This window comes from Sminthopsis crassicaudata, chromosome 1 (genome assembly GCF_048593235.1).
Source record: "Sminthopsis crassicaudata isolate SCR6 chromosome 1, ASM4859323v1, whole genome shotgun sequence".
In the NCBI taxonomy this organism is placed as follows: Eukaryota; Metazoa; Chordata; class Mammalia; order Dasyuromorphia; family Dasyuridae; genus Sminthopsis; species Sminthopsis crassicaudata.
This window is the reverse complement of record NC_133617.1, coordinates 54,062,968-54,300,937: the sequence shown is the minus strand read 5'-3', so window position 1 is coordinate 54,300,937 and position 237,970 is coordinate 54,062,968. Positions and strand designations below refer to the sequence as shown.

The 237,970-nt window shown below is 36.5% G+C and overlaps 2 protein-coding genes and 1 long non-coding RNA gene across 3 annotated transcripts; all 3 read left to right on the top strand.

Annotated features, from left to right (window-relative positions):
* Positions 1-972: 972 nt before the first annotated feature.
* Positions 973-146,157, top strand: AP3D1 (adaptor related protein complex 3 subunit delta 1). Its single transcript, XM_074303843.1, has 32 exons — positions 973-1,364; positions 71,840-71,935; positions 74,219-74,299; positions 75,559-75,639; positions 79,302-79,409; positions 83,998-84,127; positions 85,842-85,981; positions 86,463-86,536; positions 88,816-88,865; positions 92,495-92,544; positions 93,050-93,098; positions 98,973-99,118; positions 99,878-100,026; positions 100,120-100,350; positions 101,440-101,671; positions 109,814-109,959; positions 113,355-113,496; positions 116,367-116,438; positions 118,519-118,594; positions 121,559-121,758; positions 122,559-122,632; positions 127,060-127,246; positions 129,200-129,262; positions 131,006-131,101; positions 132,982-133,131; positions 134,453-134,500; positions 135,451-135,640; positions 137,726-137,814; positions 138,540-138,625; positions 139,241-139,362; positions 143,609-143,688; positions 143,994-146,157. Exons 1-32 carry the CDS (start codon positions 1,269-1,271, stop codon positions 144,087-144,089), a joined length of 3,630 nt encoding a protein of 1,209 aa, XP_074159944.1. The 5' UTR covers positions 973-1,268; the 3' UTR covers positions 144,090-146,157.
* LOC141563161 (uncharacterized) lies at positions 24,388-29,943 on the top strand. Its single transcript, XR_012488354.1, has 3 exons — positions 24,388-24,481; positions 25,394-25,468; positions 29,876-29,943. It is a non-coding gene; the product is annotated as an uncharacterized LOC141563161 (long non-coding RNA).
* Positions 146,158-182,358: 36,201 nt separating the features above from the next.
* MOB3A (MOB kinase activator 3A) lies at positions 182,359-217,383 on the top strand. The gene is made up of 4 exons (XM_074303833.1): positions 182,359-182,470; positions 202,857-203,382; positions 211,234-211,436; positions 215,159-217,383. Exons 2-4 carry the CDS (start codon positions 202,962-202,964, stop codon positions 215,186-215,188), a joined length of 654 nt encoding a protein of 217 aa, XP_074159934.1. The 5' UTR covers positions 182,359-182,470; positions 202,857-202,961; the 3' UTR covers positions 215,189-217,383.
* The last annotated feature ends 20,587 nt before the right edge of the window (positions 217,384-237,970 follow it).

The following is a 237,970-nucleotide window of genomic DNA, read 5'->3' as shown; positions in this document are numbered from 1 at the left end:
TGCCAAGCAGACTATCTGCCCTCCTCCCCGCTTTACAAATATTGTTCCATTTGATCCTCACAACTCTGGGAGATAGATACTCTTATTAAGATCATTTTGCAGAAGAGAAAACTCAGACAGAGGTTAAGTGATTTACCCAGAATGACACAGCTAATGAACTCACACCTTTCCCACAGTGGATAGGGCTTTATCCACTGGGCCAACTACGGGTCCCATCCCAGACAGCCCGTGGTCTATATCACTCTTACATGCTGCTCATGCAATATTAGGAATAAATGCTCTTATTCTCCTTCACTGAGTCTGTGAGCTTCATAATTCCATAAACTCAGCTCTCTTCTAAACTTTGTTTTTCCGAACACTTGCTCTGCATGCAATAGGACCTCATTACAAGTGAATTTAATGAATGAGTGAATGAAAGATGCAAAGACAATGAAAGCATCGGTCATCCAGGTGGCTCCTGCCAGGCTAATGGGCAGCAAGGAAGCCAACTGGGCCTGTAGAAGCTTAGTGTTCCAAGGTACGCGTGTCAAGGTTTCCAGCCTTTTTCACACTTGCCCCTTCAGCTGTCACTCAGAGAGGGGTGGGTCCAAGGTGGTGGAGGGGAAAGGAGGCTGAAAGAGGCGTGGCCAAACTTATAAATTACCAATGAGACAAGTTTTAGAGCCTTAGTAGGTGGGACTAAAAACAATGGGGCGGGGCCCGTGGAGGAGAATCCAAGGCGGGGCCTGAGTTTGTCAGAGGCAGAGAGGGAAAGGCTCTCAGGGTAGAGAGGAGGAGCCAAGGACGTTCCGATTGGGCAGCCCAGGGGTCGCTAAGGAAACGTGGAGCGTGGCAGCTAGGGGTGGGCGAAGCCGGATTCGGCGTCCTTGGGAACCAGGCGGGGCCAGTCTTGGGGAGAGACGGGGCCAGGACCAGAGGGCAGGGCCTAGGAGAAGCGAAGGGAGGAGGAGGGAGCGGCGAGAACTGTCAGCTGACCGCGCCGCCATTTTGTCCGCCATTTGCAATCTGACTGGAGCGGGAGCACTGAGGGAAGAAACAAGCAGGCAGCAAGCCGGCGCCGGTTCCTCCTCCTCTTCCTCTGCCGCCCCGGGCTGCCTGCTCCTGGGATGTGACGGCCTCTGGCCCGGCCCCCTGCCCTTCCTCCCTCCCTCACTTCGGAACGCCCCCGGCGGCAGGCCCGGCCCGGCGACCCCCGCCCGTCAGCTCGCTTCCTCCGCCCCGGCAGCCCCAGCCCTGGTCCGGCTCCGGCTGCCGCCGCTGCTGCCGCGATGGCGCTGAAGATGGTGAAGGGCAGCATCGATCGCATGTTCGACAAGAACCTGCAAGATCTAGTCCGCGGCATCCGGAACCACAAGGAGGACGAGGTGAGCCCAGCCCCGCGAGCTTGGCTGAGAGGCCCGAGGTCTGGGGCTACCCCCACGCCCCCAGTAGAACAGCCACGTCGGCTGAAGTCTGGCCGCCGCCTCCCTCCCGCGGGGATCCGGCCGGCCTCCGCCCCCGTCGCGGAGCGCCTTCCTCACCCCGGCTCCCCCATTCAAGGCCCTTCCGAAATCGGGTGTGTGTGTGTGGGGGGGTTGTCACCCGGTCAGCTGCCCCTCATTGTACAATTCAGGGCGTCTTCAGGTTCCCAGCCTCCGATCCGTGCGTGTGATGTGCATTTATAGAGCGCCTGCTGTGGGCTGTGTGTTCCTTCCCGGCCCCTCCGAACCCCGCCCGCCCCCCCCATGCCCCGAGGTTTTGATTGGTTTCTTTTTTACTCTCGGGTCTGGGGAAGGCTATCGGGGCGAGTTTTGAGCTGAGCCCCCTTCGGGGTACCAGGAGGCGGGGTTCTTGGGGTAGCTCTCCTGCCCCGACTGCACGGTCTCGCGCCCTTTTCCCGAGCACTCTCTGGGCCATCTGGATGCGGGAGTTGTCAGTCTGCCGCTGAAGAGTTATCCCTGCTAATTAAATCGAAGTTGAAATAAGGAAGAAGACAGGGCTTGCCGCAGTAGGGCCTCGGAGTGGGAAAGTGGACGTCCAGTACGCGAATGGGGCATTGGGAGGAAAAGAAAAAGATAGCATGTGACTGGCCATCCCCAACCGGGACTGAGAAGGGCTGCCTTGTACAAGCAGCTGACACCGGTTTCTGTGTTCGCTCTACACCTATGGAATGAATGAAAAAATGGCAACCCTCAGTTTCATTGAATGTACACAGGTCATTCATCCCTACCTTTAAGTTATTCCTGAAGTCTTCTTAAAAGGCAAAATAGTTTTCCATTCTCTGGATGACTGTGTAAGTTGAAACATCTCGATCTCTAGTCTTACGGTCCAAAAGCTTCTGATAGGATCGTATTTTCATTTTGTTTGTCTCTGTTTGATTCTCATTTATGAGACAGTTACAAGCCTGGTTACAAATGTTGGGAAACTGTTAGAATCCTGCTATTGTGGTTTTGAGGAAAGGAACTAAGGATCGGTTTCAGTGGAGTTATTGTTTCTCAAGCACTGTTGTCTGAAATCCTACCACACTCTAAAAAAACTCACTGTTGACTACAGTTCATTTTCCTCTTCCCCACAATTAAGTGGAGAAAAATCTGTTAAGGAGTAGTCTCTTTCTGCAGTAATTTACAAGTTGTGATTTCATTTTATGATACCTAACTATCTTAAGGCTTCTCTGGAGGAGGAAAAGAAAAGTAACAGGTGTTTAATTTCTTTTAGGAATTATTGTTGCATGTGTAATGTTGACTTAAGGTGGAAATTATCTTGGGACAGGCTACTTTGTTTCTGTTTATTGGAGCATTTTCATATTTTGATGTATTTTAGAGAAAAATGGACTGAATCATCTTTTGTTAAGGGATTAGCTATATGATGTAGTTTAAAAGCATACTATCGTCTGTCTTGACTGAATTGAAGGCATATAAAGGGAGCCTCTCTCCAGAACTCCCCAGGTGAGGTTTACCTATTCTGCTTGCCACCACTCTCCATTGTAGGTCCCAACTGACACCTGTCACTTGATTCCAAGAAACAATGCCAGAGACAAGCATAGTTTGAGAGCTCTTCAGGAGAAAGACTTGTTGACTCTAAAATGAGCATAGATCATTAGAGCCTCTTAGAGGCCAAAGTGAAATAGACAGCTAGCTGAGGACAAAGGAGAAACTGCAGAGCTGAGCTGGTAGCTGGAGTGATAGGAGGAAAATCCTCATAGAACACAGAGCAGGCAGTAGATGCCATTATCTTGTGCAGCTTTTATTACCTGTCACTACTATTGCAACAGTTTGCGTTCTTTACCAGTGTTCCAGTCTGTATTCCAGCTTCTAAAGCAATGAAAGAACTGGATACTTGGGATTATATTGGCAGCATGGAGTCAGATAACAGGAAGGTGTCTTTGGGATGAATTTGTTCACTCCAGACATCTTTAGTCTCTTTCCTGCTCATATTGAGACAACTATTCTGTCTCTTATGAATCTTCTCCAAGATAGACATTCTGAGTTCCAGTAAATATGAAAATTGCTGAATTTTACAGACCCTTGAGTTTTCCTTATTAATTCCCCTCCCCTTCCCCTATCATTAATCTTTGTACTTTTGGAATTTTTTTTAGCTATGTTGATATTTTTGAATTAACATAATGAAAAGAGTAATGATTCCTCAATCAAGAAATGCTTGTTATAGTTCTTGTTCTAATATTTGGAATTGAATCATTACTTTTCCAGACTTAATAGTAGCAGCATATAATGGAATTTTTGTTTCCAAGCAAACTTAATGGACAGTTAAGTATGGTGAAATTGTGAGTTGGGATGCAGGACTGAGTAAAGAAGTAATGTAGGACTGAATAAAGAAGTAATGTATTCTTATTCATTGAATAATAGACATGACTTTAGGTAGCTCAAAAACTTTGGGAAAAATCTTTTTCTTCAGTAATTAAAATTTTTTATTAGAGAAAATATTGTTTGGAACATCATTTTCTACTTTGAAATGTCTGAACTAGTTAGCTTTTGATATTAATGAGGTCAGTGTTGTAGGTTAAGTTTCTATAGGAGAAGATAAGAATTTTACAGAGAAAAACTCTTGCTAAAAAAGATGGGCAGAATATGGAAAGCTTAGTATGAGCGTAGGTTTTCAATTCCAAAAATGTTTGTTGAAAGCCTGTTCTGTTCAAGGTCTTGGATCCCTCTATAACCAAGATAAGAAAAAGTAACTTGAAAAACATGTGATAGGTCAGGGTTATCATTTTTTTAAAGCTGGAGGAGAGTACATCATCTTTGAAAATTTGTGACAATTTGTTTAACCTTTGAAAGAGGGTAATTTGGGCCATTTTTGGCTTATAATGTAAAATTGATTCAGTGGATAGAATGGAGTCAGGAAGCGATGAATTCATATTCTGCCCCAGCTATTAGCTGTGTGACTCTGAACATGTCACTTAATTTTTTCTGCTTCAGTTTACTCTAAAATGGGGGTAATCAAAACACTTCCCAAAGTTATTGGGAGGATAAAAATGCAATGATATTTGTAAAGCACTTTGCAAATCTATATAAAATGCTAGCTATTATTAATAATTATCTTAATGTGTGGAAAGACTGGTGCTGATGTGTAAATTTTCTCCATTTAATGTGAATGCTTATTACTTTGTTTGACCTTAATGACAAAATCTCAGTTGGATGATAATGTCTAATCTAGGATGTACCTAATAAAAACATTACATCCTTGACAAGTGATCTTGTAGGTTTTCTAAAAGACCTTTAGTGGATAGTTTTAATTGTTGGGAATGTTTTCTTTTCACCTCTCCTAAATTTCCTTCCTACAACTATTTCACATTATTTCTAGTTCTTCTCTCTGGGACAAAGTAGAACAAGTTGATTTTTTTTTTTTTTTCACGTGATAGCCCTTCAAATAAATACTTGAAAGACAACTATCCTGTTTGTCATAAGTCCGATTTTCTTCAAGATAAACTCTCCCAGTTCTATTAAATGTGAAAATTGTTGAGTTTCACATATGAGTTTTTGTTTTACTATTCTCTTCCTCTATTTCCCTTTGATCTCTTCCCACTTTCCAATTAGGCTTTATACTTTTGGAGTTTTTCTAGTTGTATTGATACTTTTGAATTAATATAATGAAAAGAATTATTTATTTATTCTTGTGTCCTAACTCTGGCTCAACCACTAAGTATGATTTTATGCAAATTATTCAGGCTATCTAATGTTTTGTTTTTTCTGTCTAACCCCCTCTCCCCCTTCCCCTGTAACGTGCTCTCCTGGCAGTTACAATTACTAGTCTGTCCTAGACCCACCAGAGTACCTTTGACCACTGTCCTTTGCAGTGTGAACTCTACCTGGCTCGCCTCCTCTGAGGCCTTCTAAGGTCTCTGGCCACAATCTCTTGAATCTATAGCTTAATAACCGGTAGCGCGCTCAAGAACAGCCACGTGTAATCTTAAAAGCCTTTATTATACCTACTCACATAATGCCATGACTTGTTGGTTCCCGAGTGAACACCTGGTCAGAAGACCCACGTGTTCACTACCAAAACCCTTACCTCTTTTGGCTATCCATCTTGGCTTGGCCACCCAGGCTAGGGAGCCAGGGTCAAGAACGCCAGGTTAAAGAGAGCGCCTGCTGCCTGCAGTGGGCTTATAAAGGGCCTGTGAGGTCACACACACAGCCAATCAGCGAGAGAGTCACCCATTACGAAGCTATCTCAAAATGGACAGGATCCCACCCAAGGGCAGTCCTAATATCCACAGAAATTACTTCCGGACCACTCAATCTCCTGATTTGCTGTGGCATCCATTTAAAGGCCCCTTACATTCCCCAAATACCTCTTGAATAGCTAGTGACAATTTTTTACTTTAAATATATTTTTATTCATATTTTGTTTTTAGATCACCTCAATTTCTCTCCCAAAGAGGCATCTTTTGACAAAAAATCTCCACAGTACTTGTAGACTTCACAAATTTTGTATGTGGAGTTTAAAAACAATTTTTTCTCTCTCAAAGTCCTATAAAGACACAAACAACAAAAAATCATTACATTTCATTTCAATTTCTGAAAAAAGGAAACAATTTGATATGCTATCAGCTGCTTGTTATGAATTAAGAACTGGCTATTTGATTCCAAAACACTAATATTTAGCTTTGTTTAGTCCTCTGAGTTTAGTTTCTGTCATGTGTTATTGAAGATAACATTTAAGTTCATTTCATATGAAAATTTTGATTCATAGCAACGCTCTTAATATGATTGTTTTTTAAAATAAGTTTTTATTGATGTATTTTTAAATTATCACTGTAATTCCTCCCCAAAATGTTCTCAACATCATCCTTCCCCTCCCAGAGAATCTCTCATATTATAAATAGTACTTTTTTTTAAAACAAGAAAAATGAAGAGAAAAAAAATCAGGATAACTTTTCAACACAAACAAAAGTCTGAAAAATATGTTCAGTATATAACCCTTAAGGACCTCTCATCTCTGCAAAGAGGTGAGATGGAAGTTTCTTATCATATCTCTTCTATAGAACTAGGCTTTTTCTTTATAGTTTTGCATTCACTTTTGATTTTTGATATCTGTGGTGGTTCTTTCTTGCATTCTTATAGTCATTGTGTATTGGGTTTGTTTATTCTTTTTTTGACTCCTTACTACACTGCATCAGTTCATATACAGTTTTCCATATTTCTCTGTATTTGTCACATTTGTCATTTCTTATTTCACAGTATTATTCTATGTTCTATGGTTTGTTTAGCCATTTCTCAATTGATGGACAATGCTGGTAGAAATATTTTGACATCTGAACACTTCATATCAGCAGTTTCTTTATGGTATAAGCTTAGTAATGGAATTTCTGAGTCAAAGGATGTGGACATTTTAGCCACTTTATTTGCATAATTCCAAATTGCTTTCCAAAATAGGTTGTATTGATTTGCAATTCCACCAACAATACACTAGTATGCTTGTCTTCTCATAACTCCTTAACATTGAGTATTTTCATCTTTTGTCATCTTTACAAATTTGGAGGTGTGGGATAAAACCTCAGAAAAGTTTTGCTTTGCATTTCTCTTTTTAGCAATTTGTAGTATATATATATATACTTTTTTTTGGAGAACTGTTTATATCCTTTGACCAATTATTTATTGAGAAATAGTTCACTTGATAATAAAATAATTATTGCTGTATTTTCTTTTGACATAAAAGATTTAATAATTACATAATTCATAAAAAATTCATAAAATACAAAATACATAATTGTGAAGTTAGCTCCCTATTGACCTGAGGATCAGCCAGAGTCAGGATCCCCCTTCTTTAGGGTCTCTACCAATTGACCTTCCTTCTCCTTCTCCAAAGTGACTCTGGCTTGTCTTACCACCCCCCTAATCCCTCCTACAATTATCTGTATACACCAAAAGATTGAGTCATCACAGAGGGGCCATTTTCTAAGCATGTGCTAATAGAGTATTGTCCAATGGGTCATTAAGGCTAAAGTGTTTGGTTATCTGATTCCAGTGCACCTATTCCGAGTTTCAGCCCTTTACACATAATAAATAAATAATTACATAATTCATATTAGTAATAATAATTGACAGTTGCATTTGACTATAGAGTTTTGTTGCATTGTTGTATCTTAAGTTTAGATCTTATGCTGTCAACTTTAAACAGTGGAACAGTTTTTTTGAGTTTTTTTTTAATGTATACATTCAACAGACATTGTGTCCACTGTGTTCAAACAGTGGTAGAACTGGAATAGATACAAACTTAAGAATTATAAGATGGTATTTGTCTTCATGGATGTTAGATACCAACACAGATAGCTATGATATATGTTATGATAAGTGCCTAACAAGTGTTAAGGAATAGCTATATGAGATCTGCATTAGCCTCATGCATATTGATACTCCTTGACTCTGCAGCCTTCCAGTTTTTCAACTTACTCATTCCCTGTGATCTACTCCTGCACTTTATTTCAATTATGCACCACGATGATCATATTCATAAATCTTGCCACTGTCCACAAAAATACAACCATAAAATGTCTTTATCTGATCACAGTCTATTTTTTTTTTTTAATTTTTTTTCTTCTGAGGCTGGGGTTAAGTGACTTGCCCAGGGTCACACAGCTAGGAAGTGTTAAGTTTCTGAGATCAGATTTGAACTCAGGTCCTCCTGAATTCAAGGCTGGTGCTCTATCCACTGTGCCACCTAGCTGCCCCCTGCTCATTGTTTCTTACAGAATAGTAATATTTCATAACATTCTTGTACCATAACTTATTCAGTCATTCTCCAACTGATGGGTATCCACTCAGTTTCCAATTTCTTGCCATTACAAGAAGGGCTGCTACAAACATTTTTGCACATGTGGGTCCTTTTCCCTTTTTTATGATCTTTTTGGGATACAGGCACAACAGATTCATTGCTGGATCAAAGGGTATGCAAAATTTGATAGCCCTTTGGACATAGTTCCATATTGCTCTTCAGATTTAACCTCCTCTTTTAAGTCTCTTGCTCCTTTAATTTATCTTCAGTCTTGTTCTGCCTCAGTCCTGGTTCACTTCCTTCATCTACTACCTTTGATTCTACCCACATGCTGCTGAATAAAATTGAAGAAAATGAAACCTTGTTGACTTGGTCCACTATTTATGTTACATAATCTCAACTGTAGGGTCACTCTAGTGAAGCAGTCTTTTTATACCTCCTTACTCTGCCTTACTCACTTTTGTACTTACCACATCAGCTTTTCTGAACTTTTTCAGTTCTCCCATAGTTCCCTACCTTCACGTTCTCAACTAAGAACTTTGTCTCATATTTTACTGAAAAAAACCCTCATCATCAGATGAAACTTTTCCAAGGTTACTAGTGATTTCTTAATTGCTAAATTTAAAGGCCTTTTCTCAGTCCTTAATCTTCTTGCTCTCTCTGGTACTTTGCTTCTATCAATCATCTTGATACTTTTGCTTGATAACTTTCTTTTATCCAAGTTGTTTTTATACTCCTCTACATTTATTATTTTCCTACCTGTCTATGGTGATTTTCGAGTTTATTTATTTCATATCTCCTAGTTATCTATTTAATCTTAAATTTAACATAAGCCAAATCGTTCACTGAACTCTCAAAACTCTTCTCTTTTGAACTTCCCTATAACTGTTAAGGGCAGCATCATTTATCAGTTATCCCATTACTAAAGTTCACAATCTTTGTGTCATCTGGGACTCCTCATCTAATCCTCTTATAATCCAGTTTGTTGTGTCTTGTTGATCCTACCTTTGTGATATTTCTAGCACACACTGTACAGCACCACCCCTCTTTCCAGTGCTTCTGCCACCAGCATGATCCTTGTCCCTTCTCACTTGGACTGTTGCAGTAGCATGCTGGTTCATCTTCCTGTCCATTCCATTTCATCCTCTAAGTGATCTTCCTAAAAGAGAGATCTGATCATGTTGTCCCCTCCTCCATTTCATCATTTAGTGAATTCAAGTTTTCTTGTCACCTCCAAGATCAAATATAAAATCCTTTGTTCAGCATTCAAAGCTTTTCAAACATTTCTTCCTTCCCACTTCCACTGTTACAGTTTACTTAAACTTCATCTTCAAGGATTCAGCAATCCAATGGCCTTGGTCTCCTTGGTCTTCCTCATGTAAGACTCTCAATCCCAAATGCAGGCATTTGCCTAGACTATCTCTCAGTACGTGGAATGTTGTTCTTATGTTGTATCTGATTTCTTCATGACTCCATTTAAAGTTTTCTTGACAAAGATATTGGAGTGTTTTTGCCATTTTTTTTCTCCAGCTCATTTTACAAATGAGGAAACTGAAGCAAACAAGATTAAGTGATTTGCCTAAGGTCACACCCACAGATTTGAACTCAGTCTTCCTAGATTCTATTCACTACCACCACTTAGCTGCCTAGTACCTAGAATATTCTTTCTTTTCCTTTCTGTTTCCTGGCCTCTCTGGCTTCCTTCAAGTCCCAGGAAAAAGCTCATTTACAAGAATTCTTTCCTGATTCTTCTTTATACTTGTGCCTTCTCTCTGTTGATAATTTCCATAGTGGAAATATCTAATTTGTATATATAATTGCTTGAATATTTTCTTTTCCATTAGACTGAGCTCCTTGAAAGCAGAATTGTTTTTGTTGTTTTACTTTCATTTTATCTTCAGCACTTAGCATAGTTCCTGGCACATAGTAGGCATTTAATTACACGTTAATTGACTGACCTACCATTATGGTAAAGACAAAAACTTGCTAAATTTGATCCTAGGCAAATCAGAATTATTTTATGTAACTGCAAGCTTACATTCATTGTTATGAAAATTGTATCCTAGCTTGTGGTTATTTGTTAATACATTCTTTACAAAGCAGAGAAGTGATAGTATTATACTTTTAAACTTAACCTTATTAGTACCATGTGCCTGACACATAGTACAGATTTAATAGATGGTTGATAAATGAATTATTGAATTACCAAATGGAATTAATCAGCTCAGACTTTGAGATGCCTCATATCCAAAGTTTTAGATTAATATTTACCTGAAACTTTTATTTTGTAAATAGGTCAGTTAATTCACTATATACTCATTTCATATGAAGTACTATAGTATTTATTAACCACTACAAAAAGATAAAATAAGTTTGGATACTGACCTTTAAAGACATTTTAATTGCAAAATACAGAAGAAATATTAATTCAATCAACAGACATTCATATATTCAGAGTACTGAGAAATTTTAAAAAGTCAGAAGACTATATAAAAACTATAAATCCCCATACAGTCTTATGGCTTGTATTTCTTTTTTTAAATAATATCATTTTATTTTCAAAATATATGCAAGTGTATTTTTCAAAATTTACCCTTACAACTTTCTTGAATTCTTTTGGGACTTCTGATCCAAATTTTGTATCCACCTGATTCACCAACTCTCACCTGTGGTTTCAAGAAATTATATAACATATGTAGCAGCTAAACTCAGTATAAACATCTAAGCAAACAGGCTGAACCATATTGAAGGTAATTGATAAACCTAAAATCTTTGAGTGAATTCAGAGCTATCTATATGTGAAGACTTTCCCTGATGATATGGGTGGATAAAAACAATTTCTTCAAACAGACCTAAAGGTTGATGAATCAAGCACTGTGGAATGCTTACTGCTTGGTCAGGCACTGAAGTTGCTGAAAACATCCACTAGCTCCTGGGTCATCACCAGATGTCTTGCTTTCTGCCTTACTACTTGATTTTAAAAATAGGAAAAGAGATCAACAATTTTGTGCAATTCTGCTTCACTTTAATTCAATTCACACACAAACCCCACCTTGATATCGTTGGTATCTTTGAAAATGAAGAATGATCACCTATTGACATACTTCAACCTCCTTACAGTTTATATTAATAGGTATCATATCTATCAATCAGATGACAATTAATGGTATATGAGTCAATCAATAAATAATTATTAAGCATCAAAAAAAAATTTACCCTTACAAAACCTTATAATTCAAAATTTTCTCCCTCTCACCCCTCTCCCCTAGATGCAAGTAATCCAATATAAGTTAAACGTGCAGTTCTAAATGTGTTTCTACATTTATCATGCTGCACAAGAAAGTTCAGATCAAAAAGGAAAAAAAGAAGAAAAAAAACCAAGCAAACAAAAAAGGAGAAAATACGTATTGTAATCCATATTCAATCCCTATAATCCTCTTTCAGGATGTGTAGATGACTCTCTCCATTACATGTCTATTGGAATTGGCTTGAATTACCTCATTGTTGAAAAGAGCCATGTCCATTAGAGTTGATGATCATATAATCTTATTGCAGTGTACAATGTTTTCTTGGTTCTGTTCACTTCATTTAGCATCAGTTCATATAAATCTCTTCAGGCCTTTCTGAAGTCATCCTGCTGATCATTTCTTATAGAACAATAATATTCCGTTACATTCATATACCATAACTTACTCAACTATTTCCCAGTTGATGAGCACCTACTCAGTTCCTTATGGCTTGTGCTTAAATATAATAAAGTGTTAGGAGTCTCACTGACCTTATTCTTTTCCATTCTTGATTTTCTGAGTTTTTCTGCACTAAAAAAGGTCAACAACTTCATAACCTTAGGAGGTTAAGTAGTGTTTGTGAGTATACTTGTGTGCTGCCAACAAATCTAAAACACTAAGGGGGAAAGAAAAAAGGACAGGAAGGAGCAAAATAGAAAAATGAGATTTTTGGAATAATAATTTCACCCCCAAATATTTTAACTAGCTGAAAATATGAATGTTCTTCATTTTTCAAGCCTGAAGAGAAAATTTGATGATTTTGAGAAAATCTTAGGATATGGTTAAGGTGACTATAAATTTCCTCATGGATCCTTTTTAACCCAGATTAAAGGAAACCCTTTAGAATAGTGGTCCTCAAACTTTTTAAATAGGGGACCAGTTCACTGTCTCTCAGACTGTTGGAGGGCCAGACTATAGTAAAAACAAAAACTCACACTCTGTCTCCGCCCCTCAGCCCATTTGCCATAACCGGGAGGCCACATAAACATCCTCAGCACCTGTATCTGGCCTGCCGGCTGTAGTTTGAGAACCCCTGCTTTAGAAATTGAAATAGCCAAGTTTTAGATGAAGAAAAAGAAATATTATTTATTTGTTTGGGGATTTTTGTGGGTTTGTGAATACTTTTCATTCTGCTCATGAAAAACACTAAGAATTCTGGCCTGTAGGCACCTCAGAGACTGCACCATAAGCATGTGACTCTGCCCATAAATACATATAGAGGAAAAGAAAGGTGAGGGAAAAAGGTTGTTCAAGTCCAGTCATAATCTCACAAAGCTTGATGGTTTTCTAATAGTTGCAGGTGTTTTCAATGACTAACTTTGATTCAAAAAACCCAGTGAGAATATTATAGAAAGATTCTATAATAAAAATGATAATATTACTTCAATTAATATACATATTCAGTGCCATACCAATCAAATTCCCAAGAAATTATTTTACAGATCTAGAAAAAAATAACAAAAGTTCATTTGGAAGAGCAAAAGGTCAAGAATTTCAAGGGAATTAATGGGAAAAAAAGCAAATGAAGGTAGCCTAGGTTTAAAATTGTATTACAAAGCAGTGGTCATCAAAACCATTTGGTACTGGCTAAGAAATAGAGTAGTCAATTAGTGGAATAGGCTAAGTTCACAGATAAAATAGTCAGTGACTATAGTAATATAGTGTTTGACAAACCCCTGAACCCTAGTTTTTGGGATAAAAAGTCACTATATGACAAAAACTGATGGGAAAATTGGAAACTAGTATGGCAGAAATGATGCATTGACCCACACCTAACACCTTATATACTAAGATAAGGTTGAAATGGGTTCATGGTTTAGACATAAAGAGTGATACTATAAACAATTTAGAAGAATAAAGTATAGTTTTTCTCTTGGATCTATGGAGAAGGAATGAATTTGTGACCAAAGAATTGGAAATCATTATTGATCAAAAAGTAGATCATTTTGATTATATTAAATTAAAAATTTTTTGTTACAAAACTAATGCAGACAAGATCAGAAGGGAAGCAATAAACTGGGAAAACATTTTTACATTAAAAGTTCCAATGAAAGGCCTCATTTCTAAAATATACAGAGAATTGACTCAAATTTATAAGAATTCAAGCTATTCTCCAATTAATAAATGGTCAAAGGATATGAACAGACAATTTTCAGATGAAGAAATTAAAAGCACTTCTAGTCATGTGAAAAAGTGCTCTAAATCACTATTGATCAGAGAAATGAAAATTAAGACAATTCTGAGGTACCACTAACTACACATCTCTCAGATTGGCTAAGATGATAGGAAAAGGCAATGATGAATGTTGGAGGAGATGTGGGAAAACTGGGACACTGATACATTGTTGCTGGAATTGTGAACTCATTCAACCATTCTGGAGAGCAATTTGTAATTATGCCCAAAGGGCTATCAAACTGTGCATACCCTTTGATTCAACAGTATTTCTACTGGGTTTGTATTCCAAAGACATCTTAAAGGAGGGAAAAGGCATGTGTGTAGAAATGTTTGTGGCAGCCCTTTTCGAAGTGGCAAGATTGGAAAATGGCTGAATAAATTGTGGTATATGAATGTTTTGGAATATTATCTCCTACCACCTGACTTCTTAAAGTAGCAGCAAATTATTTCTAAGTTCCCAGTCACCCTGATAAAATGGTTCAATTGATATCACTGGAGTAGTCTTTGAGGAGGGTCTTGTACAAGTCACCAAATCCTCAGGGTTCATTAAAATATTTAAAATTCAAGTCTTATTGATTTCAAAGGCAAGTGATGTTATTATAATCAGCCTTACCAGTGGCATTCTTTAGCAACTCCAGAGCATCTTGATTCTCCAGGATATCAGGAGCAAAGCCAACCCTCATCTACATTGGTATTGTTCTTACCTGTATTTTTGCTTACTAATTAATGTTCTTCAGACTTTGGTAGAACTTGACTCCTATTCACATGACTTTTCTGAATTTTTCAGCTTTAAAAAGTCCTCCATTGTTAGGTTGCTAGCATAGGAGTAACTACTGACCATATTGAAAACTGGAACTGGAAGGGTGATTTCATTGCTTACAATGTCAGCTATGTGGTAGTATAGGAGGAGCCCTTTCTTAACATTCAACCATACAAAGTGTCAGAAACAAAGTCTTGATATCTAACTTATATTTATTCAATGACAAAATATTTTTATTAATTTTATTAAATATTTCCCAGTTCATTCATCTTAAAATTTTTTAGTTCCGTGTTCTTTCTGTCTTTCCCTTTTCTCCCCCCTCGAGAAAGCAAGCAATTTGATAATGAAGTCATGTAAAACATTTCCATGTTAGTCATGTCATAAAAGAAAATACAAAATAAAAAATATGCATTAATCGGCAGAATTCATTATTTCTTTTCTCAGAGTTGGATAACATTTTTCATCATGGGTCCTTTGGAATTGTCAAGAATCATTGTCTTTTTTTTTTTTTTTTTTTTTTTTTTTATTATTATATATATATATATATTTTATAATATTATCCCTTGTATTCATTTTTCCAATTTACCCCCCCTCCCTCTATTCCCTCCCCCCGACGACAGGCAATACCATACATTTTACATGTGTTACAATATAGTCTAGGTACAATACATGTGTGCGAATATCATTTTCTTGTTGCACAATAAACATTAGAATCCGAAGGTACATGCAACCTGGGCAGACAGATATTAGTGCTAACAATTTTCATTCCCCTCCCAGTGTTTCTTCTCTGGGTGCAGCTACCTCTCTCCATCATTGATCAACTGGAAGTGAGTTGGATCTTCTTTATGTTGAAGATTTCCACTTCCATCAGAATACATCCTCATACAGTATTGTTGTTGAAGTGTACAGTGATCTTCTGGTTCTGCTCATTTCACTCAGCATCAGTTGATTTAAGTCTCTCCAGGCCTCTCTATATTCCTCCTGCTGGTCATTTCTTACCGAGCAATAATATTCCATAACCTTCATATACCACAATTTACCCAACCATTCTCCAACTGATGGACATCCATTCATCCTCCAGTTTCTAGCTACAACAAAAAGAGCTGCCACAAACATTTTGGCACATATATGTCTCTTTCCGCTCTTTAGTATTTCTTTGGGATATAATCCCAGTAGTAGCGCTGCTGGGTCAAAGGGTATGCACAGTTTGATAACTTTTTGGGCATAATTCCAGATTGCTCTCCAGAATGGCTGGATTCTTTCACAACTCCACCAGCAATGTATTAGTGTCCCAGTTTCCCCACATCCCCTCCAACATTTGTCATTATTTGTTCCTGTCATCTTAGCCAATCTGACAGGTGTGTAGTGGTATCTCAGAGTGGTCTTAATTTGCATTTCTCTAATCAGTAGTGATTTGGAACACTCTTTCATGTGAGTGGATATAGTTTCAATTTCTTCCTCTGAGAATTGTCTGTTCATATCCTTTGACCATTTATCAATTGGAGAATGGTTCGGTTTCTTATAAATTAGGGTCAGTTCTCTATATATTTTGGAAATGAGACCTTTGTCAGAACCTTTGTTTTTAAAAATATTTTCCCAATTTGTTACTTCCCTTCTAATCTTGTTTGCATTAGTATTATTTGTACAGAAACTTTTTAGTTTGATGTAATCAAAATCTTCTATTTTGTGATCAATAATGATCTCTAGTTCTCCTCTGGTCATAAATTCCTTCCTCCTCCACAAGTCTGAGAGGTAGATTATCCTCTGTTCCTCTAATCTATTTATTATCTCCCTCTTTATGCCTAAATCATGGACCCATTTTGATCTTATCTTGGTATATGGTGTTAAGTGTGGATCCATATCTAATTTCTGCCATACTAATTTCCAGTTTTCCCAACAGTTTTTTCCGAATAATGAATTTTTATCCCTAATGTTGGAATCTTTGGGTTTGTCAAAGATTAGATTGCTATAGATGTACCCTTTTTTGTCCTTTGTATCTAATCTGTTCCACTGATCTACCGGTCTATTTCGTAGCCAATACCAAATGGTTTTGGTGACTGCTGCTATATAATATAGCTTTAGATCAGGTACACTTAGACCACCTTCCTCTGAGTTTTTTTTCATTAGTTCCCTTGCAATTCTTGACCTTTTATTCTTCCATATGAATTTTGTTGTTATTTTTTCTAGGTCATTAAAATAGTTTCTTGGGAGTCTGATTGGTATAGCACTAAATAAATAGATTAGTTTGGGGAGTATTGTCATCTTTATTATATTCGCTCGGCCTATCCAAGAGCACTGAATGTCTTTCCAATTATTTAAATCTGATTTTATTTTTGTGGCAAGTGTTTTGTAATTTTTCTCATATAATTCCTGACTTTTCTTTGGTAGATGGATTCCCAAATATTTTATACTCTCAACATTTGTTTGGAATGGAATTTCTCTTTGTATCTCTTGCTGTTGCATTTTGTTAGTGATATATAAAAATGCCGAGGATTTATGTGGATTTATTTTGTATCCTGCCACTTTGCTGAAAATTTTGAATTATTTCTAGTAGCTTTTTAGCAGAGTCTTTGGGGTTCTCTAAGTATACCATCATGTCATCTGCAAAAAGTGATAGTTTGATTTCCTCATTTCCTACTCTAATTCCTTGAATCTCTTTCTCGGCTCTTATTGCCGAGGCTAGCGTTTCTAGTACTATATTGAATAGTAATGGTGATAGTGGGCAACCTTGTTTCACTCCTGATCTTACTGGGAAAGGTTGCAGTTTATTTCTATTGCATATTATGCTTACTGACGGTCTTAAATATATACTTCTGATTATTCTAAGGAATAATCCATTTATTCCTATACTCTCAAGAGTTTTTAGTAGGAATGGATGTTGGATTTTGTCAAATGCTTTTTCTGCATCTATTGAGATGATCATATGGTTCTTATTAATTTGATTATTAATATGGTCAATTATATTAATAGTTTTCCTAATATTAAACCAGCCCTGCATTCCTGGAATAAATCCTACTTGATCATAGTGTATTATCTTGGAGATGATTTTCTGAAGTCTTTTTGCTAATATCTTATTTAAGATTTTAGCATCAATATTCATTAAGGAGATTGGTCTATAATTTTCTTTCTCAGTTTTCGATCTACCAGGTTTAGGTATCAGTACCATGTCTGTGTCATAAAATGAGTTTGGTAGGACTCCTTCATCCCCTATTTTTTCAAATAATTTATATAACATTGGGGCTAATTGTTCTTTAAATGTTTGGTAGAATTCACATGTGAATCCATCTGGCCCTGGGGATTTTTTCCTGGGGAGTTGATTAATAGCTTGTTCTATTTCTTTTTCTGAAATGGGACTATTTAAGCAATTTATCTCCTCCTCTGTTAATCTAGGGAGCCTATATTTTTGGAGAAAGTCATCCATTTCACTTAAGTTATCAAATTTATTGGCATAAAGTTGGGCAAAGTAACTCCTTATTATTTCTCTAATTTCCTCTTCATTGGTGGAAAGATCCCCCTTTTCATTTGTAAGACTATCAATTTGATTTTCCTCTTTCTTTTTTTTGATCAAATTTACCAAAGGTTTATCTATTTTATTGGCTTTTTCATAAAACCAACTCTTGGTTTTATTTATTAATTCAATAGTTTTTTTACTTTCAATTTTATTGATTTCTCCTTTTAATTTTTGTATTTCGAGTTTAATTTTTGGTTGGGGGTTTATAATTTGGTCTTTTTCTAGCCTTTTAAGTTGTAAGCCCAATTCGTTAATCTTCTCTTTCTCAATTTTCTTCAAATAAGCCTCTAAAGATATAAAATTTCCCCTTATTACTGCTTTAGCTGCATCCCAAAGATTTTGATATGATGTCTCATCATTATCATTATCTTGGGTGAAATTGTTAATTGTTTCTATAATTTGCTCTTTCACCCAGTCATTCTTTAAGATGAGATTATTCAGTTTCCAATTACTTTTTGGTCTATTTACCCCTAACTTTTTACTGAATGTAGCTTTTATTGCATTGTGATCTGAGAAGAAGGCATTTATTATTTCTGCCTTCCTACATTTAATTTTGAGATCTTTATGTCCTAATATATGGTCAGTTTTTGTATAGGATCCATGAACTGCTGAGAAGAAAGTATATTCCTTCCTATTGCCATTCAGTTTTCTCCAAAGGTCTATCATACCTAGTTTTTCTAATGTTCTATTTACTTTTTTAATTTCTTTCTTGTTTGTTTTGTGGTTTGATTTGTCTAAATCTGAGAGTGCAAGGTTGAGATCTCCCACTATTATAGTTTTACTGTCTATTTCTTCTTGCAGTTCTCTTAACTTTTCCTTTAGAAAGTTAGATGCTATACCACTTGGTGCATATATGTTTAGTATTGATATGGCTTCATTATTTATGCTACCTTTCAGCAGGATATAGTTTCCTTCCTTATCTTTTTTAACGAGATCTACTTCTGCTTTTGCTTGATCTGAGATAAGGATAGCTACCCCTGCTTTTTTGGCTTTACCTGAAGCATAATAAGCTCTGTTCCAACCTTTTACCTTTACTCTGTATGTATCTCCCTGCTTTAAGTGTGTTTCCTGTAGACAACATATTGTAGGGTTCTGCTTTTTGATCCAATCTGCTATCCGTCTCCGTTTGATGGGATCGTTCATCCCATTTACATTTACAGTTAAAATTACTAATTCTGTATTTCCTGCCATCGTATTATCCCCAGATTATACTTTTTTCCCTTGACCCCCCTGATCCCCCTCCCCGATATTTAATTTACAGACCCCCCTTGTGACGCGCAACCCTCCCTCTTTTTTTTTTTTTTTTTTTTTTAGGATCCCTCCCCCCTCCCTCCAAGTCCCTTCACTTATTCTCCTTTTCCTTTCCCCTTTTCCTCTCCCCCCTTTTAATGAGGTGAGAGAAAATTCTCTGAAAAACAAATATGTTAATTATTTACTCTTTGAGCCTCTTCTGATGAGAGTAAGATTCACACAATGATTCTCCCCCTCACTAAGTTCCCTCAGATATGGTGTATTTTCTATGTCTCTTCCTGGGATGTAGTTTCCCTCTTTTTATCACTCCTTCCCCTTTTTCTGAACCGACCTCCTTCCCTTTACCACACCCCCCTTTTTTTCTTTTATATCAGTAAAATCAAATTATCCTTGAGTATTTTTTATATACCCACAACAAAGTTACAGTTCTCAAGGGTTCTGTGTACCTTTTTCTGTTTCTCTTCAGTCTTGTGGATATAGATCAAATTTTTTGTTTAAGTCTGGTTTTTTTCTTAGAAACATATAGAATTCCTCTGTTTCATTGAATGACCATCTTCTTCCATGGAAAAAGATGCTAAACTTAGCTGGGTAGTTCATTCTTGGTTGCAGTCCTTGATCTTTTGCCTTTCGGAATATCAGGTTCCAGGCCCTTCTATCTTTTAATGTGGAGGCAGCCAGATCTTGGGTGACCCTTATTGTGGCACCTTGGTATTTAAATTGTTTTTTTCTAGCTGCTTGCAGGATTTTCTCCTTTGTGTGGTAATTCTGCAGCTTAGCCACAATATTCCGTGGTGTTCTTTTTTTAGGGTCTATTTCAGAAGGAGTTCGATGAATTCTTTCCACATCTACTTTCCCTTCTGTTTCTATTATCTCTGGACAGTTCTCTTTGATAATTTCCTGTAAAATAGAATCTAGGCTCTTTTTTTGGTCATAGTTTTCTGGAAGTCCAATAATCCACAGATTATCTCTCCTAGATCTATTTTCCAGGTCTATAGATTTTCCCAGTAAGTATTTGACGTTGTTCTCCAGCTTCTCATTTTTTTTGTTTTGTTTGACTGATTCTTGGGTTCTCTGTGAATCATTCATTTCTATTTGTTCCATCCTGACTTTTAAGGAGTTATTTTCTTCTTTCACAGTTTTTAGTTCTTTTTGTAAATGCCCAATTTCGTTTTTAAATGAATTATTTTGCTCTATTGAGTTTTTTTCCATTTCCCTAATTTTTTTTTTTGAGAATTATTTTCTTTTTCCAATTCAGAAATTCTATTTTCTTGAGACTTTTTTATCTTTTCCAATTCAGAAATCCTACTTTCCTGTGTTTTTTTAACCTTTTCTAATTCACTAATTTTGTTTCCCTGCATCTCCTGTGAATTCTTTATTTTTTCCAACTCCAATTTCAGGACATTGTTATTCTCTATCATAACTTCCCTTTCTTTTCCCCATTTTTCTTCGATCTCCCCCAATTTCTTAAGAGCTTCTAGGAGAGAGTTATGTGATGGGGGGCAGGAATCGTTCCCCTTTAGGTTGTTATCTGATTCTCTGCTGTCAACTTCCTCGGGGTTGGACACCCGCTCTTTCTCTGTATAGAAGGAATCTATGGTTTTTCTAGCTTTTTTGCTCATACTTAAAAAAAATCTTTTGGGGTCTGTCTCTGGGGTAGGAAATTATTTACTTCTTTACCAGCTTCCTCCCAGACCGGATGGATGCAGCGGCTCCTGAGCCTGAGCTAAGAGAGAGCTCTGGGAGAGAGTTCCCCACCCTCTCCCTGGGAGTGCCTCAGAGGTGATTAGCACTACTGTGCTTCGAGGGCGTAGAATAGTGAAGACAGCAAGAAGCCCAGCCTATGTGTCCGGGTGGGGAGTGGGTGTCTGCAGCAGGTGACTTAAGAAGCCCCTGCGCTCAAACTGGAAGTGTCTGCCAGAAACCGAGGTCCCTAGTTCAAAGGTTCCGCTTCTCTGGGACTTCCTGGAGCTGAGTTCCACTCCCTCCCGCTAAGCTAGGCAGTGTGTGTTGCCTTGGGCCGTATCCACCCACTTGTCAGTCTCTTAACTATTCTCAGGAGGTAGCTGAGGCCACACCCCCTGGTGCCTGAGTCACCCCCAGGGTCTGGGGAAAATCTAATCTGAGTTTTAAAATATTTTGGCTTTCTTTTCTGAACTGCTAAATAATTAGCAGAGAAGAGCTAACAGCCTGTGCCAGATTCCTTTACCTCAGTGGCTTCTCTGATCCCAGAGCCCTTCCCAGCGCAATGGGCGCAGTGTGCCCCTACCCCACCGTCTGTGCTGGTCTTTCTTATTCCTCCCCTGAGAACTGACCTTTCCTGTTGAAACTCCAGATTCTCTTCAGCTGGTAAGTCGTGCTTCCAGTCCTTGTGGTATCTATCAGTCCTGAGCTAATTCTGAGACTTAATTTATCTAATTGGTTGTGAGGGAGTGAGGACGTTCACTGAGTCGTGTGTTTCCTCTCCGCCATCTTGGCTCCGCCCCCCAAGAATCATTGTCTTGATGAGAATAAGTTTTTAACAGTTGATCATTGTTACAATATTGCTGTTACTATGTATAACATTTTCTTGGTTCTTCTCTTTGTATCAGTTCATATGTCTTTTTTACTATTATTAGTAATATTTTATTTTTTCCAAATACATGAGATAGTTTTTAACACTCCCCTTTGCTAAATTTTGTCTTCCAAATTTTTCTTTCTCTCCCTTTCCCCCCTGAACAGCAAGCAATCCGATATAGGTTAAACATTTACAATTCTTCTAAACATATTTCCATATTTGTCATGCTGCACAAGAAAAATCAGATCAAAAGAGAAAAAGCCACAAGAAAGGGGAAAAAATCACCAAGCAAACAACAACCAAATTTTTTGTGAAATAGTTCACATTAGTTTAAACTTTAAAAAAAGTTTGGAATTGTTGGCAAATTATAGGCCAGGAATATCAAATGACCATCAATACTTGTTTTCTTATTAGGCAATTTGTTTTAATAAAAGAATCTGTATTTGACAGTAAGTCCCCCAATAATTTGTGTTCAATCTTATTCAGTGAACATATGTTGCACTTATCAAGGCCCTATCTTGAGTTTTATAATTATATAAAAATGAAGAAGACATAGTTCCTATTGTCATGGAGTTTATGGAGGACATGTAAACAAACTAATGTGGACTATTAGGATGTATAATAGTCCCAAAGTTTTGTGGGACTGAAGAGGGACAGGAGTCACTTCTGGTTGAAGAGATTAGGGAAGCCCTGTGACATTTTAATTAGTTTTGAAGAATGGGGAGGATTTCATTGTAGACAGGAGAACGTCACAGGTCTGGTGAATGATGTTACTGAAATTATAGAGGCCAGAAAAAAAATGGGATGTGTTTAGAGAACAGTGGTTTGACTGTAGCATAAGATATGATGTGGAGCTCAAATAGAAATAGGAATCATTAAACTGTACATAAGACTCTCTGCAGGCCTCATTGACTTAAATTTTAAAATATAATATCTGTGTTTTATTGTTGTTTTTTTTTTTTTTTTTTTTGTAAACTATTTTCTAGTTTACTTTTAAAAATCTTGTTCTAACTTCAGTTTAGGAGTGTTTTAGTCTGCTCAAGGACCTCCAGGCTTGTTTGATACCTTTGTTCGTAGGCCATATGAAGAAAAATAATATGGGGTAAAAATGGAGAAAGAATTTGGAGCCACTATTTTTTTCCTCAGTATTTTATTTCTCCAAATACACATATAGTTTTCAACATTCATTTTTATAAGATTTTGTGCTCCAAACTTTTCTCCCTACCTTTTTTTACCTTCCCCCTTCCCAAGACAGCAAGCTATCTGATGTAGGTTAAATATGTACAGTCCTTTAAAACATTTTCATATTTGTCTTGTTGTACAAGAAAAATCAGACCAAAAGGGAAAAACCACAAGAAAGGAAAAAAACAAACAACAGCAAAAAAAGATTATAATACTTTGCTTTGATCCCCATTCAGTCTCCATAGTTCTCTGGGTGCAGATAACATTTTCCACCCAATTGCCTCGGAGCCCTGAATTGCTGAAAAGAACTAAATTTATTATAATTGAGCACCAACTTGTTGTTGCTATGTACAATGTTTTCATGGTGCTGTTCACTTCATTCAGTATCAATTCATGTAAGTTTTGCTAGGCTTTTCTGAAATTAACCTGTTCATTATTTCTTATAGAATAATATTGTTCCATTATTTTCATATATCATAACTTACTCAGCAATTCCCCAGTTAATGGGTATGCATTCATTTTCCACTTCTTTGCCACCATAAAAATAGCTACTATGAATGTTTTTGCACATATGGATCCCTTTTCCTCTTTTAAGATTTCTTTGAGTTACAGACCCAGTAGTGGCACTGCTGGATCAAAGGGTACGTACGATTTTATAGCAGCCCTTTGGTTATAGTTCCAAATTGCTCTCCAGAATGGTTGGATCATTTCACAATTCCATCAACAATGCATTAGTGTCCCAGTTTTCCCACATCCCTCGAGAACTTTATCTTGAGGAGTGAAAGGCAGGATAAAAATTAATTCTCTTGTAAAATTGAGCTCTGAAGATTATATATCCAGAAAATTAGTTGCTGTGTTATTCTTCACTAACAAGTCAAGAGAGATGACTGTTCAAGGGTCAACATTATCACTTTCTTGGAAGAGACAAAGGGCTCAAAGAATGCTTCCTATAGTCACATTATTAAAGAGGAGTGATGTGTTCTATAAAAAAAAATTGCAGAGAAGAATGTTGACTTGTTAGGAGGTAGGACAGTAGAAGAATGACAAATAGAAAAAAGAGAAGAACCATTAAACTCTTGAAGCTAAAAAAAAAATCCAAGGCTCTTTTTGAAGAGTAGGAAAGTATCTACACCGAAGCAGAAATAGCTGCTTGCTTTTCAGGGAATGCTGTTCTAGATCCAGTTATTGTCAGGTGAGAAATCATTCAGTAACAATCTGAAGATGAAGAGATAAGTAGTGGTGGTTGTTGATTTCCAGCTGTAGAATATTGAGCCCCCTAATTGTCAAACTTAAAACAATAGAGTGATCTTTTGAATTCTTGTGTCATGTTTCTAAGATGTACAGAGGATGCTTAAATAATTAGAATCTTTATTCAGTTTATCTTTTATATTCTGCTTGTCAAAGTCTTGATGTTTAACTTGTTAACAGAAATTCTGGTTTCCTGCATTTCTTTCAGATTTTTAACTTCAATCCTGTAATGAAAAATCTTCATGAATATATTTTCATTTTACTTGTGGGTTTATATTTACAAGTCATGTTTTCCCTTAATGGTAATGTATTAACTGACTTTTACTTTTTTGTTTTATTTTGTTTTGTTATGTTTTTTTGCTGAGGCCAATTGGGGTTAAGTGACTTGCCCAGGGTCAGATAGCTAGAAAGTGTTGTGTCTAAGACCAGCTTTGAACTCAGGTCCTGACTTCAGGGCTGGTGGTCTGTCCATTGCACCACTTAGCAGCCCCTTGGCTGATGATTTTTGAATGGTTTTGTACTTACTTTTTTTTTGTACTGTACTTTTGTGCCTACTAAGAGGGCTATTTTTCTGTAATTTTCACAAATTTTCATTTTGGATATAAGTTAAATCAAATGCCTGTGTGCCAAGATTTGGATTGTTAGGTGGGAAATGAGATAAATAGAATCAAAATTTGCTCATCTTTGAATCCAGAAAACATTCTATAAAGTGATACTCCAAAGGTTTCTCATGGCATGAAGGTGAAAATGTGTTTTTGAAAATTGGGCAACTTGTGACAATTTTTGCAAAGCTGGAAAGGCTTTGAATTTGGATTCAGAGCAACTGATTATTTATCTGCCAAAGAGCAACTTCTGAGTAGGTTTATTACCAGGAGAATGTCCACTAGATAAGGGTTTTGGCTTTTTTCTCTCTTTTTTTTTTTTGGTCACAGAAATTCCTAAGATCTAGAATTCCCCCCCCCCTTTTTTTTTTTTTTTTGTGGTTAGGAAGTACTCAGGTTTAAGAAATAACATTGCTCTTTTGCATTATTGATGAGAACAGTTGTCATAATGACTGCCCCAGTTGATGAACATATAGCGTTTGGGTGATAGGAATAAATTGCTGAAGGTGCCTGAGTATTAATTTTCTGTCTTTCAGCTGAATAATTATTCTTTTATATATTGTATCATATGATTGCTGTTCTGATTTTTGTCTTGGTTCTTTCATTGACAAGGGATATATGTGACCTTACCTTGGATAAATTTCTTAATTACGCTCCACGCTTAAATTAAACTTCCTAATCTCTAAAGTAAGTATGGTGATAATTGCAATACTCTTTCTAGCATTGTAGTGAGGCAAGAACTTTGTAATCTATAACATGTTACAGAATATAAACATGTGATATGTAAGTAAATAGGCAGAACTAGTCCTGATTTTATAACTATATAAATTAAAGATTTTTAAAATTGGTAACACAATTGCAGGGTACTATCAAGAGTGTGTAACAGGTTTTCCTTTTTTTTTTTTTTTTTTTTGTTAAGTGTTACCAGAAGTTCCTATTATGTTCATATGTACAAATACACATACATAACCTTACATAAGTGTATCATTAATATTAAAAATACTTAATTTGGAAGTTTTCTTCTTAGAAACAAAAATTAGTCTCCATGTTTTGAAAAAGATTGTCTCTACCATCTTTATTTTTTTGGCTTCTTGACTTATGGGATCAGTTTAATAAATGGAAAAAGTTCCCTTGTGAATGAGTCAGAGTAATTATTAGAATAGCTCAGAATTCTCAAATCTTATTACCTGCCCTTTGGGATCAAAGTTTAGGTTGGGAAATGTTGAAGCTTTCCAAGGAAAATCCCTGTTTGCTTGTTTTTTTTTTTTCTCCCTAAATCCTTTTTACTCTAATCTAAAAATCACCTTTACTTAGAAATACAAACTAGTCTGCTTCTTACAATTAAGTTTCATCTTAATTTTCTGGGAGTAATTATGTTTTACTCTTCTTTACAGCTAGCTCCAGCTAACTATGGTCCATTTACTATTTCCTATATAGAACATGCTATCCCCCTTAACTCCATGCCTTTGCCAAGGTACCTCACCTCTGGATGTTTTCTACCCCCTGCTTTATTAGTTGGAAGTCCTTCCTTCCTTCAAGGCCTGAACTCATATGTTCTCTTCTTCAAGAGATCTTTCCTGATTCTCTCATGTGTTAGTCATCTCTCATTCAAAACACTTTGTTTATATCATATGTTTATTGACTATGAATATATTGTATATCCCTAATAGAAATTAGGAAGCATGATAAATGGTCTCACTTTTGTACTTCTATTCTCATTGCCTGGCACAATATTGGGCATATAGGTAGATATTTAATATATATAGCATATTAAATATGATATGACTCAGTATATGATATATCTGACAATAATAATATATAGTAAATTCTTATTTTTTTGGTTTTTTGGCTTTTGGGGGGGGGCAATTTAAGTGACTTGCCCAGGATCACACAACTAATAAATGTTAAGATGTTAAGTGTCTGAGATGGAATCTTCCACTTTACTTTGCATTAGCCCATATGTCTTGCCATATTTTTCTGAAATCACCTCTCCTTGCCATTTCTTCTTTTATATAATACCTTTTTATTTTTCAAAATACATAAAAAAGTGAAAATATTATTTTAGGATCAATATTCAGTCCCATAGTCCTCTCTCTGGATACAGATGGCTTTCTCCATCACAAGTCTGTTGGCCTGTTGGCATTGGCCTGAATCACCTCGTTGTTGAAAAGAGCCAAGTCCCTCACAGTTGATCATCTTTGTCATTTCTTATAATACGTGATTCTTTATCACAATCATATACCACAACTTGTTAAGCCATTCTTCAATTGATGAGAATCCCCTCAATTTCCCATTAATAGCTACTATATGGAGGTGGATGGGATTTTTGATTATGGGTCCTTTGGAATTGTCTAGGATTATTGTATTGCCGAGAAGAGCTAAGTTGTTTATAGTTGATCGTCATAAAGTATTGTTGTTATTGTATACTGTGTTCTCTTGATTCTGTTAATTTTACACTGATTTGTGTCTTTCAGAAAAAATTTTCTGAAATTATTCTGCTTGTCATTTTTTTATTTCACAATAATATTTCTGAAATTATTCTGCTTGTCATTTTTTTACTTCACAATAATATTTCTGAAATTATTCTGCTTGTCATTTTTTTATTTCACAATAATATTTCATTACAATCATATGTCACAACTTGTTCAGCCATTCCCCAATTAATGGACGTCCCCTCAATTTCCAATTGTTACCCACCACAGAAAGAACTATTATAAATATTTTTGTATAGTTTCTTGTGGTGTGCCCCTCTTCCCCTTTAAAAAAAATCTCTCTGGGGATAGAAGTAGTACTGACTTAAAATGGTATGTCCAATTTGATAACCCTTTGGACATAGTTATAAATTGCTCTCAAGAATGGTTGATTGATATGGCACTTAATAAGTAAATTAATTTAGATAGAATTTTATTATATCTTATTGTATCCTTTGGTATATTATTATATTATATATTTTATACACTTTATTATATTGATTTGGCTTACCTATGAGCAATTAATACTTTTCCTCTTGTTTAGATCTTACTTTATTTGTGTGAAAAGTATTTTAAAATTATGTTCATATAGTTCCTGGGTTTATCTTGGCAATCAGACTGCCAAGTATTTAATATTATCTATAGTTACTTAAAAAGAGATTTTTTTCCTTTGTTTCCTGTTGTTAAACTTTGTTGGTAATATGTGGAAATGCCAATTATTTTGTGGGTTTATTTTATGTCCTACAGCTTTGCTAAGATTATTAATTATTTCAACAAGTTTTTTAGTTGATTCTTTAGGATTATCTAAATATACCATCATATCAAATATGAAAATTATTTTCTCATTGAATATTCTAATTCCTTCAGTTCTTTTTCTTTTCCTTCCTTTTTCCCTTCTTTCCTTCCATTCTTCCTCACATAGCTTTATGAATCATGTTGGGAGAAAAATATCAGAGCAAAAAGAGAAAACCATGGGAGAGGAGAAAAATAAAAATAAACTGAACGTAGCATGTGTTGATTTACATTCAATCTCCACAGTTCTTTTTCTGGATGTGGATGGCATTTTCTAGCCAAAGTCTATTGGGATTACCTTGAATCTTTTTCTTTTCTTATTGCTATAGTTGTATTTCTAATAGAAAGGTGAGTAATAATGGTGATAATGGATATCCTTGCTTCATGTATCCTGATCTTACTTGGAAAGAATCTAGTTTATCTCCCCTACAGATGCTTGCTAATGGTTTTAGATAGATACTATTTATTATTTTAAAGAAAGTTCCATTTATTCCTATGCTCTGTAGTGTTGTTCTCCCCCCTCCCCCCAGGCTGGGGTTAAGTGACTTGCCCAGGGTCACACAGTTAGGAAGTGTTAAGTGTCTGAGACCAGATTTGAACTCAAGTCCTCCTGAATTCAAGGCTGGTACTCTATCCACTGCACCACTTAGATGCCCCCTGTAGTGTTTTTTAATAGGAATAATTTTTGTATTTTGTCAAAGGCTTTTTCTGAATTTATTGAGATAATTAAAAGATTTTTTGTTGACTTTGTTATTGATATAATCAATTCTCCTGATAGTTTTCCTAATTTTGATTCCTGGTATAAATCCCATTTAGTCATAATGAATTATCGTGGTGATATATTGTTGTAGTCTACTTGCTAATATTTCATTTAAAATTTTTATGCCATTATTAATTAGTGAAATTGATCTTTTCCCCTCTGTTTGGGCTCTTCCTGGTGTATCTATCAGCACCATATTTGTGATATAAAAGGAATTAGGTAGGACTCTTCCTATTTTCCCAATATAGTTTTGGGATTAATTTGCTTTAAATGTTTGATAGAATTTGCTTGTGAATCCATCTGGCCATGGAGATTTTTTCTTTGAGAATTTATTGATGGCTTGTTCAGTTTCTTTTTCTAAGATGGAGTTATTTAAGTATTCTATTTCTTTTTCTGTTAATCAAGGTGATTTCATATTTTTGATATTTTATTTTTCCAAGTTAATGCAAAGATAGTTTTCAACATTCACTTCTGCAAAACTTTGTGTTCCAAAATTTTCTCCCTTTTCTCCCTCCCCAAGACAGCAAGTTTTCTGATATAGGTTAAATGTCTGCTAATTGTTCTTAACATATTTCCATATTTGTCATGCTGTGGAAAAAAAAAATCAGATCAAAAGGGAAGAAAACACAAGGAAAAAAACAAATAAAACAAGTAAAAAGATGAAAATACTATGCTTTGATCAACATTCAGTCTTCATAATTCTTTCTCTGGATGTGGATGGAACTTTTCATTATAAGTCTAAATAGAAGGAAATTTATATTTTTGTAAATATTTATCTATGTGAAATAAGTTACCAGATTTATGGGCATATACTTGGGCAAAATAGGTCCTAATAATTGCTTTAATTTCTTTTTTTTATTGGTGTTGAGTTTATCCCTTTCGTTTTTAATGCAAGTGATTTTTTTTTTCTTTTCCTTTTTAAATCAGATTAACCAAAATTTTCTTTATTTTTCCCTCCACAAAACCAGCTTCTAGTTTTATTTATTAGTTCAATGATTTTCTTTCAATTTTATTAATCTTTTCTTTGATATTAAGGATTAATTGGATATTTTTAATTTGCTCTTTTTCTAGGTTTTTTGGTTTGTTTGTTTTAGTTGCATGCCCAATTCATTCATCTGTTCTTTCTCTCTTTTATTGAGGTAAGCTTCTACAGGTATAAATTTTCCCCTTAGTACTGCTTTGGCTCTCTATAAATTTTGGTATTTTATTTTGTTGTCACTTTCGTTAATTAAATTATTTATTGTTTCTATGATTTGTTCTCTTACACCTACTTACTCTTTAGGATTAGATTATTTAGTTTCCAATAATTTTTAATCTATCTTTCCATTACCCAATTAATATGATAATAACATTTAATTCTATATTAAGAAATAATAAATGTAAGGGATTCAGAGAAACATAAGATTTAGATGCAGATAATATGATTGAAATAATAATAATTTTTTTTAAAAAGCAGACCACAACAGTATAAATTAAATGGTCATGGAAAGGATGTCACAGAAAAAACAAATGAAAATCGTAGAGAACAAATAATAAAATATATCTTCCTCACAGCAGGGAGACTATAGAATACAATTACAGAATACAAAATATCGCATATTATTAGCCATGATTGAAGCTGACATTTTAAAAACTGAGGAATTCAGTGAAATTCAAATTTAATATGAGTCATTAGTATGAAGTAGGAACAGAAAGCTAATTCAATCTTGGAATGAATTAGTATGGCTCAAAGGAAGTGATAGTTTCATTAGTTTGCTTGCTTATTTTAAAATGTCATTTACATTTTTAAATTGATTTCTTCTATTTTCTAATAATCTCTTCCTACTAAATTCTTCTTTGCAACAAAAAAATCCTAGCTTGTGACAGTGATCTCATACTATCTAACATTCTGTACTTGTAGCTCCTCATCTCTCAATCATTAATAGGAAAATGTGCCTTATTTGCTCTCTGAAACCAAGGATTGGTCATTGCAAGGAATCTGAGTCTGGTAGCTGTATTTACTTTTAAAATATTGTAATGATAAGTGTATGGCCTGTTGATTTTATTATCTTCTTTCTGTATCAGTTCATATGTCTTTGCAGGTTTCTTATTGTAAATTTCCATATTGTAAATTTTTTCACTCAGCAAACAGTAAATATATGATTTGTACCAGATTCAGTGTCCAGCACTGGGAATTCACAGAAAGGTAGAAGACAGTTCTTTCTCTCAAATGGCTTACATTATAATAGGGAGACACCTTTCTAGCATCTAATTACAAAAAAAGATATACACAAGATACATTAGAAATAATCCAGAGAGGAAAAGCATTAGAATTAAGAAGATCTAAGAAGATTTTCCTGTAGAAGGTGAAAATTTTATCTATCACCTATCTAACAGGGAAGTCAGGAGGCAGAGATGAAGGAGGAGAAGGCATTCTAGGCATGGAAGATTGGAATACGGGAGAGCTGTTGGAATATACGGGAGCCACCTGACAGTGGCTGCTGGAGATGCAACCCAGAATGGTTCTCCTCTTGTGAGAGTATGATACAAGGAGACAGAGGCAGTTGCTGTTCTCTGACCTCTCTGACTGAGAGGCCATTGCATTGTCTGACCTCCATCTTCTTCCCTCTACCTCCAATTTATCTCATTCCCAGTTCACAGCACCTGTGTCAGCAAAGGCTGCCTTGCAACTCCTGTAGATGCTATGATCCACAGCTGTGGAGGCTCTCCCTTAACAGATGATAACCAGTGAAAATACCTAGAGTTGGGAGATGGAGTGCCTTGGGTGAGAAACAGCAAAGAGATGAGTGTTCACTGCATCCCAGAGTATATGAAGGACATGGAAATTAAAATAGAAGGAGCTAGAAAGTTTGTGGTGAGGCTACTAGAATTAGAACATCATTAGTAACTCTGAAGAGAGTAGTTCTGGTAGAATGATAAAGTTAGAAGCCAGATTGTAAGAGGTTAAGAGGAGAATGAAAAGAAAGATTTTAAAAGCCAAATAGAATATTTTAAATTAGATCCTAGAGGTAATAGAGATCATTTTCCATCCCAAGTCTATTGGAATTGTCTTGGATCACTGCATTTCCAAAAAGAGCTAAAGGTCTGTCATAGTTGATCCTAGAGAGTCGCAAGAAGAAATAGACAGTAAAACTATAATAGTGGGAGATCTCAACCTTGCACTCTCAGATTTAGACAAATCAAACCACAAAACAAATAAGAAAGAAATTAAAAAGGTAAATAGAACATTAGAAAAACTAGGTATGCTAGACCTTTGGAGAAAACTGAATGGTGATAGAAAGGAATATACTTTCTTCTCAGCAGTTCATGGAACCTATACAAAAATTGACCATATATTAGGCCATAAAGATCTCAAAATTAAATGCAGGAAGGCAGAAATAATAAATGCCTTCTTCTCAGATCACAATGCAATAAAAACTACATTCAATAAGAAGTTAGGGGTAAATAGACCAAAAAGTAATTGGAAACTGAATAATCTCATCTTAAAGAATGACTGGGTGAAACAGCAAATTAAAGAAACAATTAATAATTTCACCCAAGATAATGACAATGATGAGACATCATACCAAAATCTGTGGGATGCAGCTAAAGCAGTAATAAGGGGAAATTTTATATCTTTAGAGGCTTATTTGAACAAAATAGAGAAAGAGAAGATTAATGAATTGGGCCTACAACTTAAAAAACTCGAAAAAGACCAAATTTAAAACCACCAACCAAAAATCAAACTTGAAATACTAAAATTAAAAGGAGAAATCAATAATATTGAAAGTAAAAACAAAACAAAACAAAAAAAAAACAACTATTGAATTAATAAATAAAACCAAGAGTTGGTTTTATGAAAAAGCCAATAAAATAGATAAACCTTTGGTAAATCTGATCAGAAAAAAGAAAGAGGAAAATCAAATTGTTAGTCTTACAAATGAAAAGGGGGATCTTTCTACCAATGAAGAGGAAATTAGAGAAATGAGTTACTTTGCCCAACTTTGATAACTTAAGTGAAATGGATGACTTCCTCCAAAAATATAGGCTTCCTAGATTAATAGAGGAGGAGATAAATTGTTTAAATGGTCCCATTTCAGAAAAAGAAATAGAACAAGCTATTAATCAACTCCCCAGGAAAAAATCCCCAGGACCAGATGTGAATTCTACCAAACATTTAAAGAACAATTAGCCCCAATGTTATATAAAGTATTTGAAAAAATAGGGGATGAAAGAGTCCTACCAAACTCCTTCTATGACAGACATGGTACTGATACCTAAACCAGGTAGATCAAAAACTGAGAAAGAAAACTATAGACCAATTTCCTTAATGAATATTGAAGCTACAATCTTAAATACGATATTAGCAAAAAGACTTCAGAAAATCATCCCCAGGATAATACACTATGATCAAGTAGGATTTATACCAGGGAGTGCAAGGCTGGTTTAATATTAGGAAAACTATTAGTATAATTGACCATATTAATAATCAAATTCATAAAAACCACATGATCATCTCAATAGATGCAGAAAAAGCATTTGATAAAATCCAACATCCATTCCTACTAAAAACGCTTGAGAGTATAAAAATAAATGGACTATCCCTCAGAATAATCAGGAGCATATATTTACGACCGTCAGTAAGCATAATATGTAATGGAGATAAACTAGAACCTTTCCCAGTAAGATCAGGAGTGAAACAAGGTTGCCCACCATCACCATTACTATTCAATATTGTATTAGAAATGCTAGCCTCAGCAATAAGAGTCGAGAAAGAGATTAAAGGAATAAGAGTAGGTAATGAGGAAATCAAACTGTCACTCTTTGCAGATGATATGATGGTATACTTAGAAAACTCCAGAGATTCTAATAAAAAGTTATTAGAAATAATTCACAACTTTAGCAAAGTTGCTGGATACAAAATAAATCCATATAAATCCTCAGCATCACCAACAAAATGCAGCAGCAAGAGATACAAAGAGAAATTCCATTCCAAACAAATGTTGAGAGTATAAAATATTTGGGAATCCATCTACCAAAGAAAAGTCAGGAATTATATGAGCAAAATTATGAAACACTTGCCACAAAAATAAAGTCAGATTTAAATAATTGGAAAGACATTCAGTGCTCTTGGATAGGCTGAGCGAATATAATAAAGATGACAATACTCCCCAAACTAATCTATTTATTTAGTGCTATACCAATCAGACTCCCAAGAAACTATTTTAATGACCCAGAAAAAATAACAACAAAATTCATATGAAAGAATAAAAGGTCAAGAATTTCAAGGGAACTAATGAAAAAAAGTCAGATGAAGGTGATCTAGGTATACCTGATCTAAAGCTATATTATATAGCAGCAGTCACCAAAACCATTTGGTATTGGCTAAGAAATAGACTAGTCGATCAGTGGAACAGATTAGGTACAAAGGACCAAAAAGGGTACATCTATAGCAATCTAGTGTTTGACAAACCCAAAGATACCAACATTTGGGATAAAAATTCATTATTTGAAAAAAACTGTTGGGAAAACTGGAAATTATGGCAGAAATTAGATATGGATCCACACTTAACACCATATACCAAGATAAGCTCAAAATGGGTCCATGATTTAGCCATAAAGAATGAGATCATAAATAGATTAGAGGAACAGAGAATAATCTACCTCTCAGACCTGTAGAGGAGAAAGGAATTTATGACCAGAGGAGAATTAGAGATCATTATCGATCACAAAATACAAGATTTTGATTACATCAAACTAAAAAGTTTCTGTACAAACAATACTAATGCAAACAAGATTAGAAAGGAAGTAACAAATTGGGAAAATATTTTTACAGTTAAAGGTTCTGATAAAGGTCTCATTTCCAAAATATATAGAGAACTGACTCTAATTTATAAGAAATCAAACCATTCTCCAATTGATAAATGGTCAAAGGATATGAACAGACAATTCTCAGATGATGAAATTGAAATTATATCCACTCATATGAAAGAGTGTTCCAAATCACTACTGATCAGAGAAATGCAAATTAAGACAACTCTGAGATACCACTACACACCTGCCAGATTGACTAAGATGACAAGAACAAATAATGATGAATGTTGGAGGAGATGTGAGAAAACTAGGACACTAATACATTGTTGGATGAGCTCTGAAAGAATCCGGCCATTCTGGAGAGCAATTTGGAACTATGCCCAAAAAGTTATGAAACTGTGCATACTCTTTGATCCAGCAGTGCTGCTTATATCCCAAAGAAATACTAAAGAGGGGAAAGGGACCTGTATGTGCCAAAATGCTTGTGGCAGCTCTTTTTGTAGTGGCTAGAAGCTGGAAGATGAATGGATGTCCATCAATGGGAGAATGGTTGGATAAATTATGGTATGTGAAGGTTATGGAATATTATTGCTCTGTAAGAAATGATCAGCAGATATGAAGAGGTATTCTGATGGAAGTGAATATCTTCAACATAAAGAAGATCCAACTCACTTCCAGTTGATCAATGATGGACAGAAATAACTACACCCAGAGAAGGAACACTGGGAAGTGAATGTAAATTGTTAGCACTACTGTCTATCTACCCAGGTTACTTATACCTTTGAAATCTAATACTTAATGTGCAACAAGAAAATGGTATTTACACACATATATTGTATGTAGGTTATATTGTAACACATGTAAAATGTATGGGATTGCCTGTCATCGGGGGGAGGTAGTGGAGGGAAGGGGGGGATAATTTGGAAAAATGAATACAAGGGATAATATTATTTAAAAAATTACTCATGCATATATACTGTGGGAAAAAAATTCTAAATTAAAAAAAAAATGATCAGCAGGATGAATTCAGAAAGGTTTGGAGAGATTTACATGAACTGATGCTGAGTGAAATGAACAGAACCAGAAGATCGCTGTACACTTCAACAACAATGCTGTATGAAGATGTATTCTGATGGAAGTGGATATCTTCAACATAAAGAAGATCCAACTCACTTCCAGCTTATCAATGATGGACAGAAACAATTACACCCAGAGAAGGAACACTGGGAAGTGAATGTAAATTGTTAGCACTACTATCTATCTACCCAGGTTATTTATACCTTCGGAATCTAATACTTAACATGCAACAAGAAAATTGGATTTACACACATATATTGTATCTAGGTTATACTGTAGCACATGTAAAATGTATGAGATTGCCTGTCATCTAGGGAAGGGAGTAGAGGGAGGGGAAAATTTGGAAAAATGAATCCAAGGGATAATGTTATAAAAAAAAATTACTCATGCATAATACTGTAAAAAAAAATTATAATTATAAAATTAAAAAACAAAAAACATAGTTGATCCTAACACACTGTTGCCATTACAGTATACAATGTTCTCCTGGTTCTGCTCAACATCGGTTCATGTAAGTCTTTCCAGGCTTTTCTGAAATCATCCTGCTGATCATTTCTTATAGAACAATCATATTCTACTACATTTCATATAACATAACTTATTCAACCATTCCCCAATTGATGGGCATCCACTCAGTTTCCAGTTTCTTGCCACTACAAAAAGAACTACTAACGTTTTTGTACATGTGAGTCCTTTTCCCTCTTTTGTGTTTTTTTTTGGGATATAGGCCCAGGAGTGACATTGTTGGATCAAAGATTTTGCCCATTTTTTTTAGCCCTTTGGGCTATAAGGCGTATGATGGGAGGATATGTTGAGACATATCAGTGATTTGAAAACAAAAGCTATCAGTAGGCTTGTGTAAAGACAATCCAGTTTGAATGGATTGGAGAATAAACACATGAAAAGGAATAATAGTAAAAAAGTGAGTTATAGACAGACAGTGAATGCCAGAATGACAATTTAAAAATCTTTTTCTAGAGTCAATATAGAGTCACTGAAAATTGACTTAAGATTGCTAAACTCACAATGGATTTAGTCAGTTCTATGTTTTAGGAACATAATTGAATTGAGGTCAAAATGGCTGCCTGAATACAGGTAAACTGCTCAGCTGACAAACATGCAATGAACCAAGAAACTTAAATTTGTACCAGATCAAACAATGACCAAAATATGCAATGAAAAACTATAGTGATTTCAATATTTCAATTAAACAGAACAAGTATCTATTATATGCAAAATTTTGGAGATACAAAAAAAGTGAAGAAAGTATTTTCTCTCAACATTGCATATTATTGGGGAGGGGAGTAAAGTGAGCTGATTAAATAATCATACACATATTTATTTACTACATGAAAAGGAAAAGAACACTAACAACTAAGGAATTTCTGTGGGAAGTAACTCATGAAGAAAAAAAAAGGGGATTCTAAGAAGCAGAGGTTAAAAGGGAGTGCATTCCATTCTACCGAACTAAGTGCTGGAAGTACATTCCTCCTGGAGCAGTTGTGTCAGAAGGAAGTCAAGGTTAATAAAGACTGAGAAAATGCTGCTTTATTTAGAAGTGAAGAGATTATAATTAGAGAGAGGAGTTTACTTTGAATAGTAAAGCCAATTTGCAAGAGTTTGAGAAGTGTGTGGCAGGAATCAGAGAAGGGAATATTAGCTATTGACTGGGAGGTGAGAGCATGATAGTTTAAGGAGATGATAGGGCTCAATGAAAGTTTTTTAAAGATTGAGTAGAGTTAGAAATATTTGTAGGCTGCAGGGAAGGAGCCAGTAGATCGTGTAGATTGGTTGGAGAGGATGTTAGAGGAGACAAACTCTTGGAAGAGACTATAGGAAATGGGCTCATAGGCACAGGTGGAGGAATTGAGGAATTGGCTTTAATAAAGAAAAAAGCCAGTTCATATCAAAGCAAAGAATGAAAGAATGTTGAAGGTTTTTGAAAAATGAGTGAAAGGGGAAAAGGGGCTTCCTCATGAAGAATGACTATTCTGGATTGTTATGGGCCAGAACTTGAAACAAGGTACTAAGTGGAATTGAGGAGACAATGGTTAAATCTAGTTTAGCATTGATTTAATCTTACAACAAATAATGGCTTCCTGTGATATAATGATTTGTTCTCAGTGCAGAGCATATAAGCTAAGAGTCTTAGCCAGGATTCATTGGAAAAGCTGGCAGAGGCAGAAAACACAAAGGATTGGTGGCAGGAGCTCAAGCTCTCAGAACCAAGGAGATAGGCCTCTAAGAAAGCTAACTGGGCCCCAGGAAAGGAGACAAAACTTTGAAAGAGATGATAAAGGATTTGGACTTTAGGCCTTGGCTACTCATGTGGTGATTACTGAACTGAAACGAAGGTTGCTTCCAGAGACTCCAAGATAACACAAAGAAAGAACATTACATTTTGTCACCCAATGTGGCAATGGATTTTTGAAGAAAAGGTTTCTAAGGTTCCACTTAAAGGACCAACCATCTTTACAGATGCCTCCAAACATAATATTTGTGCTGCATACTCTAATGATTTAACCTTAGAGTAGTCAAAATTCCTTTTCAGTCAATTCAGCAGAATGAATTGTATGCAGTCATGCTAGCTCTTACTTATTATCCAGGAGATTTAAATATAATATCTGATTCAACCTATTCACTAGTTGTGGTACAAAGAATTGCCACAGCCCAAATAAAATTTGCAGCTTCTAATATTTATCAGCTCTTTAAGGAACTTCAAGAGCAAGTGAGAAAGCATCCATGTAAAATTTATATCTTGCATGTCCACTCACATAGTGGACTTCCAGTTCCTATTTTTGATGGAAATTCAAAGGCAGATAGCCTTTTAACTATGTTAACCAGTACATCTTTATTTCAGGAAGTCCAAGAACCTCATTCTAAATATCATCAGGCTGCTCAAGCTTTACGTTTACAATTTGGGATAACAAAAGAAGAAGCTAGGAGCATAGTAAAAGCCTGTACAGCTTGCCTTCCTTTCCAAGCTGCTATGCTCCCTCCAGGGAAGAACCCTCGTGGTTTGGGACCTAATGAAATCTGGCAAATGGATGTGACCCATTATATATCTTTTGGTCATCTTTCTTTTATCCACCTTTTCAGGATTCACTTTTACCATACCAGCAGCAAAAGAGACAGCCCTAGTGGTTACTGAATTCCTTATACAAGCTTTTGCAATTATGGGTATACCACAAGCAATAAAAACAGATAATGGACATGCATATACTTCTAAACATTTTGCACACTTTTGTGCCCAGTATCAGATTTTACACACCACAGGCATACCTTTTAATCCTCAAGGTCAGGCAGTAGTAGAGAGGAGAAACAGAGACATTAAGACATTCCTCCAAAAACAAAAGAAAGGGGGAGCCACAGGTAACCCTGAAGAACTTCTAAATTTAGCTTTCTATATCATTAATTTTTAAATTTTTGATAAAGATGCACTGGCTCTGGCAGACAGGTTTTATAAGCCAATAGAAGGGCAGTGTCCAGTGCAAGCAGCTCCACCATCTTTAGATAATCTCCAGGTGATGTAGAGAGATCCAGAAAGTGGTTAATGGAAGGGATCAGATAGGTTAACTGCTTAGGGAAGAGGGTTTGCTTGTGAGGGTTTGCTTGTATTTCTACAAATGGAGAAGGAATCAGGTGGGTGCCAACGAGCCATATTTGCCTTGTCCATCAGAGAGAGAGAGAAAAAAAGAGAAAAACCTCGAAAAAAAGGAGAAGACTTAAGAAACACCTGACACTGAAAGAGCATGGCTAATAATGACTGTTGCAGAACTTCAGAACCAGCAGGAATCATTTGATTCTCTGAGACATGATAAGATTGATGCAGGACTTAAAAACTTGCAGGAATCATTGTATTCCCTACATACATAAAGTAATGGACAATAGATTCCTTTTGGGCTATTTCTAGGGCTTATGGACATGTATAATTCCTCATGTTGATTCATGTTATTTGTTACATCACTCTTAGCCTGTGTTACTATGTGCTTATGTAATTTATGTAATAATGTGTAATACCTCTCATATTGATGGATTTATGTATATCTGTGTTTTTTATGAGTAATTTTTTTATAACATTATCCCTTGTATTCATTTTTCCAAATTTTCCCCTCCCTCCCTCTACTCCCTCTCCTAGATGACAGGCAATCCCATACATTTTAAATGTTTTACAGTATAACCTAGATACAATATATGTATACCTGTTTTAAGAGTGAGACCCTTCAGAAACCTGCTAATTTGATTTGATTTCCCATTTCCTGGGGGTTTTCATCTCCCTTCCTGAGTCGTCAAGGAGGGCATGATCACCTCCTTTTGTGTTTTTTTTTTAGTTCTTTTTTGAGGAGTCAGGGAAGGCATGATCACCTCTTTTTTGGGGGGTTCTCACCTCCTTGAGAAGTCAGGGAGGTCATAACCACCTATGTTCTAAAACTGGATAAATTAAGAGAGAAGGAAAAGGGCTTGAGTGTGTTGAAGAATAAAGGAACTGATTTGTAGCAGCAAAAGCTTTATTGATCTTAGATAACAAACTTGTAGTGGACAGTTATCATAGTGGGAGGGAATAGTTCTATTTGTACCATATAATTTGATACTAATTGTATCTTAAAATTTCCAAAGTACATTCCCAAAAGAAAACTTGTTTTGTTTTATTCTTTTCTTCTAGAGTTTCTATATGATTTATAATAATTTTAACTCTTGTTTTATATCTTCAAGGATTTTTTTAAATTAATGATTAAAAAAAGTTTTCTTAAATATAGAGCAGAAAATAAAAAGAGCATTGTATCCTGAACTTAGGAATCTCCAATTCATACTATTTGCTTCCTTTTAGGAATTCTAGTAGGTCTTGTTGTAAATATGTGATTATTTGAGACTTTGCTTATAGATATTTGGAATTATCCTTTTTTGAGTGTATCTTGGGTATCCTTGACTCTATAATCTTTGTTTTCTTCTTCTTTATAACTTTTCCCATCCTTACTTCCTTAGTTGGGGATTTGTATCAAAACCAGACTCTGATTACTTTTGAAAGGAATGATTTTTCCTGATCTGAATTATTTGGGGTCCTGTCCCTTTCTTCTGAGTACTGTTATTCAGGAACCTCATTAGTAACTCAGGCCAGTATTCTTCACCACCACAGCCTGTCAAGGGAATGATCTGATAATTGCCTTCCTGGTAGGAAATCTTTGGAATGTGTATTGGTAGAAAACTTACCTAAACTGTATTTTCAGTTGCTGTATTCATAGTCCAGGCCTTTCAGGCTTGTGCTTAGCAGCTTGAGTTGTCTCTTTAGTAGAGACCTGGGTTGGAAAAATTGACCTACTGTAGTAGTTTCTCCTTGGATTTCTTGTTACATAGTCTTGGTGCTCTATATTCCTATTTGTTAGAGTAGTTGTGTGAGACCTGGATTGTTTTATTTTCATTTAGGTCTCCTCTATTTTAAATTTACGATTTTGCTAAGGAAGCTAAGATTCTGGTTAAATCACTTCCCAGGTTCACAGTAATTTACAGTGCTTTAAGCCCACTTGTCTCTCTCCAAATTCAGTGCTCTTTTCTTATCCCATGCTGCCTCTGATAATCAGTGGTGAATTTACCATTTTCCTCACTAACAAAGAACTGTTAGTACTTTTACAGGACTTTTACAGGTCATCTTGTTCAGTCCTCATAGTTTACTGATGAAGACAGGTTCAGTGACATCATTTATTTGTTATTCAAATCCAGATCTTTTCCCTAATTCAGTGGTTTTTATCCTATATACTGTTATATGAATGGTGCTTACTGGACATTTTGTTTGTGTGTGTGTGTGTGTGTGTGTGTGTGTGTGTGTGTGTGTGTGTGTGTATCCATATCTCTAATATATACAAAGCATTCTGGTTCCTAGATATTTTTCCCCTGTGGGGAACTAGGGATAGAGGAATTTTTTTCATCAATGTACATGAATATTTTTATTTTTCAGTAACTTATATTCTCCAGTTACCTGGAGTAGTAAGAGCTTAAGTGACTTGTCTAATATCATATAATTGGTATGTGACAGAGTATATTTTGCCTGATGCCAGTCCCTTTTATCTATCTAGCTGTTCAAAATTTAGTATAAAACTCTTGTACTGTATTCTTCCTTTCAAACTCTTTTATAGTGAAGATGTAAACTAGAACTCATTGTTTCTTATTTGTGTGCTTAGATACACAGACACAGACACACAAATATTTATTCATTTTAATGAAACATTGTCTCAGAACATTGCTATTTTTGTAGTTTTTTGTACAATAGATGGAATATAAGTCTTGGACTTCTTGCTGCTTTTTAAAAAAATGATTCATTTTGGGGACAAAAATCAATAGATATTTTTAAAGTTCCTGTTGTGAAATAGATACAAAAAACCCCCACAATTCCTGTTCTAACATTTTATAGTCTCATCAGAAGAGAAAACATATACATTTGTAAATATATAAAAATGACAGCATGAATCATGGTAGTTTATGAATTTGAGTAATATTAAATCTTCAGTCATCTGGCCCCAGAGCCAAAGCTGCTGCATTAAGCTAATCCTTTTAGATGATCTTCTAGTCTCCCCAGTGAAATAGAATCTGTAGCTTTAACTTGTTCCAGTGTTTTTAACTGACCTTTTGATTTTTATCTGATGCTTAATTGAGCTAATGTGCTGAGTGCATTTGTACTTAGTCTCTTCTTTTAAGAGGGACATGGACTTTGTAGCTGTTGGCAGTTGATATATTTTATAAATCAGGTTAGTAGAAGTAGGAGGGCAGAAAGTAGGAACAATAATAAAATCAAGCTTTACAGGCCAAAATGTTATAGCTTGACTTTTGAATTTTAAATTTTGTTAGAAATTCTTATTATTAAATGTACAGTGAAAGTAAGCTTGCTAGGAGATAAGTGAATTATTCTTTAGGGTACTTAAAATTAATTACTTTTTCTGAAGTGAGGCAAAAATGTAGTATTCATAATATAGCATTTAGAACTGGAAAAGATCTTTGAGACCATCTGGATTCATTCTTTCATTTCCAGATGAGGACACAGATAAGAGAGAAGTTAGTGGCTTGTTCCAGGTAACATAGTATATGGCAGAGCTGGGACTCTGACTCCAAATCTAGTTCTCTTTCCAGTATGTTGCACTGCTATTTACCACACTGTAATCCCTTTCTTGAGCAGAGCAGTGATTGGGTTAAAGTAAATGTTTGAGATCATAACATAAACTGTGCTTTGTGTCTGAATTTTTATTCCTTATTATAGTGTTTGAGCCATTTTTCCTCCATTTGTGAAATGCTTTTAAATTTTTTCCTCAATTACATATAAAGATGATTTTTAATAATTTTTTTTAAAATTTAGAATTCCAAATTCTCTCCTTCCCTCCTTTTCTTCCCCTCTCCTTGAGCAGGCAAGTAATTTGCTTTAGATTTTATTTCCATGTTGCCATGTTGCAAAAGAAAATAAAACAAAGATAAAGCAAAAAAAAAAAAATGCTTTAAATCCACCTCCAGATTTCCATCAACTTTTTCTCTGGAGATGGATATCATTTTTCATCATGAGTCCTTTGGATCACACTACATTGTTGAGTGTAGCTAAATTATTCAGTTCATTATGCAATATTGCTATTATTGTGAATAATCTTAATAACTATCAACAAAAACAAATATTCATTTTTGTGAAGGATCTGAGTGTGAGTTGGTACTCTTTCTACCATTCAATCTGGACTTTAATAGGTAAGTCCTAGTGGAGAGGGAGTAAGAAGCAGTAAATCATTAAGCATTGTGTCAGCCAGTATGATAAATGCTTTACAAATATCTTATTTGATTCTCAGAGCAGCTCTGTAGATGATATTATGATCCCCATTTTACTTGCCCAGGGTCACACAGGTAGGAAAACAGCAAGAAATCAGATTTGAACTCATATATCTTTTTGACTACATGCTCAGCACATTATTTTTGGTATCTCAGCTATACTATTCCCCTAAAATGGCAACACAAAGGGAGTCTCACAATTATCTCTAATTTGGTTCAATACTTTAATAAAATTTGAAATATCCTTTGTCATTATTAATAAAAGTTAACTTTCTGTACCTGAGGGGTTTGAAGAGGCATATTAATTGCAGAAAGAGAAACTTGTAGATTTAATTGAGCATATGTATTTTAGTATTTTCTGTCCATTTCCTTTTTCAAAACAAAAAAGAAAACTATCTGTATGCAGGCTTCTGGAAAGTCACTGAGAAGTCTGGGAAATAGCATCAAATCACTCAGCTGGGAAATTATGTTGATTTGATTTTAGTAATGGAAATATATGAACTGATGAGTGTCTTTGTACAGGATGAAAGTTTTATGACCTGTAATATTCTTTTCTAAATTGTAATGTTCTCTGGGAGCAGGTTTCTTGGGGAGCTTCTGGAGGCAGCCTTAGTTTCAGTTCAGTTCAATAATCACCTCAAATTCAGCCAGGAGTTAAAAGTCCAAATCCTTTATTGTTTCCTTTTACGTCTTGTCTCCTTCCTTGGGCAGGGTTAGCTTTCTTAAAGAGTTATCTCTCTCCTTGGTTCTGCTGCCAGTCCTTTGCCTCTGCAGCTTCAATCTCTAGCTCCCTCTGAATGCTTCCAGCCAGCACAAAGGTAGAAGTTGGAATGAATCTGCCTCTGCCTGCGAGAGTTGGCTTGTGAGCTTCTGTGTCTGGCCCTGGGAGCTTCTTGCTTATATGTTGTGCACTGAGTATACTCCAATCTTTACATCACTAGAAAACCATTATTTGTTGTAGAATTAAATCAATGCTAAATTAGATTTAACCATTGTCTCCTCAATTCCACTCAGTACCTTGTTTCAAGTTCTGGCCCATAATATCTCCTTTGTAAGATCAGATCAATCATACTGAACTATGCCAAATTAGATAATTACCGTCTCTTATCAATCCCACTGTCTTAATACCTTGTAAGAATCATAACAATTACCCTAAATATGAATCAGAATAGTGAATTTAAAAGAAAATGAAGAAATACTTATTTTTGGTAGGACTGGAAGAGAGTCTGTTATTTACTTTTATTAGATATTGAATTCTACTCATTTGTGTTCTGGGTACATCACTGAGAATTTTCACTAGTCATTCATCTATTAAATACAAGCCAAAAGTAAAGTGGAGGGAGGATGGGTGCATGAACTTCTATTTGTAGATGATTATGCACTCAATGCAGACTCTTAAGCTGAGATGCAACAAAGTATGGAATGGTCCTCTGCTGCTTGTCCACCATCAGCCAGCACTACACCATCCATATGTGAAACCATCAGTTATAACAAATGGAGACGTTTTGAATGCTGTGGATAAGTTCAGTTACTTTGATGCCAGAGCTTTCTTAGTATTTGGGAAGCTCTGAAGGAGAGTGTAGGAGAGGAGAGGTATTAGACTGACTCAAACTGAAAGTTTACAGAGCCATTGTGCTGAACTCATTGTTGTATGTTTGTGAAACTTAAAACAGAATACCCACACCATGCCAGGAAACTGAATTTCTTACATTTTAATTGACTTAGGAGGATTCTGAATATCATTTGGCAGGATAAGATACCAGACACTGAGGTCCTTTTTCCAGTTAAAATGCCAAGCTTTTAAACTCTGCCTGCAGAGAGCACAACTCTGTTGGGTAGGCCATGTTGTTCAATTGCCAAATGTATGCTTGACAAAAAGACTGTTTTATGGAGAACTTACATAGGGCAAATGCTCACAAGGTGGTCAGAAAAAGTGATACAAGGACATCCTCAAAGTCTCTCTTAAGAATTTTAGAATTGATTGTATAACATGGGAGACACTGGCATAAGATTACTCAGCATGGCATGCTCTCATCCAAGAAGGTACTGTGCTCTATGAGCAGAGTGAAATTAAATTAGCTCAGAAGAATTGTGAGATGCACAAAGTTAGAGAATCCACCCAAAATGTTCATAGGGACTATTTGGGTCCTACTTGTGAGCATTCTGAGCTCATACTGGTGTGATTAGCCACTGTCATCCACACTAACTTGACTTTCACACAGTGATTTCATTTTGGTCCTTTTTGAGAACAAAGCTCTACTATCAACTAATTGAGTATATCAATGACATTTGTTAGTTAATAAGTCATCAAGTTGCTGATCTTTGAGTTGGAATAAGGAACATCTGAGTTCAAATCTCACTTCAGATACTTAACAAGCTATTTGATCCTGGGTAAATCCTTTAATGGTCTGATCCTCAATTTTCTCATCTGTAAAATGAGATAGATAGAATATAAATTACAGAGCTAATGTATCAGATGAAAATAGATATAAATGGTTAATGTAAAAATTTGTTTTGCATAACTATGTGTAATTAATTTTTTCCCCTTTTTTCTCATTGGGTAGAGAGGGAGAGATTTAAAACTGAAAATAAAATTGAATTATAAAAAAAGAGTGTATGTAAGGATTATGCAAATTCCAATGCCACATATCTCACCTGTTAATTGTTATTTTAAATTTAGAAATATCCTCAGAGGAGTGTATTTTGCTATTCATTTTGTTATACTTAATATTCTATAAATTATTGCACAGGTAGTTAAGAAAACCGCTTGAGGTCAATGAAAGCATCCTTATTACAGCTTTAGTAGCTGAAAGAACAGTAGGCTTTAACAATATGTATTCATCTTGTTCCCACTGATTTTGTTCTCCTCTATTAGGTCTCTATATTTAAATTTTTTTTTTTCAATTCCTGTAGCTCTATGGGATTAAGTATTTGATTCGGTGCTATTATTCATATATTTATTTTGGCTGAGGCAATTGGGGTTAAGCGACTTGCCCAGAGTCTCACAGCTAGGAAGTATTAAGTGACTGAGGTCACATTTGAACTCGGGTCCTCCTGACTTCAGGACTGGTACTCTATCCACTGCACCACCTAACTGCCCCGAGTGCTATTTATTAAAAACTTCTGTTTTTATGCATCCATATTTTGTCAAGGTAATTGCAGACAACTTGTCTTTGCTGAACCATGTTGTCTAGCATATTTTTCCTGTACTGCTATACTGAAGATACTTGATTTTAAAGTATATGTTGATTTAAATCGGAGGGTTCTAATCAAATTTTTTGAGTTTCTCTACCAATTTTCCCACAATTAACATCAAGCTAGTCTTTTTAAAAATACTCATTATGAACACTGTAATATCAAATGAATAAGTTTCATATGAAATGTTGATTCTTATGGTTTTTAGAGGTAGAATAAAACCAATTCTTCACTTTGTCTTCAGCTTTTTATTTTCAAAATACATGCAAAGTTAGTTTTCACCATTCATCCTTGCAAAATTTGTGTTCCAAATTTTCTCTCTCCCTTTCTCCTCTCCTCTAGACAGCAAATAATCCGATATATGTTAAATATGGGCAATTCTTCTAGATATATTTCCACATTCATCATGTTGTGCAAGAAACATAAGGTCAAAAGGGAAAAAAATGAGAAAGAAAAAAAGCAAACACACACACAGGTGAAGATAATATGTTGTGATCCACATTCAGTCCCTATAGTCCTTTCTCTGAATGCAGATGGCTCTCTCTATCAGAAATCTATTGAAATTGTCCTGTAACATCTCATTGTTGAAAAAGGTCACATCCATCAGAATTGATCATCACAAAATGTAGTTGTTGCTGTGTACCTTTTTCTCTTGGTTTTACTTACTTCACTTAGCATCAGTTTATGTAAGTTTCTCCATGCCTTTTTGAAATCATTCTGCTGATCGTTTCTTATAGAACAATAATATTCCATGACATTCATATACCATAACTTATTCAGCTATTCCCCAACTGATAGGCATCCACTGATTATCTACATTTCTTAATGAATTGTGAGATGTTAAAAATATTCATTGTTCTATCAATCAGTAAAAATTTATTAAGCACCTATTATGTGCAAGGGAAGAGCCTTTTATACAAAAAGAGATAATAGACTGTCCCTGCCTTTAAAGAGCTTACAGTTTAGTGGTTGCTAAACATGGCTTCTGAAAAGCTTACTTGTACATTAATACTTTTATCTATAGATGACTCTAAAGACAACTTTCAGCTAATAAACATCAGGTAAGGTATAAAATAAATGTGCTTACTAAAATATCCATCTCTGTGATGTAAAAGATCCAAAATACAATCCATCTCTAAGAGAGATTTTCTATAGATGGTAAGGTCTTCCAGATGTTCATGTTTGCAGGTGAAGTTGTGCTGATTATATCAAACTCTAGGTCATTGTTGAACCTCCTACAAAAAATCTGTAATCAGTCAAATAAGTTTGCACTGCTCAGCTACATAAGAAAGACCAAGTGGATGAAGAATGTTTTGCCCAAATTTCTACATGTATTGGGATGAATTCCTTATAAAGTTTGTCTAAAAGTATTTATGAATGATGAATTGGATTCAGATGTGAATAAGAAGAGTAGAGGGATCTGGATTGCTTTGGGGGAAATTGCTTTCTATGAAAGCAGAGGTCCATCTTTTTACTATTAACTATAAACATCACTGATTCTGAAGAGCTAAAGATAAGACTTACACAGAAAGTAATGGAGAGGCACATGGTAGATATGAGCAAGGAGGATTCTCATAAGAGCAGGAATAAAAGATATCATTAAGGAATTGTCTTAATAGGAGAAGAATATAGACTGATTATAAGACAAGAACAAAGAATTATAGATAGTGGGCATATTGTGAGAAAGAGAATGCTTCTAGTACATTAAGTGGACCTGCTGTGATGAACTGATGGAAGGACAGAGATAAGAGGCACATGGATGGCCAGGCATGAATGGTTTGATATCTGCATTATTGAGGATACATAAATGTTCTTATAGTTTCAATTCAAGATAAAATATGAAATTTCAGTGAAAAAAATTTGAACAGAATTGATAAACAGAATTTATTGTATCTGAAAGGAAAAAGTATTATTTTTATTTTTAAATTTTTTTTTTAATTTTTGGTGAGGTAATTGGGATTAAGTGACTTGCCCAGGGTCACACATCTCTAGAAAGTGTTAAGTGTCTGAGACTACATTTGTATTCAGGTCCTCCTAACTTCAGGGCTGGTACTCTATCCACTATACCATCTAGCTGCCCTCAAAGGTATTACTTTTAAAAAAAATCTGTGGGGGCAGCTAGATAGTACACTAGTTAGAGCACTAACCGTTGAGTCAAGAGGACCTGAATTCAAATTTGGCCTCAGACACATTACTAGCTGTAAGACTCTGGGCAAGTCACAATCCTAATTGTGTGATTTTTTTTTTTTTAACTCAAATTCAAGCCTATGTTTTAAAGACTGTTCATTCAGTATGTTATCCTTTTTAGATGTTTCTATAAACATGCAACTTCTAGTTAGTGATTAAAGAGTTAATATAAAGGAATTTTTTAGTAATTCTTAAGCAGATGTTGAAAAACATCATTTGTATTTTTGAAACTCATTTTCTTGCTCTAGGGTGAAGTGTGAATTTCACAAGAGAAGTGTTTGCATGTAGCAGGCTATGAAAGATTTGAGAAATTTAAGATCATTCTTACACCTTTAGGTTTTTTTTTTTTTTTTTTTGACAAGTCTGAACAATACCATTTTGACATTTTCTTTCACATTTGCCAAGTTGTTTTGCTTTATTAAACACGTTAAAAAAAAAAAAAAAAAAAGCAGATGCCAAATCAGCACTCTCAAACTAATTTAGCCATGAAACTTATTTAGGTTTGAACTATTCTTGGCAGCATTTATATGCTGGTTTGGTGGTATTGAATATTAATAGATTGGAAGGGCAGAAATCAGAAATTTTGAAGGAAAATAGAACCGCTTATTTTCAAGTGTTTTTTCAAATTGAAGTTATAATTTTTTTTTTTAAAGAAAAATTTTAGTGATGTTTTCTCTTGGAACATAGAATAGCAGGATTTTATGGTACACAGTTTAGGAAATGGCCTTGAACTTACTCACATGCTAAGTTCAAATTTTAGAAAATATCTACAGTTGTTACTACAAAGGTTCAGTTAGGAAATTCTTACCAATTTTGGCTAACAACATATAGTAGAAATATAGATCAGTGATATTCTACCTATAGTTTAGTTTTGCCCCTTTTAGTTTTGTACTTTTGGTGCACAAACTGCTTAAGAAAATACGAAATTAAAGGAGTACTTGGCTTGATTTTTTTTTAAGAGTTCTTTTTTTGTTGTTTTATAATTGAAATGGTTGTTTTTAATAATTATTAACAAACGTGAACATTTTGAGATATTAAAAAAATAAATCAAATTTCTGTCAAAATTAAAAAAAACCAAATATACGCATATATACTAAATTTAATAATTTAATAGAATTGCCTTAATTATTTTCCCCTTTGGCACATTTTTTCTTTTCTTTAAAAAAAAGTTTTGTTGAAATTACCTCCATGTTTGTATATTCTTCTAATGTGTTTCAGTTGAATAAGTGAATGAATGAAACATTTATTAAATATGTACTGTCGGATGTATGAGATAGAAAAGTATGAGAGTCCTATTCTCCGGGAAGGGGAACAATACACAGGAAAGGTGGCAGCTGCAGGACAGATGGAAAGATTCCATGATTCTCAGGGTACAAGTCTATAGCAAATGATTTTTACTGAAAACTCAAATGAGCTGACCATTTGACAATGCCCAGGATTTTGCTGATAAGAACTTTCTCTTCTCTTTGGCTCGGTAGCTGTTACTACATAGCACTTGCAGGGAAAGTATCTCCATAGGGGTTGTTTCTCAAAATGATGACTACTGGCAGTGGGCTTATACCAAGCTCCGGCCCCTGCTGCATTCTTGAGATTCTCTTTAGGTCTTCCCCCCATCCTTATTCCGATGACCTTGTTTATTTCCTTATGTGGTCGCCTCTAAAAGATCTCAGGATTTCAGCCTCCTGGGCAGCACAACCTAGATTCTATTGGTTTCAAGCTTGTGACTTGAAGTAACCCAAAGTTCCCTGTTATGCTGGTCTGGTCTGATATCCCTAGGCCTTGGCACCTGAAACATTTCCACAGGAGGTGGTTTTAAATCTCAAGGGTCTCCAAATTTCTAGTTTTAAAATCCTCAGGTGGTCACATTGTGCATTCATCCATATGAAATCCTTTGGTCCATAATAGTCTTCAAATGATGCCCCTGGCTTCAAGTTGGTCTTATTGAGCATGCTGGCCTTGGTGTAATTTTCTTGCAAGGCCTTAGCCAAGGAGGGGTCTTTGTTTTCTTGTACCATTATTTATGTGATTGAGGAACTCTAAATTTTCATTATTGTTGTTGTTTTTTAATGGAAAACCATAGTTTAATGTTCTTGGACAGAAGGAAGTTAATTTTTAACCACAATGCAAAAATTATCCCCTCCCCCCTCCAAAAAAAAAAAAATCAATCTTGTTGTAAAGAGGCTAGCACATTTTTTTTTTTTTAAATTTTTTATTTTATTTTATAATTATAACATTTTTTGACAGTACATATGCATGGGTAATTTTTTACAACATTATCCCTTGCACTTACTTCTATTCAGATTTTTTCCCTTCCTCCCCCAACCCCCTCCCCCAGATGGCAAGCAGTCTTATATATGTTAAATATATTATAGTATAATTTAGATACAATATATGTGTGTAGAACCGAATTTTTTGTTGCACAGGAAGAATTGGATTCAGAAGGTAAAAATAACAGTTTACATTCATTTCCCAGTGGGCTAGCACATTTTCACAAGATTTTGGGATAAGTTTAGTTCTGCTTGTACCTCAAGGGCAGGTATGGGGATATTTCAAAGGTGAGAGATTTTCTCTTTTTTTTTTTCTTTTTTAAATTTAATAGTATTTTTTTTTCCAGTTACATGTAAAGATATTTTTCAACATTTGTTTTTGTGACACTTTGTGTTCCAAACTTTTCTCCTTCCCTTACCTGCCCAAGATAGCAAGCAATCTGATATAGGTTAAATATGTGCAGTCCTTTTAAACATATTTCCATTTTTGTTGTGTTATGTGAGAAAAATCAGACCAAAGGGGTGGGGTGGAAATCAAGAAGAGAAAAAGCAAACAAAGAAGGTGAAAATAGTATGCTTCAAACTACATTCAGTCTCCATAGTTCTCTCTCTGGATGGCGATGACATTTTCCATCCCAAATCTATTGGAAATGTCTTGGATCACTGTGTTGTTGAGAAGAGCTAAGTCTGTCACAATTGATGATCATATAATTTTGTTGCTAATGTTCTCTTACTTCTGCTCACTTCACTCAGCATCAGTTTATGTAAATCTTTCCAGGCTTTTCTGAAATCAACCTGCTCATCATTTCTTATAAAACAATAATATTCCATTATATTCATATACCATAACTTTTTCAGCCATTCCCCATTCATGGACATCTATTCAATTTCCACTTCCTTGCCACTACAAAAAGGACTGTTACAAACATTTTTGCACATGTTGGGTCCTTTCCCCTTTTTAAATATCTCTTTGGTATATAGATCCAGTATACACACTGCTGGATCAAAGGATATGCACAGTTTTCAGCTGTGCATATGGACATGATTCTAAATTGCTCTCCAGAATAGAAGAATCAATTCACAACTCCATCAACAATGTATTAATATCCCAGTTTTCTCCCCTGCCCTCCAACATTTATCATAATCTTTTTTTCTGTCATCTTAATCAATCTTATAGTTGCAAAGTGGTATTTCAGAGTTGTTTTAATTTGCATTTCTGTAATCAACTTTGATTTAGAGCATTTTTTCATATGACTATAGATAGCTTTATTTCTTATCTAAAAACTGCTTATTTTTAGCTTGTGCCATAGAGTGCTCTTTTTCTCCTTCTCCTTGACTGGTTCACCCCTTCTTAAGCAGCCTGGTGGTACCCTTCCCTATCTTCTACTCTCAGGAGCTCACTACATTAGTTTGATGTCACTACATTTGTGTAGATGTCTTATCAACTTAATCTATTGGTTTTTCTGCATTTTATTACTCCAGAGCCTCAGCTTCCTCTTTAGTAAGATTATTGGCATTTGCTACCAAGCCTGGCTCTTTGTTAATATTCTCCAGGGGAATTTGGTTGACTAAAATCTTGTACATTGCTCTCTATTAGGGGTCAGAGCCTCAACTCCCCAGTGGAACAGGCCTTATGTGACCAGCACTGCCTGTCCACCTGAAATGGAGAAGACTATGAGTAGTGAGGGGTGAGAACCAGGGTGGTATGAGACTCCATTTATTACAAAGACTGCAGGTCCTTTTATCATCTTGGTGCTTATTTCTAGTTATTACTTTATATGTAATCACATTCTAGCCTATAGTAGATACATGATTCTCTACAGGAAGCTACACGTAGATATGATGTGTGCATTCCTTTCCTAATAAGGATATTCAAGGGACTCCCCTCTAAGGTCCAGCACGCCTCTCCCGGGAACTGCCACATTGCTCCTTTGGGTGGGACCCCCTTCCTCCCAGAACCATCTTGTTCACCTTTACAAGGCTACTACTCTCAGATTACCTGAGCTGTGCCCTATGCCGTGTCCAAGGCTGGCGGGGGGTTGGCAGGCCTTCTTCCCGCTCCCTTAGCCAGAAGTCCCAAAGAGTTTCAAATAATTTTGTCCATTGCAGTTATTCTTCATTCCCAACGGGGGAAATCTGGAGTTCTCAAGATAATTATCTCCCAAGCTCCAGGTACCTTTTCTTTTTTCCAGCCTCCTTTTGTGTATTGTCTTCCCCTATAGATTGTAAACTCTTTGAGGGCAGAGACAATCTTTCTTTTTCATATTTGCATCCTCAGTCCTTAGTATAGTTCCTGGAACATAGGAAACACTTAATAAATGTTTATTGAGTAACAAGCACCTGATGAATAGGTGCCAAAGTAATTTCCTCCTTCCATGGCAGATCAGCTCAGAGTAATGAACCTCTTACTTTTGTAGTTCAAACCTGTCTTAGGAAATTTAACATTGAGTACTTTCTGATGAATGATTTGGAATAGTTGGACACAAAGCAATAACAGATGACTCCAGAGGCTAGTTCAGTTTGCAATTAGTCCAGATCTCAGTATCCTGTATAGATTTAGATAGAAAATTAATTTAAACAATCCTACTTCCCCCATTTAATTCCTGCCCAGGTAACACTGAAAAAGGGACTTCTTTCTGGTCCTTTGTTTCCTCTGTTGTCAAATGAGGGAATTGGGGGAGATAATTTCAAGTCTTCAAGCCCAAGTCTGCAATTTCATAAGGTGTCAATCTGATTTTCAATTTGAGGTCTAAATTCTATAGGCACTCAGTCTATTCAAAATTATTTTCCAGGTTCTCTAAGTAGTAAGCAAGAAGTTTTAAAGAAGCTTTAAACTTCAAAATGTGGCTTAGAATTTTGATCAGAAATGCTATACTAAAAGAGAATTTTTAAAGAGAACTTTTCATGCCTTAGGGATATTTAATTTTGATGATCATAGTTATGCCTTCTTTTCCTTGTTATTTTGCTTTTCCCCCTACGAGTTTTTGATGTGGATGGATGAAAATAAAACCCTTTGAATAAGTTCTTTTATTTCCTGTTCATATCTGTTTCCTCTTCCATTACTGATATTCATCATTATCATTATGTTCATTATTATTATCTCATTATTAAAGTCCTTGACTTCCTTGAAGTGGGAAACTAAAATATGTAATTTAATTTCTTTATACCTTTGTTTCTTTTAAAAAATTCATTTGTATTTTATTTTTCCAATTACATGTAAAGATAGTTTTTCCAATTACATGTAAAGATAGTTTTCAACATTCATTTTTGGAATATTTTGAGTTCCAAAAATTTTTTTCTCACTTCTCCCTCCCTAAGACAGCAAGTAATCTAATATAGTTTATATGTGAACAATTATTTTAAACATATTTCAATATTAGTCAATGTGTGAAAGAAAAATCAGTACAAAAGGGAAAAACCATGAGATAAAAACAAAAATAAAAGGTAAAAATTGTAAGTTTTGATCCACATTCGGTTTCTCTCTCTGGATGTGAATGGCATTTTCTATTCAGAGTCTTATTGGCATTATCTTGGACCACTTTATTCCTGAGAAGGGCTAAGTCTATCATAGTTGATTTATTACACAGTCCTGTTTTTACTATGTACAGCTTTTCCTGGTTCTGCTCACTTGACTCAATATCAGTTCATGTAAGTCTTTCCAGGCTTTTCTGAAATCAACCTGCTCATCACTTCTTATAGAACAATAATATTGCATTGTATTCCTATACCATAATTTTTTCAGCCATTCTTCTTTCATAGGCATCTACTCAATTTCCACTTCTTTGCCACCACAAAAAGTTGCAACATGCTCCTTCTAATTGCCTTTTAAGTTTATTGGAGAATATAATAGACTATTATTGAACTTTTGTAAATGATTAAGTGGATAGTTTCAGAGAAACCTGGTAAGACTTTTATGAATTGGAGAAGAGTGAAGTGATCAGGATAATGGAGTAAAAATGGCAGAATAGCAGGAAGAAGTTTAGCAATGCTCAATTCAACACATCCTTCACAGAGACAGAAGAAAACTTCCTTAGACATATATGAACTTGTGCCAAGTGAAATAAAGCGGAATCAGGAAAAACAAGGTACATATTAACAATAACAACATTGTACGATGATCAACTATAATAGATTTGGCTGCTCTGATCAAGACAATTCCAAAGGACCTATGATAAAAAATGCTCTCCGCCTCTAGAAAGAGAACTGATGAACTAACATGGAAATATATTCCTTATGATTTCACATGTATAATAAGTATGAAATTTCTTGCCTTTTCAAGGAGTGGGGAGGAACAGCAGGGAAGGAGAAAATTTGGAACTCAACATTTAAAAAAATTATTGTTAAAATTTTTTGCATGTAATTAGGAACTGTTTTGTGAAATAAATCTATATTTATAATTAATTTTCTTTCTTTTTTTTTAAGGTGAGGCAATTGGTGTTAAGTAACTTGCTCAGAGTCACATAGGTAGTAAGTGTAAAATTATATTTAAAAAAAGGAAAAGAAAACATACCTGACCTAGAAATGCCAGGGGGCCAAAATGACTCTTGTTTTCAGCTTGACGCTGAAGATATAGACCTTTGCTGAGGGCTGGGAGTCAGGGTGGATAAGTCTGGCCAGGAAGAGCTGTGTGATGTATTGCAGAACAGAGAGAAACAGTGTGCCAGGGTATAAGAACATGTCCTAGATCCAGCACAGAGAGTCCTAACCTTGTGCAAGTTGCCAGAGCAAAGGCCAATCTTGTAGCTTGCTGAGTTTGAGGAGAATATTTGCACTTAAGATCTATATACCAGGGTAAGAAGTAGACATAGGCCTTAAACTATATATTAAGCTAGGACTAGGTTTAGAAGCAAGTGGTTGTTCTGTGGTGTCCGACCCCAGGAGTGAAGTTGGTTTCAGTTCAACCTCCAGACCATTATGAAACCTGTAGTAAGGGCAAGAATCCCAGACCAAAAAGGTGTTAATAGTAATAGCTATCACTTGAGCTTTTAGTGGACTGATGATGATTGAGTCTATTGAGCAATCTTTCTATTAGAACTCCAATCAGACTAAGCTCACAGGTATACTTAGACTAAAACTCAAATCAGGCACTTGGAGAGCTCAAACTAGGGTGTGAATGACCAAACTCCAACCATAATCACTTTGAATATATAATTACCTGTCCCTAGCCTGAGGTGGAATATCAACACTTAAAACCTTAAAAAACCAGCAGCTGAACCTTAAAGGGTCCACGTTCAGTCTAAACATTTCCTCCAGAAATTATGAGCCTGCCTCTTTCATCAAATCCAAACATATGAAGTAGGGTGAAAGAGTATGCAGATAGAAAGTCTCATTGCAGAAAGCAGTTAGTATGAATGAGATACATAAGACATAAATCCAGAAGAAGATAACGATTCCAAAAACATCTGCAGGCAAATCCTCAAAGAAAAAACGGCTCAGACAGAAGTTCAGATTGATAAAGAGTTTGAAAGATGCATTTATAAACTAGAGTACTAGAGGGGGAAATGGGAAAAGAAATGAGAATTATGGGAAACACAATTGGAAAAAGAAGTTAACACCTTGGTACAAGAGGTACAAAAACATTACTCCAAGCAACAAACTTCCTGAAAATTAGAATTGACCAAACAGGAGCTAATAACTCCATAACTACAAGAAATATTAAAAATCTCTTAATTGAAAAAAATAGCTCATAGCAAAAAACAAGTGGAAAATAGATCAAAGATAGTTTAAGATTTTAAAGTATATGAACTCTGTGACCAAGAACCCAGACATACTCTCTCTCTCTCTCTCTCTTTCTCTCTCTCTCTCTCTCTCTCTCTCTCTAGAGAAAATTGGCCATATCTCTTAGAATCAGAGGGCAAAGTAGAAATAGAAAGAATCCATTGGTTTCTTCCCCCCTTCCAATTAATACTTTCAAAAACATCCAAAATTGAGAGTTTCTAGCTTAAAAAAAAAAAGTTATTGCTAGCAGCTAGAAAGATTCAAGTATAGAGGAGCTATAGTAATAATTAGATACAATGTAGTAAACTGTGATTATGACATTCCAAAAGACAAAATATATAAGCCTATATTCAAGAATAATTTAGCAAGCAAAACTGAATATAATCCATAATCCTACACGGAAGGGAAATGGTTGGTTGGTGGTTGTCCTCTGTTCTTGTAGAGGACTAAAATGATGTTAAAGTCAAGTATAACAAAAAACAGGGGGAGGAAATTTATCTTTAATGAAATTGAGAACTTCCAAGAATTCCTGATGAAAAAACTAACGCTGCATAGAAATTTTAAAATGGAAATATAGGAATAAAAGGAAACATTTTTAAAAAGAACTAAATATGGACAAGTTACTCCAGAAATCTGTCATCATTAGGGTCATAGAGGGCCTAGAATGATTCTGTCATTTTTTGATTATCTTAAAATGGATAAAGAATGGATAAAGAAAGGAAGAGGAACACACAGGGAAAAAAAAAGAATAGAGAAAATTCTCAAAACTGAAGTACACAAGTAGAAATCTATAAATAAAGAGTAAGATATGAGGAGTGACACTTAATTCTCATATGAACAGGTCAAAGGAGGAAACAATATACACATACATAATTGGGTACAGAAATACATTTTATTTAGAAGGGAACTAGGGAAAGGGAGAAGGGAGAATGAGGGTTGATTAAAGGAGGTATAAGTTGTAAGCAAAACAAAATATGAAAAATGTACAAAATTATAGCTCATTTACAAGAGGTAAGGAATTGAAAATTGAGAGGATGCCCATAAGTTGGTGAATGACTGAACAAATTATGGTATATGAATGTGTGATGCAATATTTTCGTGCTATAAGAAATGAGAGTTTGGAGAAGCTGAGATTTATATGAACTGATACAGAGTGAAATGAACAAAACCACATTTCCTTATCCTTATTTCCTTATACAATAACAGTGTTGTAGAATTAGGAATCTTGTTCAACATAGTGCCACCCTAAGATTCCAGAGTACTCATACTGCTACTCATTTCTTTGCTACAAGTGATATTTATTCACATGCAGATTGACATTTTTTTTGTATAGCCATTGCCAATATGGGAGTTTCTTTTGCTTAAACTACATGTTTATAAAAGGGTTATTTTTTTGTTTGTTTGTTTTTCTTGCTTTATTGATTGGGATATGGAAGTGGGATAGCAAGAAAGCAAATTTTTGTTTATAAATAAAATTTAAATTTTTTAAAAAGTGAATTGAGAAAAAACTAGCGAAAAAATTTATATGTTCAACATTGTAAAATAAGACATCTTTTATTATCCATTCATTTTTAGTTATGCTCAACTCTAAATGATCTCAAAGACACTGGGAGTGGTTTTCCTTTTTTATTTTTTCATTTCCTTCTCCAGCTAATTTTACAGATGAGGAAACTGAGGCAAATAGGATTAAGTGACTTGTCCAAGATCATACAGCTAGTAAATATCTTATGCTGGATTTGAATTAAGTCTTCCTGACTCGAGGATCAGACTCTGTCCACTATGCTGCCTAGTTGTCCCAAGACATCTTTTAAAAACTTCAAAAATTTGATTAATGCAGTGACCTCTCATGATTCCAGAGAACTGGATCATGACTCAACATTCAGAATGAGACATATTTTATGGGTCTTGCAAATGGGTGAATTTGTTTTTATTGACTTTGCTTAAACACATACACACACACACACACACACACACACACACACACACACACACACACACACACAAATAATTCCTTAGCTGCAAAGTGGAGATAATAATAATACCCCCCTCACAGAATGAAATAATATTTGTAGAGCACTTAGCACAGTGACTTAGATGATTAACAAATGCTTGTTCTCTTCCCTTCTTTCTCCCCCTCTCCTAATAAGAGAGTTGGATCTTAAATCATTTAAAACCAAGATTCTGGTTGGAAGTTTTTTCCACCTTTGAACTCCTATTACTTTTTTTTCCTTCCTTTTATGCACTTAGCACAATCTGCTTTTATCCCTCTTCAATGGTATTTTATTTTTCCAAATACACTTAAAGATAGTTTCTAACATCTCTTTTTATAAGATTTTGTGTTGTCCCTCCTTTCCTTACGCCTCTCTTCAAGACAGCAAGTTATCCGATCCTGTTTATGTGCAATTCTTTTAAATATATTTCTATATTTGTCACATACAAGAAAAATCAGACCAAAAGGGAAAAGACCACGAGAAAGAAAAAAGTAAACAAACAAAAAAAAGATGACTATACTTTGATCCACATTCAGGCTCTTTTTAGTTCTCTCTCTGGATGTGGATAGCATTTTCAATCCCAAATCTATTAGAATTGTCTTGAATCCCCTCATTACTGAGAAGAGGACTTTCTACTTTGTATTTTTTGTATTTTTATTCATGCTTTATCTCCCCCACTGGATTGGAAACTCCTTCAAAGTAAAAATAGGTGTTTTTTAAAATCTTTATTTTTACCTCTTTCCCTAGCATTATATTATGACTTGAATTAGACCCTCAATAAAAATCTTGTTAGATTGAATTTTGTGTACAACTGGAAGACACCAGTTATATAGAAGATTACTGTTGAAGATTAGTTTTGATATCTTTAGTCAGTATTGAGGAACTTGATGCATGTTGAAAGGGTACTGTGACATTTGTTCCACAGAGCTGCTACTGATTATAAAATATTCAGTGAATTATTGTCCTGCTAAAAGAACTCTGGAATTTTAGAAGTTACGTTTTCCTTCTGTTGCTTGTATACATTTTAGAAGTTAAGATTCTAGAGCACTGGCAGGGAATTTCTGCCCAGACATTCTATCCAGTCCTTATTACCATTGCTGTTTACCCCAGAAACAGTTTCTATTATGGGAGGCTGCTAAGATCATCCCTTTTAAAAGGATGTTAGTAGAAGTTTGTGTAGGAATACTGTGTTCAGACAAATCAGCTTTTCAGAGGATAACATAAAAAGAAATAAATTTCAAGTTCGCAGCCCAAACTAGAATATAATCTTAATTAAATTTCAGTGTGGTATTGTGGAAAGAATACTATATTTTAAGTCTGAGGACAAAAGTTTGGTTTCTGGTTCCTTGTCTAATTGAACCTCTGTGATCTTGGGCTTTAACTTTTTAGACCTTGGTTTCCTCATTTGTAAAATGATGGGGTTAAATTAAATCTCAGAAATTTTGTTAACTTATTAGTATTAGACTATTTTCCTACTCCTTTCTCTTATTCCCTTTTCCTTTATATATTAGTTTCTTTTCTCACCATCCTGCAATGGCATTCTTAATTTTTCTGTCTTTTAAATGTTGTAAATCAGGTTGTGTTCATTATATAGAGTTTTGTGGTCCCAATCTGTACTGGAAAAGCAGATTAGTTGAATTTAATGTAATAGGATCAGATATCTGAATAAGACCTTGATCCTTTCTGCTTCTAGGCTTTTCTTTCCTTCCAAGATTACTTTGTATCTGCTTTGTATATATCTTGCATATACCAAATGTGTCACTCCACATTTCTAATCAATTGCCAAGTATATTTGATTCTATAACAAATGGCTACTACTTTAACTTAGAACCCTCACTGCCTCTTATCTGGACTGTGGCAATGTCCTTTTAGCTGGCCTTCTTGATTGCAGACCTTTCTTCCACACATCTGCCAAAATGATTTCTCTAAAAGATAAGTCTGAATTTGTGGATAAATGTAAAATCTTACAGTTAAGTTCAAAAATTGAATTTTAACAATTAAAAGACACTTTGTTATATGTGAATGCCTCATCCACATCAATCAATAGCCAGCTGACCTAGGAGACAAGAAAGACCTGATTTCAAATCCTGCCTTTGAAACATACTAGGATGTGTGACCCTGGTCAAGTCATTTAGCTTCTTAAGTATTCTAAGCACTACTTTAGTAAGCACTCAATATGTGCAAAGTCTGGAAATAGATATTTCCTACCTCCAAGGAGCTTATATTCTAATAAAGGAAAAAGTTGGCAAGAAAGTACTGAGCAGCTTGGGTAGTGAGAGTCCTCATTTGGGAATTTCAGTGAAATCTGAAATCACAGGTCCAGTCCCTATCACTGCACCACACTTAAAAGATGGGCAAGGTGTGACTAGACAAGTTTGTTGGAAAAAGCTTTTTGGAATTTCAGTAAACTGTAGGCTCTATATGAGTCAGTGTTATAACAAGGCATCCAATAAAGCCAGAGAGATTTTTGAGTACTGAGAGAGAAGCATAATATACTGAAATAGGAAACAGGGAAAATATCCTGAAATAGAAAGATAATAGGCCTCCTATATCTCTACTTTACCTAGACCTCAAATTACACCTAAAGTATCGTATTCAGGCCTGAGTGCTAGGACATTGACAAAGTGGAGTGTCCAAAGGGAAACTACCAAAATTGTGAAGAACCTTAAGTTCATACCATATCGGGACCATTTGAAGGAACTTTGGATGTTTAGCCTGGGGAAGAGAAGATTTAGGGTAAAGAAATGATAGCTATCTTCAAATATTTGAAGGATTGTCAGGATGAATGAAGGGTTAGATTTGCTGTAGTTTGCTCCAGAAAGTAGAGATTAGAACAATGGTGGACAAAAATTTTTAGAAAGAAAAATTTTAAGTTTGATGCCTTGGAAATTTTCCTATGAAAGAGTCATTCAAGAGCAGTAGACCTCAAGCTTTTTAAATAGGGGCCCTAGTTCACTGTCCCTCTGACTGTGGGAGGGCAGGACTAGAGTAAAAACAAAAGCTCACGCTCTGTCTCGGCCCCTCAGCCCATTTGCCATAACCCGGTGGGCCGCATAAACGTCCTCAGCCGGCTGTAAATTGAGAACCCCTGTTCAAAAGGGTATTGTTTTATTTCCTTCCTTACTGGGAAATCTTCAGGCAAAGGTTGGATTACAACCTATTGGACATGTAGTGCAATTTTTGTTCAAGTAATGACTGGAATAAGATGGCTTCTCAGAGTACTTCCTTATTCTGTGCTTTGTCTTGATTGTGATGATCCTAGATTACTGGGGTTGCTACTGGTATGAAATTAACTATTCCCACCCTCCTTTGCAAAGTCCTGTTGTCATATAATTAGTTCACAGTGATTGGTTGGGTTTTTCTGTAAATGATTTCATTTCCATATAATTGTTTTCATTCTGTCCTTCAGAATCAAGTTTGTGTTATTCTTAAAACCCAGATCAGTGTTGTCCTTGTTCTTGACTTTGGTTTATAGTCCATTTGTGTTCCTTTTAGGTTTGCTTTTCTAATTGAAAATAAGACTAAAGACATTTTGAATTTAGTCATAAAATCCCATGATAGAAACCATGTGAGTGTCACTTGGACATATTTTGAAAGAAACATAGAGGAGACTTGGTATAGTTATTTTGATGATGAGGAAAATGTCAATAATGATAGAACCCAAATTAATCTATTTCTTATGTCCAGAATTAAATTTCAAGTTGGATAAAGCTATTGTGTTAAAAAATTCTTAGCAAATTTAATTCAGAATGCATTTTTAAATGCCTATTTATAAGATGGATGCATTGCTAGACACATATGCCTAGCACATATATTTCTGGGATATGTGGATAAGAAAGTAAAAGGCATCTTAGAAGTTTATCTAGTTTATATTCAGAAACCGCTCTCTGATGAAATGATACAAGTGGTAAGAACTAGAGCCAGGGTTTGAACTCTCAATCCTACTTTCTTTCCACTGGGTATTATATTCTCTCAAGGAAGAATAAAAGGAATTTCTTTTTCTTTTCTTCTTCTTCTTCTCCTCCTCCTCCTCCTCCTTTTTTTTTTTTTTTTTTACATTTTTCATTTATTTAGTATTTTGTTTTTCCCCAGTTACATGTAAAAATAATTTAAAACATTAGTTTTTAAAACTTTGAATTCCAGATTTTCTCCCTTTTTCCCTCCCCACCCTCCCTCACTGAGAATGCAAGAAATTTTGATATAGATGCATAGTTTTGCAAAACATTTCCATAGTAGTCATGTTATGAAGGAAAACATAGACACTCCCCTCAAAAAAAATCCTCAAGAAAAATAAAGTAAAAATAAAAGTGTGCTTCAATTGGTATTCAGGCATCATCAGTTCTTTTTCTGGGGATAGATAGCATTTTTCATCAAAAATCCTTCAGAGTTGTTTTGGATCATTATATTGCTGAGAATAGTTAAGTCATTTACAGCTATCACTTTGAACACAGCACATTTCACTTTGTATCACCTCATGGAAATCTTTCTGAGGTTTTTCTGAGAACATTCTACTCATTATTTCTTTAGAGCACAATAGTATTCCATCATAATTACATATTATAACTTGTTCAGCCATTTCCCAATTGCTGAGGATCCCCTCAATTTCCAATTCTTTACCATCAGAAAATAGTTGCTATAAATAACTGTATAAATAGGTCTTTTTCCTTTTTTTTTTTTTTTTTTAAATCTCTTTTGGAATATAGATCTAGTAGTCATTGCTAGGTAAATGGTTTTATATAGTTTTATGGCTCTTTGAGCATAATTTTCAAATTGTTCAATAGAATGGTTGGATCAGTTCATTAAGTCCTAACAGTGCAAGATTGTCTTTTTTTCCCTCACATCCCCTCAATATTTGCCATTTTCCTTTTCTGTTCTATTAGCCAGTCTAATAGGTATAAAATAGTACCTTAAAATTGCTTTTATTTGCATTTGATTACTTCATTTGAAAACTTCATATCTTGTGATCATGTATTAATTTGGAGAATGACTGATTTTTACAAATTAAGTTTATAAATTTATAAGTTTTCTATATGTTTGAGAAATGAGGCCTTTATCAGAGAAACTTGTTTCAAATTTTTTCACATTTATTATTGCTAGTTGTATTTACCCCCCCTTTTCTATTTTCTCCCTTCTTTCACCCTGCCCCTATTCAAAAATGTTTTCCTTCTGATTACTGCCTTCTCCAATCTGTCCTCCCTTTTTATTCCACCTCCTCTCCTTCTCTTATCCCCTTCCCCTCCAACTTTCCTATAAGATAAACTAGATTTCTATACCAAATTGAATGTGTATATTAATTCCTCTTTGAGCCAGTTCTGGTGAGAATAAGATTCACTTACTCCCTCTTAACTCCCACATGATATTTGAATTGTTTATTTCTGGCTGCTTGCATTATTTTTTCTTTAACCTGGAACTTGTCTATAATACTCCTGGGAGTCTTCATTTTGGGATCTCTTTCAGGAATTGATCAGTGGATTCTTTCTATTTTACCCTCTGGTTCTAGAATACCAGATCAGTTTTCTTTTCCTTGATAATTACCTTATCTCTAATTGGTAATGATTTAGAGCATTTTTTTCATGACTATAAATAGCTTTAATTTCTTTATCTGAAAACTGCCTGTTAATATCCTTTGACCATTTATCCATTGGGGAATGACTTGTATTCTTATAAATTTGACTCTATTTTCTGTATGTTTTAGTAATAAGATCTTTATCAGAAAGACTAGTTGTAAAAATTGTTTCCTTGCTTTTTGCTTCCTTTCTAATCTGGGTTTTATTGGCTTTGTGCAAAACCTTTTTAATTCATTGTAATCAAAATTATCCATTTTGCATTTCACAATCTTCTTCATCTCTAAAAAGAGATGGTCATAAATTTGGTTTGGTCATAAATTCTTCCCTTCTCTGGACTGTTTCTTGGTCTCCCAATTTTCTTACCTTTCTAGGTGATATACCTATTTTGAATCATATCTTGATATTAGAGTGTGAGATGTTAGTCAGTACCTTTTTGATGAATGTTGGAGGGGATTGTGAAAACTGGAACACTTAATATATTGTTGGTGGAATTGTGAACGGATACACCATTCTGAAGAGCAATTTGGAACTATGCCCAAAAGGATTATCAAACTGTGCATTACCCTTTGATCCTGCAGTGTTTCTACTGGGCTTATATCCCAAAGAAATCTTAAAGGAGGGAAAGGGATCCACATGTGCAAAAATGTTTGTGGCAGCCCTCTTTGTAGTGGCAAGGAACTGAAAACTGGATGCCCATCAGTTGGAGAATGGCAGAAAAAGTTATGGTATGTGAATATTATGGAATATTGTTGTTGTATAAGAAACGATCAGCAGGATGATTTCAGAGAGGCCTGGATAAATTGCATGAACTGATGTTCAATTAAATGAGCAGAACCAGGAGATCATTATACATGGCAAAAACAAAATCATGCGATGATCAATTTTGATGGATGTTGCTCTTTTCAACAGTGAGATGATTCAGGCCAGTTCCAAAGAAATTGTGACGAAGAGAGCCATCTACACCCAGAGAGAGGTCTGTGGGAACTGAGCGTGGATCATAACATAGCATTTTCACTCTTTTTTTTGTTGTTTTCTTGCATTTTATTTTTTTCTCATTTTTTTTTTTTTGATTTGATTTTTAAATTAAAAGATAATGTCTAGGCTTTTTGAAATCATGGCTTTCAGTTAGTCCAATAATTTTTAAATTATCTTTCCTAGATCTATTTTTTTCCTCAATAGTATTTATTTTATTTTTCCAAATGGTCAATAGTTTTCAACATTCATTTTTCTTTCTCCCTTCCCCAATCTAGCAAACAATCTGCTATAGGTTAAATATGTGCCTAGTTTTTGCCATATTGTATTCTAATTTTCTCAGCAATTTTTGTCAAATTGTGAGTTCTTATCCAGAAGCTGGAGTCTTTGGGTTTGTCAAAAACTGTATTACTATATTACTTATTGTTATTGTTGTTAGTGTCTTTTGTTTTTGAAGATAACTAAAATAACTTCACTATGTTAGAATCAAGTTACGATGTTTTCAACTGCAGCTGACCAATATGAGTTCAGAATGCTCTGCCACAGGTCGGACATAAAAGTCCATATGAACACTGGGGGTAGCTTCTCTAATTTTGCATATTTCGCATTTCCTTTGGGCTAATTCTATTCTGCTTTGCTTACAGACTACATCACCTTCTCTTATGAGGTCACACCATACTAGGCAGTTCTGTGCCAGTGTGTCTCATGTTGTACAATCTATTCTAAAATTAAGAGACCATAAGAGTGTCCTTATATCACTTTTTCTGACCACTCAGTATTCTGTGAATCTTTGCCCTCTGTGAGTTCTCCATAAAACAAGTTTCCACGGCGGAAGATGTGTTGTCCCAAGTTTCAGATTTTTTGTGCAACTGTTTTCAGAAAGCCTTTCTAGGGACCTATAAGTTTTCAGTTCTTTCAAGGTGAGATGATCTGTGTGGTCTGGTCTGAGAGAGATCACAAGTACTTTTTCCCCATCCTGGAACTGTGAGGAGGGTTCCTGCTCCACTATAGTCAGAAGTTCCTCTTTCTGGGACTGCCACCCAGATCCGTGACTCTGATGGGCAAAACTACAGTACAGAGTCCTGCCTCCGTGTTAGGAAAGAGACCCTTGTAATCTCCTGACCAGTTGTTCCAGCCCCTGAAGCTCTGGGAGCTAGCTAAGAATTCTGGAAGCAGCTGCTGCCCCTGCTGATTCAGTGGCTCCTCGAGCTTGCTGCTCCTGGTCTACTGAGGCCTTCATTGGACTGTGCTGCACTTTCACCCAGACAAGACAGATCTTTCCTGTTCACTTTCTTTTTTTTTTTATTATATATATATATTTATAATATTATCCCTTGTATTCATTTTTCCAAATTATCCCCCCCTCCCTCTATTCCCTCTCCCCGATGACAGGCAATCCCATATATTTTACATGTGTTACAATATAACCTAGATACAATACATGTGTGTGAATATCATTTTCTTGTTGCACAATAAGCATTAGATTCCGAAGGTACATGTAACCTGGGCAGACAGATATTAGTGCTAACAATTTACATTCACTTCCCAGTGTTTCTTCTCTGGGTGTAGCTACCTCTGTCCATCATTGATCAACTGGAAGTGAGTTGGCTCTTCTTTATGTTGAAGATTTCCACTTCCATCAGAATACATCCTCATACAGTATTGTTGTTGAAGTGTACAGAGATCTGGTTCTATTCATTTCACTCAGCATCAGTTGATGTAAGTCTCTCCAGGCCTCTCTGTATTCCTCCTGCTGGTCATTTCTCACAGAGCAATAATATTCCATAACCTTCATATACCATAATTTACCCAACCATTCTCCGATTGATGGACATCCATTCATCTTCCAGTTTCTAGCTACAACAAAAAGAGCTGCCACAAACATTTTGGCACATATATGTCTCTTTCCGCTCTTTAGTATTTCTTTGGGATATAATCCCTATGGCAGCACTGCTGGGTCAAAGGGTATGCACAGTTTGATAGCTTTTTGGGCATAGTTCCAAATTGCTCTCCAGAATGGCTGGATTCTTTTGCAACTCCACCAACAATGCATCAGTGTCCCAGTTTTCCCACCTCCCCTCCAACAATCATCATTATTTGTTCCTGTCATCTTAGCCAATCTGACCGGTGTGTAGTGGTATCTCAGAGTTGTCTTAATTTGCATTTCTCTGATCAATAGTGATTTGGAACACTCTTTCATGTGAGTGAATATAGTTTCAATTTCTTCATCTGAGAATTGTCTGTTCATATCCTTTGACCATTTATCAATTGGAGAATGGTTCGGTTTCTTATAAATTAGGGTCAGTTCTCTATATATTTTGGAAATGAGACCTTTGTCAGAACCTTTGTTTTTAAAAATATTTTCCCAATTTGTTACTTCCCTTCTAATCTTGTTTGCATTAGTATTATTTGTACAGAAACTTTTTAGTTTGATGTAATCAAAATCTTCTATTTTGTGATCGATAATGATCTGTAGTTCTCCTCTGGTCATAAATTCCTTCCTCCTCCACAAGTCTGAGAGGTAGACTATCCTCTGTTCCTCTAATCTATTTATTATCTCCCTCTTTATGCCTAAGTCATGGACCCATTTTGATCTTATCTTGGTATATGGTGTTAAGTGTGGATCCATATCTAATTTCTGCCATACTAATTTCCAGTTTTCCCAACAGTTTTTTCCAAATAATGAATTTTTATCCCTAATGTTGGTATCTTTGGGTTTGTCAAAGATTAGATTGCTATAGATGTACCCTTTTTTGTCCTTTGTATCTAATCTGTTCCACTGATCTACCGGTCTATTTCGTAGCCAGTACAAAATGGTTTTGGTGACTGCTGCTATATAATATAGCTTTAGATCAGGTACACTTAGACTACCTTCCTCTGAGTTTTTTTTCATTAGTTCCCTTGCAATTTTCGACCTTTTATTCTTCCATATGAATTTTGTTGTTATTTTTTCTAGGTCATTGAAATAGTTTCTTGGGAGTCTGATTGGTATAGCACTAAATAAATAGATTAGTTTGGGGAGTATTGTCATCTTTATTATATTCGCTCGGCCTATCCAAGAGCACTGAATGTCTTTCCAATTATTTAAATCTGATTTTATTTTTGTGGCAAGTGTTTTGTAATTTTTCTCATATAATTCCTGACTTTTCTTTGGTAGATGGATTCCCAAATACTTTATACTCTCAACATTTGTTTGGAATGGAATTTCTCTTTGTATCTCTTGCTGTTGCATTTTGTTAGTGATATATAAAAATGCTGAGGATTTATGTGGATTTATTTTGTATCCTGCCACTTTGCTGAAATTTTGAATTATTTCTAGTAGCTTTTTAGCAGAGTCTTTGGGGTTCTCTAAGTATACCATCATGTCATCTGCAAAAAGTGATAGTTTGATTTCCTCATTTCCTACTCTAATTCCTTGAATCTCTTTCTCGGCTCTTATTGCCGAGGCTAGCGTTTCTAGTACTATATTGAATAGTAATGGTGATAGTGGGCAACCTTGTTTCACTCCTGATCTTACTGGGTCCTGTTCACTTTCTGAGTTGTCTTGGGTGAAAAATTGTTTCACTGTTTGTTTGTTTTATTTTAATAAAATTTATTTTGTTTTATTAATTTTTATAATTATAACATTTTTTTGACAGTACATATGCATAGGTAATTTTTTTTTTTTTTCCAACATTATCCCTTGTACTCCCTTCTGTTCCGAATTTTTCCCCTCCTTCCCTCCACCCCCTCCCCTAGATGGCAGGCATTCCCATACATATTAAATATCTTATAGTATATCCTAGGTACAATATATATGTGCAGAATCGAATTTTGTTGTTGTTATTGCTGCAAAGGAAGAATTGTATTCAGAAGATAAAAAAATAATCTGGGAAGAAAAACAAACAAAAAAAATGCTCACAGTTTACACTCATTTCCCAGTGTTCCTTTTCTGGATGTAGCTGATTCTGTCCATGAGTTGTAATGAATTTGGCTTTTGAGATATAATTTTGAGATAATAACTTCAGAGTTTGAGGAATTAGGAGGCCAAAGAGATTGAGAAGACTTTAGCATGTGTGTGTGTGTATAGGCATGTAGATATATATCCCTGAAAACACTAAATACACAATAAACTTTAAAGGAAAATATGATTCCTGAGTGATGGAATGAGTGAGAAGTATAGGATGTATTTAACAGGAAGTTTATCTTCTCTTCCTTTTGGTCAGCAGTGTCCAGGGATGTGAGCAAAGGTACTTCTAGTAATGGAGAAGAGGCCTGGAAGGTAGTTGTGTTCCAGAGTGTTCCAGGTTTCTCTTAGAACAGTATAGATTTATATTATTGAAAGTGTTCATTTGAGAAGACACTCCAGAAAATAGAAGGGAGCCCTGGGTTAGGAGGCAAGCCTACATTTTAGTTTTGTCTTTTCTACTTACTTGTATAACTTTAGGCAATTCACTTTCCTTCTGAGTTTAATTTTCTTCATATTTAATATGAGAGGTTTGGAATAAATCCTCTCTAAGAAACCTTCCAGCTCCAGCATTCTCTTTTTTCTGTTCAAAGATTCTGCCCCCCCCCCTTTTTTTTTTTAATCTATATAAGGTTCCTTTTTTTCTTTTATGTCCTTTGAATTTATTTATTTATTTATTTATTTTTTGGTATCCGTAGCTTTCAAAGTTCAAAGTCCATGAACTTAGACATCCGGAAACAGGATAGTGACAGAAATTTTAAAAGCCATGTAATTTCCTGAGCCTGATCTAATATGCCTTTCTCTGATCTTGAGTTTCCTGGGCTTTCTAAATTGAAAGTCACTGCTAAACTGGAAAGATACTATAAAGTATGTGCTAGGCGGTCTCACCTTCCACCATCACCCTAGCAACCTTTCTTCTTGGCAGTATTTCAGAGGCTGTTTTATTTTTCAAATGTTTGGTAAAATTGTTGTAGAAACACATAACATAACTTAAATAACTAAGTCACAACAAAAATATTTTACTTATATCATAACTGGACAGTCTTCAGTAGTTGATTTATTTGCAGGTCTGCCTATAGAAGGAAGAACTAGATGAAGAGTTTGTTCTTAGCTTTTGTCTTTGTTCATTTTTAGCAAGTTAACACAGTTAAGAAGAATGAGAAAATTTTGCCACCAGAAACAGCATGGAATAGTAGGAAAATGTCCAAATTTGGTACCAGACCTGGATTCATAGCTGGGTTCTAACATTTAGTAACAATATAAACAAGGAGAAGTTGCTTAACTTCTTTGTATCTAACTATAAAATAAACATCATAGTATTTAAATTACCTACTTAGAGAATTTTTAAAGAGGAAATACCCTCTAAATGTTAAAAAAAAATTAAACTTTAAAAATCTAAGTAAAACACATATATTATATCTAGGTTATACTGTAACACATGTAAAATGTATGAGATTGCCTGTCATCTAGGAGAGGGAGTAGAGGGAGGGAGGGGAAAATCTGGAAAAATGAATACAAGGGATGTTATAAAAAAAATTACTCATGCATATATACTATCAAAAAATGTATAATTATAAAATTAATTTTAAATCTAAGTAAATAGGTATGTGTGTGTATATGTATGTATGTATGTATGGAGCTTGTGAAAAAGAGAGAGAAGCTGAAAAAGTTATTCTGGGACATAATTAAATAATCCTTTGTCTTGAATTTGATTCTGATTCTGATCATTTTTTTCTTTATGAGGAAAATGTTCTAAAAATGTGATTCATTGGTCTATTAACCAGAATTTATCCTTGAAAAAGAGTAACCTTTGTCAAAGGGTCACTTGGTTTGTGGCTCTATATAGAACTATCTTAAGAGTACCAGCCTTTTTCTTTGGAAGGGAGAGCATTTTCTTGGCCTTCTTATATTGAAACAGAAAAAAAATTTCTATGAGTGAAAAATGTCCATTATTTTGAAAAGTTTTTTCCTTCGCTATTTAAACTTCCTAAATGAAATCCACAATCACTCAAGAGTTCATAAGCTCATAGATTTAGAGCTGAAAGAGACATTAAAAGCTATTTAGTCCAACCTCTACTTTTATAGATGAAGTACTTGAGCTCACATAACTAGTAAGTGGTTTAGGTCTGAAAATTAAGAAATGGTCAGCTAGCCTGATATCTACCTACTGAGATTAAATGCTTGTCATATCGTAAATGATAGAACTGAGCTTAGTTCCTCACATGCCAAATACAGCATAGGGAACAGACCCTAAATGTAATGCATTTTTATATAAGCATTGTTGGTTTTATGACCTGGTTGAGGGACAGTTAATGGTCAACCTCTGTGTTCCACTGTTTAATATAAAATCTCATGATAATTCAAGAAAGTTTTCCCGCAAATTGGAAAAATCATTCTTGGAGGATTTATGGGAGGATTGATAAAGGTCCTAGGGAATGGGAAATCATGGATGAATGACTCTCTTGAAGGGAATACCACATCAGTTGAATTGCAGGTCTTTAAAGTGTCTTCTGTTTTGTTTTGTTTTTCAGGCCAAATATATATCTCAGTGTATTGATGAAATCAAACAAGAATTGAAGCAAGACAATATTGCAGTAAAAGCAAATGCAGTCTGCAAGCTTACCTATGTAAGTACAGTGATTTGTGAATTACATTTCATTGTATGATTATTATTTTAAATGGGTTTTAAATTATTTTAAATTTATTATAGCTCCTACATATGCCCTATGAAATATATCCTAGCCTTTTACTGCTTTTTCTAATTCAGAAATTTATCCTCCTTCCCAGATTCATCCCATTTAACAAATAATATTTTTGATGGGAAAAAAATAGAGAAAAAGAAGAGGAAACATTCAGCAACACTTGATCACTACATCAAAAAAATTCTAAAATATAGATCTAGTGACTATAGATCTCCCACATTTCCAAAGAAGCTTGATATGAAAAGCTTCTTTTATTTGGGACCATATCATGTTTGTTCACTAACTCATAACACCTGGCTTGGAGAGGATCTTTCTATTCTTTTCTTCTTTTTTAAATTTAATATTAAGTTTGTTTTTTTAATTTACTATTTTGTTGTTTCCCCCAAATATATGTAAAAACAGTTTTTAACATCAGGGTTTTTTATGTTTTTTTTTTTATTTTTGCTGAGGCAATTGGGGCTAAGTGATTTGCCCAGGTTCACACAGCCAGGTTCACTTGTGTTAAGTGTCCGAGGGCAGATTTGAACTCAGGCCTTCCTGACTTCAGGGCTGGTGCTCTATTCACTACACCAACTAGCTGCCCCTTAACATTAGTTTTTTAAAAAAAAATTTAAGTTCTAAATTCTCACTCTCTTTTTCTTGCCTCATTGAGAAAACAAGCAATTTGATATAGGTTATGCATGTGCAGTTATGCAAAAAAAATTTCAATGATAGACATATTGTGAACAAAATAGCCAACCCAAGAAAAATAAAGGAAAAAAATATGTGTTGATATGTATTCAGATGACATCAGTTTTTAATCTGGAGATGGATAGCATTTTTTCATCAAAAGTTCTTTGGAATTGTTTTGGATCATTGTATTGCTGAGAACAACTTAAGCCATTCACAGTTGACCATCATATAATATTACTATTATTATATACAATGTTCTTCCAATTCTGTTCATTTCACTTTGCATAAGTGCCAGTAAGTCTTCCCAGGTTTTTCCTAGTGTCCTGCACAATGTATTTTGTCACAATCATACATAACAACTTGTTCAGCCATTTTCCAATTGATTTCAATTCTTTGCCATCACTAAAAGAGCTGCTATAAATATTTTTGTACATATAGGTCCTTTTCTTTTGTTTTTTAAAATCTTTGGGATATAGATCTGTTAGTAATATTGTGATCAAAGGATATGGTATAGCATGATTTTATAGTTCTTTGGGCATAGTTACAATTGCTTACCAGAATGGTCAAATTAGTCTACAGTTTCATCAAGAGTGAATTAGTATCTCACTTTTTTCTCATTTCCCTTCCAACTTTACTCATTTTCTTTTTCTGTCATACAGTCAATCCGATAGGGGTAGGGTAGTAATTCAAAGTTGTTTTAATTTGTATTTCTCTATCAACAGGGAGTTAGAGCATTTTTTAAATGATTATAAAAATGATTTTATGTAAAAATATGATTGTTGATAGGTTTTACTATTTTATCCAAAAAGTGCCTATTAATAAATATTCTTTGACCATTCATCAATTGAAGAATGACCCTTATTTCTATAAATTTCTATTCTTATATTCTTTTTTTTTCCTGAGGCAATTGGGGTTAAGTGACTTGCCTGAGTCACTTAGGTCACATAGCTAGGAAGTATAAAGTGTCTGAGACCAGATTTGAACTCAAGTCCTCTTGACTTCAGAGCTAATGCTCTATTCACTGAGCCACCTAGCTGACTCTCTTATATTCTTGAAAGCAGTTTAGGCAGACCATATGCTCTGTCAGAGGCTACAAAACTGGAAAGGTTGGAGATAAACAGGCTGTGTCCATCATCAGAATAATAGCAGTTGAATAATTAATGGGGATGGATGGGTAGCAACTCATAAAGTGTTAGTATTCTCTGTCAAAATACAAGGTACATCCTTCTACATGATCCTTCAGACCCTAGAGAATGAATGGTTATAGTGTAGAATTTCATCACACTAATGCATATATAAAGTGTAATACTCTTGTGCCTAAGTACATTATCTTTTGGATAATTTTTTTGTCAAACTTTAAGCAAATATTAAGCCTTTAAATGTGCACACATACAGAATATACAGTCCTAATGTGGCCTTCCTCCAAATCTATAAATCTCATTCTTAATGTTTCTACTTTCCTTACTCCTTTTTAGAGTTCAGGGGTCATTAAGAAGGATTTATAAAGTTATGGTATCTTACTCTATTTCCTAACAGTTACAGATGTTGGGATATGACATCAGCTGGGCTGCTTTCAACATTATTGAAGTAATGAGTGCTTCTAAGTTTACATTTAAGGTAAGAGGCCATTGTGTTTATTTTTAAATATGGCAATCTCTATCAGCATGTCAAAGCCCAGTACAGAGATGCTCAACCTCTTTTTGTTGTTGGGGAAGAATCCATTTAGAAATTTCCTCTAAAACCCTTAAATCTTGTGTTGGAGGAGTAAAATTGGAAGTGAGAGAAGGGTGCTGCCTATTGAGTCTCTAAAATAAACACGGGAAGAGGAAAGGACACTGCTCCTACCTTCCCTTTCTTCTTTACTAGGAATCCCACCCAGCGAAAGTTTAGAGAAAGGGAACTGAGTATTGGGACATGATAACAAGGACCAGGTGAGACAAATTGGGAATGGGGGTATTTTCCATTTGACCAGAAAGTTCTGAATTGGATCTTTTGAATGTTGCTTATCCAGAAGTAGAGAATTGTAGTCTTTAGCAAGGTTTGACACCCACAAGAAATGCAGTTGACTAAACTACTTCAAATTTCAAATAATTCTCCCTGTTCTTAGTAAACACTGACAATTATTTTATTGATATTTGCCTACTTTCTGTCTTAGGCCAAATTTAACTTATTTCTGATATTGTGGAACCCCAGTGAGCATAAAGCTGTGGTTAGTGCCTATAGAGGAAATGCTATTCCTTGTGACTTCCTGCTTTTACCACCTGTTTTTACCACCAGATTCACTTTTGATCTCAGTAGCTTTACAAACCATATTTGTCCTGCCTTCTGTTCACTCTTACTTAAAAAATGTATATTGTATTCTGCAAAATTAGAAATATATTTAGTTTATAATATAATTTAGTTTATAATATAATTATAATATTCACAAGTATACAGTTTAGGATGCATACTTGATACACTATAGGAGCTAGCCAGTCAAAAGCTGATAGTAGATTGTAATACTAAGTTTAAAAAAGTCACTGATTGCAAAGATGAAATTAGTGGAAGTGGGAAGAATGAACAACCAAGTGGATTATTGATCTTTGGGTAATTGATCTTCTGTGTCAGTTTTAGGCAAGGCCCTACTACATGACATGTAGTATTTTAAAATCACTACCATTCTAAAACTCTGAAGTACCAGGTAGCAATGTTAAACAAATGTTCTGTTGTCTTGCCAGCCAGAGTTGACAGTTCCCCAGGTATCTAGCCTGTAGTTCTTTTACAATTACAGATTTTGTTTTTCTTGGGACTGATGCTCCTAGAGCAAGAGCTTGAGTTCCAAGAAAGGCAGGAATGGTGGCAAAAAATTTAATGCTTCTGTTTTTCTAAATAAACAGCGAGTTGGTTATCTAGCTGCTTCTCAGTGCTTTCATGAAGGAACTGATGTAATTATGCTGACTACCAATCAAATTCGAAAGGTAAGTGATCAGTTCCAGCTGGAACCACTGTTTGCTTTAGTAAGATTTCAATATTTCCTGTGTGTGTTTCTGTCTTCCCAAAAAGCCATACAGTTTCACTTATAAGAAGTATAGTCAGGTCATGATCACCTGTATTTGAATGTCAGTCAAATAAAAAAGGAAAAAAACCTGCTACAGTATAATAGCAAGCAAGTTTCCTGTAAATTTCTCCTCAGAAAAAAAGCAAGACAAAAAGTGAAAACAGTTGCTGGAGGAAATAATGGGGTGAATTTTTTTCTTATTGTCAAGATCTTGGAGAATTCTGGAAAAATTGTTTAATGTGTATCAGTTTTTAGCTTTTTATCATAAACCTCCATTTCTTCTATCTCTAAAATGGGGATAATAGCACTAATCTCAGAAGGCTTTTGAGAGGATAATATTAGGTAATAGTTATATAATGCTTTAAAGTTTTCAGTTATTTTATTTGATCCTTATAATAACCCTATGATGCAAGTGCTATCATTACCTCCCATTTTACAGATGATGAAACCAAGGTCCAGAAAGGTTGAGTGGTTTACCCTAAAGAACACACTAATAAGTGTCTGGAGTCTGATTTGAACTGAGATCTTCCAGACTCCAGATCTGTCCGCTTTGCCATCTAGTTGCTTTTAATGCAAGCCTAGCATCTCTATATAAGTGTGAACTATTATTAATACTTCTTGACTATTTTGAGTGTTGATCCATTAAAGTATTTGCTTTAAGTGTTTTTTTAATTTCTAGGTATCTGTTTGTGAGATGTTTATTGTTGCCATTCCTTTTGACTTCTTGATGACATTGTCAGACATTTTGGAGAAGAAATTGAGCCTCAATTTTGGGTTATATATTTCTTTATAAGGCTTATTTTTCTTGTGTTACCTAACATTGAATGAACTTCACAAGTAGATTGCTTTACCCTTTGAGGAAAATCAAACTAATTAATTCAGTAATGTCCTCTTCATTCTCTACATTTTGGACAACTTTTTTTGGAGGGAGGTGTTTGATTTCATTCCTTAGTTATATAATATTAAGATAATATGATGGATTAGGGATATATAATTTACAAATCAGCAGCTGGCAGACTTTTAACCATTGCTACTTTTTTCCCTAAATGAACCAGAACGAGTTGAATGTGGCCATTGGCCTTTAGCTCATTCCGCCTGGTTATATTTATAACTCTTCTCTAAACCCAAACCAGAAAAAAGCTCAGATACAGGGCCAAGAGTGTGACTGAGAACAGCTTTGGAAGTTAGCTATAACCATGATTCATATACCCAGTGTTTTCACAAAAGTCCAAAGTACCCAAATTGCATCAGAGTGACTTGTTGAAGCTATGAATGTAGGGCCAGGGGTCTATTATCCACATATTTATGTTGTTGTGTAATATGAAAGGAAAAGTTAAAATAGTAGCTTGTTGAAGGCTTTGAATGCCAGAGTGAAGCAAAGTTAACATATTAAAAAAATATATATGGCTTTGAGCCTGTAGTCACTTCATAGCCTCCTAAATGAACTTGTGCATTCCTATTCAGTAGAAGTTAGAATAATTTTATTCATTCATTCAATCACCCACCTATCTACCCATTTATTTGTTTTTCAACGAAACTACAACCCACTTCCCTCCTCTCCCCCTTGTCCTTCCTAGACTAGTTAACTCTCACAGGTTTTTTGTTGTTGTTTTTTTTTAATCTTTATTGAACTAGTAAAGTGCTGTGGCAGTTTTCTTTGGTCTCCAGATGATCATCTCTAACTATTCAGAAAAGAACACTATGGAAACAAGGAATTTTTGTCAAATACATTGCAGGTGGTGATATGGGATAGACCGCGCTTTTGTTCCTTCAGCCCTGAACATAAGCTTGTGCAAAATTAATATTTTTATAATTTATATTACAAAGGCCTAAGTAGAAAATCAATCCTATACTTGATATTTTTGTATATCTTAACTTGAATATTAACTTTTCTAATGGAATTAATATATTTCAACCTAAATGCAGATCAAGATAATTTACAACACAATGTCTTTTCCTCTGGGGAGCAGGAATTCAAAATATATGTTGTAGTTGTTGAAGAAAAAATATTAGTATGGAACTCATCTGGCCAGAAACAATTAAATTAATATCCAAGCTACTTTTGGCTTAATGAGAGAAATGTCCAAAATGACAAAAGTTCTCATATGCCTTCCAAAATGTCTTGCTTCCATGTAGCTAAGACTATTTGAGTTAACATTTGCAGGAATCTCGAACAAAGGAAATTAAAATATAGTTTGAGGTTTAGTTAGTACCTTGTTTCAAGTTCAGAGTTCTGGCACTTAGCAATCAAAAATAGTTGAGTAACAAAGTTACCCATAGTATTCCTTCCAGGACCACTTCCTTCAAAGAATCAGTGTGACTTCTCCCAGAGATTAATATTGAAAACCTGTTCCCAATCACTGAAGAGGATACTTCTCTTCCAATGGAATATATGAAGCATCCTCTTTGGGTAAATTTCTTCAGGGGTTGTAGAAGATTGGAACTCAAACTGCAGTCCCATTTTTAATCTATTTCCTTATGAAAGGCCTTTTATCCTTAACTAACACCTGATACTGTTGGATGGTTAGTAGAAAAGGGGCTTTTTAGAAGAGAAATATTATTTCTTAATATTTCTAGAATACTAAAAATATGGTTTTTAACATATTTCTAAATAATCAATAATGTAGAAATATATAACAAAAAGATGATGAATACAATACAAAGGAAGGCTTCAAGTCTGCAGTCTCATTCTTCTACTCTATTTTTATACTTTCTCAGTAATTGGGATCAATGAAAATTTAGGATAAGTCATAGAATTGCCCATTTTTTTTTTTTTTTTTTTTTTTTTTGAGGCTGGGGTTAAGTGACTTGCCCAGGGTCACACAGCTAGGAAGTGTTAAGTGTCTGAGATCAGATTTGAACTCGGGTCCTCCTGAATTCGGGACTGGTGCTCTATCCACTGCGCCCCCTAGCTGCCCCGAATTGCCCATACTTAATAAAACGGTTTATAACTCTCAATGAATTATCCATTTATACTAGATTTTTCCGTTATTTAATTCAGAGGAGTTACTCAGACTCTTATCCTTTCACTTAAATATATTTTACTGTCACCTAAAACTGTATGTCACTATCTGGTGATATTACTTTTGGATTTGTGATAATATTTTGTTGCTGTTGTTTATATTTTAAACCAACCCTTAAAGCAAGGGTCGTTTCTTAGACTCATTGTTTCTGTAAATATGCAATTCTGCTATATATCCTTATAATAAGGAAGCCCATCTTATAAATTTCTGGTTCTGTGATTTATTATAATAGATGAATAATTACACCTGTAGAAAATTAAGTCCCCAACAATTTCCACCTGTGATAGTTTTTTTTAAATTCTTTTCTTTTGTAACTGTGTTCTAAATTCTCCAGTTAAAATAATGTGTTTTCTTACATATGCTGTTTCCTTAGAAACTAATTGAATGAAATATTATCTGGTTATAGCTTAATCCACAAAATAGTATGAATGGGAAATTTTATTTCTCCTTAAATTCATGAATATTTTAATTTTCACTCATTCCACATGTGGAATGTAGCTCATTTAAGTAGAGTGGATTTGTATACTTTGTTAAGTTGTTCTCCCCTCCCTTTTTGCAGGACTTGAGTAGCCCCAACCAGTATGATACTGGAGTTGCACTGACCGGTTTGTCCTGTTTTGTTACTCCAGATCTCGCCAGAGATTTGGCAAATGACATCATGACTCTGGTGAGTTGGCAGAAATACTAGACCTCTTTTTATGATTTCAAGTCTATGACACCTCCTCTCTAACTTTCAATTTTCCTCATATACAATAAGGAAGGTAAATTTTACAATACGCCTAAGTGGTATAAAGATGAGGTGAGGTCTTAAGAACACCCCATTGATTTGTTGCTTGAGCTATTCATTGTAAAGCAAATCAGTTTAAAAATTAGTGATTGGTATTTGTTTTATCCTTTTCACATTTCTCTAAAGTGTTATTTTGATATTGTGGCATGGAGGTGACCCTGGATATTCTAGTATTTTATCAGGAGAGAGATCTATAGTGAAAGTTTTTTACCTGGGATCTGAGAACTAGTTCTTTCCTCATAGTTTGGTACTACATTTCCTTGTGACTGGTCATCTTTATAATCCTTTGTATTTTTCCCTATACATTTCAAAACATATTGAAAAATGCTCCATATGCTTCCATTTGGGTTCATGAGACAAAAAAATGATTAAAGTCAAGTCATCAAGCACTTTTTTTTTTTTTTTTTTTTTTTTTTTTTTGGATTTACAAGTATATTCTATGAAAGATTTAAAGATCAACTGTATATTAAATGAATTCTTTGTAATAATTGGCAAAGATAATTCAATTAAGCTCCCCAATAAATAATATAACTTTTCAATTCCTACCTTCAGTTTCTCCTGCATTACAAAACCTTATTTATATTATTGTTTTGCTTTAGTTGTTCTTATATTGAGATTTGGAGAAACCATAGTATATGGGAAAGCCCGAGCCCTGACTAAAAATAACTACTCAGAGATCCCTCAGAATGAAGATTAATTAAAATCTTGTGAGAAGGCAGTCCATCCCCTGAGTGCTCAGAGAAGAGTGAGAATGTTATGTTGTGATTCCCATCCAGTTTCCACAATCCTCTTCATCACAAGATCATTGGAATCAGCATCAATCATTTCAAGTAATTAATATATCTTTGGAATTCTCATATTTCATCTAGAAGAGACTTCATTTCAACCTCTCTGGAAATAAGCAAGATCTTTCCTTTCCCCTCTCTTTTTTGTGACCACATATCTACTCCCCTACCATCACCCTAGAATGAATACACGGTGCTCATCAAGCACTTTTTTGATAGTAAATTATTTAATGTTTATTTTCTCCTCAATTACATATAAAAACATTTTAAACACTTTTTAAAATTTTGAGTCCCAAATTCTCCTAGCCCTTCCCTCTCCTCCTCCTCTCCTTCTTTGAGAAGACAAGCAATTTGATATAGATTATACATGTGCAATTATGTAAAATTTTTCAACAAGAATTTCTTAAAGGACAAACTATGTACCTGGTACTGAACTAAACAGTTAAGTACAAAGAAAAGCAAAAGATACTTTCTCAGAGGATTTGCAGTCTAATGGCAGAGACAACATGCAAATGATAATGTACAAACAAACCATGTACAGAACAGATAAGAAATGATTAAAAGAGAAGACACTAGAATCTAAAGGGGTTGGAGAAGGCTTCCAGTAAAAGATGAGATTTCATGTAGGACTTAAAGGAAGCCAAAGAAGACAGTAGTTGGAAGAGAAGAGGAAGAGCATTCTACTCATTGAAGGTAGCCAGAGAAAAACCCCCATAGCTGAGAGATGGAATATCTTCTTTTTGGAGAATCTGAAAGGCCAGTGTCACTGGGTGGAGGGGGATGGTATGATGCATGATTGAGGAGTAAGGTATAAGAAGTTTGGAAAGGTAGAAGGGAATAGCTAGGCTATGAAGGGCTCTGATTGCCCGAGCATTTTTTAATTTGATCCTGGAGATTCACTGCAGTTTTTTAAGTGAGGAAGAGAGGAAATGACATGGTCAGACCTAGTACTTTTCGAAAATTATTTTGGCAATTGAATGGAAGGTGCAGGTATAACCACCGTCAGGCTCTTGCAATAATACAAGCATAAGATGATGAGGACTTGCACAACAGCTTGGTGGCAGTATCAGAAGAGAGAAGGGTGTATCTGAGAGAAGTTGCAAAGCTGAAACCAATATGTTCTGGCAATATGGGGATTAGAGAGAGTAAAGAGTGAAGGATGATACTAGGTTTGAAAGCCTCAGGAACTGGAAGGGTGATTTTTCACTACAACAATAGGGAAGTTTGGAGGCAGGGAAAAAACTTGGGGGGAAATTTTGGATGTGATGCATCTTCTGGACATTCAGTTTGAGATGTCTGAAAGGCAATTGGGGATGTTAGACTCAAAGGCAGCAGAGAGTTAGGGCAGGATAGGTAGATTTGAGAAACAACATCGTATCAATGGCAGTTAAATCATGCTAGCAATGAATTCACCAAATGAAGTATCTAGAAAGAGAAGAGTTTAGCCACAAAGGGAAGAAGAGATATAAGATGATGGCAGGGATGGAAGGATCAAATGAGTTTTCTGAGGAATGATGGAGATATGGGCATATTTATAGACAGTAGGGAAAGAACTGGTAGACAGGAAGAGATTGAAGACAAGTTTTAGAGTGGGGATGACAGAGATGGTCTTTTGGAGGAGATGAAATAGAATGAGATTGCTTGAACAAGTAGAGGGGTTATCCTTAGGAAAGATGTCTTCATATGAGACAGAGGTGAAGGAGTTGATAATTATAGAAGGCATCTAAGGGGCATAAAGTGAGAAGGAGAGAGAAGAAGGAGCTCATTGTGATTACTACATAATTTTTTTTCTGTACAATGAGACAAAAGTTCTCAGCTGAGAGAATGGGAGGAGGAGCCATGGGAGGCTTAAAAAAGGGTTGAAAAGATTTGGAAAACTTGTTGTGAGTAGGATAGTGAATTGATAACAGTGAGTAGAATGATTGTCAGTGAGGGCCCAGTTGAGATTGTCACAAATTTGTAGGAAACCCCAGTCAGAATTGTTATTCTCCACCTTTGCTCAGCAGCCTATATATAGGGGTGAAGGGAGCAGATGGTGGAAGTGATCTGAAATTTAGGCTTGTACGGACACAATCAGCAATATGACAATGAACCAGGCATTAATGGGAAAAGGACTATAGAGAGAAGAACTGGTTTACCAAGGGGTTAAGATGGAGAAGAGGGGACAGAGACACTAGTGCAGGGGAGATGGCCTGAATGGAAACAAACTGAGCATCAAGGGATTGGAAGTCATGGTGTGGACAGAGAGTAAAGTATGGTAAGAGAAAGCAGAAGAGAGGTCAGAAGCCAATAGATTGTGATCATATTGGGGATTTTTAAAGTAAAGTGATGTGTTTGTGAATGATGGTAGCATGTGTGTGTGATACTGAGGTGAAGGGGAAGAGTAGATCACAGGAAGTGAGCAGGCTTTAGCATTAAATCTTTGGAGTGTTTGGAGGGAAAGTCAATATATTTATTTATTAAGGTTTTCTAGTATAAAGACAAGAGTTGGGAAAAAAGAAAAATTGTGAGTTGTGCACTAAACTCTTTGAGAAAGAAGAGCAATATGAATGTCTGCAGAAAATAACTACCAAGATTTTGATTATGTGGTAGATATAAATTGTATGAACCTCAAAGGACAGGTTACTGAGTATTGGAAGAAGGGAAAGAACCTAGATATGACAATAGAGAGTAAAGAGAATTATGACTTCTTTCCTCAACCAATGAGAATGGGTGAAAGTAGAGCTTGTTTTGGAAAGGGAAACTGTGTCATCAGGACGATCCAGGTTTCAATATTTACTAGAAGATGGGAGGAGTGGGAGAGGAAGTAATTAAGAATGGAGGAAAATTTATTATCTATGGAACAGTGATTCCAAAGGTCACGGTGGGGTGGGTCTGGCATTTGGACAGGACTTTGGGATTGGATGGTTGAAGGGAATGGGAATAAGGAATATGAGCTCCTTGAGTTAGGAACTATTTTTGCCATTTCAACCTTAATAGTCTCTGACACCTAATAATTGTTTAATAAATGCACATTGACTGACTTACTGTCATAGGAGGGATTTATAAATATTGTTTAGTTAAGAAGATAGAATATATATTCTGTCTCTGTCTTTTTTTCTCTCCCTCCTTCCCTCTCTCTCTCTCCTTCCTTCCTCCTCATCCCCCACCCTCACTTTAGGAATCATCCATTTTAATTGCATTTTATTAATGAAACAGTTAAGCCCAATTCAAGACAGTAGTTAAAATTGTCCAAAACAGATTGTAAACTGCTGAATTAAGTGAATACATTAGATCATTAAATTTTGTGGGATGTTAGTATAGGTCAAAGGGAAATGGTGGCGGTGAAAAAGTAGCTGAATTCTGAAACATGACTAGTAATAGGCAGAGCCAGGAATGGTGATGATATTTAGGAGTATTGGTCTTGTTATGACTGAGCTCAGCCTCTTTGGACTGTGAAAAGATTGATTTCCCTGTAGGAAAAATCTTCTTTTGGGACCTTATGAGGAGATAAGTTGAGTATGATTTATTCTAGTTTGATTAGACTTTATTTTGAAAAGTAAAATAGTTTGTGGAAAGAAATTATACATCCTTCATGACACAAGGGAGCTGGGGAGACAGAGATTTTTAAGAGAGAACTGAAATAAACCTTGACATGGATATACAACATGGTGTTACATCTCCTTTGTTTGTCTGATTCACAGATGTCACACACGAAGCCTTACATCAGGAAGAAGGCTGTGCTGATCATGTATAAAGTGTTCTTGAAATACCCAGAGTCCCTTCGCCCTGCCTTCCCTCGCCTAAAAGAGAAACTTGAGGATCCTGACCCTGGTTTGTTGCACTCTTGTTGTCTTTGGTGTTTTTGTAAAGCTGTTTTTCAGTAGCAAGGTGGTCTATTATATTCAACATCTTGATGAGTCCATTTGCTGTGAAAATGTGATTAATGTTGAATGTTAAAAAATGGCCTTTTATTGGGGATGTTGTAGTTGGGATTCTTTTACAAGTCTAGGTTTGAATAGCAAGGTGCTTTCCAATTCTGAAATTCTTAAATAGACTTGAAGATAAGGATAAGGGTAAATTGAATCTTTAGGACCAATCATTATCTTGGTTCCATTCTGAATCCATTCAGGCCACTGCCAGTGATAACCCCAGAAACATAAATAAAAAATCCCCCACAAAAATAAAATACCCTGTCCTCAAAAAATTCTATTAGGGAAATAATACTTACACACATAAATACATTCAGAGTAGTCTTGAAGGGAAGGAACAGCAGCTATGGGGAAAGGAGTGATTAGGGGATGCCTCCCGTAGGAGGTGATGTTTGAGCTGAGTTTTTGAAGAATACTAGGTATTGTGAGAGGTCAAGAACAGCATCTACAAAGGAATGGAGATGGAAGATGGCATGTGTTTATGAGGAGTAGCAAAAAAGGCTAGTTTGGATACATGAAGAATGATGTATAATGTAAAGGAAGGATGGAGCCAAGTATTTAAGGGCTTCAAGTGTCAAATGGGAGACTTTGTATTTGATCCTAGTGATTACGGAACTCTAGAGATTGAGAGTGACATGGTTGTGCTTTAGAAATATCACTAGAACATCTATGGAGGAAGGGTTTTGGAGGGGATGCTAACCAGTAAACCAGTACAGTAGTTTAAGTGAGAAAGGATGAGAGCACAAGTTAGCATGATTACTGCATGAATGGACAAATGCATTCCATAGAAATTTGGATCTTCTCCCCCCCCCATTCTAAGAGAGAGATTTTTAGGGCAGGGGGGGGAGTTCCATGAAGGGGACCTTTTTTTTTTTTTTTTTTTTTTTTTTTTTCAGTATTATTTTATTTTTCTAAATACATGTAAAGATAGTTTTCAATATTCATTTGTTCCCCCCCCTTTATTAAAGCTTTTTTATTTTTCAAAACATATACATGGATAATTATGCAGCATTAGCCCTTGTAAAATCTTGTGTTCTAATTTTTTCCTCCCCTCCCCCAATATACAGCATTCATTTTTGTAAGACTTTATGTTCCAAATTTTTCTCCCTCTCTGATCTCCCTCCTCCCCAAGATAATCTGATAAAGGTTAAACATGTGCAGTTCTTTTAAACATATTTCTATATTTGTCATTTTGTGCAAGAAAAATCAGATTAAAAGGGAAAAAAACATGAGAAAGAAAATAATAAATAAAAAAGGTAAAAATACTGTGCTTTAATATACATTCAGTCTGCATAGTTCCCTCTTTGGATGCAGATGATATTTTCCATTCCAAGTCTATTGTAATTGCCTTGAAACCCTGCGAGAAGAGCCAAGTCCATCACAGTTGATCATCACATAAACTTCTTGTTACCGTGTACAGTGTTCTCTTAGTTCTGTTCAATTCACTCAGTGTTAGTTTATGTAAATCTGCAAAAGAATATTTTAAGAATGAGGATATGAACAAGTAGCTACTTCAGGATGATTTGTTGTATGTACCCTTGCCCCCAGGAACTGATAGTAGCCACTGTTGGAATGAAACTCTCCCTTAATGACAGCCTGATCTCTTATATTCACAGGTGTGCAGTCTGCTGCAGTGAATGTCATCTGTGAGCTAGCCAGACGAAATCCCAAAAACTACCTGTCCCTTGCTCCGCTATTTTTTAAGTTGATGACTTCTTCTACTAATAACTGGGTCCTCATTAAGATTATCAAATTGGCAAGTATTTCTATGCTGAGATTATTCTTTTTGTTTTTACTAGAAAAATTGTTTGTAGCCTAACGTTTATTGATTGTATTCTTTGCAGTTTTTTTCTGGTAAAATAAGTAGCCATCAGAAAAAAGGAAATTAAGTAAACTTAAAGAATAAGGAATAAAATCTTAGATAAAACTATTAGCATCTATATAAACCATAACCAAACTAGTTAATGAAAACATAAATATGTCATTCTTTTACAAGTTCCAGATCATTTGACCTTATTATTTTTAAAAATTTGGTTGTAGTCAAAAGACTATACAGTAATATTTACAACAAATTAATTAAAAGGAGTTAGAATATCTGCTTTTGTAGTCAGCATGCTCAGGAAGAAAATAAATATCTACTGCAAACTTGTGGTGACAGCAAAAAAGAAAGGATGATCAAATGTGGTCTATATCCTGTCATAAAATAATCTATTAATTTTTTCCTTTTATTCAAATAGTTTGGTGCTCTTACTCCCTTAGAACCAAGGCTGGGGAAAAAATTGATTGAACCCCTCACCAACCTAATACATAGGTAAGTTGAAAGGGAAAATTTTGTATTCTCAGCCTCCAAGCAAATGCCTAATTTTTTTCTTAAACATATTATTATATACTTGAAACAGACATATATGTTACATATGCTTATTATATCAGTCTCCTAAGCAGTGAAGAACAAATACCTAAATATTTATGTATGTAAATATTTATTGGGTTATTTCTAGGAATATGTATGGTAATGGGGCCCTTCCTAGTGAGATACCTCAGGGCAGTAAATTTTAAAAACTAGACAGAACACATATTTCTTACTGGTTTTATTTACCTTTAGGATCCTATCCACCCAGAAAATCTGGAATTGCCATTAAGAAGTCAGGAGGTCCTAAATTCAAATTTGGCCTCAAACACTAACACTGGGCAAGTCTCTTAATCCCAATTGCCTCCGGAAAAAAAAATTGCCACTGAACTTCTTAGAGGGAGGGCTCCATAGACTAGCTTATTTTTGTCTGTTTTTTTTTTTTTTTTTAAAGCACATAAATATTTGAGTATATTTAATTTCATATTAACTTGCCTTATAAGAAAATTTGCTAATAAACTCGTTTTATTTTCATGATATCCCTGTTTTCAAAGTAATTGCTTTTAATACCATACTTCAGTGACTTGACTAAACTTTCTTTGAGCCTAAGATGTTTTTTGGTTAAATAACAATTGGGAGCTAAACTGGCTTGATGCACTTGTTAATTGGGAAATGACTTATATTAGAAACTTGACTTCGTAGTCTCTATATTTTAGAAATGAGGCCTTTATCAGAAAATGGCTGGAAAAAATTTTCCCCAGATTTCTGCTTCCCTTCTAAATTTGGCTGCATTAGTTTTATTTGTGCAAAATCTTTTTAATATAATCAAAATTATCCATTTTGCACTTCCATAATGTTCTCTAGCTCTTCTTTGGCCATAAATTCCTCCCCTCTCTTCAGATCTGACAAGTAAACTATCCCTTGCTCTCCTAATTTGCTTCTATTATCTATCACATTTTATGCCTAAATTATGTATCCATTTTGATCTTATTTTATTATGGGGGATGTGCTTGTTTAAGAGGGCACTTTGGTGTAATTAGAAAGAACTCTGGGCTAGGGGCCAGGACACTTGGGTTCTAACCTCAGCTCTGCCACTAACTAGCACCCTCCTCTCCGAGCTTCAATTTCCTCATTTGTAGAAAGGGGATAATAGTAGCTGTACTGCCTGCTTCATAGGATTATGCATCTAATGAAATAAATATTGTGGAAAGATTTTGAGAACTGTAACACCCCAAATGCCTAAAACATCGTTTTATTATTTTGGTCTGAATATAAGATTTTCTCCATGTAAAGCGTTTTGGGTGTAAAATCTCTTCCCATTGATGCAAATCTGTGTTCAGTAGAAAACTTGGGGTATAGAAGAGTTTCCTAGATCACTAATTAAGTTAAGGGATTTGTAGCCCCATCCTTCTGACTATAAGTTTAGCTAGCACCCCTGTCCATTATAAACAAGATTGTCATCATCATCATCATTTATCTTTATATTATTATTCTTTCTGTGTCCAAATCTAATTGTATTCTACTTCCTTGAACTGGAAATAGGAAAAATGCATAGATTTTGGTTTCATTAACAAATAAATAAGTTGGTCATATTATGATCTAGTCTTTTCTCCTCTTATTCTTGTCTTTAAGATGATTTAGTTCTTAAGCAGAGTAGGTAATGAGCTTGAAAGGGGACAATCAACCACCAAACTCAGGTCATGTATTTATCCTTTAAGAAGTGCCACAGTATTATAGAGATCTGGATTAGAAATTCCAGATGCTAAATCAATCTCTTTGGCAAATTACTCAAGCTCAACCTCAAAATTCAAGCCTCTCCAATAAGATTTTGCTTTCCAGAAAGTTGGCAGATACTCCCACCCCAAGGCTTAGAGCTTGTCCAGATGAGCAGGGTCATGTGAGATGATGAACTTGGAAATGCTTTGAAAAACAAATTGTTGCATGAATCCAAGGTGTGGTGCTGTTCTTCTTGTCAGCAGATATTTCAAACACTTGTGTGAGTTTCTCTTTGTATGGATGGAATCACAGATTGGTGGAAGTTTTGAGAAATAGACTTTTGTAGCTTTCCCCAGGTTGAGTTACAGTGGATGAAAACAAAACACACATTAAGATTCCAAGCACACCCATTCCACTGAATTTGCAAATAATTTGCTCTTTTCTGAGCAGTGTTTTCCTTGAGCTTTAGAGATGTTTTAAGACTTGTTATGGGTACTCAGTCATGTTGTCCCCTCTCTTTTTTCCAGCACTTCTGCCATGTCTCTTCTCTATGAGTGTGTGAACACAGTGATAGCAGGTGAGGACCAGAATTCACAATCCATGTCACAGAAGAACTCCAATGTGCACACTTCTCTCTCAACACAGATCAAGGCGGACTGGGAGAACTCTTCAATTTGCCTTTTCATGCCTCCTTCCCCTTAAAGCCATACTCTTGCCAAAGCAAATGATAACAGCCAATAGGGAAAATCTGTTTAGTCCAAGTTTGTCACAAGATTCATAGGCAGAACATGAGTGACCAGTATTTGTGGATGCCACAGTGAAAACCTAGAGGTCGAAGGTTAGCAAACTAATCTGATGATTATGTCTTCTAAAGTAAAGTCAGGGATTCCTGACTCTTCTGTGTCATTTGTTCCCTTATTCCTTGTTCACTGGACTATTTAAGCCCTAAAACAAACTCATTTGCTTTGTTTCATTTTTAGATTCATTCTCTCTCTTTACTTTTACTACTTCATTCTGTTTCTGTGAATCTTTTTTTTTTTTTTCCCTGAGGCAATTGGGGTTAAGTGACTTGCTCAGGATCACACTGCTAAGAGGTATTATAAGTGTCTGAGGCCATATTTGAATTCAGGTCCTTCTGAACTTCAGGGCTGGTGCTCTATCTACTGCACCACCTAGCTGCCCCACTGTGAATTTTAATTTACATCTCAGTACCAAAACAAAGCTGGTCTTTTATCTTAATCTAATCCTCTACATATATGGTGGTGTTTGGAAGCACTTCTGCTCCTTGTCAGCACTGTAGGCTTGGGAGGAACCATGTCCCCATTAGAGAACAATGTTATCTTTTCATAGTGTAAAAGTTAAGGGAAACTAGTGGTTCTGGTACACTTGGGCAGAGTTTAATTTTTTTTTCCTTCTGCCAGTCCAGATGTTATCTGAAACTACACCCTCAATGATGAAACAGATGCTTTTTAATCTTTAGTTCAAAGGAAATGATAGCATTGAGCTAATTACATTAAATCTGATCAAATTAGTGAGAGCCCCAGAGACCAAAAGAAGCCTTTTCATTACCATGTACATTGATATGACTGTTCACTGAACTTGAAACCATTTACCTGCTGCTGCCTTGCAACTTAGAAATTAAGAAAGGGCCTTGAGAGAACAAAGAGAATGAGAACCCTTTTTGGAATGAGACTAAAATAAGATCTCTTTTCTGAAAGATCTTTGAAAAAAAGTATAAAGAAGCTTTGTGAGCAGGGTGTTCCCTTTAACCCCATTCTTAGACCTGTTGATGAGACCCTCGGTTGCTAAGTATATCTCACTAGGCTTATCCAAAGAAGTAGGGTGAGAACATTTCTGCCCTCAGTTGATGAGGCTTTTTCCCCCCATGTCATTTTGAGAATTTGATTGTTTACTTTGTGGAACATGTGAAACAGAATCAGATCATTATTTTCTCTGAAAAGAAGGCATAGGGCCAGCTAGGTGGCACAGTAGATAGAGCACCAGCCTTGAATTCAGGAGGACCCAAGTTTAAATCTGGTCTCAGACACTTAACACTTCCTAGCTGTGTGACCCTGGGCAAGTCACTTAACCCCAGCCTCGGGGAGGGGGGAGGCATAAAATTATGACTTTTGAAATCAGCCTCTTTTTTTTTTAAGTTCTGCTTTGTATAGAAGACAATAAAACCTAGAAAATGCAGAATTAGTATGTTCACCAATCTAGGAGGTGGGCTAGCAATTTTGGAAGATTATAGAATTACTATTAAAAACTGGTCAATTCTAAAGAATCCAGACATAGAAGTGAAAGTAAAGGCAGACAATTAATAACCTCTTGGACACAGACCCTGCTTCTGGGTCACTACCCCCATAATTTATAATATGGCCTATCCTAGTACCAGGATTTGTGTGTTTGTATTCAGCAGATGTTCACTAAGTACCAGCTATGCTCAGAGCACTCAGCTGGATGCTGAGGATATTAAACCCTTTAGTAAAGACTGGAATCTTGCCTTCATAAAATGAATAAACTAGGAGGGAGATAAAACAAGGACAGAGATAACTCTAATATTAGCTGCACTGTTATAATATCCGGTTTGCAATGCCTTTTCTTTTATATGACTGACCCGAGCCATATTACTATCTATTTTTCTTACTATAATTAGACGTAAGAATGTGAGTACCTCAAAAATCATTTAAATCACCACAGAGGGCAAATCCAATCTTTGGGTACAATAGTGAAGTCACTTATGTATCTAGTTCTTTTTCTTATCCCTATCCCCTCCACATAAAGAGTATCTTAAAGTAACATTTCCCATAATATTCTGTATATTGTAAATAGGAATTCTGTGAGAAAAAGTTCAATGACAGTTATATTTTCCTATCCAGAATAAATGTTAAATTGTTGGAAGCTACTTGCTATTATGGAAAAGCTATTAGATTGAAGTTGGAGAGACTAGCTTCAAATCCTGACTCTTCTCCCTTTTTTGAACAAATCATCTAACTTCCCTGGGTCTCAGTTTCCTTATTTGTAAAACTGAGAGTTGGACTAATAATTTCTAATGCGACTTTTGAAAGGGATGAAAGATTGGAATAAAAGAATGAGAAATCTCTGTTATTCTCCCTTTCCTCCTGCCTCCAAAATTTTAACAACTGCTGCGAAAAGGTAAAAGTCAAGCTAGATCTTATCCAATATAATTTAAAAACAACATAAACTCAATTTCTTCTATTTTATTCCAGACTGTCCCTTATATTCTTATACATCTAAATTGTCCATTATTCTTTTGGAGCTTATTCCATCCTTCCAGGATCCTTTAGAATTTACAGATCCTGTTTGCATCTTAGAAGGTTAAAAGAGTTTCATGGTCAGTTTGATTTAAGATGTGTTTCTTTAGAGCCTGAATATTACCTAATAGTCTAGAAAGTCAGTGAGCCATGGCTATTTATGATAGTCATGTACTAGTTATAGTGAATAGGCATAACAAAACAGTGCTTTGTAAATTTTGGCTTTTACAGGAATCCTCTGCTGAAGTACTAGTTTAATTTCTCTTAATAGTGTGAAGCTAACCTTGGGATCTTAAAGACTATCCCAGCTGAACAGACACCAGCAAGTTCTTTAAAGGCCTCTCATAAGGGATCATTGACTTAATGTCTAGGCAAATTCAGAGAGTTTCATCAGCAGATTGGTTGAAAGGTGATGAACTTTTCAGACCATAGCCTGAGTCAGAAAATGTGCATTGGTGCAGGGAGAGCCCACCCTCAAGAAATCACATTTTTAAATGAAGTATATAAATAGAGCTAATTTTAAATTAATTGTTTGAATTAGAGTGGAGCAGTAGTGTATATAGTAAGATGGACTCCACTAGATATTTCTGCTGGGATGTCATAACTAAATTTTGCATATTTAATTCTTAATTATATTTGACTTAACACTATCATTAAAATCATTTTATATTTATAATAGTAATAGGGAGCAATCTAAAAATTTCTTAAGGCACAAGGACCCTGATTCACTTTTTAAAAAATTTGCCAGAGATTATTGAAAATTGATTGTGCTAAAGGCTCTCTGATACTAATAGTTTTGCATATTGGTAGACCTGTGATGGAACAAACAGGAAGCTCAACTTAGATGCATTTCAGTTACTATTTGTATGTTTTGAGATTTGGTTGTTGGTTTGTCTAAATTGAAATTTTAACTGATATATGTTTCTTTCAGTTTTGATTTCTCTGTCTTCCGGAATGCCCAATCACAGTGCCAGCATCCAGGTATGGTCATTTTCTTCTTTGCTTCTGGATTCTAATGAAAGAAATTAGATGGATACAAAGTAGATCATCCATAGAAAGAGATACCCTGTTTTCAACTAGCTCATTCTTTTCTAGTTTCTGAGCCCTTGTGGAGTGAACAAAATTAGTGGAACTTAAAATTAACAATAGACTATAGGGAAGGTTTGTGTTGTCTCTAAGAGCTCTTTGTATTATATCTGAAATTAGCTACCCAAGGAATTGCATGCTTTCCTGTCTCTGTAGGAAGCCTTTATGTCCCTAGTGCTTATCTTTGTTTTTGTTGTCTAGGGCATAGACGTAGCCAGAGAGAGGGAAGCTTTCTTTAAACTACCTGGGATGGAGAGGGAAAAAAAAATGCTAGAGTATGGAGTGCTGGGAAGTGGGCAGTCATTCTTGTAAGATTTCTAGGTTGACTACTATCTTGCTAAAAATGATAATCCTTTAATTTTAGAAGCTATAATGAGTGACTTTAACTTTTTCTTTTCAGCTTTGTGTTCAGAAATTAAGAATATTAATAGAAGATTCAGACCAAAATTGTAAGTTACTACCCTTCCTCTTCTCTAATCCTCCCTATGTAGTGCTTGTAATTTTTTTCTACTACATTCTTTTCTTTCTTAATAATTTTTGGGTGGCCAAATTGAAACACTTTCTAGAATTAGGTAACAGGTGACTTTTTCAAATAATTCCTGGCCCATTTATTGAAAGAATGACATCTTCTGCTGCCATTGAGGGTGGATTAAATTCATTTTGAATAGTAGCTGTGAAAGGAAATCCAAAGGAAGATCTATTTGGACAGAAGCTAATAAAGAAATTTCAAGAAGGTATCCAATTCAGAATAATATTTGTGTCTTGAAGAAACATGTTTTTATTTTAAGCCTTAATATGGAAAAATCATAAAAAATAATTTCTGGAAACAAAGTTTTAATAAATTAGGTAGAAGAGCAAATGGCATTCCTTGTTATTTTTCTAAGTAGTATAAAATATCCTTCACCCACATTTGCTTTTAAAATTTTTAAAAATTTATCTTTTAAAAATATTCTCTCTGCTAAGATGACACATCTTTGATAGCAGTTGGTACATAGACTCAGTAAAAGTCTGTTAAATGTCTAACTAATATATTGTCAGGTGGAGCAGCTAGATGATGCAGTGGATATAGTGCTAGGCTTGGAATCAGGAAGATCTGAGTTCAGATCTGGCCTTAGACACTCACTGTGGTGTGATTCTGGGCAAGTCACTTAACCCTGTTTGCCTCAGTTTCCTCATCTGTAAAATGAGTTAAAAGGAAATGGCAACCACTCCAGTATCTATTTTTCTACAAAATTTCCAGAAGTCTTAATTTTACTAAATGAATGAGTCAAAGTGATTTGTTGATGTCTTTGACTATGTGTTTATCACTTTTGGTATGCTCTTCATTGTTGGTATCCTGATTCAGCTTTTTGTGCCCACCAAACATCTTTCCCTGGCCTTTAACCAATAAGGGATAAGCATAATGAGATGTCTCCAAATTTGTCAGTTATATGTCATATAAAAAGGTAAACTCTTATTTGAGAGTGTTTTTTTTCCATCAATTTTTATCAATTTATCATGTTTTTATCAAAGATATCCTGTGTATGTATGTAATTCACATAAGAATTTTTGAGAGGAAAGTAGTTACTGATTTCTTCTCTATTGTCTCTCTCTTTTTTTTGGGGGGGTATATTTTCTTCAGTGATTGTATTTCCATTTCCAGTATCTTAAGAGTTGATCTGTCAATATCTTTGCTCTTCCCATTTTTAAAGTAGTTTCTAATTCCTCTTGCAGTACTTTGGGGGACTATGTGATGTTAAAGTTCAAAACAGGGACTTCACTGGAATTTTTGGCAAAAAATTGTTCAAAAAACAAATTTGACAGATCTTTTTCCTTTTTTGGGGAGGGAGGGTCATCTCTTGGCCTCCTTCCACTTTCATCCTGAAATCTTTTTTCTGATAATTTGACTTACTTGAGTCTTTGCCAGGTTTTCTATAAGCTTATTTCCTTCTGGTGCTGCTTGCTTTTTTATGAGGCAACATTACCCATCTTTTCTCCATCTCCTCAATGAGATTCTGCAAGTGAGGTTCTATTCTGAATTACTGTTGCCTTTGGTTTCCATAAGGTACTTTCCACTTGGCAATATCAAATGTTTCTCAGGTGAGGCAGTTTTTATGCTGTTTCAGTCTCCTCTTTGTGGTATTTGCATTGCATTAATTAAACTTCATAAGAAATGGTTATTCTCTGTGCCCCTGTCTTTTCCTTTATTCAGTTCTTGGTTTTCAATATTAGCATATTTAAATTCTGGTTCCAGTGAGCCATCTCAAATTTATTAAGTGCCTATGATGTGCTAGGCATATAACAAAAAAAAAGCACAATCCCTGCTCTCAAAAAGTTCATAGTCCTATCAGAGATAACAACATGCAAACAGCTTATATACAAATAAGATATATACAGGATAAATTGGGGGATAGACTCAAAAGAAAGGCACTAAGATTAAGTGGATTTAACCAGCTCATTATCCCTTTGTCCACCAGAGTTCTTCCAAACTTTTTGAACCTTCCTTAAACCTCCCATAGCTCCTTCTTCCCCTGACTCTCTCAGCTGAGATCCTTTTTTTTTTTAAAACAGAAAATTTGAGGCTATTTACCATGAGCTACCTCTTTCTCTTCTTCTGCTAATCATGTTTTCTCTTACTAGCTACTCCTTTACCTATTTCACATGATGAAGATGAACTTCTTATCAAGGCTCATTATATCTAAATCAAACAATCCACTCCTTCTCCTTCTTCCCTCCTCTTCCCCTCTCCCCCCCACTTTCCAGGTTATTGTAGAGGATAATATTAGTCTTCTAATCCCTTATGCTGTGAAGCCAGAAACTGCTTCACTGGATTCCTTACTATCTTTCAACCTCTCTCCTCTCCCCCTTCCTAAGCTGTTGTCAAGACCTATTGATTTTACCTTTGCAGCATCTCAAATATGCCTCCTTCTCTCTTCTGACTTTGCCATCCCTGTAGTATATAGACCTTCATCCCCTCATGCCTGTGTTATTTCAATAGCCTACTGGTAGGTCTGATTGTCTCTAGTGTCTCCCTACTTCAGTTCATCCTTTGTTCAGCCACTAAAGTGATTTTCTTAAAGCTGAAGTCTGATCTTTATTAGACACAAACCTCCCACCCCACTCAGTAAACTTCAGTGGCTCCTTATTGCCTCCAGGATCAAATGCAAAATGCTTGGTATTCAAGGCCCCCTCCTACCTTGCTAGCATTCTTGCACTTACTTGCACTTACACTTATTCCCTTACATATAATCTTCTATCCAATGACACTGCTCTCTTGACTCTTCCATGAATAAGATACTCTCTCTATTGGGTACAGGCATTTTTTTCTGGCCATTTCCCATGCCTAGAATCCTCTGCCTTTAAGTTCCAACTAACATTCCATTTTTGCCAATAAATCTTTCCCAACCCCTCTTTAATTCTAGTGCCTTCCCTTTGCTAATTATATTTTATTAAGAGAGATAGGAGATTGATATGTAAGAATGAAGTTTGATATGTCTGTGTGCCTATGTTGTGTCCTTGTGTCTGCTATTATGACTTTATTACAGAGACCTTAGGATCAGTGAACATTAGTTCTTATATTAGAGAGGAGGGACTTATCTTCTTTTGTATTTGGGATGTCTTAGACCATGGAGACAACTGAAGGTGCTTTATCTTTCATGAATAATTTTTGTTTTGGAGAGGTTTGAAAGGTTATAACTATCAGAGAAAATGTCTAGTTCAGCATCTTGTTGCTCATATAATCCAGTAATCTTCTTGATTGTTTGTTTGAGAATGGCTTCCAGAAAGTGAGACTTTATCTTGGACATGAAGGGATGTGGGAAACCAGGAGACAAAGATGAGGGGAAAATACTCTTAGAATGAGGGAAAGGCAGTGAAAATACCTAGAGATGAAGTGTCTTATGCCAGGAATAACCATGAGGACAGTGTCATTGGATCACAGAGTACATGTAGGGGAGCAAGAAGTTTGACAACTGGAAAATGGAGAAACAGGTTAGCTTTAAAAGCTTTAGGATTTTATATTTGATCCTAGAAGTAACAGGGAGCCACTGAAGTTGATTGAATAGGAGGGTGATGTAGTCAGACTTATGCTTTAAAATCAGTTTCACAGCTGAATGGAGAATGGATTGGAATGGGGAGAGATTTGAGACAAGCAGACAGACCAAACAGCAAGCTATTGAGGCCTTCTGCCACAGTGGTATAGGAGAGGAAGCAGCATATTGAAGAGAGGTTATGTAAAGAGAAAAAACAAGGCAAGACAACTGGATTTCATATGGGAGATAAGAAGGATAGAGGATGAGACCTAGATTGCAAGCTTAGATGACAGGGAAACCTAGAGGAAGGTGGTATCCTTAATAGTAAAATAGGGAAGAGATAAAGAGGAGAAGTGTTGAGGATGGAAGGTGGAAGGTTTTAGACATGTTGAGTTTGAGGACTGGAGGTTAATGAGAGGCTAGACAAGTAGACCTGAATGTCACTCAAAATGAAATGATCATTGAAACTGTGGGAGTGAATGGAATCATTAAGATTTCATCACTAGAGGGAAAAGAGGGCAGGGCCTTGAGGGGCCTCCACATTTAATGGGTTTGACTTAGATAAAGGTCTACAAAATATATAGAGAAACAGAAGTCAAATAGCTAAGCATGAAATCAAGAGAGCAAGACCTGGAAAACAGAAAAAGAGGATGTCCAGGAGAAGGAAGTAATGCACAGTGTCAGAGGCTGCAGAGAAGTCAAGAGGGATGAAGATTGGGAAAAGACCAATATATTAACAAGTAATTAATGGCAATTAATGCCATTATAATGACAATTAAGAGATTGTTAATTGTTTTGAAGAGAACAGTGTAAATTAAATGATGAAGCTAGATTACAAAGAAGTAAGAAGATGAGGTTGAGAGAAAAGAAAGTGGAGGACATCTATAATAGAGAATTTAGTGACAAAAAGGAAGAGTGTTAAAGGGACAAAAGTTAGCCAGAATGCAAGGATCAAGTGAGAGTTTTTGAGGATGGAGAGAAATGGACATGTTTTTAATCAATAGGAAACAGCAGTAGATAGGAAGCAATTGAAGATCAGAAGGGGAAATCTGATGGAGAAGAAATGGTGGAATGGGTTCATGTAAGCATATGGAGGTGTTTACCTTGGCAGGGGCAAGGGTACTTGCTTTGTGTGATAGGATTAAAGAAGGAAATAGTGATGGAAAGCATCTGAATGATATGAGAGATGGAAACTCAGCAAATTGTCTCAAATTTTCTCTGAAATATGAGGCAAGAGCCCAATTGAAATGATACAGCATAAATTTATTTGGATTCTGAGCTATTTTGTGATTTTTCTTTAGCTTTTCTCATCATAATGAAAAGGATCAAAAGAGGCTGATGCTATGATAAAATTAACCCTCAACTCCTTTGTTTGCTTTTCCTAAGACAAATGTTGAACAGTACTTTCGTTTAGTAAAAGTATTGTTATACCTTATGGTTTTATTTATAACAAGAAGATTCATACTGATTTGCTTTAATTCTTTGAGCATTAATTTGAGTTAGTCATTGGAATGACATTTAGAATATCAATAATTTATAGGTGGTCTAGAAATTCTGGCTCTTTTTTTGCCAACCCTACACATTCATTGCAGGAATTAAGGGAAATTATGCAGAAGTGAGAGTTATTATACTTGGGCTTGAGATGAGGAATGTCCATTAAGTTCATCACTTAGTGGCCAGCTAGTATTGGTAAATTTCTCCCTATTTAACCAGTCTGGCCTTGGACAGATATACAATCTCTTTAGGATCATCTTCAGAGCTCTTCAATATGGTAGAACTTTCCAGAACTTTTATGATATCAACATGGACCTAAAGAATTCAGGTTCACTTCTGCCATAGTGAAGCATTTGAGTACAACTTTAATGTAGAACAAGGCAATATTTATATATGAGTCTTCTTTACTATGCTAAATGGTAAGCTCCTTGAGGACACAGTACCTTATCTGCTTCCCAGAGGTGAGTACAATGGCTCTTGCTTCTTTGAACTTTACACCTGAGCTTTACAATCTTGCTTTACATTGACTTGATAAGGTTAGTCATTAGCATGTTGTTGTTTTTCATTTTCTCTTTATGTTTATCCCCATGGTGATACCTTGTACATTGAAAGCCCCTATATGTTTGTGAAGTAGGATGCTGTTACTTTATAATATGTATCTTAATTATAACTGTACACAAAACTGCGTATTTTAGCTTGTGAGATTCTGTAAGTTAAAAACTATGTTTTATTTCCTCTTTATAGTGCTTAGTACATTTGTGCATACAAATAACAGAAATTATTTTGTGCCTTTTTTATTATTATTTTTTTTTTTACTAGTAAAGTATTTAGGATTGCTTGCTATGTCCAAAATCCTGAAAACTCATCCTAAGTCTGTTCAGTCCCACAAAGATCTCATTCTCCAGTGTTTGGATGATAAGGATGAATCTATTCGACTGAGAGCATTAGATCTTCTATATGGAATGGTAGGTATATCATCTTCTTTCAGTTTTTTGAATTAACCTATAATCCTTATATAGCTACCAAATTACCTCTTAATGTGTGGGTCCAATATGTGCCAGGTTTTTCCTGTCACACATTTCCTATGTTCCATATATTATCTGCTTTTCTTTGTGAATTCAGTATTTTCAAGTTATTTGAAGAATGATAACTTTAAAAATTGAGAATTTTCCTAAAACTTCAGGTAAACTTCTGAAGAATTGTATCATTTTATGGCATATTTTGTCACTTAGAAAGGCTTTTAAATATAGCAAATAATACAAAGTACTCTATCCTTATTTTTCTGTCTTTAAAATATTGAAAAATAATAGAAAACTATTGCCCTTATTTTCACATAGTTGCTGTATTGGTGGTTAATTGTATAAAACCAAGTTTTTCTTTTTAAAAAATCTTTATTAAAATATATGAGAGATGGCTGTGTAGGGAAGGAGATGAGATATTCAGAAATAAATGTGATATAGAAACAAAGGATACTAATAAAAATAAGATTCTTAAAACCTATAATTCAAATGCTTTTCTGCCATAAATATCTTTTTCTCATTAGACTTAAATATAAACATTCTATTAAAGCAAAACAATATAAAAGTTGACTTCACATGGTAAATCTTCCCTCTACCTGAGTGATTTTTAAAGATAATTTAACTTAGCCAGTGCTTTCAGGGAATCCAAATACTTAGTAGATTCTTAATGGAAGTGCTAGCAGTTGATATGTTCTCTTTCCACAGGTGTCAAAGAAGAACTTAATGGAGATTGTGAAGAAGCTGATGATTCATGTGGACAAAGCAGAAGGGACAACTTATAGGGATGAGCTGCTGACCAAAATCATTGATATATGTAGTCAGGCCAACTACCAATATATCACCAACTTTGAATGGTCAGTTTCCTGATTTTTCTTATTTAGACTTTTCAAAAATCTCTCATGTGTTGTTGGAGAACTTAGACTCCGTGGTCCCCTCTGTCTCCATAGGTACATAAGCATTCTGGTAGAACTTACTCGATTGGAAGGAACGCGCCATGGTCACCTCATTGCTGCCCAGATGCTGGATGTCGCCATCCGAGTTAAAGCCATTCGGAAATTTGCTGTTTCCCAGATGGCCATGCTTTTGGACAATGCTCACTTGATAGCCAGTAATACCCAAAGGAATGGAATCTGTGAAGTGCTTTATGCTGCAGCCTGGATCTGTGGAGAATTCTCTGAGTAAGTCAGTTATTTAAAAGGGAAGTTGTGTTTTAAGGAAAAATACTCATTTCTAGTTTCTGATCACAGCTTTGCTTAAAGTTTTGGAAATTTTCTTCTTCAGTTCAAGTACAGAGTTCCAAATTGACTCCTTGTCTTAAAGGGCCATATCCCTTTTTCTCATATCTACTGCTAGAACTTCTCCCTCTGAAATCTCTCTTTATAACATATCAGCTTCCAGGAGTTTGTCTCTAGTCAGATGGCTCCAAATCTATATCTCTAGCCCTGGCATATCCTATACACTTCAATCCCACTTCATCAAATGCCTATTGGAGATTTCCAGCTTGATGTCTCATAGACATTATAAATTCAGCTTGTTCAAAACTAAACTCATTATCTTTTTTTCTAAACTATTCTTTCTTCCAAATTTCTTTAATTCTTTTGAAGAAACTACCATCCTTCCAGTGTTTCAGGTTTGTAATCACCATGTTTCCTGGGCTCCTCCTTCTCCTTCATCCTACAGCTCCTAAGGTGCCAATCTTGCTACTATCTTTCCCACACCTCTCGCCTCTTCCCCCTTCTCTTCCTTCATATAGCTACCAATTTAGTTCATTTCCACCCACCCAGCCCATCACTTCTCACCCAGATTATTGTATCAGCTTTCTAAATTATTCTCCCTTCGTCAAGTCTCTACCCACTTTAGTCCCTCCTACACATTACTGCCAGAGTAATTTTCCTTAAGTACAGATCTAATCATGTGATTCAGCTCCTCAATCAGCTCCAAAGGTTTCCTATTGCCTGTAGCACCAAATATTAGCTTCTCTGTTTCTGCCCAACCTGACATCAACCTATTTCCAATCTCATTAGACTTCTACTACACTTCATGGTAGACCAGCCTAGCTGATGTAGAAACTCATCATGACATGGAGACTTAGGGAATTTTTTTTCACCTATAGTAACTTATTGTCTTGGAGAAAGGAGGACCTTTACTAATGAAAGTATAAGCCATTGAAGTACCCAATTCTATGCAATTCAAGTATCACAGATAAAGAAAACCAAATTTCTACAACAATGGAATTTTAATCGGCAGACTTTCTCTTATCATTTTAGGCACCTTCAGGAGCCTCATCAGACTCTAGAAGCCATGCTGAGACCTAAAGTCACCACCTTACCAGGTCACATCCAAGCAGTATATGTGCAGAATATGGTGAAGTTATATGCATCCATTCTACAGCAGAAGGAGCAAAGTGAGGAAAAAGATGCAGCCCAGGAGATCACCCAGCTGATGATTGATCGGCTTCCTCAGTTTGTACAGAGTGCTGATTTGGAAGTTCAAGAGAGGGTAAAGGAACTAAAGCTGCCCTTTCCCTTTCCTTCCCTTTGTATTTCATTTTAAATTAAAAGCCAAATACCTATGTATTTTCAAATATTTGCTCTTCAAAAGATTTTCTGAATACCATATAATAGATCTGTAATTGCTTTTTAACTACTACTTTCATTTTTTGTTTATTCCTGTGTATGTTTGTGTATGGTAATTGGAATTAAGTGACATGCCCATTAAGTGACAGCTAGTAAGTATCAAGTGTCTGAGCCTGGATTTGAACTCAAGTCTTCTTGACTCCAGGGCTGGTGCTCTATCTACCACTCTATCTAGACTTGTCTCTTGCTCATTTATTACATTAATGTCTAAATTTTTTTTTTCCTTGCTCTTCTCTTCCTCTTCTTTCCCCGCCCCCCCTTTCTTTTTTTTTTTTTTTTTTTTTTTGGCTTGTTCATTCTTCCAGCCTATTTCCCAATTTTGAACTTGACAGTGCTAAGTTCTGCAAAACTTCTAGCTGGTCCTTTTCTGCTTTCTTGCAGCATTGAGTGTTATCAGACAAACTGAGGATCTATTGACTTTCAGTGTTCCCATGATTGAGGCCAGAGTATTGCTGGCTCCCTATGTCTGAGCTCTGCAAGTCCCTGAAGTGGGTTTTGGTCTATGCAAGAGTAAATGACTGTTGGACTCCTTTTCAGCTAGCTGGAAAGCTCTGTTGTTTTGGAGCTGCAGAATTGTAGGCTCTCCTTTGGAATGGGTTTCCTGCTCTGATTATTCCTTTTCAGGCTGGGCTAGATATTGGGAATGAGATCTTACTTCACTTATGAGGCCTAAGCCACACCATCTCCACTGCTGCTACCAACTGCTACTGCTACTGCTGCAGGCCCAGGGCCTCCCTTACTTCAGTGTTAATTAAACACAGATCTCCTTCTCAGTTGCCTGTGTAGGCATGCAACAGAGCTGATAGTTCACCTGGCCTCCTCCACAACATCCCAGTGTGGATCTGGTGGGTTCTGTGGTGTGAATTTGGGGTCTTTCTTCTTGGCTTACAGCCTTTCCCTAAGTACTAGTGTTCTCTGTATAGCATATTCCTGGTATGATCCTATCCCCAGTGTTTGTAAGGCCTCTTTTTCTATGCTAGACAAATGATTCACTATGACTTTTTCTAGAGTTTCTTATTAGAATTTTGTCTGGTACATTTTCTACATTTATTTGAAGGAATTTTATGGAAAAGAACACTTTAATACTGACTCCTACCATCCTTTTCAACATTAAGTTTTGTAAATTTTGATTTCCACATTTTTTCTTCCCTCCCTTCCTTCTCTCTCCTCCCTCTAAGGATAGTAAGCAATCTGATATAGGCACATGAATATACTGTATATATATATATACAGTAATATTAAACATATTTCTATATTAGTCATATTGTAAAAGAATAATCAGAACAAAAGGGAAAAAATACAAGAAAGGAAAAAAAGTGAAAATTGTATGCTTTGATGTACATTCAGTCTTCATAGTTCTTTTCTTATTTGCAGATGGTATTTCCATCCCAAGTTTATTGTAGTTGTCTTGGATTCCTATATTTAGGAGGAGAATTTAAGTTCATCATCACACAATCTTGCTTTTATTGTGTGTAATGTTCTCCTGGTTGTGCTCACTTCACTCAGCATCAGTTCATTTAAGGCTTTCCAGGATTTTCTGAAATCAGTCTGCTCGTCATTTCTTATAGAACAATAGTATTCTATTTCATTCATATGCCACAGCTTTTTCAGCCATTCCTGATTTGATGGGTATCACTCAATTTCCAATGCCTTGCCACCACAAAAAGTACTTACCAACTGGCTTTTGCTTAAAGACTTTCAGCAACCCATTTTATTTTTGGATAGTTTTAATTATTGCGAAGTTAATAAGCAAAACAAGTCTAATTCCCCTTTCAACAAAGCTATGTCATATTTCAGAGCACCTTTCATTGTCATTTTCTACAGTTTATAAATGTCCTTCCTAGAATGTGACATCAAAACTGACCAAAAGGCTGCAGATATTGTCAGACCAGAGTAAAATGCAGTGGCATTATCATTGCATTAGTCCTGTGCTGCTAGACTGTGGCACTGTCACTATCATTAGAACCTTACTTGGTAATTTTGTCTGTCTTGTAAATTCTGTTCACTTTTTTCAAACCATTTGCCTATTGAGAGCCTCAAGTCCTTTTCAGAGAAATTGCCTCCCTCTTATACATGCAAAGGTGTTTTTGGGTCGAAGTGTAATATTTATAATATGCATTAAATTTCTATTTACTAGATTCAGTCTGAGGTTCTAGTCTGACAACATTTTTTTGGAACTTAATACCTTTAGACAGTGTATTAGCTATTCCTCCTAATTTTATATCTTGTGGGGAGGGAGAATGAGAACAAAAGAAAAAAGGAAGGAAGGAATTCGATTTTTTTAAGTGCTAGTATGTGCCACATAATGTGCAAAAAGTAGGGGCAATGAGCCCCCCAAAATAAAAGTTCTTTCTATGAAGGACCTTATATTATATTGGAGGAAGATGACACATAAAAGGAGTTAGACAGGGGAAAGATGAGGAGTTGAGTGGTATCCTTGGTAGGCCATACATGAACGTAAAAAGGTGGAATCTTGTCTATAAGAGCATAAGAGTTTTTGTTTAATATTTTGCTGAAATTTACATAAATGAGATACCTACAGCATTCTTGTAATGATCTAGCTTCATACACAACCAGATTAATCTGGTATAATCTGTTGTAAGGTAATCCATATTGATTTTTTTATTATTTGTTTTCTAATTTCAATTTTAATTTAGATGTTCTTTTTAAAAATTTTCAGAATTTTGCCAAGAATAAAAATCATGTTTATTAGACTGTATAGTTTGCAGACTTTCATTATTTTTCCTTTTTTAAAAAAATGTGAAACATTTACCTTCCTCTGGGCTATAGTATATCTCCTTTTCACTACATTATTTTAAGGAACACTGATAGTAGTGCTCATTAATCACACCCTTCTTTTTTTTATTTTATTAATTTTATAATTATACATTTTTTGACAGTATATAAGCATGAGTAATTTTTTTTAAATACTATTATCCCTTGTATTCATTTTTCCAGATTTTCCCCTCCCTCCCTCTACTCTTTCCCCTAGATGACAGGCAATCTCATACATTTTACATGTGTTACAGTATAACCTAGATATAATATATGTGTGTAAATCCAATTTTCTTGTTGCACGTTAAGTATTGGATTCCGAAGGTATAAATAACCTGGGTAGATAGACAGTAGTAGTGCTAATATTTTACATTCAATTCCCAGTGTTCCTTCTCTGGGAATCACACCCTTCTTTTAATACCTTGGAATGTAGTTCACTTAAATTTGATAATTTGAACTCATGAAGTATTATCTTAAGTATATCAATATGCCATTAGCCATTTTGTTCAAATCTTTCTAACCAAATAATTTTTCTTTGGCAGAAAAAAAAAAAAGCAAACAAAAAATAATGGATTAATTATGTTATTGTTGTTACCATCTCCCTTGAACAGTCTCCTAGTCTTTCTTTGTTTCTCCCATTTTTCCCCCAGTTTAACCTTTAAAAAGTCTAAAACATTTTATTGCCTTTAATTTACTTTTTAAAAAATTTTAAAATTTAACACCTAGATTTTTTTAAAAATCTAGTAGTTACTTTAAAAACTGTCTTGTCTGCTTTCTTTTGACCTTATGTTTTCTTGTGTTGTCTTTTAAAATGTTGCAGTCTTCTCCACTTGACCTTTTTTTTTTTTTTGTATCACTATTACTATCACCCACCTACCCTTGCCACCTCAGTTAAAAACCAAGAGAAGAAAAGAAACTTTCTAACAAGGAAGCATAGTCAAGTGCAAAAAAAAAAAAAATTCATAGTGTCTTCCATTGTCCATAAATGTATATCTCTCTGTATCTTGTGTCTCTGTCAGGAAGTGGGTTTCTTATTTCACCTTGAGATATGGTTTTATCGTTACATTGTTTCTAACGTTGCTTCTCATGCACACTAGACAAGTTAAAATGTTAGCACTACATCATCAAACAGCTTCTTACAATTACTTAAATTTAACTTTCTAGATTTCTCTCGATTCATCTCTCTATTTTGAAGTTCCTATACTTCATATCCAAAATACTCTATTTTACTTAAGGTCAATTTTTTTTTTGCCCTGAAAGATTATATTTAACTTCACAAGTTAAATTATTTTTTATTAATAAGCCTGTGACTTTTGAAAATGTTGCATTACAAGATCTTTTGATTTTTAGTAGAAGTCATCAGATCTTGTGGGATCCTGATTATGGTCCCTGCTACTTGAACTACCTTCTGGCTATGTGAAGTTCCTTTGCTTGTTTGTTTTTTAAATCTGATAGCTCTGGATTTTGAATGATATTCATGGGACTTTTTCTTTTGGGATCTGGTAAGTTTGTTTCTTATTCTGGTCCTATTTTATTTATGAATTGTTGAAATTCTTGAAATATGGTGTCCACATTTTAAATCACTGTTTTTCTTTTTTTCTTTCTTTTTGTGAGGCAGTTTGGATTAAGTGAGTTGTCCAGAGTTACACAGCTAGTAAGTGTTCAGTGTCTGAGGTCTAATTTGTACTCAGGTCCTCCTAACTCCCGCTCTTTCCACTGGCTTCTAGTTACCCTTTAAAATCATTGTTTTCAAAAAATTCACTGATTCTTAAATTATCTCCCTTGATCTGTTTGACAGATCACTTTTTTTTAGATCAGATATCTTAGGTTTTCTCTTTTTTTTACATATAGTATTTTAATTTTATGCTATTATTTCTCACCTTGTCATGGAAGGAATCATTGATTTCTTTTTAATCTAATTTTTAAGGAGTTCATTTCTTGGGTAAGATTTGCCATTTTCTCTTTTAAACTACTTGATAATGTTTCTTCTATACCTTTTACTTCATTTTAAAATCTCTTTATAACACTAATTTTTTTTTCCAAGGCAGCAAAAATCTTCCTTCTTTCCCATCCATCCCAATCCTGCCACCTACTTGAGAACAAAAGAAAAGCAAAACCCTATTTACAAACATGCTTAGTCAAGCAAAACATATTTTCACTTTGGCTATGTTCAAAAAGAAAAGGGGGTGTGTGTGTAAAGATATACAAATACATCTGTCTCTAAAAGACAACCCCAAATCAGCTTAATTACTAATCACAATTCCATAATCAGAATTCCTAAGTATTTCAGAGTTCTTTCTTTATCATTATAAATCCTTTTCTTATCCAGTTCACTTCTCTATGTACAGGTTCTCCAAGTTTTCCTGAAACCACCCCCCTTCATTATTTCTTTAGCACAATAGTATTTTATCACATATATGTGCCATAACTTGTTCAGCGAATCACCAGTTGATGGACACCCCCTCAGATTATTTTAGATTTGCCACTTCAAAAAGAAGTATAAATGTTTTTGTGTTTTCTTAGAATTAGTTTTATTTCGGATTAATATCTTCCTTCATCTATCTTTATCTCTTATTCTCTATCTCCTTTTCCCTCATTTTGTTTCCTTCCTATTTCCCTGTTGAGTGAAATATATTTGTGAATGTATGTATATATGTGCATGCACGCATTCTCTCTTTTAACTAGTTCAGATAAGATGGAGGTTCAAATATCCTCCATCTTCTTCCCTTTCTTGTTTGTATAGACTTCTATTTGTGAAGACTGGTTTCCTATTCTTGCTTTGCATTCTCTCCTAGTATATTATTCTTCCATTCCCTCCTCCATTTTTCTTTTAAAATCATCAAAATCCAAAGGAACTAATTCAGGACTTTTGTCTAATTGATGCACATTCTTTTATTTGTGTTCAGTTTTTCTTATGACCTTGTAGACCATACCATCCATGAGGTTTTCTTGGAAAACATGCTAGAGAGTTAAGTAACTTGACCAGGGTCAAACAGCTAGTACATGTCTGAGGCAAAATTTGAACTCAGGTCTTCCTAACTCCAAGCTTAGAGGTTTGTTCACTAAACCACCTCCTTGCCAAATTAAACTCTTTATAATCCTTAATGACAATAGCATCCAGAAGGGGCTATATCTGTCATCTTATATTTAAATATTAGCAGTTTAATCTTGTTTAATCTATGATTGTTCATTCTTATTTAGCTTTTTGTGTTTCTCTTAATTCCTGCATTTGAATGTCAAATAATTTATTTAACTCTGTTCTTTATATCCAGAAGACTTGGAAGCCCTTTATTTCATTTTTCCTCTGTAGAATTATATTCAGTTTTCTAAGTAAGTTATTTTTGCAGGCCTGTATGTCTCCTCTGCCTTATCAAATATTATATTCCTATCTCTGTGCTCCTTTATAGTTGAGTCTGCTATATGAGGTGTAGTTCTTATTGTAGGTCTTTGGTACTTAAATTTTTTCTTTATCACTGGCATTATTTTTTCTTCCTATTTTCTAGGAGTTTTCATTTAGGTATTTCTTATATATTTTTTTAAATCTTTATTTTGTCTGTCTTTCCTCTCTTCTCTTATCACAGACTCTAAAAGAAGAGTGATCTTTCCAAGCAACCAGACTTTTCTTGTTAGTGAAGCTCTGTTCTAGAATTACAGGTTCCTCTCTTTTCCTTCTAATTAAAAAAAAAAAAAAAAAAAAGTGAAATTAAGACAATTCAATGAATTATCAACTGCTTTTATTTTTGCAGAAACAATTCTAAAAGATATCAGAATTTATATTAATGTGATGATACTTCTTGATTACAGATGATTTATGATGAAATATTTTCTTCCTCTTGATATAGGCTATATACCATGTGAATGGAATCCATTTCTATATATGGCAGACATGATAGATGTGTTGGGGTGGTTGTTTTGTTTTTGCCTTTTTTATTTACATCTATGTTACAATGGCTGAAGCATGGTTATTAGGAAGTGACAAAGTGTTAAAAAAAATCAAAAATTTAAAAAAGAAGTATTCTAACATTTGTCTGGTTATTTAACAATTTTTTATTACTACTATACTGTACCTCTACCTGGCTTGGAGGCTATTTTCCTAAACTCATATTATGTCTTTTGGTTCAAGATCCTAATTGCAGCCATTTATCATCCTTCCTGTCTTTCTCCCTCCTTTCTCTATTTTTAAAAATAATTTTTTATTGATAACTTTGCATCCCCTAGGTTTCTTTCATACCCTATGACTTTCTCTTTCCCAGAGAGCTTTCCTTCAGAGTGCTTACCCTAGCTGTTCCTACATATAACTATGCATTTATCTGGTTTATGTAGTTTTTACTTATCTGGGAATGTATTTGATCTCCTAGTATTATGGGAGCTCCTTGAGGGCAGGGAGTATCTCACTTTGGTTTTTGTATCCCTAGTACTTACTAGCACAGTGCCTGCTACATGGGAGTCATCTGGTATAATTTTTTGTTGTTTAATGGGTAGTTCCTATCAGGATCATTTTTGTGCATGTGAAAATCTTTATCCAGATTTCACCTCCTGAATTAAGAGGCAAAATATAGAGTGTGAAATAAAGGAGACAAAGGAGAGATTGGGGAAAAAATCAAGTGCCTTTTGGTATTTCAGGTGGGATCAAATATTAACAACTAGAGGGTATCAAGAAAAGCTTTACAAAGAACATATGTGTCATCTTGTTTGAGACTGGAAAAAAACTTGAGAGAGCTCCAAGTCATTCCAGACCTTATTTCTCAGTGTATGGGAACTTCTTTCTCACCAGATACCCCACACACACAAATGCACTGTGTGTGTAAGTAGTATATTGTGTTGTATCCATATATATAGTAGTGAATATATATATATATATATATATAGATATATATGTATATATATGTATATATGCATATATATGGAATATATACGCATATAATTTTATGTACATATAATTGGTAAATATGTAGTTATAAATTTGTGTGTATATGTGCATATTTTTATATGTGTGTGTATATTCCTTTTGAAGCAAATAGTGTAATGATGAGTTTTGTACTCTCTTCTCCAAAGAGTCTTTGCTGTAGGTCTTCAGGTAGAAAATTTTTTTTCGCATTTTTATTATTTTTTCTGGTATGAGAGCAAAATAATGAATGCTATAGGGTGGTTGTAGTTGTCTATAGACATCTTCTCAACAAATATATAAATGTTTTGGCAACTTCCTTATAATAATGTGGTTATTTTCTAGGCATCTTGCATATTGCAGTTGATTAAGTATATTCAGAAACTACAAACAAAGGAAGTACCAGTAGCAGAAGAAGTGATTGCCCTATTTGCTGGGGAATTGAATCCTGTGGCTCCCAAAGCTCAGAAGAAGGTTCCTATCCCAGAGGGGTAAGCCTGCTTTATCCAGGCTCAAAGTGTATCCCTGGATTCCCTTGAAAGCAGTAATTTGGCATTTGTGATAATATTGCTTCTATGATTATTCCTAACCTAAACTGATCTCACCAACTGGTCAGAGCATACAGAATAGTAATTCACAACCTCAATTTTGGAAAACCCATCTCTGTTATTTAACAAGAAGGTAAAAAAGGAAGTGGTTCTCTTTATTGGACTTGTCAGAATATTGGGATCTTTTTTGAGTGAACAAAGTATTTCTTGTGTTAAGATATTTAAAAATACTCAAGACATCAGAAAAACATTTTTAAATCTTATTAGTATTTTTCCCCAATTACATGTAAAGATAGTTTTCAACATTCATTTTTGTAAAATTTTGAGTTCCACATTTTTTTCCCCTTCCTCCCTTACCACTTTTTCCTCCAAAACAGCAAGCAATCTGATATAGGCTATACAGTCATATTAAACATATTTCCATGTTTTGAAAGAAGAATCAGAACAAAGAGAAAGAAAAAACAAAAAAAATGTTTTTTAAGTGAAAATAATATCCATCGATCTGCTTTCAGACTCCATAGTTCTTTCTCTGAATATGGATGGGATTTTTCCATCACAAGTCTTTTGAATTGTCTTGGATCAAATTATAACAACTCTGAGATACCACTACACATTCTCAGATTGGCCAAGATGACAGAAAAAGATAATGATGAATGTTAGAGAAGATCTGGGAAATCTAGGACACTAATACATTGTTGGTGGAGTTGTGAACTGATCCAACCATTCTGGAGAGCACTTTGGAACTATACCCGAAAAGCTATCAAACTTTGCATACCCTTTGATCCAGCAGTTTCTCTATTGGGTCTGTATCCCAAAGAGATCATAAAAAAGGGAAAAGGACCCAAATGAGCAAAAATGTTTGTAGTGGCATTTTGGTAGTGACAAGAAACTGAGTGGATGCCCATCAATTAGAGAATGGCTGAACAAGTTATGGTATATTAATATTATGGAATATTATTGTTCTGTAAGAAATAACCAGCAGGATGATTTCAGAGCGTCCTGGAAAGACTTATATGAATTAAGTGAAACTAAGCAAATTCAATCTGGCTTCAGACATTTAACACTTCCTAGTTGTATGACTTTGGACAAAGTTACTTAACCCCAATCGCCTCAGCCAAAAAAAAGAAATGAGTAAAACCGGGAGAATGTTGTATATAGCAATAAGATTGTATGATGATCAATTCTGATGTTTCTTCTTTCTTTTTTTTTTTCTTTCTTTTATTCATTCATTTATTTGTTTGTTTGTCTATTTACAAAGCATATGCTTTGTACTTAACATTATAATTCATGACCCTTGCAAAATCTTTTGTTCCAAATTTTCCCCTCCTTCCCCCCCAACTCCTTCCCTAGCTGGCAGGTGGTTGAATGCATGTTAAATATGTTAAAATACATGTTAAATCCAATATATGTATATGTGTATATTGTATATGTATGTGTGTATATATATATATATATGTATATATATATATATATATATATATATATATAAGTATATATATGTGTGTGTGTATATATATACAGTTATCTTGCTGCACAAGAAAAATCAGATCAAGAAGGAAGAAAAAGAAAAACTGAGAAAGAAAACACAATGCAAGCAAATAATAGCAGAGAGAATGAGAATGCTATATTGTGTTCCACACTGTGTTCCCATGGTTCTCTCTCTGCATATAGATGGCTCTCTCTTCATCACTGAACAAGTGGAACTGGTTTGAATCCTCTCGTTGTTGAAGAGAGCCATGTCCATCAGAATTGATCATCACATAATCTTATTGTCGTGTATAATGATCTCCTGGTTCTGCTCACTTCACTCAGCTTCACTTCATGTAGGTCTCTCCAAGCCTCTAAAATCATCCTGCTGGTTGTGTCTTACAGAACAATAGTATTGCATAGCATTCATATACCATAAGTTATTAAGCTATTCTCCAATTGATGGGCAACCATTCAATTTCGAGTTTCTTGCCACTACAAAGAGGGCTGGGATGTGGCTCTTTTCAGCAGCAAGGTGATTCGGACCAGTTCCAATGGCCTTGTGATGAAGAGAAGACTATGGGGATTGAGTGTGTATCACAACATAGTATTTTCACCTTTTTTGTTGTTGTTATTTGCTTGAATTTTGTTTTCTTTTTTCATTTTTTTCCTTTTTGATCTCATGTTTCTTGTGAACCATGATAATTGTGAAAATATGTATAAAAGAATTGCATATATTTAACATATTGGATTATTTGCCAGATGGCAAGGGGAGGAAGTAGGGAAGAGAAGGAAAAAAAAATTGGAACAAAAGGTTTTGCAAAGGTGAATGTTGAAAATTATCTATGCTTATGTTTTAAAAATAAGCAGCTGTAATAAAAAAAATTGTCTTGGATCATTGTATTGCTGAGAACTAAGTCTGTCACAGCTGATCATCACGCAATATTGTTATTACTGTATTACAGTGTTTTTCTGGTTCTACTCACCCCATTTAGCATCAGTTCATGTAAGTCTTTCCAGGTGTTTCTGAAGTGTGCTCATCATTTCTTATAGCATAATAGTATCCCATTACATTTATATACCACAGCTTATTCAGCCTTTCTCTACTTGATGGGTTTCCCCTCAATTTCCAATTCTTTGCCACCACAAAAAGAGCTCCTAAAATTTTTTTTTATGTACATAGATACTTTTGCCTTTTGTATGATCTCTTTGGAATACAGACCCAGTATTGTTATTGCTGGATCAAAGGGTATGCACACAATGATCAATTCTGATGGACGTGGTTCTTTCCAACAATGTGATGATTCAGGCTAGTTCCAATGATCTCTACACCTAAAGAGAGGACTGTGGGAACTGAGGGTGGATCACAACATAATATTTTTACTTTTTTTGTTGTCGTTTGCTTGCATTTTCTCATTTTTTTTCCTTTTTGATATGATTTTTCTTGTGCAGCATAATTGTGAAAATATGTATAGAAGAATTGTACATGTTTTGCATAGATTACTTGCCATCTAAGGAAGAGGGAAGGGAGGGAAAAAATTGGAACACAAGATTTTGCAAGGGTGAATATTGAAAATTATCCATGCATATGTTTTGAAAATAAAAAGGTTTAGCTAAAAAAAAATTTTTTTAAAGGGTATGCAGTGTTTTAGCCCTTTGAGCATAGTTCCAAATTGCTCTCCTGAAAGGTTGAATCAGTTCAAAACTCAATCAATAGTGCATTATTGTCCCAGTTTTCCCATATCCCCTCTAACATTTATTATTTTCTTTTTCTTTTTTTTTATTAGTCAATCTCATAGCTGTAGAAATAGTACCTTAGAGTTAAAATATGGTATTTTTATGTATTGTATAATCATATTGTTCTTGTTTAGTTTGGACCTCGATGCATGGATCAATGAACCTCCTTCAGATAGTGACTCTGAAGATGAAAAACCCAAAACTATTTTCCATGATGAAGAGCAAAGACATTCTAAGCATCGGCAACCTGAAATTGATGAAGAGGAATTGGCTAGGGTAAGCAAGCTGCCCAATTCTTGTTTATAGCCTTATGTTTAATTATTTTATTTTAACAATTCATTTAATTACTTTCTTTTTTTCTAATAAATTTATTTATTTTTAATATACATTGCTTTATGAATCATATTGGGAGAGAAAAATCAGAGCAAAAGGGAAAAACCATGGGAGAGATTGAAAAAAAAAGAAGTAAACTTAGCATGCCTTGATTTACATTCAGTCTCGTTAGTTCTTTTTCTTTATTCATATGGCATTTTCTAACCAAGTCTATTGGGATTGCTTTGGATCAGTGAGCCACTGAGAAAAATCAAGTTTTTCATAGTTGACCATTGTGCATTCTTGCTGTTAGTGTATGCAATGTTTTCCTAGTTCTGCTTGTTTCGTTCAACATCAGTTTGTACAAATTTTTCCAGATCTTTCTAAAATCAGCTTGTTCATCATTTTTTATAGAACAATAATATTCCATTACCTTCATATACCACAACTTATTCAGCCATTCCCCAATTAATGGGCATCTACTCATTTTCCAATTCTTTATTACCACAAGAAGAACTGCTACAAACATTTTTGCACATGTGAGTCCTTTTCCCTCCTTTATTATTTCCTTGGGATGTAGACCCATTAATGGCACTGCTGGTCAAAGGCTATGACTTTTTTTTAGAGAGCCAATAGAGTGATAATGCTGGCAGCCATTCTAATTTGATCTGTGGAGTCCTATTACTACCACCTTTCTATGCTCCAAGCATCAATTTCCCTATCTTGAAAATAAAAAGATAGACTTAGCTGCATTCTCAGACCACTTTTAGTGTTCATGTTCTATACTTCTGAATTTAACAATTTTTTTTAATACATTTACTGCAATTTTATATTCTTGTACCAATTAAGTAATTTTCTTTAACACTCTTCTTAGGTTCCATTTTGTTACTATTTCTAAAAGGAATATTGAATCTTCTTGCTTTTATCTGTTAACTTATTTGTGAAAAACCCATAGAATCTAGCTTCTCTTTGAAATAAACCAAAAAAAAAAAAAAAAAACCCTTTTTGATAATTTTCCTGTTTTCTTTATAAATAAATACATGAAGTGATCATAGAGTAGCTATAAGATCTTGTTTTGTTTTAAAAAAAAATATCTTTAAAAAATGCAATTCTTTCCATCCTAACAAGAATTTACATTGGTTTTTTTGGGTTTTTTTTTTTTTTTAACAGTTGAATTTAAAACACTTGTTAGGTTTTAGTTTACTATGAATAGTTTCCCATGGCAGCTATGAAGTCAGAAACAGGCATTTCTTTAGGTAGAGATATTTCCATGTAAATACTGTATTAATCATAATTTTTAGTATTAATGTGTATTGTGGATTAAAGAAATTCATTTACTTCTAGGATCTCTGATTTTTACCAGTGAATATTCCTTCTGCTTCTTGTAAATCCTAACTTTTATATCCCTTTTATTTTATAAGCATTTCGTAAAGTGCCAATTACTTACCAGATATAGTGCTAGGAATAAAAAACAAAAAGTAAGCAATCCCTTTTATTCAGCAAACATTTGTTATGTGTCTACTGTATGCTAGACACTGTGCTAGTCAATGAGCTTATATTCTACTGCACTGAAACAGCATGTACATAGATGAGCACATACAAAGTAATTTGGGGGTGAGAAAAACCCTAATGATTATGGTGATCAGGAAGGGTCTTATGGAGGAGGAGGGAACACTTTTTGAGGTTTGAAAAGAACTAGAGGGGACAGCTAACTGGTGTAGTGAATAGAGCACCAGCCCTAAAGTCAGGAAGACCTGAGTTCAAATCTGGCCTCAGACACTTAACACTTCCTGCTTGTGTTACCCTGGGGAAGTCACCCCAATTGCCTCAGCCAAAAAAAGAAAAGAAAAGGAAAAAAAAAAAAGAAATAGAGATACCCAGACATGAAAGTGGGGAAGGAGAGCATTCTAGGTATGGAGGCCAACCATTGCACAGGAACAGGACAAGATAGAATATTAGGGATGGAGAGTAGGCCATTTGAAAGTCTCATAAGTCAAACTATGTCTAGCATCCTAAACTGAGCTTGTGCTCAGAAGATGAATAGACAGTCCTTTGATTGGAATTTGATAGACTTGTAGTTAAAGCCTTTTTTTAATATACCTATCACTTTTTTTTTTTTTTTCAAATCCTTCAAGAATCCATGGTTACCTTCACATTTATCATGAAGCAACAGAGTAGGACTAAACTGAAGGATTCTAAATGAATCCAGTATTAAATTGAGATAATCATTCTTCAGTAATGTCAAGAAACCTGTTTTTGTATTTAGACTGCCAAGGGTTTCCACATTTTCCTATTTTTGTGTATTTTGCCTCAGCTTCCTTCTTTTCTAAAATAAATGAGAAACTACCTCTCTTTCTGAAATAATTGGTCCATTTTCTAATGCTTTTCAAGCAATAGAATGTGGAGGATGTTATACCAGGATTATTATTCCACAGTCTGTAGATAAGGAAACAGGTAATCAAAGTGAAGTGATTAACTAAAATCACAACTGGAACTCAATCCTAGGCTTAGATCTTTGATTCTTTCCATAATGCTCTCTCTCCATGAGAGATTAGATTAACAGACACAAGAACTGTATCTTCATGTAAGCATTTCTTAAATGTTTACTACATTGAATTGAACTCTTCAAATTTTTCTTCTGACTTTTGTGAAAAAAGCAAAGACCAGAATTTTAAATTTAAATAATGCTTACATCATACTGAAAATTGAATTAATCATAATAATTCATATCTAAATTAATCAATCAAGAAATACCGTTGGTATACTTTACAATACACTGCCCCTAAACTGAGCTTCAATTTGTTTGTTTACTTATGTTTAATGTTGTATCTCAGCGTCGGGAGGCACGGAAACAAGAACAGGCCAACAATCCATTTTATATCAAAAGTTCTCCATCACCTCAAAAGGTAAGTAAGAGCCTGCTTTGCTTTATATGCTTTCTGAATATGAGGCAATGGCTAAAAGTAATTCTTAGTAGTGGAATGAATATTATCCTATATATTTTGTCTTTATAAGCACTGTATTTCCATATATATTGAGTTTGATTTTCAAATGTTCTAAAGAAATTAGTAGCCTTATCTTGTTTAATAGTTAATAGAAATAAGATGGAAGTTTTGTAATGTTTTAAGGGAAAAAGCCAAAGGAAATTTTACTGAATAGAAGCAATTTGACAATGATGTAACTTTTGTTTTATAGCTTAGTGTAGTGATATCCAATCATTGATATTCCATATAATCTCAAATAATTTTCCCTTTAAAAGAAAGTCCCTTCCATATTGTCTTTAGAGTCTGAGTAATAGGTTCCACATCTGCAGTGATCTGAACTTCTACTTTAGGCCTCAGGGGATAAATGAAACACATCTGGCATTCCTAACTTGGGGCCTTTGTTTTTTATTTTTAATTATCAACTGTATTTGAATAGAATTGGTTTCCTTTTCAATCCTATATATTTTATTTTGCATTAAAAACGTCCTAAGGAAAGATCCACAGGTTTTACCAGACTGCCAAAGGAGTCTATGACACAAAAGAGGTCAAAAAACCTTGATAGTGAATCTATATTTCTTTGCTCCAAATACCTTTCACAATTATTCCTGTGTCAGCATTATCAGTAGCATTTAGATAAAATTAAGAATACCTACAGTGACCCAGAAGATCCCTCTTGTCATGTTAGTTGGCTCAGTCTCTTGGTTCTGATATTTACAGTGATGGAATTATTAAACTCTTAGGTCACTGGGCTTATCCCTTTCTGGCACAGTGTAGTAACAAAACCACAATGTACTATGTAATAGCAGTTTGACTCACGCTTCCTCAGTTAGCATCTGATTAGACTCTACATACTCAGTCCCTAGCTAGACAGTTAGCTTTGGAGCATTCCTCAGCTTTTGTCACTATCTCTTCTTTCTCTTCTTAATGTCCTATCGGAGGTTTTTCTATACCACTCTTACACAGAGACAAAAATACAAATCAGTTTTAGTTCTGAACATGATCATATAAGCTTTGTTCTTATTATTCCATATGGCCATTTAGTCCCTTTGCAAAGGAGTATGTGACAACCTTATTACATTTCTTCTTTCCAATAGAGATCTCCATTTGCGACTTAGTTATATTTTACAGCTTTAGGCTTTCTGAAAATAAGCATGCTTTCTCTGTCCAGGATATAAAAAAAGCTTCGTGGTGCCCATTTTTGTCAGTTTTTGTGAGTGTCACCTTTTCTCTAAATAAAACTCTCAATACATTCTAGCATCATATTGATTCAGATTTCCTTTCTGGGTCAAATTAAACCACAAATCCATTTTTAATGATGGCCTTCTTAATGATGGTCAATTCTCTTAAGTTTCTTTTAAATTTTTAGGTTTGACCTTAATTACTAAAGAATGTTCCTCTTCTGATCATATTTGTCAAAGCTTCTTAAATTCTGGGTTATGATCTCTCTCCTCCCTCTCCCTCCCTTCCCCCCCATTCCCCATAGGGTCACATAAGTAAATGTGGGGGTTGCAAAAAATTTGGCAATATTAAAATGTTTCTGAACACAACAACCAAAAATTTATTCAAAATCAAATGCATAATGAATCACGTGTTTCTGTGGCAGCACTTGCCTGTGACTTCATTGCAGCCTTGGTTCTGAACAGAGAATGTGCATACTTTGCCCTATGCCTGCACAAATGCTGCCAGAAACAGAAACACCTTGACTCAGCTTCAAGACAGGATTGTGTAAAAATTTCTTGGGCAAAAGGGGGTAGTGAATGGAAAATGTTACAAAAGTCCTGATTTATGTGATCAGTTACATGATCAGTTTCCATGACTCCAGATGTAGAGGGAATAATAGGTTTGGTTATACAGATTATAGTCAGCTGTGCTTACTTAATGTCCTAGTGACCAGCAGCATTTTTCCTTTATTCTTATATTATTCTTAAGTAGTTATTATTTGCTACTTACTTAATCAAGTTTATTTTCAATAATAATGCTTTTGAAATTTTAACTTTTCTAGCGGTATCAGGACACACCTGGTGTTGAGCACATACCTGTGGTCCAGATTGATCTCTCAGTTCCCTTGAAGGTTCCAGGTAAGTGTGTGCTAAACATTTATCTTCATAGTTTTCAGAAACTGGAATCTCTCTCTCTCTCTCTCTCTCTCTCTCTCTCTCTCTCACACACACACACACACACACACACACACACATATGCTCTAGCCATTGTATCAACTAGCTACCCCTCTCTTTCTTTCCTATTGCCATAACTAGGAGAACATAGGCCTGCAGATTTAAGTGAGGGTCCCTAACCTATTGCTAAGGTCATAAATGAACTAGAAGCGTTGTGGATGTGGCAGTGACATCAAGATTGCTCAGGCTAATCAACCTAATTTCTCTGCAAAGCTGAGTTCAGCAAGAAGCAAATGCACCCCAGAAAGGAATTTCCTATCTGTTCTCCTTCTTCATTATATTATGAATAATATACAGAAAAATCTAGAAAAATTTCATCATTAAGAATTGAGACCGCCTTGACAGAGTACATAGAACACCAGGGGTCTTGTGTGTCAATTTGTGTGAAAAGAGGTTAAGGCCAAAATGTATTTCTTCATTCCCCAAAAGGAGGAACAGTAAATAATCCTTGTTATCTCCTTAAATCCTGGCACAGTCTTTTGTATATAGTGGACCCTTAATGAAAGATTGAATTAATAATCCACTAATTGATTCAATTTCTAGAAAATTTTTAAGACTTTTAACTTCCTCGGTATGATTTTTGAGTAAAATTTTAACAGATCATGAGGTCACTTCTGTAGCTGAAAATCACTATCATTTTTTTTTCTGGAATGGGCAAAAATATTCAGTAACTTTTAATGATCAGAAAAAAATGAATAAAGACTACCATAAGAGCCTGGTTCTCTCTGATAAATATTGATTTAATCCTCTTGAATGTTGATTGAATTTGATATAGGTTCATGGTTCATATATTTAATGGTTTTATGTCATAGAAAAATTTTATCTGGGGAAAACTATATCTGAACTTAAGAATTCTGGTAGCTAGGGGCAGGATGTAAGTGATAGATTCAATAAGATTTCTTTTCTCTTATTAAGAAAATTTTACTTTTTTAAGTTCACATTTTTTCTATTTGTATCACCTTCATTTCCAAATATATCTCTTCCCTCACCTCTTTTCAGGGAGGTGAACAAAAAGATTTTTTTTAAAAAGAGTTGAAAAAGCACATTAATTAAATCTGATCTATGCAATAATAGTTCACTCCTATAAATCCCCACATCTAGATGGTGCAGTGGCTAGTGATGGGTCTGGAATCAAGAAGATCTGAGTTTAAATCTGACCTCAGTCACTTACTAACTTTTACTAACTTGTGACTCTGGACACCTTAACCTTGTCTACCTCAGTTTCCTCATCTGTAAAGTGAGCTTGTGAAGGAAGTGGCAAACCACTCCAGTCTCAGAGACAAAAAAACCCCAAATGGGGTCATAAAGAGTCAGACATGTCTGAAAAGACAGAACAACTCCCAGCCTCTACAAATAAAAACAGAAGATAAGTATTTCTCAGCTGTTTTTGGAGCTAACTTGGTTGCTGGAATTCTTATGATTTATTTTCAAGTATAGAGTTTTATAATTGAAATCCTGTAGCTTAGTTTATCCTGAAGTTGTAAAGATTATATTAGATACTCAGTGACTGTTTTGTTGAATTGATAACACATTAGATCAGGGGTTGTTAAGATCTGACCCAAAAGCCAAATCCAGCCCACTTCTTACTCCACTTTCCCTGACCTACTCTAATTTGCTGATTTTTCTCCCTCCCTTACCTTTTGGCCCAAAGTCAATATCATAAATCTTCATAGGCTATTAGTATTGGAAGAAATTTTAATATATGAAACAGAATGTCAGATCTTTGAGGAATCTTAGAAAATAGATCTTGAAATTTTCAAACTAAAAGATATTTTGGAAATAATCTGGCTTATCCTATAGCTCTATAGCACATTTATTTGGAAGAAATTTGAGTATATATACTGTTAGCATACTTTCAAGGATAAAGTAAACCACATATTAATAAGATTTCAAATCTTTTTTTTATACATTTAAAAAAATTTACATGAACTTTTTTCTTTTTTTTTCCCCAATGAATTCTAGTGTCTCAGGTCCCCTTCTGCATCTAGTATTTATGAATATATTATTCTGCCAGCTACTCCCAATGGGACTGAGGGATGAGAGTAGCTATCAGATGTTATAACAGGCCCTTATTACTACACACTTTTCCCGGTGTCCCTCCTTTCTCAAAATGATGAATGTTTTCCCTGCACTACCCGTGACTGACTGACTGGGAAGAGACCTGCAACATCCTGATTGGCACAGAGAGGGAAGTTCGGCAAACCTGTCTTCAGTACAAGTGATACAAAGATGAATAGGGCATAATCCCTTCTCAAAAGTATCTACAATCTAGCTGAAGCAGGGGGTGGGGAATAAATAGATATAAATAACTGACACCAGAAAGAGGAGGTCCACTCCAGATCCTGAGAGATACTGAGGAGGAAGAAGATTGTTTCAACTGGAATGGTGTCAAACCTTACTTTTAGCAGGAGCTGCCAGATGAGCCAGGCCACTCCAGGCACAAGGGTAGGTGAGCAAAGAAGACCAAAAGGAAAGGCAGCAGCATGGGGCAGTGCCATGACCTTGACTTCCCCCCCTTCCCCCATCACCATCATGAGAGAAATCAGGAGCCAGGGATGAGCCCTTCTGTTCCATCACTGTTTCTTTCTTTCTTTCTTTCTTTCTTTCTTTTTTTTTTTTTTTTCTGAGGCAGTTAGGGTTAGGTGATTTGTCTAGGGTCACATAGCTAGGAGGTATTAAATGTATGAGGCCAGATTTGAACTCCTAATTTCAGGAGTGGTGTTCTATCCACTGCACCACCTAACTGCCCCTCCATCACTGTTTCTTTCCTTTGCCATTGATGTCTTTGAAACTTTGTGGCTCACCATTCTTAAGTTGAACGTCTTTATTGGCTTTGGACCCCCAACACTATAATTGCACCTTCTGTAGGTATTCCTATGTCAGACCAGTATGTGAAGCTTGAAGAAGAACGGAGACATAAACAAAAACTTGAGAAAGACAAGAAGAAGAAAAAGCAGAAAAAGGAAAAAAAAGGCAAACATCGCCGACACAACTCACTGCACACAGAAAGTGATGAAGATATAGCTCCTGCACAACAAGTGGACATCATCACTGAGGAGATGCCGGAGGTTAGTGTCTCACCCAGCCCTCCCTCACCGTCCTGTCCTCTCTTTTCTTTTCCTTTATACTATAGTGATCTGCTGGGTAAGGCACAGAGTTAGCCCTTTCAAGGTCCAGCTGGCTTTTCCTCAGGTCTGTGCTACCATAGGATCCCTTGAGTCACCATAGTCTGAGGTCCTGACTTCTTTTCTAGAACAGGATCCTGCTGAATGACATTGTCCTGCTGTTCCCGCTTCCTTTCCTATTACGACATCCTTAAGGGTCACACTTTATGGGGAGAAAACACCGAACCAGAGGCAAGAAACCTAACAAGAAAACAATGAGTCAGTTGTGATTGGTAACAAACCCATATCACACCTTTTGGCTAAGCAACATAGCTTCCTCATCCATTACTTTCTGCTTCATCACTAATAGTTTAACGTACTTTTCACTCAGTAGTCATTTTTACCTAGAAGTTCTATAATTTATGTGGGGCATTGCTTAAATTTGTTTTTGATAGAATCCTTTTCTAAATCATATGAACAGAATGTCCATCTCTGGGCCTCAGCAATAAATTCAGCTGCCCTAGTATGTGTTGGTTTCTTGAGCACTCTAGTGGAATCTTTCTTTCTAAGTGTGCCTTTGGAAATGTGAGCATTAACTGTGTAGACAGCTTTAAGCCTTTTCCCATAAAACTAAAGTCCAAGCCTATCTTTTCATTGGGACTCCTTGGGTTTTGAAGTTATACCTAGTTAGAATGAATGATTTTTATATAAACAGACTGTTTTTTTATTTTTCTATCCCTAACCTTCCCTACCATTACCCTCAGAATGCACTTCCAAGTGATGAAGATGACAAAGATCCCAATGATCCCTATAAGGCCCTGGACATAGATTTGGATAAGTAAGTAAATTGAATTCTTTGGGTTTTTTTGTCTATTGGTTGAAATCCTTCTAAAAATGTAGTAAGCTTTTCCATTATTTTAGGGGCTTTTGTGGCTAGAAAGGCACTATTGAATTAGAGACTCTATGTGGTTTAGAAGGGTCATTAGATTCAATCTCTTTTCTTATGTTTGAGTCCCTTCTGCCATATTCAAAGTATTCAGCCTACTCTCAAACACTTCTAAGAACAGGGAGCTTTGTACTTAATAAGGTACACCCCATTCCATTTTTTTTCATTTTCTCAGGGCTAAAAAGTATTTCTATAATTTTCACCTATTGGTCTTAATTTTGCCATCTAGAGCAAAGCAGAACAAGCCCCTTCTTTGTGGTAGTTCTTTATTTAAAAATCATGATTATGAGCCCATGAAGTCTTGCCTTTGGAGAAAGAAATAGCAAATTACTCCAGTATCTTTGCCAGGAAACTCCCCCAGAAAGAGTCATGGAGAGTTCAGTGTGACTGAATAACACATGCCTTGTCTACTCAGGGTTAAAATGGCCTCAGTTCCTTCAATCAGGTTTCACAGAACATGGTTTTGAGCCTACTCATTTTCCTAGTTGTCTGTATGTATTTTAAAACATGTCCTAATCTTTTCTAAAAATGTTTCCAGAATGAACACAGGTGTCCATCTAGTAAGTCAGAAAATTTTCATGTTTTCCCTGTTATCTGAGAGCATTAATTGGTTTTTATGTTTTTTTCACTTTAAAAGCACCCACCCTCACCCCTATCCCCACCCCACATACCATAGCAGTCCTCTGAGACTGGTGATCTCCAAGGGATTTTCCTCTGTACAAGTTTATCAGCCAGACTGATAGGGCAAACCCATCAGGATGAAATTGTGAGGTTGCTTCCCTTAAACCTCTGCTGGCTGTCCTTGATCCTCATCTTAGGCTGTGCTCCTCTATTCTACTGCCTCAGAGAGAATTTGGCATGATAAGAGAATGCTGACTGACAATGTCCTTTCCTAGTTAATCCCGCTCTACTAAAAGAACTAGATAAAACTCATCCCTTTTAGCACTGGAAGGGTTTTATATCCCACCCCATTCCTTTGTACTCTTGAGCAAAACAGCTGTTTCCGATATCTGAAAATCTTGAACATTTAAATCCCCATCTAGCAAATAAATGATCAGGCTGGCCATGGACAAAGTCACAAAGTTAGGGAATTGGTCTTAAATATTCTGTCCATGCTGTGTATAATGATTGCCATTGTGGCTTTTAACAGTACCTTATTTTGATACCTCTTTCATCCAGGCAGTATGATCTTTCTCGAAATGAAGATCAGAATTTTAGAAGGCCTTGGAGACATCCATTGAAAGTTCCCAGCTCCCCTCTGTTTATATCTCTCCAGAATTTAAAATATCTTCCTTCTGTTTATAGGTCCATTGCATTTTTTTTTGAGGGTCCACTCTTGAGATTTCATTATGGGATTATAGCTCTAGAAGCTAGAAGGTAGTACCTTACAGGCCAGGCTAGTCCCACCTTTCAATATACACTTGAGTAAGATGAGATTTGCCTCTTAGTAACAAGACTTAGTCATTTAAGCCCAGGTATTCTGATTCCTGAGTTGGTGTTCTTTACTCTGTACCTCATTGTATTGATAATAACTTACATTTCCATAATACTTTAAGGTTTGCAAAGCAATTTTGATGCATTCTTATATGGTCTTTATAATAACCTTGATAAATAGTTGGTATTGTTGTTATTAGTCACATTTTACAGTTAAGGAAAGTGAGTCTTGGCCAGGTTAAATTGTCTGCCCATGGTCTTAAAACTAGTGAAATGTAATTGTAGGGAACTCCCTCCACCAATCCAGATCCTCTTCCGTAACTTGTCATCTCAGAGGATTTCTTGGGAAGATTGAGAGGCTAAATGACTCCCCTGCAGTCATAGAGTGTGTCTGAGGCTAGACTGGATTCCATCCCTTCTGGACTTCGAGGCTAGCACTGCATTCTTTCCAGCATCTTGCCCCTTATGCAGACCTTAAAGTACTAGATAAATGTCAGCTATTATGGCTGAGGAGCACTTAATTTCTGAATTATTGGCATTGTTCCTCCCCTTTTTTTGGTCCCCAAGATAAGTTAAAACTATGTCCAATTTTGGGATGGGCTGTAGACCAAGAAAGAAATATGAAGCTAACTTCCTATAATAGTTTGGAAAACAGTTCCCTTTAAATTTGTTTTGTGCTCTTGCTAAAAAATTCTCACTCTGATTCTAGCTGCATGGGAATATGTAATGAATAGCATTGTCATTTTCACTGTGTCAATTCTGATAGTAGCTTTATTGCTATACCAGGATAATAATAGAAATTTTTCTTTTAATAAATGATATTGTTTTCTAGTCTTACAAAACTGTTTCTGTCATAACAGTATCTTTGGTAAAAGCCAGAGCATTTTTATTGTTGAGATATTTCTTTGAAATAACAAATTCTTATCATCTATTCATTAAAAAATGTTTAGTATTCTGGTGTGGGAGGAATTAAGCCATAGACTTAGGCAGTTTTTGCAATTGCAGTTGAACCACCATTTTTCTGTTTGTTTAGAATGGGTAAATTCATGGAAAATCCTGGTTTACACATGGAATGAGTTGTTCTAAGCTTTACCCAGCTTTTCCGTTTAAAGATAATTCTGCACTCCTGGTTTTCTATCAAGCAGTAGAAGGAAACTCTTTGTAAGCACTCTTTATCCCTAAATGGCTGATTCACAGTCATAATTCTTTCCTGCTTTCCAGTTGTCTGCTGTAAAAATTACCACAGAGCCATGGTTTTGACTTAGAGATTAATAGGAGCAGCCAATAAGATTCTTAAGCAGGAAAGACCTTCAGATGCTGCACAAAGGGCTTCTAAACTAAAGTGAAAGATATATTTATGGACAATCTAATAATAGAATTGTTTCTAAATTAAATGATGTTCCCAATTTAAAAAGCTTGGTTCTTCATTTTGTGTCTGTCCATTCTTTTCTCATCGCTTCAGAGCCATTGGCCCCTGTCTGTCTGTCACTTGTTTTCATAACTTCTGTCCTCTCTCTTTTTCTTTCTGTGCTCACATTGCCATGTCTATCTCTCACACTCACATGCAGTCTGGTTTCAGGGAAGCCTCACAGGTAAGATATCCCAGTATTTCAGCATTCTTTGAAAAAATTGGTTTGCTGCTCCCAGAACAGTTTTGTATAGCTTCCTAGGATCACACATGATGTTTTCGACCCATAGACACAAACCTGGATTGGATGGCCAATTTTTCTTTGGGACTTTTCTCAGGAATCATGATGGGCAGCTTCCAGGAAGCCAAGCATATTGCAGTTCTAACAGTGATCTTTGAGAATTTACAATGTTTTGTTTTAAAATAAAATTAGATTAGTCTCCCTTCTGCCATCATTACTTACTGATAGCATACTAAAGCAAGCATTTAAACTATATTAATGCCAACCCAGAAGGATTAATAATTTGAGTTGGCCAGCAGACCTGGAGAATACTAATGGCTTTCCCCCGCTTTGTCTTGATCCCATGATGCAAGCTGTCTCAATGTTTATTTTTAAATGCAAAGTTCTTTTTTTTTTTTTTTTTTTTTTTTCCCCCCTGAGGCTGGGGTTAAGTGACTTGCCTAAGATCACACAGCTAGGAAGTGTTAAGTGTCTGAGACCAGATTTGAACTCGGGTCCTCCTGAATTCAGGGCTGGTGCTCTATCCACTGCGCCACCTTAGCTGCCCCCAAATGCAAAGTTCTCAACAGAAAAAAAAGAGTATGATTCTGAGCACCTATGTCTGCATGGTGTATGAAGTTAGATTAGAATGCCATCTGATGATTAATGCTACTCACCACTTGCTTCTACAGACACACAATTGATTAGTTAGGAGAGAATCTTGCTCCCAAATCACTAGAGCCCTCAACTTCCAGGTCGGAGAAAGAGAAAATACTAGTTCCTCTCCTAATGGGAAGGCATGGCTGTCTGTTCATTTGCTAAAGAGCAAATAAGGAGTTGTATATAGCTTGCTTTGTATTATCTAGAGTTTTGAGTTTTTCTCCTTTACTCTCAACTCTTTAAGGAGAATGTAGCTTGTGAGGATCTAAAGTGTATTTTTGTGTTCCCACACTGTTTCTCTTGAAAGTGTTCAAGTACTTTCATTATCCTCCAGTGAGAAGATAAGGTTAGTACGGAATTGAAAAATATTTTTCTTTTTTTACATTGCATGCAAGAGAAAGTGGTCTCTAGCTATGCATAGGAGATTCCCTTTGAAACCCTAAAGTATGCACATATCACCAGCTTGGGGGCATAAGTGGGGTTTTTAGACAAATATTTATTTCATTAGAGAACATACTTTGGGGAAACTAGTGAACAAATGTTCTGGGATTAGAATGGTCTCTGTCACCAAATACTACCCTTCTTTTTTCTTTTAAGGCCCTTAGCAGATAGTGAAAAACTACCAGTCCAAAGGCATAGAAATGCAGAAACCCCCAAATCCCCTGAGAAAGAAGAAATTCCTGTGATAGAAAAGAAGAGCAAAAAACCAAAAAAGAAAGAGAAGAAGCACAAAGAAAAAGAGAGAGAGAAAGAAAAGAAAAAAGAGAAAGAAAAAGTGAAAAAGGTAATTCTTGTTAGTTTCTTGCCACTTGGCATTAAACACTTTGAGGGCAGGAACCATGATTTCTTATTTTCTATTTCCTCCTAGTTCCTGACATTCCTGGACTCTGCCCAGGCTGAGTTACAGAAGCATGGTGGGTGGGGAATAAGGGCAGGAGGTTTAGGCTCTCTGGGCCTTGTTTCCATCATCTGGAACATTTGAGAGCTTTGCAGTACCGTCTCAGAGGACTATGATGAGGAAAGTGTTTTGTAAACCTCAAAGTGTTACAGAAATGTGAGCAGCAGTTATAAATCACGAATATTTTGTTTACAAACCTTGTCAGACTGCTTCTACCTCCTTACTCAAATGTGAAAAATCAAGCCTTGGCTGAAACTTTTGTGATTATTTTTGACTCAGAGGGGAATTTGTGGAATTTGCTTTGGTTAAATCTTTGTTAGGTCTTTCTGGGTTAAATAACAGATGGCAGGAAGCTGGTGGGAAATTGCCCCCGGCACACTGCAAGAGGCTAAAAATGCTTCAGGTAAAAACCCAGGAACAAACTGTGATTCCTGTCCAAGGAAGTTCATCACCAGAAGGGCAGCCATTAGGTTATAGATTTAGGGGGACAATGACAACCTAGGAAACAGATTTTTAAAAATACAGACATTTATGTCATCCTCATCTCTTTCTGCAGTGACAGTGGCAAGATGGTGGAGAGTGAGACATGGGGGGTCATGGGAGTTTGAGATGGACAAGAGCTCAAAGGCCTTCGAGTCCAACCTCCTCTTTTTACAGTTAAGGAAACTGAGGCTCAGAGAAGAAAAGTAATTTGTTCAAGATTACCTAGGAAGTAAGCATCATTGAAATTTGAACCCAGGGTCTTTTACTCCAAATTTTTTGCTATAACCACTGCATATTACTAACTAAAACTGGCATGTGACAAAAGATATTTATGATTAAAGAAAATTGGGCCAGTCATGTAGTTGAAATTGAGAGCTAATTATTGAACATCTTAAGTGCTAAAATGATCATCACTGAAATACCATCAGAACCAGAGGAGGGCTTCCAGCACAGAGAAGTGGCTCCTCTGGAGTATGTACAAAAAATGGGCAAGAATTGCCCAACAGAGGAGTAGCAATTTATCATCTAATGGGGGGGGGGGGGTAATCTACACCACTTAGACCATATTCTCATTGGAACATCCGCCATGTTTCATGTTTCACTAGATGTTGATACTCCGTTAATCACTGAACTATCATCACTGTGGTCACATCTGTCCTAGAAACTTGTATGATTATAATCTGTTATAATCAATACCTTATTGAAGCCTTTAAGGCTATGTTTTGTTCTAACAGATAACTAAATGCTATTTTAAAATCTGCTCTTTCTTTTTATATCAGTGGGTAAACACATTGCTGGACAAATTGAGCTATGTCCATATTGACAGTCTCATTATTAATTAAAGGAGATGATATTAAATGGAAATTATAGCTAAGTGTTTTTGTGAGAAAAAAAGTGCTTCCAGAATTACGGCCTAAGTTACAATAGAGCAAATCCCTGGGAATAAAGGGGGTCTGACTGAGTTTTTCCTGTTCTTTGCCCTTTCTTCCTTGCTTTTGCCAGCCAGAACAGGGGGCAAGAACCACTTCTTGAGTCTGCAGCACTTAGGAAGAGAGAACAAAAGGAACATAGGGAAATTTTTAGAGATAGTGGGTAACAAAGGGAAGATTTCTGTATTCTACCAAGGAATTCAGAGGAAAGGGATGTTTTTAAATTAGGAACTGGAAAAGAACATAGTCAAACAGTCTACCTTTCTTTCCTTGATGATAAATCATATCTTACATGGATGTGACAGATAAAAAACTGAGTTACTTCTTACTCCATATGTTGTTGTTGTTGTTGTTGTTGTTGTTGTTGTTGTTTTTAAAGCCTATGATCTTATTTTTTCTTCTGAAACTTCATCTCCTCTTTATTAAGGGGGAAGACTTGGACTTCTGGCTCTCTGCTGCTCCGTCAGCTGCTTCCACTGCACAATCACCCGTAAGTCACCCACTCTAAGAGCATACTCTTTTAGTCTTGCCTTAAGAATAAGTGAAAATATGTTGGAAAATGACTGGTAATGTAAGTGACTCCATTAAATTGCAAGGAAGTTCACTGTATTCCTCTGGGCATATATCCCTCCAGAGTTGTGTGGCTTTAAGTGGAAGCCAGACTGGTATGTGGTAGTGATATTAGCAAGATGGGTATAAGCTTTTCTTCCTATATAGCTTTTTAATTACAAGATATATGTATGGGTAATTTTTCAGCATTGACAATTGCAAAACCTTTTGTTCCAACTTTTCCTCTCCTTCCCCAGATGGCAGGTTGACCAATACATGTTAAATATGTTAAAGTATAAGTTAAATACAATATATGTATACATGTCCATACAGTTATTTTGCTGTACAAAAAGAATTGAACTTTGAAATAGTGCACAATTAACCTGTGAAGGAAATCAGAAATCCAGGTGGACAAAAATAGAGGTTCATAGTCAAATCCCAGAGTTCTTTCGCTGGGTGTAGCTGGTTCAGTTCATTACTGCTCTATTGAAACTGATTTGGTTCATTTCATTGTTGAAGAGGCCACGTCCATCAGAATGGATCATCATATAATATTGTTAAAGTATATAATGACCTCCTGGTCCTGCTCATTTCACTCAGCATCAGTTCAGTTAAGTCTCTCCAGGCCTTTCTAAAATCATCCTGCTGGCTGTTTCTTACAGAACAATAATATTCCATAGCATTTATATACCACAATTTATTCAACCATTCTCCAATAGATGGACATCCACTCAGTTTCCAGTTTCTGGCCACTATAAAGAAGGCTGCCACAAACATTCTTGTACAGGGTATATAAGCTTTGTATATATAAATGACCATCAGGAAATGCCTTTCAAGCTGAGCACCTTTTCTTGGTTATCTGCTCCATTAGGCACTTTCAGATAAAATTCCATGGGATATTTGAAGGACTTTTCCTTTCATTTATGATCTCTTTTTGAGAAAATCCTTGAGCCCTTGATTTCATATTTGAAGCCTTCTTCTAATTATTAAAGCATATTTGTATCAAGGTACTTTTCCCCAAAAATTGATTTTGGCAGGGTAGCTAATTGGTGCCATGAATAGAACACTAGCCGAGAATAAGGAAGACCTGAGTTCAAATCCAGTTTCTCAAACACTTGACATTTATTAGCTAAGTGACCTCGCTCAAGTCCCTTAATCTCAATTACCTTGTGCTTCTCTCTCCTCCTCCCTTCCCCCCCCCAAAAAAAAAAGAAAGAAATTAATGTTGGCAAAAGGTCTTTGAGTAGAAAGAAAATGTGATCATCTTTTGAATTTCTTCTTGGTATTTTACAAGGTGATGGAAACATAAGTACTTAATAATGGTTTATTGAATTGAATCAACTATTTCCACCTTTCCAGCCAAAGATAATCACAGTTGGCAAAGAGTTTTGAAAACCTGTTTCACATTAACCATTGAAAATGGGACTCCTGCTAACTTAGGAATTATTTCACATATATAAAACTAGAGAATATAGTTCCAGCCCTATAAGGGATAAAGCTTACTTGGTTTGTAAAAAGAAATAGGCCTTCCTAAAACATGTGCTTTTAATGTGCGTTCCTTTTTTAAAATTTAAATTGGACTACATTTGCCCTACAGATTCATTAGCCACACGCATATGCTAACATGAGCTAGTTTGTATTGGGTTCACTGTGGTAAATACAAACTTTTTATCCTCCTGTGCAGAGTGAACCCAATGTAAATACGATTATGGCTGTACCTGAAGACTATGAAGAACCTAAAAAAGAAGAGAGAGAAGATGAAGATGATGATGAAGAAAAGGTAAGTAAAAAACACAACAATGCAAATGGAGGCAGTTGTTTACAGTGCCTTGTTTTTAATGGACTCTTGATAAATGTTGATTGGAACTTTGACTTATGAATTCTCATAAACACAATAACCAACCACAATTCCAGAAGCCCCTTGAAGAAGCCTGCTATCCTCTGCTGGATAGAGGTGACTATCTCAAGGCGTAAGTGAGATAGATTTTTTTTTTTTTAGACATGGCCAATCAAAAATTTCCTTTGTTTGATTATATACATATTTGTTACAAAAGCTATGTTTTTCTTTTATTTTCCTTCACAGTGGAGGGAAGTGGAAAAAAAAGAAAATAGTTGGGGTTTTTGTTGTTGTTGTTGTTAATTTTTAAAAATTTAATTTAAAAGAATTAAAGATATTGACCTCAAAAATAAGTAAATGAGTAGATAGTTGTTTCATGATGGACTTCTTTAGCTCTTATAAAGAAAAAGGCAAACAATTGTTGATAGTAGTTGTCTTTTAGAGATTCAGAGTATCAGAGACAACCAAGGCCCATACTGCTGAATGTGGCAGTCCCCATACCTAATACAATCTTAGGCTGCATAGTATATAGTAGTAAGGAGTCTGTCTTGTCTTAATCTGCTGTCTTAATCGGACTTAGCATATTATATTCCATGCTAGGGGACCACCTTTTAGGAAATTCGTTGATAAGCTAGAGAGTATCTAGAAAAGGACTCCTAGGATCAGACAGGGTCTTAAGATCACACCATATGAACTTCAACTGAAAAAAAGGAGGTGCATAATATAGAGACAAGATTGCTTCAATTATTTAATAGCTATGCTTGCTTCAACCAGCATATATACTAAAATTGAAATGATACAGAGATGATTGGTAAAGTGTTACATATTTCTTTGTTTGCTTAATTGTGTTTTGTTTTTTTTCCCCCATTCCCGTGTTTTATTTTTGTTTATTTTTTTCCTTTTTGATCTGATTCTTTTTGCACAGCATAATGAATGTGGAAATACGTGTAGAAGAATTGCACATGTTTAACATATCAGATTGCTTGCTATCTTGGGGAAGGGGAAGGGAGAAAAATTTAGAACATAAAGTTTTACAAAGGTGAATGTACAGAGCTATCTTTGTGTGTATTTGGAAAAATAAAATGTTATTGAGGGGGAAAAAGTAATAACTATCTTAAATGAAAGAAGTATTAGACCTATTCTGCCTGACCAGAGGGGGAAATATGAAATAAAAATTTAAATTAAGGAAATTTAATCTTTATGAAAGGAGAATCTTCCTAACAATTATAGCTATTAAAAAGTGGAATGGGCTGCTTCAGGAGGTTTAGTGATTTTTTTCTCACTAGAGATGTTTAAAGGAATACCATATGATAGATATAATATAGAATAAATTTTTATTCAGATTTGCGTTGAATCTGATCCCCTTTGAGTAAGTTTTCTTCTAACTTGGAAATTTTGGGAACTAGCTGGTAGATGTTGACCTAGAAGTGGGAAAAGGGCAAGAATGTTTCCTATGGCATCCTTCAGTTCTAAAATTCTAATTTAGCTGAGGCACAGAGCAATTTTAGGGACGTAGAATGAAATAAGACTGGTAAAAAATCTTCTCAGATAAAGGAATTGGTTATTCTGGAGGGAGTCTGGAATCACTGAAGAATTTTGAGCCCCAGAAGGACATGACATGATCTCAGGATGAGGAGGGAGAACTTTAATAATTTAAAGAGGATATCAAGGGGTTCTTTACAAAATTTTCTTTGGAACTTAATGCTCTAAATTGTATTAGAAGTATAATTTGTAGCGATTTAGTCAGTTTTCCATAAATATTGAAGCCTCACCTAAAAGGAATTATTTTAAGAATTTTTTGTTGACTCTTTTTTGGGTTCTAGAAATCCTCCAAACATAAGAAGAAAAAGCATAAGAAGGAAAAGGAAGAAAAGTCCAAGGACAAAAAGAAATCCAGAAAGAAGAAGCATCCAAGTGAAGATGAACAAGTAGAAGCTATACAAAACGGCACTCTTGATGATGAACCCCTCCCGGTGAGAGGGTGCTTAAGACCACTTCTGGCTCTGCAGGAAGTTGGTGATATTCATGAGCTCCCTTAGATGGATGAGAGGCAATGCTGGACGCTTAGAACCAACCAGAATTCACCCAGCAGCTTACCACAAACATGATTTGGTCTTGACTTGGGCCTCAGTAGATTTTTTATCCTCACAGGGAGTTTTGAGGGCTAGCAATCTGTTCAGAATGGTTCTCCTGGCTGTCTCTGGTTATTTCCTTTTATGTTACAGAGATGGTTTGATTATTAATTATTGTGATAATTTGTGCTTCGAAATCCTTTCTTTCACATAAATCCTGCTAGACTGAGGAGGGCAGGCATTATTATCCTGCTTATGATAGGTGAGGACATGGAGACTCCAAGAGATTGAGTAATATTAAATGAAGGAGCCAGCACTTACACTTAACCCAGAGCTTTTTTCTTTCTCTTCCCAAGCTTCTTAGTAGTTTGTATGGTTTGGTTAGCGAGTTCTGCAGTGTCTTGTAAATCAATAATAAGTAAGCATTTATTAAACACCTCCTACACAATAGGACACAAATCAAATAGATACTGCCCCCAACTTACACACACACACACACACACACACACACACACACACACACACACACACACACACACACACACACACAATGGACCAGAAGGCTTTGATCTGGGAGAGGGGGAAGACCAGGAATGGGCTCCCCATGGAACCAGAGCAGGGAGCCTATGATCTATGAGGCAGCTCAAAGGCTAGTTTGATTAGATATAGTGTGTGGAAAGGCAACTAAGATATCATAAAGGTGGAAAGGGCTGTAAATGCTAAGAAAAAGACCTGATACAGGTCCTAAATTCACTGTAGTTGGGGTTGATATTGTCAGACATGTACTTTTTAAAAAGTCCCTTTGCTTAAGATAGGGAGAGCCAATCAAGAGGCTTATCAGAATGATGCAGGTGAGAGAGCTGAGGAGATCTTGAACTAGATTGGTGGCTTTGTGAGGGGAGACAAGGGGGATGTCTGCAAGAATTGTGCATCTAGGGTAGAGTTTCTATTGGGCTTCTCTATCCCAAGTTAGAATTCTTCTTAAGTAAGCTCAAGGTAATTTTATTTCCTAAGGATAAAAGTTAATTCATTCTTTAAATTGTTTTATATGCTTGACACTTGCAAGCTCCATTCTTAGAACTAAATTGTATTTATCATCCTAAACTCAAAGATCACCAGCAAGATTTATTAGCAAAGAATAAGGGTCTCACTTTATTCAGATCAGATTTCTTTGCTTTCCATAAGCTTTCTATACTGAAAATGTTTTCTTTTACCTCCCTAGCCTATGTCCAGTTACTGCCTTCTAGCTGAAAATACTTTCATTAAAATGGTGAGTAACCTGATCTGGAGTAACTAGTATGGCTTAGAGGAAACAATCTGATCTTAGACTAAAGAGCACCATCCTTCCTCTACTGAGATCAATTTGTATTGGTTAGGATGAGCCACCAGTTCTTCAACAGAAGGATATTCTTATCTTCTCATTAAAAGTTAAAAAAAAAAAAAGTGTACAGGTCACTATTTCTTTGTTGGTCTTCACATCTTGCAAATAGAACCTAATTATCATGTTTAATTGGCTTTTTGTTTTCTATGGAAATGTGCAAGATCTCATTCTACAATGAGTGGATTATTTTTTAACTAATAGTACATATTTCCAAGTTGTTCCTTTAAGTGAATAAGACATGGGAAGTGATGAGTAGCATGCTCTGTCAGAGTGTAGAATGTCCCCTGATATTTGCTATATCTCTAAAATGATTTTTTCCCAGCATATATATCATATATGTATGTATGCCATATAGATAGATTTTATTTATATATATATATACATATATATATATTTAATTTGCTTCATTTCATAAGCTACACTGAGAATTTATCCAAACTAGATTAAATTTTGATGGGTAAATTACAGCTTGTATTTGGGCAGCTAGGTGGCACAGTGAATAGTGTGCCAGATATGGAGTCAGAAAGACCTATGTTCCTGAGTTCAAATCTGGCCCCAGACACTTACTAGCTGGGTGACTCTGGGCAACTCTCTTAACCCTATTTCCTTGGTTTCCTCATTTATAAAATGAGCTGGAGAAGGAAATGGCAAACCACTCCAGTATCTTTGCCAAGAAAACCCTAAATAGGAATCACAAAGAGTTGGATGTGACTGAACAACAAGACTGATGTTAGGATTTTTTCCCCTTATTTCTTCTTAATCTGACTTAACTTTTATCCTGTACTTAGCAGGTACTAAAAACAACTTACACAACTCCTTTCTGACTTGACTATTTGCAGACATATGACATTCAAGGCAATCTTCAGAAGGATAGTCAAGTGACGGTGTCTGTGATTTTTGAAAACAAGAGCGATAGCTTCCTGAAAAGCATGGAATTGAATGTGCTGGATTCACTGAATACAAAAATGTCTCGGCCAGAAGGCACCTCAGTACATGATGGAGTCCCTGTGCCTTTCCAGCTGCCCCCTGGTAAGCAAACCTGAAGCCAGATTAACACATCTCTTTGATGGGGGGTTGGGAAAAGTGGGTGCATATGAGCTGTAGGTGAGGAAAAGCTTTGATCTTTCATCCCAGTCTAAATAGCAAAATATGTGTGAAAAGACTTGGAAGTTTGAAAATGCTGGCAGCGAGTTCCTTCTAAAGATATCCCACTGAAAAGCATTTCATGATGCTATTATCATAAATGATGGTGATTCCTGTGGTAAAGTCCAGAGATGTCATTGATATTCAGCCAGTCTCTCTTATATAACAGGATTCCCATCTGACCAACTGTCCCCTGTGGCACCATTACTAGACTTTGTATCCCAAGTCCTTAACATAAAGCCTCACATATAGTAAGTTCTTAATGAGTACTTGTCAATTGATAGACCATGCAAATATGCAAATTCAAACTGCTGAAAAAATATTATGAAAATATTCCTTACATGAATCTTGAATAAATTCATCATCATAACATGATAATCACATATGATTATTATATTTTAGTTCATATTTTCAGAGTACTTTAAGGTTTATAAAGTGCTTTCTCTTACAAGCGCCTGAACTAGATTGTACAAGTATTCTCATCCTCATCCTCCTGATGAGGATTCTGATGCTGAGAGGTTAAGGGATTCCCTTATAGTCATATAGTAAATGTAAGAGTTGAGATTCAAATCCAGGTCTGCTTACTCTAGCACCAATGCTCTCTCCCCACTTGCCAGACCAAGACCCAACAGATCTAGAAATTATCCCCAAAACTTAGGAGCCATATTTTTCCCCTCTAGTTTTCAAGGAAAGAAAAACAACTAGAAGATTATCTTAACTTGCTCATAGAACTTGAAGTTGGAAGGGACTAAAGAAGTCATTTTTTCAGATCACTTCATTTTACATATTAAGAAACAGAGACCCAAAGAGGGAAAATGATTTGTGTAATGTATACAGCTAGTAGCAAAACCAGAATTCAAACCAATTCTGAGTTCTGTGCAGTGCTATCTTATAGGGTCTCAGTCTTTTGAAAAGAAGTATTGCTGTTTGGTTTGAATATGAAGTTAGAATTCATTATCATGATGACTGATATTTCATTTTCATAAATATCAGCAAATTCCATTGTGTTTCCTGTGTGGCCTATTATATTGTAAGAAGGAAATGTATTAAAGAATCATCAACTGAAAATTTATGTTCCTAGAGAGCATAAGAAAAGTCATCTTTTGATTTGTTATAAGGCCTACCAATTTTCAAAAACCATCATCTTCTAAACCTAGTTTAAATAAAAATCATGACACCTGGAGAAAGACACATATACAAGTCCACATCTCAGTGGTTCTCCATAGTGTCATAGGGCCAGAAGGCACTTTTTGGCTCATTTGGTCCAGCCTGTTAATTTAGAAAATAGGTAATGTAAGGCTCTAAAGGGCCAACTGGCTTCCCCAAAGCTTCCCCAGTACTCAGAAATAGTAACAAACCTCAGATGCAAAAACCAATGTTCTTCCCATTATTATTTAAGTATTCAGTCGTTTTTTAACCCTTCATGAGCCCATAGACCATAGCATGCCAATTCTGACCAGAAAGTTTTCTTGGCAAAGATCCTGGAGTCATTTGCCACTTCCTTCTCCAGTTAACTCCTTGCCCAAATTCACACAACTAGTACCTTCCAACTAAAGCCAGGTTTGAACACTTGTGCTCACACATGTGTATACACACACACACAGACACACACACACACCACACACACACACACTCTCTCTCTCTCTCTCAGAACTTGCCTTATTCAGAATCAGAATCACCTGGCTTTTTTCTTCCTCGCCAATACTTGTTCTTAATCCAAGGCAGCTTTCTAATCTCAGAAAGAAGGAGAAATGGTGTCTTTAGTGAGAACAAATCAAGGATGGGCCCCGTGGACAATGAAGGTACTTCCTCCGTCCCTTTCTGTCCCTTAGTCACTTGATAAACACATTCTGTGGATGAGAACTGCGTCATTAATACATTCTCCCTGTCTCATCCTCCTGTGATTTTCACGCACCCTGCTTTTCTTGGCGTCTCATTTCTTTCTCCCTCACCCATCTCTCTCCATGTCAGGAATCTCTAATGAAGCCCAGTTTGTGTTTACTGTTCAGAGCATCATCATGGCACAGAAGCTAAAAGGGACGCTGTCCTTTATAGTCAAAGTAAGTGCAGCTTTAAACTCTGTTTTTGCATTGAGTCTGAACTGTGTGGGCTTTTGAGTTTGCATATAGAAAGCACTGCTTTAAAGGGCTTCTCTGGAGCAGCATTTCACCTGTCACATTTCACTTGCCAACCGAACCCTCCAAAGGGACTGCCAACTTCAGAGCGCTTGTCCCAAAAGTTGTTTGCAATTTCATTGTTTGATGCTTGACCCTGCCTTAAGGTGAGCAGATCAGCTGTGATGGGCTAACCTGCCAGTGGGAGAACCGGCTTGGAGCTACAGGGTTCCTCCTAAAAACTGGCATTGCCTGAGGTAACTGGGTCCATTTTCTTAACATAAAAAAAAGAAAGGAAAACCCAAATATATCTATGTTTAAAGGAGTCCAACAGGCTTTAGTCAGAGATAAAGTTCTTAAGGTATTGTGGGACTTAACTTTGTTAAGGTGTTGATTTTTAGCCGCAACATAATTTTTAAAGTTCAGGACCCAGGGAATGAGTTTTTAAAATACAAATCCTGTCCTTTCCTCCCCTATTCTCCCTTCCTATAACTTCAGTGGAATCACTGGGGCAGTGCCTGCCACTGGGTGTGGGTTTCCTTCACTTGTGCAGGAGGCCTATCCTGCTGTGGGGATGATGCTGGAACCTAGGGATCCTGAGGGCACTTCAGGGTCTCCCTTCTGCAGAGCCCTTAGCCTCCATTCATCTCATTTCCTTTGGCCTGTTGCAGAATGACGAAGGCTCCACTCATGAAAAGCTAGATTTCAAATTACACTTCAGCTGCACCTCATACTTGATCACCACGCCTTGCTATAGGTAAGTGGGTAATGAAGGCAGCAGCTCCAACCTCCCTCACAGCTTCCTGTTCTGCCACTTCCTACTTGGGCTCTTGCTTTGGCTTTGTACATCCAGCTGAGCTTTGGCTGTAGATATCCCAGTTGTTGCATGAACTACCCAGTGTGCCTTGCTAGTCACTAAGCCCTTTTTTTTCTCTAATTCATTTGTCTCACATGTTGTTTTGTTAAAGAAAGCACAGTGACTTTGGGTAACATTAATTTGAAGTTTCTCATGGACTTGCTTAAAAATGACATTTTGACCTAAAAAAGAAAGTGTCCCCATCTCTAAAATTAGCATGAAAGTTTGTGACTTGTCAGCAGGAGATTTTAAGCTAGTAATGTTTTATATGAGACACTTGGGCATACCATCCCGCCAAGAATTTGTTGTCTCCTCACCTTGGTAGTAAAAGTACTGTATATTTTTTATAAAAGTATTACAGCTTTTAACATTTGATTCCTTGCTGCCTTTATAGTTCTTGCTATATTTCTTCTTTTGGGAGTGGGAATTGATTTATACTATCTGGGGAGCCTAGAACATTCATTCAGTATAGTCTTGGGGTTGTCCTTCCCTCCCCATTTTGTGTTTTTGGGACAGTGATGCATTTGCCAAGTTGCTGGAGTCTGGTGAACTGAGCATGAATTCCATAAAAGTTGATGGAATTAGCATTTCTTTCCAACACTTACTGGCGAAGATTTGTTTTCACCATCACTTTTCAGGTAAATATATTTCATCTCTTTTTCCTCTTTTAACCTTTTCTCATTAACATTTGAATAAAAGGGTTTTCCTAATAGAACTGCCTTCTTCCTTTGGGATAATTTCTGCTTTGAGGAATACAGAATTATTATATGCTGAGACACATCAGGGAGCAGGGAGATTTTATAACTTAGTCTAAACTAAGGATCATTTGCCCAAAGGATTTGGAGCTGGAAGAAATGTCAGACATTACCTGGAACAATCCTCTCATTTTAATGATAAAGAAAGTGAGATTAAATGACTTACCGGATGATTTTCCTTAACTTCATCTAAAATCTGCCTCTCCTTGACTTCTTTTCATTGGTACCAATTCTACCTTGTAAAGATAAGAACAAATCTACTTCCTCTTCTTTGTTTTTTGGGGGTTTTTTAATTTAATTTATTTTTTAACATTTTTTTTTTTTGACAGTACATATGCATGGTTAATTTTTTACAACATTATCCCTTGCACTCCCTTCTATGCTGAATTTTCCCCTCCTTCCCTCCACTCCCTCCCCTAAATGGTAGGCATCCTCATACATGTTAAATATGTTATAGTGTATCCTAGATACAATATATGTGTGCAGAACCGAATTTCTTGTTGCACAGGAAGAATTGGATTCAGAAGGTAAAAATAACATGGGAAGAAAAACAAAAGTGCAAACAATTTACACTCAATTCCCAGTGTTCCTTCTCTGGGTGTAGCTGATTCTGTCCATCATTGATCAATTGGAACTGAATTAGATCTTCTCTTTGTTGAAGATATCCACGTCCATCAGAATACATCCTCATACAGTACTGTTGAAGTGTATAATGATCTCCTGGTTCTCCTCATTTCACTCAGCATACTTCCTCTTCTTTGTGACTGGCCTTCATTTACTTGAAGATAGCTCTATGTCTTCCCCTCACCCATTTTTCTTGAAACTGAATCCTGTGAGCTTACCCCAACCAAGTAAAGCATCTCCTTAACTTGTTAGCCTGCATCTTTTATCATATGTTCCTCTTAGGGGCAGAATCTTTTTGCCTCTCCATCGTACTCAGCTCCCAGATCACTCTGAGAATGAAGGACCAACAGTAGTGTATTGTGTAAATGGCTGATTTTTTTAAAGTTAGAGAGTAAAAAAAAAGTAAGCGTAACTAATCAATGCATTGAAAAAGTTCAAAAATCTGTACAATATATAATACCTAAATATAATATCTCCATGGAGAGGTGGATTGGAGTTATCTTTTCATTTAAATTCTGCTTGATCTTTGTAATTTGTTACTGTTACTTTTGATTTTATATGTGTACTTCTTTTCATTTACATTGTTACATATCATTTATATAGTTATTATGTGAGTTCTTTCCTTGGCCTTGCTTACTTCACCTTGTATCAATTCACATAAATCTTTCCATGTTTCTCTATTTTTCACATACTTAATTTATTAAAGCATAATAATATTCCTTTATATTCTTATACCACAATTTTGTTTAGCCCTTCCCAATATGATGGATATCTACTTTGTTTATAATTCTTTGCTATGACAAAAAGTGCTGCTATAAATATTTTGGTATATATGAAGCCTTTCTTTATTTGCTTAATTCCAAATTGCTTTGGTTGTACTCTTTTGAATTGTGCCACTTTGTAGGTCTTCAAACAATGTATTAGTGTGATGATTATTCTACATTCCATCCAACACTAACTTTGTTATTTTTTGTTATTTTTGTCAATGTCCTTCTCTCTCCACTTTGTGGTATAAAAGGGTGTGGGATGTAAAGTAAAACTTCAGTTATTTTGATTTTCATTTCTTTTATTATGTGTGATTTGGAAAAAAAAATTTTTATATAGTTATGAATAGTTTGCAGTTCTTTTGAGAACTCTTTGCTCATATCTTTGACAACTTATCTATTGGGGAATGGTTATTAGTCTTTTATATATTTATTTATTGTTTATGCATCTAGCATATCAAACCATTATCAGAGAAATTTGATATAAAGTTTTTTTCCCCAGTTCCTTTTCCATTTTATCATAGGTACATTAGTTTTGTGTGTAGAAGCTTTTCAATTTCACATAATCAAATCTATCTATTTTAATTTTTTTTGTCATTGCTTTTATGTCGTTTCATATGTAAGTACTGAGAACTGGATTTATGCTGTGATCATTTTTCAGAATGAACACTTCAACTAATACATTAATGCCATCTAGAGTAAGAATCTAAGGATATTGGCTGCAGAAAGTGATTTCTCATCCTTGAAGCTTTAAAAAAATCCATCGTTTGTCAAATAAAAGCCTAAGAATTTAGATATTACTCTTATAACTACTTATTGTAATATTTGCCTATTGTTTTGGTTGAATTACTGAAAAGAGAGATAAGAATAAGTTCAACTAGTGTCTTTTTGATTTCCATGTTTTTTAATAACCTCATTATCTTCACAATCACATTAGTTTAAAACATTGATGTCATATTGGACTCTTTTCTTTTCTCTTATTCCTGCTGTGTCCAGTCAATCACCATGTCCCCATTGATTCTTTTTACTACTTCATTCCTAGGCCATTAGAGGTATTCTTCATTCATCTTCTCCCTTCACCTCAGTTCCTTTCTGCACTTCAGTTCTGATTTCTTTTCCTTCTGAGCTTTCCTCGTGTCAGTGTCTCTCTCCAAGCCTCTTGTTACTTCTGCATGTTGCACATGGCTTAGGCTCGTTTCCACACTCTGGCCCCTTCCTCTCTTCTCCAGAATGGATCCCCAGTTTTTCCCTATTTGGACTCCTTCACTGCAGCCAAGAAGGATGTCTGCTTACCATCCTCCACACATTGTAAGCTTTTTAGGCTCCCTGCCTTTGTTTGCAGCACATTCTGATATAATAGAAAGAACTCTGGATTTGGATCAAAAGAGCTGATTTCAGATCCTAGTCCTTATGATGTCCCAGTTGCATTACCTTCCCACTATAGACATCTTCCCCCCCCCCCTTTTTTTTTTTTCTGTTGCTCTCCTGCTCTGTCCTTTTCCCTGTCATTCTCCTCCTCCTTTGCCTACACTTTAATACTGACATTTTGCCTCCTTTTTCAAATCCTCCTTGACCATCCCCAGAAATATCCACATACATGAAAAATTCCCTTTGTCCCTTTATAAAAGAAGGAAAGGAAGGCTTGGTGACTGTCAGTGACTTCCTCCTGTCCCTCACTTCTATGTATCAAAATCCTATCCAATTTTCAAGGGTCATTTCAGATCACTCTAGTCGGAGTATCATATGCTACTTTTTTATATGTGCCTTTTAACCCCTACTAGATTGAGGGCAAAGATTATGTCTCAGTTATTTGAGTTACAGCACTCTTTTATATAGCAATAATTTAGTCAGTGTTTGAATGAATGAAGAAATAGAAACAGTGCTTCTTAGAAGATGCAAGCCACTGGGACAAGACTTGAAAACTGGAACATCCCCATCTCTCTCCATTCTACTTTGAAATGAAATCCCTGTGTTACTATCCAGCAGAAGCTTTTTGTCTTCACTGTAACACAGATGATTTATCTTCTACAGAATTTGGAGAATGGGATATTTTTCTCATTACAAAATGTGCATTTGTACAAAAAACTATTTTGTGCTTAAGGGGACTGCCAACTTTGCCTCTAGAGATAAGAATTGTGCTTACAGTCTCTCATTCTTGGTGTCATCCAGTTGTGCATTGAAATACTTCCAATATCCATCATTAATCTTAAGTGAGTTTAATATTCTTCCTCAGAATTCAAGTTCAAGCTGAATATTTTTCATTACAATTAATAATAGTAATAATAGCATTTATATAATGCCTTAAGGTTTGTAAAGCATTTCACAGATATGGTCTCATTTGATTCTCACAACAACCCTGTGAGATAGTACTGTCATGATCCTATTTTACAGTGGAGTAAACTGAGGTAGAGTTTAAGTGACTTTCCTAGAGTCACATAGCTAGTAAGGGGCAGATTTGAACTCATTTCTTCCTGACTCCGGGTCCAGTGCTGTATCCACTGCACCACCTTGAAAAAAATGAAAATTCTTTCCTAATTGAATGTAGAAACTGCTTCTAGTCCCTCCTTTGGGACTTGGGCTTGTAGCACTCATAATATTTCCAGATGGAGACTGCATCCCCCACCTCTTTTGCCTCCAATTTTCCCTGAATCTTGAGAATTGTCAGTGATGTTGAAAAACTGTCTAGGAATTTAGAATGTTGTTTGATAAAAGTTGACCCTTGATTGTTTAATGTGTTCTAGTTGTGGAACGAGTTGATTCCTGCGCTTCCATGTACAGCCGTTCTATCCAAGGACATCATGTCTGCCTGCTGGTGAAGAAGGTGAGGTTACTGTTCCTGGAAAGAGACTGAGGGAGTGGAAGTGGTCGAGAGCTGGAACAGAGAAGCGAGCTGCCGAGCCCCGGGGTCCCTTTGCCCCTTGTGGCAGAGCCACCACCTCTTCCCAAGCCTGAGCAGACTGACCAGGCGTGCCCAGCCTCCTTCACCCCTCCTAATGGGAGCCTGCTATTCAAGTGTAGACAGGGCCTCTGCTCTGGTGCTTGTGCTTTTCCAACAGCAATGGGAGGCTCCACTTAAAAGCTCTTGAGTTGTGCTGGCTCACGGTGTTTTTTTTTTTTCCTTTTCAGGGAGAGAATTCTGTATCAGTGGATGGGAAATGCAATGACCCCACCCTACTCAGCAATTTGTTAGATGAGATGAGAGAAACATTGGCAAAGTGTTGAATGGCCCCTCATGCCCTGCCTCTGCAGAAGACGCACCAAGGACAGCTTCAAGTGTTACATTTCTCCCTTGTCCGCATGTAGTAGACTGGGCACGTGCTTTTAATTTAATGTCACAGTCACCTGCAGTTTAGACATCCCAAGGCTGTAGGTTACATTGGTTTCTTTTATTTAAAGTTTTTCACTTTGAAACTTTTTACCAACTGTAGCAATAACCCTTTCCAGCCTCGAAACCTTCTGAAGTCCAAGACTACCCAAAGTCTCTGTATCCAGCTGTTTTCCATAGTCTAGTTGTAGCCTTCCCCCATCCTGATTTTGGGTGCTAGAACCCCCGACTAGCCACAGAGGGACCCCTATGGCAGTAACTGTGTCAGTTCTTAAGAAGGGAACTCAAGGCAAGTAGGCAGAACTTCCCTTCAGAGCCATGAGGAGCATGTATGTAACCAGCTGGTGTGCAGTCCAGATTTTCCCTGAATCCTTTACTGTAAAGAAACTTGATTTTGGGTTTTGAGTAATTAGAGGATGGGGGAGGGAAAAGGGGGAAGTAGAAAAGGAGAGAAGAGAAGATACAGTTCAGCTGACTTGGACTTCTATTTTGGAACAAAGCCCGGGGGCTGAAAAGAGTTAAATTCCTTTTTTCCCCCTCCCTTGTTCATCTCAAAATCTGCACAATTATATATCCCCTTCTAGTGATTTCTTGCTGATGTGCTCTTGTAAAATCCACCAAAATCTCACATCATTGAAAAGGTAGAATATAGCAAAGGAATTAAAAGTCCAAAGGAATGTGTGGGTATGGATGTAGGTGTGTCTGCGTCTGAGTGTGGATTGTGTCTGTGTCCTTGACAGGAAAAACTCTATGGCTTGTCCTATGAGGTTGACAAGTACTATTATCAACTTCACTCGCCCTTGAAGTTTTCATTTGCCCCCAAATAGAGCGTAAAAGATGTAATGGTGGATCACTTTCCCCTTGTTCCTCATAAACTTTGTCACAGTACTGATTTTTCATCTGAAAGTGGCTGATTAGAGCCCCAACAGGGTCCCACAAATCTCAGCTGTTGTTGAGAGGAACTGCCTGGGTAGAAAGGGCCTTAGGTTTGGGTTTAGAATCTGCCACTACAGACACAAGAACTAGTATAGTGACAGTGGAAATAATCAACTAGAATCATTGATGGCTAAAAGGGATTGATTGTTCTTGCTCTTGATGATGATCCCGTCATACTCTGTTCCATCTTGTTTCAGGGGAGGGTGTGGAATTTTGAGATTCTATGCCAATTTTAAGGGTGTATTTTAGAACCCCTTCCTCTCCTCTCATTACTGGAACTGTGGTTTTCAACACGGTGCAACTGCAGCTGTCGGGTGTCCAGAAAGACAAGAAAGGGACAAACTCAGGTTGTTTGCACTTAAATGTTCTTGGCAATATTTGAAATGCCATTCCAGAGGCTTCACTATTACCAACCACCTCCCGGTGGAAATCGTGAGGCCACTAGGCCCACATAGTAACTTCTCCAGGACAGCATGTGTGCTGGGAAGGAAGCCCAGGGCCTCTTCATAGGCCGTCTCAGTGTGTACAAGGTGTGAGGGAAGCTCTGGGCTTCTTTGCAATAAGCTCCTGGCATGAAACTGTGTGTCTGCAAGGAGCCCTTCCTTAGCAGCATCGATGAGATGAGATCTAAGAAGCATTATTTGTTGTCTGATTGCACTTGTCTATGCCAGGGATTAGTGGGCAACAGTTCAGTCGGCTGGTGAAGTGTCATTCTGGTTTGGGACAGCCAGCTTGTGTTTTAAAAGACTGAGCATCTTGAAAACTGTCGTCAAAGATAATGGTCCTTAATGAATGGAAATCCACATTTTCTTTTTCATGGATAAAACTGTCACTTTAGCATGTAGAGTATTCTCTATTACAGAATCCTGTGCAGTGATTCTAGAATTTTGAGACTGTATGATGTGTTATATTAAAGAATTTTATTTGCTATCAACATTCCCTTACAAAGAAAAGGAAAAACATACCACAAGCTGCTGTAATGATTTTGTGTCAAGATGATCCAATAAAATTTCAAAACAGAAGTTTAAATTTGGTGTGTCCTCTCTATATTTCATGTACCAACATTTTACACTTCTCCCAGAGGCATGCAGTCACTGAATTTTAGAGTTGGAAGGAACCTTAACAGCCTCTAGTCAAGCTCATGTCAAAACAAAGAATTTTCCCTCACGCAACTCTGATAATTAGTCATCTGGCCCCTGTTCAGTGACCCCTAATAAGGGAAACCTACAGTCCTCAGCCTTTGTAGACAGCTCCCACACTTCTAATCTTCCATTACCCTGGGAACAGTAAGAATGTCAGAGTAGGGGAGTTGGTCCCTACGATCATGAGACTTTAACTTGAAAGAGACCTTAGAAATAATAGAGTTCAACCTTTTTACAGATGGGGAAATTGAGGTCTGGAAAGATATGGGATTTGCCTAAGTTCATATAGGTAGAAAGTGATGCATGTGAGTTTGGAACCCAGTTCTCTCTCTCAACATGGCACTCTTCTCACCTCACCGTGCTGCTTCAGGGGAGGATGGGGATTTTGAGATTCTGGGTCAGAGTTAAGGGTGCGTTTTAGAGCCCCCCTTCTCTCATCTCATTATCAGAACTATGTTTTTCAATACGGTGTCACGGCAGCTGTCAGGAGGATGTGTGGAAAGGGTGGTTAATAGGCCCTTCCAGTAGCTGTGCAACTGTAGACAAACCACTTACCCTGTCAGAGCCTTAGTTTACTTATCTTTATAATGGGATACTAACTTTATATTTATATCATGGAAATTATTGTATGTGTAGGTGCTTTGGCAAGAAGTGGTAGTCTTACACACACACACACACACACACACACACACACACACACGTGTGATCATTTCCTTTGATATGCAGTTTAACAGATTATTCCCTTCACTCATCATGGAAGTTGGAAAAACGGGAAGTACAGCAGATAAATTAAATCCATTAAGATTTCATGTCAGAGATGTGAAGGCAAATGTCTCTACTCTTGCCTCCTCCCTTTCTAATTAGTTCTCTCCCCTCTCTTCTATTTTTACATCCACCTTCCTCCTTTGCTCCAAAGTCAGAGGCCTTTCTTCTTGCCAAGACTTAGGAATCCCTCTGTGATTTTATCCCATCCAGGACTTTGCCTCTTTTGTCATTCCCCTTCTCTTAGAACTTCAGCTTTTCCCTACCATGACTCATTCTTCACTGCAAAACATCCTCAATCAGCTTTTTAAATCTTTCAACAGCCTGACTTCTTGCCACCTTCCTTTTTTTTGGGGGGGGGGGGGCTGAGGTAATTGCCCAGGATCACACAGCTGGGAAATGTTAAGTGTCCGAGGCCAGACATGAATTCAGGTCTTTCTGACTTCAGGGCTGGTGCTCTATGCACTGTACCAGCTAGCTGCACCCTCCCCTTCCATTCTTTTTACACAAAATGAACTCTACAATCCAGAAACACTATGTGGTTGCTTGCATGGGACAGTCCTTTGTGCTAGTTGGACCCCCATGCTGGAAAGGTTTTCTCTCCTCATCTCAGCCTCCTAGTGTCTCTCAAAGTCACGGCTCAAATTTCATCTTCTGCAATTCCTCTCATTCGCCAGTACCTTCCCTCTGAAATTACCCCCATTTACACTGTGTATCTTGACTATCCATGATTACGTGCACTCTCATACCCCATTAGAATGCAAGCTTCTTGAGAATAAATTCACCAACATCGCTCCCCCCGTGTATTCTGGGAATCAGTGACCCCCACCTTGCTGTTCCTCACACAAACAGTCCATCTCCACATTGTGGGTGTTTTCTCTGGCTGTCCCTGTGCCTGAAATGTTCTCCCTCATCTCCTCCTCTTTGGCTTTCTTCAAGACCCAGCTAAAATCTCTCTACAAGACATCTTTCCCAACTTCTTTTAATACCAGTGCCCTCATTCTGTGGATTATCTCCCACTTATTCTGTATATATCTCCTTTGTTGTTAAGTGTTTGCATTAGTCTATGAGTTCCCTGAGAGCAGGAACTAAATTTTTTTGCTTTTCTTTGTATCTCCAGCCCTTTGCACAGTGCCTGACACTTAGTTGATGCTTAATAAATAATTGCTTGTTGACTGATTTCTCAATGCTCCCAGCAATTCTCTGAGACTTAAATTACAGAGTAGGTGCCGGCTTATATTGGAAGAAAAAAGTCCTCATTGGGAGGAACTTCCTTTACAGTTTTGATTAAAAAACAAAAACCTCCCACAAGAAAAAGGACTTTATCCTTTACATCCACAGTAAATGGCCTTAATTTGGCTGTTTATTGATTTTACATTGTTATCGTCAGTCATCCTTCCACTTTCTCTTGGTTCTCTTACCCTTGACTGCTCCTGCTCTTCTTGCTAGATCATTCTCTCTCCTAATACCTTAGCACAGGTGCCACTAGGTCAACATTCAAAGCTCTCCTTTTTCTTTACACACTCTTCCTTGGAGATCTTTACTCTTCAATATCTCTACAATGATTCTTTCCAAATCGATTTTATCTTCTCTGCCCCGTTTCTCTTGTGTTACATTGTAATATCTCCCAACTGTCTTCCAGTCACTGAATGTGTCATTGTTACCTTAAATTCAGTATTGCCAGAATGGAACTCATCATCTCCCCTAGCCAGGCCTTGCTCTGAAATCCCCTATTTCTGATAAAGCATGTGATAGAAGCAGAATCTGTAGATGGCCCTCCTTCCAGAAGGCAGGAATCCCACTTCTGACACTACCTGTGTCACCTTGAACAAGTCAATCAGCCTCAGTTTCTTTAGCTATAAAGGGGGGGACACTGGACTACAAAGCCTCTTAGCTACCAGTCCATGAGTCTGTGAGGCCATCCTTGGGACGCATTTAGCCTGGGAGGCTAGGACCAGAACTTTTGTTTTGACTTCCTTGCCCTCAGAGGCATAAAAGCCTTACCTTTGAGGTCCTATTTCCTCTCTGGCTTAGAAGAGTAGCATCTTAGTCGTATCAGCATCCGTTTTAATGTTAGGGATTGTATCCTTTTGTTTAATCCATTACTATTAGTAAGGATATTTTTGCCATGTTTTAGTGCTTATCACATTGCACGTTAATCCCAAACCTGTGACCCTGATGTGACCCTTGACATTCCCCTCTCCTTCACCTCACCCCCTTATAGAAAACTTTGTAAAGTTGCCAAAACCATGTGACGTCTCCCTCCATAACATTCCCTGTAGCATCATTTTTACACACATATCTGTGTCTACACACACGACATAACTATATGTGTGTATAGATATACACAGGAGGAAGGGAGCGCTTGACAACTAGCATAGTCAGGAAAAGCTTTCTGTTCTTGACTGAACCTTGAAGGGAGCTGGGAAGGGAGAGAAGCTAAGTTAGTCTGGAGCACATCCCAGACGTGGATCCCAGCTTAGGTGGAGAGATGGAGACAGGAGGGGAGCCGTGTCCAGAGAAGACGCAGAGCATTCACCTTTAGCATCCCCTATCTTACAGACATGGAAGCGGAGGCCCATAAAGTGGAAGCAGGTCTCTGCTTCCAATCTCTACTACAGCTAAGCTGCTGCTCCTGATTTGAGGTCCATTTTGAGATCCTTTGACAGCACCATGAAAAGTAATGCCAGTAAGATGACTGAAGAGCTCCTTATGTGCTTGCAAAAAGGGATGAAGGCCTGCAAAGATAGGATTCTGGAGAAAAGTATCTTTTGGTGTAGGGATTCAGAGGAAAATTGCCTGAACTCCCATGGAGATCAGTCATCCTAAGGAAAATTTTTAACAAGTCCTATATGGAAAAGGTCAAGGCAGCTAAATAGTGCAATGGACGGAGCACCTGGCCTGCAGTCAAGAAGATTCGTCTTCCTGAGTTCAAATATGGCTTCAGTCATTTACTAGCTGTGTGACCCCAGGCAAGTCACTTAACCCTGTAAAATGGAGAAGGAAATGACAAACCACTCAAGCAGTTTTGCCAAGAAAACCCCAAATGGGTTCATGAAAAGTCACACACAACTGAAATAACTGAACAAAATGTAAAAGTACACTTAGAGATTTTGGAGGTTCTGTGCTTTGGGGAAAATCACAGAAGAGTTTTCACCCAGGACCATTTGGTTTCTCATCTGAAATTGGAATGACTTCTAATTGCCCCTACTCTTTCATTCTCTGCATGGAGAGTTCCAAGTGTTCACAGAGACTTGTAGGGACATTCTGAGAAAAAACCTTTATTTCCTTTGCCTTTTCCTTTTTTTTTTTTTTTTTTTTTTTTATTATCTTTGGGCTAGGGAAGGCCATTTGGAGCACCAAGACAGGCCCTTTATGAATGCTATGCAAGAATAACTTTTGGAAAACTTTTAAAAATATTCATTTGTTACATTTACATACTGGTATTTGGGGTGTAATTATGTAAGTTTGGGGCAGTATGAGATCTGTGCTACATGAACTTTTCAGGGACTCAGTATAAGGCACAGAGAAGGCATTCAAAAAGGACAATTCTTCCTAGGATCTCCATGAATTGTTCAGAATTGGGGATTTGGACAATGAGGTCAAAGTGTACTCCCATCAATTTGCTTAGAACGCTATAATTTTAATGGGATAAAAGATGTAATGGAGGGGAGGTAAAGCCAAGATGGTGGAGTAGCAAAAAGAAGTATGGAAAACTCCCCCTCCAAACTCTTTCAATATACATCAGATCGAATGGGGATGGATAAAATCCTTCCTCCCAACCCCACAAAAGGCGACAATAAGTCTTTTTTTCCTAGCATAGGGAGAGGACCTAAGTCCTTACTGGGACAGCACAACAGGAACAGGTGCCAACTGACAGCTTTGCACTCCCTGCCCAGTTCCAGATCCCAGATCCAGGGTGCACTCGGAGGAGATCTGCACCTAAGGATGGCATTGAAGAGTAAGGAGTAGTCGTGGACCCTGGATGGTGTTCTGAGTAAGAAACAAATTCAGAAACAAGCGGCAACAGTACTAAGAACTGAGGAACAAAATGGAATCTCCGTTTCAGTTTTTAGCCCAGTTTGAAACTTGCAAAGGAATAACTAGGCCAGGAATAATAAAAAGAGCCTGCAGTTCTAACATTCTGGGCCAGAATAACTTCCCAGCTGGCTAATAGTGGAGGAGTCAAGCCCCATTCTACTATCACTCAGACCTAAAATGTGATAGGTGATTAATCTTTTAATATTAATATTAAATTAATAATCTATTTCATTCCACTCCATATCCATAAGGATAGTGATTATAAATTCTGTGAATTAAGCCTTTGAGCTATAAACTACATCTTTGTTTTTCCTTGTTGTAATAACCAAGCCCAGGTAGCAGAGGTGACTCAATGGAGTCCCCCAGCTATTTTTGTCACCCCTCTTTCCCTTGTCATCCCTCTGTTGCCCAGCATAGAAAGATTACCATAATCACTTGACCAACAAATGGCCCCAGTTGTTGACCTTCAATTGACTTTCTACCAGCCCATCGGTGTGCTCATCAGGACATCCTGAAAGGTCAAGCTAAGTCTTTGAAGAACAAGCAATGGGAGTCTGTATTTTGTGTGGACTCTGCTGGAGAGTCAAGGGCAAAATCTATTAATAAGATTCTGTATTTGTAGTTTGCTTCATCTATATTGTCTGGTCTTATGCACTAAAACTAAGGCGCTAGAGGAAGGGGTATCATGAGGACGGTCTGGGACTACTTCATTGGAGGAGAACATGGACCCATTAATAAACTGCCATTGGTTCAGAGCTCTGCCTCGGTTCTTTTATTGTAGTTTGGGCACTTTTCCAGTCTCCACAAAATGCAGGTTAAGAATTTGCAAAGTCCATGATGCTGAGTGACATGAGCAGAACCAGGAAATCATTATCCACGGCAACAACAAGAGTATATGATGATCAATTCTGATGGACATGGATCTAGTCAACAATGGGAGGATTCAAACAAGTTCCATTTGTGCAGTGTTGGAGAGTCATATCCACCCAAAGAGAGGACCCAGGATAAGAGTGTGGAATATAACATAGAATTCTTACTCTCTCTGTTGTTATTTGCTTGCATTTTGTTTTCTTTCTCAGTTTTTCTTTTTTCTTTCTTCTTGATCTGATTTTTCTTGCGCAACAAAATAACTGTTTATATATGTATACATATATTGGATCTAATATGTATTTCAATATATTTAACGTGTATTGGACTACCTGCCAGCTAGGGAAGGGCCGGGGGGAAGGAGGGGAAAATTTGGAACAAAAGGGTATGTAAGGGTCAATGTTGGGAAATTACCCATGCATATGCTTTGTTAATAAAAAGCTTTAATAATAATAATTAAAAAAAAGAATTTGCAGAGTTCAGATCAGGTTGGCAACAATCAGACTTTGTCCTTAATCATGCTACCTTGGGAATACAGAAGAAAGTTTTGCAGATCTCCAGCCTGAGCTTTTCCTGAGATCCTTCAATGATGCAGTACTAAAAACTATAAGAAAGAAGCAACAGAAGAAGCCCAGGTTTCCCTCCAGAAGTGCACAGGGCTTGGCCTTACTGTCAGATCCATGACTACCAAGAGGTTGTCTGGAAGAATAAGCAGATTTAAAAAAAGAAGAAGAATCTCACAAAAAGGACACAAGTTACCAACCCAGAAGACAATGACATTCAAAACACTCCCTCAAAGCCTCAAAGTAAAACTCCGACTTGGTCACAAATTCAACTGGAATTCTTAGAAGAGATGAAGCAAGATTTTTTTTTTTTAAGTTTAAAAAATATGTTTAAGAAATGAAATAAGTGCGCTATAGCGGAAAGTGGAAAAGAAATAAGCTAAAAAAAATAATAATTAGAAAGGGAATTAACAGTTTAGCTTAAGAGGCATAAAACCTATCCCAAGAAATTATCTCCCTAAAAATAAGAATGGGTCAAATGGAAGTCAATTATTCCATGAGAGAACAAGAAATATTAAAACAAAATTAAAAGACTGAAAAAAAAAAAAAGCAAAAACAATAGCCGTGGAAAACAGAACAAGGAGAAAAAAAATTAAATATCATTGGATTATTTGAATGCAATAATAAAAACAAATGCCTAAACATATTCTAAGAAATCAAAAGAAAATTGCCCAGATCTCTTAGAACCAGAAGGCAAAGCAGAATTTTAGGGAATTCATCAGCTACCTCTAAAAAGAAATCCCCACATGAAAACTTTCAGGAACATTACAGTTAATATCTAGAGTTTCCAAAGTAAGTAAAAAACACTTCAAGTAGTCATAAAAAAAGACTAACAAGTCACAGTCAGAATTACACATGATTTAACGGCCTTTGCTATAAAGAATCAGAGAATTTGGAATATAATATTCTAGTACTGGCTTACAGTTAAAAAAAAAATTTACCCAGTAAACAGTTTCATCCTACAGAATTTAATGAATCAAGGACCCAGAATGGGGAAATGAGTTACCTAAAGGTAGAGACACAATGTAGGAGATTCAGGATTTGAATACAGGATCGCTTGACTTCTCTTGACTTTAAATTTAGTACTCTAGTAGCCTACATTACTTACCTAACTTCAGCAGCTGGTGCTGGACAATAGGGAACAATTCCCTACAATAAAGATAGCCATTGGGAGGGAAAGGAGCATGATGTAGTCATTGGTAATGATATTCAACTTGGAGTAAAGAGGATTGGTTCTTCTAGGCCTTGGCCCTACCACTAAATTGCTGTGCAATTTTAGCAAGTGCCTTCCTCTTCATAAACTTCAATTTCCCCATCTGTAAAATTATCATTAAACCTCAGTCAACTCTGACATTCCCTGTTCTAAGGGCCCTCCCAGCCCTGACCTCCTGGGTTCTAAGGGCCCTCCCAGCTCTGACCTCCTGGGTTCTAAGGGCCCTCCCAGCCCTGACATCCTGGGTTCTAAGGGCCCTCCCAGCCCTGACATCCTGGGTTCTAAGGGCCCTCCCAGCCCTGACATCCTGGATTCTAAGGGCCCTCCCAGCCCTGACATCCTGGGTTCTAAGGACCCTCCCAGCTCTGACCTCCTGGGTTCTAAGGGCCCTCCCAGCCCTGACCTCCTGGGTTCTAAGGTCCCTCCCAGCCCTGACCTCCTGGGTTCTAAGGGCCCTCCCAGCTCTGACCTCCTGAGTTCCAAGGGCCCTCCCAGCTCTGACCTCCTGAGTTCTAAGGGCCCTCCCAGCCCTGACATCCTGAGTTCTAAGGGCCTTCCCAGCCCTGACCTCCCGGGTTCTAAGGGCCCTCCCAGCTCTGACCTCCCGGGTTCTAAGGGCTCTCCCAGCTCTGACCTCCTGAGTTCTAAGGGCCCTCCCAGCCCTGACATCCTGGGTTCTAAGGGACCTCCCAGCTCTGACCTCCTGGGTTCTCAGGGCCCTCCCAGCTCTGACCTCCTGGGTTCTAAGGGCCTTCCCAGCCCTGACATTCTGTATTCTAAAGGCTATTCAGGATCTGGCATCCTGTGTTCTCGTGACCTTTTGTATTTCAAAGATCCTGCCAGCTCTGATATTGTATTCTAGAATCCTCTAAGCTTTGAGATCATGTGTTTTTATGGTCTTCTTAGCTCTGACATTGTGGAAAAAAAGACCAAGGTCTCCCACTGCATCCAAGGCCATCTCTAGTTGCCTTGATTTATATCTTGCCCCTGGACCCACATGGCTCATGGGAAATGAGGCTGGTGATTTTGCACAGCCCTCCCTTAAATCTAGTTCCCTTGCATATAGGGCATCACATCCCTGATGTCATAGTCCTCTTGGAGAACAAAGAACAAACAACAATAGTTCTGATATTCTATATTCTAAGGGCCCTTTCAGTTCTAACACTTTATGTAATAATTCCATTTCTTGATAATTCAAGTATAAATTACTAAATTACAGTAAGCATGGATTAGATCAGAGGTGTCAAACTTGCAAAACTTCTGGGTGTTACCCAGACCAGATTAAAATGTAATTGGGAATTGGCAGGCAAAGATAACAGGGTAGGAAACCTTTGCCTAGTTCTCCCAACATATCTTCTCCACAACCTAGAAAATACATTTTAAACCCAAAGTCACAAAGAATCATTTTTCCAACCCTAGAACAGCTTAGAAAGATAGAAAACAAAATCTATGGGTACGGGCAGGGTACTGGCAAAACTATGTAGTTAAAAAACTGGAAGCAATCCAGTGCTCAGGAACAGAAAGGGAACCCAGATAGAATACCAGGGCATGGCCCTTAGAATATAATGTCAGATCTGGGAGGATCCTTAGAACCCAGGATGTCAGATCTGGGAGGGCCCTTAGAACCCAGGAGGGCCCTTAGAACCCAGGAGGTCAGATCTGGGAGGGCCCTTAGAACCCAGGAGGTCAGAGCTGGGAGGGCCCTTAGAACCCAGGAGGTCAGAGCTGGGAGGGCCCTTAGAACCCAGGAGGTCAGAGCTGGGAGGGCCCTTAGAACCCAGGAGGTCAGGGCTGGGAGGGCCCTTAGAACCCAGGAGGTCAGAGCTGGGAGGGCCCTTAGAACCCAGGAGGTCAGAGCTGGGAGGGCCCTTAGAACCCAGGAGGTCAGAGCTGGGAGGGCCCTTAGAACCCAGGAGGTCAGAGCTGGGAGGGCTCTTAGAACCCAGGAGGTCAGAGCTGGGAGGGTCCTTAGAACCCAGGAGGTCAGAGCTGGGAGGGCCCTTAGAACCCAGGAGGTCAGAGCTGGGAGGGCCCTTAGAACCCAGGGTGTCAGAGCTGGGAGGGCCCTTAGAACCCAGGAGGTCAGAGCTGGGAGGGCCCTTAGAACCCAGGAGGTCAGAGCTGGGAGGGCCCTTAGAACCCAGGAGGTCAGAGCTGGGAGGGCCCTTACAATATAATGTCAGAAAAAAAAGGATATAATGTCAGAGCTGGGGGGGCCCTTAGAGCATAGACAGTGAGAAATGAAAGAGGCCTTAGTTCTAATTTTACAAATGGGAAAACCAGAGCAGAAAGAGATCCCAGGGAGGTCTCTTAACTAATTTTGAGAGCAGGAAAGCTGCTATTGAACACTTCTGTCACTTATTAGCCAATTCCAGATTACAATTGGCACAGAGGAATGGCCACAACTGAGCTCCAGAGCCAGCTGACTACTGAGCACAAAACAAATTCCAGAAAGTTAATTTTGTGCCTATGAACAGAAGAACAGAGCAGTTCTAATCTTTAACCCAGCACATAAGCTTTCAGTGGAAAAAAACAGACTAAGACCAAAGAGGAACCAGCAGCTCAGTGACCCTGAACTTGTAGACCCTCTCAATGGCCTAACATGACTGAGTCCAGCAACAGTCTACTGAAACTCAACCACACACACAAATCTGGGTCAGAAACTTGCAGCATTCAGACCAGGGCAATGAACAGACCTCATCCTGTATCACTTCAAATTGAAAGCACTGACAATCTGAAGGCCTCCTAGTTTGAACTATGCAATGAGCATGACATAAAAAGACAAAGTTAAGGCCAGAAGCCTCCCAGAAGTATACAGACTCCAACATGAACAGAAAGTTTCAAGTCAAGAAGTAGTTTGGAAGAAAGATCAAGCAAAAAAGGAATCCCACAACAAAGAACTGCTGTGGTCACAAGGAAGCTCAAGAAAAAAACCCAATACATCAGTGATTTGAAAACATCTACAAACAAAGCCTAAAGGAAAAATGCAAATTGGATACAATCCCAAAAAGAATTCTTAGGAGCATTAAACCAAGGACTAAAAAAAAAAAAGATTTTAAAAACTAAACAAAAACAATAGAGGAAAAACGGGAAAAGAAATGAGTTATCCATGAAAGTTATGAAAAGAGAATTAATAGTCTCTCTGGGACACAGACCTAGCAGTATTGCTTGATTGTATAGCCCTTTGGTCATAGTTCCAAATTGCTCTACAGAATGGTTGGATCAATTCACAACTCAACCAACAAAACTTTAGTGTTTCAATTTTTTCATATCCCCTTCAATAATTGTCATTTTTCTTTTCTGTCACATTAGCCAATCTGATGGGTGTGAAGTGGAATCTCAGAGTTATTTTAATTTTCATTTCTCTGATCAGTAGTGGACTTAGAGTATTTTTATATGACTATAGATAGTTTGTATTTTTTTGTCTGAAAATTAGCTGTTCATATCCTTTGGTCATTTATCAATTGGGGAATGACTCATGTTCTTATAAATTAGATTCAATTCTCTATATATTTGAGAAATTGGACCTTCATTGGAGAAACTTGCTATAAATTTTTTTCAGATATGATTACTATGTATCTTCTTCTATCCTATTTTCTCCATTTATCCTTATCTCTCTCCTTTCACCTTGATCCTCCTCAAATGTTTTGCTTCTAACTATGCTCCTTCCTGTTATGGGCCAGAATTCTGAACTTGAAACAAAGGATTCTGTAAGAATCCTTGTAAAGAAGAAACCTTGTAAAGGTGCTAACTCAGTGGAATAGGTAGAGACAATGGTTATTTAGCATAGGGCTTAACAGTTCTCTAGGTCAGCACATGTATTTAGTACTTAATATAGTTCCACAAGATTCACACCTTTGATAAGAGACCATATAAGCTCGGACAAACTCAGCCAGATCAGAACTGGAAGACAGAGACTGTTGTGGTGGTCCTCCTGCCTCCCCCACAGAAACCAAGACACGTTTAGGAGGACCTCAAAAAGCTGGCAGAGGTGAAGGACTGGCGGCAGGAGCTCAAGCTCTGGGAACCAAGGAGAGAGATAGGCCTCTAAGAAAACTAGTTGAGCCCCAAGTGAAGGGGACAAGACTTTGAAAGAGATAATAAAGGATTTGGACTTTAACCCTTATGCTACTCTCATGGTGATTACTGAACTGAAACGAAGGCTGCTCCCAGAGATCCCAAGAAAACCTCAACAGAGAACATTACATTTTAGAGAGAACATTACACCCTCCCTTCTATTGCACCCCCTTCTCTTCTGGTCTTTTGCTCCTACTTCCCTGTTGAATAAGATAGATTTGTGTATATATTACTTCTCTGTGAGCCCATTTTGATGAAGTAAGGTTTAAGCATTTTCTGACACCACCATCCATCTTCTCCTGCACTATACAAGCTCTTTGGTTTCTCTTCTATGTGAAATAATTGATCATATTCTATGTCTCCTTTCCCCTTTTCCCAGTGGATCCTTCTTTCTCACTCCTTAATTTTATTTTTTAAGATAACTCATTATAGAAAACTCAAATGTGTGTACTCTGGGTATATTCTTCCAAATTTTCCTAATAATAAAGTTCTTAGAAGTTGTATCTTCCCATGTAAGAATGTAAATAGTTTAAACATTGAATTCCTTATGATTTTTCTTTCCTATTTACCTTTTTATGCTCCTCTTGAGTCTTATATTTGAAGTTCAGATTTTCTATTTCTCTTTGATCTTTCCATCAGGAATGCTTAAAAGCCCTCTATTTTATTAAATATCCATTCCCCCACCCCTACCCCAAAGGACTATACTCAGTTTTTCTGGGTGGGTGATTCTTGGTTGTAATCTTAACTCCTTTGCCCTCCTGAATATCATATTCCAAGTCCTCCTATCCTTTAATAGAGAAATTTTTAAATCTTGTGTGATTATGACTGTGACTCCATGATATTTTAATTGTTTCTTTCTGACTGCTTGCATTATTTTTTCCTTGATCTGGAAACTCTGGAATTTGGCTATAATATTCCTGGATGTTTTCTTTTGGGAATCTCTTTTAGAAGGTGATCAGTGGATTCTTTCAATTTCAATTTTACTTTCTGAGAATATAATGGCAGTTTTTATTTTGAAATATGATATCTAGGCTCTTTTTTTTAATCATGGCTTTCCAGTAGGCTAATAATTCTTAAATTTGTTTTTTACAATATTTCAGATTTTCTTTTACTTTTTTCATTCTTTTGATTTTGTTTTATAATTTATTGAATGTTTTATGGTGTCATTAGCTTCCATTTGCCCAATTCTAGTTTTTAAGGAATTTTTTCAGTGAGCTTTTGTAATTCTTTTTTCATATTCTACTTTTATTCTTTCTAAAAAAGTTTTCTTTTTTAATAAATTATTTAAAAATTAGAAAAAAGTGGCCATTGCCATGTGCACAGCCAAACAAAAGAAAGCCTATAAATATTATATATTGTGTTCAGTGTCCATCTTTTCTTTGTTTCCTTGTAAGTTTTCTTTTGTTCTATACAGTGCACTTTTTACTTTTTTCTTTTGCCTCTTTCCTCCTTCCCTTCCCCCAACAAGGCTAGAATTAAAGACAGATATACACATAGACACATACATACACATACATAGATATAGATATAGATATAGATATAGATATACTACATTCACATATATATGTATATATACATAATTATTTATAATCATACATATACATACACATATACATTCAGGTACATTTGTACTACACTTGTTTGTCCTGTTTCTCTGAAGGTGAGTAATATCTTCCTTCACAAGTCCAAGTCTTTCTATATTTTTCTAACTCCACCAATTCATCATTTCCTACATCACAGCAATATTCCAATCTTATACTGTCTAGGTATTTTAAGTGGTCTAAAACAATATCTGACTTATACCTGACTTATATGGTAGTTTCTCTGCTTTTTTCTTTTGACTAAATATATTTTAATTTGAACTTTGTCTGATATCATTATTATTAACCCTGCTTTTTTAAAATAATAAATTCTACTCCTGATCTTTATTTTATGTTTGTGGGTAGCTCTTATTTCCTATTCCCTTCTGTCTCCTCTGCTTTACTTCTACCTGCTACCTTACCTTCCTATTATTTACCCTAACCTCCCTCAAAGGATTCCTCACTTATTCTCTCCCCCCACCCTTTCCTTTTGCTGTTTCTATATAAATTTAAAAGACTTTTACAGTTTTCCAAATATATACATATATATATATATATCCCTCTTTATCCCATTCCCCTTAATCTACACACCTATCCCATTCTATATCTTTCCATACCCTCCTCCTTTATCCTATTCTCTTACAATCTTATTTCTTTATATATTTAGAAGACTTTTATTCTGTTTTAAATATATTCTCTCTTTCTGGATCTGATATGAGTAAGGTTCCCTCCGAAAATCCCTCCTTTATCCTCTCCCCATATCCTTATCTTCCTATTTTTTTCTAAATTTAGAAGATTTTTATGCTCTTCTAGAGATATATGTATTGTTCTCTCTAGCACATTCCTAATGAGAGTAGGGTTCCAGAACTACCAACCCTCCTCCCCCATTATTCTTCATGTTAGTTCTTCCTCTCCCACCTCATCTGAATAAAATAATTACTCTTTTACCTTTTTCCACACAGTTTTGCTTTTTAGAATCACATCATACTTATCTCTATCCAATTTCTAACTGGCTAATTACTATTGACAGTCTTAGACCTAGAATTTACATTTCCATATATAAAAAATTAGTTTGTCCTTATTGAGTTTCTTGTAATTAGCCTTTGATGTTTACCTTATATTTCTCTTGGATCTTATATGTCAAATTTTCTAGTAAGTTCTATTAAATTCTTTTTGTCACAAAATCTCGAAAGTCTGGCAGTTTGTTAAATGTCTATTTTTTTTTGGTTTAGGATTATGTCTAATTTTGGTATGATATTTTGGTATATTAGTATGATATTTTCAGCCACAAACCTAATTCTTTTATTCTTCAATAAATAGTGTTCTAAGATCTGCAGTCTTTTAATGTAGCTGCTGTTAGATCTTATAATATTTTATCCTTGACTTGGGGATTTCAGAATTTGACTATGATATCCTTGTAGATGTTCCCCTTAGGATTTCTTTCCAATGGTTATTGGTGGATTTTTTCTAGTTCTACTTTCCTCTCTTCTTCTAACACTTTTCTTTCTTTCTTTTAAAATTAATTAATTAATTTTAAACACACATTGCTTTATGAATCATGTTGGGAGAGAAAAATCAGAGCAAAATGGAAAAACCATGGGAGAGAAAAAAAAAAAGTGCCCCAAAGCTTTTTAATTTTCAAAATGTATACAGGAATAACGTTCAACATTCACTCCTACAAAACTTTGTATTCTAATTTTTTTTTTCCTTTCCTTCCTTCTACGCCTCCCCCAGTCAGCAAATAATCCAATATATGTTAAACATGTGCAATTCCTCTATACACATTTCTATAAATATCATGTTGCACAAGAAAAAATCAGATCAAAAAAAGAAAAAATAAGAAAGAAAACAAAATGCAATCAAACAACAATAAAGAGTGAAAAAACTATGTTGTGATCCACATTTGATTCCCACTGTCCTCTTGCTAAGTACAGATCGCTTTCTTCATCATTAAAACTGATCTGAATCACCTCATTGTTAATGAGAGCCATGTCCATCAGAATGATCCATCAGATATATGATCTTTCTGTATTACCATATATAATGATCTCTATTCAGTTAGCATCAGTTCATGTAAGTCTCTCCAGTCCTCTCTGAAATCATCCTTTTCATTTCTGATTAATAGAACAATAATATTCCATAACATTCTTATACCATAACTTATTCAGCCATTCTCCAATGGATAAGCAACTACTCAGTTTCCAGTTTCTTGCCATTACAAAAAGGGCTGCCACAAACATTTTGTCACATGTGGATCCCTTTCCCTCCTTTAAGATCTCTTTGGGATATAAACCCAGAAGAAAACACAGCTAGATCAAAGGATATGCACAGTTTGATAGCCCTTTGGGCATAATTTGAAATTGACCTCCAGAATGGTTGGATCAGTTCACAATTCCACCAATAATTCATTAGTATCCCATTTATTCCACATCCCCTCCAATATTCATCATTATCTTTTCCTGTCATCTTAGCCAATCTGAGAGGTATGTAGTTGTCTTAATTTGCATTTCTCTGATCAATAGTGATTTAGAGCATCTTTTCATATGACTAGAAATGGTTTTAATTTCTTCATCTGAAAATTGTCTGTCCATATCCCTTGACCATTTATCAATTGGAAAATGCCTTGAATTCTTATAAATTGGAGTCAATTCTCTATATATTTTAGAAATGATGCCTTTACCAGAATCCTTGAATGTAAATATTTTTTCCCAGTTTATTGCTTCCCTTCTAATTTTGTCTGCATTGGTTTTGTTTATACAAAAACATTTTAATTTAATATAATCAAAATTATCCATTTTCATTCAATAATAAAATTGTAATTGTAATTCCTTTAATCTTTTTTTATTCTCTTATTACCAGAGCTAACATTTCGAATACAATATTGAATAGTAATGGTAATAGTGGGCAACTTTGTTTCACCCATGTTCTTATTGGGGATGGTTTTAGTTTATCCTCGTTACATCTGATGCTTGCCGATCGCTTTAAATAGATGCTATTGATCATTTTAAGGTAAACTCCATTTATTCCTATACTCTCTAGTGTTTTTAATAGGAATGGGTGTTGGATTTTGTCAAATGTTTTTTTTTTTGCATCTATTGATATAATCATATGATTTTTGTTAATTGGGTTTTGATATAGTCAATTAGACTAATGGTTTTCTTAATATTGATCCAGCACTGCATTCCTGGTGTAAATCCTACATGGTCATAGTGAATTATCCTGAGTATAATTTGCTGAAATCTTTTTGGTAATATTTTCTTTAAGATTTTTGCATCAATATTCATTAGGAAAATTCGTCTATAATTTTCTTTCTCTGTTTTGATCCTACCTGGTTTAAATATCAGTACCACATCTGTGTCATAAAAATAATTTGTTGGATTTCCTATTTTTCCAAAGAGTTTGCATAAGTTTGGAATTAATTGTTTTTTAAATGTTTGGTAGAATTAACATATAAATCCATTTGGTCCTGGAGATTTTTTCTTAGGGAGTTGGTTAATAGCTTATTCAATTTCTTTTCCTAAAGCGGGACAATTTAAGTAATTTGTTTCTTTCTCTGTTAATCTGGGCAATCCATATTTTTGTAAATATTCATCCATTTCACTTAGATTATTACATTTATTGGCATACAGTTGAGCAAAATAGTTTCTAATTATTGCTCCAATTTCCTTGTCATTGGTGAAAAGTTCATTTTCATTTTTGATACTAACAATTTGATTTTTTTTTCTTTCTTTTTTTGATTAAATTAACTAAAAGTTCATTTTGTTGGTTTTTTTGTTGGCTCTTCATTTTGTTTGTTAGTTCAATAGTTTTTTTTTTTGTTTGTTTGTTTTTTTCCTGAAGTAATTAATGACTTGCCAGGGTCACAAAGCTAGGAAATATCGTGTCTGAAGTAAAATTTGAACTCAGGCCCTCCTGACTTCAGGGCTGGTGCTCTATCCACAACACCAATAGCTGCCCCCAATGTTTTTTTTTTTTTTTACTTTAATTTTATTGATCTCCCCTTTTATTTTCAGAATTTTAAATTTGGTATTGGGGGGTTTCTTATTTGTTTTTTTTTCTGGCTTTTTTAGTTGCATGCCTAATTTATTAATTTTTTTTCTTTCTCTATTTTATGTAAGTAAGTAGAGATATAAAACTTTCCCCTAAGAATTGCTTTGGCTGCACCCCATAAATTTTGATATGTTGTCTCATTATTGTCATTTTCTCTCTCTCTCTCTCTCTCTTTTTTTTTCCCCTGAGGCTGGAGTTAAGTGACTTGCTCAGGGTCACACAGCTAGGAAGTGTTAAGTGTCTGAGACCAGATTTGAACTTGAGTCCTCCTGAATTCAGGGCTGGTGCTCTATTCACTGCGCCAACAGCTGCCCCCATTATTGTCATTCTCTTGGACAAAATTATGGATTGTGTCTATGATTTGTTGTTTCACCCACTCATTCTTTAGGATCAGATGATTTAATTTTTAATTAATTTTTGGGTTTTTTTCCCCTGGCTCTTTATGACATGTAATTCTTATTGCATTATGATCTGAAAAAAGATACATTTATTATTCCTGTCTTTCTGCATTTGATTTTTTATTTTATTTTTTATTATAGCTTTTATATACAAAACATATGCATGAGTAATTTTTCAACATTGACCCCTGCAAAAACTTCTGTTCCAACTTTTCCCCTCCTTCCCCCCACCCCATCCTCTAGATGGCAGGTAGTGCCATACATGTTAAATATGTTAAAGTATATGCTAAATACAACATATGTATACATATTTATACAGTTATCTTGTTGCAGGAAAAATTTAGAAAGAAGATAAAAATAACCTGAGAAGAAAAAAACAAAAACTGCAAGCAAACAGTAACAGAAAGAGTGGAAATGTTATATTGTGCTCCATACTTATTTCCCAGTGTTCTTTCTCTGGGTATAGCTGGTTCTGTTCAGAATGTTCATTGTGATCAATTGGAATTGATTTGGATCCTCTCATTGATGAAGAGAGACACATCCATCAGAATTGATCATCATGTAGTATTGTTGTTGAAGTGTATACTGATCTCCTGGTTCTGCTCATTTCACTTAACATCAGTTCATGTCAGTCTCTCCAGGCCTCATTCTGTTGCTCATTTCTTATAGAACAACAATATTCCATAACATGAATATACCACAATTTATTCAACCATTCTCCAATTGGTGGGCATCCCTTCAATTTCCAGTTTCTAGCCACTATGAAAAGGGCTGCCACAAACATTTTTCTGCATTTGATTTTGAGGTTTTTATGCTCTAATGTATGGTCAATTTTTGTAAAGGTTCCATGAACCACTGAGAAAAAAGCATACTCCCCTTTCTGTCTCCATTCAATTTTCTCCAAAGATCTAGCTTTTCAAAAGTTTATTTACTTCCTTAACTTCTTTCTTACTTATTTTGTGGTTCAATTATCTAGTTTTGAGAGCAAGGTTGAGATGCCCCACTATTATAGTTTTGCTGTCTATTTTTTCTTGCAGGTCTCTTAATTTCTCCTCTAGGAATTTGGATGCTATGCCACTTGATGCATATATATTTAATATAGATCTTACTTCATTATTTATGGTACTCTTTAGCAAGATACAGTTTCCTTCCTTATCTCTTTTGATGAGATCTATTTTTGCTTTTGTTTGATCCGAGATCAGCATCACTATGCCTGCTTTTTAAAAGTCTCTTGAAGCATATTAGATTCTACTCCAGCCCTTTATCTTTACTCAGTATATCACTCTGCTTTAAATGTGTTTCTTGTAAACAACATATTGTAGGATTCTGGCTTTTAATCCAGTCTGCTATCTGCTTCTGTTTTATGGGAGAGTTCATTCCATTCACATTCACAGTTAAAATGACTAATTCTGTATTTCCCACCATCTTATTTACCCCTAGTTATACTTTTCTCTTTCCTTTCCCCCTTCCCCTCCTTCCCAGGATTTTGCTTCTGACCACCCCCCCTCAAACAGCCCTTCCCTTTTAATAGCCCTCCCCTTTTAAAACCCTTCCCCTTTTGTTATATCTTTTCCCTATTACTTCTGTTTTCCCTTCTATTAGTCTCCCCCTTTCCTTTTTCTTCCCTCCCCCCCTCACTTCCCTCTAGGATAAGACAAGTTTTTCTATGAAGCCAAACATGTCTGATATTCTCTCTTTGAGCCAAATCTGATGAGAATAAGATTCACACAATGTTCATCCCTCTCCTTTCTTTCCCTCTATTATAATAGGTCTTCTTTGCCTCTTCATGAGATTGTAATTTCCCTCATTTTACCTCCATTTTCCTCTTTTTCCGTACAATCCCCTTTCGACTTCTAGTTTTTTTTTATAGTATCACAATAAAATCAAATCATACCTGCACTCTCTAAGTATACCCATAACAGAGATATAGTTCTCTTTTTTTTTTCTTTCTTTTTAAATTTTTCTTGCTGAGGCAATTGGGATTAAGTGACTTGACTAGAGTGTTAAATGTCTGAGATCATATTTGAACTCAGGTCCTCTTGACTTTAGGGCTGGTGCTGAACCCACTGCGCGACCTAGCTGCCCCGGAGATATAGTTCTCAAGAATTCTTTCCTTTTTACCTTTTTATGCTTCTCTTGAGTTCTGTATTTGTAGATCAAATTTTTTTGTTCAGCTCTGGTATTTTCATCAGAAATTAATGAAATTTACCTGTATCATTGAATGTCCATCTTCTTCCCTAAAAGATAATGCTTAATTTTGTTGGATAGTTGATTCTTGGCTGCAATCCAACCCTTTGCCTTTCGGAATGTCAGATTCCAGGCCCTTGGATCCTTTAAGATGGAGGCTCTTGGTCCTGGGTAATCCTGATTGTGGCTTCTTGATATTTAAGTTGTTTCATTCTGGCTGCTTGGAATATTTTTTTCCTTGATCCAATAATTCTGAAATTTAATGACATTATTTCTTGGAGTTTTCATTTTGGGGTCTCTTTTAGTTAATTCTTCCAATGGATATTTTAGCTTCTGGTTTTTAGGATACCAGGGCAGTTTTTTGTTTTTTGGTTTTTTTTTTGATGATTTCCTGAAAGATGATGTCTAGACTCTTTTTTTCATTATAGTTTTTAGGAAGTCCAGTAATCCTTAGATTGTCTCTCCTAGATCTATTTCCCAGGTTAGTTGTTTTTACAATGAGGTAATTTAAATTTTCTTCCATTTTTCTTTTTTTTGTTGTTGTGTTTGACTGATTCTTGATGTCTTATTGAGTCATTCATTTCCATTTGTTCAGTTCTAATTTTTAGTGAATTATTTTCTTCAGTTACCTTTTTTTTAAAGCTTCTTTTGTACATGGCTAATTGAATTTTAAAATGAATTGTTTTGTTCAATGAATATTTTTCCATTTTACAAATTCTGTTTTTCAAAGAGTTGTTTCCTTTTTCCATTTTGTCAAATCTATTTTGTAAGGAATTATATAGTTTTTCCATTTTGTCAAGGCTATTTTTAAAGAAGTTTCTTCAGATAATTTCTGTGTTTCCTTTTCCCATTTTTCTTCCAACTCTATTTTAAGATCCTTTTTGAATTCTTCCAAGAGAGCCTTGTGAGATGGGGACCTTTGGGGCTTTACCTGGAGATTATCTGCTTTTAGTGTCCTCAGACATCTGTTCTTCTCTTTCTCCATAAAAACTATCTATGATCAGAGTTCTTTTTGCTTTTTGCTCATTAAAAAAAAAAAAAAAGTTGAGGTCTGCTTTTAGGTCAAAGAGGAGATTGTCCAAGCTTCTACAGGCAACAGTGGCTGTGCTGGGTGGGTGCTGACTAAATCCAGTGCTGGATGGGCGTGGTCTGAGTTATTCTGGAGTTCAGGGACTTACCATTTACATTTATTTTTGTATTTTGTATTTGTGTTGGACTCTTATAGTTAATCTGCTGCTCTACTGGCTTGCAACCAGGACAGAGAAGATAACACTGCTGTAGATTTCTTGCATTATATTCCCAGTGCATGGGACCCATACCACCCTGGGTCTCTACACTGTGCCTACACTCGGCTACTAATACAAGGAAACTCCATGTCCAATTGAAACAGACCTTTTCTGAGGTTCTTCCAAAATATCTTCTGCTGGAAATTTGTTCTGTCACTTCAAAACCAGAGGCTTGATTTGGTGTTGATATGAGGGACATCAGGGAAAGCTCAGATAAAAACATTTCTTCTCGCCTCCTTCTTGGCTCTGCCTAACAGCTGGAATTTTTTCTTAGTTCTTTATCTGGATGCAGATGGCATTTTATGTCCAAAGTCTATTGGGATTGCTTTGGGTCACTGAACCATTGAGAAGAATCAATTCTTCATAGTTGTTCTTTGCACATTCTTGCTATTATTGTGTACAATGTATTTCTGGTTTTGCTTGTTTTGCTCAGCATCAATTTATGTAAATCTTTCCAGGCCTTTCTTAAGTCAGATTGTTCATAATTTTTTTAGAGCAATAATATTCCATTATCTTCATATATTACAAGTTGTTCAGCCATTCCCCAATTAATAGACATCTACTCATTTTGCAGTTCTTTGCTGCCACAAAAAGAGCTGTTACAAACATTTTTGCACATATGGATCTTTTTCCTTCTTTATGATTTTTTTGGGGACACAGACCTAATAGAGACACTGCTGGGTCAAAGGATATGCACAGTTTTATAACCCTTTGGGCATAGTTACAAATTGCTCTCCAGAATGGTTCATTAATTCCAACAATGCATTAGTGTCCCAGTTTTACCATATCCCTTCCAATATTTATCATTATCTTTTCCTGTCATTTTAGCCAATTTCAGAGATGTGATGTAGTACCTCAGAGTTGTTTTAATTTACATTTCTTTAATCAATAGCAATTTAGAGCTTTTTTTTCACATAACTATAGATGACTTTAATTTCATCATCTGAACACTATTTGTTCATATCCTTTGACCATTTATTAATTGGGGAATGACTTGTATTCTTATAAACTTGACATAGTTCTATGTATATTTTAGAAATGAGACCTTTTTCAGAAATACTGGCTGTAAAATTTTTTTTCCCAGCTTTCTACTTCCCTTTTAATCTTGTTTGTGTTGGTTTTGTTTGTGCAAAAGCTTTTTAATTTGATGTAATCCAAGTAGTCCATTTTACCTTTCATAATATTCTTTAATTCTTCTTTGGTCATAAGTTCTTTCATTCTCCAAAGATCTGATAGGTAAATTATCCCTTGTTCTATTTTATGGTATTTGTTTATGGTACCATCCTTTTTTTTGCCCAAATCATGTATCCATTCTGATATTTTGGTATGATATAGGTTTATGCTGTTTCTGATATTATTTTCTAGTTTTCCCAGAAATTTCTACTTTTTCTTCTTTTTTTTCCCCTGAGGCTGGGGTTAAGTGACATGCTCAGGGTCACACAGCTAGGAAGTGTTAAGTGTCTGAGGTCAAATTTGAACTCCAGTCCTCCTGAATTCAAGGCTGGTGCTCTATCCACTGTGCCACCTAGCTGCCCCATTCCCAGAAATTTTTAACAAATGGTGAGCTCTTATTGCAGAAGCTGGTGGGGGTTTATCAAAAATTAGATTGCTATAGACCTTGAATATTGTGTTGTGTGTATCTAATCTATTTCACTGATTCATTACTCTATTTCTTAGCCAGTACCAAATGGTTTTGATGATTGCTGCTTTATAATATAGTTTTAGGCTTGGTATTAAGCCACCATCCTTAGGGTTTTTTTTTTTGTTTGTTTGTTTTTGTTTTTTTCATTAATTCCCTTGATGTTCTTGATCGTTTGTTCTTCTAGATTAATTTTGTTATTATTTTTTCTAGTTCTATAAAATAATGTTTTGGTAGTTTCATTGGTATGACACTGAACAAGTAGACCAATTTAGGCAGAATTGTGTATTAGTTCAGCCCAGCCATGAACAATTGATATTTTTCCAATTGTTTAGATCTGACTTTATTTGTATAAGACCTGTTTTGTAATTGTGTTCATAAACTTCTTGGGTTTGTTTTGGCAGGTAGACTCCCAAGTATTTTATTTTGTCTATAGTAATTTTAAATGGAATCTCTTTCTATCTCTTGGCTTTGTCAGTAATATGACAAATAATGCTGATGATTTGTGTGGGTTTATTTTACATACTGCAACTTTGCTAAAGTTGTGAATTGTTTCAGGTAGATTTTTGGATGATTTTCTAGGATTCTCTAAGTATATTATCATATCATCTGCAAAGAGTGCTAGTTTTATTTCTTCATTGTGTATTCTAACTCCTTTAATTTCTTTCTTTTGTTATTGCTAAAGCCAATATTGCTAATACAATGTTGAATAATAGTGGTGATAAAGGACATCCTTTTTTCATCCTTTATCTTATTGGGAATGCATCCAGTTTCTCTCCATTACAAATAATATTTGCGGTAGGTTTTAGATAAATGCTTATTATTTTAAAGAAAGCTCCTTTTATCCCTATGGTCTTTAGAGTTTTTCATAGGAATGGGTGTTACATTTATTCAAAAGCTTTTTCTGCATTTATTGGGATTATCCTATGATTTTTGTTGGCTTTATTATTGATATGGTTGATTAGGGTAATAGTTTTCCTGATATTGAATCAGCCCTGCATTTCTGGTATAAATCCCACTTGTTCATAGTGTGTTATCTTGCTGAAAAGTTGCTGTAATCTTTTTGCTTATATTTTATTTAAAATTTTTGCATCAATATTTATGAGGGAGATTGGTTTGTAATTTTCTTTCTCTATTTTGGTTCTTCCTGCTTTAGGTATCAGTGCAATGTTTGTGTCATGAAAGGAATTTGGCAGGACTCCTTATTTACCTATTTTCCCAAATAGTTTACATAGTATTGGAATTAATTGTTTTTTTAAAATGTTTGCTAGAATTTACTTGTGAATGTATTGGTCTACTTGCCATCTAGGGGAGGTAATGGGGGGAAGAAGGGGAAAAGTTGTAACCTGCTGTTGTCTCCAGAAGCTGCCGATGGCTCTCTGGGAGGAGATCTGCTGTGTCAATTCAAATCTCTCGGACAGATTCTTCTTCCTGCAGAGAGCAGCCTCAAGTCTCGTCCAGACAAAACTCTGCAAGGGTCAATGCTGAAAAATTACCCATATGTCTTGTAAATAAAAAGCTAAAATTAAAAAAATGTTTTTAAAGAGTGATTGAAATTAACAATTAAAAAAAATTAACTTAAGAAGCCATATGGTCCTGGAGATTTTTAATTAGAGAGTTCATGTTCAATTTCTTTTTTTCTAAAATGGGACAATTTAAACAATTTATTTCTTCTGTTAACCTGGGCAGTTTATATTTTTATAAATATTCACCCATTTTGCTTAGATTGTCAAAATTGCTACCATACAGTTGAGCAAAATAGCTCCTAATTATTCCTTTAATTTCTTTGTCATTGGTGGTAAGTTCACCCTTTTCATTTTTGATGCTGGTGAATTTTCTTTCTTTTTTCTTTTTTCTAATCATTCAAATGTGTATCTATTTTGTTGTTTTTTTCATAAAATCAATTCTTGCTTTTATTAGTTCAATAGTTTTCTTAATTTTAATTTTATTAATCTCTCCTTTGAGTTTCAGAATTTATATTTGGTATTTAATTGAGGGTTTTTAATTTGTTCTTTTTCTAGCTTCTTTAGTCGCATGCCTAACTCACTGATCTCCTCTTTCTCTGTTTTATTCATGTAGCTATTTAGAGATATAAAACTTCCCATAAGAACCATTTTGGCTGCATCCCATAGATTTTAGCATATATTATCTCATTGTCATTCTCTTGAATGAAATTATGGATTGTTTCTGTGATTTATTGCTTGACCCACTCATTCTTTAGAATTAGATTATTTAATTTCCAATTGGTTTTTAGTCTATCTTTTCCTGGCCCTTTATTGAATAAAATTTTTATTGTATTGTGGTCTGAAAAGAAAGCAGTTACAATTTTTGCCTTTCTGCATGTGATTGTGAGGTTTTATGCCCTGATATACGGTCAGTTTTTGTGTAGGTGCCACATAATGCCAAGAATAAAAATGTATTCCTTTCTGTCCAAATTCCAAAGCTTCCAGGGAAAGAAGAAAATATTGCAGGCAGAAGAAAGAAACAATTTGGAGTCACAGTCAAACTAACAATAGATTTAGCAGCTTCGACATTAAAGGAACAAAATATGATATTCTGGAGGGCAAAGGAGCCAGGATTACAACTAAGAATCACCTATCCAGGAAAACTAAGCATAAACCTTCTGGGGGGAAATGGATATTCAATGAAATAAAGGATTTTCAAGCAATCTTGATGAAAAAACCAGAGCTAAATAGAAGATTTGGCTTTCAAATACAAGATTATAGAGAAGCATTTAAAAAGGTAAGCAGGAAAGGGAAATCATAAGGCACTTAATAAGGTTAAACTGTACATATTCCTACATGGAAAGATGATACCTATAACTCATAAGAACATTCTCATTATTAGCGCAGTTAAGACAGAGGGCACAACTGGTAGTTGAATGTAAAGGGATGATAACTAAAAAAATAAAATTAAGGAATGAAAGAGGAATGTATTGGGAGAAAAGGAAAGGGAGAAGTACAATGGGGTAAATTATCACACCCAAAAGAGGCAAGAAAAAGCAAAGAAAAAGGGAGATTGAATAAACTTTATTCTCATCAGAATTAGCCCAGAGGGAATAACATACACACTCAAATGGTATAGAAATCTATCTTATCCTACAGAATAGTAGGAGGAGAAGGGAATAAGAGAAGAAGGAATGATAGAAGGGAGGGCATATTGGAAGAGGACGTAGTCATATGTAAAGCACTTCTGAGGAGGGATAGAATGAAAGGAAAGAGAAAAGAGAATAAAAAGGAGGAGAGAATACAGTTAGCAAGAGTAATTGTGTGTGGGGGGGGTTTGAAGCAGAATTGAGTCAAATTTATAAGAGTCATTCCCCAATTGAAAATGATCAAAAAATAAGAATAGTTTTCAGATGACAATTGTACTATGACCATAAGAAAAAATGTTCTAACTCACTTGAAGAAATACAAATTAAAACAATTCTGACATATTACCACATACTTGTTAGATAGAACAGAAAAGGAAAATGACAAATGTTGAAGGGGATATGGGGAAAATGAGACATTAATTCACTATTGGTGGAGCTATGAATTGATTCAACCATTCTGTAGAGCAATTTGGAATTATGCCTTAAGGATTATAAAACCATTTGTACCTTTTGACCTACTACTTTTTGACCACCACTAGGTCTGTATCCAAAAAGATAAAACAAACAAACAAACAAGCAAACAAAAAAAATTAGGGAAAAGAACCTATTTTCACAAAAAATATTTATAACAGCTCTTTTCTGGTGGCAAAGAATTGTAAATCAAAGTGATGTCCATCAATTGGAAAATGGCTGAATAAATAGTGGTATATATGATATAAGAAATAATAATTAGGATGCTGTCAAAAAAACCTGGAAATATGTTCTTGAATTGATGCAAAAGTACAAAGTAACAGCAATATTATAAGATGATCAGCTGTGAATTATATAACTATTCTCCCCAATACAACTCTAAAGAACTTATGATGAAAAACGCTATCCATGCCCAGAGAAAGAACTGATAGTGCCTGAGTGCAAAATGAAGTAGATTTTTTTTTTTTTACTTTTTCTTGAGGGTTTTGATTTGGATTTTCTTTTTTGGTTTATGTTTTCTTTTACAACATGACTATTATGGAAATGGTTTTTCATGACTACATGGTATAACCAATATCAAATTGTTCTCAATGAATGCAGATGGGAAGGGCATAAGGGAAAGAATCTAGAACTTCTGAAGTTTTAAAAAAAATGTTAAAATTTGTTTTTTACAAGTAACTGGGGAAAATAAAATAACAAATAAATAAGAATTTTATTTTTAAAAAGAGAACTGAATAGAAATTTTGACATTCAAACACAGGACTCAAAAAAGGTTAATAAATATAAATGAGAAATCATAATGGATTTTAAAATGTTAAACTTTTTCACATTCTTATAAAGTGAGATAATTCAAGTAACTCATCCTCAGGGGGTCTTAGAGAGAGTCTAATTAGAATGGCTTAAGTGTGATTTTAAAATGTTTGGATGATCTCAAAAAAAAGTAAGGGTGAGTAAGAGGATTGAACTAGGAAGACACAAAAGTGAGTAGGAGAATGAAGAAAATTATCTTATATAAATGACACATAAGGAACAGTTTATATAATGCAAGGGGCAGTAGAAAGAAGTGGGAAGTACTTGAAGCTCACCTTCATCTGAACTGGTTCAAGAAGGAACAAATACACATATACAAACAGATGACTACAGAAATTCATCTTACATAACAGAGAGGAAAGAGGGAAAGGTATTAGAGGAAGGAAAAGGGGATAGGGATAAGGCGAGAATAAATGGAAAGGTAATCTAAAGGAAGGACTGATCAGAAGCAAAACAAATTCTTAAGGAAGGGACAGAATAGAAAAAGAGTGTGTATAATAAGAAAAAGTACAATGGGAAATATACATCTGGCAACCATAATTGTGAATGTGATTTGGACAGATTCAATCATAAAATTAAAGAGAATATAAGAATGGATTAGAAACCAGAATCCAATAAAGTGTTGTTTACAAGAAATATATTTGAAATAGAAAGATACACATAAAGTTAAAATAAGAGGCCAACACAAACTCTATTATGCTTTAATTGAAGTAACAAAAGGAAGGGTCTGGAAATTATCTCAAAATGGACATTGAAAGCAAAAATAGATTTAATTAAATGAGATAAACAGGAAAACAATATTTAACTAAGAGGAGCCATAAACAGTGAATTAATATCAAAGGTTAAAATTATCATGGGATCAATTAAAAAGGTCTTCAGTTATTGAAGCAAAACCTCACTATTTGACAAAAATTGTTGGGAAAACTAGAAAATAGTCTGTTAGAATCCAGGCATAGACCAATATGGTATACCATATATATTAAAACAAGATCAAAATGGGCACACTATAAAGAGTGATATATGCAAATTAATAGAGCCTGGAAGAAATTACCTATAAAATTTATGAACAGCAGAAGATTTCATAACCAAACCAGAGATAGAGAGGATCAGAGGAAGTTAAATGGATAATTTTGATTATTTAAAATTTAAAAATTTTTACATAAATAAAAACAATGCAGTTCTTCTAAAATTAGAAGAAAAGCAGGAAACGGGGGGAGGAAATCTTTGTAGCAAGTTTTTCTAGTAAAGATTTCATTTCTAAATTATATAGCAAACTGAGTCAAATTTACAAAAATAAGAGACATTTCCCAACTGATAAATAGTCAAAGGACAGGATTAGGCAGTTTTCAGAGGAAAAAATAAAAATTATCAAAAATCACATGAAAAAGCACTCTACGTTACCAATTAATTGGGGAAATGCAAATTAAAACAACTCTGAGATACCACTTCATACTCATCATACTGGTTAAGATGAAAAAAAAAAGAAAAAAAAAAGAAAATGACAAATGCTGGTGGGGATCTGGGAAAATGCATACATATTCACTCTTGGAACTTCAAACTAATCCAAGCATTCTGGAAAACAACATGGAACTATGCTCCAAAAGTATGTTGTTTATATCTATTGACCCAGAGATAGGTTTATACCCCAAAAAGATCAGAGAAAAAGAAAAAGAATACATATATACAATGACATTTATATTTGCTCTTTTTGTAAGCAAAATATGTTACATGTTATATATGAGCTATATGTTACCTTTTGTGATATTGGAATTTGGAATTGAAAATTGAAAAGATTCCAACAAGGCGTGGTATATGAACATAATGGAATAATGCTCTAAGAAATGATGAAGTGTGTGGTTTCAGAAGTACCTGGGAAGTCTCATATGAACCACTGAAAAGTGAAGTGAATAGAAATATTACAGTTTATTTACTAACAACAATATTATAAGGATAATGAAATTTGAAAGACTTAGTAACTCTGATGACACAATGACCAACCACAATTTCAAAGGACTTAAGATGAAAAATATTATCCATCTCTAGATAGAGAATTTATGGACTTAGAATGCGGATTAAAGCATATGTACCAACTAAAATTCTACCTTCTACAGGGAGTCCTCCCTACACCTTCTGAATTTAATGCCTTCCCTCTACTAATTACTTTCTGTTTATTTTATATAGAACTTGCTTTATAAATATGTTTGCATGTTGTCTCTTCCATTAGAGTGTGAATACCTTAAGATTAGGGACTGTCTTTTTCTCTGTTTGCACTTAAGTCACTGATCAAATTTAAATTTGATCTAATTTTAGATATAATTCTAGCCTGATTCACCTATTGGAAATAGGTTGTGGAAAGATGAGTAACCAACTAGCTACAGTCCTGCAAGGGTGGATGTTCCAGGATGGGACTTTCCAAATCCCAGATCTTATCTACCAAAATATTTCACTGGCATTCTGGACACCCCAGGTCCTTATTGTGAAAATGCAACCAGAGGAAGACTTGAACAAATTTAATTCAATTCAACAAACATGTCCCACACACACACAACCTTTTCTGGGAAGGCAATCAGGCTTAAGTGACTTGCTCATAGTCACACAGCTAGCAAGTATTAAATGTCTGAGATCAAATTTGAATTCAGGCTCTCCGGACTCCAGGACCCATATGCTATGTACCTCTCAACAAACATTTTTGTTTATTTCATATCTGTATTTTCCCCAGTTACACATTTTTATATGTTTTTAAAACTTTGAGTTCCAGAATCTTTTCCTTCCTCCTTACCCCTACCCTCATTGAGAAAGCACATGTGAAGTTATGCAAAACATTTTCATAAAAGTCATCAACAAACATTTTTAAGTGTATGTTTCTTTGCGAGATACTGGGAAAACCATAATGAAAACAGACACTGCTCTTAAGTATGTGGGTTTTATTGGGGAATAAGAAAAAATCAGTTCTGACTACTGGGAAGAGCAAAGGCCATGCCTTGAAGCAAGTGAGTCAGAATCTGAGTATCTTGAAGGACCAATCTATGTCAATGAATAAAATGCTTTTTTTTTTTTTTTTTTTAATCCATTAGGCAAAGAAAATAAGAGAAAGCAGGATGAAAGTTCTTATTTCAAAGTAAAATTATATCTGCTGGTAATATATTTTAAGTGCTTTTGCATATATAGGAGAAGTTATAATAAGTAATATTAAAATTATTTTGAAATGATTGCCTCAATCAATGCAATCAATGGTTCTTCTGTTGTTTTAAGAGAAGCAGGGAGCCATGATATTGCTCTACTTGGCAGTCACCAGGTGGCGCCCGTGGGCTTTGGCAGGTTTCCCAGAACCTGCTTCTGGCCCAAGAAGGAGAGCTGAAATGTAACTCAGAAGTTCTTTATTCCAAACTCCTTTTATTACAGATGGGAAGTCTCAGGTCCAGAGAAATAAAGTGGCTTCTTTGAAGTCACACAAGGAATTTGAAGCTCACGGTATACATGAACAGTCTTGTATGAGCTCACAAATGTTCTCTAAGTCAAGTTCTATGAGTATTATTAGACCCATTTTACAGATGAAAAAACTGAGATTCAGAGAGATGATGTAGTTTGTCTGGGGTTGGACAGTTAATGTAGCCTCTGAGGCTAAATTCAAACTCAAATTTTCTTGACTATAAATCCAGAACTATTGCTCTGTCCTACCAGGCTCTTGTAGAAAGCACTCAAACCAACACATTTCTATGGAGAGGTTCTGCTAGAGAAGATTTTCCGAAATGAAATATTGTATTGAAATGCCTTTTGCAAACTCTAAAGCTCAGCAATTATAAGGCAGCTAGGTAACAGGGAGAGTAAGCTGATCTTGGAGTCAGGAAAATCTTAGCTCAAAACCTGCTTTAGAGATGTGTTGGTGCCAGCTCATATTTGTTCCCAGAGTTAATTGTTAAATTTTCAGTGTTAGTATTTATATTTCAAATGCTACAAATGCTACAAGTAGCAAATACTACAAATTAGGGCTTAATATATTGTTTTGTTGATTATTTAAATTTAAGAAAGTTAGAAAATATTAATGAGATTAAACTTAAAAGCGTGTCCTGCCTAGACATTTGCCAGCATATCTCTGCCTCAGTTGTTTATGAGCTGAGTAATCCTGGGCAAATCTCTTAACCCCTTGGGTTCTCAGTTTCAATATGGCAATATCTCCCAGAGCTTTAACTAGCAATCTTTTAATTGAGGCAAGCAGTATACAATATGTCCTCAGTTTAGTTGGAAGTGGGGAACTCAGAGCAGATTAGGATGTGGAAGTCTTATCTAACAGTTTTCTCACTTAATGATCCTTAATAACTATGTAGAAAGTCCAGTTGTTTCTATGTTGTAAAAAAAAAAAAAATCAACAAACTAAAACATTGAAAGTTTTGTCAGTGCCTCTGAAAATTTCTTCATCCTGTGGCAAAGTCTCCTCCCTCTACCCTTGTTACACTTTTCTTTTCCAACTTCTAAACTCTATGATTTCCACTCCACCCCAATTCAGATTCCCTTCTCCAGCCTTCCCTGTGATTAAGATACCAGACACCCACATGCTTTGGAGCCTCTGATTGCCTGGGTCTGAGAGATCCTCTGGGTTTTGAGAATGAAGAATCTCTCCAATTATTCTCCAGATGGGCTTGGTGGAGGTAGGGATCAGGTGAGTATTCTGTCCAAGTTTCTAATAAATGTTTGACTCGCTGTTGCCGTCTTTTGTTATTGTTGTTCAATTGTTTCAGTTGAATCCCACTTTTGTGATTCCATTTGGGGTTGTCATGGCAAAGATACTGGAATAGTTTGTCATTTCCTTCTCCAGCTCATTGTACAGATAAGGAGGCAAACAGGGTGAAGTGACTCCCATAGGATCACACAGCTGGGAAGTGTCTGAGGCTGGATTTGAACTCAGGAGGATAAATCTTCCAGGCCTAGAACTCTATCCACTGAACTATCTAGTTGCCTTAGTTACCCAGAAGGGGAATGGGGATATTATCTTTTGTAAATTACAAGTGCTTTTATTTTATTTTAATGCTTGTCACTTTGGTACCTAGCACAGTGCCTGGAACACAACTGGTAATTAATAAGTCTTTTGGAATTAAATTGCACTGGGAATCAAGCCTCCCTTGCTGGGCTGCCTAGCAGATATCTCAAACAGGATGTCCTGTGGATATCCCAAAACTTTCAATTTCACTTTTGTAATATTTCCCCAATACACCCCCTTCTCTCTTCTGGGACTGCCATCTAGTGCCCTCATGCCTGCCTCATTGCAATGACCCACTCTTAGTCTGCCTGCCTCAAGTCTCTCCCTGCTGCAATCTATCTTATATTCAGCCACTGATGTGATTTTCTAATGCACAGTCCAATTACATCACACACACACAAACACTCACACACACCCATACCCACACACACACACTCAATAAACTCCAGGATTTCCATATTGCCTCTAGAATCCAATACATGGGCATTCAAAGCCTTCCATAACGAAGCCCCCTTCCATCTTTCCAGCAAAACATCTTGCTGATTGACACAACTCCTGGAAAGCAGGATCCTATGACTGTGGCTGGGGAGGGAGACTGGGGAGGAGGACAGATAATTTGCCCAAGATCTCACAATTAGTCACTGGTAGAGTCAAGATTCAATCTCAGGCCTTCTGACTCCAAGGCTTGGGTTTATAAATTCCTTAAACTGTCTCTCTTTCTTCCACTTCTCATTCTTCCAAATTAAATTCAGGTGTTTTTTCAGTCAAGCAGCTGACTCTTCATGATTTTCTTTGGGGCTTTCTTGGCAGTGATAGTGGAACGGTTTACCATTACCTTCTCCAGTTCATTTGACAAATTAGGAAACCAAGGCAACAGGAATTAAGTGACTTGCCTAGATTGGATTCAAACTCAGTTCTTCCCGAGTCCACATCCTGACTGGTATCTACTCTACCCCCTAGTTGCCCAAATCCTGGATAGGTGCTCCTCAGGAAATTTACAGTTGGGACTGATTGGCTTATAGCAAGACCTTATAAGGTGTTTTGCTGAGCAAAATATAACAACAAATAATTGTATGTGGTTTCCCACAGATGTATACAATAAACGTAGGCATGTGGGAAGGGAAGGTGGAGACCTTGACCTTTTTAGTTTATCTTTGGTTTCAGTTCAAATTCATGTGTTGCCAAACCAGAAAATGTCTTATGAATATTTAGGAACATCAGAATCCTAAATCAGATGGTTGTCTGTAGCACAAATCTTTGCTCTCCACCCAGATATGAGAAAACAGCTTAATCTTAACGTGGGGATGCTCTGCCAGGCTTTTGCTGACTGGGTGTGATGGTTATGATTGAGGCTGCCCTTGTCAGGAACAGGCTTTTAGCAACTTTACCCTAGCAGACTGAAAAGCAGATGGCTCAACCAACCTGGTAAAGAGATCCCAGGAGAGACACTGTGACCAGCTGGGGAAGAGTACCCTGATGTGGGGTCCTGAAATGGTGGAATCATCCTTCCACACACATCCCCCATGGGAGGGCCCCTCATTATGATTTTCTATGCATGTTCAATCTCCCCATAATATATTGTATAGAGAATATTTCTTAAGCTTATGTTCTATTGTATGCTACTTCGTAGTTCAATATCCAGACTCAAAGGCCAGTTAGGTTCCTATATGGACATTGCAGTCTAAGAACTCAGATAAACTACTGAGATGCATAAGATGATGAAGGAACTCCAGCCATGTAAGGAGTGGCTGAAGAGAATTTTTGTTGTTGTTCAGTCATTTTGGGGGTTATATTAAACACTTTGTGACTCCATTTGGAGTTTTCTTGGCCAAGATAATGGAGGGGTTTGCTATTCCTTCTCCAGGTCATTTCACAGACGGAGAAACTGAGGCAAACAGGGTGAAGGGACTGGCTCAGGGTCACAAATAGTGAGTGTCTGAGGCCAGATTTGAATTCAGGAAAATGAGTCATCCTGACTCCTACCTCCAGGCCTGGTACTCTATCCATTGGGTCACCTAACTGCCCTTTTCAAAGAAAAAGATCTCTTTAATAAGAAGAATAATAGCATTTTATATGTGTCTACTATGTGCCCAGCACTATGTTAAATGCTTTACAAATATTACTAATTCACTATATCACTATATAATATACAATGTGCTTATGTTATATATTATATAATATATATCACATACTGTTATGTTATATCATCATAGTTACATATTATATATATACACACACACACACACACACATATATATATATATATATATATATAGTTGGATCATAATATATAAATATCTTTATCATTACTGGTGGTGGAGATCTGATGAGGGCAGAGGCCAGTGGAACTGTCACCTCTCTGTGTGCTTTCCTAGTGCTGCCCTAGGGACAATGTGTGTGTGGGCAGGTAGGCATGCCTGTGTGTGTATATGTACATACTGTGTGTATGCTTGTGTGCTCATGTGCGCATGTATGTGCACTTATTTGTGTGTGCATGCATGTGTGCTAATGAGTGTACATGCTGTTTGTGCATGTTTGTGTGCCCTGTGTACATGTATGTGTGCTTGTTTACATGTGCATGCTTGTGTGCCCTGTGTGTATGCATGTGCGCTTGTTTGTGTGTGCATGCATGTGTGTTAGTGAGCATTCATGCTGTGTGTATGTGTGCACACTTGTGCACCCTGTATGCATGCATGTGTGCTAGTGAGCATACATGCTGTGTGTATGTGTGCATGCTTGTGTACCCTGTGTGCATGTGCATGCCTGTGCACCCTGTGTGCATGCATGTGTGCTAGTGAGTATGCATGCTGTGTGTATGTGTGCATGCTTGTGTACCCTGTGTGCATGCATGTGTGCTAGTGACCATACATGCTGTGTGTATGTGTGCATGCTTGTGCACCCTGTGTGCATGTATGTGTGCTAATGAGCATGCATGCTGTGTGTGCACGCTTGTGCATGCCTGTGCACCCTGTGTGCTTGCATGTGTGCTAGTGAGCATGCATGCTGTGTGTATGTGTGCATGCTTGTGTACCCTGTGTGCATGCATGTGTGCTAGTGACCATACATGCTGTGTGTATGTGTGCATGCTTGTGCACCCTGTGTGCATGCATGTGTGCTTGTTTGCATGTGCATGTATGTGTGCTAGTGAGTGGACATATTGTGTGCATGTGTGCACACTTGTGAGCCCTGTGTGTATGTGCATGCTTGCATGTGTGTGCCAGTGAGCCTGTGTGGATGTGCATGTTTTTGCATGTACATGCTTTGTGTCACGCACACCTGTATGCCTGTGTGCATGTTTGTGCACCCATGGGTGCATGCCTTGCATGAATGTATGCATGTTTGTACATTGCATGCTTGTGTGCATATGCGTGCATCTGCATGCTTGTGTATATTCCAGGCCTGCGCTGCCCGGCTCAGACCCAGTGCCCCAGGCATCGCTCCCTCCAGCGCCTGGGCATCCATTCCTCCCATCACCCAGCCCCTGGGCTCCCCTTCACTAGGCGGAGCTATCTCCTGTGACTTTAGCAGAGAAGAAGCAGGTTCTGAGGGAAGGGACTGGGTAACAGAGGCCATAGGTTCGAATCGCTGCCCCTGCCACTAACCAGTCATTTCGCTCCTTTGGCCACAGTTTCTTTATCTGTGAAATGGGTCGGACTAGGTCCCGAGCTGAGGTCGAAAGCAGTTTCCTGTCCCCTTCTCCTCCTCCCCCGCCCCCCCCCTCCCGGCAGCTCCGCGCCTAAGGAAGCGGGAGGGCGGAGGGCACTAAATAGCTATGTGACCTTGGGTAATTCATTCACTTCCCTTCTCTTGCCCTTAGTTTCCTCCTCAGTAGAAATGGGGGAAGGGGTGTTGGGCCGGGCGGGGCCGAAAGGACTCTAAACATTTTTGCTAACTCTGGAATCCAAAGAACCTGGTTAAATTTCAGGGGCCTGTTCCCTCTGCCCCTCCCAGCTCTGAGTGCTGGGCGACTACAGGACGGGCCCTTTAAGAAGAAGTAGATCCGGCTCCGGCCTCTGCGAGGGGAGGGGAAGAGGAAGGGAGGGGCGGGCCACCGAACCCTTCTCTCGGAGCGCTCCGCCAGCCTCGGAGAGTTCCGCGACGGAGAGTAGATTTGGACTTCTGGCGCGCCTGCGCAGCTGGGCGGTGGTTGGTCTGCGAAGCGGAGGGGCGTCGCGAGGCTGGAGCAGGTGAGAGGGGCGAGGCCGGGGCGTGGGAGCGCGAGAGTCCTGACAGTTGGAGGGCGGGGAGAGAGGGCAAGCTGGGCTCCCGCCTTTGGGGAGGGGGCGCTTGTCGGGGACGGGGGTCCTCGCGGGCGTTCACGCGAGGCCTCTCTAGGGAGAAGGGCCTCGAGAAGGGTCAGCCAGCTCCGGAGAGGGGGGAGGGGAGTGCCCATCAATCTTGGGGAGACCTCTCAGGCCTCGAGGCCGGGCTGGGTCCTCTTGGCCTCAGTTTCCCCGGCTGTAAAATGAAAGCGTTAACTCCTTACCTCAGTTTCCCCTTGTTTGTGAAAGGAAGGGGAAGGAGGTGTTGTCCCTGGAACGTGTTTTCTTTTGTTTTTTAATTGGAACTTTTATTTCTTTAAATTTAAAAAAACAAATTTTAATTCAAATTTAAATAACTTTTCCTTTATAAAAGCGTTTCCTTTAAAAACATCATTCTGGGAAGTCCTTATCCTCACAAGGCTGTCCTTCCTGACCCTCAGTTTCCTCATCTGTAAAATCAAAAAGAACTAGCAAATTCTCATAAACCCTGGTCTTCTCCGGCTCAGATGTCGGGCGCAGCGAGTGGGGGGTCACCAGCCCCTCCTCTTGGGGGCTCCCAGAGCGGTCTTTACCCCCCCTTCAGGAAAGGGGCCGAGAGTAAGAGGAGGGACACAGCGTGGGCGCCGAGGCCTTGGGAGCCGCTCGAGGGTGTCCGTGAGAGGTTGTGGGGCCTTGGGTCAAGGCTGTTCTGTTGGAGCGTTCTCTGACCTCACCTCTGCTCCTTCCCTTGTGAAACACCGGGAAATGTCCCCCCGAGACTCCGCGCGAACTCTGCATTCTGTGGCATTTCAAAATATGCCTTTTTCAAGCTGAAAGTCGCAGAGCTTTTATTTTTAAAGTAAAAACCTTTAAGAGATTTGGCTCCTGGGGTGTGGTATTTTCTGAGAAAGGGGGAAGCCTCCAGTGTTTGTCCTGGGAGCCACAGTTATAAGTAGTCCAGATGACAGATTAGACCAATACTGCTTTAATTTTCTCTTTTTTTGGGAGGGGGGGGAAGGAGGTACTAATTTTGTTCTTCCTTAGGAAAGCCCTATGCCAGAAATCCCCATGCTGGAAATCCCCACTGTGTGGGTATATTAAGCATCTTAATGTTTTTCCTCCTGTACAAAAATAATTCCCAAGAGTATTTTTAGTGACCCTAATTTTCTGAATTGTGTGAAGTAACTTTCAACTTCCTTCCCTATTAGTTCAGATTACCTAATTTGGTTTTTGGATTATGGGTTTTTTTGGTATTAATTTGTTGAAGGGAGTTAAATACTTAAAAACTTTTAGTGTCAGATTTTTACCACTAGAATTAATATCAACCTAGTCAAGTGATTACAGAGCCTCCTGAGAATTAATCTTAAATTTTACTTCCAACTTTGACACTGAATAAATGCTTCAGTTTCTCGCTTTGTTAAATAGGAATAATATTCAACAGCAACTTTTTCTGAGACTTAAGTATTTAAACCCTATATTTTGGGTACTTTGATGATTGTAGAAATGCTCATTTTAGTACATTATGTTTTTAGAGAGTGTTTTTAAAAAGTAGATTTTTATTGATATCTTGTTTTTATATCAATTAGATTTCACCCATATTCCTTCTCCTTTTCCCTCAGAGAACCCATCATATGTAACAAAAAACTTTTTTAAGAAAGAAAAAAAAATAGCAAAATTTAGCAAAACCTTTTAATAGGTTGAAAAACCTGGCATTATATACCATATCCTCTTCCTCTCCCCTCACCTCAGCAAAAGAATTAGGAGAAGCTGTCTTCTCATGTCATTGCTTTGGGACCAAGCTTGTTCTTTATGATTCTGCAGATCATTTTGTGGTTATTCACATTGCTGTAGTTTTTGGTGCATGGTGTGTTCCTTACTCTACTTACTTGACTTTGCATCAGTTCATGTGTTTTCATGTTCCTGTGTATTCATATTCATCATTTCTTCGAGAAGAGTGAAATGATTTTCTAAACAATTTTAGTGGTGTTTTTTAAGAGTAAAATTGTTCTCTGTACTATATATTATTTTAGAAATTTTATTAATAGGTAACTTTGAGAGGACTTTATTTTTCATCATAATTGTTTTGTAAGAGTGAAGGTTAAAAAACTTTCCCAAATTTAAATTTGAGTGTATTTTTGTATAGACACACATAGACAGACATATAATATATAAAACAAAACTTTTGGAGTTTTAAAATCTTCGTGTGTGTGTTTGTGTGTAAGAGAGAGGGGGGGGGAGAAAGAGAGAGAGAGAGAGAGAGAGAGAGAGAGAGAGAGAGAGAGAGAGAGAGAGAGAGAGAGAGAGAGAGAGAGAGAGAGAGAGAGAGAGAGAGATTGAGAGAGAGAGAGATTGAGAGATTGAGAGATTCTTCCTGTTTTCCTGGAATTTAGAAATTCAATAACTAAACCAGACAGAAGGTGAATCAGACAGTCAACTAAAGGGTGGGTAGAATTGAAAGAAAATCTTCACTGGAAGCTCCCCAAAGCATTTTACCCTAACTTTAAGGGCTAAATAAGAATCTCTATGATAATCAATTTGCCTTTTCTGATTTTAGAGTACTAGTTATCTTTTTGTGATTTATTTATAACTAAGCATAGATTTTTGTCTTGCTTTATTTGAGAAGTTTTCCTTGAATATTTAAAACTATCTTATGATTTTTCAAGGAGTTTTTGGTCCTTTTGGTGTTAAAAAGCAAAGACTAACTCCAGAATTATTGACAAGATCAGAACCAATCCCCCAACCCACACCCCCCATTAATACTTCATATTTTATGAGACCTACCTCTGATCTAATTTGTTAGGCCATTTTGAGGCTAAAAATACTTTTAAAATATTTTCATATCTGTTTCCCACTTAGCACTTTGCCAATTTAAAGTGTCCAATTACGGTTATCTGTTAGAATAAAAGGGATGAGATGTATCTTTGAGTAGATATATTAGGACAAGAACCAGTGCTTTAGAAGAACTAAACTTGATTTTTGACTTTGATTACAACTTATGTGACCCTAGGTAAATCTTTTCTATGTTCCTCCACAATTTTTCTACTTTAATAATGGAACAAGACATAGAGTAATAGCAGCAGGTAGAATGCCAGGCCTGGGGTCAGGAAACACCTGAATTCAAGTCTAGCCTCAGACACTAATACCTGTGAGACCCTAGGCAAGTCAGTTATTCTGTTTGCCTCAGTTTCCTCATCTATAAAGTGAGACTAATAATGGTATCTACCTCCAAAAGTTGAGATCAAATGAGATCTTTTAAAAGGTCTGGTACAACATAGTAGGCACTTTATAAATGGTAGCTCTTATTATTATAATAATCCTTGACTTGATGTACATTGAGGTTTTTTCCTCCCCCCAGGTTATTGTTTATATATTCATAATTAATGGTTTTAAAGGGTTTAAATCAACTTTTGGATTTAATTATCCCAATGGTTTAAAAAAAATTGATCAAATATCCTCACTGTATGAATAAATACTCTTTTTAAATTGTATATATGCACTAGGATATGACTTCTTCTGTCTCACTCAAATCAAAAAGCTTTTACTCTTGAAGCCATTCTGAGAGTTAAACCTGTTTACAGTCCTAAGGTCTGGACTGGTGGGAAAGAATTTTCCCATTGGACCTGCATGACTGTGGCTGTGAGAATTCACCTAGCAGCTGGCTAGTAATTGCTCTGAGGGGACTCCATAAGAGGGTGCAACTTTGGGATAAAGAAGAATGGGGTAGCTTTATTGGAGACCAGTCCCATGTTTGCATACTGAGGAAAGGTTGAGATTCAGATTCTTTTTCTACCCTCTGATTAGTTTTGCTCTTGTAACACTCTCACTATTGACTTAGAAATCTCCAGAAAAGATTATTAAATTGGGAACTGGAATGATCAGCTTTTGTCTGGTATGTGAAGAGAGCACTGAGCCTGGAGTCAGAGAGTCTGGATTCACCTCTCACTTTTGGCTCTAACCATGGGAAACTCCTGGAACTTCATTTCACTCAAAAGTAAAATGAGAGAATCTAAGAGGATGGTTTTTGAGGCAGATCCCTTCCAGTCCTTCCTCTGTGAGCCTATGAAAACAAAGCTGATACTATAGAAGACAGAATGGGCAAGGTCATTGCTTGTAAGTGACCCCTAAGTAAAATCTTAAGGAAAAGGATGGGAGATGATGAGCATTTCACCTTCTACTGCAACAAGAAGCATTCTACAGGCACCAGTAAGGACACACAGGGAATGCACTGGCCAGATAAACAGAAGAAGGTGTAGTGGTATAAAAATAAATGTCAGGAGTACTAATACTAGAATGAACTAAGACTAATGAAGGAAATAGAATGGCAAAAAGTCTGGGTCTTTTAAATCTATATTGGGAGAGAAAGAGGGATCACCGAAGGGACTGAAGCTTTGCTTGAAGTGGATGAATGATGAGAATTGACAACATATTACAGAACTTCTCATTTCTCCTTTTGATTCTGTTTTCATTGCCAATGAGATAATATCTGTGAAGTGATAGGCACTAAGTACTTTTTCCCTTTCTCCTTCCTTCACTTTCCCTCACTGAACTAGAAAAAAATTCACTAACAGGGTTGATAGCCAAAAAAAATGTAGCAATGGTTAAGATAGCATCTAGTTTATTTATTTAGATTACTTGCCTTATATGAACTCCCTCTTGGAGTACAGAAAGAATTGGAAGATATGATTGAGTTTTTTGTGGTGGCAAAGAAATGGAAATTGATGGGGGATGCCAATTGGGAAATGGCTAAACAAGTTGTGTTACATGATTGTGATGGAAAACTATTATGGTATAAGAAATGATGGGCAGGATTCTTTTAGAAAAATCTGAAATGACTTACCTGAAAAAACAAAGTGAAGTGAGCGGAGTCAGAACATTGTATGCAGTAATAGCAATATTGTATGATAATCTGCTGTGAATGATTTAGCTATTCTCAGCAGTATAGAGTTCTAAGACAATTTTGAAGGACTTAGGAGGATGAATGCTGTTGACCACCAGAAAAAAAATTGATGGAGTCTGAATACAGATCAAGACATAATACTTTTTATCTTGTGTGTGTGTGTATGTGTGTGTATTTTGTTTTATAATATGACTAATATGGAAGTATGTTTTGCATGACTGCACATGTATAACCTAGATTAAATTGACTGCCTTCTGAATGAGGTGGGAGACAAAGAGATTATTTGGAGGTCACATTTTAAAAAAATGAATCTTTAAAAATTGTTTTCACGTGCTGTTGTAAAAAGTAATAAAATATTTAATTAAAATATGTATAGTTTCTGAGCTAGTATCAGTAATTTAAAAAAAAAAAAGTTGAAAGATCATGATAAAAAGAAAAGGCCCCAAAATTTTGGAGAAAGGCAAATGGCCTAGTTTTCAAAAGTGAAGTCTATAAGCCAATAACCTTGACTTTGATTCCTGGGAAAATTCTGGGAAAAAGATGGGTAACGTTTCAAAAAAGAAGTTATTATAAATGAACCAATCAGACTTTTTTTTTTTTTTAAGTGCTGGGGAAAACAAAGAACAAAAGTTCACAATGTAGTGGAGGAGATAATATGCAATAAAGATATACAAACAAGCTAAATAAAGGATGAAAAGGAAATGATTAAGAGGGAAAGCACTAAAATTAGGAGGGGTTGGAAAAGACTGCCTGTAAAAGATGGTATAGACAGCCAGCATGGTTTCTTCATGATAGGATTGCTAACTTCATAGATAAAGGGAATGTTGTCATTGTAGTTTACCTAGATTTTAATAAAAGTTTTGAAAAAAAAATGTTTCATGCTACCTTTGTATGGAAGATGGAGAAATAAAGATTAGGTGATACTACAAATAGGCAGCTAGGTGTTGCAGTAGATTAGGTGTTGGCCTTTGAATTAGAAGAGCTTGAGTTCAAATCCAGCCTCAGACAGTTACTAGTTTTATAATCTTGGATAAGTCATCTAATCACCATCTGCTTCAGTTTCCTCATCTGTGGTACTGTTTTAGTTTGCATTATAATCATCATTGTGAAAACTTTTTTTTTCCTGGTTTTTCTTACTTTGACTATCATTTCTTTCTTTCTTTCTTTCTTTCTTTCTTTCTTTCTTTCTTTCTTTCTTTCTTTCTTTCTTTCTTTCTTTCTTTCTTTCTTTCTTTCTTTCTTTCTTTCTTTCTTTCTTTCTTTCTTTCTTTCTTTCTTTCTTTCTTTCTTTCTTTCTTTCTTTCTTTCTTTCTTTCTTTCTTTCTTTCTTTCTTTCTTTCTTTCTTTCTTTCTTTCTTTCTTTCTTTCTTTCTTTCTTTCTTTCTTTCTTTTTTTTTTTTTTAATTTGGCTTTTTATTTACCAGGTATATGCATGGGTAATTGTACAGCATTGGCAATTGCCAAACCTTTTGTTCCAATATTTCCCCTCCTTCCCCTTACCCCCTCCCTCAGATAGCAGGTTGACCAATACATGTTAAATATGTTAAAATATAAATTAAATACAATATATGTACAAAAAGAATCAGACTTTGAAATAGTGTACAATTAGCCTGTGAAGGAAATAAAAAATGCAGGTGGACAAAAATAGAGGGATTGGGAATTCTATGTAGTGGTTCATAGTCGTCTCCCAGAGTTTTTTTTTGCTGGGTGTAGCTGGTTCAATTCATTACAGTTCTATTGAATTGATTTCGTTCATCTCATTGTTAAAGATGTCCAGGGCCATCAGAATTGATCATCATATAGTATTGTTGTTGAAGTATGTAATGATCTCCTGGTCCTGCTCATTTGACTCAGCATCAGTTGATGTAAGTCTCTCCAGGCCTTTCTGAAATCATCCTGTTGGTCATTTCCTACAGAACAATAATATTCCATAATATTTATATACCACAATGTATTCAGCCATTCTCCATCCACTCAGTTTCCAGCTTCTGGCCACTACAAAAAGAGCTGCCACAAACATTTTGGCACATACAGGTCCCTTTCCCCTCTTTAGTATTTCTTTGTGATATAAGCCCAGTAGTAGCAATGCTGGATCAAAGGGTATGCACAGTTTGATAACTTTGGGGGCATAATTCCAGATTGCTCTCCAGAATGGCTGTATTGTTTCACAACTCCACCAACAATGCATCAGTGTCCCAGTTTTCCCACATCCCCTCTAACATTCATCATTATTTTTTCCTGTCATCTTAGCCAATCTGACAGGTGTGTAGTGGTATCTCAGAGTTGTCTTAACTTGCATTTCTCTGATCAGTAGTGATTTGGAACACTCTTTCATATGAATGGAAATAGTTTCAAATTCATTGTCTGAAAATTGTCTATTCATCCTTTGACCATTTATCAATTGGAGAATGGCTTGATTTCTTATAAATTAGAGTCAGTTCTCTATATATTTTGGAAATGAGGCCTTTATCAGAACCTTTAACTGTAAAAATGTTTTCCCAGTTTGTTGCTTCCCTTCTAATTTTGTTTGCATTAGTTTTTTTTTTTTTTTTTTTTTTTTTTTTTTTTTTTTTTGTACAAAGGCTTTTTAATTTGATATAATCAAAATTTTCTATTTTGTGATCAATAATGATCGCTAGTTCTTCTTTGGTCACAAATTTCTTCCTCTTCCACAAGTCTGAGAGGTAAACTATCTAATTTATTTCCTCTATTTAGTTCCTCTAATTTATTTATCATCTCGTTCTTTATGCCTAAATCATGGACCCATTTTGATCTTATCTTGGTATATAGTGTTAAGTGTGGGTCCATGCCTAATTTCTACCAAACTAATTTCCAGTTTTCCCAGCAGTTTTTGTCAAATGATGAATTCTTATCCCAAAAGTTGGGATCTTTAGGTTTGTCAAACACTAGATTGCTATAGTTATTGACAATTTTTTCTTGTGAACCTAACCTATTCCACTAAGCAATTAATCTATTTCTTAGCCAATACCAAATGGTTTTGGTGACTACTGCTTTATATAGTTTTAGATCAGGTACAGCTAGGCCACCTTCATTTGATTTTTTTTTTTTCATTAATTCCCTTAAAATTCTCCACCTTTTGTTCTTCCATATGAATTTTTTTGTTATTTTTTTCTAGATCATTAAAATAGTTTCTTGGGAGTCTGATTGGTATAGCTCTAAATAAATAGATTAGTTTAGGGAGTATTGTCATCTTTATTATATTCGTTCGCCTATCCAAGAGCACTTAATATTTTTCCAATTATTTAAATCTGACTTTATTTGTGTGGAAAGTGTTTTGTAATTTTATGAGTGATTTCTTTACTAATTAGAAAAATAGCCATCCTTATTAATGTCTAACAGAATTGCAACTTTAAAATCTAAATATTCTAAGATATAAAAACTTTATAAATAAATTCTAGATTACTAAAGGTTATAATCCCAAAGGATTACTTTTTTTCAAATAGATCAGATTCTAGTATACATCTTTTTTCTCTTGCCATTCTCCCATGGTGCTCTGCTTCTGGTAGTCTTTTTTGACATGGCTGTAGAGCATAACAACAGCTTCTGTGACTTGAGATTTGTAATTATTTTTAGACCATTTGGAGTAAAAGGTTTTTTTTCCCCTAAGCATTTGAGCCCTTGTATAAAATTTTAAAACCTAACAACTAATAGCCTAAAAACTGAAACATTTTATAAATAGTTTTCAACTAGCAGGAGGATATAAAGAGCATAGGCAACCGGAAGGAAAGTTTTGGTGTGTATCCTCTCTCTTTCTGAACCTCACTTAGGGAGGAGTCAGTGTTGGTTTGTTTTGTAAAAACCATGGGAGGAATTACTTAAAGAAAAAGGGGGAAGTTTATTCATATTAGCTTTAGTTTGGTTTCTTAGCACAAGTGCCCTTCCTATCTCAAGCGGAATGGACGGGAAAATTGAAGGTAATAGTTTTCCTTATAATTTGTTTAGAAATTCATTTAGCACATTATTTTTCCTTGGAAAGGTATGTATCTGGATATGTATACTTTTCATGCTTAATTCTTAACCCATAGTTCTCAACAGAGGAAAAAAAAAAAAAAGAAAGAAAAGAAACACGCTGGAGTCAGTGTGATAGTTTCCTTTTTGAAACCTTGTACCCATTTGTTGTGACAACTAGCCAAGTGCTAGCATAATAAAATTTTATTGCCCAAGTGATTAAACAAACCCCTTATTTTATAGAGGAGAATTAGATTTTCAGAGAAAAAAAATAATCATTCAGTAAAAGCTAACATTTCCATTCCTATCCCCTCCTCCCATAGTTTTTCAAAGGAAGAGACACCTTCCATAAGGTAGTTGCTACATGGCAGTGTTTTCTTTTAGAATGCTCCACTAGATACACTACACACCTTTCAGATTGGCTAAGATTGTCATAATGAGGAATGTTGGAGGGGATGTGGGAAAACTAGGACAATGATACATTGTTGGTGGAACTGTGAACTCCATTCTGGAGAGCAATTTGGAGCTCAAAAAGCTATCAAATTGTGAATACCCTTTGACACCGCAGTGTTTCTACTGGGCTTATATCCTAAAGACATCTTAAAGGAGGGAAAGGGATCCAAAAATGCAAAAATGTTTGTGGGAGCCCTTTTTGTAGTGGAAAGAAACTGGAAACTGAATGGATGCCTATCAGTTGGAGAATGGCTGAATAAATTATGGTATATAAATGCCGTGGAATACTATTATTATTCTGTAAGAAATGAGCAACAGGATGATTTCAGAGAGGTCTGGAGAGACTTATATGAACTGATGCTGAGTGAAGTGAGAAGAACCAGGAGATCATTATACACACCAACAGCAAGACTATATGATGATCAATTCTGATGGACGTGGCTCTCTTCAACAATGAGATAATTCAAACCAGTTCCAGTTGTTCAATAAGGAAGAGAGTTATCTATACCCAGAGAGAAAACTGTGGGAGCTGAGTATGGACCATAACATAGCATTTCCACTCTTTCTGTTATTGTTTGCTTGCATTTTTGTTTTCCTTCTCCGTTTTTTTTTTTTCTTTCTAGATCCGATTTTTCTTGTGCAGCAAGATAGCTGTATAAATATGTATACATATATTGGATTTAACATATATTTTAACATATTTAACATGTATTGGACTACTTGCCATTTAGGGGAGAAGCTGGGGGAAGGAGGGGAAAATTTGGAACAGAAGGTTTTGCAAGGGTCATCGTTGAAAAAATTACCTTTGCATATGTTTTGTAAATAAAAAAGCTATAATAATAAAAAAAATAAGAATGCTCCACTAAGAGTCCAGAAGTTCTTCAGAAAATTACTTCACTTAATACAAAAATTCTTCCCCTTTCTGAGGAGGAGCTCTAATAGAAGCTTTGTAAATGCTAAATTTTAGATTTTTAAAAAATATACACTTCAGAGGCAGCTAAGTGGTGCAGTGACTAGAACACCAGCCCTGAAGTTAGGAGGACCTGAGTTCAAATCTAGTCTCAGACACTTAACATTTCCTAACTGTGTGATCCTGGGCAAGTCACTTAACCCCAGTTGCCTCAGGGGAAAAAAAAAAAGAAAGAAAGAAAAGAAAAAAAAGGATTTCAGTACTAGGGACAAAGCATACCTGATAATATCTGATGAGTTCCAGATATAGAAGGCAAGGAAAGAATTGCTAACATCTGTGTGAAGTGTAAGATCTCACACATTTTGGTAACAAGATGATCTGGTTATCCTGAGAACTAAATTCTTTTGGATTATTTATCTTGGGTAAGTCACTTACCTTCTCTGTAATCTTTCCTCATATCTGCAATAAGTATGTGTGTCTTTCCTACTTACTGAGTACTGCTAGAGAACAGAAAGAAGTAATAAAAAAGACAATTAGAAGTAAGAATTAGATGTGATATTAACATGAAATGAATGACTTTTTGAGTTGTCCTTGTTGGTTTTGGACAATAGCTGAAAATTTGGAAGCAGGAAGTATTTGTCATTTCTTCCTGATTTTTAGACATTTTAGTCTGAACATTTCATCTTTGTTTCTTGACATTTCAAGCTTTCTGTAATCTGGTTCATATCTATTTTTCCAACTTAGTTCCTATTCTTTACATGTTTTATATTCTACTCAGACTGGCCATCCTTGAATTTAACATGCCATCACCTGCCTTCAGACGATTCCTGGAATCTGCAAAATGTCTCTTCGCACCACCCTTCCCTTATGCCTGGAATGTACTGTTTCTTCACTTCTACCTCTTGGAAGCTCTAGTTGAAGACTCAGCTCTGGAGTTATCTCCTACTGGAAATCTTTCCTAGTCTCACATGTTCTTAAGAATAGGTTTTTCCTTCTCAGCTTGTTTTGTTTGCCTAACTGTGTATGTTACATCTTTTAAGTTCCATGAAAACTCTGTGAGTACAGCAACTGTTTTTCTTTGTCCTTAGTGTCTAGATCTAAAACCGAACACGAGAAATTATTTCCTACTCTTGTACATCTTAACTATCTCTTGACATTATCCCATATTTTGTCCTTCCTTGCTTTTTTTTCTTTTGAAGCGATAATTTCTCTCACAAAGTCCAATTCTACTCAGATATTTTTTTCTCTTCCCATGTTCTATCACTTGGTAGCTTGTTCCTGAAACTCTCTCTCCCACCTCCATTTTCCCATCTCTCCCTATCTTTTGGCTGTCTTCCAAATATAGGACTGACTTTGCTACATCCTTTAAAAAATCTTATTTGACCTCTTATCTCCTCAAGTTATCATCTTATATCTCTCTTCCTTTTGACAACCAAGTTCCCACTTTTAAAGAAGCTATATATAACCCTATAAAATCTCTTATCACTCATCTTAAACTACTCTCTCCAAGGTTACCTGTAGTCTCTTAATTGCCAAATCTATTGGTCTTTTCTCAGTCTTCATCCTTCTTGTGGCATTTGATATTATTCACCTCCCTCTTCTCCTGGATACTCTCGTATCTCTGGGTTTTCATAATATCTCCCTCTTGAGGTTCTCTTAATTTGTCTCTTTGGCTGATCAGGTATACACAACTCATCCCCAAACTCAGGCTTTTGTCCTAGTCCCTCTTTTATTCTTTTTTCTGTGCCCTCTTTCTTGGTGATTTCATCAGTTTCTATGAATTTAATGATCCCTCCCCCCCCCCCCCCTCTCTCTCTCTCTCTATCTATATATCTATATATATCTATATCTATATCTATATATCTATATATCTATATATATATATATATACTGTATGTACTATATGTTCATTTTTGTATCCAATGAGCATTTCAAATACTTCATGTCCAAAATAAAACTCATTCTCTTCTCTCTCATCTCTCTCATCTCCTCTTTACTGATCTTCCTATTTCTTTTGAGGGCATATAGTTGCTCTTCCACTCATTCAGGTTATAACTTCAATCTTGTCCTCTATTTTTCATTCTCATCCTCCTTATATATTCATTCATTTACCAGGTGGTGTCAGCTCTATCCCCACATCTCTTGCTTCCATTTCCATGACACATACATTCTTTAAACATAGTTCCCTGTTACCTCCAGGAGCAAATATAAACTCTTCTCTTTGGCATTTAAGGCTCTTCACAACCAAGCTTCTCCTTATCTATTTTTGTGTAGTCATATACTTTAACTTCTAAACATTTTCATTTCTGTTACTCCTTTCTGTTCTCTAGTACTACTAAGTAACTAGAACAGGTACTATTAATCTTTCTGGGTATGTGAACTAATCAGTTCCCAAGAAGCACAATGATAACTTTGTATATCATTAAATATGTACCTAGATTAAATTAGAACACAGTTTTGTTTGGTTACAACAATAAACTCCATGCACATAATGCTAAGTCTATAGCTTGGTGCTTATACACCATGTTTATCAGTTTATAAATCATCTCTTGAAGTGGGGTTGGGGTGAGGGGAATTTAAGAGAATGTAAAAATTGGTGGAATAATAGCAAAGCATTTAAAGGTTTGGAAAGGGTCTTATTCACACACATATATGTATGTATATATATTGATACATACACAAATATTACCTCATTTTGTCCTCATAATCACTTTGTGAAATAGATGCTATTATTATTCCCATTCTTTGGAAGAGAAAACTGAGGCTGAATGAAGTTTAAATGGCTTAGGCAACTAGGTGGCACAGTGTATGAGATACTGCATCTGGAGTCAAGAAGACCTGAAGGGGCAACATTAGAAACAGATACTTGTGAAGATAAATTGAGATGATGTTTGCAAAGTGAGTTGAAAACTTTAAAGTTCTATATAAATACTAGTTGTTAATAAATATCATTACTTGTCTAAGTGTTTATCAAGGAATTTGAACTTGGACTTTCTAGACTCCTAAATTCAACTACATGTTGACTATACCACCTAGTTGGAAGAACAAAGTATCCTAAAGAGATAGATCTGGATGTCTAAGAAATTTATGGAGTCAAGAATTTCAAGGGAATTAATGAAAAACAATGAAAATGAAGGTGGCCTAACTGTACCAGATCTAAAACTATATTATAAAGCAGTGATCATCAAACCCATTTGGTACTGGCTAAGAAATAGAATAGTCAATCAGTGGAATCGGTTAGGTTCACAGGACAAAATAGTAACTATAGCAATCTAGTGTTTAACAAATGCAGAGACCCTAGCTTTTGGGATAAGAACTCACTATTTGACAAAAACTTCTGGAGAATTGGAAACTAGTATGGCAGAAACTAGACACTGACCCACACCTAATACCGTATACCAAAATAAGTTCAAAATGGGTCCATAATCTAGATATAAAGAATATTATAAACAAATTAGAAGAACATAGGATAATTTTTACTTCTCAGACCTGTGGAAGAGGAAGGTATTTGTGACCAAAGAAGAACTGGAGATCATTACTGATCACAAAATAGATAATTTTGATTATATTAAATTAAAAAGGTTTTGTACAAACAAAACTAATGCAGACAAGATTAGAAAGGAAGCAATAAACTAGGAAAACATTCTTACATTCACAGGTTCTACTAAAGGCCTCATTTCTAAAATATATAGAGAATTGATTCAAATTTATAAGAATTCAAGCCATTTTCTAATTGATAAATGGTCAAAGGATATGAACAGACAATTCTCAAATGAAGAAATTGAAACTATTTCTAGTCATATGAAAAGGTGCTCTAAATCACTATTGATCAGAGAAATGCAGATTAAGACAACTCTTGAGATACCACTACATACCTGTCAGATTGGCTAAGATGACAGGAAACAGTAATGACAAATGTTCGAGGGGATGTGGGAAAAGTGGGACACTGATACATTGTTGGTAAAATTGTGAAAGGATCCAGCCAGTCTGCAGAGCAGTTTGGAACTATGCTCAAAAAGTTATCAAACTGTGCATACTCTTTGATCCAGCAGTGTTACTACTGGGTTTATATCCCAAAGAGATCTTAAGGGAAGGAAAGGGACCCACATGTGCAAAAATGTTTATGGCAGCCCTTGCCACTGCAAGAAACTGGAAACTGAATGGATACTCATTAATTGGAGAATGGCTGAATAAATTATGATATATGAATGTTATGGAATATTATTGTTCTGTAAGAAATGACCAACAGGATGATTTCAGAGAGGCTGGGAGAGACATGAACTGATACTAAGTGAAATGGGCAGAACCAGGAAATCATTATACATAGCTACAATAAGATGATACTATGATCATATCTGATAGATATGGCTGTCTTCAATAATGAGATGATTCAAACCAGCTCCAATTGTCCAGTGATAAAGAGAGCCATCCACATCCAGAGAGAGGACTGTGGAAACTGAGTGTGGTTCACAACATAGCATTTTCACTCTTTTTTTGTTGTTTGCTTTCATTTTACTTTGATTCTTTTTTTTTCTTGTGCGGTATGATAATTGTATAAATAAGTATACATATATTGGATTTAACATATATTTTTTACCATATTTAGCATATATCGGACCACTTGCCAGTAGGGGAGGGCATGGGGGAAGGGTGAAAAATTGGAATACAGGGTTTTGCAAGGGCTAATGTGGAAGAATTGTCCACTGTTTTGAAAAATAAAAAGCTTTAATTACAAAAAGAAAAAGAAACTTATGTCCAAACTCAGGTTTAAAAATATATAACAAGTAACTGACAATAAATATAGAAGACTAGTCCCATTCTGTAAGAATTATGCCAGGACTACTAAAACCTCCAAAGGTATCTACCATTGTATCAGTCAAGAGCACAGGAAGCAGGCCACGGCACAGCAGGTAATACACTATATCCCCACATTCCCATCCATTGTTCATCCCCAGGATTCCTAGAATAAGCAGCTAGGGGCATGTTTTGGTCTGTTTCATTAGAGGATCTATTCAAGATCCCAGATTTACTAGAACAAGGATTCTTAACGTGGTACCCAGGAACTTATTTAATATTTTGATAAATGTACTTCAACACAAGTGGTTTTTTATATTAATGGTTTATTATGGTTTATTTTTATGCATTTACAAACATGATTCTCAGGGGAAATCTGTTGGCTTCACCATCCTGCCAAAGACATAAAGGTTAACCTATACTCCAAAATAATAGATCTTTTACCCTCTTTGTATCTTAGTTTCTTTATCTATAAGAGGAAACTCAAAGGAAGGAAACAAACACTTATTAAATACCTACTACATGTCAGACACTGATGTTCAGAAAAGCCGAAGTTTAAGTGCTTTACAGTTATTTTATTTGATCCTTAGGACAACCTTGGGAAAGTAGATGCTGTTGTCCCCATTTTACAGTTGAGGAAACCAAAGCAGGCAGAAGTTAAAACAATTTGCCCAAAGTACACATTTAGTTTTTGAGGGCAAATTTGAACTTGGATCTTACTGACTCCAATACACAGTAGTCTATCCCCTGAGCCACATAGCTACATGCTACAGGGAATATCTTCATCTTAATAGGATGGCTAGGGAAGGGTCTGGCCTTCAAGATAATGGAACACATTTCATGACCTTTACATCTCGATGAGTCTCTGTATTTATGGTTACCTGAAAAGCAGAGCTATGCTGGAAACTGCTTTAACCAGTGAACAGATTATTAAGTTTTCACTGAAATTACAAATCAGCACTTGATTTATTGTTGTATTCATTGTCTAGACTTAAAGAAAGTTATATAGAAAATGTTAGTAAACTGAGGCAGTCAGGCAACTTGCCCAGAGTCTCACAGGCAGTAAGTGTCTGAAGCTAAATTTGAACTTGTGGCTTTCTGATTCCTGAGTGGTGCTCTATCCATTATGCTGCCTATTTCTAATGTTGTCTCTTCAGATTTTAAATTCTATGATCCATTGAATCTAATATTGTCTCCACACTATGGATAGGCATCAGAGTTGTGCGAAAGTGGAATTAAGATGGAAAATAGCTAATAGTAAATAATTGTCATGGATGAAGATGGGATGTTCCTGATTTGTAGACAAAATCTAGGATGTGGGAGTCAAAACAAATCTTTTCCTCTTCCTAATCATTTTCTATACTACTGCCAAAATAATTTTCCCCAAATTCCACTTTAATCATGTCACTTAAGAAAGCTTTGCCTACAAAAAGATTATACTTTGATCAATTCTGATGGACAAGGCTCTCTTTAACAATGAGATGATTCAGACCAGTTCCCAATGGTCTTGTGATGAAGAGAGCCATCCACACCCAAAGAGAGGACCATGGTTCACAATATAGCATTTCACTCTGTGTTGTTGTTTGCTTGCATTTTATTTTCTTTCTCATTTTTTCCTGTTTGACTTGATTTGATTTTTCTTGTGCAGCAAGATAATTGTATAGATATATTAGATTTAACATATATTTCTACCATATTTAACATATATTATGTTGGATTACTTGCCATCGAGGGGAGGAGATACAGGAAAGGGCGGAGAAATGGAACACAATGTTTTGCAAGAGTTAATGGATTATCCATGAAAAAATTATCCATGCGTATATTTTGAAAATAAAAATCTTTAATTTTAAAAAAGGAATGCATATAAACATTCAATTCTCCATTTTATAACATTTGCTGTTTTGTAAAGTATGCAATAAACTTCATATTACATTTAAAAAAAGAAAAAAGAAAGCTTTTTCCATTTCCTTATTGCTTAAAAAATAAAGCCCAATTTAGGGATTCAGAGACATCTATAATTTTGTGCTAGCTTTCATTTGTCCAGTACCTAAATGGTGCAATGAATAGAGCATGTGGCTTGGAATAAGAAAGACCAGTATTTCTGAGTTCAAATATAACTTTGGGTGCTAGCTGTGTGCTGGTGAACTAGTCATTGCCTTAGTTCCTCATCTGTAAAATGAGCTGGAGAAGAAAATGACAAACCACTCCAAGGAAACCTCAAATGGGGTCACAAAAAGTCATATGTGACTGAAATGACTGACAACATTTGTTCCTTACCTCTAATTATTTCTTATTCACCATAGACTTTTCTATACCCAGAATATAGTTATACATTTCTTTGTCAGTCCAGTTGCTTTGACTCAAATGTTTTAACCTTTTTCTTTTCTCCTCTTGAAAATCTGTACCCTATACTGTCAATGTCTGACAATCATTTGAATTTAATCTTAGTTCTTGTACATTTAGCCAGTTCACCTACTATCTATGTTGCCTCCCTAACTAGACTGTAAATGCCTTAAGGACCAACATTATGTCATATCTTTCATGTTGCTGTGCTTATAGTCAACATTCAATCAGTTATTAAATGAATAAATAAATTTACTGAGTCCAAATGTTATAATTTGGCTTTTTTTTTTTTTCTGATTGCAGACTTTGAAAGATTAGGTTTTAGTAGAATCTCTTGATCTTCTTGAAGGAAAGATACCCTGGAAGGCTATCAGCTAGTCCCCCTTCACATTCTCTTTCTTCTATGTGCAAGTGAAGCAGCTTGAATACTGCTTTGTACTAAAATGAGTCTTTGTCTAAAGCATAAACAACTGCTTAGACACAGGAAAGCCTCTGAGGCTTCTTTTATACCATTTTCTGTGCTGCTAGGATAAAGATAATTAAGGACTTGGGTACAGGATGTGGTTAAGTTATGACTTGTCTCTCACTAACCATATATTGAAATACAGAGGAATATAAATGCTAACTATTTACCTTTGCAAAAGTAAAAAAAAAGTACTTGTTACTTTTTTTAAAATCTTTTTTTATGAGTCTATTGATGATATACATTTAATCTCTTAAGTATACTTGCTTTCTCATGTTTGCTAGATTTTAAACCTCAAACTAGATGATAGTGATGATTGTTAAACATTCTAATTATTGAGTTGGGCCTTGTTTTTGCCATATTTGCTATCACATTTGCCATTCTTCAAGTGATAGAGTATTTATGGATATAACGTCCTTATTCCTCAGTTTTCTTACCTTTTAAAAGAGAAAGTTGGACAAAGGGATTTTGAAGATACCTTCTAGCTCCAAAAATACTATGATTCATTTGGATTATTGCCTAGCTTAGCCTTTTTTCTATCCTGCTGAAAGAGAAAAAGAGAGGGAGAAAGGGAGGGAGAGAGGAAAGAAAAGAGAGAGAGAGAGAGAGAGAGGTGTTAAGATGATATTGGAAGATATGCTGAACTTGGGACTCAGAGATGGCTTTGACTTGTGGCTTTCACTTTCTGAGTGACACTGGGGAAGTCCCTTTATCTTTCTCTGGCTCAGCTTCCTCATTTTTAAAATGAGTGGCTTTTGGGTCCTTTCCATCTGTAATAGTCCATGAAAATTTAAATTTCAGCTTTGCCTCTGATTTAGAACAAAATCTAAATCAGGAGGTTCCAAATTGAAGTGTACAGTTTTTTCCAAACTTAAAAAATTAAGGTTTGATATAGGATTTTGTTCCTTACCTTTATTTGATTTGTTTTTGTGGACAGTTATTAATTTTATGATTTAAGATGTTTTTAAGGAAAAACTGCCATCCTTGAAAGTCAGCCTTTGTTCAAATATACCAGACAGATGTGGAAGGGTGCATAGAGGGCATGCTCATCAGATCTGCTGACTCAGAATTGGGAGGAATAATAACACAATAGAGTGATAGTCAGGATACTAAAAGATCTTGACAGGCTATAGAGCTTTCTAATAAGGGATAACTATATAAACTCTTGTGCTTGGGTCAAACAAATTATAAATGAAGGAATATAAAATGAAGGAAGCATGGAGAGATAATTCTGGAAAAAAGGCGAATAAGAATCAGCAGTGTAGCTAAAAAAAATCATATGGTCTTGGACAGCATTAAGATGGGAAAAGCCTCTAGAAATAGGATAGTGAAAGCCACTCTGTTCAGTTTCAACTATTCAGTTTTGGATGCCGGGGCTTAACGATAACTGATAAACAGCCCATCTGAAGGAAGGTAACTAGGATGATGCAGGAGCCCTTGAAGAGACTAAGAGGGGACATGAGAGCTGTGTTCAAGTATTGGAAAGGCTGTCAGATAGAGATGGGACAGGGCTTATTCTGTTTGACTCCCAGAGTAGACGTTGTCAAGGGGCAAATTATAGGCTTAACATCAAGGAATTCCTGACAATTCTGTCAAAAGTAGGATGGAATGCCTAGACAGTGATGAGTTTCTTGTTATAAGAGATCTTTGAGCAGAGTTACTTAACCTCTTGTTGGGTATGTTATAGTAAGGGTTCCTTTTATGTGTGAGTTGGACTGTATGATAGCTGACATTCCTTCCAACTTTGAAATTCTCTGATGAATGGAAAGGAAATTATGGCCAAGAATAAAAAAGATTAACCTCTCCACATCTGACCAAATCCTTGGAATGTCTCTGAAAAGAAATGAAACGTTAAGGCCATACTTGAAGGACCCCATATTTTCCCTTCGGACCACAGTTTCAATCTGCAGGTTTTCTGCTGAACAATAGGATGTGTCACTGGGCACCCAGGAAACTTGTACCATATTGTCTGGATTTGAAATTTCTTAATTCAAAACTGGCCACCCTCTTCATTGTGGAAGTTCAGCTAATTTCTGCTTTGAGAGTAGAGAATTACCAGTGATCTTGTAATGAAGAGAGCCATCTACACCCAGAGAGAGGATTGTAGGAACTAAGTATGGATCACAACATAGCACTTTCACTTCTTTTGTGGTGGTTTGGTTGAATTTTATATTCTTTCTCATTTTTCCCTTTTTGATCTGATTTTTCTTGTACAGCAAGATAATTGTATAAATATGTACGCCTACATTGGATTTACATATATATTTTACCATCTTTAACATATATTGGATTTCTTGCCATCTAGGGCAGAGGATGGGGGAAGGCCAAGAAATTGGAACAAAAGGTTTTGCAAGGGTCAATGTTGAAAAATTATCCTTCCATGTGTTTTGAAAATAAAAAGCTTCAATAAAAAAAATTAATAAAAGGGAATAGAGAACTAATGTCAAGGGAGAGATCCCTTCTAACTTCTTACCTATAATACTTTTTAAATTTTGTATTACAGATTTCAAAAAAGGGCCAAGAGTTCCTCTTTCAAGTCAACAGGAATTGTGTTTTTTTCTTTGAAGAATTGTAAAGAGACAATAAAGTCATAGAGGAAGGGGGGAAAATGTCCAACCCCTTCTTAAAGCAAGTTTTCAATAAGGACAAAACTTTTCGGCCTAAGCGCAAATTTGAGCCAGGAACACAAAGATTTGAACTTCACAAGAAGGCTCAAGCTTCCCTGAATGCAGGGCTAGATCTGAAGTTAGCTGTTCAGTTGCCATCTGATGAGGAATTAAATGATTGGGTGGCTGTGCATGTGGTAGACTTCTTCAATCGCATCAATCTCATTTATGGAACCATCAGTGATAACTGCACTGAACAGTCATGTCCCGTGATGTCTGGAGGTCCTAAGTATGAGTATCGATGGCAGGATGAACAGAAATACCGGAAGCCGACTGCTCTCTCTGCACCCAAGTATATGAACCTTTTGATGGACTGGATTGAGGTTCAGATCAATAATGAAGATATCTTCCCTACCAATGTCGGTGAGTTGTGGCCATGGGACTTCTAAGAAATAAGAAACAAGGAAAAGAAATTTTTGCTGTCTCCTACCTTCTCCTTTCCATTTTCTACTCTTGCTAGTATTGACAGTCCTGTCTATCCAAGCATTTATTTCCAGGCCTGTAGAGTACTGAATTCCTGTGCCATTAAAACTTGAGTCTGTCCCTTTTGTGAACCAATTCATTTCAGGGTTCAGCTGCTACAGAAGCTGGTGCTTCTCTTAGAGAAGTTAGAAAGAACATGTAGAGAAGTACCTGGAGCCAAAGTGGAGTTGCAGCAGGGGAACAAAGAAAAGGAGTACCCTGGAGGACAGAACATTATTAATCTCTGATTGTCTCTGTTTTTCTATTTTTAACAAGTTTGTGCTGTAGGGGTTCAGCAGGGTTCCTTGTTAAAATAACCTGGTTACTTTGGGACTACTCATTCTTAAATGAACCATTCTCTATGAGTCACAGAAATTTCAAGTAGTGAAGGTTTATATCCAGTTGGCAGCTGCTAACACCATTCCAATTATCCTTCTCCCCAGTTAAATCATAACTTAAAATAAAATGTAAAGTATAATTGGAGGGCTAAGTCAAATCTCCCTTTCCTTTCACACCTAGATCCCTACCTCCATTTTCTCATTTCAGGGAAATAAAATATAGGTTCATTATCAAAAAGACTCATGCTCCTTACTTAGCTTCTTTGAATGAGATTCACCAACAGTTAAAATTTTCTTATCACCTGTTGATGTGTTGAGTCATAGGCATAGAGTGCTAGCAAAAGCCTTGGAGTTCAATGCCTTGTGGTGTTACCTTGATCTTTCCTTCTGGGTCAGTTTTCTCATCTGTAAAAATTACAATTGGCGTCCACTCACATTTGTGGGTTTGTTTAGTTACATCTCAGAAGAATTAAGTGGTCAGAGTGGCAAAGCAATTATACACTGTGGTAATGGAGATGGCAGGCGTTCAGAGCAGGGCTCTACTGTTTGGATGGTAGCTTGCTTTATTGTTGTCCTTCTAGTACAGTCCATGTTTTATCTGACATTCATTGATCTCTTATTTGCTTGTCCATGTTGTGATGAATTACATTAGGTCTCTACTTTTTAGAAGTCTCAAGGGCTTCAGGTTCTTTTATAGTACCTTTAAAATTTTTAAAAATCTAATCATTAACTGTACTTCATGATAATTTCCTTTGTATTCTTACATATTTTATCTTATGCCTTTAAAAACATTACTTTGGAAAGGTTTCACCAACTCACCTGCCTGAATTATTAAGCACTTAGCACAGTACCTGATACAAAGTAGGTGCTAAATATATGTTAGCTATTATTAGTCTTATGTGTATATCTTTGCTTTTAAAAAACAACTTTGTATCAACATCTTTTGTTGTATTTTCTAATGTATCTGTCCCTTATAACATTATAAAAGAACAAATAAAACAATTCAGCAAAACTAACCAATATATTTTATGCAATTCCACATGCATATTTCCCCACTTTCTCAAAGAACAGGATCGTTCTTTCTTGTATTTCTCTTTATAATCATTATAATTTCAAGGCAATCAGTTTTGATTATTTTGTTGTTCTTTCCATTCACAATGTTGTAGTCAACAGTTTATCAAAAACTAGGTAATGTTGTTTGTCTATTTAATCTATTTCACTAATTTCCTTTTCTTTTTTTTTAACCAGTACCAAATAATTTTAATGATTACCACTTTATAATATAATTTGAAACCTGATCATTCTAGAGCTCCCTTCTCCTGCATTTTATTTATTTATTTTTCCTTGAGAATTTTGTGTGATTTTTAACAAATCATTTTGAACCAAAAGAAATACAGTTCTTGCTGATTGGCCATGTACTAACTGCTACTTCTGATATTAACCTTCTTACAGGGTTGTCCTCAGGGAAAACCAGGTAAATGGAAGTCAGCTAACAAGGGTTTGTTTTCTTTCCATCTTCTGAAATGTATCTGCCTTGTAACCCCTCTCATTTCAGTGTCTGCTCTGTCTAGAGTTACATGTAGTTGCCTTATCAAATGAAAAATAAAGTGACTATGTGCATTCAGGCGTTGCTAAGGGACAAAGCAATGCCAGAGACACTAGATGAAGTCCAAAGGAGATTGAGCCTCCTCCTCCATCAGTTCACTATGCACCTTTAAGGCATATCATTTGTAGACTTTGGGCCTATTTCCTCCTCTGGAAAAGGGTTTCAACTGAATGATAGCTGAGCTCCAGCATTTCATCAGCATTCTGCTGTCCATGTTCAGAAATTTCTTTCCGTTTTTACATTGAATGTTCAAATGCTTTTAGTCCCTTTGTAGCTCTGTTATTCCTGTTCTTTTTAAGCTGTGTTCCAAGGTTCCTAAATCCTAGACATTGTCTTTGAGGTCCTTGAGGAATTTAGAATTAAGGCAAGAAGGTTTAAAAGCAGTAAGTTAAAGAGCAATGAAAGCTGGCAGTTCCAGAAATGTCCCAAGGCTATACTTTACTCATTGTTCAATCATTTCTGTCTCAGCAGTATAGAAAAACTATGTAGAAGGAGGTGGGAAAGTGATCTCTGGGAACTGGAAATGTACCATAGCTTTGTTGTGAGTGGATGGGGAAAATTTGGATAGTCACAAAGAAATAGCCAGCATATTTAAAAGCAGTGGGAAAAATTCTGGGTTTAAAACCAGAAGACCTTATTACCTTTGTGATTTTAGACAAATCACTTAATCCTTTTGGCCTCAGTTTTCCTATCTGCAAAATGACAGGGTTGGACTAGATGGTTTCTGTGCTTCCTTCCAACTCCAAATCAGTGAAACCATATGAAGGCATGGAAGCAAGAAAGGGGGAGAAATGTTTGCAGAGAATTTTGCAGAGCAAAGTGTTCATGTTGGACTACTTGTAGTGTGTGATAAGATTGGAAAGAAAGACGTTATTGCAGCAAACTTCTGATTCCAAGCTAAGCATTTTGGACTTTATCCTGAAGATATGAAGGCAGCAGTAATTTTGTTTTTTTGGGAGGAGGAAAAAAAAATGATAAAAATGTTTTTTGAAAAAAAATCTGATTAAACTATTGGATTATTATGGATAATAAATATACCAATATGTTGTTGGTATATTTATCTCTGACTAAATCATTTAATCTTAGTTCTCTTATCTGTGAAATGACGAAAATGATACTTGTACTCCATACCTCACAGGTTTGTTATGAGAAAAGTACTTCATTTGCAAGACTTAAAGTACTATGTAAACTTAAGTTATATTATAATTAATTGTCTTCATACCTAGGGAACTGCATACACCATTACATTAAATATCTGTAATTTCTTCCATGTGGAAAGTTTCTACTCACATAAATTACAACCACTTTTTACTTAACTAAGACTTAAAGAGTAGTCTGAAGCTCAGAGAAGTTAAATCCTTTGCCCAGAGTCACTCAGCTAGTGTCAAGTGAGATTGGGGCCCAGGTGTTCTAGATTCCCAATGCAGTATTCAGGTGCTCATGCCACGATGCCTCTGTACAGAGAGACACGAAGATGGCTATAATAGTGTAACTGAGAGTCAATCTGAGAAGCTGAAGGCTAAGCTGATATTCTCTGTTTTCCATCTGACTTTGAATAAACTTACTACTGATATATGGGCTCAGTAAACCTGCAAACTATAGGATTTCTTCCACTCTGATCTTATGATAGATGGAACTGATTTTAGAAGGATCACTTCTTACCTCCTCTGATTCCTTCATCTGTAAAAGGATGGTATTGTTCTTCTAGTACCAAGCTAAAAACATGTGTATGAGTATGTGTAAGCATCTGTGTCTATAGTGCTTCCCCCTCAAATGATCTTGTAGATATTTTATATATACTTAGATGCCTATAATCGTTGTCTTTATTAGATCATAAGCTGAGAGTAGAGACTGTTTAATTTTGGTTTTGCATTGTGAGCACCTAACACAGAGCCAGGCACATAAAAGGGACATCACTGCTTATTGATTGACAAATCTGTGTGTCTATAAGGATAGTGCTCTGTTGGGACGTAATCCTTGACACTCAAAAGCTACCTGAGCACAATATGGGCTTTAGCAGATTCTCCCAGGCTAGAATGACTTTTGAGTCCAGTGAAAGGTAAGTTTGGACTTGAGATAGTGAACTTATTTTGCCACTACAGCTTCTAAAGGTCTACCTCAAAGGAAAACATGGCCATACTTATAAAATCAGATTCTTGAAGGTATAATATTAGCAACAAAAATAGATGACTATATAAGGTTAAAGTTTGTGAAGCATCTTAATACATTATTTCAAGTTTGATATATTTAATTTTTTCATGGAAAAGGCTTTCAAACTCTTGAATTGATGATGGAGGTGACTATTCTACTTGCCTCTGGCAACGTTTTGTTGTCTGATCCATTAATGATGGAAATTTTTGTTTGACAAGAGAAGCAGTACAATGGCAGTGTCTGGAGCTGTGGTCTTTGCAGAAGGGCAGTCCCTAGGGATGGAAATGAAAATGTTTACCTGCTGTTGTTTAGATCAGTCTCTTAGTGTCTATGGTCTGTTTCCCAGGGATATCATCAGAAGGTCTTAGGATTCAGACCTGAAAGGGACCTTAGAGATCATCTAGTCCAATCCTTCCAATTTATAGATGAGAAAACTAAGGCCCAGAGAAGGGAAATGACTTGTCAAAAGTCGGTGTGAGCCAGCTGCACTATGTCACCAAGGAGGGTCTGCAGGCTGAGGAAAAGAATAAACCAGCTTTGTATTAAGATTGGGGACAGTGCTTATAAATTACATTATGCTTCATGGGATTCATGGAGTATCAAAAGAACCAACATTAGACATTTTCCTAACATTGGCTGTATCCTTTATATAAGATTAATGGAAAAACATGGATAACAGTCCCACAGATTGCGTCTCCTTAGATAGGTGGAGGGAGTACTAAAGTAATTATATAAATGAGATTATGGATCTACTGATAAACACATATTCATAAAATAATTTGATATTTCAGAAATCATTACTAATGGTTATGAAGTCCTGGGTAAAACAAAACAAAAACTGAAAGCCATAGGCTCACAGATAGTTTTGTCATTCCTACCCAATGAAGGTGATTTAGAAGAGAGTGATAAATTTTTAAAATGAATCATTGGCTAAGAAGATGGTATCAGAATGGAACTAGGACTTAAATAGTGCAGTATTGGGCTAAAATTTTACACCTAGCATATTTGCCTGGAATCTTTGGAATCTAATCCCGAGACTTTAACTGAAAAAGAAAACAGATGGGAAAAAAATGGCCAAATAGATCACAGAAATGGTATTTACATTCATTGTATATGTTCCAAACCCCCTCTCATTCTGTCATATCCTGAGATCCTTCCCAACAGGAGCATCAAGTTCAACATTAAAAGAACTGAAGTGGGGAAGAACAGTACTTTATAGGACATGATAACGAGGAAAGAACCAACAATAATCATATTTCTATGTATAAAATGTACAATGTATGGCAAATAAGGTGAATTATTGATTACTGTATAAATTCCTAATAGTGTTCCTATTGTAAGGAGTGAATTTTGACCTTATAGGAATTACTAAAACTTGGTAGAGTAGGATTTGTGACTGGAGGGTAGCTTTGGAGGGATATTTAGGTGGGGCAAAAAAGAAATTTAAAAAAGGGGGAATAATACCATTTTACTAAGTTAGTCTTATGTGAGGTAATTTAAGAACCTGTTGGAGAAACATGAAGACCATTTGGACCATTTGGTCAGCTGAGAAAAAACAGAAAGCTCTTGCCATGGGAATCCAATATGGACCACGTGAACAGAACAAAGAAGTAGATTAAAAGTTAGACAAGGACAGAACTTGGACAAATGGGTGAGAACCAAAGAGAAGTTAGGTTTAATATAGGAAAAGCTTCCTAACTACAAGAGCTAGAAGTACTTGCCAAAACTGGGGGGAGGGTGAGAGTGTGGTGGGGGTGGATTACTTCTTGGAGGGAAGTCTTCTGGAGAGTCCAGGTGCCCAGTTGTAAGGGTGTTCATCTGGGCTGGACTAGATCACATGCAAGAGAAAGGGAAGTGAAAGTCTCTCTGTACTTTGATCAGACCATATATGGAATAATGTTTCTTTTTGGGTACCCCATTTCAGAAACACATTACCAGGTGCCAGTGTCAAGCTCCAAACTCTTCTCTGGGCTGGACAAATAGAACAATTTGCAAAAGATTCTTGGAATGGATTGGGAAGATGAGACAAGTGAAGCTGACAGTAATGTATTAACAGGACATTGTTGAAACAAGTTGAATAGAAGCAAAGTTTCTCAACATAAAAGAAAATTTCTCAGACTCCTTCAGGGTTTCATTATTTAGTCCACCTCTAGTTGTCTTTGGTCAGGTCAGGCTCTCTAAAATCACTACAAATAACAATGCCAAAGATCCTGATTCAACAACACATTTAGATTTAATGTAAGAAGATACTTGATAATAATGAGAGCTCTCCAAAAGTGGAGTCAGTTTTTAGAGGAGGGGGGGGGGTTTCACCTTTCTGCCTACTTTGAGGATATATGATATGAACTAGATTCTGGTCTTGAAGCTATAGAACCTCACCCATTTGGCACAAGACTTATTATGGTTATGATAGGGAGTGTTGAAGGAATTCAGCTATCTGCATATCTGCCAGAAGAGCATCTGAAAAGTGTGTAGTTTACTTTAGGAGTAATTTCATTCTTCTGAAGATGGAGGAGGAAGTAAGAATGAGAACTGTGTGTTGCTAAAATTTACACCATTTCACTACCCTGTTGAAGAAGCTTTAGTGTGTTCTTTTTGCCTCCAGGTTAAATTCCTTTCTTTGGCCTTTAAAGCCTTTCACGGTCTGGTTTTCCATAGTTTGTCTTTCCAGATTGATTTTACACTGCTTTTTCTCATTGACTCTACCTTCTAGCCAAATTGCCATTCTGTATATATAACATTCATTTTCTTTCTCCATTCTTTTGCACCCAACTGCCTTCATACCTTGAATTTATTCTGTCCTCACCTCTGCTTTGTGGAAACCCTGGCTCCTCCCTTCAAGTTTCAGTTTAACTTCCACCTTTTATGAGAACTCTTTCCTCACTCTCCTAGTAAGTATTGTTCCTTCCCCCCCAAAAATTAAGTTTGTATATTATGTCTGTATTTAGTCTCTTTGCTTATTGGTGAACATTTTGATTCTTTCGAATAGCATATAAGCTTCTTGAGGGCAAGGACATTTTTGTTTATTTCTCTATATTCCCAATTCCTTGCACATAGACTTAAATGCTCAATGGATTGGATTATGTGGTAGACTATATATTTAAACATTTTTACATCTCCCCAATAATGTTTCCTTTACCAGAGAAATAAAAGGCTGGAAAAGAGCTTTATAAATTATCTAATCTATTTCAAACAGGTCTGTATTTAAATAGATCCTAACTCTTGAAAATCTGTATCTAAACAAAGAATCTTTAGAGAAAGCTTTTTTCCACTGCCCTTCTGTTAGCCTACTGCAGTATTCAACAATTCTCCTAGCCAAGAAATTCTTTTTCCTTTCTAATGTAAACCCTTCTTTCATAATGTTATTTAAACACATTTCTTCTTAGTCTATTCTTGGTAGCTATGGAAAGGATTATATAATTTAAAAGTAAAATAAACCTTTTATGATCCATTCAGATTGTCCCTTAGTTTCTTTAATTTAAATGATTGATAACTGTTCTTAATTGATACCTGAATCTTTTCCTCAGATATTCTCTTATTAACCTTTCAATAGCTTCTCTGGGCTTTTCTCTAACTTCAGTTCATGCCAGTGGGCAGGATAAGTGATTTTTGAAAAAAGGATATTTCTTCTCATTATTCTTGGTCCTTCTCTTTTAGGTACACCATTCCCCAAGAACTTTCTGCAAGTGGTAAAGAAGATCCTGTCCAGGCTCTTCAGAGTTTTTGTTCATGTTTACATACACCACTTTGACCGAATCACTCAGATGGGCTCTGAGGCTCATGTGAACACCTGCTATAAGCATTTCTACTATTTTGTGAAAGAGTTTAACCTGATAGACACCAAAGAATTAGAACCACTGGTGAGTAGAAGCAGAGCCATAGGGTCAGGGGAGGGGAAGGAGATAACACATAATGACTGGCTTTGTATCCTTTTAGCAGTCCTCACCACTTCAAGGGGATTAATTTTTCAGGAAACACTTGGATTAGGTGACTGGCAGAGTCTTTCCATGTCTTTAATTGAATCCATTAGTAAGCAAAGCTTTGAGAAGTTGAGATGGCCAACTTCAATATAAAGGGTTATTACCAGAAATGTACAGAGTTTCTGGCACTTATCAGCTGAAGCAGGAGTCCAGTATCAGAAAATTCTATTAATAAAACCATTTAGCTAACTTTCAAAATTGCTAATTCTTGAGTAATATAAGGACCACATTTTCAGGTACCTGTAGTAATGTCTGTTTTGCCCTTTATTTACAGAGACAATTTTTCCTTTACTAAGGCTCAGTTGATAGTAGTTCTTGAAGTGAGTGGGAATGAGATGAAAGAGGGAAGAAGATGAAGACTGCTTGCAAGAAAGGTCACATTACTATGAATGAATGAGACCAGTTAAATTTTGGATGGTAGATTCCTAATAATGATAGGGCAAGGTTCATCAGAAGTTCAAATTCAAATAGTCTCATCCTCAGAATATTTCTTAATTTAAAAAAATCCCAAAATTTATACCCATTCAATTGAAAATATCGAATTCAACAAACCATAAACATCTATAATTTTCGGGACTTGAATTTGGAGAATCTAATGGAAGACCAATAAGGAATTGAACTAGATGGTGAAGTGTGACAATAGGAAGGAGGGGATAAGGGCAAAAGATACTGCCCCAGTAGATTTCATAGAATCCAACATATACATGTTTGTAAAAGGTAAGACAAAAGGAAAACTCAAAGATAATCCTAAGATTTCAAGTCTGATGACTAGGAGAATGATGGTCCCATCAACAAAAATAAGAAAGTTAGGAAATTTGTATCCTTTTAGCTATGTGGATTTTCCTCCACAATAAAGTGACTTGCTCTGATGCAAGTATTCTCAACCTGGGTTCATTTATGCCATTTCCAAAGATATCAGTAACCTCCCACAGCCCACAATACATCTTGCCCACCTAAAGAAAAGGACTCTATGGTTCTTTTTTTTCAGATGTCACCTTCTTCCTAAACTTCTTAGGAAGAGCCCCTATTTTTTTCCTTAGGCTGAAAACATAAAACAAGCATTTTCAAGAGGAAAGCCATGAGGTAAAGCCATGAGGTAAAACCATCCTTCAAATTTTCCCGAGGATCCTCTTCCCTTAAGAAATTCTGCTCTGTGGCTCTGCTCCCTATCTGCACAGTACTCTCTAGTGCGCAGAAGGTTCATATTATCATAGACTCTCAATTGGAAGGGAACTTCAGAGATTGGCTTTTTTAACCAGTACCTAAATAGGAAAATAGGAATCCCTTCTATAGCATTGTGGTGATTCAGGCTTTCCTTTAAAGACTTCCAAAAGTGGAAAACTCATTTACCTTCTGAGCCCCAGCTAGTTAACACTTTTTGACAGCTTTAATTGTTAGGAAATCTGCTTTATATTCAACTAAAATCTAGTAGTTTCTTCCTCACTGGAGCCAAATAGACCTGCTCCCTTGAAGGGGCTTATTTAAGGCTAAACAGGGCTTCCCATCATAGCTGTGAGAGATCATTGTCCCTGTTGTTGCCACAGCGCTCTGTGAAGCTGTGGGAAACAAATGACCTCAGAGCCACTACAGTGTGTGTCAAATCTTTCTGCCACATGAGTCTTTCCTATATTTGAAGAGAGCTATCCTGTTATCCCTAAGCCCCAGTTGTGTTTGTAAGGCTTCTATAGCTTGGGATTCTGATCATCTTAAGGATTTACCTATCTCCTTCCTCTGAATACATTCTAGCTTTCCAGCATTCAGCCTAAAATGTAGCTCCTTTTTTGGAAATGGTGAGGATGGTGGTATACAATTAATTGCTTCCTATTGACTTCTAAATAGTGACAGTGCTGAATACTACCACCTCCTTATTAAGTAATCATTTCTGAAATTCAACCAATATTAATACTTGCTTAAGTGCCAGACGCCATACTTGGCAGTAGGGACATATAAGAGAAAAATATGAAGAATGAATGTCCTTGCTTTTCCATAAAAGATGGATAAGATGTATGTGATGAGAGAGAAGGCTTATAAGCAGCGCTTGTATAGCTTCAAGTTGGTGTAGGCAGGAGGATCAGGAAAGACTTGAAAAACAAAGAAATATAGATGAGATTTTGTTCTAGGCATAGGAACAGAAATGTATAAAAGTGAAAGAGGTCAATAATTAGATGGCCTCTGCATTGGTATAAAGGAGAAGGGTGGATTGGAAAGAGAAGAGATTAGGAGCAGAGAGAGTAGTTACGAAATTTATTTAATCTAATAGGGGATAGTGGAGCCAAGACTGTGGTAGTATGAATGGAAATAAGAGAAAGCTCTTTGGAGATAGAATGCGAGGAAATCCAGTATGGGTTCTCATTCATTCATTAGGCATTTATAATGTATAACATGTTTCCTATGAACATGGCACGTTGTACATGGAATGGGGAGAGAGAGAAAGTAAAATAAGTGGGGCTAGAATTCTGAAGGAACTTACTACAATCCAGTCAGGGAATATGACAAGAGCACTAGTTACTATAAAGCAAAATTGCATATGTGGTCCTTTGGGCAGGTTTACAGGGACAGTAAGATCTAATTTGCACGATTGAAAGAGACCTTCAATTCTCTAGTATATCTTCCTCCTCCTGTAGGGAAGAAATTGAGGTCCAGGAAAGTTAAGTGTTTTGCTTAAGTCTTTCAGGTAGCAAGAGGTAGAGCCAGGGCTTGAACCCAGATTCTCTGGTTTCAGATGTAACATAAGTGAAGTAACCTGGTCAAGTTTACCAGCCAGAGCCAGAGCCAAGAATTAAGTGGACCAGAGCTTACCTACCTGTGTATTTGGTGTGAAAGAGAACTCTCATCAAATTTTCCTATTTCTTCTGGTTCTTTGTATCCAAATGAAAGTGATGGAAGAAAAAATTATCTATATCATAGATGAAAAGTTCAAATTAGTTAACCAATCTTCTCCCCTCCATCCAAAGTAACAATATAGTAATCATCAGGTGTTTTAAGTACCTCTGGAATGTTTTTTTTTTAATTCCCTACCCCATGTGTAAAAAAAAAAACAAACATTTTTTGAGTTATACATATACATGTGTTTATTTGCATATTTCCTTATGAATCATATTGGGAGAGAAAAATACGAATAAAAGGGAAAAAACCACAAGAAAGGAAAACAAAAAGTGAACATAGCATGTGTTGATTTATATCCATCCACTCCCCATAGTTTTCTCTCTGGATGCAAATGGCATTTTCCAACCAAAATTTATTGGCATTGCCCTATACATTAAATTGCTGAGAATGAACCAAGTCTGTCATAGTTGATCATGCGTTTTTGCTGTCACTGCGTACATTGTATTCTTGGTTCTCCTTGCTTTAGTCAGCATCAGATCATGTAAATCTTCCCAAGCCTCTCTAAAATCAGCCTGTTTGTCATTTTTATAGAACAATAATATGAAATAGTTTCCTGAAATAGTTTTCCAAAAAGTGCCTTTTGTTTTTCAGGAGGCTAAGAGTAAATTCACAATTGGCACTTACAGTACAATTTTCATCTGAGTTTTACTTCTTGGAGTGTTTCTGATTTCCATAATTCATTCTGTTTCTTGTTTTGGGGGCCTTGTTTTTGACAGAAGGAAATGACCTCCCGAATGTGCCACTGAAAATGGGGCCTTCCCTCAGGACTGCTGAAACCCATCTTTCTGCACGAAGGAGATGCTGTCTAGAAGCCAGAGACACTGATACACACATTGAAAATCTCTATTTTTTTAAACAAGAACATCCTCAGTGAAAATTCTTTCTATCTTTTCTTGAGAACTGTGACATTATGGTCTTCATTTTTGAGATGCTTCACATAGTTGAAGATTATTTTTGTTTTGTTTTTAGAATTGCTTTCTGGAGGGCAGCCTGCCAAAGTGGAGGGAGTGCTGACTAGCCAGCAGATGTGGTCTCTAGTCATGTCTCTGCTCCCTGCAAGCTGTGTGATCTTGGACAAGTCACCTCATCCCTCTGGGCCTCAGTTTCTTCATCTGTAAAAATGAAAGGGGAACCTTTAAGGCTTCTTCCTTCTCTAAGATTCCATAATTTTGTGATTTTAACTTGGCTTCCAGCTCTTAAAAATCTATGATTCTCAGTGAATGGCAAAGCCCACTTTGTCCTTAAACCACTGACTTTTGCCAGGAGGCAGAAGAGTTTGTCAGCAGAGCCACCTGACATTTCATCATTTCATCTGTGCCATCACTGAAGTCCTCATCTCAGACACTTAATGCTCTCACCATGTCGGCCTGAACTTGCTTTGGAACTATTGGTTGCCTTCTTCTGGATGTACTATGTGCTGATTCACCCAGATGTGTGAGGGGGGAAAGGCTGTTTGCTCTTGAGAGCCAGATGGAGAACTTCTGCAGAACGAGAGGAAAAAAGCAGTCATAAGTGTATTACTAAGAGCCCCTTCGTCTCATGAATAACCACCAGTTTTTACCTCTAGTTTTATTTTTTTTTTTAATATAAGGTACGACTAGCAAACCGATTACATCCTTTATCATCTTTATTTCAACCCACATTCTCCTGTAACTAGCCTAGCCTCCTTGGCTAGTTAAGATGTACTATTGATTAAAACCCTACCCCTCCTCATTCCTTCTAAACCAAGGTTTCCCAGAGCAATTTATCACAGAACTATTTTGACTAAAAAATGTTTTGATTGAACTTTAAATTCCTGTCCAGGGAATCCCTAGGATAAAGGAAGTTGGAGTAAAATAGAACCCATTAAATCTATTTTCATAATGAAACATTGTTGTTCATAATTAGCATTTTAATAATGCCCCATTTCATGTTTAATATTTTAGAGATGACATACTAGCAGCCATTCTCCATGAAATCCTCATTCACCTGATGTGGAATGCTTGGGCCCACAGAACACAATTTGGGAAACACAGAATTTAACCCCAAAACATTATCATGTATTTCTTCTGAGCTGGAGAGCAAATTTTTATAGAGAGAGGTCGTTTACTTCAGACTGAGGTACAAGAACCCATCCCTTATTTTTTGAAAAACGGGTCACAAAACCAGTGGACCAATTCCCTCTGTAAATTCTTCTGGTCTGGGGATTTTTTCCTAGTTAAATATCTTCATAGGGCACTATGAACTATAAGTAACTTCATATGGATTCTGCCCAAGTGACCAAAAGAAGCCACATTCTTTTCTCCAGTACTCTAGAGTTAATCCTTTAACTGCTGAAAATATTTCCTACTCTTGGATCATTCCTGAAATCATTACAGTTAGGTTTTTCAAAATTTGATGATTCTGAATGTCTGGTAATCATGTTTGAATTTGGTATGGCCCACAAATCACATATTGTTAGTGGACAGCTACATTTACTGTAAACCTTCTCAGCTGAGATAATAAGCTTGTTGAAGTTGGCTGAGATCCATCCCTTGCCCCATCTGTTAGACCACCCATCTTGACCCAATGCATCTTCCTAGTGCAAAGGACCAAAACCCAGGCCCTTTCTAATTATATCAAGCACTTCCTAAAATATAAAAAAAGGTTGTAGCAAGTAAATTCTTTAAAAATGTTTTTATGTTAGCAATGACCAGACTATCACAGCTACTTCTATTGTATGTTTAACAATTTTGGAACCAAGCAGCACCTGGAAGTAGCTTAGAATGAGCCTAACATATTCCCTTCCACTGCTTGCTGAATAAAAGGGGAAACTGGAGAAGGACAAATCCCTGTGGAATTCTGCCTTTGCTGGATGGACTCTGTCATATTAAGTTGTTGAAACATTCCCCTCCCCTCTACCACATACCACTATTATTCTTAGAAATGAACATAAAAATAAATTATACTGTATTTGTCTAAATTGTATGGTCTATCATTTATTACACTTTCCTACATAAAAAGTATACTTGGTGGTTTGCATGATGTGCTGGACTTTTCGCAGGAACTGGAGTTGCAGGCTGTATTGGAAGCACTACATCTCCTTTGTGGGCTAGTTTTTTTCCTGGAGTTGCTCTCAGTAATTCCTAAGCAAGAATATTAGTATCACTTGCTTTTTTTAGACTGTTGAGTAAGTCTAAGCAGATTGAGGTAGTGGAAATAACAATAGTTGACATTTAGATAGTATTTGAGGGTTTGCAGAATATTTTGTAGACTCTGATTGACAAATCTTCCAGCAATTCTATGAGGTTACAGGTTCATTTTACAGATGAAAAAACAAATTCAAGATCTGTGCTTTGTGGTGTGATCTTAGGGCTCACAAATGTTAGAGGTGGCATTTGATAGATCTTCAGGATTTGCTGAGAGACAACATGGTATAGTGGATAAAGATGGCACTGGCTTTGGAATCTGGAAACAATGGCTTCAAATCCTGTGACCCTGGGCAAGTCAGTTTCACCTCTCTGCCTCAGTTTCCTGATGTGTAAGAATAAGGTAGACTAAGGCCCAGTCCAGTTCTAAATCTCTTATATTCTGGCTCAGAATCTAGTGCTTTCTGCATTGCAGACCAAGTCAAGCAGTGGAGGGGAGAGTCCAGCTGGGCAAGTCACACTCATCTTCTATAGGAGAGAGGATTAAACTCAAGCTCGGAGTTTCTTCATAATTCCAAGTGGAAAACAAGTCTTGTTGCTCAGGAATTTGCCTTTTTCCACTTTTGGTTGTAAGTTTTCAATGTGCAGCTGGAAAGGCCTTTGAAGGGGTTTAGTTCAAACCTCTGATTTCACATATAGGGAGTGAAGGGCAGAGATGAGTGACTCATGAAAGATAGTAAGAGGCAGAGCTGGAAGTCAGACTAAATCCAGGGTTTTTTCAGCTGTACTGCATTTTGACTTCCATCAGTTAGAATTTCCTAATTCAAAAGTGGCAGGAACCAACAAGGAAAACTACTTCTGGACTCAGATCTTATCAGCAAAGAGGAACCAGTTACTGGTGTGAGAATGATGGGAAATTTGGGAAGTGGTTATTTCATCTCAGAATGTGTGATAAAGAAGAGGAAAGCCAGCCTAGTGTGACGTGTACCTGAGATTCTAGGAAAGCCATCTAGTTCAACAAGCACATCTCAGAGTTTAGAGAAAAGATAAGGGGGATCCTTTAGAGGAAGTCAGCCCAGCAGGGATGGGAGACTTTCTTTTTTTTTTTTTTTTTTTTTATCCTATTTTTTGTGGTTTTTTTGTTTGTTTTTTTATTAATTTTTATAATTATAACATTTTCTTTGACAGTACATATGCGTAGGTAAATTTTTTTTTTTACAACATTATCCCTTGTACTCCCTTCTGTTCCTAGTTTTTCCCCTCCTTCCCTCCACCCCCTTCCCTAGATGGCAGGCATTCCCATACATATTAAATATCTTATAGTATATCCTAGGAGGGATGGGAGACTTTCAAGGATAAAACTGATAATTCTACTTAGAAGGAAAAGGGATCATTGTCTAAAGTAACTAAATGATCCCAATAAACTTGGGCTGGAAAATGCCATCTGCATCCTGAGAGAAAAATATAGAGCCAAACACATGGTATGCTCACTTTTTTTTTCTTTTTCTTTTTTCTCTCTCATGGTTTTTCTCTTTTATTCTGATTTTTCTCTTCCAACATGATTCATAAGGGAATGTGTTTAAAAAAATAAATGTGCATGAATTACCAGGGAAAAAAAATAACGAAATGCTTATGCATGGAGAAACTAACCAATTTAGATTTTTAAAAGACAAGGACAGGTAAAAGTAGAAACAAACCATAACTGCCTTTAAAAATACTGGGGAAAAGAGAATCGAAGAAGGGATAAGAATGGTGCTTAAAATCTCATGCTATTCTTGTGGATAATGATGATGCTAGCTAGCATTTATATAATACTGTAAGGTGTGCAAAGTACTTTCCCTGTGTTATCTCATTTGATTCTCAAAACGACTGTATAAGGTAGAAGCTATGATAGCTGAGGTAAGATTGGAATCCAGTTCTCCCTGACTCCAAATCTATCACCACACCACCTCCTGGTTGTCTAAAAAAAGATGCAAAGGATTGAGTGCTATGGGCAAGCATAGTATAGTGAAGTGAGACCCAGAGCACAGTTCTTAATGGCTCCGTGTCTACTTGAGGGTCATCTCTGATAGAAAACCTTGTGTTCCAAGTTTTTCTCCCTCCTCCCTCCATCCCCTCTCCTCTAGACAGCAAGTAATCCAATATATGTTAAACATACAATTCTTCCATATGTAGATATTTATCTTGCTCCACAAGAAAAATCAGATCAGAAAGGGAAAAAAAATAGGAAAAAAAATCAAGCAAACAACAAAAAAGAATGAAAATGCTATGTTGTGGTCCACATTCAGTCCCCATAGTCCTCCCTCTGGGTGTAGATGGTTCTCATCACCACAAGATCATTGGAACTGGCCTCAATTATCTCATTGTTGGAAAGAGCCATTTCACTCAGCATCAGTTCATGTAAGTCTCTCCAAGCTTCTCTAAAATCATCCTGCTGGTCGTTTCTTATAGAACAATAATATTCCATAACATTCATATACTATAACTTACTCAGCCACACTCCAACTGATGGGCATCCGCTCAGTTTCCAGTTTCTGGCCACTACAAAAGGGCTGCCACAAACATTTTTGCACATACAGGTCCCTTTCCTTTTTAATGAGCTCTTTGGGATAGGAAGAAGTTCTTTAACTAGAAGAGCTAGCTCAAGGTGAATGGCCCGCTGGCCGGGAGGGAAGCCCATAAAGACTAGATGACATCATTTGGAGAATGTCATGGGGGGGGGGGGGCATATAGGTTGGGTTTTTCTAAATGGTTCCTTTTCTGATCCTGAGACTGATTCTCTGATTCTGTAGCAGGGAGGAAAACTCCCTCCATCCCCCATCATGACTTCTGTTTGGGGAGCAATGTTTCTTCAAAGAGAAGTCTGTTCCTCTCCAACCCCTTTGCCCTGGGTACAATGTCCTATTGAAGGCCTTGGGTGCTGGCCCCTTCTGGCCCCTAGGGGGTGCCGTAGGCCTGTGTTGAGATAGCATGTGCTTTGCAGAATTCACAAAGATGTTTAATTTTCCCTCCCCAAATCACACGGGCTAGAAACTCCTTCTTAAGGGCGGCCTTAACCTCTGAAGCCGATGGTTCTGGCCGTCTGGAAGCAAGTCAGGCTAGATTACCCCATCTGCCTCCAAGGTGAGGCTAGGAGCCCAGAAGATTTCAGAAGATCTATGATTTTGGAACATTGTGGGTGGGGAGAGGAGCCTGGGGCTGCTTGAGGGGGGCCATGCTAGTCCCCTCGCCCCCATCTTCACCTGTTCTCTCAACTTTCTCTCAAATGACAGACTGTGTCCCTTTTGTCCATGCTCCAGGAAGTCCCCAGCTGCCTCCCAGGTTTTGTTTTATAAGTAACACTTTGAACCCCACGGTTGGAGAGCACAAGTTCCAGCAGGTTCTACCACTGGACAGCTTTTGAATATAGTGCTGACTCGGGGCTTTTTGCTAAATGAGAGTCAGCCTGTTCTGTTAGGGAAATACCAGGGGGTGACTCTTATTTTGACCCCAGGAGCCTTTGGAAAGAATGTGGCCCGAGTGATTTGTACCTGGGGTCCAAGGCTGCGGCTCTGGTGAGGGCTCAGCATTAGGAACCTTGTCCCAGATCCAGAGGAAGCCACCAAGAAAGGGCAGAGGCCTGGAAACGGTCCTTGGAGAGCAAGGGTCAAGCATAGGTCTGTGTGGGACACGTGGCCTCTGACCTAGAGGAAAGGGAGCTGACCCCAGATCCCAGAACTGGCCCAACCCTGCCTTTGACACCCAGGGGTCCTCAAGGCACTTAACCGGGGGACCCACCCAGCATGAAGTAAAACGAGGAGTCTGGACTGATGGACCAGAACCCTTCCAATTCCAGCGCTTCTGCAGGGTCTCACTTCATTTCTCCATGTGCTCTATAAGGTTTCTTCCTGAAACTTCAGTTGTTTTCCAGTCCCGTCTGACTCTTCCTGACCCCCTTTCTCAGAGATCCTGGGGTGGTTTGCCAATTCCTTCTCTGACCATTTTATAAATGAGGAAACTGAGCAAACAGGGTGCTGTGTCCAGGCCAGATTTGAACTAGGGAAGATGATTCCTCCTAGCATGAAAGGCTTGGGTAGGGCTCAAACCGAGTTCTGGAGAAAGGAGAGGAATTAAATTCCAAGGAAAGAACAAGGAGAAGAGGACATTCCCAGCAGTGGAATTCGTCAGGGCAAAAGGGGTTAGGAAGGACCTGACGCCTCCTCATTGGTGATAGTGGTCAGTTCTGGGCCTGAAACCCCAAAGCCCTGAGTTCAGAAGTCACTGGGGCACCGCTTAGTCAGAGTGACTTCAAGCAAGGCACCGAACTTCTGTTTACCTCCAGTCCTTCAGCTATAGACCCGGGATAATGATCATTGCTACCCCAGAGAACCATGGGAGGCCTATTAAATATGTTAAAGTATAGGTTAAATACAATATATGTATACATATCATGCAGTTATTTTGCTGCACAAGAAGAATCGGACTTTGAAATAATGTAAAATTAACCTGGGAAGGAAATCAGAAATGCAGGTGGACAAAAATAGAGGGATTGGGAATTCTATGTAATGGTTCATAGTCATCTCCCAGAGTTCTTTCGCTGGATATAGCTGGTTCAGTTCATTTCTGCTCTATTGGAGCTGATTTGGTTCATCTCATTGTTGGAGAGGGCCACGTCCATCAGAATTGATCATCATATAATATTGTTGAAGTATATAATGATCTCCTGGTCCTGCTCATTTCACTCAGCATCAGTTCCTGTAAGTCTCTTCAGGACTTTCTGAAATCATCCTGCTGGTCATTTCTTACAGAACAATAATATTCCATAACATTTATATACCATAACTTCTTCAACCATTCTCCAATTGATGGGCATCCACTCAGTTTCCAGTTTCTGGCCACTACAGAGAGGGCTGCCACAAACATTCTTGTACATACAGGTCCCTTTCCCTTCTTTAAGATCTCTTTGGGATACAAACCCAGTAGAAACACTGCTGTGTACATCCAGGGAAAGAATTCTGGGAGATAAGTGTGTTTTGGTCTATTTTAATTTATTATAGTTTTTTATTTACAAGTTATATGCATGGGTAATTTTACAGCATTGACAATAAACTTAAAAAAGAAAAGAAAAAAGAAATGCTGCTGGATCAAAGGGTATGCACAGTTTAATAATCCCTCTCCAGAATGGCTAGATCCACTCACAACTCCACCAACAATGTATCAGTGCCCTGTTTCCCACATCCCCTCCATCATTCAGCATTATCTTTCCCTGTCATTCTAACCAATCTGGCAGGTGTGTAGTGGTATCTCAGAGTTGTCTTAATTTGAATTTCTCTGATTAATAATGATTTGGAGCAACTTTTCATATGGCTAGAAATAGTTTCAATTTCTTCATCTGAGAATTGTCTGTTCATATCCTTTGACCATTTATCAACTGGAGAATGGCTTGATTTCTTATAAATTAGAGTCAATTCTCTGTAGATTTTGGGAATGAGACCTTTATCAGAACCTTTGACTGTATTTCTTCTAATCTTGTCTGTATTAGTTTTGTTTGTACAAAAGCTTTTCAATTTGATATAATCAAAATTTTCTATTTTGTGATCAATAATCATTTCTAGTTCTTCTTTGGTCATAAATTCCTTCCTCTTCCACAGGTCTAAAAGGTAAATTATCCTGTGTTCTTCTAATTTATTTATAATCTCATTCTTTATGCCTAGGTCATGAACCCATTTTGACCTTATCTTGATATACAGTGTTAAGTGTGTAGACCCCTTTTCATCTGAGAATTTTTTATGTGATTCCAGACATTTGGCATATAAATCAAACATTTACTGATAATAAATCACAATTTTGTGACCCCACATTCAGTTATGAGGCCCCATTGGGGTTAAAGACACACAGTTTAAGAAGCAGGGCCTAGCACAAAGAAAGCAGTGAATAAATACCTGGTAGTTAATTGATCAAGTGGCCTTTGAGGGTAGTTGAGGCATTGAGCTTCTCCTAAGTCCTGGGAGGTCGAGCCCCAGGCTGGCCACTGGGGGCACATTCTCCCCTCCATACCCAGGCCCTTCGGGAGGTGCTGCTATGAAGGCTTCTCCCTCCCCCCCTTCTGAGTGTGGCAGAGCTAAAGCCCAAGGCCCTTGGCTCAGACATCTGCTGCTGGGGGAGGTCACGCTGGCACCCCTCCACCTGAGCCCCTCACTGGACAGGCACTTAAAGAGACTCTTGGAAGAACTTCTTCCCTTTTAAAAGACAGAAGGTCTTAACTTGATCCATATTGTCCTATTCTCCTTCACCTAAGATTAGGAAAGAATAAATCCAGGTAAAAGAGCAAACATTTATGCAGTGATTACGATGCACCAGCTGCTGTGCTCAGCAAAAAAGCCTCCCCAAAAAGCCAGAGGAGACAGACAAAACACCAAAGTGGGTGAGGGGCCTGTCTGGCGGCAAGCAGCGAGAGGAGGTGGGGAGGGAAGGCCGGCGGCCTCCTCCTCCCTCCAAGTGAGAGCCCCAGGGGCAGGTCACAGGGATGGGCGGGTCTGGGGGAGGAGGCCCCAGGTGCTGAGGGAAGTTGCCGGGCAGCTGAGGTTCGTTCGGCCGCAAAGTCAGCAGGAAAAAAAGAAACAAGAAATAGGGCCCTGCTTTCAGAGCCTCGTGACAGCTGGGCTGAGGGTGGATGGGGCAGCGTGCTCCCATTCCTCCCACCTGGGAGGCCCACAAAAGGCCTGGCCTTGCCACAGTCAGGGAGGGAAGGGAGGGCTCGTCACTTAGCACCTCTTGCTTTGCACACTCAGTTTGGACCCAGCAGTCGGTTAAAAGGCCCTTTCATTCAGTCAGCAGGAAGTGGTCCAAGGACTCCTGGACAAGGAAGCTCTTAAGTGGGGAGAAAAAGGCCCCTCCATCATGCGCTCCTCATCAAGTTTCCATTGGATCAGTGACAGGCAGAGAGCATAGTACACAGGCTTCAAAGTCTGGCCCCTAACCGGTCAGTCACATTAGGATTGTCGGGTCAGTCTGGGTCATCCAGCCAAGACTGTGGCAGAGCCGAGGCTGAAGTGGGGAGTAAGGGCTGGGCCTCTCTGAGCCCCTAAAAAAAGATAAAGGGAGCCTCAGTGAGTGAGGAAGGAAATGAAAGCAGAATTACAAAAATGGCTTCCCTCCTTCTGCCTTCTATAAGGCTCCTGTGGAGATACAGTCACTTCCTCCCTGGTTCTGTTCATCCAGGCTCTTCCCCATTAGCCAAAGTGGTTCTCTCCTCTGGACTTCCGTCAAGGAGTTGGAATAAACAATGTCTAAGTTCCCTTCCTGCCTAAATCCCATGATTCTCTGATTACAGAATTCAAAAGGAAATAATATTTTGTAATGGGTTACTGTTAGTAAAATGTTTACATGTTGTCTTATTGGATCCTCACTACAACCCTGTGAAGTAGCTGCTAATTATCCCCCTTTTACAGATGAGAAAACTGAGACTTTGACCAACATTAAGTGACTTGACCTTGGCCACACAGCTAGAATAAATGTATTGGGATCACAGCTGCCCCACCCTGCTGGTCGTGGTATCAGTGCTGGAGAAGTGATGGGAAAAAAAAAAACACCACCACCCTTGGGGGTAGAACGTACAGTTGGAGCTGCTCATGCCCTGCTTCCAGACTTGCCGTCTCTTCTCATGCTAGAAGACTAGGCCCTAGCAGCAGCCTCTTTCTCACGCCTTTGTTCCATGACCTGGCTCTGCTTATTGGAAGATGGGGGACAGAAACTGAATGAATTGGAGCCAGTTCTCCCTTAGCCAAGTACTTGAAAGACATTCTGTGATCTTTTCTGTGGGGAAGAAGACGGAGCTTGAATCTGGGGCTCCTAATTCCAGTCCCACTTTCTCTTTCCAGCTTTTTTATCTGGGCTCCTCACTCAGCTGAAATTACCTCCTCAAAGTAACCCATAGTCTTGTCCGGACAGTGCTAAAGGTCTTCTCCCAGCATTTATCCTTCTCATCTTTCTTCAGCATTTGATAGCATTTGGCCACTACTCGTACAACTGTACAGTTATGAAACTGTGTAAGTAAGTATACATCTGTGGGAAGGTGCGAAAATGTTTTTTAACTGAAAAAGTGCTTGATGAAGAAAGTTTGGAAGGAGCTGAAGCTCAGAAGTTTAATGGTGCCCTCCACAGAAACAGGGAACACGGCAGAGGGGTGATTTGGAGGGAAAGATAATCTGCTCATACCCCATCCATACCTGCCTATCCTGAGCCACTGAGAAGTGTGCTTCTTCACTAGCCCCTGAGAGCAGAGCTGTGGACAGAGGAGACTTACAGTGGAATACCAGGTGGGGGATGTGCATAGAAATTAGTCCATGTACCAATAACCCCATGGCAAGGGGTGGTAGTGGGAGGGGTCTGCAGAGGGGATAGTGGATGATTGACAGAGAAGGGGAAACATGGGATGTGACCAATTCCCCACTAGCTGGCTGGTTAAATCAGAATCCCTTGGGCCTCTTGCCAGTGCTCCCACTTTAGAGACCATTGCTCTAGGGAACTCTAGGAAGGTTGCTGACTTGCATTATTTCATCCAGACATTTTCTATGCCAAATGAAACCAGGTCCAGCTCCTATTCCTATCTCCATTTTATATTTTAAGAACAGGAACTGAGTCTGTGATTTCACTGGGACTAGTTATTCAACATACTGGGCGGATGACCTTCAGTAAACTACTTCTCTTGGCTAAATCTTAGCTTTGTTCTGTGTAAAATGGGAATAGTAACCTTTGCCCTGTCTACCTGAGAAAGTTTTCATGAGGATCGTGGGCTTTTGAGCTGGGAGGGATCTTGCTTCACTTTATAGATGAGGAAACTGAAGTCCAAAGGGGCCCCTTTGGGGGAGTAAGAGGAGGAATAGGAAGCAGAGCTGAGATTTTTTGTTTGGTGTTCGTTTTTTGAAGGCTTTTTTGAAGGGTTAAGTGACTTGTCTAGGATCACACAGCTAGTCTGAGGAAGCATTTGAACTCAGCTCCTCCTGATTCCAGGACTGGTGCTCTATCTCCACTGCTCCACTGAGCAGCCTTTTAGAGTTGAGATCTGAACCCAAGGTTGTTTTTTTTGTTTTGTTTTGTTTTTTTTTAATAAACTCCAGATTTGTAATATGCGGGATATATAATGCAAAGAATCAAAGAGGCAAGCCTTGATTCTGGAGTAGGAGGACTGAATTTCAAATTTTCACTGCTACTTAATACTATGTAATGTTGACCGACTCACAGTCTTCTGAAGGCCTCAGTTTCCACATTTATGCCAGAAGGGGGGGGCCAACTAAATGATCTTCAAGGTCATTCTAACTCAAAATCATGTGATCATCCCCCAAACAAGCAGAGAGCTCCACACACAGTAGATAGATAATGAATCCTTGTTGACTTGACCTCTGATGAAGAATAAATCCATATGTCCAGGATTCTTCAAAGGGAAGGTTCCTGACCCCTTTCTGCAGCCCTGCCACAGTCCTGACTGGGCACACATGTCCCCTTTCCCATGTATGGGCCCACAGAACAGCTGCGAATGCCACTGGGGAATTCCAGCCCCGTGCTAGTTCAGCTCAGGTTCAGCTTCTGGGAAGGAACCCTAAACAGAGTAACTGACCTCATTGCTGGTCCAGGTGTGTGCAAGGAGAAGGTCATCCTCCTGGTCTCTAGGAGCAAACCCCCACCTGAAATTTGATCTGGAAAGAAAAGTCAGAATGATTCCAGGAATGGATCCAGCATAGCCCCTGAACCTGGGATTCTCCTTATTAACTAATACTTGGCCAACTGACTCACCTTCTCTCTAATTTTAATGCAATGAATAAGGGCCATGGAAACAATCCCAGGATTTGGTGGTCAAGATGAAATCTGGGGCCAAGTCTTTCCCAGCTGAGTGACTTTTAGAGAAATAACTTTCCATCTCTGTACCCCACATCCTAGGTTAATAGGCTCTAGAGATGGAAGGAGTGAAGGGAATAAGCATCTTAGAAGTTATCTCATTCAACGTTGTACAGATAAGGAGACTGAGGCTTGTGACAGCAGGTGCTTGCTAAATGTTTATTGATTGATTGGTGACAAATTCCAGCCACTCAACCAATTCCAAATCCATCTGGTGGTACGACCATCTGGCCCACATCCCTCCATCTTTTCCACAAGAATAATGCGGGACTTTTATCAAATTATTTGCTAAAATCTAGCGAAACAATAACTTTGGCATTGATCAACCAGTGTAGTTTTGGAGTTTGTTTTAGCTGTTCCTGTGGTTTCATCACAGTAGGGAATTTTTGGCACAAAAACTCTTTCCATGGATATGGATAAGCAATTCATCTTTAATGGATAGTTGTAATGGTTTGAGACAGTAAGAGGTTAAGTGACTTCATGTGTTTTCTTCATGGGGGCTGGCATGGGAATAAAAGAAAATCTAGAACTCAAAAGTTTTAAAAGCAAATGTAAATAGTTGTTTTAAATGTAACTGGAGAAAAATAAAAATATTAAATTAATTAATTAAAATTATAATATAATGAGGTAAGTGACTTGCCCAGAGTCACACAGCCAAGCTATATATGAAGTAAAATTTTAGCTTCTTAACTCCAAAGCCAATTCTTAGATACTATGCTGTACTGCTTCTTACCAATTTAGTAACCCTATTAGAAAATAAAAAGTAGGAAAATCAGATTCCCTATATGGAAGTGCTAAGTTCAGAATTTTTTTTTAAAAGATCAAGTTAATCCAATATTGACTAATTGACATCATACTGTCTCTTTCTAATCATTGCTTCCATCTTTACATGTTCATTGACCTCCAATTTAACAATATGTTCTAAAACTTTACCACAAGTTAAAGCCAAGCTTGGCCTGTAGTTTGCAGATTCTTTGTGGATTTTTATGACCATTATTTCCTTTTCTAGATATCCACTAAACCCTTAATAATATGTTCTAGAGTTTTCCAAGCAATTGAAATCAAGCTCACTGCCCTGTAGATTCTGGTCTTTTAATTTTGGGGATTTTGTTTGTTTTTGTTTTGTTTTGTTTTGAAAATCAAAACATTCGTCCCTCTCTGAACGTGTGGCACCTCTCAATTGTCCATTAAGTTCCAATATCACTAGAATTGACTCAACAGTCATATTCCTTTGGTTCTTTTAGTTACTAAAGATGCGGTTTATTTAGGCCAGGGAATTTAAATTTATAAAGGATAGCTAAGTACTTTCTATAATGATAATAGCTAACTTCTTTCAATGTTTAATCTTTAAAGTTTGCAAAGCACTTCACATGTTTTTTCATTTAATCTTCACAACAGCTCTGTGAGGGAAAGTCGTTTTATTATCCTTATCTTATAGAAGAAGAAACTGGACCTGAGTGGGGTTTGGGAATTTGTCCAGAGTCATGTAGCTAATAAGCGTCTGAAGCTGGATTTCACAAGAAAGAAGCCAAAGATTTCATGAAACAACAAAAATATTAAAGCAAGCCAAAAGGTTGAAAAAAATAAAGAATATGTAAAGCATTTCTTAGCAAATACAACTGACCTCAAAAACAGATGAAGAAGGAAGGAAAAAAATGGAACAACTGTCAGACTGACTGAACACTGTGACCAAAACAAGAAATATTTCAAGAAATTTTAAAACTACCCAGATTCTTAGAATCTTATGGCAAAGTAAACACAGAAAAAAAATCCACTGGTTACCTCCTGAAAGAAACCCTTAATGAAAACTCTCAGCAACACTATAGCCAAAATGCAGAGCTTCTGGACTCATACCCCCTTTCACTAAATTCAGATGAGAGTGAGAGATAAGTCCCAGGCACTGGACCTCACTACTCTTTGTATGGATCTCTACTTGGACACGCTGATCATATGAAATAATTTCAGTCAATGCCCAAAATCTAGGGCTTCCAAATCAGTGAAAAATTACTCCAAACAGCCAGAAATAATTGAAGTACCAAGGAGTCACGGTTAGGATCATACATAAATAATTTAGCGGTCACTACAATAAAGGAGCAGAAAGCTAGAATACAATATTGCTATAGTGTTATAGCTGAGAATAATTCTAGAAAAATGGAATGCAAAACTTCGTGGGGAAATTGAGTCTTTAATGACATAGAGGACTTCTAAGCTTTCCTGATGAAAAGACTGAGGTATGTAGAAGCTCTGAAGTTCAAACAGAAGTTAAAAATAAAAAAAAAAAAATATGTCACAAGGAACCAAAGATAAATGATTTTTATTTATATATGAATAGATGATACCTGTATCCCCTCAGAACCTTATCATCATTAGACCTTGACCTCCTGATCCCTCATCCTTAGGTGGATCTTTCAGGGTCATAAGAAAAATATGAGATCCAGATTATTTGCTGTCTTGGGGAGGGAGGAGGGAAGAGAGGGAAAGAGAAAAGATTTGGAACACTAAATCTTACAAAAATGAATGTTGAAAACTATCTTTACATGTAGCTGGAGGGAAAAAATCTGATTATTATTAATCTTGAAAGGGGTGGGGAGAGAGTAGTGGAATGACATCAGTAGCCTATCTGAGAGAAGAGCTGGCTGGTCTGGGGTCTTCCCTGGAGAATGTAGCTTGACCCCTGCATCATCTTAGTGAAAGCCTGTTGGATTTCTTAGCATTTTAAATTAAGTTTCTAAGCATCTTCAACACAGGTCACTCCAAACTTTGTCACCCCCAGAAGTTGCACAGCTTGGGGCACTCAGACTTAGCCCACCTTTCCAGCTGTTCCCTGACCCCAGCCCTCCCTCCTCACGCTCCCCTCTGCCCATTTGGGGATCATTCCCTCCTAGCTGGCTAACACTCCAGCACCTGAAGATTTCCACTGGAGCCCACAACAGCCCGCAGGGAACATCACAAGTACTATTTACCTTCTTTCAGGTCATTCCTCAGTGTTGTCCTTTGTTCTGGAAAAGGACCAAAATGACATCATGACATGGGGTCAAGTACAGTGTGTTTGACTGCTCGGATCAGCCCAATACAAACATAAAAGGTTCTGCCCCAAGTTGGGAACAGATAGTCCATGTCAAAGATGCGTAAAATAGTCCCGGTGCTGACTCACGCGGAAGACCGATTTAGAGGGATCCGTCAGCCCCGCTCCTTCCAGAGTCATCAAAATTCATTGGCAAGATGATGGATGGGCAGCTGATTGGCATCTGTCGGGTCTGACTAGACTCTCATTGCCCATTGGAACACATTGTTCCCATCCACGAGCTCTGTGGGGGAATCTTCCAGGGCTTGGGGTGGTGTCCCCCTCATTCACCAATGGCTGGAGGTTTGTCAGTGACCCTCCACCTGCCCCTCTGCTGAGGTGATTGATAAAATTGTAGCTTAATCTTCTCCACTCCTTTTCTTCTCAAAGTCCTCTTTCAGGACCCCCTGCTCTTTTCCTTTCCTCTAGAATCTGATAATGAAGTGGGCCTTTATGTCAAGGCCAGGCCCTCTATATGTGCCCTGGACTTCATCCTTCCCAGTTTTCTCTAAAAAATTACCTTCTCAATCCGCCTCTTCCTCTTTCTCATTATCAACCTCCCCCTATCTGCTGGTTGTCTCCCATTCTTCAGAAATCCTTCATTAAATCTTTCACCCATGGTTCTTCTCAACAATGAGATGATTCAGGTCAGTTCCAGTGATCTTGAGATGAAGAGAGCCTTCTGCACCCAGAGAGAGGACTGAGTGTGGATCATGACTTAGCATTTTCCCTTCTTTTGTTGTTTACTTGAATTTTGTTTTCTTTTTCATTTTTCTTCCTTTTGATCATATTTTTCTTGTGCAGCAGGATAATTATGTAAATATGTATGTTTATATTCAGTTTACATCTATTTTTACCATGTTTAATATATATTGTATTACTTGCCATCTAAGGGTAGGGTAGAGGGAAGGGGAAAGGAATTGGAAATAGCCAGTTTTGCAAGAGTCAATGTTGAAAAATTATCATTGCATATGTTTTGAAAATAAAAAGATTCAATAAAAAAATAAGTCTATCATCCATCAGATTGTTATCCTATTTCGTAGCCATATTCCTAGAGAAAAAAACTGTCTATCCACATCACTTTTTCTCCTCTCACTTTTCAATCTGGCTTCTCACTGAATACACTAAAATTGTTTTCTCTAAAATTGCAAATGATGTTTTTAAAAAGTAAAATGTTAATGATATCTATAGAATTTTTGTCACCTAGCTCTCCCTGTTTATTGATCTCTTAATTGCTGAGTATGGTGGTTTTTCTCTGCTCTCATCTCTTCTTGATTTGTATGTACAAGTGCCCCACTTCCAGACCACCTGTCCTATTCTTAGGTCAGCCCAACTCCCAGGCTATCATCCCAGGAAGCTACTCCTATGGAGAAGGAACTAGGCATCCCTACCACTAATCAATTGTTACTCACTGGGCAGGCAAACCAACCTGACTGAAGCAGCAAGGAAACGATTGGAGGCAGCGGGGGTGAGGCAAGACTCAGACCCTGATAGAGACAACCTGGGCTCTAGCTTCAGAGGGCCTTGAGAATAGCAAGGTTTCCAGGCCTCTGTCTGCAGCAGCCAGCCTGAGAAGTAAAGCCTATGGAGATGCAGCCTGGCTTGCTGCTGCAGGGGCTGCAGCCAGAGCTCTTGAAGACCAGAAAAGAAGGTTCTTGTCACCCAAGCTCTTGACATCTCAGATGGTTCAACATCAGAAACCGATGGGATTTTATCAGCAGTAAAGAAGAGGTATTAGCATCTGCTTTGTAGTTCTACCCAAAGAACTATGGAACTATTCTATATGACTAGCAGCTACAAACAGATATGTTTTTCCTCATTACAATTTTTTCTTATTTCTTTAGAAAAATGTCCCCCATTAGAATGTTTTCTTCTTATTTATTTACTTAGGCATTTTCTCCATTAGAATGTTTTTTTTTCTTATTTGTTTATCATTAATTTATTTAGAAATTCCCCTCCTTAGAATGTCTTTTTTTTATTTGTTTTGAAATTTTCCCCCATTAGAATGTTTTTTTCTCTTTTTTTTTAATTTGTTTGTTTTGAAATATTTCCCCATTAGAATGTGAGCTCCTTGACAGCAAGAACTATGGGGCTGTGTTTTGTATTTGCTTTCCCAATGCTTAGCACAGTACTTTGCATTTATTAAGTGCTTTAAAATTTTTTTCATAAGGGAGCTAGGTAGCACAGAAGAGAGAGTACAAGATCAAGTTCAAATCCTACCTCTGACACTCCATAGGTGTGTGACCCTGAACAAGTTATATATGCCTTCTGTATCTCAGTTCCCTCATCTGGAAAATGAGGATTAGAGCAGCTACGTGGTATAGTGGAGTAGAGTGCCTTTTCTGGAATCAGGAAGACTCAACTTCCTATGTCCCCAAATAGCAGTGTGACCCTGGGTAAGTCACTTCATCCCATTTGCCTCCATTTCTTCATCTGCCAACTGAGTTAGAAAAGAAAATGTCCAACCACTCCAGTGCCTTTGCCAAGAAAACTCCAAGTGGGGTCACAAAGAGTCAGACATGTCTGAAATGATTGAACAATAACAAAAAAAAATCAAAATAATAAAAGCACCTGCTATAGATGGTTGTGGGAGGATTAAATGAGTCAATCTGTAAAGCACTTTACAAACTTTGAACGGCTATGTCAATGCTAACTATTATTAATCATTAGACAATGTTGACCTCCTGGCTTCACTTGGCCATGATGACGTCTCCTTCCTGGCTACTCTCTCTCTCCTCTCTGGAGGGTTATGACTTCTGTTTCCTGGTTCTCCTTAAACTTCTCTGGTCTTTTTTAGGTGTTCTTGTGGGCTCAACCTCCACATGTGGGAATTGTGGGGACTGAGTGGAGCACACCAACTTCATTTTGTGACCAATCCTGGATCTAGTTCATTTCCCTTTGTATTCAGTGATGGGTCTAGAGCCATTTCTGTCTTGTGAGAGAACCTCTTTCAATGCTAGGAAATTAAAAAACAAACAAATAGCTTTATTGCATTGTTTGAACCCAAAGCTACATGGTTGGGAAGCTGGCTCATTTCTATCTGTTGCTTGGTGTTGTTCAGTTCTTTCAGTCATGTCCTATTCTCCATGACTCTATTAGGGGTTTTCTTGGCAGAGATACTGTGGAGGAGTTTGCCATTTCCTTCTCCAGCTCATTTTACAGTTGAGGAAACTATGGCAAACAGGGTTTTAGATTCCCTTATCCAAGAAGAACCTAAGTTATGCTGATCAGAAACATTGTAAGATGCAAAGGTTGATGCAAATTTCCTTAAAATTATACATCTCAAGTGACCTATATGTCTTATCTAAGAACTGGCTCCACACTGGTCAATCAGATACTGTTTCCATACTCCTTTTGATGTAATACAAACACTTGGGAAGAATGGGACATCTCTTCTTAGAAATCCTTTTTCCAATTAGAAATCAGATTACTTAATTTTGTATCTTGTTAATTGTTTTCTTTTAATTAATTGATTTTACTTGAGTAATTGTTTCTAACACATCAAAATCTCTCTTACTCTATATTCCAGGTCTTTAGGGAGTCCACTGACCCATTTTCTATTTTGCTAATAAATCATATGGCTCAAATTGTGTTTCCTCAGTTATTATTATTTATTCATCACATCATGTTCCCTTACTTTAGGTTGCCTTAAGGCCCTTGGGCCTTCTTTTTTTTTTTTTCTCTATAATCTTTCACTTGGTGACCTAATTAACTCTCATGGGTTTAATTATCATCTGTATGCTGATGATTCTCAGACATAGAGAGAGACAGATATCCATATATACAGAAAGAGCTTTCTATAGAGATCTCTACATATAGATGTCCTCTTTCTACTCATCCTTTAGTCCAGGTCCTCATCTATGGAGATCTACATCAGATCAGTGAGATACCTCTTTAATTTTGAGCCAGCTTTTCCCTAGAATCTGTATGTATTTGTGGGAGAGTGTATCATGTGTTTGTTTGTTTGTTTGGTTGGTTGGTTTTTTGGTGTGTGTGTGGGGGGGGGGGGTTGTTTCGTGCCAAATGCTATTATTAAGCCACCTTAGTAAATATTCTTTTCTAAAATCTAAGTGTGACTAGTAATTGATATCAACTAATAATCTGGGCTGGGGGGGGGAGGAAGGGTTCATGAGATCTATGGTATTAGGAAAGATGATCCTACCTTACCCCTCTGGGTAACCCCTAGAGGCCAGAGGGATAATGTAGCAGCATACCACTCGAGTGACTCTTCAGCCCAAGTGGGAATTGGAAATAATTGCTCTAGTGTGTGCTATCCTAAAATAAAATATAAACTCCTTTCTTTGTCTTTTAACAACCTTCAAAAAATATTTTTCCAGACTTAGATATTACTCTCCTTCTCATACATTGTGGTCCACTCCATCCCCTTTCTTTGTGTTATGTTCTCTATACCTGAAATGTATTTCCTCCTCACCTGCCTCATAGACCTCCTCACATCCTTCAAGATACAACTCAAGTGCCAACTTCATCTAGATCCCTCAACTGCTGATACCCTCATTCACAAATTACTCTGTATTAACTATTTTTTAACTTTTGTTTAATTTAAACTTGAGATTGATTGAGAAAGGAAGGGAGAAAATGTCATGTACACAACAGACAAAAAGAGAGGATTCAATATAAAACAGTAAATTCCCATTTCAAGAAAACCTTTATAATAAATATTTTTATTATTTTAGAAAAAAGTCCAACTTTTCTTTGTTTCCTTATTGGTTTTCTTTTGTTCCTTGCTATGTGCTTTTTGCTTGTTTATGATGCAAAATGATTGTTAATTGAAATTAAATTGCATTCATTAATAAAGAGAAAAATGCAAATCAAAACAACCCTGAATCTTCACTTCACTTCCTGAAAATTGGCAAAGATGACAAACTATGGGAATAATCAATACTGTAGGGATTGTGGGGAAAGACAAAAAAAACACACCATTGTGCATACACACACACACACACACACACACACACACACACGATGCCATGAATCAGTGTAAATATTTTGGAAAGCAATTTCAAATTGCAGATAAGTCAAATAGGTTCAACCAAAATGTCAGAGTAAAGGCAACTACTTGTCTGAACTCCCTCCCAAACCTCTCCAAATACCTTTAAATAATGACTCTAAACAACTAAAGTGGCAGAACCCATAAAAATATGGAGTGAAACAATTTTCCAGCCCAAGAGAACTTAAAAGCCCAACAGGAAAGGTCTGTTGCGTCAGAGTGAGGGAGAAGCACAGTCCAGGACCAGCAAACCAAGAGCAGGCAGGAGAGTGACTGAATCAGTGGCATCCAGACCTCTCAGCCCACAGACTATAAGGGAGTCCCAGAACTGGTCAGGGTCCTTTTGCTGGAAGCAGGGGCAGGACTCTGCTGCATTACCTATATTTCGACCTGACTTGCAGTCTTGGCTCTTAGTCCCAGTTTGAGAAAGAGCACTGGAATAATAGAGCCTGTAGCCACAGAAGAGCAGGGACCCTGGTCCCAGTTCCAGAGTAGAAAAGAGTGCTCATGGTCTCTCACAAACCAGTGCACAGTACAGGAAATTAGTAACCACACTTCTCCCTAGATCACACCACCTTGGAAGAGTCAAAAACTTATAGAGAATTAAAGTTAAAAATAGGAACAGAATTGAGAGTAGTTCAAGAAAAACATGAAAAGGAGGCACCAAGACTCACTAAAGAGAACTTAAAAAGTAGAATTGGCCAAATAGAAAAGGAGATACAAAAGCTTACTGAAAAAAATAATTCTTTAAAAATGGAAATTGAATAAATGGAAACTAATGACTTTATGAGACATCAAGAAACAACCAAACAAAATCAAAAGAATGAAAAAAATAGAAGAAAATGTGAACCATCTCAAAAATAACTAACCTGGAAAATAGATCCAGGAGAGATAATTGCAGAATTGTTGAACTACCTGAAAGCCAAAAAAGAAAAAGCCTAGACATTATCTTTTTTATTGAAGCTTTTTATTTTCAAAACACATGCAAGGATAATTTTTCACCATTGACCCTTGCAAAACCTTGTGTTCCAATGTCTCCACCCTATTTTCTAAATAGCAAGTAATCCAACATAAGTTAAAATATGGCAAAAAATAAATGTAAATCCAATATAGGCATACATATTCGTAGAATTATCTCCCTGCACAAGAATTAAATCAAAAAGGAAAAAAAAAAACAGAAAGAAAATAAAATTCAAGCAAAATACAACAGAAGTAAAAATGCTATGTTGTGATCCACACTCAGTTCCCACAGTTTTCTCTCTGGGTGTAGATGGCTCTCTTCATCACAAGATTATTGGAGCTGGCCTCAATCATCTCATTGTTGAGAAGAGCCGAGTCCATCATCATATAATCTTCTTGTTGCTGCATATAATGATCTCCTGGTCCTGCTCCTTTTACTTAGCATCAGTTCATGTAAGTCTCTCCAGGTCTCTCTGAAATCATCCTGCTGGTCATTTCTTACAGAACAATAATATTCCCACAACATTCATATATCAACCATTCTCCAACTGATGGGCATCCATTCAGTTTTCAGTTTCTTGCCACTACAAAAAGGGCTGCCACATTTTTGCACATGGGGGTCCCTTTCCCTCCGTTAAGATCTCTTTGGGGGGCAGCTAGGTGGCGCAGTGGATAGAGCACCAGCCTAGAATTCAAGAGGACCCGAGTTCAAATCTGGTCTCCGACACTTAACACTTCCTAGCTGTGTGACCCTGGGCAAGTCACTTAACCCCAGCCTCAGGAAAAAAAAAAAAAAAAAAGATCTCTTTGGGATATAAGCCCAGTAGAAATACTACTGTGTCAAAGGATATACACAGTTTGATAATCTTTTGAGCATAGTGCCAAATTGCTCTCCAGAATGATTGGAACCATTCACAATTCCACCAACCATGTATTAGTGTCCCAGTTTTCCCCACATCCCCTCCAACATTCATTATTATCTTTTCCTTAAACATTATGTTTCAAGAAATTATCAAGAAAACTGCCTTGACATTCTAGAGCTAGAGAGTAAAATAGAAATTGAAATAATCCACTTATCACCTCTTTAAAGAGATCCCAAGGAAAATTCCCAGGAATATTTCAGCCAAATTCCAGAGCTCACCAGGTCAAAGAGAAAATAATGCAAGCAGCCAAAAAGAAACAATTCAAATATCATGGAACCATAGATAATATAACACAAGATTTAGTAGTTTCTAAATTAAAAGATTGGAGTGCTTGAAATCTGATATTCTGGAGGGCAAGAGAGCTAGGTTTACAACCAAGAATCACCTACCCAGCAAAACTGAGTACAATCTTTCAGGCGAAAAAATGGATATACAATGAAGTAGAAAACATTCAAACTTTCCTGATGAAAAGTCCAGGGCTGAATAGAAATTTTGACTTTCAACTACAAGATTCAAAGGAAGCATAAGAAGGTAAACAAGAAAGAGAAAACATAAGGGATTTGATAAGATTAAACTGTTTATATTCTTATATA

Excerpts from the sequence above, each read along its gene's own strand:
- MOB3A (XM_074303833.1), top strand. The coding sequence starts at position 202,962 with ATGTCCAACCCCTTCTTAAAGCAAGTTTTCAATAAGGACAAAACTTTT. Across the intron at positions 203,383-211,233 it reads TATCTTCCCTACCAATGTCG|GTACACCATTCCCCAAGAAC; the intron begins GTGAGTTGTGGC and ends CTTCTCTTTTAG. Across the intron at positions 211,437-215,158 it reads CCAAAGAATTAGAACCACTG|AAGGAAATGACCTCCCGAAT; the intron begins GTGAGTAGAAGC and ends TGTTTTTGACAG.
- AP3D1 (XM_074303843.1), top strand. The coding sequence starts at position 1,269 with ATGGCGCTGAAGATGGTGAAGGGCAGCATCGATCGCATGTTCGACAAG. Across the intron at positions 127,247-129,199 it reads AGAAAGAAAAAGTGAAAAAG|GGGGAAGACTTGGACTTCTG; the intron begins GTAATTCTTGTT and ends CTCTTTATTAAG. Across the intron at positions 135,641-137,725 it reads GCCTTTCCAGCTGCCCCCTG|GAATCTCTAATGAAGCCCAG; the intron begins GTAAGCAAACCT and ends TCTCCATGTCAG.